At 54.7% G+C, this 276652-nt stretch overlaps 4 protein-coding genes and 3 long non-coding RNA genes across 11 annotated transcripts; 3 read left to right on the top strand and 4 right to left on the bottom strand.

The window, feature by feature from the left end:
* The first annotated feature begins 18512 nt into the window (after positions 1 to 18512).
* Positions 18513 to 22870, top strand: LOC142070107 (uncharacterized). Its single transcript, XR_012666053.1, has 2 exons — positions 18513 to 18724; positions 21642 to 22870. It is a non-coding gene; the product is annotated as an uncharacterized LOC142070107 (long non-coding RNA).
* Positions 22871 to 27636: 4766 nt separating this feature from the next.
* Positions 27637 to 30665, top strand: LOC125627152 (uncharacterized). Its single transcript, XR_012666055.1, has 3 exons — positions 27637 to 27958; positions 29333 to 29427; positions 30013 to 30665. It is a non-coding gene; the product is annotated as an uncharacterized LOC125627152 (long non-coding RNA).
* A 47444-nt stretch (positions 30666 to 78109) lies between these two features.
* MIDN (midnolin) lies at positions 78110 to 110005 on the bottom strand. 3 transcript variants are annotated; one of them, XM_048830953.2, is made up of 8 exons: positions 109650 to 110005; positions 106109 to 106334; positions 104485 to 104572; positions 104125 to 104187; positions 92286 to 92678; positions 90799 to 90931; positions 89972 to 90265; positions 78110 to 79843 (listed from the first exon to the last, which is right to left on the bottom strand). In XM_048830953.2, exons 2-8 carry the CDS (start codon positions 106324 to 106326, stop codon positions 79581 to 79583), a joined length of 1452 nt encoding a protein of 483 aa, XP_048686910.1. In that variant the 5' UTR covers positions 106327 to 106334; positions 109650 to 110005; the 3' UTR covers positions 78110 to 79580. The 3 variants fall into 3 exon arrangements, with proteins under 3 accessions (XP_048686910.1, XP_074979270.1, XP_048686911.1); XM_075123169.1 differs by lacking the exon at positions 109650 to 110005 and adding an exon at positions 106493 to 107019; XM_048830954.2 differs by lacking the exon at positions 109650 to 110005 and adding an exon at positions 106507 to 107019.
* Positions 110006 to 137798: 27793 nt separating this feature from the next.
* Positions 137799 to 144340, bottom strand: ATP5F1D (ATP synthase F1 subunit delta). Its single transcript, XM_048831060.1, has 5 exons — positions 144203 to 144340; positions 141137 to 141290; positions 140322 to 140410; positions 139065 to 139192; positions 137799 to 137941 (listed from the first exon to the last, which is right to left on the bottom strand). Exons 1-4 carry the CDS (start codon positions 144338 to 144340, stop codon positions 139070 to 139072), a joined length of 504 nt encoding a protein of 167 aa, XP_048687017.1. The 3' UTR covers positions 137799 to 137941; positions 139065 to 139069.
* A 7563-nt stretch (positions 144341 to 151903) lies between these two features.
* On the bottom strand, positions 151904 to 164425 carry LOC142070121 (uncharacterized). Its single transcript, XR_012666089.1, has 3 exons — positions 164345 to 164425; positions 158289 to 158465; positions 151904 to 153398 (listed from the first exon to the last, which is right to left on the bottom strand). It is a non-coding gene; the product is annotated as an uncharacterized LOC142070121 (long non-coding RNA).
* On the top strand, positions 154561 to 180528 carry CBARP (CACN subunit beta associated regulatory protein). 3 transcript variants are annotated; one of them, XM_048830516.2, is made up of 10 exons: positions 154561 to 154687; positions 164740 to 164812; positions 169644 to 169789; positions 171314 to 171375; positions 172171 to 172336; positions 173039 to 173213; positions 173459 to 173611; positions 174514 to 174721; positions 175472 to 175655; positions 177181 to 180528. In XM_048830516.2, the coding sequence occupies exons 2-10, from the start codon at positions 164765 to 164767 to the stop codon at positions 178307 to 178309; spliced, it is 2271 nt and encodes a 756-aa protein (XP_048686473.1). In that variant the 5' UTR covers positions 154561 to 154687; positions 164740 to 164764; the 3' UTR covers positions 178310 to 180528. The 3 variants fall into 3 exon arrangements, with proteins under 3 accessions (XP_048686473.1, XP_074979329.1, XP_048686472.1); XM_075123228.1 differs by lacking the exon at positions 154561 to 154687 and adding an exon at positions 164094 to 164276; XM_048830515.2 differs by lacking the exon at positions 154561 to 154687 and adding an exon at positions 164095 to 164242.
* Positions 180529 to 182873: 2345 nt separating this feature from the next.
* STK11 (serine/threonine kinase 11) lies at positions 182874 to 256343 on the bottom strand. Its single transcript, XM_048830518.2, has 10 exons — positions 254754 to 256343; positions 231639 to 231722; positions 225476 to 225565; positions 223421 to 223553; positions 222447 to 222583; positions 221671 to 221798; positions 209971 to 210028; positions 199406 to 199599; positions 186989 to 187223; positions 182874 to 183329 (listed from the first exon to the last, which is right to left on the bottom strand). Exons 1-9 carry the CDS (start codon positions 255041 to 255043, stop codon positions 187015 to 187017), a joined length of 1323 nt encoding a protein of 440 aa, XP_048686475.1. The 5' UTR covers positions 255044 to 256343; the 3' UTR covers positions 182874 to 183329; positions 186989 to 187014.
* Between the last annotated feature and the right edge of the window lie 20309 nt (positions 256344 to 276652).

The following is a 276652-nucleotide window of genomic DNA, read 5'->3' as shown; positions in this document are numbered from 1 at the left end:
GGAATGCCTGCTGCTGCCCCTCCCCCTCGTCCCCCTCCTGCACAGTGTGTGTTTCGGAAAAAAAACAGAGATCAAGGGAAATGGTGCAGCGGTTCCTGTTCTAACGCCCACGGCCCCCACGAGCACCTGTCCCCTTGCCTCCTGCCCTGTACAGAGACAGCCGCAGAGTCGGGGCAGGGGGCAAAGCTCGCAGCAGCGGGGGAAATAGCTCAGCCCCTGCTCAGCAGGGGGGTTTGTGCAGCTCGGGTGTTGCGGGTGCAGGCGGTCAGTCCCTCTGCTACCTGTAGCAACTGTGCGTCCGGGTGAGCGTGCACGGGGGGGATGAGGGGGGTGCCCACAGCGCTCTGTGTGAGGCGGGTATGGGTGACGGCATACACACGGGTGCTGTGTGTTTTGAGGTGTGCACCAATAGATATTTGTGATGCACGTATGTGAGTGCGTGTAGCGTATTTTAAGTGCACGTGCTGTGTGTCTGTGTGCCTCTGTGTGTGATGTGCACGTGTGCATGTGAGTGTGTTGCAGGAGAGGACTGTCCAGCCCGGATCAGCCCCTTGGGCCACCAAGTCCAGTAAGCTCACCCCCGCAGTGCTCAGTTCCCCATGCTCAAGAGGAAACCAGCGATCCCCTGGCCAGTGGCCCAGAAATGCGAGGGGCGGTGAAGACACCTTTTCTGACTCCACAGCGAGCCAGCCACTGATGCCCTGAAGCAGGAGAGCTCATCTCTCAGCACATCTCATCCAAACACCTGGCCCCTTTCCTAACTCCAGTCCCAGGGTGTGACTGGCTGGGGCCAGGAATCCCGCAGACCGAGTACAGCTGTGGATTTAACTGCCATAGGGAGGTTGCCTGGACAAACCCTGCAGAGGGGATTTCAGAAAGGTTTGGGGCAGGCAGTGTCATTTTTCTTTCATCTCATCCCCTACCAAGGCTGGAGAAGAGGATGCCGCCCGTCTGTGCCCAGCCCCGGTGGCTAGATTGCAAGGGGTACTGAGCATCAGAGCAGGAGGGTCAGGAGGAGAGGGGCCTGTTACCAGAGGTGCATATAAAAAGTTATACCTGCATGTGTGTGCATGCAGATCGAGTGCTTGCAACACTCACCGTCTAGTGGCGTGTTCCGGCAATAGCATCTGTTGCAGGATAGCCCCTGTTTGCATGGAGTCAGTTGCAGAAACAGGGCAGGGGATCTGGCCCTGGAAACTCGGGCACTTTGACCCTTTCTCCAGCCTGGATCCCCCCCATGCACTTCAGGCGAGCTCCCACCCTATGCTGCTGCGTCTTCTGGGGGCTGCATTGAGTTCCCACCCTGCCACAGTGAGGAAAACCCCACGACCCTTGTGCCCAGCCTGCTGCTCAGAGGGGAGCAGCGTGAAGGGGCAAAGAGCTGGTGTCCCATGCTGAGGATGCCAAAGTGAATGGCCAAGAGTAGCCAGGGCTGGCAGATGGGGCTCAGCTCAGGCACAGACCATAGCATGGGGGGGCTGAGCATGGACTGACCCTGCCCAGCCCCTGAAGCAGGAAACAGGCACCAAACCCTCCTTTCTGACCCCCACTGAGACCGGTGAGGAGGAGGATGGGCCACAGGCAGCTCTCCCCAGCTCAGGAGCCAGACTGGGAGTCCCCCTTCCCCATGGCCCCTTGGCTGCCATTACATCCCCTCCAAGTCTGGCTGCTGGGGAACGAATCGTACGAGGGGCCGGGGTCCTGCTGACCTGGTGTGTGGATGGGCTGGCCACAGGTCGGGCACAGCCGGAGCCCACGCATCTCAGGCCTCTAATGAGGAGATCCAGCTTCATTATCTGGCAGCCAGCGGCCTGCAGGGCTGAGCCACGTCCGGCTGAGCTGCTGTAATCACCGCCTGCCATCGCTGCTCCGGGAACACACGCGCCTTGACCCGCTTTCCGACGCCCACGCTCTCCCCCAGCCCCTTTCCTCCCACTCCGCTTTGCTGTGAGGCCCTCTGCTGCCTGGCAGCCCCCACACCCCGCCCCCCTGCCTGCAGAACGTGCACGGCCTGCCTCAAAACCTCAGCTGCAGACCAAAGCAGGGCCTGCCAGCAGATCAGAGCAGAGTGGGGAGGTATTCGGGGGCAGTAGTTTTCGCTGCGAGGCTGCAACAACAGGAGTGTGGTTTAATAGTTAGAGCGGGGGGCTTGGGAGCCAGAACTCCTAGGTTCTGTTCTGAGCTCTGGAGTTGTGGGTTAGTGGGTAAAGCCGGAGGCTGGGAGGCAGGACTCCTGAGTTCTTTTCTCAGCCCTGGGGTGGGGGAGTGTCACATAGTGAGAGCAGGGGGCTGTGAGTTAGGACTCCTACGTTCTGTTCCCAAGCTCTGCCACCAACCTGCTGCTTGACCCTGGGCAAGTCACTGAAGTGCTCCGTGTTTCTCCATCTGCAGAATGGGGATACGCTGGACCTACCTTGCAGGTGTCTTTAAAGCACTTTGCGGCAGCAAGGTGCTAAGTAATATTAATGGCTCTTAAACATTGCCGCTCTCATCCTGTCTTACCAGCGAGCTCTCCCTCGCCACACACACACACCTCAGTCTGCCACCGGTCTGTCAGCCCCCCTACGCGCTCCCCCCTGCCTGTCTAAGCTCCACACTCCCCCACTCCCGGCAAATCTGCAGCACCGGCTCTGAGGTTACTAAATCCGCGACGCTGGTGGCGGATGGGCAGCAGAGGGCAGACTTGTGTCACTCAAAAGCTTGGCTCGGTTTCTACATCGCAGAGCAGTCAGTCTGTGCGACCCCCCACCCCAGTGTGTGTGGTCCCCTGGGATGCTATTTAACAGAAGCTCCCTGTGTTTAAAAATCGCTGGCTAATTCTGTCCTACCCTGGGGGCCAGCTGCATGAGCAGCAATGCTCCCTTGTTCGAGCCTGTGATCCCGCGAGGGTGTCCTATATCGATGGAGCTCTACCAGGGGTCCGAGGCCCCCTGGGGGGCTGTGAGCAGGTTTCGGGGGGGCCGCCTAGCGGGGCCAGCATTAGACTCACTGGGGCCCAGGGCAGAATGCCGAAGCCGTCCCCATGTGGGGTTCAAGCCCAGGCCCTGAGCCTTGTCACCCGAGGCTGAAGCCGAAGCCTGAGCAATGTAGCTTTGCGGGGGCCCCTGTGGCGTGGGGCCCGGGCAATGGCCCTGCTTGCTGCCCCCTACCGCCGGCCCTGGCTTTTATATGTAGACCGCCCCTTATTGTGACACAGGGGGGCCGTGGAGAAAAAGGTTTAGAACCTCTGTCCTGTACCACAGGTGCTTTGACCCCTTGGCCTCGTGATCCTGCCAGGGGGTCTCCGATCTGACCCAACAGGTGGAGCTGCTGAGAGGTGAGTTATTTATCTGGGCAGAGCCAGAGGGCGTGGGGCACGCTCTCATCTCTGCTGGCCCCATGCCCCTGGGGCTGCAGGGTCCTGGAACAGGCTGCAAGGAATGCCACCGAACCGGCTGCCTTGGGCAACCCAGGATGGAAGCATGGGGAGCGTTTAGTGGTGACCCCCGGGGCCCCTCGCGATGCACTGTGAGCAAGCGTGACTACACCTGGTGAAGGGGGCACATGGGATCTTCCCCACACTCACCCCCTTGCTAAGATGGGAGGCTCAGGGGCACTCTACAGCCAAATGGATTTGAGGGCTAGCTGCATTCGTCTTTCCTCTCTGGAGGCCTGTGCGCCTGGATGTATGTGCTTTGTGTGCGTGAGGGTGTGAAGTGGGGCATATATGTGCAAACGCTTGTGTGCACATGCCTGTATGTGCGCGCTCACACCTGCGTTCACGTGCACGAGACTGAGTGTGTGCACATTCGCACGCGTTCACGCGTATTCACACGTACAAGACCGAATGTGCGTGCATGCATGTGGCGTGTTCACACATTCCTCAGTGTGTGCACAGGCACAGATGTGAGCAGGCTGCCACGCGCACGTGCTGGGTTACGGGGGCGAAGGGCTGCCGCTGTGGGCCAGGCGGGCGTGGGCGTGAGTACAGTGTGTAGATGTCAGTGCAGATACAGGAACCAACGCGCCGTGTAAATCGTTCCAGACTCAGCTCTGCCTCCCCCTTTCATGGGGAGCCGCGTCCCAGCTGCCTGATGCCCACCCAGCAGCTCCGACCTGCCCAGCCTGAGCCGAATCCTGGATCAGAGTCTTTCATACCCACGGGGGGGGGGGGGGGGGGGGGGGGAGGCTCCAAACCAGAAGTGGTTCAGCCAGGGGCTGGGGCTGGAGCTGCTTTGCCCCCCGGCGTCTGAGCCCAATCCCCAGCCTAGAGCACTGCCTACCCAATCAGACCCACAGACCTGTCCCGGCCGTGAGAGGGTTAACTGGAACTGGTTCTTGAGGCAGCCTGCAGCAAGCAGGAGCCGGGCTGCTGGAAGGAGGGGGGTGGGTGGGAGCCCCCCACCTCCCTGAATCACTCATCATCCTTCACAGAAACAGGTCAGCGCCTGTGAAAGGTGGCTGGGCTCCAGGAAGCATGATTAGCTGGGAACCAACCCTCAGGGGCCCAGGGGGCACCACCAGCCACAGGAGGCTCCTTATCAGGGTGGAGGGTGGGAGTTAAGTCCCAGCTCAGTGCTTAGAGGGAGCAGGAGGTTGTGATATTGAACTGAGCTGGGGCTCAGGACTCCTGGGTTCTGTTCTTACCTATAGGAGGGAGTGGAGTCCAGTGGTTAGAGCAGCAGGGCGCTGACCCACAGGACTCCTGGGTTCTGTTATCGGGGCAGGGGGAGTGCAGCCTAGTGGTTAGAAGAGCAAAGGAGAATAGAAGACAGGGCTGTTTCCAGTTCTGCCCTGAGTCACTTTTGCCCCTGCGCAAGTGGCCCCCCTCCGTGCCTCGGTTTCCCCATCTGCACAATGGGGCCGACGACACTGACCCACCTTCGTAAAGTGCTTTGAGGTCAAGAGCTTGAGAAGAGCCTGGCTAGGGGAGGGGGTTACTCGGCAGCTTTTATTTAAACCACAACCAGGGCTGAGGTCTGTGGGGCCCAGATCCCCGGCTCCTCCCCCGCCCTGGAAGGACAGGGTTTGTGCTGCGCAACCCCTGCCACATTCCAGCGGCTTTGGCCCAGCCGGGGAGGCCCCCACCCCTGTGTTTGCCCTTTGCAGCAGGCCCGGGGCCTGGCCAGTGGCGGTGGGAGGGGCACTCTCTGACCCACCCAACCACAAACAGAGTGGGCGGGTTGGGGGAGCGAGGCAGAGCCCCGGCTCCCTGCTTGGGCCTCCGGCTGCTGAGCAATGCGGGAGGGAAGGAATCCCAGGGCACTGAGGCCCACTCGCCCTGTCTGCCCCCAGGGCCTCGAGGCCAATCATGTTCTGAAGCTGTATATTAGAGTCAGGGCTCCTGGGTTCTATTCCCAGCTCCGCCAGAGGTCTCCTGTGTGACTGTGGGCAAGTTGCTCTCTGCCTCGGTTTCTCCATCTGTAGAACTGGGAGGCTCTGGGGGGTTAAACTTCCCTGGCTGGACCCTTGGCTCTTGCTGCAGAGAGTTCATGTCATCTCAGATTGGCCTCTTCTCTCAGCTCCTGGCAGCCCTTTCTCTGCCGCCCGACCCCTAGGCCCCGAACGGAGCCACCCCCAGAGCAACAGGCCTCAATGAATGCAGAGGGGAGGGAGCTTGATGCTTGAGCCGCTAATCCTGGGGGACCCCCTGAGCCTATCCTTGCACCATTCAAAATGATCCTCAGCTTCTCTGCTCAGGAGAGGGCTAAAGCTGCGGCAGGGGTTGTGGGTCCGGATTGAGCGGCACTGGCAGAGCTGAGAGGGATACCCCAGTGCTCGGGTAGCAGGAGCCTATAGGAAGGGACTGAGATGCATTTGAAGTGCTGATGGGGGGTAGGACTGGAATAGCAGGGGTGCTGCCAGCTAGTGGGGTGCTCTGGCAGAGCAGGGCGGGACATGTCTGTGCTCTGGGGCCAGCACGCTTGGCTTCTCACTTTCCTGCAGACCTGCAGCCAGATCCAGGGTTTGAAGACTGAGTCTCCCTCCCAGCCCCCACCCCGTGATCCCCTTCAATCCACCTCCTGCTGTGCCCCCCGGAACCTGCCAGCCGCCTTGGCTCCCACGCTAGCCTTGATGAGCAGCTGCGCTGGGGCGACGGTGCCCGTGGGCCCTGGGGCCCTGCTCTCTCTGAACCCCATCCGGGGTTACCCAATGCTCAGGGCCCATCCACTTGCTTGTAACCCCAGCTGACTGAGCCACCCGGCTGGCTAGGGCCCCCCCCAAGGCTGGGCACACACCGACGCCCAGCAAGCCCCTCTCCTGTGTCAGCCCCTTGGTGGTCCAAGGGGAAGAGGCTGCCCCAGAGAGAGCCCCCTGGTTTGGCCAGGGCTTTGCCAGGGGGAGGCCGAGGCAGGGCAGACGTGACCTATGAAGCTCAGAGGTATGGGGCTCCCTGTGAAGGGTCAAGGCCTTGGTTTAAGGAGCTCCCCCTCCCCAGGGACACACACATACGTGGACACACACATGCATGGACTCACACACGCATGCACGCCCACATGGCGGGGCCCCTCTGCCCTCCCCGAGGCTGCCATCCAGCCTGAGTTGCTCCGTCCCCTCTCTGCCCAGGCTGGCTCGTTTGGCCTTTGGAGCCAGCACCAGCCGATGAACCGTTCTGCTCCAGAGAGAGCCTGACGTCAGCAGGGGAACTCGAGGGCGTCAGCCGCCTCAGAAACACACCCGCATCGGCTGCCACCCGCAGCAAACCGGCTGTGCTGGCCTTGGTTTGTCCTCTGCGCATAGCAACCGAAAGGGTGATGAAGGGTATGCACTCACCGCCCCCCCATACCTGTGCACCCTCACCTCACTCTGCATGCCATGTCACACCAGTGCATGCTCACGTACACACCTGTGTGCACAAGCTCACACCCCATTGCACGCTCACACAGCTCTGCACAGTTGTACCTGTGCACACACATGCATATTCCTTGGCATGCACTGCTGTATGCACAAACTTGCACACCTGTGCATGCCCACATGCACCCATGTCCACAAATTCACACACCTGCACACTCACACATCTCTGCACAGAGTCACACCTGTGCACACACTTGGCATGCTCACACACACCTGTGCACAGTCACACACCTGCCCTCCGGTCTTGCCTCTTCCCTTTCCTCTCCCCTTTGCCCAGTGCCTCTCAGTGGGGAGCTCTGCACTCATCCATTTTCCTAATTCCTCATTCTACTCTTCTGGCCAGGCCAGCAGGCTCCAAGCCAAGACCGCTTGTCTCGCCACCTGTTGTTACAGTGACAGTTTATTCCTCTTTTCTTTCCGCTCTGGTTGCCAAGGAAGGTGTGGTCGCCATGGAAACAGCTCAGATTTATCAATGGAAGTTACTGAAGGAAAAAGCTTCAAGGAGCAAGCGGAGGCGTTTGGGTGCATAGCCAGATCTGGAGCCAGGGAATCTCCTGCTTGGGTCTGCCCGGCTTCAGGAAGTCGAGCCAGGGCCTGACCCAGCGAGGGGATGATGGAGAGGAAGATCGATCCGACTGTAGCCGGAATGTGTGCATGGGGTGGATGTGTGCAGAGGGTGTGTGTATGCACAGGGTGTATGTGTACACAGGGTGTATGTGTGCACGGAGTGTGTGTGTGTGCATGAGGTTCATGCGTGTGCACGTACATGGGTGATGGGTGTGTGGGTGGGTGTATGTACGTGAGGGGTGTATGTGCAAGGGGGGGGTGCCTGTGTCTGTCGGGTGATGAATCTATGCAGACCCAGCCTAGACACTCTTTGCAAACAGGCCCCAAGGCAAAGGTGCCCATCGCACGGGCCCAGGACCACACACAACCCGAAAGGCTCCCCCCTCCTCCCGTAACCACAGGTTGAGCTCAGAGCTGATCGGCTGAAGAGAACCGAAAGCAGCGGGCACCTATTCATCCAGCAAAGAAGAGGGGGGCAGGGCTTTGTAGGCAGCAGCGGTGCCTAGATACTACAATGAGGGGCACATTAGAGACAGAGAAATAGATGGGTGGCTTTGAATGAGCGAAGAGCGGCATTAAGGCCTGGTGTGAGATTCCCCCCAGTGGGTTCCCTAAAGGGCTGCTCCTGTGGTGTTCGCCCTGCTCCCCCCCCCCAATACAAACTGCGGAGCCAGAGGGAAAGAATGGGGCATACTGACTCTCGTCCCCCCCCCCCTCCCCCGCCAGATGGGAGCCTCTGTGGGGAGCAGCCCCAGGGGTCCGGCCTCCCCAGCAGCAGCAGGGCGGTGGTGGAGGAGCCGATTGTCTCTCTAGCCCAGGGCCTGGCTGGCTCCCAGCCCCGGTCAGCCAGGGGCTCTGCCACTGCTGACTCATCCCCTATCCGCCCGCTCCCACCCACACAGGCTGGGTGGGGGCGGGCGGGGGTGTTTACTATAGAGAGGAGGCTAGGCACAGTTAAAAGCCTCCCGCCTGCACTTTGCCAAAGGGAGACCCGCCCTGCCCAGGCTTCCTGGAAACCAGATTTCAGTGCCAGGGCAGCATGTAAACAAAGGGGCCAGAGGAGGACAATGGGCGGCCTCGCGCGGGACCTGTCCTGCCAGGGGTTAGTGGCCCAGCACCTCAGGAATGGGCCATCCAACCCCACCTGCCTGTCCTGGGCCCTGGGTGCTCCCAAGCCAGCTGCTTCTCAGGCCCCTAGATCCATCGCCACCTGGCCTGAGGCCCCAGCTGCCCAGAGACATATACTTCAGCTTTCACCTGGTGAGGGTCAGGCCCCATATCCCCCCCGCCCCAAGCTGCGTTGAGCACCACACCTCAGTCAGTCCCCACGCGCCACTTGGTTTGGAGCCGCAAAGCTGGTGCCAGGTTGACTGGGTCGGTCCCAATCTGTCCGAGAGGCCGGCCAGCCCCCGAACCGGTGCATCCCCTGTGCCCAGTGGCCTCCCCAAGCGCCAGCCGGGAGCTCAACCTAAGCGCCTCCCCACTGTGCGGGGTGGGGAGACAGATAGTCTGTACTCACTAGTGCAGCCTAGTACGTAGGGCACTGGCCTGACGTGGGAGACTTATGCTCTAGTCCCAGCTCTGCCCCTGCCCTGCTGGCTGCCTTGGGGCAAGTCTCTGTCCCATTCAGAGGTAGCACTGGCCATTCCAGTTGCCCCAGTGGGTGCCTTGGAAAATGCCAGCTCCAGGAAGCAACCTACCCTGCCCAGCTGGCACCAGCCGGGCAGCCGGAGCTGCAGGCTGTCCCTGATATGGGCCCTGTCTCTGCAGCCAGCATTGGGAGCTCCCACTAGCTCGGGATGGATCCAGGGGAAGCTGGGCTCGATACCGGGGTCGAAAGGTGTCTGTGCAGCAGCCCTGGACAGGAGCTGGCCCAGGAGAAAGGCCCTCTCTCCCCTGGCCCTGGCGCCAGACTCCCTGGGATTCTGCACCCACATCCAGTTCAGAATTCCTCCCTGCACCCACAGCTTTCTGGGCCAGGTCAAACCAAAGCCCAGATCCTCTCTGACCCTCCAGCTCTTCCTGTTGCTCTGTCTCCCAGCGACAGGGTGACCAGCCCTTTAAGGGGAGCTGGGTCTAGCCTCACGGTGATGGATTCCTAGGGGCAGAAAATGGTAACATCAGGCCTGCTGGGATGCCCCTAAGAGGGAGGCCTGCAGCCAAGCAGAGAGAAGGGGGACCCCAGGTCAGAGGTCCTGGCGGCTGCTGCTTTGTAGAGAGCTGGTAGCGGCTCACATAGGGAGACTTTGAGGAAGGAGGGGCCGGCCCGAGAGGTGGAAGATTCTTTTGTGTTTGTTTCTGGTGGGGATCCCCTGGAAGGGGTGAGTGTTTCCTTGAATGGCTTAGCTGGAGGACCAAGTTCCTGCAGCATCCATGATGGATACTTGGGAGAGCCAACCTGAGTGATGGGAAACTGAGGCAGCGGCTAGCCTGAAGACAGATAGGGCAGGAGGCTCTGCTACACTCCCCCTGCTGGCCCATTCCCAGCATGTGGGTGTGTCTCCCCCTCTGTGCGCTGAATCCCATGGGAATTGCCCCGGGGGGGTGTTAGGGCCTTAAAGGGCCCAATCCCGCTCTCGCATGGGCATGAATCGCCAGTATGGAGGGAAATCCAGGGTATACCAGTGTGTCCAAGTCTCATGATTTCACAGTGCATCTTGTGCTGTGAGATGTTTTCCTTAAAGTGCCAGCTCCTGGAGTCCTGTGACTCCCTGAGAATCTCAGCTTTCATTTTAATAAGAGTGAGCTTCTAGGCCTCCTGGTTGCAGAGGAAAGCTTGAAAAGGTGACCCAAATGCAGCCTAGAGGCGCAAAAAACAGGGAGCAAACGAAAAGAACCCGCTATATTTTTTGTAAGTCAATCTTGTTGTTGTTTGGGTGGTTGGGGCTGACAACAAGGTTAACCATGCTGTGTTGTGGATGGGGCGCTCGGGCAGTGGTGGCTGGGGCATGGTACAGCCTCTTGAAGGTTTGGAGAAGTATCTGCCAGGTTGGGGGCTGTCTCAGACCTCCAAACCGGGCAGGGCTGGGCTGTAATGCTTTCCCGAGGCCTGCATGAGCCAGGAGCAGCCTCGGGCACTCTCCTCCGCCTGCTGGAGTGTATCTCCAGGGGCCAGCCTGCACCAGGGAGTGGGTGAGTCAGCAAAGTCCTTACAGGCAGTGACCCCCGGAGCAGCGGGCTGCACAGCAGGTGTGAACAGGGAGTGGGTATTGCCCCACTCGCACCGCGGGCTTGCCCTGGGCTAGCGCCCACCTGTACCCAAAACAGACCTGAACAATGAACACCCCCGAGAGACATGCTGACACACACATACACACCCTACGATCCTCCTATGCGCCCTGGCATGCTTCCGCCCAAGAGGCATTCATATAGTGAGCCACCGACGCCCAGGCACACATGGACACACTCACAGCACGACACACTCGCTGACATAGCTACACACCTTGACACACCCTGACACTCGCCCCGACTCAGCCGGTGACACACAGACCCAGGCTGTCATACACTCACGCCTGTGCACACTGATTCACACACACGTGCATGCCCAGACGCACTCACACACTTGCCCACCTCTCCCTGGAGAGCTCATGCAAGCTCCAGCCCTGACGATGCGTGTGCAGACACATGCTATCAATTTCCCAGTCCTCTTTGGCCTCATCTGTCTCCATTATCACTGGCTGCCCGCACCCTCTCCCTCTGCTGATCAGTACTTCCTATCTGCGCCGAGCCCAGCATCCCCTGGGGGCTTGGGGCTGTGAGTCAGATCACAGCTTGGCCCTGCATTTGTGCAGCCAGAGGTGAGCCTCCCTCCAGGTCCCAGATCCCCACAGCCGGGCGCTATTCTGAGTGCAAGGGATAGAAGTGGTCCCCAAAGACTCTCCTTTGGCCATTCAGGTTCCTGTAAGCACCAAGACCCGAAAAGGTGCATGGGGCCAGCTGGGCCCAGAAAATCCCTTAGCCTCACTTCACACTAACTGCTGGTTCTGATTCTGCTCCAAGCAGCCCTTTTTGAGTTACCCCAGTAGCCTGTTTCCTCTTGTTTTTTCCTATCCCCCCCCCCCCTCCAGATGTTCTGGTTTAACTTGGATTTAAACTTGGAGAGTGGTCAGTTTAGATGAGCTATTACCAGCAGGAGAGTGAGTTTGTGTGTGTATGGGGGTGGGGGGGGATGTGAGAAAACCTGGATCTATGCAGGAAATAGCCCGACTTGATTATGTAAAGAGTTGTCACTTTGGATGGGCTAGCACCAGCAGGAGAGTGAATTTGTGTGGGGGGGGTGGAGGGTGAGAAAACCTGGATTTGTGCTGGAAATGGCCCACCTGTTGATCACTTTAGATAAGCTATTACCAGCAGGACAGTGGGGTGGGAGGAGGTATTGTTTCATATTCTCTGTGTGTATATAAAGTCTGCTGCAGTTTCCACGGTATGCATCTGATGAAGTGAGCTGTAGCTCACGAAAGCTCATGCTCAAATAAATTGGTTAGTCTCTAAGGTGCCACAAGTACTCCTTTCCCAGCCCCAGCCCGAGCCTTGGGTGCTCCTGGGGCAGCACGCGCCATTGCCCATCACCATGGAGCGTGACCGGAGCGATCTGGATGGGCAGGCTGGGGCCACAGGGAGAGATGCAGCTGTCTGGGCTGAAATGCACACGGGGTTCCCATCTGCGCACGTCTCTGTCACAAGCGTTGGAGCGCTGCGTTGTGTGGGGCTCACTGCTGGAATGGTGATCAGCGTAAGAGCTGGCAAAGGGTGCCTGCATCCTCTGCGCCCCGGCGGTCACCCCCTTTCCGTCCCGCTGCAGAAGACGGTGCCCAGGGCTGGCCTTTTGGCTGCAATCCAGCGGGAGGCTGAGGCTGACTGGGTATTGTCTTGCTCCTGCTTTGCACTGGGGGAAATGACTCCCCAGGGTGCAGGGCGGTTGGGAACAGGGCCTGCTGAGTTAGGAAGGAGACAAAAGACAACAAGCGACTGCAGTTCAAGCAAGCAGAGGTGCGCAGTGGGCGGGCGTCGGAGGAGCTGTGGCCCCCTCTAAGCCCCTTGCCTCGCTGAAAGGGGGAAGCTCAGGGATTCTCGCTTCTTTAGCACTTGGCAGCCTCATGTTTAGCTGCTTCCCCATGGCACTTCTGTCAGCCCTTTGCACAGGCAAGGCCCAGCTGCAGCTCCTCTGGCTGCTCTGCAGCTGCTGGGTAGATTAACTTAACCAGGCTCTGCCTGTGGCTCCGGGCAAGGAACTTTCAGGGTCCTTCACTAGCTGGGTGTCCCATTACTTCCCCCTGCCAGGGGAGCCAGGGGAATCATAGAATCATAGAATATCAGGGTTGGAAGGGACCCCAGAAGGTCATCTAGTCCAACCCCCTGCTCAAAGCAGGACCAATTCCCAGTTAAATCATCCCAGCCAGGGCTTTGTCAAGCCTGACCTTAAAAACCTCTAAGGAAGGAGATTCTACCACCTCCCTAGGTAATGCATTCCAGTGTTTCACCACCCTCTTAGTGAAAAAGTTTTTCCTAATATCCAATCTAAACCTCCCCTTTAAATCTAAACCTGGTGCGGGACCGGACCAGGTGCTGGGCTGCCTTAGGATGAAGGGTGTTTGCCTGGTTCCAAAGAGTGGGGAGTCGCCCGGGACGCCAAGGTAGCTAGGGAGGGGCTGCAGAGCTCGAGCAAAGGCGTGTGTCTGCTGCTGGGTCTATATGCACAGACAGCTGTGTACACCCGGGGCAAGGGGCTGCGTCCCTGCCCCTTTCACAACAGCTGCCCTTTGACTCTAGGTCCTGATGACGTAGTAGCCAAGGTGGCATGACTTATTCAGGGGGAAGGGCTGAATCCAAGCCTGGTGGTAAGCCAATGTCTCCCATGGGGGAGTTACCTCAGGCCCGGGCTTTGCCCCAGGAGCTCCATTTTAATCCCACAGCTCTAATGAGGTGTTCAGATACCCCAGTGAGGGCACAGGGTGAATACCTGAATTAGAGGGGACCAGAGCCTGTGTTTGTTCTGGTGTGAGGCAGAAGCAGCCTGTTTGGGTGGATAACAAAGACTCAGGAGGGCCGTGCACTGTCCACATGGCTCCACGGATGCCAGCTCATTCCCCCTCACTGACTGATTAAACTGCAGGTGCAGTCTAGAGCACCAGGTGAAACAGTGCCTCTGAGTATCTTTAGGGTCTAAACTCCATGCGGGGAGAGGGACCGCTCAGGCTGGGTAGGAGTAATGAGTGCTCTAGGGCCCACTTGATGCCTAGTCGCCAGCAGCCAGGAAATGAGCCCTGCAAGAAACTGTTTCCTAACTCCCACCTGTTGGTATTTTGCAAACAAACACTTGCCTGGCTCCTCTTCACCTTGCTGGGCGCCTGCCATGCCCATTGTTACAGTCTTCCACAGATCCATTCACTCTTGTCCCTAGTGATAGCCAGCTTGGGTCAATCATCAGAAATCCAGCTTCCCCTCCCACTGCATGATGGTGCTGGGGTTCCAGATCTGCCTGGCACTGTGAGACTGAGAGTCAGGGTGAACTGTGCCCGATGGAAACCTCTGAGCAGCACCATATCCCATGGGGAAGTTGGAGTGGGGCTGGGATATGAGATGCTTGTGAGGTCCCTACGGATCTTCCACCTTGGGCTGGCCAATCAGCCAATGAAAGTCTGTCCTGATGACACCACGCATCTGCCTCGCGTTTCATTGGTGGGCGCTGTCCCGTGGGGGGGCGGTGTGCACCCAGTGAGAGTTTGGCTCAGGAATGCAATGCTTTTTCCTGGCATTTCATGGGCGAGCACGTTGTTGCTTTGGGGGAAGTCACTCACTTGTGTAGCAGAATGAACCTCTCTTGACCAAAGCCCCTGACCCCCCTCCGTTTCCTTCAGTGCCGTTCCTCCAGGTGCACTGGTGCCCTGGGGGGCGGGGGGGGGGGGTGTACATCAGCCCACCAGAGCAAACCCAGCCCGGGCTGCCGCTGCTGAAGAAGCAGAGAGGGGCCCGGAGCTCCTGGGCTGAGCCTCATGGGAGAGGGGGTCCTGGGGCAATGCCGGGACAGAAGGAGTTGTCTACAAGTGGAATAGGCAGGGTGGGATTGAGCTCTGTGTGTGTGCAGGTTGCTTAGGCTTAGCTGTGGGGGGCTGTGGGTTGAATCTGGGGGGCATCAGCAGAGTTGTGGCGGGGAAGAGGGAGCCCTGGGCTCGGATAGCAGGGAGGGGCTGCAGGTCAGGAGTCAGGGACACCGCATGCAGGCAGGACCCGAGGGCGCTCTGCTGACCAGCATACCTGGGCCCTGACAGTCCTCGCTCATTCACAACACTTTATGTGCAAATGAACCCTTGAGGGGGGCAAATCGCTCCCTGGCGTAACCCCAGTGTCGTTACCCCTGGGATGAGACCAGCCCTCTGGACAGATTGGCAGAGGTGCCAGGCGTCCACAATTCCAGCAAGTGCCCATGGGAGTGGCAGGCTCTCGGCCACCCCGCCAACCAGGCCCGCGGTGTCACCAGCGTTCCTGGCTGCTGCGCTCTGAGCTGGGATGTGACAGGCACCAGGCCTGCCTGGAAAGTACCAGCCATCACAGGATTGGGCCCGTAGGTGGCTCATTCCCGTGCCGCATAGGGCCCCTGCTGCTGGAACTGGGGAATTCCTCTACAGAGAGGAAGCCGTTTCCCCTTCCTCCTCCGTGGCTTGTGAGCGCATCGGCGAGGGAAGTGTGGTCTAATGGTTAATGCCCAGGTTTGGGCACCGCGACGCCTGGGTTCTATCCCTGGCCCTGGAAGGGGAGTCCAGTCGAGTGGCTAATTCACAGGATTGGGTGTCAGGACTCCAGGGTTCTTTCTTGGGGAGGAAGTGTTGCCTAGCGGTCCGTGCACAGGCGGCTGAGTCAGGACTCCTGGGTTTCTATTCCTGGCTCTGGCATTGACTCACTGGGTGGCCTCAGATAAATCATTCCCCTTCTCAGGCCTGAGCTCTCCCAGCCACTGAACGCGGGGGCCACAGAGACGTTGTGTCCGATTACCGAGTGGGGGGCAGATGGCAGACCCCTTCCCCAGGCTCTGGTAAGGGCAAAGCACCCTGGGACATCCTGGTGCCCTGCCTGCCCTTGGCACGGGCTGGCTGGGCTCAGGGCGCTGGGGGAACTGGCTTGCCCTGTGCAGGGTCCTGGCGGCGTGGAATGCTGCTGAGCTGCCGCCTTGCCTGGGGTAAGTAACACCGACACCACCAGGCACTGATCCCCGGGGGCCTCTGACCCTGCAGACTGCGCCGTGGGCACACTGCTGAGCTGGCAGGGCGGGGAGCTTTCCATAGGAGGGAGACAGACTGAACTCTGCCTCCTGCAGCAAGGAAAATCCTTCCTGTCATCCCTTCCCTGCACGCCCCCTCTCCCCCTCCCTTTCTGTATCCCTCTTTCACCCGCCCCTCTGCCTGGCTCACTTCCCTTCTCAGCTTGTGGCACTGCCCCAGGGTCCCACTAGGGGGCGCCACTCCTTCAGGAAAAAGAAGCACATGGGAAATTTATTTTGAGGGGCGTGGGGGGGGGGGGAAACAGTCTGAACCCAGAAGGCCCCAAATCCCTGATTTAAATCCCCAGAAAAGGGACCAGACAGATGCTGGTTCCTGCCAGGGGGGCCCGGCAGCCCCCAAGGATGGAGCCACCGCTCTCGGCAAAGTCCAGGCCTTGTTTCCTTTGTCTGGAATCTCTGCTTTTGTCCAGATACCAGCCCAAGCTGCGGTGTGATTCATTCAGCCCATGTCCCCCTGTTCTGCTGCCTCGGTCAGGGAGATCAGGCCCCTTTCTCTTGTCGTAGCTGCAGGTTTCCCTGCTGGCCGGCTTTGTCGTTTTCTGCCCTACTTCAGTTCCAGGAACTGCTGGCTAATAATAATTATTATCACTAACAATTAACAATAGCCACAGATGTGCCTGACCCCATAATTAAGGTTAATAATATAAAGCACTGGGAACAACAGGCAGAGATGAGTTTGACCCGATAATTAATGGCTAATAATGTAGCTACCTACTAATATTAGCTAGAGATGAGTCTGATTCCCTCCCCTCAAGCTGAATTCCCCCAGAACTGGGACATTTTAGGATGTTTCTCAGCCTGGATGCAAAGAGCTGCAGTTTGGAATTTTGCACTAATCCTTAATAAATAACGTCCTTCTGTTTACACGGACCTGTCTCTCCAGCTGGGACCCCCAGATCCTGGATGGATTCTCACCTCCCGGGCACCAGTAGAAGGCACAAGTGACCCTGCTGACCTCGCTGGTGTTGCGAAGGATTTCTGACTCCTTCCTGTGCCACCCAGATGTCGCTTGGGGCACCAACAGGGTTTGTTTGTCTCTGTCCATCCTAGGGCCGCTCTTTGCATAGAATCATAGAATATCAGGGTCAGAAGGGACCTCAGGAGGTCATCTAGTCCAACACCCTGCTCAAAGCAGGACAAATCCCCAATTTTTGCCCCAGATCCCAAAATGGCCCCCTCAAGGATTGAAATCACAACCCTGGGTTTAGCAGGCCAATACTCAAACCACTGAGCTATCCCTTTCCCCATGGCATAGCATAGCCCCATGTTATGGCTCATAAACTCTCTCTAAATGTTGTTGGATGTGTGTGTGTGTGTGGGGGGATTCTCTCAGTCACCCCCGTTTCCGTGTTCCTTCAGCTGCCCAATGGCATGCCTGCTCCAGATTTATGCTGGTGTAAATGGCATGGGGTTCGGGCTCTCTCACATAGCTGGAGCAGGTGGGGTCAGAAGGGAATTCTCCGGGTGAAACTTTGGGGAGGCACTTAGGGAAGCAGGCTGTCCTGGCCTGAGTTGGGGTCTGCCCAGGGGAAAAGCACTTGGAGGAGTCAGTGCTGTATAATCTTTAGGGCTCAGGACTTTGGTTTTTAATACCCTGTCACTCCCCAGACCCGTCCTGCCGCGTGATGCCAGGCAGCCTGAAGTCACGAAGCAGCTGGATTTGAAAAGGTGCAAAGATTGTGGCCAGCTGATAAAGCCAAGGTCCCGGTGAGGCTGAGAAGGGCCATGTCTTCATAAGGTGGGGAAGGTGCCAGTCTGTGTCCTGGCATGCCCCACTGTGGAGCTAGGTATAGGGGTTCTCTGTGCTTGGGGTATTCCTAGGGTAGAGGGGATCATTATTACCCCTTTGTACCACCCCAGCTGGAGTAAAGGGGGTTTCAGGGCAACTATGAACCAGTCCCCTGGCAACTATGTTCTGCCAAGCTCAGTGACCCCCTCCCCCGAGGATGGTATTGCAATGAGCCAGCTAAGGGGTGAGGGAGCGTGCACACCTCTGCTGGTTGGAATGAGAATGGCAATGTTGTGTGTCATTAGCCCTATACTGCACACTGTTGATGGGGATTCTCCTTTAGCTCAGATGTCAAGGCAGGGGCTCTGGGAGCAGGAGGGTCTGATCCCTTTTCCTGCTGTTGCTGTGAAGTGATGTGTGGCCTCCATGGCAGCTGAGAAGGCCCCTGTGCCCCTCATCAATTCATTACAATCTTTGTGTCCTTTTTCACATGCTACCTGGAGCTATTGCCTTTTGTTCTTGTGAGGTTGTTAAACAGCTGCTGGGTTCCAGCCCAGAGGGGGCTGCATTGTGATGGGGATGGGAAATGGTTCACATGGCAGGAGCAGAAGCACCGTGGCTCGAGGATGGGAATTGCCCAAGAGGCCTTGCTGCAACATGCCAAGAGCTTCGGCTGTTGGGCTGGGCAACTTCCTAGGGGGGCCCTTCTAGCCCTGAGGCAATAAGGGGAGCAGCCTGGCACAGCTGAATTCCTGCTCCCCCTCCCCCAGCACAGCTGGATCGCTGCTCCCCCTCCCCAGGCACAGCTGGAGTGCCCCTCCTGAAGACACACACAGCAGGGCCGTTTCCATGACTCAGCCCAAACAGTTTGCCCAATCTCTATAGCAACCAGAGCTTTAATTTAAAAGGCGTGAACTCTCCTTCCTTCCCCTTTGCCAGCCTGAGCCCCACATTAGCTGCACCCTGGAACGTGTGGCGATCTCTGACCCCCCAGATTTCCCCTACCACAGCAGGCTGAGTCTCCTGGCAGCCTCTGGCCAATGAGAACAGGGGCGTGCTGGGAAAGGCACCACATAGAGGATAACAGCCTACTACCACCACCGGTCAATGGAGCTACTCCTTTAGCTCAGCCAGTAGAGAGCTGGACTTGTGGGGTGCGGCGTACATGGGGAGAGGGACTCAGGACTCTCACTATTCTAATGTCAATTTCTCCCCACAGCAACACTTGCTATTTAAAGGCCCTGAAAGGAAACTGCCTGGAGAGATGACAGCTGCTCAGATGAGTCAGAGCATCCCTGGCCAGCCCAGGTGTTTGAACGGTGAGTGAACCCTTCCAGGCAGGGCATCCGCCTGTCTCTGGCCTGCTGCACGGCTCTGGGGTTATCTGCTCAGTGGCAGGGGAACCTGACCTGCCGAGATCCAAGCCCTGTCCCAGTCACTGCGCAGGTGTCAGTGGGAGCCGAATTGGAGGTCATCATACAGATAGGGCACTGCCCTGGGAGACCTGGGTTCTCTCTGGCTCTGCCACTACCTATTGTGTAACCCTGCCCCTCTCTGTGCCTCAGTTTCCCCTCCCACCCTTTGTCTATTCAGACTGTGAGCTCTTTGGGCAAGGGCTGTCTCTCGTGCTGTGTCTGTGCAGCACCTGGCACCGTGGGGCCCTGAGCTCGGCTGTAGATGCTAATGTTACAAACATCCTCCATCATTTTATTAACATAAGTGTCTTCCCCACCCCCAGCCCCCAACTGCTGTGGCATCATCTCACTGGCCACATCCCCCCCCCCAAACACCATCCCTTCCTTGCCCCTTCTCTGGAATCTCTTATCAGCCTATCTCAAAACTCCTCACCCACATTAACCAATGGAGCCTCCCGGCCCCCTGTGAGGTGGGTCAGTGTCCTTGTCTGACAAATGGGGAAACTGAGTCACAAAGAGACATGACTCACCAAAGGTGACTCAGCCATTTGATGGCAGAGCTGCAGATAGAACCCAGGAGTCCTGACTCCCAGCTGTAATCACTAGACATCACTTCCTTCCTAGAGCTGGGCATAGAACCCAGGAGTCCTGGCTCCCAGGCCATTGCTCCAACCACTAGGCCACACTCTCTCTGCTCTAGAAATATATGACAGAATGCCATTTCTAATGCATGCCCCAGTACCTCTGACATTAACCCCTCACGTCCCATGCAGCCTGTTCCCTGTTGCTTAACAGAATCCAGGGCAAGACTTTGCCCCTCTCCCTGTGCTTATCTGCTTCCCTCCACTGACTCCTAATGGGGAGATGGGAGGGGTCCTTATCAGGTGTTAATGGGAAAACCTCAGCAGCAGTGTCCCTATTATCCAGGGTTTGTTCAAGGACTCTCCCAAGGTGGGGCAGGTGAGAACAGGCTGGCTTTGTGTTAAAACACACGTCTGGGCCCTCAGGCAATTGTGGAGGGGGGGGAGGTGTCTATTTCTGGCTCTCTCCTTCGGCAAGGCATTTCATCGTTTTGTGCCTTGGTTTCCCCATCCGTAAAATGCCTTTGACTGGAAGCTCTTTGGGGCAGGGACTGTCTTGACACGCCAATTCCCCACTCACTAGAGCCTGCCGCCAGGACAGAGGTACGGTGAATGACAGTCAGGCCAGCCCATTGGAGGGATGGTCTGGAATGGTTGGCGTATGAGCTGCCATGAAAGGTCAGGAGTGAATCCAGATCCACCCCACTGGGGAGGAGGAAGGACATTTGGGGAGTATGTGTTTTTCTTTAGCAGAAAGGGAGAGACAGACATGATTTCTTAGCCTGGCTGGCTTCCCTGCATCTTCTCCCATAGCTCCCCACTCTCCTCTCCCCATCCCAGGGAACCTCAGTATTAGGAAGGCACAAATGGGTTTGGGTCAGATCCCTCCCCCATCCCCGGAAGGATCAGGCAGGTTTTCCTCGTTCTTTTCCTTTTTCCCTTGCTCTATTGATCCCGCTGGGAAAGCTGCAGGAAAGGGGGGAATCCTTTGTTGGGCAGAAGCAACGTGGTCCTCTATGCTGTAGGTGCTGCCTGGATAACGTGGTGATGGGCACCCCTGCGGAAGGCCTGGGCTGCAATGTGTGAGTTGCTGAGGAATTTTCCCAGCAGCCTCTCTGGTGCCTGACTCCCAGACGGGCTGTACCACACTCCACTCCCAGTTAGCCACTTTTCCAGCGATCCCAAGCACGCCCAGCCGTACACTCAGACAGCACATGCTCCTTCGCACACACCCTGCTCAGTCACTCGGATCCGGTGACCCCTCAGAACTGCAGCCAAGCCACAAACCAAAACAAACTGAAAAAAAAAGAAAAGAAAAAAAGAACCGACCCTTCTTCCCAGCATCGCCACAAACTATTTCTGACATTTTGGCTTGGGCCAGGGGTGGGGACACCCACAGACGCTCACATGCTCAGTAACACGCACAAATGTGTCCAGGCAGCACCCGAGTTCTCCTTCCCAAGGCCAGAAGGGACAACTGAGGTCATCAAGTCTGACCACCCTGTGTATAACACAGGGCAGGGGGCTTCCCTCAGCTAATGCCTGGTCTTTTAGGAAAACCACCAATCTTGATTTTAAAATGGCCAGTGATGATGAATCCACTGTGGCCCTAGGTAAGTCGTCCCAATGGTTAATTACCCTCAGTGTTAGAATTATGCCCCTTCTTTCTAGTCCAAATGTGTCTAGCTTGAACATCCAGCCATTGGTTCTCGCTAGACTTTTGTGTGCCAGACTGAAGAGCCCTCTATTAGCAAACTGCTGTTTCCCCACCCTCCTCGTCGGATGGACAAATCCCACCCCGGACAGGAGGGGGTTAAGGAAGGCCCAGGGACCCATTGCACCTGGCCCTGCTAGCTTCACCTGCTGGAGGGGAGCCCTCAGGGCTTAGCTTAGTTGGTGGCCAAGGAGGGAGGAGATCAGACCTAGCCCCTCCTGTCTTTCTGTGAGGGAAGCTTGGGGGGCAACTGGGACAGCAAAGACTGACTGGACATGGGAAGAGGGTTCCTGAAGGGAAGGGAAGGGAGGGTCCCACCGGAGGCTGGCTGGGGGATCTCCTTTTGTCTTGGCACTTCCTCCTCCCCTGGGAAGGGGTGGAACTGGAGAGCATCTTAGCTGCACAGCCTGGACCCTGTGTGAGGTGCACCTGAGCACCAGAGACCCTGTTGCAGGGTGAGTCGGGCCATGTTGGGCTATAAGTCGGCACCATGGGGAGAACTTTGCCACCTCACCTCTTCGTTCAGCTCCACAGACTCGGCTCCTGGAGTCTCTCGTTGTGCAGCAGGTTTCCTAACCCTGTCGTCGTGCTTGTGTCTCTTCTCTGAACCGGCTCCATCGGATCCACCTCCCTCTTGCATTGTGGGCACCAGAATTGGACCTGGTAGCCCAGTCTCGGCACCAAATGCAGAGGTAATCCTTGTCCAGCCTGAGATCCACGTGGGTCCATCCCAGGGTGACATGAGCTCTGTTTGCCACAGCGTCGCATTGGGAGCTCCTGTTCAGCGGATTCCCCCGCCATGATCTCAAGTCTCTTTCGGAGCCTCTGGGTCCCAGGATAGTCCCCCATCTTGTAAATGTGGCCCACATTCTTTGTTCCTAGATGTGTAACTTGACATGCGGCTGTCGTGAAATGCCCATTGTTTGCTTGGTCCCGGCTTACCAAGAGGTCCAGATCGCTGTGTGTCATCTGCAAATGTTATCAGTGATGACTTTATGTTTTCTTTTGGGTAATTGATCAAAATGCTAAACAGCGCAGAGCCAAGAACCAATCCCTGCAGGACCCCACTGGAAACACACCAGCCCGGCAATGATTCCCTGTTCATGAGTACGCTTTGAGACCTATCAGTTGGCCAGTTTTTAATCCAGTTAACGTGTGCCAGTTCTGAAGCCTTTTCAGGTGTACCTTGTTGATTGTGTAGTTTCTTAATCAAAATGTCTTGCTGTACTAACTCAAATGTCTTACAGAAGTCTAAGCTGATTACATGGACGCCATGACCTTTATCAGCCAGACTTGTAATCTTATTTAAAAAGCAATCAAGTTAGTTTGACAAGATCTGTTTTCCATAAACCCCTGTTGATTGGTATTTATTGTATTCACCTCCTTTTAAAATCTTTATTAATTGAATTCACTATCAGTCGTTGCCTGGGATCGAAGTCAGGATGACAAGTCTATAATTACCCAGTTGTCCCATTTACCCTTTTTAAACATTCGCATAAGGTTAGCTTTCTTCCAGTCCTCTGGAATTTCCCCAGTGTTCCAAGACTTATGGTGTGGTGAGCTCCTCGGCCAGCTCTTTTAAAACTCTTAGATGCAAATGCTCTGGACCCGCTGATGTTAAACTTAAAATGTGTAACTTTAGCAGCTGGTGTTTAGCATCCTCCTGAGTCACTGTTGAAATGGAAAGTGTTTCATCTTCTTTGTGATAGAACTATATCGTTTTCCCAAATACAGAACAGAAATATTTATTGAGAACTCCTGCCTCTTCTGCCTTATTATTGACAGTTCTACCACTGCCATCTAGTAATGGACCAAGGCCACAGGCAGGATTCCTTTTGTTCCTTGTCTAGGTTAAAAAGCTAGGGATGGACAGGATTCCATTCCCTTACCCCTGCAGGAAGGAACGACTGGGGAGGGGTGTGTGTCCCAAGGCTGAGCTGAAGGGGTGGAGTTTGCAGCTGTTCCTGTTGGAAGCAAAATCTTGGAGCAGAAAATCCAATCATTCTTCCGATGGTGGCAGTTCAGAGATGACAGCTAGCTGGGTATGTCTACATGGGAGCCCATGTTGTCTGTATGGTGGCAGGACCTAGGAACCCCTGTCACGCCGTGCCAGGTGCTGCACAAATGCAGCACACAGATGGTCCCTCCCTGCCCCTGGGATCTCCCTGTCGAAGACGCTGGGTTTCAGCCCCCTGCATGGTGGGAACATCCTGGGGCTGGAAGCCTTTCCTGCGGGGCCCAGCTGGCAGGAGTCTGTAATGAACAGGTCTCTCCGCCCAGCTCCTCCCCGAGGAGTGGCCATATCCCGTGGGGCCCCCGGGAGCGGGATGGCTGCGGGCTGTACTCCCAGCCCTGTGCCCTCTGGCTGTGGGGCTGTGTCTGGGGGAAGCTTGCTGCCTGCTCCATTGCCTGTGGGGGGAAATCCAGGGGATCCCCTGCTCCAGGGGTGCTGGACACCCTGTACTCAGAGCCTGCTCATTGAGCCAGGGTCCCCCAGGCTGTGCAGCTCCCCCAGCCCTGTGCAGTGAGCTTGGCACTTCCATCAGATCTCCAGAGGGGCAGCTGGGATAGGGCCTTCCCCACCCCCTCCACCTCCTCCAGGCCTGGAGACCTTCTCTTTGCCTCCCGCACGCCCAGTGCCATACGCACACGCAGCTCGGTTCAGCCTCTCCGCAGCAGGGCCCGGGATGAGTCAAGCTTTCATCCCAGCAGTGTGCGAGTGGGTTCAGAATGACGCTCGGCGCCCGGGCTTGCGTGTCCCCTAGCATGGTGCGTGCGGGGGATCCAGGCTGCACAGAACAGAGGCGGGTGTCACGTGTGTTCACATCCATGCCTGCCGGGGCCGTGTTGCCGCACCCGTGGTGCATTTCCTCCCTGCGGGGCTGGCCAGTTGTGTGCATGGCAAACTGCCCAGGTGCGTGACGTGATGGCCCGGTACCTGCCCAGTGGGGCGAGGGTGCAGGGGCTCCGGGGATGTAGCAAGGAAATGTGTTTGCAAGTCCACGCAGCTGCCACTGAACCCTCTGAAGTAGGGCTTCCCCCGGGGGGGCAGTGTTTTCCGTTTGATCAGTGTCTAGGGAGGTGCAGGGCCTTGGGATGTGGGCTGCAGGGTCCAACCAGTGCAGACGGCCGGGCAGGAGCTAGCCAAGCGCCGAGACGGGAATCACAGCAGGCACTTTGTGGCTCCATCTGTCACAGCGGGAAGGTGCGGAGGGGCAGCAAGGCAAAGCCAGCCAGAGAGTCAGATGCCAGCAGTGCCCAGCCAGGTTGGGGTCATGGCCAGTAAAGGTGCATCTGTGCTGGATGGGCTGGAGGGACCCACCCTCTTGCCTCTGCGAGGAGCAGCGGTCACACTGCAGGGGGGGGAATGGGTGCTGGGTGGGGTGCTGCAACACCCTGGCGCTCTACTCGCTCGTGGGTGGCACGAAGACTGCTGGGGACACATCCCCCCAGCGGCCGCCACTGTAGGGGTGCTTCTGCAGTGCATTGTGGGAGAACATGTCTGTTCCTTTGGGGGACCCTGTCTGGCAATGATATGAAGCCAGCAGCTCAGTAGATTAGCACGCACTCGGGGGCTCTGACAGCGGCCTAGGTGGGGCCCTGCCGGGTCTCTGGGATTGTGGGTGTCTGCGGCTAGGTGCGTGTTTCTGTGTACAGGTGGGTGACATGCATGCCTGAGTGCTTGTGTGTCTCACACGTGTGCCTCTGTTCATGTGTGTGCATGCACGGATGTTTGCACGTGTCTCCATGCACACCGGCACTGGGATGCACATGTCTCAATGTATGTGTACCGTTCCCAGCCAGTGACTCCAGCTGCTAGGAGCAGCTGCAGAAAGAGCCAAACCAGGGAGTGCTGCAGTCGGGAGGATGGGGGACAATGGGGTCCAGCTAGGCCACCCCTCGTCCCAGCAGTCCCACAGACACAGCAGACCTGTGTAAGGCAGAGCCTGTCACTCTGAAAACTAGGACCTCTGCCCCTTCTCCTCTAGAACTGGGGGGAACAGAAGCCGCCAAACCTGAGACCCCTGGCCATGCAAAGAACTCTCGGCAGTTTTGCCTGGAGTTCCTCTGCCCTGCATGGTGGTCTCTGTGCTCCAACCCTCTCCCTCCCCGTCCCTCAGTCACTTCACCTCGGCATCACTCCACCCTGGCTTTCTTCCTCCTGCCCCCCTCCCCATCCCCTCCCAAATACTGAGGCACCAAGGTGCCATTTGCTGCCATTACATGGTTCGCTGGGCTGGAAATGCTTTGGGGTGGAGACTTTCTGCTATTTTGTGTTTGTCCAGCTCCTAGCGCGGCAGGGCCCTGTTCTGGGTTGGTCCTTAGCCCTGCTGTAATAAACGTGATGATTGTTATATTATAGGACTAATGTATGTCTGTGTCCACCTCTGCGTGTGCATGCATGTCTCTGTACACGTGTTCATGCATGTGCGTCTCCATGTACACATGCATGTGAATACATCTCTTTATGCACAAAGTTGTGTTTCCAGGCTCACGCCTTTGTGCAGAGCATTCACTCCTCTCCGGCTAGCGCGTCAGTTCCCCTGAAAGGGGGGGCAGGAGATGGAGCTTCCGATGAGATCAAATGTTTGTTTATTTTACAGATGACTCATTCCTGGATCTCCCCCCCCCACCCCCACCTGTCTGTGCAGTGACTCACCCTGCCTGTCACTGCAGGTCTCAAACCAGCCCCTGCTGCTCATGGCAGCTTGTCATTAACGCTCCCCTCTCCCCGCAGCCTGTTATCCCAGCCAGGGAACAGCTGCTCAGCGTCACCTTTGCAGGAGAATAGGGGTGTGGGGGGGGAGGTTGGGACCAAGGGGCAGCATCACTCAGAGACGGGAGGCTCCCATGCATGGAATAGTGAGGGGCCTGCAGGTCAGATAGAGCTCTGGGTGTGCAGGGAGCCTAGCCCTGGGATAGCCAGGGAGGGGGGTCACCCCGCTGAGAGGTGTCCCAGGGTCCGTAACTCCAGGGGCTTCATCGTCTCCTCCAAAGGAAGGGGAGCAGCTTGCAAGTCCTTTCGTTATCACGGCAGTGCCCAGGGGTGCCAGCGAGGGATCAGGGAGGTGGGGCACGGTCAGTCCCTTGTTCCTTTGGGCTGAAACCATCCTCCCATCCCCTGCGCCCGCCGGCACGTGCTTCACCCCACTCCTGGGGGCAGCTCCAGGGGCTGGGACAGGCCTGGAGAGCACCAAATCTAACCTGCGTCTGTGCCAGCCAGGTAGTGGGCCTCAGGCTCGGGGCTGGAGCAGCTGGCAGAGCATGGCAGGGCCATGCGGCAGCAGCCGTCCATGGGAGTGGTGCCCATGTAACCTGCTGATCCCCTGCATTTCAGTAGCTCCCCGCAGGGCCCACGCTGGATCAGGGCCCGTTAGGCCGGGTGCTGCATGGACACGCAGAGCGTCCCAGAAAGAGAAGACAGACAAACAGGACAAGACTGGCCCGTGCTCACAGGGAGTCGGTGGCAGAGCTGGGAATAGTCACCAACCCGCTGGGCCATGCTGCCCTTGGCTTCGGCAAACCGATCATGCGGGTTTTAATGTCCAGGGGATGGGAGCTGTCAGCCTGCAGGGTTGGAGACCTGGCGGGGGGAACTTGAAGCCCTCAGGGGAAGTCCACACTTCATAGTAAACCTGGGCTTACAGAGGCTGGACCCGGGTCTCAGAGCTGTGCTCATGCATCCACACTGCACTGCACAGCCCTTCTGACATGGGTCCACGGCTTGAGCTGCATCCGTGCTGCAAACCAACAGGACTTGGACCTGACTCTCTGTGGGACTCAGGCTCTGATCCACCCCTCCCGCTGCCCCAGCAGGCTTGCTGACCCGAATCAGACGGATTTGTGTCTGGATGAGAGAGGGCTTGGCCTCACACCTGAGTCAGAGCCCGGGCGTAGTATGCAGTGTAGACTTAACCTCAGCCGTTATGGTGACAAGCAAGGCGCAGGAGCCTGGCTCACTCACACAGGAAAGATAGGCGGCATGGAAAAGGCACTGAGCTGGGACTCAGGAGAGCCCCAGCCCTGCCACAGCCTGACTGTGCAACCTTGGGCCGGTCACTGACGCTTTCCTTTCCTTGGCCCCCCTGCTGTCAACCGGAGATCACAACGCTTCTTTTGTCTTGTCCGTTTAGCCTGTGAGCTCCCAGGGGCAGAGATTGCCTCCCACCGTGTCTCGGCAGCCTTGGCACAAGGGGGCCCTGCTCTCAGCTTGGGGCAACTGGGAGGCAAATCAGACCGGACCGACCGCAGGCCGGTGTTTCCTTCCCCCGGTCCCAAGGTGAAGCTGGGGACTGCGCAGCCAGCACCATCAGGGAGCCATGCCAGGAGCCAGCGGGAGGGGATGGTGCCCGGACGAGCGCTGGGTCACACAAGCAGAAAGAGCAAGGACAGCAGAGAGCAGCGGCAGGAGGAGGGCTGCCGCGACTGCCCCAGTCATTGTGAAAGTGACTCTAGCAAGCAGGGCCTGGGAACGGTGGCCACCGTGCTCTGAGTCAGCATAGCCTCCAGTTCTTCAAAACATCAGCAACACCTCTGGGAGCTGCGTGGAGCAGCTGCTGGCCGGCTGCGGTGGCAGGGCTGAGTTCGGGGAAGTCGGAGCTGCTGGGCGAGAGCTGGCTGTTTGCTGAACCGCTGCTGCCCTTTGCGTGCGTCATTCGGGCGTGTGCACCTGGCTGATTCAAGACAAGCAGGTGCGGACCTGCTCCGCGTTGGGATGGGGAGAGACCACCTCTTGCTGCAGGGAGCGATGCTGGGGCCTTCAGCAGGTGTCCTTCTCGCTCTGAGTCAGCATCCCAGCACAGGGCTCGGAGACACAGCGCTGGGGGAGGTGGCCCCTTCTAGGTAAGGTGTGACAGCGAACGCTTGTTCCAGTCTCCCATGACCCCTTGGTGCTTTCTTGGGGGGCCGTGCACTGAGCAGATTCCAACCCTGGTACCTGCCTTTGCCTAAAATCCCCCTTGCACTTGCTAACATTCCCCTTGTAGTTTCAACTGGGTGCAGTGTTTTTCTTGACTACTTTCCTAAAACCATTGCATGGCATTGCTGGGGCGGGGAGGGGGGGCGGGGGTTGTTAAACAGCTGCTGCCTCCCACCCCAGAGGTGGCTGCATTCCAGGGGCAGGTGGAGTGGTTTCTGTATAAACAGCTGCTGCATCCCAGCTCCGAGCTGGCTGCATTCCCGCAGCAGGGCGAATGATTCTTGTGTCTATCCCTTCCTGGGGAGGATGGAGGCATTTCTTCTTTGCAAAGTGCGCCGAGAGACGCAGGCTACAACATGCCTTCGGAGACACCCCCTCAGCACCTGGGATCCTCCTGCCTCAGGCGTTTAAGCAGACAAACCCCTGGAAAGCACTGTGGGAGCATAGTCATAGCCCTGGTCTACACTAGGAGTTGAGGTCGAATTTAGCAGCGTTAAATCGATTTAACCCTGCACCCATCCACACGACGAAGCCCTTTTTTTCGACTTAAAGGGCTCTTAAAATTGATTTCCTTACTCCACCCCCAAGAAGGGGATTAGCGCTGAAATCAGCCTTGCTGGGTCGAATCTGGGGTATTGTGGACGCAATTAGACGGTACTGGCCTCTGGGAGCTATCCCAGAGTGCTCCATTGTGACTGCTCTGGACAGCACTCTCAACTCTGACGCACTGGCCAGGTAGACAGGAAAAGGCCCGCAAACTTTTGAATTTCAATTTCCTGTTTGGCCAGCGTGGCAAGCTGCAGGTGAGTGCAGAGCTCATCAGCAGAGGTGACCATGCAGAGCTCAGCAGCAGAGGTGACCATGATGGAGTCCCAGAATTGCAAAAGAGCTCCAGCATGGACCGAACAGGAGGTACGGGATCTGATCGCTGTATGGGGAGAGGAATCCGTGCTATCAGAACTCGGTTCCAGTTTTCAAAATGCCAAAACCTTTGTCAAAATCTCCCAGGGCATGAAGGACAGAGGCCTTAACAGGGACCCAAAGAAGTGCCGCGTGAAACTTAAGGAGCTGAGGCAAGCCCACCAGAAAATTCAGAGCCCCAAACATGCTGCTTCTATGATGAGCTGCATGCCATTTTAGGGAGTTCAGCCACCACTACCCCAGCCGTGTTGTTTGACTCCTTCAATGGAGATGGAGGCAACAAGGAATCAGGTTTTGGGGACAAGGAAGATGATGATGATGAAGTTGTAGATAGCTCACAGCAAGCAAGCAAGCAGATAAACTGGTTTTCCCGACAGCCAGGAACTGTTTCTCACCCTGGACCTGGAGCCAGTACCCCCTGAACCCACCCAAGGCTGCCTCCGGGACCTGCCAGGTGGAGAAGGGACCTCTGGTGAGTGTACCTTTTAAAATACTATACATGGTTTAAAAGCAAGCATGTTTAATGATTAATTTGCTTGGCATTTGCGGCTCTCCTGGATGTACTCCCAAAGCCTTTGCAAAAGGTTTCTGGGGAGGGCAGCCTTATTCCGTCCACCATGGTAGGACACTTTACCACACCAGGCCAGTAGCACGTACTCGGGAATCATTGTAGAACAAAGCATTGCAGCGTATGTTTGCTGTCATTCAAACGACATCCATTCTTTATCTCTCTGTGTTATCCTCAGGAGAGTGATATCATTCATGGTCACCTGGTTGAAATAGGGTGCTTTTCTTAAGGGGACATTCAGAGGTGCCCGTTCCTGCTGGGCTGTTTGCCTGTGGCTGAACAGAAATGTTCCCTGCTGTTAGCCATGGAGAGGGGGGAAGGGGGAGGGGCTAGCCATGTGGTGGGGGAAGGCAAAATGTGACCTTGGAACGAAAGCACATGTGCTATGTATGTAATGTTAACAGCAAGGTTTACCGTGAAAGAGTGTAGCCACTGTTTTATAAAATGTGTCTTTTTAAATACCACTGTCCCTTTTTTTTTCTCCACCAGCTGCATGTGTTTCAAGGATCACAGGATCTTCTCCTTCCCAGAGGCTAGTGAAGATTAGAAGGCGAAAAAAACGCACTTGTGATGAAATGTTCTCTGAGCTCATGCTGTCCTCCCACACTGACATAGCACAGACGAATGCATGGAGGCAGACAATGTTAGAGTGCAGGAAAGCACAAAATGACTGGGAGGAGAGGTGGCAGGCTGAGGAGAGTAAGTGGCGGCAGGCTGAAGAGAGGGCTGAAGCTGAAAGGTGGCAGCAGTGTGATGAGAGGAGGCAGGATTCAATGCTGAGGCTGCTGGAGGATCAAACTAATATGCTCCAGCATATGGTTGAGCTGCAGGAAAGGCAGCAGGAGCACAGACTGCCACTACAGCCCCTGTGTAACCAACCACCCTTCTCCCCAAGTTCCATAGCCTCCTCGCCCAGATGCCCAAGAACATGGTTGGGGGGCCTCCGGCCTCCCAGCCACTCCACCCCAGAGGATTGCCCAAGCAACAGAAGGCTGGCATTCAATAAGTTCTAAAGTTTTAAACTTTTAAAGTGCTGTGTGGCCTTGTCATTCCCTCCTCCACCACTCCTCCCAGTGCTTCTCTCCTCTACCACTCCTCCTGGGCTACCTTGGCAGTTATCCCCCTATTTGTGTGATGAATTAATAAAGAATGCATGAATGTGAAGCAACAATTACTTTATTCCTCTGCAAGCGGTGACTGAAGGGAGGAGGGGAGGGTGGTTAGCTTATAGGGAAGTAGAGTGAACCCAAGGGGCGGAGGGTTTCATCAAGGAGAAACAAACAGAACTTTCACACCGTAGCCTGGCAGTCATGAAACTGGTTTTCAAAGCTTCTCTGATGCGCACCACGCCCTCCTGTGCTCTTCTAACTGCCCTGGTGTCTGGCTGTGCGTAACCAGCAGCCAGGCGATTTGCCTCAACCTCCCACCCCGCCATAAACGTCTCCCCCTTACTCTCACAGATATTATGGAGCACAGAGCAAGCAGTAATAACAGTGGGAATATTGGTTTTGCTGAGGTCTAACCGAGTTAGTAAACTGCGCCAGCGCGCTTTTAAACGTCCAAATGCACATTCTACCAGCATTCTGCACTTGCTCAGCCTGTAGTTGAACAGCTCCTGACTACTGTCCAGGCTGCCTGTGTACGGCTTCATGAGCCATGGCATTAAGGGGTAGGCTGGGTCCCCAAGGATACATATAGGCATTTCAACATCCCCAACAGTTATTTTCTGGTCTGGGAATAAAGTCCCTTCCTGCAGCTTTTGAAACAGACCAGAGTTCCTGAAGATGCGAGCGTCATGCACCTTTCCCGGCCATCCCACGTTGATGTTGGTGAAACGTCCCTTGTGATCCACCAGTGCTTGCAGCACTATTGAAAAGTACCCCTTGCGGTTTATGTACTCGCTGGCTTGGTGCTCCGGTGCCAAGATAGGGATATGGGTTCCGTCTTTGGCCCCACCACAGTTAGGGAATCCCATTGCAGCAAAGCCATCCACTATGACCTGCACATTTCCCAGGGTCACTACCCTTGATATCAGCAGATCTTTGATTGCGTTGGCTACTTGCATCCCAACAGCCCCCACAGTAGATTTGCCGACTCCAAATTGATTCCCAACTGACCGGTAGCTATCTGGCATTGCAAGCTTCCACAGGGCTATTGTGAGTCGCTTCTCAACTGTGAGGGCTGCTCTTATCTTGGTATTCAGGCGCTTCAGGGCAGGGGAAAGCAAGTCACAAAGTTCCATGAAAGTGCCCTTACGCATGTGAAAGTTTTGCAGCCACTGGGAATCGTCCCAGACCTGCAACACTATGCGGTCCCACCAGTCTGTGCTTGTTTCCCGGGCCCAGAATCGGCGTTCCACAGCATGAACCTGCCCCATTAGCACCATGATGCCTGCATTGCCAGGGCCCATGCTTTGAGAGAAGTCTGTGTCTATGTCCTCATCACTCTCGTCACTGCGCTGACGTCGCCTACTCGCCCGGTTTCACTTTGCCAGGTTCTGGTGCTGCATATACTGCTGGATAATGTGTGTGATGTTTAATGTGCTCCTAATTGCCAAAGTGATCTGAGCGGGCTCCATGCTTGCCATGGTATGGCGTCTGCACAGAAAAAAGGCGCGGAACGATTTTTCTGCCGTTGCTCTGATGGAGGGAGGGGCGACTGATGACATGGCTTACGGGGTTGGCTTACAGGGAATTAAAATCAACAAAGGGGGTGACTTTACATCAAGGAGAAACAAAAACAACTGTCACACAGAATAGCCCCCTCAAGGATTGAACTCAAACCCCTGGGTTTAGCAGGCCAATGCTCAACCCACTAAGCTATCCCTCCCTCTTGTATTTCAGGCAGGACTTCATGGAGGGAGGGGGGAAGCAAATGAATACAAAACAAATCTGGTCTATTTCTTGTTTTGATCCACTCCACCTATCTTTTACATCTTTGGCTGGCAGCAGACGGTGCAGAAGGACTGCAAGCCATCCACATCTCCTGGCTGCTCAGCAGAAGATGGTGCAATAGGACTGCTAGCCATCCACATCTCCTGCCATCCCGGCAGAAGATGGTACAATAGGACTGCCTGCAGGACTAAAGAGAATGACCTGGTCGAGTCACTCCTAGTCCCTGCACCCATATCAGCCCAGGCACTCCTGACCGACCTTACCGAGGCGGCCAGGAGCACCTGGGACATGATGAGGATGGTTTTCAGGCCTATTGTACTGTCTGCTGCCACAAGGCAATGGATTGCTGCTGCTGTGTAGCAATGCAGTCCCGTGTCTGCCAGCACCCAGGAGATGTACAGTGACGGTGAGCTGAGTGTGCTCCATGCTTGCCGTGGTATGGCGTCTGCACAGGTAACTCAGGAAAAAAGGCCCAAAACGATTGTCTGCCCTTGTTTTCACAGAGGGAGGGAGGGAACGGGGGTCTGACGATATGTACCCAGAACCACCCGCGACAATGTTTTAGCCCCATCAAGCACTGGGATTTCTACCCAGAATTCAAATGGGCAGCGGAGACTGTGGGAACTGTGGGATAGCTACCCACAGTGCAACGCTCCGGAAGTCGACGGTTGCCTCGGTACTGTGGACACACTCCGCCGACTACATGCACTTAGAGCATTTGTGTGGGGACACACAATCGACTGTATAAAACCGACTTCTATAAATTCAACCTAATTTTGTAGTGTATACATACCCATAGTCAACAGGCGGTGAAAGGATTAACCTGCCAAACGGATGCTCACCTTTTGGGGGCCCTGATGGTACTAATAGCCATTGCATGGGTAGGCCCCAAAGGGTTGTTTCATGCATTACCCTCCATCAGACAGATGGGGACACTGAGGTATGGGTGGGGGGGCCGGGTAGGGGGGATATTCATAGAATGTTTCAGAGCTGGGCCAGAGGACCCAGGTGTCCTGAGTGCTAATGAAATAAATTTTCCACCCATAACACTGCTTAGATTCTGCACCGTTTGGGGTTGGGACTGTGTGTGTGTGTGTGTGTGTGTGTGTGTGAACATGCATGCACAACCCCCAGCACAATGGGGCCTGAGCCGGGTTGGTGCTACCCTAATATAAATATTTAATCTGGTTCAGGAGTACTTGTGGCACCTTAGAGACTAACCAATTTATTTGAGCATGAGCTTTCGTGAGCTACAGCTCACTTCATCGGATGCATACCGTGGAAACTGCAGCAGACTTTATATACACACAGAGAATATGAAACAATACCTCCTCCCCCCCCCACTGTCCTGCTGGTAATAGCTTATCTAAAGTGATCATCAAGTTGGGCCATTTCCAGCACAAATCCAGGTTTTCTCACCCTCCGCCCCCCCCCCCCCCCCCCACACACACACAAACTCACTCTCCTGCTGGTAATAGCCCATCCAAAGTGACCACTCTCTTCACAATGTGTATGATAATCAAGGTGGGCCATTTCCTGCACAAATCCAGGTGAGGGGGTGAGAGAACCTGGATTTGTGCAGGAAATGGTCCACCTTGATTATCATACACATTGTGAAGAGAGTGGTCACTTTGGATGGGCTATTACCAGCAGGTTTCAGAGTAACAGCCGTGTTAGTCTGTCTTTGCAAAAAGAAAAGGAGTACTTGTGGCACCTTAGAGACTAACCAATTTATTTGAGCATGAGCATGAAGTGAGCTGTAGCTCACGAAAGCTCATGCTCAAATAAATTGGTTAGTCTCTAAGGTGCCACAAGTACTCCTTTCCTATTACCAGCAGGAGAGTGAGTTTGGGGGGGGGGGGGCGGAGGGTGAGAAAACCTGGATTTGTGCTGGAAGTGGCCCAACCTGATGATCACTTTAGATAAGCTATTACCAGCAGGACAGTGGGGTGGGAGGAGGTATTGTTTCATGGTATCTGTGTGTATATAATGTCTTCTGCAGTTTCCACGGTATGCATCCGATGAAGTGAGCTGTAGCTCACGAAAGCTCATGCTCAAATAAATTGGTTAGTCTCTAAGGTGCCACAAGTCCTCCTTTTCTTTTTGCGAAGACAGACTAACACGGCTGTTACTCTGTAATCTGGTTCAGTGCAACGTGGCAGGGGCTGTCTCCTGATTCTGGAATTGCCCTTTGTCTGGATCTGGATCAGAATGTGAGAACCCTGCAGCGGGCAGCCAGGGTGCCTGGGGCTTGGGCAGAGGGCACAGTGCCCTGCCCCTCTGACAGCGGCAGAGTTCCCATGGCTTAGCGAGTTTCCAGGAAACAAACGCACTCTGGGTCCGCCCCAAACACACAACCTACAGCGAGAGAGCATGAACCCGGAGCCCTGGCTGTGGTGAGTCATTGTGTGAGCACTGTGCCACCAGAAGTACCCAGCGTGACGAGGGGCTCGGAGACTCACGTGCTCCTGACTCAGCAGCCAGGCGAAAGGCAGCATGGCATGGGAGCGAGCTGACACTGATAACGACCCGCAGCTCCCGACCGTCCAGTCTGGTTTCTGACCCATCCCACCCTGTGCTGTGCCCCAACTCGGCTGGGCCAGCTCTGTAGGTGCGTGGCAGGCACAGGGGAGGGGGGATGGCACCCTCCCTATGCCTGCAGTTGCGAATGGGGACATACCCACGCACCCCCAGCGCTAACCCCAGGCCCCGGGGCTCCTGCCCCAATACAGGAAGGGGTCCGGGCCTATCCTGGCAGTGTTCTCGCCTGGCAGATGCCGCAGCAGGTCGTGGCCGGATGTACTCAGCTGAGCTCAGGGCCAGCAGCCTCCATGTGGCTGAGTAATGCTTATGCTCGTGAGGGGCTGATGCGCAGAGAGGGGCTGGGTGGCAGGTAGGGGGACGCAGGAATCCGGGACTGAGTCATCACTTCCTCTGCTAGCCCGAGTCATGTCCCAGCGATGTAGAGATGCAGGAGCCAGCCATCCTGTGACACCCCCAGGGACACCTGACGCGCACGCTGGTGCATGTGAGGACAACCCCATGACATGCACACATGACAACACACACATGCTTGTGAGTGCGCGCATGGACACATACACGGGTTTGCGCCCCCAGGAGCACACACGAGCATGTGCAGACACATAGACATGGTTGGACGCCTGAGTACCTAAATAGCATGCACACATGTGAGTACACACATGCAAGTTATTGAATGCTCAGAAACATGAGTGTGCACCAGAGCCTGCTTTACTCAGGAAGGTTTTGTGGAGAAGGCATTGGTCTGTATTCCTGAGGTTAGCCACTGCTGCCCACGTCACATTGTAGGTTGCATCCTGCCTCTCTCAATTCCCTCTAGTAATTATAGAGAGATACACGCTCCTACTTCCTGATGGCATAGCTTCGCTGTGCAGCTGTTAAACAGCAGCTGCGTCCCACCCCAGAGGTGGCCGCATTTCAGGGGTGGATGCAGTGGTACCAAACAGTATGTGGGATCCATTGGGATGATTAGGCAGGGTCTATCAGTGATCAGCACCCTGTGTGAGCGTGTGCCCACACACACGCATGCGCAGACGTACCCTTGCACTAAACCAGGTTAGCTCCCTTGCACTTACCACGTACAGACACATACATCCATGCATGTTTAACACCTGGCCCCATCCTGCCGAGCGCCAGTTGCTGAGCAGGATGGGGTCAGGGTGCCCAGGAGAACCTGATCCACTGAGACGCTGCTGCCCAGCTGAGCAGCAGCTGCCCAAGGGGCTCCTGGAGGCAAACTCCCATCAACCCAAAGAGGCTGGCACTGGAGTCCAGGCCTCAGCTCCACCCACTCTCTGAGCCTCGCCCTGCGCTCTAGGGGGTGAGGGAGCAGCCATCTGGGGTCTGGAGCAGTAATGGGGTGCAGTATAGGGCTCTGCCCAGCCCCACACCCGACTCATGACCACTCCCAGCTTCCGCTCCCTCCCACACTGCAAACCACACAGACACTCGGGGGCTCAAGGCCTTCCCGACGCCTCCAGACATGGGTTAATGCACACGCACTGTGACACGCCCCCCCCCCCACCTTCAGAGAGCCCCATGTGCAGCTGGCAATGCTGTGGGGCCACTGGGGTTAAAGGGAGTCGTGTGCAGGCTGGGGAAGGCAGAATTTGGCTCATGCGTGGACTACCCCATCTACACCGTGATATGCACCCACACATGTATGGATTCCTGCAGCGATCTGTGAACTGCCCTTCCTGCAGTCACACGCACACACACACATGCACAGACATACATGCACTCTACAAAGATAGCCATGTCTTCCTGCAGAGGCACATGGCCTGCAGGAATACAGGGTTTGGACTATCCATATATACACTCGCCCCTGGAGCACACATGTATGCAGACACTCCCATTTGATGCTTACAGCCTTACCTATGCAAACACACACCACACAGGTGTACACACATGTGCTCACAGCAGGCGCACTCTCATCCCAGACTTGCGCATGCTTCTTCATGCTCCTCTGAGCACACATGGGTCATAAACTCCTAGCCAACTGTGCTCTTGGTCCCCATCAAGGCTTGTGATTCCTTTACCCCGGCTTGGGACGGGACTGTTCACTGGCCCTAGCCTTTGACCCGGCCCCATGGGTGGCATTCAGGCAGGCCAGTCTGCACGGCCTTGCCCAAGAGCTCCCCACATGGCTGGCCTCTGCTCTCTAGCAGCTACTCAGGCAGCCTGGATGCCTGGCTGTTGAACCCGAGTGGGAAGGAGTTAAAACTGCCCTGCCCAGCCTGGCCTATAACTGAAACCATCCGGCTGAACTTTGGCCTCACAGGCAACCGGGTTCAGTGCCTGCAGCTCTGGGCAAGGGGGGCCGCGCTTGTCTGTTTGACACAGTCACTGCGGGGGCTGAGGTGAATGATGGCCCTGGCCCCTCCACTGCCACCGGCTCCCCGGCTGTCCTCGCTGTCCCGGACAGGGACCCTGCTGCCCGCCAGCCTCCCCTCGGCCTCGCCCTGACTCAGGGTGGGCTGAGCTCATTATCTGCTGAGTCCGCAGGTGGGATCCAAACAAGGAGCCCCTTGGTCCCACCTGGGCAGCTTCCAGCCTGGCCCCAGCCTGCCAAATCCCTGGGTAAACAAGAAAGGAACCCCACCCAGCATGGCTGGAGCACAGGACAGGGCACGGCCTCCTGGAGCTCCCTGCCCCTCCCCACCATCCACACGCACCCTCCCATGGATGGGGCCAGCACATGCAGGCACATGCATGGACACACGCACACAGCAGGATCCATAACGAGCACCAAGGTACGCAGACATGCACACACGTGTGGAACACACAGAACACATGCACCCCTATAGGCAACATACTTGTGTATGCACATAGGAGACATGGCTGTGCATCAATGGAATGTGCATTCACATGCAAAGCACGGCTCTGGATATATGAAACATGCACGCATACATTACACATGCATGCACACACACAAAAAGCATGCGTGTGCATTCAAACATGACACACATTCAAACATAGGTGCTGGAACTGGAGATGCTGCTGCACCCCCTGGCTTGAAGTGGTTTCCCTCATATACAGAGTTTACAATTTGGTTTAATGGCTCTTAGCAATCCCACTATGCACATGGTCCCAGCGCCGCTGCATGCAAACACACACATGTTCTTGCACACAGGAACACACATGCAGCCACGCACATTAAGCAAACAAGGGAGACTGGCTGCCCATGGTCCTGTCAACCCTGCCTGTCCGCCTATGTTGGGTAACATGTTTGCCACATGGGCGTAATGGCCGGCTTCGCAGTGGAGATGGGATCGTGCCCTGCTCTGGGCACTGGAAGGGCTGCAGCCCAACTCTGGTCTCTATCCCTGGAAAAGCATGGGGCTCTCATGGCTATATTCCACCCAAAGGCCCGCCCCCAGCATGCCCTGCCATGCGTGACCCTCGGGGCAGGAATGTGGTGTCTTTCCTCAGCCCTGTGTGTGGTGCTCTGTCCTGGTGATCTGCCTGCCCCCAGACCCATTTACACACTGCAGCTGGCTACGGGGAGCAGCGGCTGGCAGGGAGGATGGGGGAGGGCAGATCTGACTGTGCCTATCGGTGCACTCCAAGCCCACACTAATGGACTCTGGAGACTACTGAGGTGCACAGGGCCCTCTGAGGAGGGGAGGGTGTGCATGTGTGTGGACAGACAGCCCCTCCCAGGGACAGAGACGGGGCCCTGCTGGTCCCAAGGCACCCGATCCCCAGGCCGCCCTCGCCCTGTGACCCAGCAGCGGCCAGGAGGAGTGAGCGTGGCCAAGCGGGAAGGACAGGGCAGGGATGCACCAGGACCAGCCTTTTGTCACTGCCTCCTGGGCCCAGGGCTGCCAGCCGCACAGCGGGAGAGGGAGCGGTTACCACGGCAACCAGCCTCCTTCGCCCAGCAGTGAATGAATGAGCCAGGCCTCCCATGCATGCATGGATGGATGAATGAATTTTCTGTGTTGAGCTGGCACCAAGGGGGCGGGTGGCAGGCAAAGTCTGGGCAGCTCCAGCCGGATCGGAGGAGAAACAGATCAAGTCACCTGGCTGGGCCTTTCCAGCTGCAGCCCAAGCTGAAATGCAGCCGCCTCTGGGAGGGAGCGGAGGATAACAGGGCAGGGAGGTGGAGGCAAAATTCCGGCTCCTAGGCCAGCACCCTGGGCTGCAGAGAGCCACACGTGAGAGGGGGAGGCTGGGCCTGCCTGTGCCTGCACAGATGTGGATCTGGGATGCCAGCGAATGTATCAGTCGATCAGTCTATCCCCATACACACCCTGGTATTTATCAATGCCATTTTCAGGGTGACTTTCTCCCAGTGAGGGCAGCTATAGTGTGGGGGAGTTGCAGTTGCTGGGGGGCAAATGCCTCCCTCCCGCACTGTGCCCCGAGGGTTACAGATAAAGAAAAGGGAGGACCGAGCAGACGGCAGATGCAGCCCCCAGGGCGGCCAGAGAAGCGCCCCACTTGTGCAGGTTCCTGCCGGGGCTGTTCAGACTTGACTCCGTTCCACTGGACAGGAGATCCAGCCCGGGTTTTCCCGTTGACTCGTGCCGTCGGGCCGGGGATCCCGTACGTGCGCTGCCCTCCCTCACCCGGGCAAGGAGGAAAAGCAGGACTGGCTCTCGGAATGGAGGGTCCAGAAGCGCTGAGCCGTCCCCGGGACTGGCCCATTCCCCAAGCAAGGATAACGCTACTGTTCAGCCCCATAGAAACCAACTCTCGGCTCAGCTCCAGAGAGACCCCCAGTGCTGCCTGAGTCCTATCAGGACTGCCTTATGGCTCATCCCCTAGCCCCATAGGGATTGTCCCATAGCTGTCTCAGCCCCATAGGGCTGTCCCATGGCTCAAGCCCTGCCCCATTGGTACCACCCCATAACTCAGCCTCATAGGGACCATGCCTGGCTCAGTCTCTGCCCCATAGGGTTTGCCCCATATGGACCACCCCATAGTTCAGCCCCAGTGCCCATAGCCCCCATGGGTTCTGATCCCTGCCACGTGACAAGGGGGGCACTCAGGGCACACTCAGGCACCCGGTGCATACTCAGGGAACTGAGCCAGCTGACTCCGCAGGTGTGCTTAGCGTCTGGGCAGTGAGCACCCCGCTGCGAGAGCTGTTCAGAGTACAGCTGCCCGTAACTGATTGGCTGAGGCCCTGGACGCAGCCGGCTGTGTCAGCAGTCCCGGGGTCGCAGTGTGTTTGCCACTCATGTCAGCACACGGCTCCTTTAAATGCCTGAAAGTCACCTGTCACTGCATCAGCCCTGGGGCTGCGGGAAAAGGTGCCGGCAGGGCATGAGCTGCAGGGCTGCTGGCTCCCTGCCACGGAGGAGCCTAGCTCTCCTCCCCATCTTTTTTTAGTGGTATTTTTAGTGCTTAGGTTTCAGAGTAACAGCCGTGTTAGTCTGTATTCGCAAAAAGAAAAGGAGTACTTGTGGCACCTTAGAGACTAACCAATTTATTTGAGCATGAGCTTTCGTGAGCTACAGCTCACTTCATCGGATGCATACCGTGGAAACTGCAGCAGACTTTATATATACACAGAGAATATGAAACAATACCTCCTCCCACCCCACTGTCCTGCTGGTAATAGCTTATCTAAAGTGATCATCAGGTTGGGCCATTTCCAGCACAAATCCAGGTTTATCTGGCTCACGAAAGCTCATGCTCAAATAAATTGGTTAGTCTCTAAGGTGCCACAAGTACTCCTTTTCTTTTTAGTGCTTAGGACAGTCAAGAACTCACAGCCCCAGCCAGAGGCCGGAGCCGGTGCTGGCAGGGCCCGTGCACCACACCTCCTGCTGCCCCTCAATCCCAACTTGCAGCCCTCTTTCTATTAGGGCCCTGCCTTTGCCCCCATCCCAGCTCTGCAGGAGCCCCACAATCTCTACCCACAGTGCGCAGGCTATCCCGGCCCTGGGCTCCCCTGCCCAGACAGCTCTGCTGATGCCCCTCAATCTCTGCACCCCCGTACCCCTGCTCTTTCTCTGCTGAGTCTCTCGAAGGGCTCGCCCACCCTTAAAATGCCACAGCTATGCCACTGCAGCACTTCGGTGAAGATGATGCCCACGCTGACGGGCGACCTGCTCCTGTGGGTGCAGTTACCCCACCTCCCCGAGGGGCCGTGGTTCTGTGGATGGCTGAATTTTCCCACTGATTTCGAAGGGTTAGGTAGGTTGAATCCACACCCCTGAGTGACGTGGTTCTGCCGAGTGAATTTCCTCATCTAGATCTGGCCAAAGTGCATGGAAGAGCTTTTTGGGGTGCAGATCAGTGTCCCTGGGGAATTGCTTGGGAGGGATCAAGGCACCTCCAGGATGCAAAGCATCCCAGCTCCTAACAGGGCTTTCCCCTCCCCTGCTCCTGAGGATGGGGATCTGTGAGCTAAGAGCTGGCTCACAGGCCTTGTGGTTTCCCCTGGCTGCTTTCCACCAGCCTGAGGATAAGCAGCAAGAAGCTGCGGCTCCTGCAGCTCCGCAGGGGGACCCGAGCCAGGCCTGCCCCCTGGAGCAGGTCTGGGGTGCATAGGCCAGGAGCGGGAGAAGAGGGATGGAAAAGGAGCCACCGCAGCCCCCGCCTCTCTGGCTAACGCTCCTCCTGTCTGGTGTGTCATCCCCCCACCGGGCGGTGCACTGGCCTGCTGGGATGGCTTGTGGCTTTGGCTCAGGAGGAGGGGGGGCAGCTCGGAGCGCCAAATGGGTGGAAAATGCTGCCGAGGGCAGCACTTTGTGGGCTGCCCCCAGCCCCGTCACGCCCGATGGCAGGAGCTTTGAGTTACGTGGCCCGACCGCAGCCGCTCAGAGCCTCACGCAGGGGCCCCGGAGCCAGCCGCGGGGGCGGCTGGGGTCATAACTTCTTCTGCCCCCAGTGCTGGTGCAAGTCCTGGTGTCTCAGGTCCCTCCAGCTGGACATTGGTCCCAAGAGCCGGGCTGGATCAAAGAAACAGCCTCGAGCCGCGGAGTGATAAGAGGGGTGGTTGGGGGCCTGTCTCTGCTCGTCTATTTCATCCTGGGTTCTAATTATCCATCCCACCCCAGACCCCTCCTAAATGATTCCTCTCTTCCCTCGGCCTTCACCCCTTCTTGGCAGCCACCCAGCCCCCGGGGCTCCCAGCCCCAGCTGGGTGCCTTCCCTGTCCCCGAGCCGCCGGGTCAGGGGGTGTCAGTGTGTTAAGTGCCCGGCCCTCCTCCCCCTCCCAGCTGTGGAATCGCCAGCCCAGGGTTTTCCAAGGCCAGAGGGTTCGGATAAAGTAGCAGCATCTCTCTGACTGGACTGGGGATGAGAGAGCATCCCCCAGGCCTGTCCCAGTCGCATGCAGAGCATGGCAGGGTGGGGCTCCCTCAGAGAAGCTGGCTCTTGAAACCAGGCCAGGCCACAAGCAAGGCCTGCCTCCCCCACAGCTGGGAACAGGGACCATCCATGCAGCACCCTCCATGCTTCATTGCCAAAGCACCTTGGGGATGCATGGATGAGCTGGAGGGGTGCCGGAGGGAATGGTGAGGAGTCAGGACTCTTGGGTTCTAACCCCTGCTGTGGGAGAGTGGGGGTCCAGTGAATTGGGGGGGGGGAGGATGGGAGTCAGGACTCCTGGGTTCTATTCCCTGCTGTGGGAGAGTGGGGGTCCAGTGAGTTGTTGTGGGGGGAAGGGGCTGGAGTCTATCCCCAGCTCTGACTCACTGTGCAGCCTTGGGTGAGTCACCCCCCCAGCCATCCCTCAGTTTCCCCTTCAATGAGATGGGGATAATGACCCTGCCCCCCCTTGCGCCACATCACCGCTGCCCTCATTCCATTCCCCGCACCTCCTCCGCCCGTACCGCTTTGCTGACTCTTCCCTGCTGGAAAAGGGACCTCAGCCCAGCCTGTACTAGAGCCCACTTCTGATAAACAGCCGAGCCCATGTTCCAAGAAGCCGGGGGTGGGTGGGGGTCAGGGTGCCACTGACATTATCTTCCCCACAAGGTCTGGGTCCAGCCTCGCTCGTCATCCTCCCCAGAACGTCCCGTTCCCAGGACAGGGTGAACAAGGAAACCGCATTGCAACACACGTGCCTGTGGCTGGCTCCTCGGGTGCTCCGGAGCGAGGGAGGGGGGAGGCATTCCAGGGCTGCCTGGCAGCTGAGTCACCGCCCAGCACTGCACACACATAGCCACAGCCATAAGGACGCACAACACACGCAGAGGCAGAAACATGATGCAGCAGGCAGAGGGATGCATAGAAACACATTGATGCCTGCACGCCGCACGGGGAGAGCTTGGAACATGGAGGCAGAGACACAATGGTCATGGATACAAACTCGGAGACCCACAAGCTGCAGACGCCTGCGTGCAAACACCGACAAATGCACACACAAAGACGCTCGCTCTGTTTGCGAAGGGGTCGGCAGCGAGATGACCCTGCTTGAAACCCAGGGTAGTTCACATAAGGCACAGTCAACCTGTGGAACTCCTTGCTAGGGGATGTTGTGAAGGCCAAGACCATAACAGGGTTCAAAAAAGAACTAGATAAGTTCATAGAGGATAGGCCCATCAATGGCTATTAGCCAGGATGGGGAGGGATGGTGTCCCCAGCCTCTGTTTGCCAGAAGCTGGAAATGAGCAACAGGGGATGGATCACTTGATGATTCCCTGTTCTGTTCATTCCCTTTGGGGCACCTGGCACTGGCCACTGTAGGAAGACTGACCTTTGGTCTGACCCAGTGTGAGGCTGTTCTTATGTTGTTCTTAGTTCCCCTTACCCGGAAGGGTGGTGGCCGCCAGGGGGCAGCAAGAGCTGCCTTTTCCCCTTGGATGGGGCTGTTTGCCCCACTTGTGGGTACCAGGCTGCCAGCCTGCTAAGGGGACCCAGAGCCTTTCACCTCCCATCTGCCTTAGGGCAGGGAATGATCAGACCCCACCACCTCTCAGCAGCCGGCATGAGATGAGTCTGATGGGTCTCAGCCCAGGTCCTGGCGGGTGGGCAAGGAGACATTGGGACATGGAGCCTGAGTTCCTGTCTTGCTCCGGGGGCATGTGCGGGGGCGCTGTGACACATCCAGGCTAGAACCTGGGTCCTACAGCTTCACACGCTCCTGGCACGGGTTTTGGAGCCACCGGGGAGCTCCCCTAGCTGGTACCACTAGTAGATCCCTAATTATACCTGCTACAACTGATCTCTAGTGGGGGCTCCAACTCATGGCTTTTGACCCCTTGGGGGTCTGGCCATAGTGGGTTTCTCCCAGGCACCCACAGGCCATGCTCCTTCTCAGCGCTGGCTCCCAGGATCCTCCGAGCTGGCACCTGTGCAAAGGACTCTGGGCAAGGGCTGACACCGCAGTGGTGTTCAATGCCCAGGGGTGAGGGGAAGCCGGTCTCCCCCGCTGTGTGTTGGTCTGTGGGCACACGCTGGTGTGGAGAAGCTGGGGACGGGCTGTGGGTACAGGCACCTGGGGGTCCCAGCCCTGGAAGTGCCCAGGAGGAAGGCAGCGGGGAAGGCTGCGCTCTGGAGTAAGAAGGGTGCTCCCCTGCCCACCCAGGCGCCCTGCATGGGCTGGATTTATGCCCCTTGCCCGGGTGCAGCGTGATGCTCAGGACACCCCAGTTAAACACCAATGCTGGGCCGGGGGGGGGCAGGGGTTCAAAATTAGCTGTGGGGAGATTATTTGTCCTGGCCTCTCAGGAGGGGCTGAGCTGCGAGACAGGCTCCCCGTGGGGGTGCGACATGGCAGGGAGCCAGGAAATGGGTCTCAGAACGCCTCCCCCTTTAGATGACAGACCACGGTCACCAGGGAGGCTGTGATACACCTATCCCCTGAGCCATCCTTACCTGTGGGGGCCCTGCTATTTATAGCTCCATCGGCTTGTCTACACAGGAGAAGATAAAGAGGATGGAGGGGGAGGTGGGTGGATGTAGAGGAAGGAAGGGGGGTGGATGGGGAAAGAACACGGGGAGGGGGGAGGGGGATGGAGTAAGAAGGGGGCAGATGAGAGCGGGAGGAGGGTGGATGTAGAGGGAGGAGGGGCAGAGGAGGAGGAGGGACGGGGGGGGACGACAATGGGGCTATTTCCCCCTTCCCTCCCCCGCTAATTTCTAGGATCGGCGGCAGGGCTGTGAACCCAGCGGCGTCTCTAATAACAGGCTCCAGATGCAGCGGAAGGTTAGCCTCCCGGTGGCTGGGTGCCAGCCCCCTTAAATCGCCAAGGTTAACGAGCAGCCCCAGCAGGAGCTAAAAGTGGTGGTGGCGCGGGGCCAGCTGGCGAGGGCGGCCTGGCAGGGGCCTACGCGGACGTCACAGGCCTCTTCAACGTCCCTGTAAACACGGTGACGCACCAGTGCTCACCTCCGCTTCTCTCCCCCCTTCCGTGGATGGGACTGGGGAGGGGCGTGACAGGAGCTGTGCAGGTTTTTTTCCCTCCTCCCCCCCCGCCCCCGGTGTGGGTGATCAGTGCACTGGGGATGCATGGGGGCCTGTCTGCCAGAAGGGGCCACGTGTCCCGCTGGGCACCCAGCCACACGCCCCTGCTCTGCTCAGCAGGGCCCCCACCACCCAATGGGGTCTGGGCACCGTCGTGCCCACCCAGGCTCTCTCCCATCTGGCCCACTGATTCAGGGCTGCACGGGGTGTCCAGATGCCCGCTGCCTACATGTTTCTGCCTAAGGGCCTCCCTGCCCTGCATGGGCGCTCACACCTCCGTGGTTCTCTTAGGTATCCTTGCCTCTTCCTCCTGCCCTGCTGCGCTCTGCGGCGATGCGCTCCCCCCCACACCCAGCTGCCTTACAGTCCTGCCCCGAGCAGAGGGCTTGGAGACCCTCCCTGCAGCATTGTTCCTGCCACTGCAGAAGCATCCTGGCGACCAGGGCTGCAAAGGTCCATGAGCAAACTGTCCCACCCATCCCCCAGGAGCCGTGTGGCCGAGGCCCTGATCACACAGCGGGGTTGGGAGGGAGTCCTGGGCAGATGCCAGTCAGGACAGCTGCGTTTGGCCTCTCTCAATAGCCCTTATTGTTTCAGTGGGACCAGCTCTCCATTCCCACTCCCTGCTCTGCAGTGTTAGGCACCATTGTGGGGCACTGTTAAACACTGGCTGCGTTCCACCCTAGACAGCGCTGCATCGTGAAGGTGGGCAAAGCACTGCCGATGTTAATTAGTACTAATCATGCTTGGTAATTAGCATTCAAAGCCCTGTATGAACTAAAGACCTTACTGGCTTCCTCTGGGGTGGTCACGGGTCTTCTCGCCAACCCTGGGGGCCAGATGTCCAAAAAGCTCAGGAAGGTGGATGCTCACATGTGCCTTCTTTACTCCATCATATCAGGCCTTCCCTGCTCCAGCCTTCACCTAACAGCACCCTGCTTCTGCCTGGCTGGGTCCTGCCCTACCCATCTCTGCCATGCTACTGCCCAGCAAGATGCCACTGCCTGGCTTTGCCACGCTACTGCCCCATGACCTGCTTATGCCGGGCTCCCTCAGGTCTCTGGCTCTAGCTCCCTCTGGCTTGGAGCGAAGGTGAAACAAAAGGCCAGTGAGCTGCAGGCAGGAGGGTGGTGCCTTCATCCTCTTGGCTTGGGGGGAGCCCTGGGCCTGTTGCTACTGGGGCTGCTGCTGCGTCAGTCCCTGCGCATGGGCTGCAAGACGACAGCGCCGAGAATATACAGTCCCCTCCATGCACAGCGCATGGAGCACAGCGTGAGCCGGTGACCATGACAATCCTGTGCTCCTGGGGCCTGCTCCAGGCAGTGAGATTCAGCACGTTGGTGGGAACGGAGTGTGACCTCTCCCAGAGGCAGACGGAAGGGAGGAGATTAAGGAGCGTGATCTGGTCCATACCATCCAAGAACGCCCTAACTGTGGGGGTCCGGGGTGTCATGCAGAGTCATCAACCCAGTCTATTCATCCCTATAGTGTCCCTTACCTGAAGTTCCAGGGAATGATCCGGTCCATATATCCTGTATTGACCCTTCCCTGGGGGATCAGGGCATTGGGGAGTGTGATCCAGTCCATATACCCTTGCAGTGACCCTCACATGGGGGCAGTAGACAGACTGGCACATTCATTCAGCACAGCGTCCTGAGGCCTCACAAGCTGGTCACTATGGGGTTATGTAGACCAGACGGCTGTTTCCAAGAGTGCCCAAGTGACTTAGCAGCTCAAGTGCCATTTGCGAGCGAATGAAGCCCAAAGGAGCCTTTCGCTCATTGACGTCAGTGGAATTTAGGTTTTCAGTGCTGGCCACTTTTGAAAATGGGACCTAGGTACCTTTGAAAATTGGACCCAAAGAAGGCTCCACTGTGCTGGGGTCTGAGCAGACGCAATGGGAGCCGGGCTCCCTGCCCTACGCGGATGGGTCCGGGGCTACCAAAAAGCAGGCAGAGAACAAGCGCCAAAGGGGAGCAGAGCTGGTGCGTGAGGAGACCTTCCCCGCGATCTGGGGCAGGGAGGGAAGGGGTCAGGAAGGAGCCAGCAATGCAGTGGGGGCCATCAGCCTTCCGCAGGCAGCTGGGAGCTTGGTAGTGTCTATCTGTGCATATCTGAGCACCTCACCGTCTCCTCCCAATGCCCCCCCGAGTAGGGCAGTTTGCAGATGGGGCACAAAGCACAGGCCCAGAAATTACCTGCCCAAGGTAACACCACGGCAAGTCTGCCGTGGAAGAGGGAATGAAACCCAGGTCTGCCGAGGCCCAGGGGAGCTGGCCCAGACCTGAGAATGGCCCTGGCCAGGGAAAAGGAACAGAGCACAGCTCAGTGACTCACAAAGGGGAAGGGTCACACCTCTGGGACTGAGGTGGACACAGATGGCTCATGTTCATTTATGAGCTGTTAGTAAGGGAGGGAACTGAAGTAAGGTGGTCATGATAGGGTTAACTGGGTCACCAGAGCATTATGGGATAGGGCTCCACCCCCTCCCTCCAGGCTGTGATTAGTGTGGCTCTAGGCTGTGATGCACTTGGATAAAGTAGCAAGTTCCCAGCCTGCGGCCCTGTGAGTACACTTTATTTTTGTTGCACTGACTGGTTCCTTTACAAAAGGAACAGGCTCAGGACTCCTGGGTTCTTTTCCTGGCTGTGTCACCAACTCACTGTGTGTCCAGGAGGGGCATTCCCTGCTCTGTGCCTCAGTTTCCCCTCCCACAGGGGTCCTGAGAGGCTCAGCCGATGCTCACACTCCCAACGAAGGACCAGCTCACTCAGTTGACTGGCCAGTTTTGGCTGTGGCCCTGGTGGCAAATGGAGCAGCAAATCAAGTGCGTAATGAATGTGGGTGGGCTCTCATGCCTGGGGACCCAGGGGGCCCCCTCCCCCTCAGTGGAGCCCTCATCTTAACAGATGAGGACACTGAGCTCGATGAAAGCTGGAGCCAGCCAGGGGGCTGGGTGGGTTCCCAGTGATAGCCCTGCTCTGGGGCATGGCACCACTGTGGAGGAGGAGGGGGGCAACTGGCTACATTGAGGGGGTCATGCAATCCATTTCAGGGGCATTAAAGTCCACTCCAGGATTTCCCTGCGACTCCCTATCCCAGCTATCAGATTTCAGAGTTAGCCCTGTTAGTCTGTATTCGCAAAAAGAAAAGGAGGACTTGTGGCACCTTAGAGACTAACCAATTTATTTGAGCATGAGCTTTCGTGAGCTACAGCTCACTTCATCAGATGTATACCGTGGAAACTGCAGCAGACTTTATATACACACAGAGAATATGAAACAATACCTCCTCCCACCCCACTGTCCTGCTGGTAATAGCTTATCTAAAGTGATCATCAAGTTGGGCCATTTCCAGCACAAATCCAGGTTTTCTCACCCTTCGCCCCCGCACACACAAACTCACTCTCCTGCTGGTAATAGCCCATCCAAAGTGACCACTCTCTTCACAATGTGTATGATAATCAAGGTGGGCCATTTCCTGCACAAATCCAGGTTCTCTCACTCCCTCACCCCCCTCCAAAAACCACACACACAAACTCACTCTCCTGCTGGTAATAGCTTATCCAAAGTGACCACTCTCCCTACAATGTGCATGATAATCAAGGTGGGCCATTTCCAGCACAAATCCAGGTTTTCTCACCCCCCCCACCCCCATACACACACAAACTCACTCTCCTGCTGGTAATAGCTTATCTAAACTGATCATCAAGTTGGGCCATTTCCAGCACAAATCCAGGTTTTCTCACCCTCCGCCCCCCCAGCTAGTAATCTGCAACCCGGACTGGGAAGGGGACAGACTCCCTCTATCTGACCAGGGATTCCCCTGGGGGGCCCTGAAGCTGGGATGCGCTGGAACAGGGGGGCAGACGCCTGCCCATGGGGAAGAGCTGATGGGGAGCTGGGGGACGGAGTCTTGTGCCCACTTGGGCTGAGCTCTGTGTACAGACCCCCCCCAGGGAAGCATCTGGAGGTGAACTCCTGGCTGGTGCCTGCTTGGCATGGATGGGCACAGGGGTAGAGCGCCAATAAACACAGCTGCACTGAGTTTCTGTGCCCCCCTGCCCCGCCAGGGCACTGCCTCTAGCTCCATGATCCTTCCCAGACTCTGTGCCCCCCTACCCCACATCCCTGGGTCTCTGAGCAGGGCTGGGTCCAGGGCTGCACACTGCCGGAGGAGGGCTGGGAGCCCGAAGCCCGGAGTGCTCGCTGCCACCAGCTAAGACCAAGACATTAGCATCTCGGCAAGTGGGAGAGGTGGGGTGGCCACCAGGCTGGTCCCCATGACTGCAGGGAAGAGGTGCCTGGGGCCTGGGAAGGAGCAGCTGGGTTGCAGCAAAGTCTGCACCAACCACAAAAGAGCAGGGCCACAAAGCACACTGAGAAGAGGAGTGTGTTGAGTTGCTGGAGCTGGGCACCAGGGATCAGGACTCCTGGGTTCTATGCTCGGCTCTGAAACAGCGGTGTGATCTACTGGCTTGGCTGGGGAGTGGGGCGGGCTGGATGTCAGGTCTCCTGGGATCCATCTCAGGCTCTGCCACTGACTCACTGTGTCACCTGGGGCTAGTCATGACCTCCTCTGTGCCTCAGTTTCCCCATCTTCAAACTTGGTTTAATAAAAGTCGCTCACCACCCTGAGGGCTTGTGAGAGGTAATGAAGGAGAAAGCGCTGAGAGCCTCGCACAGCCGGTGCCATAAAGGGCCGGTCATAATTATTATTAACCCACCCAGGCGTTGAAATGCAGTCTGGAAATTGGGCATGAATATGGGGTAGATGCGAATAGGGATAGAGGGGAGTGTAGAAGGATGGATGGAAACACCCAGCTCTTATCTAGCACTTTTCACCAAAGCACTTTGCTAAGGAGGGCAGTGTCATTGGCCCCATTTTACAGGGGGGAAACTGAGGCAGAGAAGTGAGTGGTCTAGGCTTAGCCAGCAGCAGAGCTGGGAATAGAACCCAGGTCTCCTGTGCCCCAGTCCAGTGCTCCCCGCACTAGGCCATACTGTCTCCCCCGTAGCTAGCTAAGAATGCAGGGGAGGGGGCCTGGCCAGCTAGCCCGTGTGGACCAGGGCAGAGCCCCCTCCCCCAGCGCAGCCGGCCGCAGCAAGCCTTGGCGAAGCAGGTTGGAGCTGTGCTCAGCCTGGCTCCAGTAAGGCAGCGCCTCTCGCCCACACGCCGCCGGAGGGGTCACGGCAGTTCAGCAGCAGCCGCCGACGGTGCAGGCTGTGCCCCCCACCCCCGCAGCTCTGGGTTCCATTTCCCCTCCGCTTCCCAGATGAGGGCATCAGCTGCAGCCCAGACACGGGCCTGGCCTCCAGATGGGAGAGCGGATGTGCTGGCTGGGGCGGGGGGTGGGAGATGGGAGCTTCCGTGGAGACATAAGCTGAGGTGGGGTCACCGGGGCGTTTGGGGGGGAGGGGTCATCCGTGTTTTCACGCTTACGTGGGCAGAGCTGAGGGGGAGCCCAGGGCTGGGAGAGCAGGGGGCCTATGGGTCAGGACCGAGGGGGCGGGGGGCACCGGGCACCATCAGCGCTAGGACATGGAGTGGCAGGGCTGGAGTAACGCATGGCGCATGGGCCCGGGAGCTGGATCCCCAGGCGTTTCCCGATGCCCAGGTCTGGCCCTGGCTCTGCTGGGGCCTTGCGTGAAGTGAGACATACGCTCCTTCCCTGGCTGGGTCTGGGCACCCCGGCTCCCCATAGCCCCCCCTCTCCTTCCCTCGCCTGCCGTGGGTCTCCTTGGCTCTGTGGAAGGGCCATGAGAGGACAAAGGCAGCAGCAGGGGGACAGGCTGCCAGAGGCGGGAGCCCTGGGGTGTGTGTGTTGGGGGGTTTCCTAGACCTGCAGCAGCTGGTGGGTCAGGGGCGTGGATGCACAGGGCCCAGGCCAGCTCTGGGGGGCGCCTCTGCCTCGACTGGGTGAATACTCACCTCCCCAGCCCTGAGGAGCAGGGCCCCAGTAATCCCCTGGCGGCAGCTGGTTTGACAGCCCCCAACGCCCTCCCGTCCCAAACAAGTAACGGCCCCTGTTCCTTGTGGGCCTCCCGGCCCACCCCCAGCCTGACCGGTGCCCACAGCTGCTATCACTGCCCCTAACCACCTCAATTTTCCCTTCACAGAGCTTGCTTGAAATCCCAAGAGGTGGTGGGAACCGTAGATCTCCATCTGCCCAGACGCTCTGGTGATGGGCGCTTTAGCGACAGCAAGACCTCTGTTAGCACGCGCGGGAGTCCCCTGGAGACAGGCTCCTTTGCTGCTAGGTCCCTGCTCTTTCCCCAGGCTGGAGCCCAGCACCATTGGGTGCATGCGGGGTGTGGGGGGGTGGTACGTTGGCCCCCATTTGTCATGTGGGGCTTTGCTTCCTGTTTGCTTCACTCAGCTGGCACTTCGCCATCCTCCCCCCACGGGGCGACTCTCCCCTGAGCCCGCGGCCAAGTCCTTGCCCAAACCCCTCCGGCTCCATGTCCCCATCCTGTGCTTGGCCAGAGAAGGATGCTCTGTTTGGTGGCTGTGCCAAACCCCCATGGGCCTCGCTGGTTCCTGGAAAGGAGGGACCCGGGGAATCCGGGCCAAGGCTCTGGCTTTCCTGGTGCCAGAGCACAGCCCAGCCTCCCCCAGCGAAACTGGCTAATGAGTGGGTGTGTATGGGGTGGGGTGCTCAAAGACCAGCCCCACCCTGCCAAACTCTGCCTCCTGCTGGCTGGTGGCCAGAGGTTCGGCTGGTCCAGCCTCCAGGCCTCTGCTCGGCTCTCCTGTTGCCGCACTGGGCCCCCTCGTGCTGGCTGCCCCCTGGCCCGGCTGGGACGTGACGTGGTGGGGTGTTGGTTGTATTCAGCCCCCTTGCTGCAGCATCAGCCCCTGTCCCCCTGCTGGAACGGGGTGGGGGGGTTCCACAGGAGAGAGAAATGCGAGCTGTCTCCAGAGACTGGCCCGGGGCCATTCCGCAGACTTTCCACACAGCTGTGCAGAGTTAGCAGCAATTGCTTAGGAGGGGCCCAGGGGCTGGGAGAGGGCGGGGGCTGTGGGTTGGGATTGAGGGGCACGGACTGGCCTGTGGGTGGGAGGGCTGGAGTCACCGTGGGGCTACAGGACGGGATCGAGAGGCACGGGCTGGGCTGTGGGTGGGAGGGCTGGAATCCGCCGTGGGGCTGCAGGACGGGATTGGGAGGCACCGGCTGGGTTGTGGGTGAGAGGGCTGGAATCGCCGTGGGGTGTGGGTTGGGATTGAGGGGCACTGGCTGGGCTGTGGGTGGGAGGGCTGGAATTGCCGTGGGGCTGCAGGACGGGATCGAGAGGCACCGGCTGGGTTGTGGGTGGGAGGGCTGGAATCGGCTGTGGGGCTGCAGGATGGGATCAAGAGGCACTGGCTGGGCTGTGGGTGGGAGGGATGGAATCGCCGTGGGGCTGCGGGTCGGGATTGTGGGGCACCGGCAGCAGGTGATGGCACGTTGCTGGCTGTGCTAAAATATGCCGACTGCTTCATAAGAAGGAAAAGCCCCGGCAGGGAGGTGATGTGGCCGGGGCAGTGGAGCCGGAAGGAGCCGGAGCTGGCTGGGGCAGGGTGGGGCAGGACACGGTGCTGGAGCAGGGATGCCCATGAGGCCAGGGCTGCTCGGGGTTTATGGCTTCCCTCATTGAAACCACAAACATTCCCCGGCAAGTGGCGTCTAGGAGGCAGGTTTGGCCCACGCGGCTTGGCATTGATGCGCTCCGGGAGGCATGTGAAGCGGAGTCCAAAGGGCGGGGGGGCTCTGACAATCTGGGGAAGGGGAGCAGAGGACCATGTATTGGGAGACCTATAAACCCCAGCTCCTCGTGCCCCATGTAGGCTGGGGGCTCTGAGGGGAGAGTGTGTACTAGGGTCTGGACTCCTGGGTTCAGTCCCTGGTTCTGGGAGGGGGATGGGATCTAGTGAATTAGAGAAGGGGGGCTGGGACCCCGGACTGCTGGGTTCCAGAATGCAGAACAAGGCCCCTTCTCCTTTTCCCCTCCCCGCACCATTGTCAGAGCACGGCTGGGACCGTCCCAGCAAGCCTGGGCACCATTCCATGCCCCCTGCCCCGGTTGGGAAGCCGGGGGAAGGTCGGGCACACGGCTGGGTGCCAGGGGTGGTGAGGGTACAGGGACATTGCAGCGTTAGAGGGAGAGTTCTCGGAAGCCTGGGCCCTGGGGCACGTGGCTGGGCAAGGCGGGAGGGTGGCATGCCGCTGAGCCATGGGAGACGGTGGCACTCCAGGTCCACAGCAAGTGGAGCGAGTTCAGGGCCGCAGCTCGCCACGGCTCAACGGGCGCCATGGCATGGATGCCTCCCAGTGCGGGAGGCCGCAGCATACACAGGGCCTGAGGGGATAGTCACTGGCCAGGCAGGGTGATCAGCCTTGCCTGGGGCTTTTAGAGCTGGGGGGACTGGCGATGGGGAGTCCCCAGAGAGCCTCATTCCCCCCACAGGGGCCAGGGCTGGCTCATCTGCACTCGTGCCCAAGTGATCCAAGCCAGCCCTGGCTGGGGCACTGACTCCCCTCCCAGGGCGGGCAGGGTGACAGGCTGGGGGCCGCTGGGCTCCAGGCACAAAGAGCATCCTGTTCCCAGCGCTGGCGGTGAGCTCATCGCTCCCCAGGGCAGCCCAGGCTTGGTCCAGGGCCGGCCGCCCGGGCCGAGGTTTCGTGGCAGTTCCCGGGGAGCGGGGCTGGCCTGGCTGCCCCTGGCTTCGCATTCCCCCATGATATCACTGCCCAGGCATCCCTGGCTAGCTTCCCCTCCCTGCTGACTGGCAGCTGGCCGGAGGCCACTGCAGGGAGCCAGGCTGCGGGGAGGGGAGCAGGGGAGGAGGAGAGGGAGCAAATGGGAGAAGCAGCTGGACCTGGGGGCGGGGCGGGGGGGAGCACTGGTGTCTAATTCAGGCCCCGGGGGATTGTGCCGGTATCTAGTGTGCCTGGGGGCTTTGTGCTCTGCTGTCTCCCTGCACCGCCTCCCAGCTCCCCAACTCGCCTGCCACTCCCCTTCACCCTGTGTGTGTCGGTGGCCCACACCCTCCTGGATGCGGGCTCAGTACATCCAGGCAACACACCTGCTCCTTGCACACATGTGCACTGTGTGGATGCGAAACAGCACCCCCCACCACCACACACATGTGCGTCCGTGCCACATAGACACGTGTGCAGATGCCCCTCCCCTGCACCCAAACACGGGTGCACATGGGATGGCTTGGGAGGATGGCAGAGCCGAGAGGTCCTTTGACACAGGCCGGGGCAGCTGACCCAAACTGACCTCATCTGCCTTTGAACTCATGCCCGGTGCCAGGAGCAGATTGGCCTGCGCCAACCTGCGTGGGTCGGGGAGGGGCCCCGTGAATAGGTCAGGCTGGAGCCTGTCCCAGCTACAAAGGGAATCCAGAGGGAGAGAGAGCAGAGAGGGGGAGGACGGAAAGGGGGAGATATCAGGGGTGTGTGTGTTGAAAGCAGGGGGAAGGGAGGATGTGAGTTGAGTTGGGTGAGGAGGGCATCATGGGGAGGGGAAGGGGTGCAGGCCAAGTGGGGAGGGCCGGGGATGCTGCGGGGGAGGCGAGGGGAGAGGCGGGCAGCTGGGGGAAGGGAGAGGGTCTGAGCCGGCATGTTTGTTATTTTATCAAAGTCAGTTCCTGGAATGTTTTTAATTCCATGATCCCGTCCCTGCCCTGTGCCAGCCCTATCTCTCCCGGCCATCTCCCCATGCCCGACGAGGGCTGCCGGCTCCCAGCCAGAGCGCTCTGCAGCTCCCTTGGCACAAGCAGCTTGGTCCTCGCACAACCCCGTCACCTTGGCTGCTGCTCCCGGGGGGTCCTGGGAGGCCGCGGGTGCTGGGGGGACGGGGAGGCCGAGCTGGGCCCAGACGGAGGGGACACTGGGGCAGCATGGGCAGCTGCCCTGACGAAGGCCCAGGCAGGCCAGAAGAGGCCAAGGGCCGGAGCCTCCAGGCAGGGCTGGTTCGCTGAGCCGTGGCGCCCCGACACCTTGTCGGCAGCCTCGGCAGAGGCCACGGACGCAGGGTTCATGGCAAGGGAGGTATGAGGGGCACTGGATCTAGAGGTAACCAGAGGCCTCAGTCTCCGGGGGTGGACAACTCAGCCCATTTCCCCCGCTCCTCCCTCCTGGTCTGGGCGCTCTGGCCTCTGGGATGGGGAGCACGAGAGAGGGGTGACCCCACCACACAGGCCCTGCGTCCCCATCACCGCCCTGCCCAGCTGGATAGATGGGCTCTTCCCCTCCCCCCCGGCTGGGAACACCCCCCATCTCCACGGCCCACCCCCACTCCCTGCTGAGGGCTCTTCCCACTCCCCTGATGAGAAGGACACAGGGCTGCGCACCCCCCACCCCATCAGCCAGCCTCCTTCCCTTCCCCCTCTTCTGTCTTGCTTTCCCTGCTCCCCTGCCCCCACCTCTGCTGGATCCGCCTCCCACCTCCTCCCTGCTGTCTACCACTCCCCCCACCCCTCATCTATCTCTGCCACCCCCCCTCCAGTCTGGGCCTGCCCCCCACTCCAGCAGAGCCCGGCTCCTCAATGACTTGAAGGGAGAGAAGGAAGAAAGAAACCAGCTCTCCCTCCCCCCAGCTCCTTTGTGCAGCAGGAGCATCTGTGACTCCACCTCCCCTGCCCCCATTCCCCCCCCCCCGCACCTGTCGGGGTGGGGGTGGGGGGGTGGGGGAGCAGGGCTGTAGCATACAGGGTGGAGCCATGAGCCCAGCGGAGTCACCCCCTGGGCCTTGCCTGGCTTCCTGGGCATTGCAGCTTGTGAAGAGAGTGGAGGGTGGATGGGAAGGGGCAGGAACTGAGCCACCCCGTTCCCCCCCAGATCTGAAGACTTCGCAGAACCCCTGCGCTCCTCCAGCGGGCGCTCCATCTCCCAGCTGCTGTCCGATACACAGCACACACATAGGAAGCTCACGAGAGACACTGTAGTTTATTCCGCCCCCCTGCCCCCCCGTGGGGAAACTGAGGCACAAAGCGGGGCAGTGACTTGCCTCATGCCACGCAGGGGAAGAGTTGGGATTAAAATCCAGGAGTCCTGGCTTTTAGCTCCCTGCTCTCGCCACTCAGCAACACCTCCCTTCTAGAGCCAAGAATAGAACCCAGGAGTCCTGACCTTCCTCCCCCTCCTACTCTAATCACTGGGCCAAGTTCTCTTTAAAGAAGACAGGCATGTTGTGGCTAATGCAGTCTCTGATTAGCTGGGCTCTCTAGGGTATTCCCTGAGCCAATCATGCCACAAAGGGGTCGGTACCCGGAACAGTGGCCCTCTGGATCAACCCATCCACCTTGTCCCAGCCACTCACTGGGCGGCATGGAAAAAAATTCACAGCCGGAGGACGTTGTCTCCCGCTCGGCCCAATAAGCTTCTCAGCTGTCTAGGGGCCGGGGATGCCCACCTTGGCAAGCAGCAGCTGGATCAGTCAGGCACGCTGCTCCCAGCGCTGTCTCCATGGCTGGGGCTTGTAGAACTTGCCCGGGGAGTTTAAATGCTCCCCCACACACACAACAAAAACAGCTGATGAGAAGCAGCCACTGAAGCTGAGTGGCCTGGAGCAGTGAGCTGGGGGGGCCTGGCTCCTCTCCCTGACTCCGGCCCTGTCTAGGGGAGGAAGGTCAGGATCCCCCAGCAGCCTCACAGGGTGACCTGGGGCCAGTGGCTTGGCAGTGCGTTTTCACAACTGGCCACTGATGGGTGCCCAACATGAGCCACCGGGGGCCCCAGTGTCATCACTGCTCTGGAGTCAGGGCGCTCGGCCCCCCAAGTCCCAAGGGTCACGTCAGCGCTGTGCTGCTGACGCAGGGGGCAGGTAGCTTGGGGAGCCAGTGTCTGGTGATAGTGACGGGGCCTCCCGCGAGCTGCCTGCCCCTCTCCGCCCCAAGCCAATGGCCAGAGAGTGGTTCTAGATCCAGTGTATAATCACAAAGCAGCACTCCAAACTGTCCCGTCTCCCAGCCCCAGCTCTAACCTCTCGGCCATACACGCACCTGGCCATCAGCCATGGGAACAGAACCCAGGGACTGTGGCACCCAGCCCCCTAACCACTAGACTCCCCTCCCCTCCAAGAGCTGGGGATAGAATCCAGGAGGCCTGACTCCCGCCCCCACCCCAGCTCTAACCACTAGTCACCACTCTCAACAGGCAGGGCGTGAGGGGCGGAGGAGTTCAGACAGGCTCCAACCTCTGATAGCACATACCATCTCCCCCCCGCCCAGGGACACCGAGGCAGGGAGGGCCATGGGTGGCTGGGCTCATGCCTTGCAGTGGCCCCTCTTAACCTACACCCTTGTCTCTGCTCCCTCCATTGCTTTCCAGACCCCCCTTTGCCCTGCCAACCAAGGCCTTCCGCTCCCCTCCTGGTTCTGCAGGCAGCTGCGTTTTCCTTGGGCAATGCAGCGTGGGGAAGCCCATTCACACACAACCTGCTGGTGCCCAGCACCCATCAGGCTGAGCTGGATGCATACACCTTGGGGATATATTTGCCATCACTTTCATAACCTAGTAGGGCCCGCAAGACAAAGGGAGAGTGAGTAGTAGCCCACCATTAGCTCCAGGAAGCCATAAGCAGGTAAACAGAGTTTCTGCTATTAATAGTTTTATTGGATGAGTCACAAGGTTTTGAGGTGCCAATGGATTACAAAGTGTAGAGCCAGCGACTTGGAGGCAGGACTCCTGGGTTCTGTTCTCAGCTCTGAGAGGCAGTGGGGTCTAGTGGTTAGAGCAGGCAATGCAGCAGGACTCCTGGGTTCTATTCTCCACCTAAACTCATTTTGCCCTGGGGGCTGCCAGTCCATTCCCTCAGTCACCCAGTTTCCACCCCTCCTCCGGCAGCTCCTGATTCTCTGAAGTTCCACCCCGCTTTAGGAACTGAAGTTGCCCCAGACAGTCTGGCCTGCCGCTCTGGCCAGCACTCGCTGCCGGCCTGTCTCCTTGCAACCTCAGTCCCTGCCTTCCCCCCCACCCCACACCTGTCGGGTCTGTGCAGCGTCAGGAACAGAGAGCCCCCCAACTCCCACGCTCTGCACTGACCCCCACGTGGCTGCAGCATGATTTCATTAGCAGCTGGGCCCCAGGCTCCCATCCCCACCCCAAACATCCCCCTCCTAGCCTCTCCTAATCACACCCAGACGCAGGCTGACCCGCTCTCCAGGTTGCCTCTCCCCATCTGGCCTGAGACTGCCCAGAGCTAAACGCCCCCCGAGTTCTGGGTAGTTCTGAGCTGGAGATCGGACCCACCCATTAGCCAGCGAGGGGTCAGCTGGGAAATTCTGACCCATGCCCCCTAGTTCTGGAATGCCCGTCCTGGGCAGTAACATGCCCCAGCACGGGAACTCTGTGAGGGCTGGGGATGGGAATCCCTTTTCTTGGCAGAGCAATGGGATAGTTGGACCGGGCCAGGAAGGGACAGCCAGTGGGGGCTGCCAGGGGCGGTCGGGAGACAGACGCCCCTTCTGCCCCATCTCTTTCTCTCACACACACATCAGGATCCTTTCGGTGCTGGGACCTTCCTGCTCTGGAAGCAAAATACAACAGGTCCCGACTTCCCTGCCAGCCCTGCGGGTTGCACAGAGAGAAGGAGCGGGGAGTTGGGGGATTCGGATCCAGGATCCCCTGCTCTGCACAGGCAGAAATGGGGGGGGGGCAAGGCAGCAGGGATTGGGCTCCACGCTCCTTCCCTGACATGAACATCTCCTGGTGGGACTACTCTGAAGTTGGAGGAGGAGGGAGGGAGACAGGGCGGCTCTGCCCCCTCCAGTCACTTTCTGTCTCCTCTTTGCCTTTGTGCCTTTTCCTCTGTCCCCTTCCCCAGCTCCAGCCACAGAGAAGGAGGGAGCAAAGCGGGGAGAAGAGGCTGGAGAGTAGTAGGACCAAACGTCCCAATTTTCGAGGCTTTTTCTTTTATAGGCGTCTATTACCCCCCCACACACACCCTGTCCTGATTTGTCACACTTGCTCTCTGGCCACCCTAAAGAAGGATCAGGCTGAAAACTACAGCGGGGGCGAAGGAGAGAGGGAACATTGGGGCGAAAGAATGGAGCCAGGGTAGATTTACTTAGACTGTGAGCTCTCCCAGGCAGGGACCGGCTCTCCCAGTTTGTGTACAGCGCCTGGCACAGTAGGGCCCTGGCTGGAGCCATGCAATATAGGGCCCCTTGTGCCTGTTTATTAGGGGCTCTCACATCCCTAGTACAAACAGAGATCCTGGGCAGCCATGGGCCAAGGCATCCTAGGGGGGCATGGGGAGGCCAGAGACCAGCTCTGAGCACGGCTGGGGGGCGGCGGCGGGGGGCTGTCAATCCAGGACTCAATTCACCCCGACAAGGATTGTGGGTTTCCGAACTCCCAAGCAGACGCCGTGTTCTCCGCTCCTGCCAGGAACGTGCTGGCAGCTCGGCCGCCCACCCGGCGTCTGGCAGAGCCGCGCCAGCCCAGTCTCTCACCAGCGCCCGCCTCAGACGCCAGGTGCCAAGGCACAGCACCCAGGCAGCTGCCGAGCCGCGTTCGGGCACCAGCCTGCTGGGGGTGGGGGGGCGGAGGCGGTGCCCGCGTGTGGGAGGTGGATTCGTTCTGACTGGGTTTGGATTTTTCCTGAACAAATCATTAACCCTGGAAGAGAAAAACCCTGCAAGCAAAAGGCAGATGGGGGCTGGGGGAAGCACAGGGGAGGCTGGGGGCGGGGGGCTGGGAGCATCCTGGTGGGGCTGGGGTATCATGGCGGGGGAGGGGACTGGCCAAGTTACAGGCACTATTCCCCCCCACACACTCCCCCAGTCCAAGGGGGCCCTCTCTGACTGACCCCAACAGCCCCAGCCCCCAGGGGCTCCCTCACTGTCCTGCCCTGGTGCAGATGTCCCTGCTTCCCAGGCCTGGGGCTTCTGAGACATGGGTCCGCTGACGCCTCTCACCTGGCAGCCCCTTCCATACCAACATGGCCTGGTGGAGATGGGGGTGAGGGGGGGTCAGTGCTGGCTGGGGGTGGGGTGGGAGTCGTTCCAGTGGGAAAAGGCTTGTTCTAAGAGTGTTTTCTAACGCCGGTCGGATTCTGGGTTCATCTGATCCCCTCTAGGAGGTCGTCCCACCCCCCCCAGCCCCCTCCCCTGAGAATCCTTCACCCCCCACAGGCTAGAAACAGTGAGGGGAGCAGGTTTCAGACCAGGAGCCACCCGCCCAGGCTCTCCGGGCTGCAGGCTGGGCTGATGGGGAGCTCCAAGGTCAGCTGGAGGGGTCAGGGCGAAGCAGCCAGGGCTGCAAGTCTCGGCATGCCCCCCCCCGCCCCCGCCCCAACAGCCAGCATGGGGGCAGAGGTCGTGAGCTGCACTGACCCGAGGGGGCAGGGGGAGGTGGGAGGGCTGGGAGATTGCCAGACAGCCCATGTGGGCGTGGAGCCCTGTGCATGCCAGAATGGTGGGAGATGGGCGGGGAGGGAGCCCAGGGGGAACCATTGGCCTCTTGACCCTGCAGGAATCCAGGGCGGACAGAGGCGGACAGTCCAGACTTGATCAATGAGATAGGAGGGCCTCGCTCAAGCTGCCTTGCCCTGTTTTGTCCCAGGCAGCCCCCCTCCCACCCAGCCTGCTCTGGATCCATGGACCCCCCCAGCTGAGCTGCACCTGCATGGATCCATGCCCCCTCCTTAGCCCCCACCTGCACTGGATCCGTGCTCCCCCCACCTCCAAGGACCCATATCCCTTCCCCTGGCCCCCGTCTGCTCTGGATCCATGGCCCCCCCCCCCAGACCCCACGGGACCTGGATCCGTGCCCCCCAGCCCCTCGCCTCTCCATAACTTGTATGGTCAGGTACCAGGCAGCAGCTCCCATTCTAACCCAGGTCTGCAGCCTGGCAGCTCCCATCACCTGCTCCTCCAACAGCCGGCCCGGGGGCTGTGTGCTCTGCTGAGCGCAAGGGGCTGTAATGGAGCTTCTTGACCCCTAAAAGCCCCATAGATGTCATGTGACCTGGGGGGGCAAACCCTGGGAGTGCCCCCCCTCCATGCAGCCACAACAGGCCCTGGAACTCCTGGTCTCCTCTCCAGCCTGCTGTGACCCCCTCCGGCTGCCTCCCATAATCCTCCAGCTCCCCATTCTGATCCACCCCATGCCTGCTGCCAGCGCCCTCCCCTGCCACAGCCAAGCACCCCAACCCTGGCTGGAAAGCCCACCAGGTGCCAGGATCCAGCCCACCCCCTTGCCAGACCTTCCTGTCTCCTGCCCCCACCCCAGAAAGCAAAGGTCCCCGGCTGAGAGCTGACTCCAGGTCGGGAACCGGGTCTAGCCGGGTCTGGGGAGTAACAAGGAGGGTGGGGCATGGGTTTTTGCACACCTTAGGGCTGGTTCGGGTTTGGGTTGTGCATGATCGGAACCACCCCAAGCTCAGGGCATAAATGGACCTGACTTGGCCTGTTTCTGCCAGGAGGCAGCTGCTGTGTGAGTGCTGAGACACTGTCTCCCCATTTCCCCCAAGGCTGGGCGGTATTTTACATAGGCCGACAGAGACTAATCTACGGCTGTGCTGCTGTGAGACGCAGGAGGAAAATTAAACACAAGCCCCCCCCGCCAGCTTAGACCAAATGTGCAAAGCCGCCACTCCGGAGGCCAGCTGCCTGGAAAGGCTCATGCCCCCTGCCAGGGTCTGGGAGGAGCGGGTGGCCCCAGAGATTTATAGGGGTCTGCACCCAGGGGAACAAGAGATGTGGGGAGTGTGTGTGTGTGTTGTGTGCTCTGGCTGCATGTGTGCGTTCTGGGTGTGTGCAAGGTCTGGGTATGTTGTGAGCTGTGTGTGCAGGCTTCCTGGGTGTCAGCTGTGTATGTTAGAGATCTCTGTGAGTGTGAGAAATGTGTGATCTGTATGAGTGTGTGTATGATCTGGGTGCGTGTTTGTGTGATCTGGATGTGTATGATATTTCTGTGTGTGTGAGAAATGTGTTCCGCCTGTGTGCTTGTGTGTATGTGATCTGTGAGCATGAGAAATGTGTATGATCTGGGAATGTGTGTATGTTTGTGTGATCTGGGAGTGTGCGTGTGTTTGTGTGATCTAGGAGTATGTGTAATCCCTCTCTCTGTGATCCATGTGTGTGTGTGTGTGAGCGCTGTGTGTGTGAGCTGTGTGCATGGGTGTGTGTTCGCGGGGTGTGTGAGTTTCTGTGTGATCTGAGTGTAATCTGGAGGGCTTCTTTCTTCTAGTCCCATAGTCCCTAGAGGGCCCCACAGAGACTGAGCCCCCAAAGTGCTGGGTGCTGCACACATGGTCACAGTCACTCCCTGCCCCAGGGAGTTTACTATCTAAATGGACAAGACAGACAAAGGGGAAACTGAGGCACAGAGCAGGGACGTGACTTGCCCAAGGTCACTCAGCCAGGCAGTGGCAGAGCCAGGAATAGCATGCAGGTCTCTGGACGCTCAAGCCACTGGAGCACCCTGCCTGCGTTGTGCAGCAGAGGCTAAGTGTAGCCGGTGGTCCTGTTCAGACAAGTGATTTGGTCCTGCTGGAGACTTGGGTTCTGCTCATGTCTCTGTCATTGATGGGCTGTAGGAGCTGGGGCAAGTCCCTCCCTCTAGTCTAGACCTCAGCCAAGTCATGCCCTGGCTGCTCCCAGGTTATTTGCACTGGTGTACCAATACCCTTAGTTCACACAGGGCCCCATGCCTCAGTTTCCCCTTCCGCCCACTGTGGGCGAAGACACTGGACCCCTGAGTCAGAGACATATAGAGGGGCAGATGAAAATGCGGAGCATTGTCATTAGCTGTCATGGGACAGATGCGGGGGCTGGTCTCAGACCTTTCAGCCTCCCACTGCCCCCCGCCCATGCACCCCGAGGTTTCTTTGCATCCCCAGTGACTAGTCAGTGCTGTGGAGGACCCTGGCTGCCTGGCAGGCCCCCTTGGGCCTGAGTCTCTAGCTCAGCCTAATGCCCGTGTCTCTCTCTATCTAGGGTTCCATGCCACTACCGCCCCTACCCCCTCATCCAGGTCACTCCCCAACTGGGAGCAGGTGTTGATTATTTAAGGCAAATATTTGCCCTGGCCCTGCCTGCCCAGGCCCTTCTCCAGGGGTGGGGGCCTGAAGTGTTTGCATTGCTCAGTGGGCTGCTCCCTCAGCCGCCCCCGCTACCTGCAGAGGTTCAGGTAGATCAACCTCGGTGCAGAAGGGAAGGGGGGCCAGGGGGATCCAGGAAACAAGCAGGGCAGGATAAGGCTGCTGCAGGCTGAGCGCCTCTCTGTCCAGCAGGGGGCAGCCACGTGCAGCAGCCTCCCACCCCTGCCACAGGGGATTTGCTGCCCACAGGAGCAGGGGGGAATGTCTGCCCCTAGCAGGGGCAGGGAGTTCACCTACTCCCCACTGCCCCGCCGCCATACAATGGGTCTCGGGGTTGGACCACACACTCCCCACGCTCAGACAGGAGGCCTCAGACACAGAGCTGGAGGGTAACTATGGAGCTAGCTAGTACTTTGGTGACCGCTAGAGCTGAAGTGTCTGAGCACCTCACAGTCTTCAGGGCATTTATCCTCACAACCCCCTTGTGAGGCAGGGCAGGGCTGTGATTCCCCACTGGGGAAACTGAGGCACAGAGCGGCTAAGGGATTTGCCCAAGGTCAGACAGGGAGTCTGGGGCAGAGCAGGGAATCAAACCTGGGGTTTTCAAGTCCCCAACAGGCCTACCAGCATGGCTACAACCCCTCCCCCACTGCACACATCTCACCTGGAGCCATGGGGCACAGGTGCACAGCCAGCTTTGGGCCCCAATTGGAAGGGCCCTGTGAAGGAAGCAGGGCTTGGGGAGGGTGCAGCCAGCACTCCCCCTCCCCCCAGGTTGGATGCTTGTGGGTGGCCTATAGGCCCCCTGGCTGGCCCCATTAGATTCCTATCCCACAGCCCCTGCACCCCCCGAGTCCCACATTCCCACTGGGGTGTGTGCAGGGGGATGTCGGTCGGAGCACTCCCACGCTGCTCCCTGTGGGCCCCACACTCCTGATCCCAGCTCTCCCTCCTCAACCCCCACCAGCTGCAGGAGTCCCAAAAACTACCTGGAACTGGACAGAGCAGGAGGTTCCACCCCCCCCCCCCCCCAGGCCTCCCGGCCCAGGTGCCATTGTCCATCTCATTCCCGCACAGATGGCCCAGGAGCACATGTCACGGCCTGTTCCCCCGGCATCCCAGCAGCTGCTGTCTGCCCCCCCCCATGCCTTCCCTAAAGCAACCACTGGGCCCCAGGGTCAGCTCCTCCCTCCCCAAAGCACCCCCCATACACACAACACCCCCAGGTGTCCTTGGGGGGGGGTCTGATTCCCCCTTCCCCCAGACACCCCCTCCCCAAAGCACCCTCCCATACACACCCACAAAGCATTCTCTGGCCCCCAGAGAAGATCCAAATCCAGGCCCCTCCACCAACGCTTAGTCCAACGCCCACCCTCCAATCAGCCATTGTGCCCCTGCTTTCCCCACCCCCCGCCGCCCCCCAGATGGGCAGAGCTGACAGGCAATCCCTGTGCCAGCCTCCAAGGATGTGGCTCGTGCCTGGCCTCCCAGCTCCTGGGCTAATAGCAAGCAGGCTCTGGTGCCCTGCCCCTCATCAGGCCAGGCAAAGAGGTCATTAGCCCAGCAGTGGGGATGGGCATAATGACCATAATCATGTGCTGCCCTCCCAGCTGAGGAGCCCGAAGACCATGGCACAGCCCTGTCTAGCTTTGTAGCCCTGCTGTGAGGTGGATGCCATGTCATTATCTCCACTGCACGGAGGGGGAAACTGAGGCACGGGACAGGGATGTGTCTGATTCAGGATCATTAGACCATCCTTCCCCATCAAAGATAGTCAAAAACAGATGGGGGTGGGGGTGGGGAGGGGGCATTTGCCAGAACTAAACCAGGGCTGGTTTGGGTCCAGATTCCAGTTGATGTGGACCCACAAAATTCAAGGGAGGGATTCAGATGCTTCCCCTTCCCCCGCCCCCACCCCTCCCCCCATGTGCCTATCATAAGAGGAGCCAGGCCAAGGAAGAGCTTCTATTACCACTTGATTACTCAATGTTGGGGTGGGGCAGACAAAACTGACCCTGGTTGGGGAACTCCTGGGTTTGATTCCCAACTGTGGGAGGAGATGTCTGGTGGGTAGGGCAGGAAGAACTGGGAGTCAGAATGCCAGGCTTCTATCCCTGACATTTGGACTGGAGTGGAGTCTAGTGGTTAGAGGGAGGGGAACTGGGAGTCAGGATTCCTGGGGTCTAATCCTAGCTCTGTTGCTGACCCTCCTTCCCCTGCAGCTAAGGGAGTCCCCTTCTTCCCCACCCCCGTCACCTCCCCTTCCAGGCCTGGGTGTAGCCTCCCGTGTCCTGGCTGGGCGGCTTCCCTGCCGCAGACATCTCCTCCAGGGAGCGCTCCCGGTGAGCACGCAGCCCTGTGTCACTGCCATGAGCGAGCAGCTAGTAATCGCTGAGCCAGCTGAGGCACTGCACGCCCTGGGCCTGTGAGACAGCGCTGAGCCACCCCCGCGAGGCTGCATGGCCCCGGGTGTGTGCATCTGGGTCACACCTTGTCTTAGAGGGCTGCTTCTCCAAAGCCCGCAATGCCTTAGGATCCCTGACCCCCCATTCCCAGGGCCTGTTCCTGGGCTCACTCCCACCGGGGCGGAAATCGAGTCACAGCGGCATGGCGCTGGCTGTGAGAGAATCAGGCCCACTGGGCTCCTTTAAGGGCTGGGAGTGGACAGGGAGGTGTCTGCAGGGACCAGGTTGGGCTGGGGCTGCACTGGGGACGGAGGTCCCCCCCCTAAATATCCATCATTCACCAACTTTGCTCCCATCCCCCTCCCCTCCTCCAGACCGGCCTTTGCTGGGCTTTCAGTCCTACCGACCAGCTGAGCGGGATGGGCGGGGAGGGGTGTTTGTGTGAATGCTGGGGCCCTGCACCAGTAGCGGGGGTGGCGGGAGGCTGGATGGCTCCCTGCCGGTGGGTGGGAGAAGCGGGGCGGGGAGGCTCATCCCACAAGGAGCTGCCTGGCAGCCCGTGTGTGTACACCATCCTGCAGGGCTTGCCTTAAAAGGTCTCTGCCATTTGCTCCCAGAGCAGGCACCGCATGCCTCTTCCACTTGCCAAATTTGGCGTGACTCAGGCGGTGAGCTGCCGGGGAGGGGGGTGTCCGGGCAGAGGACACAGGGAGGAGGCCCCGGGGCTCGCTCTACTCGAAATGACGTCAAAGACCGGGAGCTGGCAGCGCAGAGAGGGACCGTGTTTCTGCGTGTGTCACTGCGGTAACCTGAAGCCACTTCCTCTCCGGAGGGCCCCGAACTCCGGCACTCATTCCCCTTCTGTAGAAATAGAGCCGAGCTCGAGGAGCTGCCAGGGCCCACCGGGAAGCTGCCGGCTCTGCTCGACGGGGGATCGCTGGTGCCACCCCTCCCGCTGGTCCCACCCGGGGAAGGGCTCCGGTTCCACCCCAAGGCCTAGTCTGTGCACAGCTTTAACTAGACCGGTCCCCCCAGTGTGGACGCAGTTATACTGGTATAAAGACACCCATTCCCATATGGGACGAGGAATAAGCGATGCCGGTGTAAGGCGCCATCTGCGGCCACGCTAGTGGTTGGACAGTGTAACTATGGACACAGGTATTGGGGACCACGGCCGTTTAGGCCAGGTCTGAGTGACGGGAAGCAGCCCTGTGATGTGATCCATGTAGCAGGGAAAGCCCTGCTGTCCCCAGACAGAGAGCCCCTGGGTGTCACATTGCAGGCTCAGGGTGAAGGAGCAGCGTGGGGCTGTTGTGTGTGGGGTGGGGAGTGGGGGAATGTTGTGGGGCTGTTGCCCAATAAAGCATCAAAATTGAGCAAAGGAAATCTGCAGACACTGCCCTCAGCCACATGGTAACCCTAGGTAACAGGGCACTTACGGTCATCCCCAGCACTGCTTCTGACATGCTGTATGATGCTGGGGGAGTCATTGCCCCCTCTGCCTCAGTTTCCCCTCCCACCCTTCGTCTGTTTTGCCTGGGAATTCTTTGGGGCAGGAGCTGTCGCCCACCCTGTGTCTGCACAGCGCATGGCACAGCAGGGCCCTGATTGCGGCTGGGGCCGCTAGGTGCACCCGTACTCCAGATAATCAATAGTAACCCACAGCACAGCGAACAGAGCTCAGGGCTTTTATACTCTAAGGTATTCATCCAATAGCTTGCAGCTGGTATTTCACACCCTCCCTCCTCTGCCCAGCAGGGTCCCCCCAACCCATCTCCACTTTCCCAAGCATCTCGGTGCCAAGGGAAGCCTGTGCCAATCACTCACTCCTCACCCTCCCCTGGGGAGAAGGCTCTGATCTCCAGGAACATGTCCCCTTCCATAGAGCCAGGGTTGGTGGGAGGGTGGGTCCCAGGTGGGGAGAAAGCAGTTAACGCCTGTGAGTCAGGAGGGTGTGAGATTGCACAGTGGCCTGGGGTTGGGGGTGGGGCATCTGCCACCCCCTTGCAGCAAAGCCACTGGGACCCCCCCCACACAGGACAGTGGGAGCAGAGCACCCCTCCTTTCTCTGCCAGGCCACCTGGCCCCACAGCATCGGGTGCCAAAGCACAGGTGCAGGTGGGAGGGAGGGAAGTGAAGTATTTTCAGTTGTGACAGGAAGAAGGGGCCCTGGCTGCACGGGCGGTGGAGGAAGGGAAGCTGCTGCCTCCCACGCTGTCACACAAAGGCGCCCCTCCGCCCGCCCCCATGCTGGCCAGCTGAGCGCCGGGGCTGTTCGGAGCCTCCTAAAGAGGATGTGAGCTCAGGCAAGCCACCGCAGCTCAATGGCTGCATCGCCTTGACAATCCCCCAACCCCTGTTGGCCAGAGGGGGTGAGAGTCCACCTTGATCCTGGAAGCTGGCCTGCTGAGCCCCAAACCCACACAGGGGCACCACCCAGTGCCACGCTCATGGGCCTCTGAGCTGCCAGGAGGAGGACAGAGGGCAGAAGGGAGAGAGGCAAGGGTCAGCTGGGAGCAAAGCCAGACCCACAGGGGAAGGAAAGTGTGGCGAAAGCTGCAGAGCGTGCAAACATCTGCAACGTGCAAAGAGCTGCAACGTGCAAGCAGCTGCGGGGGGTGGGGGGGGGCAGATGACTTGTGCAAGGGAAGAGACAAGAAAGCATTAGCCATCCCCGTGTGAAGGAGCAGGAATCCCAGCCTTATGGGTCCCCAGCACCCCGCTCAGCCTCAGCTTGAATAAAGGGGCAAGCAAGTGTCAGATGCCCATGACCATGGTTTGTTGGGGGTGTCTTCTCAGTCCCGTGTCCACACACTGGTATGGAGGCTGTAGGCCCAAGTCACCCTCGGAAGGAGGATGCCAGTCTCTGCTAGACACTGGCTAAGGGCAAGGAGTCCTGGCGAGACCCAAGGAGCCGACGCTGCACCCCTGTGGGCTGGGATTACTCAGCGAGCCATGAGTGTATCGGAGAGCGCTGTCTCCCACAGATGCTCTTGGGCTGCAATTAGCGCTCTCCATGCCGTGCTGTGCATGGCTGGGCCTCAATCCTCTCCCACCCCCCATGACCCACTGGTGGAGGAACCGATGCTGAGAGCCCACAGCCTGTCACCTTGCCCTCTCCCTCACCACACCAGGGAGGGCGAGTCAGCCCTTAGCACAGGTTATTCTGACAATCCCCATGCGGCCCTATTCAACAGACAAAGGAAAGGTTATTACCCCTATTTTACAGATGGGGAAACTGAGGCATGGGGTTAACTGAAGTGACTTGCCCAAGGTCACACAGGGAGGCAGAGGCAGAGCTGGGAACTGAGCCCAGCTCTCCTGAGTCCCAGCCTAGGATCCTACCCATAAAGCTAGCCTTGCCCGCCGTGTGCCAACTGTTCACATCGGTTCCCTATCACGGGCATTCCAGCAGCACCCACGTCACACCAGGCACGGTGCCCACATGCACGACACAGCGCTATCCCTGCCCTCAGGCATTGGAGCAAAGGACAAACCCGAGCAAAGAATTCAGAGCCTGCAATCCATCGAATCAGGGCCCCCTTCGGCTCACGTCTGAGCTGCGGCAGGGAGCTGAGGGCTCTACCTCCCTGTCTGTCCCCTGTGTGCTCAGGGCCTGGCACCTTCGCCAGCATCATCTGCCCTCCCTCCAGCCTAGGCGTCCCGAGGCCCTTTGCAGAGAGGCGGGGGGGAGGTGAGACAAGAAGGAGACATGCTAGACATGACGAAGGAACAGGAGCATTAATGATGGTGACTCAGGAGGTTGGACAGTCCTACCACCACTCACCCAACAGCGCTCGCGTGTACAGCCGGGAGCACCCAGCTCTGAAATGCAGCCACCTCTGGGGGAGGCTGCGGCAGCTGGTCAGGAGCTGCACAGTGTTTCCGGGCAGGAAGCAACAGCGCCCCCTGTGGTCCAGCTATGGCAGGAGGGCCAACAGGTGGTCCTTCAGCAAACTGGCCAGTCCCTCCCTGGCCCCCTGCTCTCCTTCCCCTTTGGACCCAGCAGTGCCCTCCACACCCCAGCCCCCCCTGCCCCATTATCCTGCACCTAAAGGGCCTTTTGACAGCAATGTGGTGTGAGTTCATAGGGAATGCCTTCAGGGCTCCCCTTCCCACTCAAGCCAGGTGCCCCTGTTCCCCCCAAATCCTGTTCCCCCCACCTGTCCCCTCCCAGCTTCCGCTCCCCCCTCCCCCCCCAGCCCCCAAGCTGGGCTCCTCCCTGGAGCTGGGCTTCCTTGCACAGGTCAGCAACACTAGTTGCAAAGGCAGGAACTCCTCCAGTCACAGGTGGATCCCTGCTCTGGCACAGTCTGGCTGAGTTTTTGTCCCTGGCATTGTTCTAGGCGGGGGGTGGTTCATGCCAGCATGGGGACGGGGAGGGTGGGGGTGGATAACCAGCGGGGGGGGGGGGGGGGGGGGCTGAGGCGAGGGAGGTGAGTTCTGTGTCCTGCTTCGATGCTGCCACACTGCCAAAACTCAGAGTTTGAAACCAGAGACTCCCCTCCCCAGTGTCACCCTGAAAGATGGCACCCTGGCTTGGAGATGGCGGGGGGTGTCTGGCTCAGCCTTGGGAAGCATCTCTCCTGGCCTCGGGGGTCCCGTCGCCATCGCCACATCTGCCTAGGGAGACTTTGCACTGGGGCTCCAGCAGCAGGACCCTTTGATGGCAGGTTCGGGGGGGGGGGGTGCATTGGGCTGGCAGCCTCTGGGGATGGCACCTTCCCAGATGGAACCCCCCCCCTCATTTCCCCCCCACCCCCAGCAGGAGCGAGTTGGCTGGCTGGAAGGACGCCGCGTTCTGGGCCACCTGGACGTGGGCTGTGTGAGGCGGCCAGCTGGCTGGGGGAACACTGGTGGGGGGGCGGGGGGGGAGATGGAGGCTGGCTATGGATGGGAAGCAAATTAGGTTGTGGGGGGGCACTAGGCCTTGGGCATGTGTGCACCCTAAAGGGGAGTGCAGCATGTTTGGGAACCTGCCTCTTCAAAGAGCATTTGTGCGTGTGTGGGTGCGTGTGTGCGTGTGTGTGTGTGTGGGGGGGTTGTGCATGCATGTGTGTGCATGTGTGTGTGTGTGCGTGTGCGTGCACATGCCTGGGGCTGTGCATGCGTGTGTGTGTGTGTGAGTGCATCTGTGTGTATGGGGCTGTACATGTGTGCATGTGTTTGTGGCTACTCATGTATGTGGGGGGGGCTATGCATGCATGTGTCTGGAGATGCAGGCGTGTGTGCGTGTGGGGCTGTGCGTGTGTGTGTGTGCGTGCAGCTGTGTGTGTGTGTGCGTGGGGCTGTGCGTGTGTGTGGAGATGCAGGCGTGTGTGCGCGTGGGGCTGTGCGTGTGTGTGTGTGCGTGCAGCTGTGTGTGTGTGTGGGGGGGGTTGTGCGTGTGTGGAGATGCAGGCGTGTGTTGTGCGTGCAGCTGTGCGTGTGTGTGCGTGGAGCTGTGCGTGTGTGTGGAGATGCAAGCGTGTGTGTGCGTGGGGCTGTGTGTGTGTGTGCGTGCATGGAGCTGTGCGTGTGTGTGTGCATGGAGCTGTGCGTGTGTGTGCGTGGAGCTGTGCGTGTGTGTGGAGATGCAGGCATGTGTGTGCGTGGGGCTGTGCGTGTGTGTGTGTGTGCATGGAGCTGTGCGTGTGTGTGTGCATGGAGCTGTGCGTGTGTGTGCGTGGAGCTGTGCGTGTGTGTGGAGATGCAGGCGTGTGTGTGCGTGGGGCTGTGTGTGTGTGTGTGTGCGTGCATGGGGCTGTGCATGTGTGTGTGCATGGAGCTGTGCGTGTGTGTGCGTGGAGCTGTGCGTGTGTGTGGAGATGCAGGCGTGTGTGTGCGTGGGGCTGTGTGTGTGTGCATGGGGCTGTGCGTGTGTGCGTGCATGTGTGTGTGTGTGTGTGCGTGCAGCTGTGCGTGTGTGTGCGTGGGGCTGTGCATGCACAATGGTGCCCCAGAGCTGGTTCCTCCTACAGCCCTGCTGGAGCCTTTCCGGCCACAGCTGGTGGGTGGGGGGAGGGTGGTTAATGTAGGCGCCCGGGTAGCAAGCCAAGACCTCCTCCTGAGAGGCTCTTACCCCATGGGTGCTTCACATCCCCTGGCGTGGGGGCTGGGGAAGCCATCCCAGCTGGCTTGGCTGCAAGCTATGGGAGGGTCCCACTGAAAGGGGCTCAACCCCCACGCCAGGCTGAGCTGGGGCGGGTGCTGGGCACAGCAAGTGGCATTCCTGGAAACAGGCCTGCTGGGCCCCTCACCAGAGCTGCCCTAGAAAGACCCTGGCAGCCTGGCCTCCTGCTCAGGGCAGGGGGGGCTAAAGGGGGTTCAGGCCTTTCACCATACCTTGGCCAGGGCACTGGGCTGGGACTCAGGAGACCTGGGCACGAGGCCCAGCTCTGTCAGCGATTTACAGGGCTCCCCTGGGCCAGGTGCAGCGGGCTCTCCATGTGCACGGCGCCGATGAAGGCGAGCAGCAGTGACTAGGTGGCTGTCAGCTCTCACCCTCCCCCGGCTTCCTGCCCTCTACCAGGAACACAGACCCTGGGCCAAGCGTGCAAGGCTTGTGCAAAGGATGTGTGACGCCCAACTGCTCCTCGATTGCAGTTTCCTCCTTCCGGCCTGCCGAACCCCGGCTTTCCACTAACCTCTCCGGTGCAGGGCTGTGACTCCGAGGAGCCAAGGTCAGCCCTGGGGGTGCGCGTGGGGGGAGGGAAACGACTAGAAAATAAACCCAGGAGTTATAAATCCACAGCTGTGGCTTTGTTTGTAGCCAGCGAGTGTGCTCAGGGATTGGGCCGGCACTGCTAGGTATTCCAGCAACCACTGATGCACTAAGCCTGCCAGCCCACGCTGCTTCACCCTCATGTCAGAGCTGGGGAAACTGAGGCACGGAGTGGGGAAAAGTGACCGTATCCAGATCACACAGCAAACCAACAGGACTAGAACCCAGGAGTCCAGCTGCCTTGTTCCTTGCGCTGTTAAGAGCCCAGCTGAGACCAGTGCTCAGAATCACGAGCCTTCCGCCTCTCCCGCCAAAATGCCGCTTTCGGCAAAGGCAGAAGGTCGAAGTTCCTGTCCCCTGAGCGCTGACAGCTGGGAGCTCAGAGCCACCCTCTCCCCCCGGCCCAGGGTAGGTAGGCCCAAGCCAAAGTCAGATGGACAATGGGGGGAGAGGGAGAGTGTGAGCTTCATCAGGCCCAGCTGGTGGAACCAGAAGGTCTCCACCTCACACCCAGGCCCTGCTAAAAATGTGTGTGTGACAGAGGCGGGCGGGCCAGCACCCAGCCCTGGCGGGGAAGGTCAGCGGGAGAGCAGGCCAGGAACTGGTTTCCCCAGTTCGTTAGTCATCCAGAGGAAGGATGGTTCCTTGTGGGCAGGGAACTGGGCTAGGAGTCAGGAGACCTAGGGGGCTGGTCCCAGCTCCCCTGGTGGGATTTACAAGCCCTGGGTGCCTCCAGTTGCGAAACCAGGCTAATGATCCTTCCCCCCGGCCCCCCTGGAGGCTTAGGGAAGTTGCTTCCCCTTTGGCTACTCAGCCTGTGAGCTATTCAGGGCAGGGCAGGAATGGTTCTTGCACCTGGCACTACAGGGCCTTGATCTCCGCCGGAGCCTCGAGGGGCGCCCGGGATATTCACGACAAGGACCAGAGCAGATGGGGATGGAAAATCGCCAGCCGGTCCCAGGGCAGATGCCCTCTGGTGCTCCACTGCCAAGGGTGACCCTAAGCAGGACCTTCGGGAGACGGGGTCCAGCTCGGGGAAGGCTGTCACTCAGCTCACCCCGAGGGGGAGGGGAACTGGTTCAGGTTTCTCTTCCTCATGCGTGACCCCGGCCAGCGGCTCAGGCACCGCCTGGGTGGGGAGGTTGCAAGCGCGGTGACTGTAAGAAACAGCGCGGGGGGGAGTTGTCGGTACAGTTTCTCAGCAAGCTGGCTCCACAGTTTCCAGATCTCACACAGTGAAACTTGCACCTAGCCGCTCAGCCAGCCCACGGGACGCCACTTTGAAGGGCAGCCGCGACCTGGCCCCGGCACCTGCCCTTCGGGACATGCCCCCACGCCCGCTGCAAAGGGCCTCGCTGGGGGCACGGTCCAGCGGCCCTGGGGCCCTGCAGTGGCTGGGCCGGCTAGTTCGTTCAGGCGTCGATGGGGCAAATCACTGCCCTGTTTCAGACACGCTGATCGGTCCGTCAACGCCCCCTCCGGGTCGCCAGGCGATGACGCACCAAGTTCATTTGCATGCAGCCACCCAGCATGCTTTAGCCAGCACCAGGGCTGGTGCTGGAAGTCCTGGGAGGGGACGGGGGAAAACCCTGACCCAGGAGCTCTGACGTACACAGTGGCCTCTTACACAAGGGTTACTCACCCGTGCCTCACGTCTCCAGGGTGGTAGCGAGCACCAGTCAGGGAGGCAGGGGCTGCACTGGGAAGCAAAGCCAGCAAAACGTGTGCGTGTGGAGGGCGGGGGTTGAAGGGGAAAGACACACTAGGCCAGATCCTCAGCTGGAGCTGGCTGTATCCCCCCAGCAAACGTAGGCCTAGCTGGGTTATTTACCCTTCATTCCCCACTTCCCCCCACCCCACGCACACAACTCTGCTTGTCCGGTCTTCGCAAGCTGCGAGTGAGCCAGTTACCCCCGGTCCCCTCCAAAGGCTGCGTTGGGGTAGCTCAGCCGGCAGAGTGCCCGCAGGGACGCGCCCCAGGACCGCAAACCCACTCCACTGGCAGGGCAGGACAGGACCCTCCGGTCAGCCGACCCGGCTCTAAGCAAGGGCAGGTGGCACAGTCGTTAAAGCCCCAGCAGCCGCCCTGAGTCCTGTCCCACCACCGGGAGCTGGGGATTGACAGTGCAGACGGGGCCTTGGAGCACAATCAGCCGAGTGAGGCGGAAACCACGTGCCGCCATGGGTCTCTGTCCATGACTGTAACACTTCCCGCAGCGGGATGCCTTACCACCTGGCAGAGGGTGACATCAAGCCTGCAAATCCAGGCTGCTTAGCAGGAAACAGCCACCACCTGGTATGATGTGGGGGAGGCACCCTGGGGATGCCCCCCCGTCTTCTGGGTCTTATAAGATCAAAGAGGACAAAGGCCTGCCAAGCGTCCTAGAAGTAAGAACCCCACACCAGGGGACTACCTGGGGTCCAGCTGCACCCCTCATCTATTACCGCCCGTTCTGCACCCCAGCGAGGATGGCTATCACTTTGGGCACAAACCAGGGGCCTGCAGAGTTTAACACTTGAGTCTCTCCAGCTTGAGCTGAACGGTCAGGCACGGGAGCTGGGGGCCTGTATGAGACTTGCCCCCCCATGGCTCCGGCCCAGAGGCCGCTGCGTCGTGCACCAGAACTGCATTAACGCCCCCAAGAGCTGGTGCCATTGGTCTAAAGCAGCTGAGTCACCACGGCCAGCATCACACGCAGAGCAACTGGTTCCCCACAGGAGCAGCTGGCCAAAGCCTTAGCACGCCCTGCATTCCATGTCCCCATATCGCCCCCACAGAGAAGGGTTGTGAGCCAGGGACGGTTGGTCCCAGCAACCCCTCGGCTGGGCTAGGATAGGATCCTTTCTCTGCTAACCTTGAGAAAGTCCAGGGACGTTCAGAGGCAGGCAGAGCTGTCCTTGCACCCGTGGAAGGGCAGGGCCCCTTCCCCTTATGAGTTTATTTGCTTAGCTCAGTGGAATCGCATGCAAAATAAAAAGAGACTGAAACTCGATTCACTCTCCCAGGCTAGGGAGCTCTCCAGGAAGCTGGGTGGGGACAGCAGGCATGCAGGAGTGGGGGGAAGACACAGGTGGTCCGACACAGATGACAGCTTCATTCCAACCCAACAGGGTGGGGGCCTTAGCGGCAGGGAGAGAAGTGACCTCAAACCCTCCCCCCTTCATTCCTCCAGGTGTCAAGTCAAAAGAGGGAACAGGCCTGGCCGACCCCCTCCCTTCCCAGTGGTACTGAGTTCAGTTCTCCCTCTCCCCTCCTCCTCAACTAGACAGTGACTAATGGGAGGGGGGAATTAGGGATCGCATCCCCCTTGCCCCTGTGGATGGACACACACACAGACTGACAAGCATGTCCATGTACACACCCAAACAACACGAAGGCAGCCTATTAAAGAGGACCGATCTCCTTGGCCCCCTCACCCCACCCCCAAAATATCTCCACAGTCCAAAGAGCAGCAAGGTCTTAAACAGCCTCAGCTCCAATTCACCAGTCCCGGCCCCATGTGCAGTCAGAGAAACTCTCTAGCTAGTAGTCTCTGAGCACGGAGAGGGATTTGCACTTCCCATCACCCCGCTGGGAGGTAGGGAAGGGCGTCTGAGGCACAAGACAACGTGAGGCAGGGAGGCTCCACCTGGGCCACAAATTGAACCCAGCTCGCTCACGTCCCATTCCACCCCCTAGACGGGCTCCCCTCCTTTTGCATTGGTCAGGGTGCCTTTGCAGGACCATTCCCACTTGTGCCCAGCCAGGGTGAAGCGCAGGGGCGCGCTCGTTTGCTCCCCTGCAAAGACACAGCAGAGAAGCGAGGCCCGCGCTCTTTGCACTGGTGTGCGCCCTGACACAATCCAGGCCCCCCTGCCAGCTCCCTGGGGAAGAGAAAGTAGACACTCAGCCGGCCACACGCCGCTCAGCTTCCGTGCGGGAGCTTTGCTCTGGGCCGGACCGCAAACAGCAGCTCCGCCGACCCCCGAAGGCCCAGGCCACTTCCAGTCCAGCAATGAGAGAGGCGTCTCGGCCTGACGGAAGCACACTGGGTTCATTCTGTGTTTATTATCTTTTAAATCATTATTTTTTTATTTTATTTAATACAGGTAACTTAAATGAGGTGATATAACATGAATACCCTCCCCACACACACACCCGCGCACACACCCACGCACACACCGGAGAAGGTTAATGCTTTCTCCCCCCCCCCCCATCATGGTTATTTTTTCCCGTTATAGATTTTTTATTTTTTTTTTTTTTTAAAAACCCCAGGCCAAGGAGGGGATGATGGCAGGAGTGCACACACTGTACAAAATAGTACGTTTAAATATTGAATTCAAAATTTAAAAAAAAAAACACAAAAAACTACAGCAACACGTACAAAGGAAGTTCACAGCGGGGGAAAACAGGATGTGTAATGGTGTCACGTGACCAGAGGGGGCGGGGTCCCGTCACTACTCGGAAAGCGGCCGAGCCAATCAGCTAGCACCGAGGCGCTAGAATAACGGGCCCGTGATGCTGAAGGAATGGACGTTACCGAGGACTTGGTTTCTACACCATAGAAAACCGGACGACAGCTCACGGGTGGGGTTCTTGCTACAATTGTGGGGGATAAAGAAAAAGTGGGGGCTGGTGTTTTTATTGGGGAGGGGGCTGGCCGTATCAATACATTTGGGGAGAACGGATTAAAAAAAAAAAAAAAACAACCCCAAACTCACCCAGTGAGTTTAAAAAACCAAAAGGACCCAGAATCCAGGGCCAGCTGTGCTCCTGCCTGGATTTCCAGGGCACTGTCGTTCCAGGGTTGCGATGCCACAGTCCCCATCGCCCTCAAACAGACATGCTACTCCGAGACACCCCCTTAGGGACACCCGTATGGGCATTGGTAAAGCCTGCTTCCCCCTCCCCCCCGGCTAAAGAAACAGGGTGGGAAACAGGGCCGCGGGTGGTACCCAGCTAACAGGATACACTAGTGGCAAAGTTGCTTCAAGTTTTTCCTTTCATGGGGCAGGCGGCTGCAGAGGGGAGAGCGCTGGGGGAATACAGCAGTAGAAACCCAGACCAAGACGCCTCAGCACGAGCACTTCTAACCCCGGACAAAGGCTCGGGCCCAGAGCAAGACCAAAGGCAAGGGGGTAGCCCCTCCCTGCCGCCTTTCGACTTGGAGAGGGAAATAAAGCTGCGGGAGGTGAGGGAGGGGGGTTTTTGGAAATTAAAAGTACCAACTCCTTTCAGCCCCACTTTGGCCTGAATTAACTCATTCCCCAGCAGCGCCCTTTGTTCTGCAGATAACATTCCAATTCGAGTCCCCTTGGAGGGGGGACAAAATCGGGTTGTTTTCCCAACCCCCACCCTCCTCCCCATGCTATCTTCAGCCAACCGTGGTTCAAGGGCTCCTGTCTCCCCAAGTTTGAGTTAATGCTACCAAAAAAAAGGGAAAAACCCCAGAAAAATCCACAGGGACTGCTACTTTCTTTCCCGATTTCCCCCCTGCGATCATTCATGTTATTTTAAAGTTTATTTGCATCCATACCACCCAAATTAAAAAAAAAAAAAAAGTAAGATGGAAAATTTGATCTCTCCCCCCCACCCCCCACCCCCTTCTTTCCCACCCCTCCCCCAAAACACACAAAAAAGACTTTTACAGACAAAAAACACATCACGTGGGGTTTTCTATTTGCACAGATCTCCTGACGGGGAAGGAAGAAAAAAACAAATGGACAGGAAAAAGGATTTCTACAGTCTAGGCAACACTAGGTCAGTACTGGCTCAGTCAAGTTATTAATGTCTATAAATATTAGCCCCAAGGCCTGCAAACAGCCATTACCAAGTACTGGATTTTATTTTATTTTTTTTCTTAATTTTCCTTTTTTAAGTTAAAAAAAAAAACACACAACCAACAGCTGGGTGGAAAAAAAACCTTCTGAAATTAAAAAGTTGGTCTCTACAGCAGAGGGGAAATCTATTTATTTTACCCTCCCTCTTCCATAGAAAATAAAGCAAGCCACCTTTGCTGCTGCAAGGAGTCAGAATTAAGTACACACACACACACCCACACAGACACACCCAAAAAACCCAAACAACCAAAATAATTTTTTTTTTAAAAAAAGGATAGAGCTATTGCATTGTAATTTACAATGCAAAGCAGGGGGTGGGGGTTGAGAATAAACAAACTGGGAGGATGCCCCCAGCATCTCCTCTGAGGGTCCGTAACAGAGATCTCCAAAGCCAGCACAAAGCTGTTACTGGTGGGGGACGGGGGAGAGCTGCCCCGGCACTACTTCACAACTGAGACCTGTAAAGTGCATGTGGGTTCTGCAACCTAACTGTGTGGAGTTGGGACAGGGTTGGATTGGTTTAAAAAAAATTAAATTAAAATTACAAAAAAAAAAAACAACCAACAACAGCTGAGCAATGCTACATATAAAGAGGGAAGGAAAAATAAACAGCCCCCAAATTCTGGGATCCCATGTGGCCCAAGCATGCACAGCTGCCCTCTCCACGCCCCCCCCCAAATATATATATATAGCGAGCGCCAGGCTCCGAGCCTACAGGGAGCGCTTGCTTGTACTGTGCATGCTTGGGTCTTTCACAGCGAAATGAGCAGCTTTGATAAACCACAGTTCCCCTCTCCCATCCGACGAGCAAGCACTCTGCTCTGCGAAAACGTAGGAAGTCTGGAGCCTGTTGATTCGTCAGACGGACTCCGTTCAGTTTCTCGTGCGTTGGCTTTATTGGTTCGGCGGCGGTGTAAGGCAGGCATGTTAGAGTCCACTTATTATTCAAAACGGGAACAAAACAAAATCCAGTTCGCCAGCTTGAAACTCCAGCGCTTCATCTCCCCGCATCATACGTCTGGGAGAGCTCCCTTCCCCACCCTCATCCCATCCCCTTCCCTCTGAAAAATAAACCAGGAACAAAAATCAAAAGTGGGGCAACCCCTCCACGCTTTTCCGACAGACGTCACCCAGGTCTGCCCCAGGCATCCGGCGAATACAGAGGAGATCCGAGCGATGGGACTGAAGAGACGAGAGTCCTGGCTCTCCCCGGCGGGGTCTGTCCCACCACAGGCCCTGTTCGTTCATATCAGCCTGGGGTGGGGTGGGGTGGGGGTGTGTGTGTGTGTCTATGCTACAACAAATTCTGATTTCAGGTCTGCCTTGACTTCAGGCTTCCACACTGAATCCTCGAAGTCTAGGTCCAGGCTGCCTTCGCTAGACACGCTGCTGTTGCTGTTGGTCCGGCTGGACTTGCGATTTGGCAGCCAGTGGTATGGGGCCCGGGCGTCCCGCCGTGCCTTCCGACGCAGCCTCTTCTGCTGCATCAGCAGCTGCAGGCGCTCCACCTTGCAGCGGGTGGCTCGGTTCTCGGTCTGCCGCAGACGGTCACCTGAAACCAAAGAGCAATCGGGGGCATGTGTTAGTTTTATGGGTTCACATTTGGAGTCTTGCTTATGTTACCACAGCTCCCAGGGGCTCCCACCATGATCAGCGCTGTACAGCACATTGCAAAGCCATCAGGGCGGGGGATCTCCCTTGCTAGCTCAATAGATTATTATCCCCATTTTACAGATGAGGAAGGCAGATGCAGAAGTACCCACCCCAGTTTCAGTGGGATTTATGCATGCATCAGCTCCTCAAATGCATAAAGGGGATGGATTCAATGAATAAGGGTCTGGAACAGCTTCTGTATGAGGAGAGATTAATGAGACTGGAACTTTTCAGCTTGGAAAAGAGACGACTGGGGGGGATAGGATAGAGATCTATAAAATCATGACTGGTGTGAAGAAAGTGCATAAAGAAACATTATTTACTCCTCATAACACGAGAACTAGGGGTCAGCAAATGAAATTAACAGGCAGCAGATTCTAAAAACAAACGAACAAACAAAAGGAAGTGTTTCTTCACACAACGCAGTCAACCTGTGGAACTCCTTGCCAGAGGATGTTGTGATGGCGAAGACTGTAACAGGTTTCAAAAAGGAGCTAGATAAGTTCATGGAGGACAGGTCCATCAATGGCTATTAGCCAGGGTGGACAGGGATGGTGTCCCTAGCCTCTGTGTGTCAGAAGCTGGGAATGGGCGACAGGGGATGCATCACTTGATGATTCCCTGTTCTGTTCATTCCCTCTGGGGCAGCTGGCATTGGCCACTGTCAGAAGACAGGACACTGGGCTAGACTGACCTTTGGTCTGACCCAGTGTGACCGCTCTTATGTAACTACCGCCCTTCCGCCCCTTTGAAAATACCTGCCGAGGAGAATTGCCCAAATGGCAGAGGTGGGAGTGAAAAACACCTCATGACAATCAAGCATCCCAGTTCGAGAGCACCATTCAACAAAGGATCTACAAGCACTGCGTGAACCAGTAGGCGAGAATTATCCCCTTATCCACAGATGGGGAAACTGAGGCGAGGAGCAGGAACAATTTAAATACTAGACCTGGGAGAGCACTAAAAAGACATGCTAGAGGGAACAATGTTGCCTTTTTTGATCCAATAGGCCTTTTAAAAAGTGTTACAAGGTCATCTGGCAGGTCAGCGGCAGAACTGGGACTAGAACCGAGGAGTCCTGAGTCCCAGCTCCTTGCTACAACCACTAGACGCCATTCCTCTCCCAGAGCTGGGAATAGAACCCAGGAATCCTGGCTCCCAGTCCCCCTGTTCTACTCCCTGGATCCCACCACCTCTGGCAGTCTAAGGAAAGTTCAAATTCTAGCACCTTTCCTACCAGCAGGATCCCAAAGGAGAGGGAGAAGCTGGACCAGGAACTGAGACGGCTTAGGGCAGCAGCTGTGATCAGAAACTCCGGCTGAACTGCCATGCGGTCGGAGGCCATGCACCGAGGACTCCCCTGTCTGGCCATCAGGAGTGATCCCGCCCCAGCGCCGAATGCTCGCTAGCTGCCCCACTCCTAACTGAGTTCCTCTGAGCTCCCCCACTCCATTCAGTCCCTACCCCCCCCCAAAGAATTATTTACCCCTCCTGGAGTACAGGCCAGAAAGCTTCATTCCCAGACATGTCCCAAAATCAACACAAATCTCCCCAATTCACAAGCAGTGTCATGTTTGTTTTATCGCCATGGAAACAGCAGGGGGTTGGGAGAGGAAACATACCCCCTCCCATACACACACCTTCTTCCTTCCTATACCCAAGGATAAATAGAGCATGGTGTGTGTCTAGGAGGACGGGGGGGGGGGGGGGGGGGGGGAAACAGGACGACAGACAGCTGGGAAAGGAGAACCATTTTGTACAGGCCCTTCCAGCTCCCAGCATTCCCCGTCTTCCTGGTGAGCCCACGCAAAGAGCACCCAGTTTGATCCCTAGTTCTGGCTGTACCAGCACCCCCCATCTCTGCTTCAGCCCCCCAAAATGCCGCTATCCCGGGCCTCCAAGAGGCGGACAGACAGGAGACCGCACAGCAGTGGGGAAGAGCCTGGATCCACAGCCTGGCCTCAGCAGAGCGGGGAGGGGGCTATTAAGACCCCCTCCTTCCCCCAGGCTGGATCCCGCCTCAAAACAGCTTCCGGGGTGGGGTGGGGGGCGCTACGGCCAGTGCCACCCACACCGGAGAAGGCCCCCCAGTGGAAGAGCCCGAAAAGGGTGGTATGGAGGCCACAGAGAGCATGGAGCAGCTCTGCTTCCGGGGAGGAAGGGGTTGGAAGGAGTGGGCAGGGACGCTGCTCAGGTGCTCTTCCTGCAAAGGGAGAGATTGTGCCGGGGCAGAGGTAGGTTTGCTGGGCATTTTAATGTGGGGGGCTCCCCCTTACTGAGTGGAACAGAAGCCACTGGCTGCTTCCCACCCACTCCTCTGAGCGCCAGGGAGAGGGCGCGCCAGAGAGCGAGTGCCCCGCTTGCTTTAGCAGCGAGTGGGAGGATGAACAATTGCACATTTATAGATATGGGCTTCAGTGCCGGAGAAAGAGGAAAAGAGGATCCCACTCAATAATAAACTTGGCCGTGAAAGCGGCTCTCTCTCCCCCCAGCGCTGGGGGAGGGGAGGGAGCATGTGGCACCAGGTGGGGTGGCGAGAGACAGAGATGGGATTACAGCAGATCGGTTCTGCAGCCTGGCAGAGAAGGAACTAGAACCGACGAGGCCCCGAACCACACGGGCTGCGAGCAGACAAGGACGGTCATTGTGTGTGTGCATGGGGGCAGGAAAACGGGCCGTACAGAACCGAGGCACAGAAAATATGGGTTCCCTGTTTCCCCCATTACAAGGAGGGGAATCAGTTCTCCCCGGTCTCTGTGCCTTGGTTTCCCCCCAATCTGTGAAGCAGGGGTAGCACTCTTCCAGCTCTAGGGGGAGGGATGTGGCTAGGAGGAGAAGGCTGGACATACTGGTGAGGGGCTCCAAGACTGGATTGTTGGGGCCTGGCGAGAACCTAGAGGCTCCAGAGAGTTAATATTCCTTATCTGTATTGGGGGAGGGCCAGAGGCCCCAGTCCCGTGGTGTTAGGCATTACCCAGACACAACAAGGCTCTCCCGGACCCATGGCATGTCCAATCGCAAGTCATCCATCCCAAACCCCAGATCCAAAGCACACACCTGCTCAGGTTTCTGGGGAGGGGGGTCCCCAGGTGTGATCCATCCCACTTGCCCCCCCCCCAGCTGTTTTCTGTTGCAGGGTCCTGATAGCGGCTCGGCTAAGAACCAGCGGTGCACAGGGAGATAGCTATGCAAGAGAGCCCCGTGGCAGATGGGGAAGGGGGCCCTGAAATCAGTTCCCCTCAGCTACAGCCACACCAAACCCTCTCCCCTGTAGCTACAGCTAAACTGCCCCCTGCCCACTGGCGGCAGCTCTTGCCAGAGCCCTCCCACCAGAGATCCCCTCAGCACCCCCCCCGCAGAGACCCTCTCCAAATGCTACTGATGCCTCAGGCCCCCTTGCCGTCCATGGCTGCATCAGTGGGCGGAAAGGCATGCTCGGCATGCACAAGCCTTAAATATTTAGGATCCCCTCTAGGGGGAAAGGGAGGAAAAAAATCCCTGCAGAGATACTAGCCCTGTTTGTCTGGCGTGCGAGCCAGCGGGGCGCTGTGGTAGCCGGCTAAACACAAGCAACAGTGTTGGTTTGTGTGCCTTCCCTCCGTGAGAGCTCTCTGAGCGACTTCCCCTGCAGCCAGCACTGCAAAGAGACAGTCTGGGCCAGACCCGTCCTCACACAGCAACGCTACTGTTCCCAGGAGCTCGGGACAGCCGAGTACGTGGCTAGGGGTCACCGGGGCTGGGGTGATTGCTCAGAGAGAAATGGAGAGCTGCCCCCACCCCCTCCAGCCCCTACCCACAGATATGCCAGCTGCAAACATGTCTGAGCCAGGTTCTAACACAGGGCAGATGGGATTTGCAGGGTGAGGGTGTCTATGAACCTTGTTATTAAACCCCCAGGGTGGAGGAGGTGGAGCATCTGTCTCCCCTCTCTCACACGCTAGAGTTTCACACCCATGCCAGAACCTGTGCCAGATCCTGCACTGGGGCTGAGCAGGCTCTGGAGAAGCCCAGTTAAAAGGGTCCTAGGCCATGATGCAGCTACCAGGCTTTATAGCCCATTTCAGACTGGGCTATAAAGTCCATATAGCCCTATAAAACCCTATATAGCCCTTGTTCATCCTGGAAGAAGTTGCTACATCGGGAGCAGGACAAACGGGTGACTACATGTTAAATCTGCCCCATCCCTCCCCCCCCTTTTTTTGCTGGTCAAACACTATTTCACCTTGTGGCGTAGATGGGACCACTGTCCCTCAGTTGCATGCAGACCCACGCGGATGCCAGCATTTCTATAGAGTGGACAGGTCCTTGGAAACCAGCTCAGCCTCAGAGTAGGACTGCCACCTCTGAGACACAGAAAACCCAGCCAACCCCGAGGGGCCCCCTTAATGTCCGCCACCCCGCTCCTTAGCCCTCCCTGCTGGCGAGCCCCGGCTCTGTCCCGCTTCCCGGGCAAGGTGGTGCCAAGAGGAGCCACCGGGGTTGGGCCGGTTGAGGGCCGAGCACGCAGAATGGGACCCGGCCGTGCTCCCAGCCACGTGACGTGCAAAGCAGCCGCAAGATGGCTGGGTGGCCGTGCAGCACGCAGGCGCCATGGGCCCCAAGCGAGAAAGAACCCACCCTACTGTATCTTTTCACCAGCAAGGACAGTGCAAAAGCAACTGGGGAAGGGGGGGCGGGGGAGAGAAAACGAGAGACTGGGCAGCCCCGAGTCCTCCAGCAGCAGCCATGTTTCAAGATGGCTGCCGTGGCCTAGTTCCCATCCCACCAGGCCTCGCTCAGGCTCTCTGGGAGCGCTTGCATGCGACGTTCGGGCCCCAGCGAGCTCTTGTTTGCATTGGCTGAGAGGCAAAGACCCAGTGGGCGGGGGGGGGGGGGGGACGCGGACGCGAAGAATCACATTTGCACGGCACACCACTACGCGGCCCCCGCCTGGGCTTCAGAAACGCGAGTGACTTCCAGTTTCAGTTCTTTTCTCTAAGCAAATCGTTGCAGAGAAGGAACCTCGGGGCGGCCAGGAGTCCCGGCTCCCTTCCTGCTTCGAGCAGTGCAGGTGTACAAAGGGGAGCGACTGCTGGGGGGGGGAGCGGGAGGAGAGACGCTACCTTCCACGCCTGAGCGAGTGCGTCTCAGACACACCCTATCTGCCGAGCCCCTCCCTTCCACCCAGCACCCCCTCCTGCCCCAGTTTCAAACCCCTACTGGGAAGAGGAGAGAGGGCTGTTCCCACAGCCCCCCCGCTGTCCCCCCAACACAGATCATCTCCAGCGGAGAACCAGCCATTTCCTACTCTAACCATTCATGGGGCTTTGCAATGTGTGTGCGTGGGCTTAAAGGGGGTCCCAGAGTCAATAGCTTTACAAAAGCTTCCTCCACCCTTGGGTACCGATGGAGGGTGAATTAAATGGGGTGGGGGGAGGAGTTGGGTTCCCGCCCCCCACAATCACACGCAGAGTTTAAGCAGCACCGATCGGGGGGCACGGGAAGAGGCTGGAAGCAAGGTGTGCAATGTTATTTCAAAACCAATCAGTGAAAGGCCCATGACCCCTCCCAAACCCTAGGAACGGGGTGGGGGTGGGGGGCAGCTGGAGTCGGCTTCCTGCAGGGCTCAGCACATCTCCAGCCCCTGGAGCAGGGCCTTTGTTGTTGCCTCTCCCCCCCACCGCCTTACCCCCTTCTTTTTCTTCTTCTCTCTCTCTCCCTCCCCCTCAGTTTCTTTTCTGCAGCGCCCACCTCCCTGCGCCGGAGCCAAGTGAACAAACAGAGCGGGGAAGCTGGGGTGGATGGAATGCAGCTTCCCCCCCGGCCCCAGGCTGCTCTGGGGGGTCGATCCCAGCAAGGGGGGCTTGAAAGGACTTTGAGAGGGGCTGCGGGGGGGAGGAAGCAGCATTGCTCCGAGTGGAGGAGGGGAGCTCACCCAGAGAGGCCTCCCCGGGGATGGCGGAAAAGGAGAACGTAGGAAGGGCTGAAGCCAGAGGCTGGGGTTTGCTAGGCAGCCTGCAGCAGTGAGCTTGGGAAGGCAGGATGGAGGGGAAAGGAAAGGAGAATGGAGAGAGATGGAGGGAGCTCATCTGAGGACGACACCCCCCCCCGCACCCCTCAGGTCCCCACAAGCAGAGAGAGACCCCGAATCCTGCCCCGGCCCCAGGGCAAGCAGCCACCAGCATCTGGGCAGCTCGGAAGCTGGTTGGTTGCCACGTCTCATTTCTCTCTCCCCTGCCAAGAGACGCTTCCCTATGAGGGAGGGCAGCTGCCCGTCTCACATGCCGGTGACGTCCCCGGGCGCAAGAATCCTGCTAAGCCCTGTTCGGCGGCTCCGGCGTCATGAAAGGAAGAACAAGGAGGGGGCGGGAAGGAAAGAAATTAACTTTCTGGGGATGGGAGGGGGCGGCACAGGGCCCAAAGCTCAAGGTGAATAAAGAGCTGCTCCCTGCAGATAAGTGGAGGCCTCCTACACGCATACCCCAGCCGAGCCCTGCCATGGGAACGGGTGGGCGGGGTAGAGACAGGGCCCTGCCTTACCAGCCGCATACACAGCCTCTTACCGACGCTCTGCCCTTGGCGGGACCTCAAAGCCCTTGGCTGGCAGCGCATGGGTTTGGCCGCAGGAGCCACCCCACCCCCACCCGTGTGTGATGTCAGGAAACGGTCCCACACTGGGGGGAAACCAAGGCACAGAGAGGGCGAGCCTCTTGGCCATTGTGAGCCATCAGCGAGGCTGGGAATGGAACCCAGGAGTCCTGACTCCCAGTCTCCTGCTCTAACCACTGGATCCTATTCCACTCCCGAAGCTGGGGATAGAACTCAAGAGTCCTGACTCCCAACCCTGTGCTCTGATCACTAGACCCCACTGCCTCCACGCAGGTGCCTGGACAGACTATGCCAATGGCTTGTCTGCGACAGCTGCAAGGCTCATGAACTTCTGCAGAGGTGGCAAACTGGATAGGGGCTGGGGGCACACGTCTGACTTCTAGGATCCTGCGTAATCGAGGGCAGATGCAAAGTCCTAGCCAGGCAGATGTCTGGCTAGAAGCACCCCAAAGCTTGGCACCCAGACAGAGGGCTCTGCCCCCAGCTGGGAAAGGGCCCAGGGCGAGGGGTAGGAAGTATATTTTCAAGTCTGCCAGGAAGAAAAAGCAGGATTGTTTTGTGTTGACCCCACACACAAACCCTCCCCCCGACTTCTATTTCTGCAGCATGTCCCCAGCCTACAGCTTCCTCAGGGCCAGGCCAAAAATGCCAAACCAGAGGCCAAGTGCTTTCTTCCCCACCCCTCCCCAACCAGCCTCCCTTGCTCTGAATGGGGCCCTTTGTCTCGCCCTGGATTTAGACGGCAAGTGGAGAAGGGGGTGTGCGTGTGTGGCTGCATTGTAGCCGGAACAGAGGCGAGAGCAGCAGGGGACAGACAGGAGAGATTGGAGGGAAAGAAGGAAGTGGGAGGAGATGGTGGCTTGCTGAATGAGATCAGAGGAAGGGATAAAAATCTTTCTGCACCAGGAATTGCTGGGGGGGGGGGCGCAGAGTCACCCCCATTCCAGGAGTCCTCCAAAACCCACGCATGCACACCCCAGGCCAAGTTACCCATTGGTAATGCCACCAATCCGAATGGAGTCACAATGCCGGCACAGAACACGGTTCAACGAACATATAGAACATAAAAAAAACGGCCAGATAATTCTGAGAAGAGTTCAGCCAGCGGCCACAACCGGGGCCAGCGCTTGGTTCCCCCATTTTAAACATCTGAGTAAGTGGGGCAAAAGTTTCCCAAAGGCATTAAGTGCCCCCTGTATACGGAACAGTCCTCAATGTCACCAACTGTGCCAAACAGTGTTGGAGACCTACAATGGGACACGCACGTGTTCCTTCAGAACCATGCCACCAAGCCTCAAGGTCACACCTATGAACACCAACTTATTTATATCACAGCTAACCTGATCAGACTTAGGACCCCTCCCCCCTTAATGGGTGCTGTACACACACACAGGTGTTCGCAGCCCCTGCCCTTGAAGAGCTTCCACAATCCTTAGCCAAGATTCTCACAAGTAACTAGAGATTTTTGGGGTGTCCCCCGCCTTCTGACAGGGGACACCTAGTGGCTAGGGCACAACAGTGGGACTCAGGAGACCTGGATTCTATTCCCAGCTCTGCCATGGCCCTGCTGGGTAACCTTGGGCAAGACTCTGGGCCTCAGTTTCCCCATCTCTGAAGGGTAGGGGGGAGATCATAAAACCGACATCCTTTGTAAGGCACTCTGAGATCTACGGATTAAAAGTGCTAGGTAGTATAACAGAGGGGCCTGATTTGCAAAGGGTACTTTTTGAAGATCAGACCATGTTGGAATCCCAAAATTCACCAGTGAAAATCTTGGCTCTTCATTTTAAGTCTTAGGTTTTAAAATTTTATTTTATTTTCAGTGCCAGGACTAGTTTCCCCATCCCCCTGAGTCCAATTCACCAAACAGGAAGCAAAATTGACAGTCTCTTCTTTCAGTGACATTATTTGGCAGCTTTTAGAACCCCATTTGAGTAATCAGCCAACTATAGCCCCTGCCCATTGAATGGGTTAACACAAGCCCTGTGGTTTTCTACATTAACTCACTGGGGCACACACACCCCCTACTAGGGTTGAAGGGGAAAGGTAAACACACAGATAAGAAACAGGTAATAGGTTTGCAAATTCCTCAGGGAATCACTGAGCGCCTTGCACGCCTTAACTGCATGGATGAGATGCAAATTGGGGGCAAAGAGATTTTTCTTTTCTTTTCTTTTCTTTTTTTTTTTAAAGAGGAGAGAAACTTGCACATTAAATGCATAGCCCCCAGCTTGCCCACTGGAGGGTGAGACCATTGATACTGGGTCCCTCCAATGGGGCGATTCTGCATCACTCCAAATCAGTATGTAGCCAAGAAAGCATAGGCATGACAGTACATTTTAATAGGCAAATCACAAGCAGAGGACCTAAAGATAATAGCATTGTAAGATCGTCAGGGCAGGGACCTTCCATTTCTATAGGGCCAGACCCTCACTGGTATTTTGGCCCCTAGCTTCCATTGAAATCAAGGAATTAGGACCCTAAACACCTTTGAGCATGTGGGCTATTGTGCCTAGCACACGGTGTAAACAGAGCGCCCCATCACACACCCAGCCCCCCCAAGTCAATCAACAGCCTCCATTGGTTTAATTATTCTGCTGTTAAGCCTTCTGCAGTCTTTACAGACACTGGGGGGGGGTCCTATGCGAAGAGGCTTTTGGAACAAGATGGCAAAGGGCCAGTCATTAAAATAAATAAATAAGCAAACAAACAGGCTCTTTACTCTGCAGCAGAGGGTGGAGTCTGAGCACAGGCAGCTCTACCAGGGGAGTTAACCCTTGGCTAGAAGTGCTGGGGTTTCACCCAGAACCAGGCTCAATCTCTTGGCCTTCTTTCGGCGAAGGGCAAATCGTGGTACTTGGGAACACTCGGCTTTTCACCCTCCCCCTTCGCTGCCCCCCCTTCCCCGCCAGTTGGCTGGAAGCCCCATCAGGACAGTTACAGAACAAAGAGGCAGACGGAACCGGATACACAGAGGAAGTGAATCGGAGCAAGCAAATCCCAGCTAGGGACCCAGCCTCCTTCCTTCCCACCCCATCACCCACACTTCCTCTGTCGTCAGCAGGGGCCCTGCAGCCCATCAAGAACCTAGGCCTGGGGAGAAAGAAATGCAAAAGCCCCCCCCCCACTCCTCCTTCTGAGCGCCGCACTAAGATGATCAGCAGAACCATCCTCCTGCCTCTGATGGCCTTTAACTTTCACTCAGCTGCGCCTCTGTCCACACACCACTGAAATCAATGGGGTGCCAGGACCCAGCCAGCACTCTCAGCATCACACCTGTCTTGGGCCCGTGGTGGGCCTGGTCCAGCCCAGTTGCCATGGACATGTCACAGCTTCCCCAACAACGAGGCCTGCGGCGAGCGGCAAAGCCATAGCTCAGCCAACAGGGACAAGCAAACAGCCACAGGGACACATGCGGGGGTCACGGGGCGGGACTCACCACTGGGCTTGCACATCCTGATTTGGCTCTGGCACTGGACCACAGAGTGCAGGGGCTGCGAGGCCATGGCGGTCGCGGACGTCAGTTTCTCTGAGGTAGTTTTGCTGGCGGGGTCCGGGGAGGGCGGGGGCGAGGAGGGGGCGCACTGCGTCTGGCACCGCAGCTGCGTCAGGGACTGAGGCATGCCCTGGTAGTGCCGCGTGGCGCTCAGGAGGTCATTGAGGATCTGAAGGATGGTGCCGATATCACGCCGGGGCCGCCCGCTGCTGTCCTGGCAGTTGGGGTGCAAAGTGCCTGCAGGGGAGAAGAGTCAGGGGGAGGGGGAGGAAAAGGGTCAGGGGGGATGCGTCATGCCAGGCTGCCTGTAGGGGATGCTTGGGGGGCAGTAGCTGAGCCTTATCCTTGGCACACTCTGTCCCACCCCTCAATGGCTCCCCATAAGCATCTTTGTGTTCTGGGGCAGGTCACAGTGCAGGGCCCTGGGTCGAGGGGGTCAATGCACTGAATCTCCCAGGAAGGCTGGCAGCCAAAGCTGGCACGAGCCCTCATCCCAGGCAGGATGCTGAGGTAGGAAGAGACGCATCAAACTCAGCTCTCATTAGCCACCAAAAGTTGCCCTCACTTGGCAACAGCTTCTGGTTACCACGCCAACCAACCTGGGCCTTGGTCCAGCCCTGGTTCTCCCCTCCCCACTGTTCTGCACAAGCAGCGTGAAAAAAAGACAGTCTCCAATTCCCCAGCCACACACACCGGTGCTTGCCAATGGCATCGCACCGGAACTGGTGAGAGGAGAATCGAGCCCACAGTCCCCTGGGCTCTCAACGTACCGGAGAAGGTCCCTGAGAAGACCCCAGGAGCGTGGTTAACGAAGCTCTCTATGACTGCGCCAGGCTTGCGGGATCGGCTTGTTGGGGCTGGGTTGCTGCTGGCAGAATTGTTACTCCGGGTGCTACAGTCCACCTGGCAAGTGGAAGGAAAGAGAGACGCTTATTAGCCATTAGAAGCAAACAGACACTAATGGACCTGAAGGCTCCCACTAACCTGCAGCCACAGGGGCAGACCCTAGGTTGACGGGTGGCTGGGGGAAAAAGTCCCACATCCAAACTCCAAAGTTGCAATCTTATTTCCTTGGCAAGCATAAGGCGTGAGGTTTCCCTCAACCCTTTGGGACAAGGCAGTACCCACACCCACGCAGGGCGATCCCATAATCATCATTGTCCTTCGATCTTAACTAGTGCTTGTCACCCACAGATCTCAAAGCACTTTACAAAGGAGGGCAGCGTCATTATCCCCATTTTACAGATGGGGAAACTGAGGTACAGGGCACTGAAGCAACTTGCTCACCCAGCAATGGCAGAGCCAGGAACAGAACCCAGATCTTCTGCATGCCAGTCCAATGCTATATCAACTAGGCCATGCAGTCACAGGGCACTTCCAAAAGCAATACCAGAAATCAGCCAGGTTTCAAACCTGCCATTGGCCAAGCCCCGTTCAAAACCATTCACAGTGAAGAAAAAGGATTTAGAGGGCATCTTCATTGCTAACATCTGCCTTACGTTTGGGTCTTGAGCCTCCAAGACCCATGAACCCATTTGGGCCAAGAAACCCACTCACTTGGAAGGGAGCATGGTCTAGTGGTTAGGGCACGAGAAGACCTGGGATCTACTCCCAGCTCTGCTGCAAAACCTTGAGTAAGTTGCTTTCCCTTATCTGTGCCTCAGTTTACCCACCTGTGAAATGGGGATAATGTGGCTGCCTGCCTTTGGGAAGTGCTTGGCAATGAAAGATGCCAGCCAAGGATTATGATGAGTCTGATAAGCAGTGATCCTACTTTGAGACCTGAGGGCTGCTGGATATTTCCTCCCATGGCAGGTTGGGGTTTTCCTTGGATTATAAGCATTTTGCAGTCAAAGCACAAGAGGCAGTACACAGACCAGACTGGAGAGCGTCTCTCACACAGGGAAACGCTCTCCCCCGACACCCCCTGCCAAAATCTAAAGCAGGAGACCTTTGCCTTACGCTTTGCAATAAAAAGAGAATACTATGCCTTTTTCTGGCACCATTTGCCTCAGGATCTCACAGCATTTGGAAAAATGTAACAAGGCCTCACAACACCCTCGTTTTATAGATGGGGAAACTGAAGCACAGAGTTGGGCTGTGACCGGTCAGTGGCAGGAGTGGAAATAGACAGCTTCTTGTTCTAACCACTAAAGAAAAGACACCTTCCAGACCCAGGACTAGAACCCAGGAATCTGGAGGCCCAGCTCCCTCCTTTTCTCTCCCCACCTGACTTATTTTTTAAAGCCAGACTCACCTCTGAGCAGGAGGAGACGACGCTGCTGTTAACTGTTTGCGTGCTGGCCCCGTGTGACCGGAACATCCCAGCTGTGACAGGGGCTGGGTGGGCGGCGTTACAGTACATGGGCGTGGCCTGTGCCGAGGGGGCGGGGCTGGGGGCGGGGCTCTGCTGGCAGGTGGGCACCACTGGGATACGGGCGAAGTTGGAGCTGCTCCCTCCGTGAAGCGTCCTGCACTGGGGGGTGGGGCCGGCCGCTGCCCCGGGCTCCCCCCGGCTGGCGATGACGTGCCGATGCTGGAGCTGCCCTCCGCTCTGCTGAGCCGCCAGCTGGAGCTGCACGAACATCATGTGGTCGCCGACCCGCAGGGCTAGCGTCAGGGGGGACCTTCCTGACAGGAAGTCATTGACCTGAGGAGAGGAGAGGAGAGGAGTTAGGGTCACAGTCTCAATCGCGGTGCAGCAGCTTTGGGTGAGGTGGGGGCACCAGCAGAGTCCGACCCACTGCAAAGGGGCAGCAGAACGGTCCCCGGTGCAACCGGTTCCAAGATATGGGGGCGAGGAACGGGACAGGACAGCTCGGGGTTGCTTTGACTTTGCCAAGTGGCGCTGCCTTCTCTCCATTGCCCAGCTGTGCCCCTCTGGCTCCCCGATTCAGTGAAGGAACAGGAGTCCTAGAGGGGGGCACCCATGGGCTTCCCCTGAGTAGACTGATCACAGGACTGGGGGGGGACGATGGACGGGGGGTAGGATCTGAAAGGTTGCTTTGATCATTTAGGGGTAGGGAGCTGGATTTGTGTTTCTGGGGTAGGTACTTGGCCCAGAAGCCATTAACCACCCCCTTCCCCCCCACACACACCCCCAGTCTGTATCCCATTCTTCCCCCACCATGATCTCACCCCCCATGCCCACACTGTCTTCTCCCAGCCCACATACAGAAGGGCCGCGTTCCCTGCAGCAGGGCAATGGACCCGGAAGGAGCCTGCAGCCATCCCAGAGCGACATGGGCATCAGCACCCGTAGAGCTCCCACGACTGCTGACTGAGCAGAAGCAGGAAAGGGGGAGCGTGCCAAGAGCCCAGCAGGGTGGGGGCAGCTGCCTTGGATAGGCAGGGGCCACGTCGGGGCTACAACTGAGAAGCCAGGCCTTTTAGAAGAGGGACCCCCTTGCTCCTTAGGAGTTTCTAGCTGCAAGGTCCTCCCAGATCCCCGGAACTCCGGTAGGACACCGGGCAGAGGGGTGCAGGGGGTGGGAGGGAACCCTGATGGGTTAAAGCTCAGGACCCTCAGGACTCGCCTGCCACATCTCATCCTTGCGTGACCCATGGTGCCAGGGGAGCAACTGACGGAGGCGGCTTTTACAAAAATAAAAACAGGGGAGGGTTGCCACCCCACCCTGGTGATAAACCTGCCCACACAGCCGCTCCCCGCAGTGCACAGGAGGAGATTAACCAGAGCCGGGGGGGGGGGGGGGGCGCGGCAAGCGGGACAAGGTCCAGCAGCGGGGGCTGGAATCCACCCTCTGACATACTCTTCATGGCTCTTACTGTGGACGCTTTCTGCCCACCCCCACCCCAGTGACACACGCACCCCTTTTCATTTGCACAGCTGTGCATTTGCATTTCCCTATAGCCTGAAAGAGGCTTCTCTTCCCCGGCGAGTCTAGCATCTGCCAAGCCCGCTGCACCTGAGACAGTGGCAGGGGACGGAGACAATGCCAAGAAAAGTCACCTGACTCCCTCCTTTCCAAGGAGGTCACAGCCAATGCTAAGGGGTCACCCCCATTTTCCCTGCTCCTCGCCCCATCTGGAGCGATAGCAGCCCTTCCAGGCGCTGTAATACGACTTGGCTGGCATGTCCAGACCTCCCACTACAAAGCACTAAGTAAGGATCAGAGGGGCTACATCCCTCCAGCCCAAGGGGCTAAGCACACTTCTTTCATGGCTAGGACTTGGGGCCAGTCCCTCAGCGGACTACTTGCCCTGTTCAATCACTGGATAAACCCAGTTTCTGGGCATGGGGGCCCATCTCACACACCCGTGAAACAAAGGCAAATGACACGTTAGATCTTTAAAAGGGGAAAGGAAACATCTGGGTCTCCCATGTTATGGAGGCTCTCACGTAAGACACCCAGGACTGGACTGTCTTCCAGAGACGCTGAGCACCTACAAGCACACCCAATGTCAACGTGAGCTGCCAGGGCCCAACACCCATGGTGGGGGTATCAACTCTGGGGGACCAGAAACAGACACCCAGACAATTCAGTGGCCATTTCTGAGTTAGATCTTTGGGTCCCAGGGCTGCATTGGAGCCAAATCCCTGCACAGTGACTTAGTCGAGAGGGAAACAGCCACAGAGGATTGCAAAGAAGTACCCACTGAACTATCAGAAGACTCCTGGAGAGGTAGTTGGGATTTCACAGCATCTCTTTCTCGTTCACTGCCCCAGCCGGAGGGGGATGCTGGGAAGAAGGGGAATTCCCCCAGCAGCTGGAGATCTCCAGCGGGACCTTTAACCAGGAAGGCCAAGCCCAGGGGGAAAACCCACTGTGGATTTCACACTCAGGAATTTTCCTCCATCTGGGGCTCAGCACAACATATACCACCTTGCCCCAGCTCTATCCAATCTCCTGCTAGCTTGGCCCTCGTTAACCTGAAGGCTCATGAGCAGGACCGAGGAAATCCAAGCTCTCTATGTATCAAACTGCAGCCTGCCCCACATAGCACTTGGTGTCTGGGCACCCTCAACAAGGTCCGGCAGTTCAGGAGGGGCACTCCCCTCCTCCCCCCACGTTGCCTTGTGATGTATTTCCCACCCCAATGAGCAAGGCTGCAGGAAGTGGAGGGGCCTCTGGCGTTTGAGCTGGGGATGGGGGAAGAAGTCAGCACTTGGGGGTGAAAGAGGGAAACACGCATCTGCTGAACCCTTGGACCACTCGCCGGGGGAGGGCGCGGCCAGAGACATTAATCTCCCTCATCGCTGATCAGATTCCATGGAGTCGGGTGACCAGGAAGGGGAGGAAAGAGAGACAGAGGGAGGCTGGAGGGGCGTCACTGAGTATGTCACCGCAGAGCCCCCACCTTGGGGAGCCGTTGCTGTGGCATGAGAAGGGAGGCCGGCCAAACAGACCCAGCTGGGGTGGGAGGCCCATGCAGTCCCTCCCACCCCACAGGGGTAAAGTCACTCCGCCAACAGGATCCTTGCTGAACGGGGCTCCCCCGAAGCCCTGCCAGCTCTCACGCTCTGCCCACCCAGCAGCCGTCACCTACGAGCCGTTAGTCACCCTTTCCCAGCTCCCCCTACACGCACCCCTGACCTTTCTGCAGCCAAGACCACCGGGGTGGCGTGTCACTCGCTGAGGGCGACCACAGAGTGCCTTCTCAGGGAGCCCCCACCCCCCAACCCTGTATCATGCTCTGTGCGAAAAAGGGGGAAGAGCCTCACGCCCCCCATCCCCGCCCGTGCAGATCCCGCAACAGAGGTTACCGCGGCCCAAGGCAGACAGGCAGGAAAACCGCGCAGAGCAGGCGAGGAGGGGGGCCAGGAGCCAGTCTGAAGGGCTGCGCCACCGGCCCCCAGCTCCTGCGATGCCCACAGCTCCGCTGCCGGACAAGAGAAGTGAAGAGATGGGGGAGCCTTTCCCTGAGCATGGGGGGCACTTCTGCCCCCTCCCCCGGAGCAGAGCCACCAAGTCACGCAGAGCAAGGCAGGGTGAAGCAGCCCTGCCAGGCGAGCGTGTGGCCAGGGACCGGCAGCGACTCAGGAAGGTGACTAGAGGACAGCGAGGGGGCAGGCGAGGACACACCCCCCCCCAGCGCAGTGCTCCGGGGGCGGGTGGGCCCCTCTGCAGCGTGACTCAGGCAAGAGCACACAGTGAAAAAGGCCACTGCGAGGCAGAGCACCTTCACGCCCCCCCCCAAAACACCTACAATGGGGAGCGGAGAGGAGTTTGTCACCCTCCCCCATCTCCCCCCCACCCCACAGGCTCAGAGAGTGGCAGGTGATGGAGCAGCTGGGAGGAGAGGGGAGCAAGGAACTCCCATGAAAAGCACGGGATGCCCAAATCATAGGGAGGTTGGGGGAAGAAAACCCCTCCCCATAGCCCCAGCAGCTGCTCTCCGCCCCCACAGCTAAACAAGGCCAGAGATCCCAACGTGGCTCGGTTTCCCCCCCATCCCATTACTTATTCTAGGAGGTGCCTGGCAGCGTAAATCACCCGCCATCTGCTCTGAGGAAAAAGGGCGGGGGGGGGGGGAGAATATTAAAGGCCCAGCTTGAGGGGCTGGCTAGTGCTGCCCCAGGGCCCCCCAGCCCACATCCCTCCCCCCATGCTGCCACTTCACATTCCACCTGCCTGGGGGGCCAGCTTTAATGCTCGCCAGGCCGGGGGGGGGTGCTATTCCTCCAGCCTCTCCTCCAGCTCCTCCCCCCCCCCCCCCCAGCAGTCAGGGGAAAAGCACAGAGGGAGGGGAGCAGGGCAGACGCACACACAACAATCCTGGTTGTGGGGAGAAGGCCAGGCCGTGCTGATGTTTAGTTACACACACACACGGGAAGGATACCCCAGCAGGGATCGATCACGGGTGCACCCCGCGCCCTCCTAATGCGGAGGGAGGGGTGGCTTTTCAATCAGCAGCAGCCCAACACTGGGCAAGGGACCGGGCAGGATCTGCCCCTCTGCTTCTTGGCTCAGGAGGGTCCCGGGAAGGGAGGGGAGGATTCATGAACAAACACTTCGCCCCCCGCCTTTTGTTGGTGAAGATGAGTATTTGTCTAAGCCGGCTGGCACTGGGCTGCAAGCGCCTGAGAGGCGGACAGACCCTCCTGCCCTCAGCATGTCAAATGGGGTGCAATTCATGCACCCCACAGAACGGAAGGGAGGCCTCTGTTCTCAGGCCAAGCTTCCAAGGGGGCACCGAGACAGGGAGAGCTGTGCACCCAGCCAGCCCTGCTGTCTGCAGCTACCTCCATTCCCAGCACCAATCTCCTCCCAGGCCCTAGCTTGTCCAGCAGTGGAGACTCCCCCTACACCCGCTTCTCCCCGGCCCCAGCAGTAGCTTCGGTATCACACCAAGACCCTCCCCTTCCCCCCCCATCCAAGAGAGACGCTGAGTTCTGAGAAGCCGTGGGAAAAGCGGCTTAAAAATAACAGCGAACCCCCAAGCGCATCAGATGGAGGCCGCAGAGGAAGAGGTGGGCGTGAAAGAGATGCTGCAACTTCGGCCATCAAGGTTACAGCTGGGGGAGGAGGGAACACTCCTCTGGCCTGGGGAGGGGGGGGGAATGTGTGTGCCCACCTACCCTGCACAGAGCCCTAGACGTGGGCGGGGCGGGGGGGGGGGGGGGGGGCGGGAGAGGATCCCCAATCTAATCCCAGCCTCTGTGGCTTTCATGACCCTCAGTTTCTCCAGCTGTAACAGGGTGCAGGGAAAACTCAATGTGCCCCAACGCAGGGGGGATGGGACCCCCCCCCCACAAATGCACATGCACCCGATAAACCCACAACCCCAGCGAGCGCCTCATACACACTCCCGGAGAGAGGGGCCAGCTAAGCCCTTTTCTAACAGCAGAGTCCTCTCCCGGGCCCGCCAGTCACGATTCCCCTCCCTCCAGCCACAAAAGATTCCCCCGGAATTAAAGGCCCAGCAGTCACGACTCCCAGCCCCCCCCCCATCGAGCATCCAGCCATTCAAACACACAGCGCTCGCCCCCGCCAGCCAAACAAAGGGTCTTCAGTGTGGGAGCATCGCTGCCCGGGAGAGAGGCATCTCAAGAGGGCTCTGAACTAACCAGGCTTTGGGGCACCCCAGAATCCCCTCCACCCCTCTTCTCGTCTCAATGGAGACTGCTCCCTTGTTCTCCAGGAGCGGGGAGGGGAAAGCCTCACAGGTGGGAAATTAACATTTGGAGAAAAGCCTGGACCCCCAGACGGGAGGGGGCTCAGAGAGCCGCCCCCGCACAGCTTCCTCGCTCACCCCTAAAGAAACAGGCACTGCTGGGTATCGGCCCCACAGCACACTGGCCTTCCCCTCCCCCACTACCTACAGAACCTCTGCTGATCACCCCTTACCAGCTCAGGTGCAAAGAGAAAGGGGGTGGAGAGGAGCAGCCAATTCCTACACCCACCCCTGTGGGCTTCCACCAGGCAAAATATTGACCATTTCCAGCATATATAGGGTGGGCCAGACTTTGGGGCTACATCAGAAGGACTCAGAGAAAGCGGGGTTCGTTTCCCCCTCCAAGCTTAGAGGGGTTTTGTCCATGCTCTCTCAGAGATCTGAAAGCCGTTTATGACCACGATCTTGTGAAACCTCATGAGCATCCCTAGGGCATGGGGGAGGAAGCCAAGGTGGAGAGAGAGAAGGACTCCCCTGTGAGTCAGTGGCAGATAATCCAGATGTCCCAACTACTCTCCACACACACACACCCCTCCCCAAGCTGAGAAGGGAACCCAGGAGTCCTGCCCCCCAGGCTCCCTGCTCTAGCCATTATACAATCCTGCCTCCCTCTTAAACCAGTCATCCCTTCCCCCCCCCACACCCTCAGTGACAGTCCCCAAGTCTCTCTAGACTCCTCCAGGTCCCCTTGACGTCAGCAGCCACCCAAGGCTCCCTCTCCTTCCTGGCAGAGGGCCTGACTCACACCTTCCTCCTTGCGCACCCCTTCCTGACCCTTGGCTGTTATTAGCCAAGGAAACTGGAGAGCCCGGAGCGAGCGTGAGCTCACCGCCTGTCGGCTCCCAGCAGCACTAAAAATAATCCCTTCCTCTCCGAGCGCAGGGCCAGGAGTTGGGGGGGGGCGGGGGGCTGTTAGCCAGGCCTCGGCATCACACACGTCAGCCGGTTCTTGCAAACGCCAAGGAGGGAGGAGCAGGTTTAACAGAGGTAGCACCGAGATTAGCAAGGAACAGCTCCAGATTCCAACACCCCCGCAGGAGACACCCCATCCCCATCCCCTCTCCCCTGCCCCAGCCCTGCAAGGAAGGGAGTGGAGACAGCCAGACATTTCACTAGCCATGTACCAAAACCCATAGCACCCCCCTCTCCCCTAGCCTGGCAGCCAGTGCCAACCCCTCCCACAGCCCAGCCCTACAACCTGCCCCCAGCCTTTCCATTCAATGACACCGGCCCAAGTCCTGAACCCAGACAGGGGCTATCGAGCTAACCCAGCCTCTCCCCCGCACCCCATCCCCCTTCCTCCTCCAAGTGCTCCTGTTTGCGAACAGTGGCGCACCAGTCCCTCCCAGGCTCGCTAGTTACCTAACCAACCAATCCCCGACGCAAAATGAACGCCCCCTCCGGGTCCCCCCCCCTTCCAAGTAGGGGCAGGGCGGGATGGCTCCCCTCCCCCACACTCCGGCACATTCCTTCGGCCCTCCGTCCTCGCCCCCCCACCAGAAAGCAGGATGCTCCAACATAAACACATCCCGCCCAGCCAGCCTGCTCCAACGCCCACAGCAGGGATGGAAAAGCTCCCACTGAGTTCACTGGCCATTGGAACAAGGCCACTGGCCCTCTCCCTGTCCAGCCAGCACCCTTGTTAACACCTCATGGATGGGGCAATATCCCCCCCACCCCCTCAGGTAAGAGAGGAATGTCTGCACCCAGGGTGGGAATGGTGGTGCTCGGTCCCAAGGGATCCTGCCAGTTCCCCCAGGGATTCTGCTGCCCTAGATCCTTTGGGAAGCCAGGAAGGGGCGGAGGAGAACCACCAGCAGCAGGGACCCTGCAGGCTGTTGCCAAGTCAGGGGAGGGAAATCTAATTTACTGTCTCCGAATCCAGCCCTGGAGATACAGGGAGCGCGTCCCTGCCGATTCCCAGAAATGCGGATGACTCACAGAACGTTGCATTCCCTCCTCTCTCCAAGCGCCTGCCCTGATGTAACCTTTGCCTCCCCCCCACCGCCCAGCAGGGGATGAGAACAGGGTGGGTGCGAGTGGATGGATGGATGGCTCAGCAGGGAGGCACCCTGACACCAGCGCAAGAGGAGACTGGTACTAACGCGGGCTGGGAGGGGGCAGGAAATCAGAGCCTTCCCCCCCATGTTATTGGCAAGACTGTCCTCTGCCCTGGTTACTCAAGCGAATACAGCACCCCACGCAGGGCAGAGCCCCCTTCCCACAGGGCAGGGCCCAGCGCCCCACAAAACACAGGCTTGATGCTATGGGTCAGCCCAGTTCAGAGCCAGAGGAGAGAGGCCGGTCCAAACCAAGGGGAAGCGGAGGGGGAAGGAAACAGCCCCTGCCCTCCCCCAAAATAGGCTTAAAAACCTTCTCTCCAGCTGCACACAGCTGGAGCAGGCAGCTGGAACCCTGACGCTGGCTCCCACACTCCACCAGACACTGCCGCTGAGGGATTTTCCATCCAGAGGAAGGAAAAAAAGAGGCGGGGGGAAGGGAGGGCGAAGTACCAAAACACAAAAAACTTCCACCATTGAGAAATAACATTCCTCCTGGCAGAGCCACCTAGTGACCTCAGACCCGGAGCCAGGCCCTGGATCCGCGCTGCTGGGCCTTCCAATGGAAGCAGAGATCCCTACCCTCTTTGGCAGGGTCCGGGATGGTGCCTTGCGCCCCAGAGACACCAGGACCCTCTTCCCCAAGACCGGCAGGCAGGCTCAGCTACGCTGGGGTGGAGAAGGTTGCATGCATGGCTGAGGCTGCTGGACAAGGCGCAATACCCCTCCACCCCCCCAGCAGCTCTGCTGAGCAGGAGGGCAGCCCCCCTGGGAAAGAGGCATCATCCGACCCCTTGAATGTTGCAATGAGCTTTGGCAGGAAGTTTATCGGCAGCTACCAGGACATCAGCAGTGCCATGGGAATCCAGCCCCTAGCTTGGGGTAAGCACCACGCCTCCTGCCCGGTAGTCATTTCCTTAAGGTACCGAGGGGAAGGCTTAGATGGCATTTTCTCCCCCACCCCCCAGAGGAAGTCTAATAGCAGGGAGATCTGCTGTGCTCCGAGAGCCCTACGCAGGCAGAACCAAGGCGAGAAGCATGAATGAGAGGCGTGGTTTCCTGTCCCCCGCCCCCAGGTGCTGGCTATGCCTCTGTGCTCAGAGAAGGCTTCCTGAGGCAGAGATCCTGTCAACAAACCTAGGGGGGGCATGGAGGGGGGGGTCACCACTTCCCAGCCTTGGCGTCCCACTCGTTTTACTGCAGTAGGGAACAGAGACTAGAGGCATGTGAGGCCTTTTCCGGCTTCAGCTTCTGTGAGAGAGAAAGGGATGGGGGTGTGAGGGTGGGGGGAGTGAAGCTTCGACTGGGGACCTGAACTTTGCATCCAAGGTGCATGGGACACAGACTGACCCAGGGGAGCCTACATCTCTGCAATTCAGCGCCTCTAAGGAGCTACCTTCTAACCCCCTCACCACCCCCCTGCACTTCTGGCGGTCTGCTACCAACAAGCCACAAAGGAGGAATAAACCCTTTCGCTGCGAGGCCTGGAATGCACCAGACTCCATCCTGCAGACACAAGCACGGTAATCAAAGCCAGCCCTGCTCTGGGCAGGTCGGCCAGCTCCCCCCCACTCCCCCCTTCCTTAAAGCAGCCACCACTCCCCCATTACCATGTTGGCTGGGCGATCACACAAGTTTTCAAGATGAGACAACGCACGCACACACCAACCACGCAGGAGGACCCCGCCCCAGCCTCTTTGCCGGCTCTGCCCCTGCCCACCCTCCCAGGGCATGAGACAGCAAGCCCCAGCCAGGAATCTTAGCCCGACCCAGGAGGATTCCTGCCCTCTGCCCCTCCCAGGCCTAGAAAGAGGCATTGTGCAGGGAGATTCCTATGCTGCTCTGGGCTCCTACCCAGGCTGCAACTGGAGTAACAGCCCTCCATAGAATGCTAACAGGGAGCGTCTCACGCCCCGTGTGCTCGGCCCCCACCCTGAAAGGGGGGACAATTCTGAGACTATCCCCGAGACAGGTGAGGGGTGGACGGGGAAGGTCTCAACTGACCAGACACCAAACCAAGCTGAGGAACTGGGACCCAAAGCCTTCTGCCAGAACAAACCACGGTGCCACTAGCGTTTCACCAATGCCCCATGCCAACCCAGAAAAACACTCTTGCCCACAAGCCACGTAGCAGACGGCCTACAGCCCTTTGCCAGAACCCAGGAGTTCACTGGCTAGAGTCACAGGGAAGCCACATCCGAGCGCAGGGGATGGGGTGCTCTGTTGCCACTGCAGGAAGTCGGGGAACCCTCCAACCCCAGAAGCACCCAGCTGGCTTTGCAGCTCAGCGAGCAGCACGTTAATGGGCCATACAGAGTCAAGGTTGCCCGCGGGAGGACCAAGAGCATCCAGGTTGCCAAGGCCATTCCTCGCTCCAAGGTGACTTGAGGGAGAGCTGCGCAGTGCATGGAGGGGCTCGGTGGCTCCGCCACCCTTCCAGGGGCCTGGTCCTAGAAAAGCACTAGGTGCCCAGCAGCAGAGTCCTGACAGGCAGGGCTGCAAGGAAGCCCTGCAGCCCGCCTCCTGTGTTTTTCCCACCCACTCAGATCCAGAGGAGAGCATTTAAAAAGGTACCAAGCAGGGCTGGGCATTAGCATGTGTTTGCCCAGAGCTTGGGGGATGGAAAGTGGCCCCCAGCACTATGCTGGTGGCTCAGAATTAAACTAGGGACTTAAAAAGTCTTTTAAAAATAAACTCAAGTGCTAGCCAGGGCGGAAGGAGAGAGGTTTTTTGTTTGTTTGTTTTTAAAAAGAGACCGAAAACAAAGAAGCAGGAGCTGCTCAACTTTAAAGCCAGAGGGAGGTGAAGAGGTGAATTCCACACCCAGCTGCAGTCTGCCATTTCCTTCCCTCCCCACCTCCCCCCAGACACACATCAGAGGGTCACCCAGCAATGGGAGGGTTTCCTTGAAGCGCAAGCCAGGGGTAGGGAGAAGAAGAAGGGGAGAAAAAAAAAAAAGACACCCTCCCCCTCTTTGTCTGATTAGCAACCTCTAGCCTTTGGGAGCGCAGCCAGTGATCCTAACCCAGAGACACCTCCTGCCCCCTCCCCAGCCATACGCTCAAGACCATGGTGCAGACATTCGAAAGCTGCTGCAGCCGGTTTTCCGGAAGGGCCGCTCAGGCCCTGGGAGAAGAGCCCCCCCGCCACCACCACCTTCTTATGATCTGAAGGGGCAAACCTCCAACACAAAGCTGTGTCCTGGTAGGATCCGCATATACACACGCCCCCCCCACTCCCGATTCTGCAAACAATAGCAAGAGGCCGTCTTCCCTCACGCAGGAAAGGCAACTGTTAGGGTAGGAATCCTGCTTTTGTCTTTAAATTGGGGGATGGGGAAAATCAGTCCCAAAATACACCCGCTGTGTCGAGAATGGGGACCCCCACATCGCACCTTGAGGTCAGGACCTTAGCCTAGACCCTTCACTGTCCTTTGCCTCGGTTTCCCCTCCCACTGACTGTTTAGGCCAGTGGTTCTCAACCTATTTACCATTGTGGGCCGCACCTGCAGCTCTCTGTGTGGTATGTGGGCCGCATCCACACAATATATACACACACATGACCTGTATGGCCCCTGAGGATGTCACGTGGGTCGCAACTGGGTGCTGATTGGGCTGCAGGTTAGGAACCCCTGATTTAGGCTGAACTCTTCAGGGCAGGGACTGTCTCTCCCCAAGTGTTTGTGCAGGGCCCGGCTCAGCAGGGCCCTGATTTGGATCATGGCCTTTTGGCAGTACAGTAACAAATCCCTTCACCACAGATACAGGCCTCTAGGTTTCTCTGTTGCAAAATCTCTAGCTTTCAGTACATCCAGGAAGCTGTGGGGGGAGGAGGTCAAATACAAGCCCCCTGCAGAGAAATCTTTGCCCATGTCAATGCACCAATATTTCGGCATCTCACCTGAGTTTCAGTTAAGCTTTCCAGAGCCTGCATCACCGACTGTTCTGGTCTGGATGCCTGAGACTGAAAGAAAAAATAAAAAAGGGGGTGTGTGCGCGCGTGTGGCAGGGGGGTGGATTGCAGGTCACTTTCACTATTTATACACCGAGCTACCGAGCAACCAATGAAATATTCAACTTGCTGGCGTTCCCAGTGCCAGCGACAACCCCCCCACCCCCCCCAGGACAAAGGGGTTTGTGTCGGAGGAAGTGGCATCGATTCTGCTGAGCCAGATCACATTCTAGCCCTTTAATAATAGATGAGACGAGTGCGTGTGTGTTGGGGGGGGGGGGGGGGGGAGAGAATAAAAAGGCCATTTACCATCAAGCCAGCTTCCACTGTGGGGACAAGCGTCAGTTTGCTTCCTTCCACGACCCCCAAATCCTGCAGCTTTCCAGAACTGAGACGACTGCAGAAGGGAAAAGACATAGACCGAGAGAAGGACATCAGACTTCGAGCAAAAAGGGACAGTTAACGGAAGGGGGCCTGGTTTGCTTTAGAACCCAACCCGGGTACCCTCCTTAGCTCCCTCATTGCTCCCTGGAATCTGAACGGCCTAGGCCGGGGGGGGGGGGAATACAGGTTCAGCGGTGGGGTTTTCATTTCCATTTAACACAATGCCCCCCCCCAGTTATCTTTACCCCCTGAATCTCATTCCAGCCCCTGCCCCCACAACGTCCAATTGTGTCTGTGTCTCTCCCCCTCCAGTTTATCATGTAAACATTCTTTCCGAGGGGCAGGAGGCAGGGAATGATGCTGCAGTAATCAGTCAAGCAGCCATTGGCACTAACTCGTGCAGTGTCTGTAGCTTTTGTGTCTAACAAAACCTTCCCCATAGGACAGGCAGAATTCAGATGACTGGGGGTGGGGGGCAGGGAGAAGAGGAAACGTTGACCAGTTTGGGGAGGAGGGTAGCATGGGGGGGGGAAACTAAACCCGCCCCCCCTTTCTTTTTTCAAGTACTGTAATCATAGATGCAAAGGCTCTCTCCCCCACCCCCACCACACACAGCCACCCCCCTCAATTAGACAACAGGCTCGGGTGCTTAATTCACTCAACGCAGCTGCTCCAGCCAGGGGGAGCCAATCAAGAGCAAAAGCCCCCTCATTTTAGTCTCGGAGGTTCCTTTCTCCATTTTGGCTACTGTTTGGAGGGGGCTGGAGGGGAAGGGGGGGTGCCAAAATATCCCACAGAAAGCCCCCCCGCCCCCGCACCTTAAGCATTGACCAGTCTCGGATCTGCAGCAAACCTGGCTCCTGTTAAACAAAGGACTGTCCCACCTCCCAGCCCTGACACGCCAGAATTCAGCTCCCGAAGAGCTCCCCCATCCCCGTCCCTGCCCTCGGCTGCATTTGGGGTTTTGGAAAAAGGGGTGGGGGGGGGCCGCGTCGTGCCGAGAAAAGGCCGCCTCTGGGATCCCACCTCGGTTCAACCTTTAGAACAAAGGGCACCGCGCCGCGCACTCACTCGTGACTCGGTGCAACGCGGCGACCGAGCGGGGTGCAGCCAGGAGGGGGCCCCGCACACACACACACAGCGCCAGGGGAAAGTTTTGTGGGATCAAAGCCCACAGAGAGGCTCCATTTTAGGTCCAGGCTCCGTATGGCAGAAGCTTCCCCGGGACCCCGCTCAGCCCAGCCGTGCTAGGGGAGCCGACTCGAGGGAGGGACTGGAACACATCCCATTCAGTGCAGGAGGCTGAGAAATGGGGCCACACACATACACCGGGGGGGGGGGGGGGGGAGCCAGGGCTCTGCAATGGAGGCGAAGAGTAAACCCTCCTCTGCCAGCCACTTTAAAGAAACCAAAGCACCAAGGGGCGGCGGGCAGGGGGGGATCCTGGCTTGCTCCCCCCCCCCTCCCCCGACACAGACTGGTGAGCCCCTGAGTTGGGTCCCTCGTGGGGTAGTTTAGCCAAGGCGGGGTGGGGAGCTGCCAGACCTACCTTTCTTTATGTAACAGCGCCAGCCTTTCCTTGGGCACTTTAAGCCTCTGTGACAGTCTCCGCTTCAGTCCTTCCACCGTCTCTTCCACGGGGACGGAGAGCTCATAACGGGTCCCGGTGGTGGTGTTGATGTACAGATTCATGGAGGGCTCGTTCGGGACGGCCTCGCAGGCTGGGGCACCCCGGCTGCAGCTCCTGGCGCTGGGCTGCTGGTCCATTCGGTGACCTGGGGGGGCGGGCAGGGAGGAGCGGTTGGTGTGGCAGGGGGAATCAAGGTCGGGGGGGGGGGGGGAGGCTTGGGGGACCAAAAAAGGAAGTGGAAGGGAACAAAGGAGCGACCAGAGCGCCTGGTTCTGCTGCGCGCACAGATTCTCACACTCACACACACACACACACACCAGCCGGGGTGGGATCGCCTTCCCGAGTCCTCCCTCGCTCCGGTTTAATATCCAAGGGTCACTCCGGATCCGCGTGGTCCTTCCAGGTCTTCCTCGCGCGGGGTTCTAGAGGGGACTTGGTGGGGGAGGGAAGGGGACCAGCTCTCCCTGAACAACACAGCAGTTTGCCCCTATTTAAACCTCCCTCAAAACCTAACCCCCCCCACGTCACTCTCCCATGGGGAATTTCCCTTCCCCCTCCTCGGATGCCTCCTGAGGACGCGGATCTCGCCGGGAGACGCTGCTGGCAGGGAGGGCTCGCTGTGTGTGAAGGAGAGGGTGCTGCCTCCGTGGTGTGGGGGCTGCGGGAGGAGAAGTGGGGGGTGGGGGGGCAGAAGAAGCTTTTTCCTTCCTGAATCCCCCCCGTTGGGGCTGAACCCGGCAGCCGCCGCTCCGAGCTCCGCCGGTGTCGCGGTGTGAAAGTAACACACGCGCGCGCGCACACACGGTACCAACACACACACACACAAAAAGTTATAATGTATCAACGTTCTATAGGGGGGCGGCGCTTATTTCCCCCCTCATTCACTTCTGAGTCCTTGGCGCAGCCTCCAACCAATCCGGGCGCTCCGAACGTTGAGACAGGCAACCCGGGGCCAATCGCAGCCGGCCCGGTGCTCCCCCACGTGGAAGGCTGACTCCACCCTCCCTTTCAGACCTCTCCCCCCCCACCCCAGCCACCCCACTTCCCCCCCTCCCCTCCCTTCCCCTCCCCCTCCCCCTCCCCCTACGCCTTTGCCTAGCAGATCCTGACCCACTGGAAACAGGATGGTTGGCTGGTGCCTGGCTAGATTCCTCCCCCCTCCCTCTCCAAGCCACCCCCCCCCCCCTTTTTAAAAAAGCCATTCATAATATATTAGCCTCACAACAAAGGGCTACGCAGAGAAGCCTCGACTCAGCTGCTCCCTGGGCTTGGGAAAGGGGCGGGGGGATTTACAGGCGCGCTCAGAGGCCAGGTCTGCGGGCTGGTCTCCGTCCCGGCGTGGGACGAGACGCCCCCCACCCCACACACACACACAGAGCGATTGCACCTTGCAGCTGCTTCTTCCTTGTTTCTGCGGGGGCTGCACGGGAAAGGCGAGGAATGACCCGAGCCTGCGCAGCCCAGCCATTGTTCTAAGGCGCGGGGAGGGTATTTACAAGATGGAAGGAAATCCTTCGCCCCCCCCACCCCCGGAGATAACTCGGAGGAAGGTGGTCGCGGCAGAACACGCCAAGGGTGCAGCTTATGCCAAACAATGGCTGAGCTGCGGCTGTGGGGTGAACGCGAGCCGGGGGTGTAAAAAGCCCCGCTTTGCCGCGGAGGCCTGACTGGGGAAGAGGGTTACCCTTGTCCTCAAGCCGGGCGGGAGCTCTGGGGATGTCTATACACACCTCCCCCCCCCCGGGACTGACCCAGTCCGGCTAGGAGCTGGGGGGAAACGTGGACGCACTTTGCAGCGGCTTTCGCATAAGCCGGAGTGAGCTGAGGTCACGGAGAGAACAAGTTAAGAGAGACAGATAGACAGACAGACACACACCGACGTGAGGGAACCGGGAAAGGGGGGCGGGGGGGGGGGGGCGATGGGGAAACATCCAAATGTTACAAAATCCAGATCCGGACTCAGCAAACCCCAGACTCAGATGCAATCCTCCTTGGGCAAATTCCGGTTCCAGGCAACTTCAGGGTTTTCTGGGGACAAGGGCCGGGTTAGATTTCGGGCCCCCACCCTTCCCCCTAAAGGCCGGAGCTACGGCTCGGTGTTATATGGGGGGGGGGTTATTAGCAGCAGCCGGAGACGCTGCAGAATGAGTCAGCAAAGCAAGGGCGCCCTCTGCCGGGCGAGCCGGCCTGGAGTGTGGGAAACCCACAGGGACAGTCAGTGCTCTGGGAACAGTGTGTCCTCTGTGCAGATGGGAACGGTCTTAAAAATGGGAGCCACTTAAAAACACACACACACACACTCCCAACGCCACCCGACATAAACGCAAAGATACCTGGCAAGCTGCTCCTTTGGCGGTTAAGACGGGCGTTGGCACCAAAAATCGCCTAAGCCCTATTAGATCCTGTGTGTAAACAGCCTGGCTACCGAGGGGGAGGTTAGTGAGCCAGCCAGATCCGTGTGTAGGGCCAGAAACGTTGCAAGGAGCACATTAAGCCCTTTCTGGCACCTGAGGGCAGCCGGCTGGGTTCTTCTGGACAATGGGGGTCATAAAAGATCACACAAGGGAGCCGAATTGCTGGGAAACGTGTCCCCCCTCCCCCGGGTGGGTGCTGAGCACTTGAAATATCCGGCCTGAAATAAGTAGCCTTAACTCCTGTCCTAGTCTGGGAAGGAGACAGGATTTATTTCTGATGTTAAACAAAACCAAGCCACACGAGAGCCCCCCCAAGAGCTGGAGTCACCCCCTCGTGACTAGTCTCTGATCTCTTTCTTCCACACAGGGTGTCTCCCATTCTCCCCGAGGCACTGGATTTGAAACTGTAGATTTAAAAAAAAAATCACCTACAAACTCTCTCAGGGCTTTGTCAGGAAACTTTAAAAAACAAGACCACCCAATCCTGCCAAGTCTCTCAATGACATATGCCTTGTTCGATTAAAGCAGAACTGCCAACGAAAAGTAAGTCCAATCGACTCAGGCTGGCTCCGGTTTCGTTGAAATCAGAAATAAACTTTTTTTTTTAGGGGGGGGAGCCCTAAGAGACGATTACAAATAGGATCTGGCCGTTGTAGGATTCCTGGAAGGTTTCACCAGAATGGGGCAAGGGAGTTTTCATCCTCAGTTTAATTCGCCAAGGAGTCGATAGATGCAGATCAGACTGTGGTGTGAACCAGGAGCAGCTCAAGTGGATCTATATCGGCAGAGAGGTCAGAATCGGACCCAGCGAAGCTCTCCCCTACAATCCGCCCCCATTCCTTAAAAGACACTGAGACCCCCGTTAAAAAAATGGATTTTTGTGAGTTGCCTTTAAGAGCAAAAAAGAAACCAGCCGGAATCTTGTGTGGTGCCTAGCCGCGTTCCTCGGGGAGCTTCCTCAGTCGCTGGCTTGGTAGAAATCAAACCCCCTTTCTAGAGAGAGACTTGAAATCCTGTCCCCCCAGGGAGAGCACAAACTGACTTACCAGGTCCCGCGAATCCTTCCCCTTCGCCTCCTTTACACTGCGCGCAGCCGGAACGGCTCGGGCCCCCAAAAAGAAACTATATCCCGGTAAAGCACGTGATCCAATCCGGCTCCGAATCGTCCCCCAAGGCAAATAAATCCGGGGCTAGTCCAGAGCTCGCACAACAAGGGGAAAATCCAGCTCCCTTCCCAGCCTGGGTCTCGGGCTTTTGACGCCGCTCCGGGGGAGGGCAGCCTTAGTCTTTAGCGTTGGGGAGGCGCTGGAGAAGTTTTATTCCTCTCCCCCCCGCGCGCACTCTCGCCTGGGTGGAGCCCGAGCGAGGAGCAGCAGCCAGCCTCGGAAAGCCTCCAGCCTTGCCGAGTCAGCAGTGAGCTTGGAGGTGACGCAACTCCCACACCTGCCCCGCAGCGCCGGAGCGCGCCAGCCCCTCTCCAGTAACTCTTTCACAACCCGCGCGGCCCCTGCGGTTCCCTGTTCCGCCTTCCAGTAAAGCGCCGCCGGTGCTGGCTCGCAACTCGCCTCCTTGCTACCCACACCGCAGGGGCGGCCGGCGGGCCCCGGTGCTAGGCGCTGTACCTAAACCGAGCGGAGAGGATTCGCCCTGAAACGTGTATCAGCTGAATAGAGACGAAGGAGGATCAGGGGAAACTGAGGCACAGAGCGGGGAAGTGACTTGCCCGTGGTCTCACAGGCGCAGAGTGGCAGAGGTAGGAGCTGACCACGGGTCTCCCGGCTCAGTGCCTTAAAAGAGGCCCATCCCACAGCCAGGGGTTCTCAACCTGTTTACCATTATGAGCCGAATAGGCATCCACACACTATCTCAATGGTTCTCAAACTTTTGTACTGGTGACCCCTTTCACGCAGCAAGCCTCTGAGTCTGACACCCCCCCCCCCCCAGTAAATTAAAAACACTTTTTGATACATTTAATACCATTATAAATGGTGAGGGCAAAGCGGGGTTTGGGGTGGAAGCTGACAGCTTGCGCCCCCCCCCCCCATGTAGTAACCCCTGCACTATATTATATATATACATATGGCCTGTATGGCCCTGAGGAGGTCACAGAGGCCGCAGCTGTGTGCGGATTGGGCTGCAAGCAGCCCACGGCCGTGGGATGAGAACCCTGCTACAGCTCTTTCAGTTTCCCGCTTTCTCATCATAACTTAGCTTTAAAGGGACAGTCAGCCCAGCTAGGGCAGGGGAGAAAAAGACCTTTCGTAGCTCTAAGGCTAGTAGAAGTGTTGCTACGTTTGGTCTGGCTAATAAAGCAAAGCCGGTGTTAGATCAAAGCCCACACACACATCTATGCCCTGCGGCATGAGACCCGCTGCAGCTTTGGGGAACAGACAGGGGCTGGCACTTTCAGAGGCCTCACCCACTCATCTCCTTGCTGAAGGAGGCATAGAGCTTCACAGTGTGCCCCCACCCTCTTTTTGGCAGTGATCAGCTGTGAAATAGTTCACAGCCTTGCCCTGGAAATGGTCACTGTCAGATTTCAGGGCTCATGCCCCTTGGGATGGCATGAGGTAGTCCACCCTTCTCCTAGGACTCAGGAGACATCTCCATCTGGGTTACACGCAGTTCTCGTATTGAAGAGTTTTCTCTGTAACCATAAGGGCTAGGGACTTGTTATTTTTATTTTAATAAAGGCCCAGATTCTGGAGCACTAGCTGGCAGAAGCTAGGAGAAAGTAGCATTGTCCCAAACAATCACCTAGCCCTAGTGCAGGTGACCCAGAAAGTGAAACTGACTAGAAACAAACGTGAAACTGACTAGCCTGGCTTTATGATGCCCTAAGTGAAATGCAGAAAGTAAACAAACCGCAGCACTAGGGGAAAGCAAATCAGATTGTGAAATATATTTAAGGCTGAAGAATCTAACATCCTGTCCTAATGTAAGTCGTATTGAATTACACCTAGTAGCCCAAGTCATGGCCTGGGTCCGCAGTGTGCGAGGCGCTGTACAAAAACAGAACAAAGAGATGGTCCCTGCCCCTCAGAGCCTAAGGGACAGGAGTGGATACAGACAGGGGAGCACAAGAAAACAAAAACCGTTGCTTTGGGATTTTTTTTAATCTGATTTTTAACATTATCCTGTCCCTTTAGTACAAGGCTCCCTACCTATGATGGCTAATGCGGGGACGGCGAGCGGAATCATCTTAAACGAGGCAATCTCACATTGCCGTGGAGATAGGAGGCTGAAAGCAGCATTTCTGCCTGGAGCAGGGGAGAGTTTACCTGCATGGGCCTGCAGCATCCCTTTGTGTAGCCCTTAAAAACTGGTGTCCTGGCAAACGGACCTTAGGAGACGGTTGTTTGCAGCATTGTTGTAGCTGTGTTAGTCCTGGGATATTAGAGAGACAAGGTGGGGGAGGGAATATCTTTGATTAGACCAACTTCTGAGTTGAGCTTTCCAGCTCCACTGAGCTCTTCTGCAGGTCTGGGAAAGGCACCCAGAGTCTGTGTCCCAGCTCCAGGTCACGGCTGGCCTCTGCCCCTTTTCTGTCCGCCCACCCCCCCCAAAAAAACCCTGGTGTGTCTGCCTAAAGGATGTCAAGCAGCTGGGGCAGGGGATTTGTGAGGGCAGGGGCAAGGAATCCCGGGCCAGACAGAGCAGAATGCATTTTCCCTACAGCGCCGTCCACAACCCAGATTTCCCAGAGGCTCTCAGATGCCTCCCCCACCCCCACAGGATCTCTGGATTTCCCCTGTGAAAGTGGTAAACTGGGGCAGCGCAGGGTTGGGGGGAGGGGAAGCTGTCTGTTCTATCTGTAAATGGTCGGTGCTCCTAGATTACTAGGGATGGAGAATCGGGTCCTTTGTCCACAGAAGAGCAGTTCTCAAGATCCCCCACATCCACAGACTCTCCCAGCCTCCCAATATGCCCATCTCTGCATTCTAGTGTCAGGATTTCTCAAGTGCTCCCCCGCTTCTATTGTTCTCAGTAGGAGAGGTAGGGACAGGGGGAGATTGTCTATTGTTCTCAATGGGGGAGGGGATTCTCCATTTTTGGTAGGCGCTTCTGAGTGCTCGGTGCTGATGGAAACCTGGCACCTGAACCCATCTCTCTTGGGGGCCTCATGTAGACTCCCCCAGGATGATAGGGGATGAGGTTACCCACCTTCCTCCCACTAATACCTTAGACAGCTGGAATCAATTGTAGGTTAGCAGGTGCCAAGGCAAAGCCTGGGGCGTGGGAGCCCTAAGATATAGCCTCAGACAAAGTCTAGAAGTTCAGTGTGAGGGAGAATTGGGGGGCGGCATTTGCTTTGGGAATCTTTCTCTGGTCTTGTGCCCCCTCTGGGTGTTGCGTTTTCCAGCTTTTCTCTGCAGCCACGAGGGCGAGAGACTTTGCTCTTTTCTTTTTTTAACTAGGAACTGAGCTTCTCCCATCACCCCATGACTCCGGAAGCTGGGGCTTTAGGAAAAACCCAGAGACTGCAGCCTGACGCAAGAGGTGACAGCAGGGAGAAGCCAGGATTCCCATCAACCCAGGGTTTTGTGTGTTTAGTTGATTGCGTTGCTCTGGGAATCCTCATTAACGAATAAAGACAGACTGGGGCGTATTGCCTGTACTGTGTCAGAGGCGTTCGAGGGGGAAGTTCTTCAACCTGCCTGTGGCTGAGGAGCTTTGGGAGAGAGAGACTCTCAGAGGAGCAAATGCCGACAGAGATCCCGTTGGCGGCTGCACGAAAGCCGCCTGCAATCTGATTATTTGACCCCGGCCGGGGATTACTCCCATCTGCAGCGCGCTGGCCACACGAAGCCAGCGGATTATGCAACCCCCTTCGCCAGAATCCATGGGGCTGGGCTCGCAGTGGGGAGTGGGTGCCCCCCACAGCACCCCCAAGCACGTCGAGCACTTCCCAGAGCGCCCCAGTATGTCTCTGGGGCACGGTCTCTTAAGGAGTTCTCCTGGCACAAAGGTCCCCGATTGTATGATTTTTAAAGAGTCTGTTTGGGCTGGGAGTTCCTCTGACACTCCCATATCTTTAGGGGGTGCCTGAGAACCCAGCCCCCTGAAGGGGGGCGGGGTGGAATCCCAGTGCTCACTGTTTTGGGGAGGGTCCCATAAATGATAGGGCATCCAAGCTCTTTTGTTTTGAAAGAGCTAATCCTGGCTGATCTCAGCCTTGCCAACCCTGGTGATTTGATCAGGCATCTCGATGTATTTCCCTGAAGCCCCAACTCTAGGAGTCAGGGGGTGAGGGGGGAATCACAGTTTTCATTAAAAAAACAGCAACCCACAGAACCAGTTTCTAGCCCTCTTGGCTGCAGAGAAACGCTGGGAAACATGACCTGAGGGCAACCCGCCACGTGCTGAACCCAGAAGGCAATGGCGGGGAAAAACCCCAATGTCAGTTAGTTAAAAAACCCTCCTGATTCTTAAGTCAAATCACATTATTTGGTCAGGCCCAGTTCTGGGCGTTGGCGATGCAGCTGATGTGCAAAGGGGCCAGTCTCACTGTGCTGGCAACGTCAGACTAGCCCCAGGGTGGGTACAGAGAGGGCACCAGGAGGGCAAGCGCTGTCTCACACACACCTGGTGAGGCATCCCCCGCTCTGCAGCTGGACACAGGGCCTGTTCCCAAGCTCATGAAGTTGCTAGGAGTTTTTCCCTGGGCTCTGCACCAGGCCCACAGCCAGCCAGGTTCAGTTCCCAGACGAGGCCCCTGGAGAGACAGGAATGAGGGATTGTGGGGGACGGTCTCACCTCTGGGTCCCCAGGGTGGGGGTGCCCGGTGGGGCGAAGTCAGGGACATGTGAGAGCAGCCAATCCAACACCGGCCCGAATTTCTGTCCCACAGTCATCATTGCAACCCCTCCCCCTTTGAGCCCCTTTAAGGTGCTTGCTGTTGGGTCTCATTGCCAACTCCTTAGTCACAGGGGGGAGAAATTACTCTGGTGAGTAGCCCCATTGCAATGCCCTGCGCGACTCAATAGCTCCCATGAGTAACAGGCTGGCAATCTAGGCTCCCGCACAGGCCTCTGCTGCCCCGAATCAAATCCTGCCCCAGGCCCCTTCCCTGCCCCAGTAAGCAGTGCCCCCTGGCAGGCCCTGACAGTGGGATGGGGGGTTTATAGCTGCCGTGGGACAGACCAACCATCCCCACTGCCCTGGCTCTCGCGTGCAACGTTTCCAGGGCTGTCAACACCTGTTTGCGTCCGTGGAAATGGCCAGTGTGTTTCCTTGATGTTGGTACCAGGTTTTGGTGGTTCCTAGCAGCAGGACTGGCCTCCCAAGGCCGGCAGTCCCTGTGTTCAGGACCTTCCGCGGGTCCAGAACAGCCAGGGCAGTGCCAGGCCAGGGGGCGTTAAGGGGCTCGACAGGACGGGTGACCCCACAGTGACACCCCCAGCACCTGGCTGTGCAGAGGGCACAGAGCCCCCCATGCCCGGGCAGGGCATTTCCCAGGGCTCTGCACCCCGCCCGTCTGCAGGTGAATTGAGGTCAGGGTCAGGGAGGAACTGGAAGTGAAGTCACTGAGTCAGGATGAATCAACAAGCTAGGGGCTGAAAACAACCCGCAGGCAGAGTGGACGGGGCGGGGGGTCAGAACCCTAACAAAAGTCTACCCCCAACAAGGGGGCTCTGTCCTGAAACACCCGCCACCCCCTGCTCCTTCCCACAGGCAGTTCCCAGATGCCAGGGGATGGGGATCATACCTCCATCCAGGTGACCGTGGCTGAGAGCCAGGAGCCCCCTCCTGACGACTAGCTCCCCTGGACCGGCCTGGCAGAGGGGGTGTCCCAGGCACGGAGTGACAGAGAGCCAGGGCACTGTATTTGAAGAGGAGAGATCGGGGTCAGATGCCCCCAGCAGTACCCGTGCCCCCCGAATGCTGCCCGAGCCGAACTCTCCCTCTCTCAGTCTTTCTCCCGGGGCAGGTGGGGGTGGGCTGTGAATGGGGTGTGAGGAGGTTCTCAGAATGAAGAATATCTGGCCTCAGACCCCAGCAGCTGCTCCCGCCCCGCACCCCGCCCTGGGCACTCACAGCCAGCGGGAGCTTGGGACGCAGGTAGGCACTTGGGAAAGCCGTGGGTGGCGAGCGAGCAGGAGCTGCCAATTCCCAGCCGAGCGAGCGTGGCTGGGCCTGGGGTACCGGGGTGGGAGACGATCATTCACCTTCAAACCTGGAGTCTTTGGGGGCGGAGGGAGCTGGGAAGGCAGCAGGGGGTGCCCCCCCCTTCGGGTCCACTGTCTTCAATGGACAGAACCCCATCCCCTCCCACAGGCTCTGGATCCAGCCCGCAGTCCCGGAGGGAAGGGGTGGGCATCTTATGCCTCCCTCTGGAGTGGAGCTCAGCCCCCTTTGGCTAGTGGGGAAGCAGCCATGTGTATAATTGGGGGGGTCTGCTCCCCCTCCCATGGTTGGGGCACCTGGCTCTGTTTGACCCATGGAGGGAGCACCACCCCGTCCTGCCCAGAATAGGGTCTGATGTCACCCCCGCCTCCAGGGGCGGCTGAGCCTCCCCCAGGCGCTGCAAGGAACCCCGGGGGCAGGAGCTGGGAGGTATTTTTAGCTCTTCCCTGGTTTGTGTGTCAATTCCCTGCATGGCAGGAATGATGCAGCTCGCGGGAGGGACCCTGGGCTGTGACGTCCCAGAGCCAGTATCTGTGGAGCCGGGTTGGGCTCCCCAGGCTGAGTCACCATAGCGACTCCCTGCCACCGTGGGCTGGGGCGCAGGGCTGCTTGTCACCGCTCCCTCGAGCGGCCGGGGAAGGAAGACGCCAGAGCCAGGCTGGCCGGAGAGCTCGGGGGTGAGCGGGTGTGGCTGACACCAGTTCCTGGTTCTGTGCCCCATACAATGAATCTCAGGCCCGATCTACAGCCCTTCCCCACCCCCACCCCAGGCCCGGCCCCTCCCACACAGAGAAGCTAATGCATCTCCAGCCTGAGCATCAATCCCCACTCAGCCCTAACCCAGCCTCTCCCCACACAGTCCTGCTCATGCACCTCAAGCCTGACCTACAGGCCCCTGCTATTCCTGGCCTCGGCTCTCCCACACGCAGCCCTGCGAATGCACCTCAAGGCTGACCCACAGGCCCCTGCTAATCCTGGCCTCGGCTCTCCCACACGCAGCCCTGCGAATGCACCTCAAGCCTGACCCACAGGCCCCTGCTGTTCCTGGCCTCGGCTCTCCCACATGCAGCCCTGCTCATGCACCTCACTCCTGACTCGCAGCCCCCTGCTAACCCAGCCTTGGGGCCTCACCTGAGCAGCCAGGCGGCAAAACTAGGTGCGACAACAGACAACACCCTCCCTTCCTGCCCCCCGCCAGCAAGGAAACTGGGGCTGGAGCGGCTGGGTTTGCTCCTCCTGTGCCCAAAGTCACCTTCAGAGGCAGGTCTCCGGGGTGACGCCCTGTCCCTTAGAAGCATTTCTGCTCGGACCTGGGGGGCAGGAAACTGATCTCCCCCAGACAGGGGCCGCGCTGCCATCACGGCTCCAGGGGCAGACCCGTACTTGGATGCATCAGGTCCCGCCTGGCAGCGCAGTGGGGGAGAGGCCAGGGGCTATTCTCAGAGCCATGAGGTCACTGCTCCCATCTGGGAGGCCAAGTTTTCCATCTCCGCTGGCACAGGCCAGGCACCATACGTTCCTCAGTGCGTCTGCTCCCCTTTCAGCTCATTGACTCACAGGCTGAGGTCCTCTGGGGCCAGGGCTCCCCTGTGCTGTGGCAGGAACCTGGGTTCGATTCCCCATCCCGACCAGAGACAGGAGCTCTGGGGGAGCAGCACCCCACTCAGCAGTGTCTCTTTCTAGCTGATGCCAAGGGAGCTAGGGGAAGGGACACTGGCTGGGCCCCTTGGATGCTGGGTTAAAGGCTGGGGAACTCCTGGGGAAAGGGAATCAAGTGCCCAAGGGGAGGTTGTAGGGTTGACCCTTCAGGGGAGTTTGCCTTTTTGTTCCCAGGCCTTCCCCAGTGGGGATCTCTTGCCGGAGCCCCTCAGTCCTTCTGACCCACAGCCCCGCTGCTGTCCCAGCCCTGGGCTCCCCACACCCCACAGCTCTGCTGATGCGCTTTGGTGCTGACTCAAACCCCACCTCCTGGGACAGTCTTCTGCAGGGCAGGTGGTGGTGCCCCTTTAAACAATTAACCCTTACAGCTGCCTCATGTTAACTGTCTCTATCCTTCCCCCGCTCCTGGGACACATGGCAAGACCACTGGAGATCATCCCACTGGCCCCTTTGCTGGGGAGCCCCAGACTGGGTAGCAGAACCCCACAGCAGTACTATTGTATGGGGCTGGGGGGCTGCCCCAGGCATAGCATGATAACCACACCCACCCTGGAGAGTGAGCTGGCCTGCCTGGGTGCTGCAATCCCAGAACCTGTGGGTCAGAGGAGGTCTTGGCTCTGGGGTTCGAGCAGCCACCACTGCAGTTTCCGAGGCCCTGACACCAGTGCTGACGGGGGAGTCCGGCCTTCCTTGTCAGCCCAGGAGTGTTATTTGCCAAGGCCAGCCTCCTGCACCCCAGGATCTCAACATGCTTTGAAGACGTGTTAATGTAGCTTCACCCCCACCCCACACACCCATGAGGTGGGGGTCAATAGTATTAGCTTTGCTTTACAGATAGGGAAACTGAGGCATGGAGAGTGGGGATGGGGGAGTGACTTGCTCAAGGCCATTCAGTGGGTCACACAGAGGGGAATGGGGCCCAGGAGCCCAGGCTCCCAGTCCTATTCTACCCACTACACCATCCTCCCTCCCAGAGCTGGGAATAGAACCCAGGAGTCCTGATTCCCCACTTGGCCCTGCTCTAACCTCTAGCCCCCATTCCCCTTCCAACCCTGGGAACGGAACGCAGAAGCCCTGACTCCCACCCTCCCCACTCCAGCCATGCGACTGCACCGCCCCAGAGAGGAGAGGAGCCCATGCAGCTGCCCAAGGTTAACTTGCTCTAGATCCCACCGGGAACACCCCATCATTTCCAAAGGGGGGGACGGGGACTAGGTATACCCCCCCAAAGCAAAGGAAGTCTCGGAGCCACGCTCGCCAGACTCCCGGCAGATGGGTCTGTCTGTCTCTCTCGGGCTGTTTGGCGTCAAACAGCACATCGGCTCTGTGGGCAGGCCTGGCAGATGCTCTCCACGCCCCCCCACCCGCTCCAGCGCACGAACGAGCTCTGCTTCCAGCCAAAGCCCCCAGCCCAGCCTGCCGACCCCTTCCTGAGCGAGCGGCAGGTTAGAAGCACCCAGCAGGAGGCACTGGGAGGACGTGAGGGGAACACAGATCCGCATGGCAGGGCCAGGCAGAGGCGATGGCTGGGGCTCGTCACAGGCCAAACGCCCTTGGATCCAACCCAGCACCAGTTACCCCAGGAGCGACTTTAGCCCGTGTGGGAGTGGGGCCGTTCCCCTGCAAGCTGGGAAGGGGCCTGTACTATGCATGCGAAGGGACTGCAGGGGGAGCGAGGAGATCCAAGGGGCCAGGGGCTCAGCAAAGATCTCCAGAGCGCTGACGCCCGTCTCACTTCCTGTATCACAGCCAGGCCCACCCTGGTAACAAAGGACCAAGGATTCAGAGAGTTCAACCCACTTCTCCCGTGGCCAACGGCTCTGCTCCCCGCCCCGTCCCTCTGCCGCAGCCCCAGCCCCGGGGACCAGCTCCCCATTTGCAGCCCTGGCAGACCGAGAGACCCAGACAGCGCCAGGGACAGATCAAAGCCAGCCAACCAGCCGCAGGAAGAGTGACGGCCATGGATGGAGCGGGAGAGAGATGAGGGCAGAGCCGTGACCCTCCACCCGATGGGGTTTGGGCAGCACTTGGCCCAGGGGGGCCCCAATCCGCTCCGAAGCCCTTCAATGCTAGCACCGCATAGCGCAAAGGTCACTAAAACCAGGTACAGCCTAGGGGAGTTCTGTGCACAGCCCTGCCGGTGCCCCACAGGCCCAACCCGCAGCCCACTGCTTCTCCAGACCTGCTCCACCCCATAGCCCCGCTGGTGACCTGCAGCCCCCCCTGCTATTCCAGCCCTGGGCTCTTCCCAACCCCCCAGCTTTGCAAGTGCCCCTCAATCCCGACCCACAGCCCCCTGCTCATCCAGCCCTGCTCCCCCGCCCCACCATAGCCCTGCTGATGACCTGCAGCCTCTCTACTATTCCAGGCCTGGGCTCCCCCTCCCACAGCCCTGCCGGGCCCCACAGCTCCCCTGCTAATCCAGTCCAGCCCCTGTTTCCTGGCCAGCCTGCATGGCGGTTTTCGGCGGTTTTCTGATGTGGTTGAAGGTTCAGTTGGGGCGAGACCCATCAAGCTCCCTTCCTCTTTGGCTTTGATACAAACACGCCTGGGGCCCACGGAGAGGAGGTGTCTCTGCACCCCCCCCTCAGCCCCATTTCACAGAAACCCATTCCTGTGCGGGAGGGGAGGAGCTGGGGCAATCCTCCCCACACCCCAGGGTTCCCTGTACTGGGGCCTCCCCCTGGCTGGGAACCCGGGGCTCCTGCTCGGCTGCTCTGTTGGGTTTGGCAGCTGCAGAAGGATTTTCCTCCTCTTGAGTCATTCTCTGCGGTTGGTTCCCGTAACCCCCCCAACTGCGTTCCTCCCATGGCCCCTGGGACTGGGAATGCCAATCATCCTCCCCAACTCCCCCCCAGCTCTGCCGGAGGCCGCCTGCTCCCAGCTGGGGACGGGGCCCAGGGGACGCCACAGACAGTCGCTCCCATGTGAGACGAGGGGGCCGGGCCCAGCCAACAGCCCAATGGCCATAGGCCCAGTTGCGGGCACTGCAGAAGCAACGTGGGGGGCCACCCGGATGGCAGGGATGGGGGGAGAGCGTGTAGCCGGAAGGATGCCCAGCGCTTCCAACGCCCGCCAGCGTCGCTTCACTGATGTCAGAGGGTGCTCGGGCCCCTTTGCAGGATCAGGGCCCTACCCGTGGCAGAGGCAGAGACAGGAAGGTGCTGAAGATAGGCACAAGGCCCCCGGGGGGACAAGTTCCCCCAATAGGTGATGCTTAGGGCCCTGTGAACACAGAGGGGCTGGGGCAGGTGGTTACAGCAGGGTTTGTCACGTGGGGGAGGGGAAGAGCCCCTGGCCCAGATCACCCTTTCCGCCGCCCCAACCGCCCCCCCATGCACCCCTCCCCCAAAGGGCAGCGAGGGAATCCCTGGGCAAAGGGCCGCCATGGAGCAGGGGCTAGCTCCCGCCCACGGGGGGATGTGGCTTGTTGGGGACTCGCAGTGCGGGGCTCTGACACACACACTCAGAGCCCAGGCATGCCGCCCGCCCGGGGCTTGCCCAGTGCTCTAATTGGCCTGGGCTCAGGAATGTGCAGCCCTCACCCACCCTGGCCAGGGGCAGGAACGCCAGATGGTTAGTAATGGCAACTCCACAGCAGCTGCTGCCAGCCAGGGGCCGAGGCTTTGCTGTCGGCAGGTGGCTTCGGCGCGCTGGATGCTCCCGGCACACACGTCCCCGCCAGCCACCCTGCCCCTAGGAGCCGGCTGTGACGCGGGCAGGACCATTACGCATCCTCTCGCCTGGGCCCCACGGCGCGGGGGCGGGGGCCTGGCTCTCTCGATGGAATCCACCTGCGCCCCCCTCCCCTCTCCGAGACGTTGCACTGGGCTGAGCCAGGGAGAATGTGGGGGGGTGCTCAGACGGGGACAAGTGTGGGCCAAAGCCCAGATACCGTGATGATGGGCATGGGGAAGGAGAGAGAGAGAGACATACACAGCCCACATACACACACCCACGGCACAAACCCACAGCTCTCGACTAGCAGATACACCCCCCCATGCGCATGCACCCCCCCCCCACAAGCATGCACAAACCCTCACACAAATGTGCACGCACACACACATCACACACACACACACGTTTAGTCCAGCCTTATTTCCCCTGCCCCTAAAGCTGCCTTCTAGCGGTGCAAATGTCCCGGGGGCCCTGCTTCTGGCAGCAGGGCCCCTTGCGGCGTTGGCCCCAGCCTCTAACAGCATCAGAGGAAGATCATGAGAAACCAAGGGAAAGTTTTCAGAGTAGCAGCCGTGTTAGTCTGTATCCACAGAAAGAACAGCAGGACTTGTGCCACCTTAGAGACTAACAAATTTATTTGCGCATAAGCTTTCGTGAGCTACAGCTCACTTCATCGGATGCATGCAGTGGAAAATACAGTGGGGAGATTTGTGGTTAATGAGACCGGAGCTGAAGGGTGGATCAGGGCTCAGATGGGCCAGGGGTGTCTCCTCCAGCCCTGTCCCTCCAGACTTCCCCCAACCCCATGTAGAGTGACCAGATGTCTCGATTTTATAGGGACAGTCCTGATATTTGGGGCTTTTTCTTATATAGGTGCCTATTACCCCCCACCTCCTGTTCCGATTTTTCACACTTTCTATCTGGTCACTCTACCCTCACGCACAAGCGCACACACACACTTCCCCCTCGCATTTCACACACACGCACCCACCCACACGCGTGCTACCCAGGGCCGGGGCTGACTCCTCGCACAGTGGCCATGGGGTTCCTGTTTACAGGAACAGATCCTGCTCCCTTCCTGGCCCCTGACTATGTACCTGCTGACAGTGCCTGCAGGGGCCAGGGCGGGTGAGTCACTCTGAGCTGTCCCTGGCTGGCGGGAGGTGATGAAGAGTTACCGGGATCCCTGCCCATGACCCCAGACAGAGATCTGGGCTCCGGCACGCCTGGCGCTGCTAAGTGGGGGGGGTTCGGAGGGCGGATCCGTTTCCCTTTGCCTCCCCCTTCGAAGTGGCCTATGCCTGCTCCAGCTCAGAGGCCCTGCCACTGATGTGCTGGAACGGCAGTGCAGGCAGGATCAGCCACTGGGGGGCAGGGATGGCATGCGCGGGGGACTGTGCGTTGGGTATGGTTACCAGCACGAGTGGGGGTGGGATGGGCACAGCAGGGGGCAGACACCTCCATGGATGCCCCCTGTGCATACAGGAGGCACGTCCAGTGGTCAGGGAGTGGAAGGGCCAGCTGAATACCACCATCACTTGTACCTACCCATTGGCGGTGCTTAGAGACCCCAGCAGTGATCAGGGCCCCGTTGTGCCAGGCGCTGTACATAGACAGTGAGATGGGCCCTCTTCCAAGCAGTTTCCCATCCAGATGGGTAGTCTCATCATAATGAGTCATATTATCAATCTGCTGCCCTTCCCAGCCACGGAGATTTACAAATAGCCCGACAATGCCCCTGCCCCCCAGGAGTTACCCCATTTAACAGAGGGAGAAACAACTTGTCCAAGGTCAGTGGTGAAGCAGGGTGGAGAACCCAGAAGTCCTATGCGCCAGCAGCTGCAGCACATCCCCTACCTCCCCGCCCCTGAGGTGGGTCAGTGTCATTATGCTCATTTGGCAGATGGGAAAACTGAGGTATGGGAAAGGAAGTGACTTGCCAAAGGTCACCCTGTGAGTCAGTGACAGAACCAAGAATAGATAGCAGATGCCCAGACATGGACTTTAAGCCCTAGGTCACATTCCCCAGTGGCCAGCCATGCCACTTCTGGGTATTTTAATTTAATTGTGCAGGGTAAATAGCATTGTCTTGATTTTACTAGTGGGGAAACTGAGGCACTGCTCAGGGAAGTGACTCGCCCTGGACTGGGGCTCTATAAACACTACATATGGATCAAGTAATAGATGGACAGATCACACAAGTCCATGCCAGCCCATAATTATTCACTTGTATCATGGTAGCGTCTATAGCCCCGAGCTCAGCTCCAGGCCTTACTGTGCCAGGTGCTGCACAGACGCAGTGAGAACTGCCCCAAAGAGCTCCTCGTCTAGACAAGACCCAGGAAGGATTACTCCCTCCCCCACCCACCTTCATTGTACAGATAGGGAAACTGAGGGACAGCCTTGACCAAGGTCCCACAGGGAGCCCAGGGCAGAGACCTGAGGGCACCCTGTTTTTCTCCTCCCTTGAGGCCGGGCTGCCTCCCTGTGGCTGCTGATCCAAACCCTGCAAGAATGATCAGAACTCCCTGGGTCTGAGCTCCCTGCAGAACAGGGTCCAACCTTCCCCCCAGCGCACACACACACCGATACACATACAGTTTCTGGTCCAAGGCTGGAAACAATACAAAAAATTGCCCCCTTGGTACATCAGTGTCCCGGACAAGAACCGAGGATATGAGAAAGAAGGGAGGGGCAGGGACATTAGCCAAATATCTTCAACGCTCCCACAGGCCCCGGCTGGAGTTTCCATGCTGGTGAGTTTTTTATTATTACTCATTATTAGAGCAATGCCTAGGGACAGACGGGGGCCCCACCATGGTATACGCTGCAGAGAGCTGCCGGTCTAATGTTCAGATCAATTCTTATTTCCACCACGCATGGTCACCTAGTTGTCACCAGGAACCTGGCATTTGTTCCGGAGCAGCATGTGACTGGTGCGCCAGCTCCAGGATGCAACTACAATCGGGCCATAGGATCTAACCCACCAAGGAGCTGAGAACACAAAGCCACATGTGTCATCTGTTAATGGGAGAGGGGAACACCTCCCCCTCCCCCATGTGCAACTTTTCTAATGTGCTTGTTTACCAGTGCAGCCGGGCCTCAGGTCTGCTGAGCCTGGAAGCCATCCAGCAGGCCGGGGTGGGCGGGGGCAGGGTGTGATGCGGCAGGAAACGGACTTCGTTTATTTCATTAGCAGCAATTATGAAAGAGGCACGTGCGGTGATAGATCACGAGTCATTTGCAACGGGGGCCAGGAAATGAAAACACAACGCTGAAACCTCTTGTTCCTTTCTTTCCTACTTGGCGTGTAATTAACGCCCGGAACTCAGCCCCGCAGGATATTTACCGAGGCGAGATTCAAAACAAGATGAGATGGTTGTGCAGATTAAAAAACCTGGCATCACTGGGGAGGCCAGCTAGGATACAAATTACAGCCAATCCTCATGCTTCAGGGCTCACACTGATTGCAAAGAGGGATCAGGAAGGAACAAGCCTCAGGTTGAGGATCGCGGGCACTGAGGTGCGTTAGCGTGTATGGTGGGGTCATGCCTGCCTGTCCATCCACATACTTACCTTGCAATATAAGAGTGCGTCAAACATTATCCCCATCTTCGAGATGGGGACTGGGGACACTAGCAGCTGAAACGACTTGTCCAAGGACACGCAGAGGCTGAACCTCTTCCTCTGCGTTCCAGCCCAGTGCCTTCACCACAAGGCCTGTCTTCCCGCTTCCCTGGGACCTGTCAGCAGCGTCGCTGTATCCCTCGTACCGGGCCCCGGGTACAGCCTGCAAACTTCACCCCCCAAGACTTCTGCGTCTGCAGGCCTGGATTCCACTGGCCCTAGCGTCCCATGTGGGGGAGCAGGGAATTGTTTCTGGCCCAGCTTTCAGGATTGGGTTTCAAACGCAATCCCGGCTGTTCCTGCCAGCATTACCATGGCAACAGACAGCCAGACGGACTGGTTTTGGGAGCATCAGCAAGATGGAGGGTAGGTCTATGGTGGCAGCGTACACAGTTACATTGGTGTAGGGAGGCCAGCACAAGCCCAGAACATCACCAACGCCGACAGAAGGGTTTTATCCAGTGGCGTGGGAACACCACGTCTACACTGGGGGTCAGGTCAGCATAGCTGTGTGTGTTGGGGTGGGGGGGCTTTCACACCGCTGACCACTGTAGCTATGTTGACCTAAGGTCATCTCCTCCTCCTCTGCCTTCCTCTCCACCCCTGCCAAATCCCCTTCTTCCTCGCTCCAGTGCCTTTCAACACACGGCGGATGGGCGTGGGTCAGCCAGCCGGCATAACTGTGTCCCGCTCTCCTTTTTCCAGCCCCTCCCCCTGGCCGCACTGTGGGGCCCGCCAGGAATCCCAGGGCTGAGCTGGGGCTGGGGCGGCTCCGGAGCGGGTTAGCCACGCCACGTGTAAACAGACGGCAGGAGTGTCAAGAGCGGGGCAGCTCCGTGCCCTGCCCCTCCCCAGCGATCTGTGGCCGCTGCGGGCACCCCAGCCTCACATGTGACCTGGGTCCCAGCCTTTCCCAGCTGAATAATTCATGGAGCCTGAGTTTCCATGCCCAGAGGCTCCCCCCCCCCCCCCCCAGTAGAGCAGGGGCTCTTGTTTCTTGCTGGCTTCTCTCCTGTATTCACGGGCACCCATCAAACAACTGACCCAACCCAAGGGGGCACGGATGCTTGGTACAGAGCACAAGGATGAGACACAGGTAACTCTCCCCGATCCTGCAGCGCTGCAGCTGGGGAGGGGGTGGAGACAGACACCCAGTACTGGCAAATGCAGCCCAGCAAGGCAGTGCAAGCCCTGACCTGACCCACACACACCCAGTGGCACCTAGCTGGGATGCCCCTGGCAAAGCCTCTTGTCAAGGCCCATCAGCCACCATCACGTCTCTCTGCGGTCGTGTCCCATCCCGGCACATCGCTCACGCTGCAATATGAATGTCGGAACAGCTGGGCTCACCCCATGGGACAAAGTGAGGCCTCAGGCCTGGTATATCCGGGGGCAACTAGCACTGGGCTGGCATAGCAGGGGCTCTGCAGGCATCTGACATGCCAAAGCCCCCTTTCCATTGCCCTCCACACTTTGCGGCCATTGACAGCCATGCAAATTCACATTGTGAGCGGATGGCCTGTTACCATCCCCCCCCCAACCCCCTCCCTTCGCTCTAGTATACACAAGGGCACAGGGCAGTGAAGAAGGGGCCCCAGGGCCCCTGATGCACCCAGGGAGATTCAGCCACAGGAGGGAGCGTGGTGAAACTGCGGATCCCGGCAGCCTAGCCCGCCCGCTGACTCTGCAAAGTGCCAGCGGATGCATCTGGGCCGCAGACACCGAATCAGTACCCCGCGGGCTGGACGCCGCAGCGCGGGCCTAGCCCACAGAGTCTCTCGCACAGGCAGCTGGTGCAGTCGCCCTTGGCCGAGTCAGGGAGGAGCCGCTGCCCCCCCTTGCATCCCCCACTGCACCCCTCCACTTGGTCCAGTCGCCCCCTGGGCTCCACCACCAGCCGCCGTTTCCCACCCCTGGCCAAAGCCTTTGTGCGAAACACCCACCTTCCCGCCCTCACCTCTCCAGGAGCAGGGCCCGAGCAACAGCCACCATGGATCTGGGCAGCCACATCTGCTCGCCTCCTGTCAATTGCCTTCCTGCTGCTTCCACGCAGAGCCTCCTCTATACCCATGGCAGGGAGAGAGGCTGAGCTCATTCCCTGCCCCACCGTGCCGTCCAATCCCCAACCCTGGGGCCGGTTCAGAGCCAGCACCCCCTAGAGGGGAGAGGCCCCTAGCCCATTCTCTGATCCCCTGTGCCAGCCAGTCCCCGACCCTGGGGCCAGTTCAGAGCCAGCACCATTCCCAGACCCCCAGCCGCTGGGTCAGATTCTTCTACTTCTGCTCAACGAACATTTTCTGCCCCTGGCAGCTCCGTCCAGAAACAAACGAACCCCTCCCTGTGGCAGGTGCCCGGGTGTTGTCACCCCACACCAGCCTGTGCCCCACGGGCTAACAGACTGCCCCCTTTACCCTACAGCCCCAAGAGGCCAATGGAGCCGGGGCAGAGCTCACAGAGGAAAAGCCCTGCTCCGAGGAGATGGTTGCCTGTGGGTGGGGGAGGGGATTCCTGACCCCACCAGGAATGTGACTAAATCACTGAGATTTAAAGGACTAAAGGACCTGGAAAAATCCATCCAGAAAGGCCCCAAGGGAGCAGGTGGCCCCACCCCGGAGGGGAGCAGCCTGTGTCATTTCCACCCCTGCCCTGGGCTGGGCTGGAAGGCGCAGGAGGAGCCGGTCCCAACCTGACATATGGCCGGGAGCTCCCAACCTGCACAGACAAGCAGCCCTGGGGAGGGTGGGGGCAGGTAGCCGTGGGAGTTGTGTGCCGGCCTGGGCTGTGCCTACTGTGCCAGTATCACCCCCCCAGTTCTGTGCGGGTGCTTTAACCCAGCTGCCAACCTTCCCCAGCCCAGCTGGCATCAGTGCTGCCCTGGCCTGAGGGATATTCCCACAGGAGTCAGCCAAGTGCAGGGAGGGGAGACCGCTCCCGGATGGAGACTCACTTGTGAGAGGGGGGGAGAAGAGACACCAGGGCCACCACAAACCCCATGCACCCTGCCATGCACCCACTGGACCCACACACACCCCATGAGCCCCACCGTGCACCCCCAGATGCCGCATACACCATGCACACATTGGACCCACACACACCCCATGAACCCCGTCATGCACCCACTGGACCCCCCCCACACACACACACTCCTTGCACCCTCCCCTGCACCTCCTGGACCCTACTTATATGTGCACAGCTATGTGTGTGCCTGGAGCTGTGTGACTAGATCAGCCTGCGTGGGTGGGTGCACACTCAGAAAAGCTTCCCGGCCCAACCTACCCTCCTCACACACACCAGACCTCTCCCTGACCTAGGCACACGGATGCGGACACACACCAAAACGCTCTCGTGTCCTGGCGTCCCTACAGATTAGTGCATAAACACCCATGGGAAATACACTCACCCCTTGGAGGCAGACAAGCACGCAGCTTCCCTGCTAAAACACCTGCATCCCCACCCGCTTTGGCCCGGCTGTTCCCCTCTCAGATGGACTTGGGTTTTTTCATCAGGAACCCGTGTGAGCCGTCAGAAATGCCATGGCCCCCACCCTGGCACAGGGACCGTGCCCTTGGAGTGCCCCGTGCAGGCAAGGAGACCCAGTGCCTTTGCTAGCAGCCGGCCAGGGTTCACCTGGTGGCTTGGGGACACAGCCCATCCGGCAAGACAGGATGCGCCTCTAGGCATCAGAGGGGGAAGGGGGAAGACAATGTAGGGGAGCCACAGGGCTGGGGGAGGAGAATAGGTGGGGCATCTTGCAGAGAGCACAGACCAAACTAATCCCGGCACACCCAGAAACCACTCCCTCCCCTCCTGGAACCGGATCCAGTCCAGAGCCCATCAGGTCTGGTCACTACAGCCCTGCCTGGGCCCCCAAACCAAGCTGCCTTCCCTAAACACTGGTTCCAGAACACAGGCAGGTACCCGCCCACGACAGGGCTTTTAGAGACCCTGCCTGGGATAAGGGGCCACCCCTCACCTGACACACCAGGTGCACACAGCAGGGGTGCCCACAACCCCGCCAGGTGCTGCACACAGAAATCCAGTTCCTCCCCGCACCGCCAGGTCCAGCACCAGGGACTCCCTGCCCAGCTTCATGCCCCCGTCACCCTGGCCCCACCAGCTCCCGGCCCGCATGGGAGAGGAGAGCACGGGAAGCCCTTTCCATGCCACTGCCTGGCTGGGGGAGGGTAAGGGAGGGGTGTATCTGAGCCATGGGAGCCTGGGTATCAATGGGACAGGAGCTGGAGCTGGGCCCACGGCTTTAGAGCTGGAGTGTCACCCTGCCCCAGCCAGCACAGGTGTGGCCAGTGAGGCTGCGGTGTAGAACCCAGCCCCAGCTGCCTCTCTGGGTGGCAGCAGCCTGAGTTTATCCGCTCCACCCCTGAAGCAGGCACACCCTGTCATTAGCCAGAACACCCCAGAGCAGCTGCTCCACTCTGCCCAGGGAAGCGAGGGGGCGGCAGAGCCGAGGTAGACGGGGACAGGGGCAGAGCAATGCCCTGGAGTGGGGGAGAGAGAGGTAAGATGGCAGCAGGGAGCCATTTCACCCTTGGCGACAGGAGAGGCAGCTATGCCAGCTCTAGGGGGCAGCTGGTGGGAGTTAAACCCGTCCCACTCTGCAGGTTAACCCCACCCCGCCAGGGGCTGCCCCTCTCCAAAAATACAGCAAAGGGCATGTGGGTTACAACAGTGCAATGCCCCATGTTATGTGCCAAGCCCCAAAGAAGGGACCTTCTCTCCCCACCACCATGACCTGTCTGATCTCTTCCCACAGGGCAGAATCCCCACATCACGTTCTATGAAATACCTGGCTAGGGAATGGCACCCCCCCCCCAACACCTTCCCCAGAGTGGGGTCAAGTTGTTCCCCTCCCCACAGCCCCGCCTGGCAGGCGACCCCAGATGCCATTCAAGGCTTCTGTGGGTCTTAGCGCTGCCCGCTGCTGGCCTCGACTCTGGCAGGTCCCAGCCACTCAGGGCCTGGCCCACACAATTACCTCATTCAGGTCCCCATGTGTGTGCGTGGGGGGCGGGGAAAGAAGGGCCCAGGGGTGGGGACGGAGAGCAGGTGCAAGTGTGCGCGATCTCAGCACTGCCTCAGGCCTCCAGCCCTCTATTCATACCCGGCCCACAGGAAAGCATTCCTCCGCCCAAGGGCTTTTAGGAAGCCAGGAAGAAAGAGCCATGCTGTTCCCCTCCCGGTGCTTATTTCGGGGGCATTCCTGAGGGCTGGGCGCTCCCCCCCCCCAGCACCCCAGCCTGGCGTCGGCTTTCACACAGCCAACAGCCCAGCCGCCACCCACGAAACAACTGCTGCTTCCTCCCCTCCACGTCCCAGGAGAGAGCGCAGAACCTGCCCTGAGACATTGCGCCGCCCCGCTGTGGGGGGAGAAGGCAGGGACCCGGCAGGGAGCAGGGGATGCTGCAGGGAGGGCATGAGGAGGGGAGCCGAGCATAGGGAGGATGAAGCTGTTGGGCCAGGTGCCAGGACTCCTGGGTTCTATTCCTGGTTCCGACTCCCAGCTTTAAAGGGCTTGGTCGTAGCCCCAGCGCTTGGTGTCTCAGTCTCCCCTCCCAGTAACTGCCTGAGAACCTCCCAGCGAAGCGCCTGGAGACCAGAGCAGGGGCCAGATGCTGGTGCAGCCGCCTCGGGGGATTCTTTGCTCCCGGTGGAAGCAGCGCCCTGCCGGCTCGCTTCAATATTTGATCTTCCCCAACAGGAGCGGAGCCACAGATCAGACACCCCAGCAGGCAGATGGGCACATGCAGCCTCGCCAGTGGGGCACAGCTCCCCGGCGCTCGGTCCCCCCTCCCCGCTTTGCGAAATCCACGCTGGTGAAACCTGGCGCTGGGTGCACCTGGGGCCGACCAGCCCCTCCGTGGTGTGGCAGCCGGCCAGTTGCCATGGCATCCGCCGTCAGCTCTGCGTGTATTTTCTTAACCAGGGCCTCCGTGGGAACCTGGCCCGCTGCCTCCGCATTCCGCTCGGGCTTTGGGGCAGGCAGTGAAGCCCGGCCGGCAGCCATTTCCTCCTCACGTCCCTCCCTCCGGCCCCGGGCAGGCCACAGGGCCCCCGCGGGCACAGGCCACACAGCGTCTCTCTGCCCTGTCTTGGGCTGAGCCTGCCTCCTCTCCCTCCTCTGAGGAGGAATAATCCTCTGGGTGTTTGTTGGTTCCCACTCCCTGGCTCCCATGCCAGCACGGCACAGAGCAGCCAACCGCTTCCAGCGCCTCACCCGCTCCTCACAGCATACCCCTGACGTGTCCAGCCAGGGCCCCGCCACCGTGGGCCAAGTGCCCCTGGGCTCCCACTTACAGCCCTGCTGATGCCCCTCAATCCTGACCCGTATCCTAGCCCTGGGCTCCTGTCCTCTGCTGCTACCTCTCAGTCCTGGCCAGTGGCCTCCCTCTACCAGTCCATACCTAGCTTGCTTTGCACCTCTACCAACACCGCTCTAGAAAACTCCCGCACTTCCGCTCCGGGTCCCAGGCGAGCCCCCTTCCACTGTGGCTTGCTCCAAATTCCATGCAATGAGATCACGAGCGACTGCAAAAGGCTCCTTAACCCTGATCCGCAGCCTTTCCCCGCACCCCCTCGCTACACGACTCCGGCAGTTCAGATCTTCCATCTGCTGCTACACAAGCCGCCCTCCAGAGCCTCTGCTCTTCTGGTGCACCTCAGCCCTGCCCTAGAGAACCTCCTGCCGCTCCAGAGCTGCACCCACCCCTGCTGGGCTGACCTGGTCCAGATGTTCATGCATCTGTCCAGCACCCGCAAAGTACCGGCTGGCAGGACACCGCCAAACCCCAATTCGATATTGCCAGCTCCTTGCATGGCAACCTCCTGCTTTGGCATGGATGCATCCTAAAACCCTCGCATCAGAAAGGGGGTGATGCCCCTCAATCTTGACCTGCATCATCCCCTAGTGGGAGAGCCCCAGTGCCCAGGAGAGGTGTGGTGATTACGGCAGGGGAGCCAGGACTCCCGGGTTCTATCCCCAGCTCTACCTCAGCATGTGGCCTTGGGCACATCACACCCCCAATCTCTGCCTCAGTTTCCCCAACTGGATAATCTCCCCAACCTGGAGGGTTTCCAAGGCAGTGAGATCATTAGCCAAAAGCCATTCTACAAGTGCCAGTCGCTCTGGCAATGGCGCCCGCGCCCCCACCCCTCCCCGCTTGCCACCGACAAAATCCAGCAGGAAGGGTGGGAAAAAGAAGGAAAAACCCATCTCCTCCCCTTAGCAGCTAAACTGCTGACAGGCCACCAGCCTGCGGCCTTGAAACACTACAGCTTCAGCACCACCTTCAGGCATGGAGAAAAACCAACACCAAGGGAAATCCAGTGACCAGAACCGAGAATCCATGGTAATGGAAAACCGAGAGCATGGCGTTCACAGCCTTGTATTAATACGATCGTAGGCAGACACACACGCCGTGTGTCCAGGTGACAAGCTTCCCACTCTGTCCCTGCTTTGCAGGGCATTTCAAACACCGCCTGGGATTTTCCACTGGGTTCCACTCCACCCCAGCATCGGCTCCCAGGAACAGAGGCCTTCTGTGAAGGTTTATCTCTGTCCCCTGCTGTGTGGACGGGGTGGGGTGTGTGGGTGGAAAGGGGGGAGGCAGTATTTTCCAGTGCTGGAAACAAGGCAGCAAGGCTATGTGGATGGAACAATTAACGAAGCGGAGGTTAATCATTAAAGAAGCCAATGGCCCATGGAATAGCAGGGCCCAGCATTCCCTTTGGAGGAGGAAGTGCCAGAAAACTCCTTCAGAGGCACCCAAGGGTGCCTGGGGACACACATACTGGTTAACACCCTAACCTGGCCTTGCTGTTCCAGCACACCGCACACCTGGCCTTTCCAAACACACCAGCTGGCACCATGTTTTGCTACCCCAGAGAACGCAGAGTCCCCGTTATTTGGGCCTTTTGGAGCAGGGCTGGGCTGGCCAGCAGATGGGCTAGGAATTTGCTCTGTGGAGTTACTCTGGAAAGCCTCAGCCTTGCAAGAGTGGAAGGGCTGGGACTGGGGAGGAAGTTATCAAGGCAGACCAGGCTCCTGAGAAAAGCATTCCCAGACAGCCCGTCAGCCTCCCAGCCCTCCCTGCTCCACACCTCATTAGTGGAGAGGAGCGCCAGTCAGCCAACATCAGACTCAGCTGCACAGGGGAGCAATGGATGGGGGTGGGTGGGAGATGGTGGGGGGTGTGTGTGTGGGTGTGATAGCCATTCCCCTCTGAACTGCTCCTGTCCCACACAAGGCATGCAGAGGGTGCTACCAGTGTCGGTGCATAGACACTGGAGCATAAGTACTACATAAGAACGGCCAGACTGGGTCAGACTAATGGTCCATCTAACCTAGTATCCGGTCTTCCAACGCTGGCCTGTGCTCAATGCTTCAGAGGGAATGAACACAACAGGGCAATTGCTGAGTGATCCATCCCCTTAGTCCAGTCCCAGCTTCTGGCAGTCAGAGGTTTAGGGACACCCAGAGTATGGCCTTGCACCCCTGGCCATCTTAGCCAATAGCCACTTATGGGCCTACCCTCCATGAACTTATCTAGTTCTTTTTTGAACCTTCACAACATCCCCTGGCAATGAGCTCTGCAGGCGGGCCGCGTAAAGTACTGCCTTATGTTTGTTTTAAACCTGCTGGCTATTAATTTCATTGGGTGACCCCTGGTTCTTGTGTTACCGGAAGGGGAAATACACTTCCTTATTCACTTTCGCCAAACCACTCATGATTTTACAGATCTCTACCACATCCCCCCGCCATCGTCTCTTTTCTAAGCTCAACAGTCCCCGTTTTTTAATCTCCCTGTATGGAAGCTGTTCCATATCCCTGTTTGTTTTTGTTGCCCTTCTCCGTACTTTTTCCAGTTCTAAAATATATTTTTGCAACTGGGTCAGAGCAGGTATCCCCTTCTGAAACGCACTAGAACGACAGGGCCCTGCAGCATTCAGAATTGGCACGGAGAGCATGGGGGGTACGGGGAGAATGTAGGGGAGTCAATCCAACAGCAACCAGAGAGCTCTGCTAAAACCACTGCAGCCACAGCTCAGCCTCTTCAGCCTTTCCCCTGCATTGGAAATCCGGGTAGAACCAGGGAAATATCTTCCCCCTTCACCGTCGCTCCCAACTACAGGGGTGGGGAAATCGGGTGCTTTGGAAACATTCCCTAGCAGGATCCACCCCCTGTTGTAAATTATTCCCTGCAAGAAGAGACGCCAAATCGGCTGCCACCAGGCCCTTAAGAGACACTGATGTTTCAGTTTCCAACCGTTCCCTCTCCGCTGGCTCCCCCATCCCTGTGCAGCAGCCGTCCATCTGGCTGAGATATGCAAGTCATGACCGAAAAGCCCCTAATGGAAATAAATGACATGCTCTCCCCGCTGCTCCAGCATGCAATAAATTCCTCCCCAGCCACCCCACCCCCACCACCGATCCAGCTTTTTTCCAGTCAGCCCTTCACTCCTCATTAACATTCCCCTCTCATGCCCACCCAGGGCCATGTAAAGCCCACAAGGCAAAGAAATTCCAACCTGCCCCATAACAACAATGCTTTTCATCTATCCACCCCACAGTGCTCTACAGTCTTGTACAGATGGGGAAACTGAGGCAGAGAAGGGACATGACTTTCCCAAAGTCAGACAGCTGGCCAGAGGGAGAACTAGAATGCAGGTTTCCCAAGACCCAGTTCAGTGCCCTAGCCCTTGGGCCATGTTCGCTGACAGCAAGGGGTGCCCCTTTTCTCCCTTAGACCAGCCTCTGACCCCTTCTGTAGTTGTACCTTTCCCCTTGTACTCATGCCCATCCCAGGAGAACCAGAGCTGTTCTTTGCTGGAGTTGTAGCTATCATAAGCACCTTGGCTGAGCAACCTCCTGCCTTCCTAGAAACAAAGGAGTCTCATATCTCCACCCCCAGCAGCAGCCAGGAGCTGCTGCCTTCAAAGAAAGGTGTAACCTCTAATAAATTTGTTAGTCTCTAAGGTGCCACAAGTACTCCTGCAATTCTAACAGGGACTCCCAAGCTTTTCCTTAGCATGAATCACATCATCCTGGCCAAGATGTCTCATGGGGCACCCCCGCACTTGTCTCCATGGGGAAGGAGTTATCCTTTAATGCAAGTCAGCAGCGGGAAATTAAGAGAACCATGAACAGCTGCTAGGCCCACCACGAAGGGCCCTTTGCCTCACCTCTCTCTGTCCCATGATCCAAGCATGTACACAGAAGGAGATTTTAAATTCCCTGCCATGCCCCCAATCAGCGTAGATGCCAAAGCACTAGGGCAGGTTATTTTAGTTTGGGTAAGATACAAGCGAGATCGTTGAGCAGAGCAAATCAGCCGTAGCTTCCGGGCAAGCAGCAGCCAGAGCCCGTGGCAGCAAAAGGATGGGACAGATGCTGGCTTCCTAGTGGGCAGAAAGCTCAGCTCAGAATAATCTGGGGGACAGGATAACATTGCTATATACATAACAATCCTGGCAATCAGCGCTGATGGGGAAGGAGAAACAGGTTAGCAGGAGGGGATAGTGTATCTCCAGAGCCTGGGCAAGGGGGGTAGCAGGCTATGGGGGGTGGCAATTACTCCCAGGGGACAGAGGGACTGGGGGACACTTTTGCAAGATGCAAGGTGACCAGCTTATGGGAAGACAGCTTCCAGCACTGCCCCCGGGGCAGTAGTGAGCAAGGTGGGATGTACACACCACGTAGCAGGAAGTATTTCTGGATAACCAAGAGAGCACACAGATCTAGTGCTGCTGTAAGGGCTGAGAGTCTTCCAGCCCCCATGCAGCATATGCCGATGTTTATCAGGGCAGCCCGATCACGGTGCGCTAAAATCCTAATGACCACACACCCGGGGCAAGGAGCTTGGACCAGCCCGGAAGTTCTCAGCTCTCCTTCTCTGTTGTCAGTCGTCGCAGAGGGATCTGGGGCCTGGCTGGTCAGGTTTCTGGGAAGGCACCGCTTGCCTGGTAAGATGAACAGAGCAAGTCGCAGCTGCCCAGAAGTGCAATCTGCGGAGACTACAATTCCCAGCACCCACCACTTTACGCAAGAGAAGGGCAAGCGCAGAAGTGGACACTGGCCATCCTCTGCCATAAAGAGAGGTGCACACCCCCGAGTCTCCGTCTCTGACGGTCCCTGTGCCCACGATCACCCTGCATCTTTGCCATTGCTAGCCGGAGCTGGCAAAAGATGCTCTGAATAGCTAGATGGGTTGCTGATGGAGACACTTTTCTGGTCCTAAAAATAGCAGCTGGCCATTTCCCCAGCTTCCCGGCCTCGCCAACGCTCTTCCATTAGATGGAAAGGAAAAAAAACCCCACCTTCCGCTGGAAAGAGAGATGCAGGCAGGCACACGCGAGCCACAAATAGAAGCAGGGGAGAGCGCGCAGAAGAGGAATCAAAGCGGTTCCATCCCCAGTTACTCCCGAGACATTTTAATTAGCACTCGTTCTGACTTTGAGGCTTTGCTTATGCACAGTGCAATGCCTGACCTTTACAAGGAGCAGCGATGGGAAAGGAAAACGCACTGTAGCAGCAGAGAAGTCAGCAGAGCTCCAAATACAACGGGCGTTTAGAGGCTTTTAATAAATGACAGTGAGGAATTTAACACCATCGGCGCTATTTCTGATCAGGGGAAGAAAAAGAGGAGGGGAGGGGGAGGAGACGAGGCGGCAGCCAAGGGTACATCCTTGGTGGCAGCGCTGAAAATAACCATGTTACACTCAGGCGCCATTACCGCACAGAGTGACGGTGGGGGGCACACCGCAAAGAGGGGAGTGAGCCACTAATTCTGCCGCCCACTGACCTTTCCTGGAGTTTCAGCCAATTGAGATCACCAGCAACAGGACTTGGATGGTCTCCAGTGGATGCCAAAAGATTGAGAAGAGGTGATAAGAGCACAGGAAGAGGGAGGGCCGACTGATGGGCGTCCTTAGCCAAGTCACTCCCTGCTCTGTGCCTCACGTGGGCTTCAGGATACTCCCCAACCGCCCGGAGGCCCCACTGAGAGAGGGCTTTGCAGTCCTTCTCCCGAAGGAGCTAGGAGGTCAGTATCAGATTAAGACTCTGGAGGCAGATGGTGCCATTTGTGAGACCCACTTCCTAGCACAGGCTCTGGGACAGGAAGGAGGAGAACCAGATTTTCCGCCCTGTTCCAGCCCACTCCTCCCCCTAGGTGATGCTCATCTTCTCTGCCATTTGAGGTGGCAGGTGGGGATTCGCTAGCCCTGAGGGAGACACACTAAGCAGATCACTCCTACTCCCAGCGGGAAGGCTGAGCACAGCACCAATCCAGCCTCAGACACTGGCCAGAGCTAAGGAGCCTTCACCAATATCAGGGTCAAAAATCCCAGGGATGGGCCACAGCCAACGGCCATCCCAGTACATGGAAATATATTGGGTACTCCCATGGCATTCAGGAAGGATCTGTCCCCCTCTCCTAATCTGGGAATGAAGCCAACTCAGAGCTTCCATGTTGGAGGATTGGGAAGCTCTCAGGACGTCTGGGGAAGATGGAGCAGCATGCTCCAGGGAGGGGGTCAGACACTTTCTGGCCAGCGGCACGCTCCTCCCAGAAATGCAGACAGTAGCACGAGCGCTGACAGGAATCCCTACAGGCATATGTAGAAGACCATTTCACAGGGAGAGCTGAGGTGGGTGATCAGGGCGGGTGGGAAGTAGCGTTTTGGTTTTAACTCCCTGCAAGCCATTACTACGCAGAAGGAGATAAGATCCGAGTCTAAGGCTGCCCCACTGGGCCGTCGGCACCTAGGTTTGCACAGCACTAATCCTTCCATTCAGGCGGATTGTTCTGCAAGCTGGTGCCAGGGGATGAAGAATGTGACTTAGACGAAACCTTCAGCATGGTTCTCCATGGAGATGCACCCCGCTAAGGGGACCCCTCACAGACCAACCCTACATGCCTCTGGGGCGACCGCTCCCAGCTTCACCCATCCAGACCACAGCTGGGGCAGGAACACCCTCACAATTAGCACGTCACCTGCAGAGGAGCACTGTGCAATTTGGCTGGTGCAAACCATGGGTTCCGTTCCACAGGCTGAACCTGCCTCAGAAGAAGGTCACACACGGCAAGTTGGGGCTTTTGTTTTCTTTAATTGATCAAAGCGATATATCGGCATCAATCTGTCTCACGCCATCTGTACAAACGGGCGGGGGAGGGAGGGGAAGTCGGGCCCAGCCCCAGTCCATGGCTTCTGCACATCGACAACAGAATCCCTGCAACACACACAAGTGGAAAGGTTTGAAAGGGATCCAGGCTAAGGGAACAATGAGGAACACAGTGCCTTTCCTCTGGGGGCTTGGAAGTTGTTCATGGCCAACAGCCATTTTGTGGCCTATGTGAAACAAGGCATTGAGAACCACGAGCACCCTTGACAGCCCCAGGGGAGTGGACAAGGAGCAAACCGGCCATACAGACCAAGCTCTCCTCTCATCCATGAAGATGACCAGGGGCTAACAGCTGGGCAACCTGTCCTCTTATACCTGCTCAGGTGGTCTCTGGGGCTTCCCGTGCAGCACCTTTCAAACCCAGCAGGCACTCAGCCAAGCGCCAAGGCTCAGCATGCCATATGCTGGCAGGATCGTGCACTGAGCTCAGGGGGCACTGGGCAGAACCACAGAGACAGGAGAAATTCGCTCTCACTGAGGAGATCAGCGTCAAAATGGGGGTGGAGGCATGTGTAGCTATTTAGCTTAGGATGGCACAGCCTGCCATACCCCCCACCTGTAAGTCAGACTCCCACTACCAGCCCATCCCCAAATTTGCCCTGCCGTGTCCGAGGCTATATCTAGAAGCCTTCAGACCCCACAGCGAAGTCTGTAAATAGCAGTGAAATCAGAGTGCCACTATGAATGCAAAGACTCCAGCTTGGGTCAGGAACCGATTGTGTCCAGGCATTAGCTACCTTCCAGTCATTCGCTAACCAGGCACCCCTCCTGCCCTGCAGCCATGATCAGAGACTGACCTGGCCCATGCTGCCATCTAATGGCAGAGGTCTGCTATGGCAGGGGCATACCCCCAACTGCTTTCGTGTCTGCATCTGGTTGTTCACCAAGGGCCAGGGCTGCAAGAGGGTTCCCTCCTCCATCAGGGCAGTCAGGGAAGCTTGGCTGTTGATACACCAATCTCCCACTGGGCTGAGTAGCCCTGCGCCGTGCCGCCTCAGCCCTTCTAGATGGGGCTTCAAAGAGGACTGAGTTAACAACAAAGATCGGAGCTCCCCACCAGGCCACGTTACAGATGAAGTGAGCTGTAGCTCACGAAAGTTTATCCTCAAATAAATTTGTTAGTCTCTAAGGTGCCACAAGTCCTCCTGTTCTTGTTACAGAAGACGCTTACCCTAATTACTCCAGGGCTTTTACAAGGGCCTCACTGGCTTCTACGTTAATCTGGGCTTCTACTTTAGCCGTTTCGTCAGGTGCTGCAGCCAGCTGGGATAAGGCCTTATCCAGATTCGACTTAGCAGTCTGTAAACACACAAGCAAGGGGAAGAGTGGTCACCGGGAGATTAGGAGCAGGAAGTACGTCAGATCACAGCTGCCTCTGGCACTGCTGGGGATTCTGGGGCTGGAACAGCTACTCCCTGAAGTGCATCACTGAGCTGAGCGGGTGGCTGTTATTATGGGGACTGGACGTAATGAGCTGGGCCCCACACCAGTACTGGGTGCCCAGGGTGGGTGCTCAGGGACATCCTTATACCACACACTGCTCATTCAAGTCAAGCCCCTTTTCAAGCACACAGGACCTACGAGGACAAATTTGTCTCAGCAGAGGCCATGGAGACAGACCAAGTGACCTTCTCAGTCAGGGGCACTGTCTGGGGTGTCCCTGGGCTGTGGTTAGACAGGACCTGCTGCCCCAAGTCAGCCAGCCAGGCCCCTTTCCCCAGAGCAGCTGTCACTTTAAGAGAGTCAGCAGCGCTGCAGTAACAAACCGCTCTTAAAGGGCAAGGGCGTATTCAGCAACGCCACACCAGGCAACTGCTGAGCCAGCAGCATTAAAACCCTCCTGGGAGGGCACCGAGGCGGCTTGTCCTTGGCTTCAGGAGCAAACCCCAGCAGCCCAATGTTGCAGCCTTTGCAGCGCAGGCTAGCCCTGCGCACCGGCACTCATCCACACACAGTGTGTGTAGAGAGGCCTGTTCCGTGGGTCTGAGGCCAGCCTGGGCATCGTGCAGCCTACTACAGGGCCCCAGGTTTAAAAGATGGGCCCCCCAAGACTTTGAAGCAGGTGGGGCATTGCGAAAGATCGCTGAACACTCCAGGACAAAGGGAGGCAGCTTGCAGGGAGGGGTTAACTCAGCTTCTGTCCCTTGTATCCTTTAAAGGAAGGTTTAATTCTATGATCCTGGGCAGTGGGTGGAGAGCTCAGGGTGAGGAAACAGACCTTGATCTGGGAAAGCCTTCCTCAGCCACAAGAAGCTCCTGAGACAGGCAGAAGCTCCTGAGACAGGCAGCCCACGCAGGAGGAATGGGGAGCGAATCTCCCATAGGAGACCTCAGCATGTAGTTGGATTCTTTGCCCTGCTAGCAAGCGGGGCCCAGCCCAGCCTGTTCCCCGCCACCCAGGGTGGGCAGGCGACTGCAGGGTACTCACAGTGAGATCCAGCATGTCCAAAGCGGCCACCTCTTCTGCCAGCAGCTGCACAGAGGAGTCTGCATTGACTGTGATGGAACCACTGCTCACTGCAAACACAACAGCAGGGGGACGGAGTCAGTGGCTGTACTGGGTGGCCCCCAGGTACAGGGCAGGGCTGTGAGCTAAGCCTGGTTTGTGGGGCCAGGTCACAGGACCACGGTGGCAGGAAGGAGTCTGAATGGCTGGCACCCCCGTCTGTATCTAGTGGAGCTTACACATTCTTAGCCCGCCCCCACACCAGGTCTGTTGTCAACTATCACTGCCCCAGGCATCAGGCGCTCTAGTCACCAGGACAGACTACCCAGACCTGCCAGGGGACTGGCGCACGTTCCAATGGTGGATCTTCACTTGCCACTCACCCAGGTCATTTCTTCGCTTGTTCTAGGACTCTTACAGCATCCTCCAGCTGAACACCTCAATGCACTTCGCAGAGGGCTCACAAACCTGCCAGAGTCCCTCCCCTGCCCCAGGAAGGAGGGATTATTTTACTGACAGGAGGGCTGAGGCAGAGAGATGAAGTGGCTTACCCAGACTCACACAGTACTAGAGCCATAAATAGGATGCAGGAGTCCAGATTCCCAAGAATCCATCTGTTGGACAACAGCCCCCTCCCAGACCCACAGACAGGACCTAGGGGGAGTCCAGGCTCCCATGATCAATGGTGAAGCAAAGATTCTCTCCCACAGTAACCCCAAAGGGGAGTCCTTCCCAGACAACAATTCCTCCCTGAGGCCTCCTTTCACACTTTCAGGACCCCACCCAGTTTCACACACCAAAGTACTTGGTCACTGTGCCATCCTCGGCAAAGACCGTCACAACTCCAGGTTTCAGGACCTGCAGGGTGGGAACGTGAGCCGCCAAGATGCCAAAGTTGCCGCTCAGTGTGGGAACGTCCACCTGCTTCACGGTGGCTCCGTTGTACAACACCTGAGAGAGGGGAAGGGTGGTTGGGAGCAGTTCTCTACCCCGACAGCAGGAGGCAGTACCAGGCAGACATCAAGCGTCCCTCATCCCATCCTGCAGCTCACTGGCTGAGCAAGGGCCAGAAGGGACCCAGGGAGTCTGCTCTCACAGCATGGGCACGACCTGCTGAGTTAACAGTATCCCTGCCCTGCCCTCCCAGGCTGAAGGGTCGAGCGGGTTCAGCGTAAGCGTACAGCCAGAACGCTTCAGAAGGGTGGGACTCGGGAGGTGGGGAGGGAGTGGGCCTGGCAAACACTGACTGGGAAAGCGCTCCAAGCGCAGGGGGGCGGCGTGAGGAGTCATGGAGTCGGGAGTGGGCGAGAGAGACAAAGGGAGCGGTTTGGAGAAGCTTGGGAAGAGCGTAGGGAGGCCTTAAAGTGAACCTTGACCGAGGAGGCTGATAGGAGAGAGATAGCGAGGCAGACTCCTCGCAAGTCCTGCCTTGCAATGTTAATGCTCTGTTCCAGCCCTGGGCATCCCCCGCCCCCCCAAGGCACTCTGCCAGTGTAACCTCAGACTGGAATTGCAGCACCCCCTGCTGGCCCAACCCTTGGGCACCCACCCCACTCCCCCCATGCACCTCAATCCTAACCTGCAGCACCCCTTGCTATCCCAGCTCCGGAACATCCCCCCCACAGCTCTGCCAGTGCACCTCAATCCCAACCCACAGCACCTCAGTTAGCCCAGTCCTGAGGCCCCATGCTAACCCTGGGCACCTCCGTGGCAGGAGACGCAAGCCATGCCAACCCACACACAAGAGCCACCAGTACCATTAGGAATCAGACAGACCAAACATCTCACTTGTGAGCCAACCCTGACTACACAGGTACGGGGAACACAACAGCCACAGCAGCTCCTAAAAGGCAGGACTGGAGCGTCAGGAATGCTGAATGTAAGGGGTGTGGCAAACTGGATAAGTGTGGGCGCAGAGCTGGCATAGCAGGGGGTGCTGCAGGATCGAGAATGTACTTCGGCTGTAAGATCCTCAGGGCGGAGCTCGCCTTTTCGCTGTGTGTGCAGGGCCCAGCATATCGGGGCCCTGATCTACGACTGGGGACTCCAGTGCTACTGCGGCACAAACGCACAACAGAGCTGGGGAGCTTCAGAACTGGGTGCTGAAGGGTCAGGTTAAGGTGCACTGGCTGAGCTGCATGGGGGCCCCAGGACCAGGCTAGCAGGCTGGGGGTTCAGGACCAGGACCGAAGAACACTAGCAAAGCAGCCTGGAAGATTAGGTTATAATCTGATAATCCAGTGTATTGTGCCTGAACTACTGTCTCCATCTCTTAAAATAATAAGATTTCTATATCCCTTTCACCCCCAATGGTTGCTCCATTAGGGCCTGACCCCGGCCTTCCCCCCTGCTTGCACTGGGCAGCCAGGGCAGATCGTTTGCCCAGCATCTGCTCAAGCACTTCTCTCCATTTGGCAGAGAGCTCGTGCTGGGTTTAAACAGGCCGTGGACAACATTTCTCTACCAGGTGGACACTCTTTGCAGGGTCTGTTATCGCTATGGAACAATCCACAGAGGTTAGATGCACAAATGGCATTTCATGGCTCCCATCAGAGCCTCGGGATCCGCACCCACTTCCTTCCCCAAGCGCTGCCACAGCCCCTTCCTCTCGCAGGGCCCTGCATATGCTCTGAAGGTCACTACACCCAGGCTCCTGATTGTGTGTGTATCTGGGTGTGTGTCTGTGTGTGACAGAATTCCACACCTGGGGACTCTTCCTTGCCATCCCCACATGGCACAGCCGCCGCTTGCTCTAGCATGGGGCTGCATGTTCCGGCACAGGTCTAACTGGGCCGTACCAGCACCCTGCAGAGAACAGCCCTGTGCCAGCCACAAGGCAGGCTCCCAGGTGAAGCTCACAGAGGAGACAGGAAAACAAACAGCCCAGCCTCGAAGGAGAAGAGGCCTGGCTGGTTGGGGACCAACACGACCAGTTCTAACACTGCAGACCGCTGGGAGCCGGGGGCAAGGCCTGGCCTCTCCGCTACTTAGGGAGCCCCCAGGCCAGGAAGTGCAGAGAGATGTGATGGGGGGGTTCAATTCCCCCCTTCACTCCCCGGGATCGCCCTACACACACACACTCAGTGCCCCACCCCTCGTACCCCCCAGGCCCCGGCCTAGGACCCCCCCCCACCCCCTCGTACCCCCAGGCCCCGGCCTAGGACCCCCCCACACACAACCCCTCGTACCCCCAGGTCCCAGCCTAGGACCCCCACACACACACCCCCTCGTACCCCCAGGCCCCGGCCTAGGACCCCCCCCACACACACCCCCTCGTACCCCCAGGCCCCGGCCTAGGACCCCCCCCACACACACACCCTCGTACCCCCAGGCCCCGGCCTAGGACCCCCCCACACACACCCCCTCGTACCCCCAGGCCCCGGCCTAGGACCCCCCCCACACACACCCCCTCGTACCCCCAAGCCCCGGCCTAGGACCCCCCCCACACCCCCTCGTACCCCAGGCCCCGGCCTAGGACCCCCCACACACACACACCCTCGTACCCCCAGGCCCCGGCCTAGGACCCCCCCACACACACACACCCCCTCGTACCCCCCAGGTCCCGGCCTAGGACCCCCCCACACACACACCCCCTCGTACCCCCAGGTCCCGGCCTAGGACCCCCCCCCCACACACACACCCCCTCGTATCCCCAGGTCCCGGCCTAGGACCCCCCCACACACACCCCTCGTACCCCCAGGTCCCGGCCTAGGACCCCCCCCAGGACCGGCCTAGGACCCCCACAGACACCCCCCGTACCCCCTAGGTCCCGGCCTAGAACCCCCCCCACACACCCCAGGCCCGGCCTAGGACCCCCCCACGCCCCCCCTCGTACCCCCCGGCCCGGCCGAGGGCCCCGGCACCTGCGTGGGCGAGGCGAAGGTGAAGGACATCTGGGCCGGGCCGGCGGCCGCCTCGGCGTAGGAGCGGGCCGGGGCGCGGCGGCCGGGCAGGCGCAGCGCGCGGGGCCCGAGGGCCAGGAGGCGGCGAGCGGGCAGCATGGCGGAGCCGGGGCGGGCGCGGGGCGGGCAGGCCACCAAGGGCAACGGGGCCAGCGCGGGGCACCCTGGGAGAGGGACGGACTGCCACGCCCACAATGCACCGCGCGAGGGGCCGCGAGCGCTGGTGGGAGTCGCCGCCCTGATCGCGCTGGAGACCACAAATCCCATAAGGCACCAGGGCAAGGTGTGGGGGGGGGGGGCCTCGCTTCTGCCGCGAGGGCTCATGGGAATGGTAGTCCTGATAGCGCCCCAAACTACAAATCCCATGATGCACTAGGGCCAGGGGGCTTTGCCGCCGCGAGGCCTCGTGGGAATTGAAGTACTCATCAAAATAATACTGAGGCTATGAATCCCACAATGCACTGGGGCAGGCCTCCGCTGCCTCTAGGACTCCTGGGAGTTGTAGTTTTTTCCTCCTGTGCCCCGCTATTTACTTCCCACCTATTTGTTTATTGTAGGGTCGGGTTTTCCTCCTACCTCCCCACAAAACCACTCCATAGTATTTATGACCAGGGCTCTTTGTCCCAGCATCCATTTCCACCTGGCGGGTAGTGGCATGCACAGGGCCCGTTGATGCAGAGCAGAGACCATTTTATTAATAAACGTAGGGTAGTGGAGTTACGTATAAAGAAATGATGTGATTTACAGCTGTGTAACGGGACTCAGCCAGCTTGCCCTGGCCCTGCCAACGCTCTTGGGAGGGAGAGTCCCTGTGCCACTGTTTTGCATTAATTTTTAGGCAGTGTTAATAGTAATAATGTAATTAATTAATAAATATAGTTAGCTCATGTCCAGTGCTTTTCATCTTTAGCTCTCAAAGCCCTTTACAGAGGAAGTTGGTATGACTATCCCCATGTTATGGATGGGGAAACCAAGGCACCGTGAGAGAATCACCTGACCAAAGAAAAGTATTTCCCTCTGGCGAGGAAAGCTTTTTCATTTTCTTTCCCCTGCAGCCTGTGTGTGTGTCTGGGGTATTGAAATCTCACGGTTTCTGTCTCTTACATCTCAACAGCCTTGAAACGCAGTCCCCAAAACCCGAAATGTGCAACAGGAAAAAAAAATCAGTTTAGTTTAAACTCCACCAATTCCTTCGCTGTTGGTCCGATAGCCTCTGGAGCCACCATGCCACTAACAGTGCTTGAGACTCAGCAGCTACCATCTACCTGTTCAGAAATGGACACACGGAGGGACTGTGTACTGTGCATATTACCAGCTCTTAGCATGGAGGCCTGAGAAATAGCAGTCTTTATGCCCAATTCTGAATCATGATAGAATGAATGGAGGGGAATGGGAAGAGGGCCTCACAAGGATAGTGTCTGTGTGAGAGTGTGTGTGTGAGTGTTACCTGGCAGTGTATACATAACAACCCTATGGCACCAGAAGAGGGCACTCCATGCATGGAGATAGGATCCATTCAATCTTCTTTTCCAGTGCCGGGCATTTCATACACCACAAGGAGGAAACATCAACAGGAAAAGCTCCATCTTTAAAAGGAAACCCAGTTTGTCCATGCATGACTGATTGGTGGAAGTGTTTGCAGGTGTCTCTAGGTATGAAGGAATCATAGAATATCAGAGTTGGAAGAGACCTCAGGAGGTCATCTAGTCCAACCCCCTGCTCAAACCAGGACCAACCCCAACTAAATCATCCCAGCCAGGGCTTTGTCAAGCCGGGCCTTAAAAACCTCTAAGGATGGAGATTCTACCACCTTCCCAGGGAACCCATTCCAGTGTTTCACCACCCTCCTAGTGAAATAGTTTTTCCTAATATCCAACCTAGACCTCCCCCACTGGCAACTTGAGACCATGGCTCCTTGTTCTGTCATCTAGTACCACTGGGAACAGCCTAGATCTATCCTCTTTGGAACCCCCTTTCAGGTTGTTGAAGGCTGCTATCAAATCCCCCCTCATTCTTCTCTTCTGCAGTCTAAACAATCCCAGTTCCCTCAGCCTCTCCTCATAAGTCATTTGCCCCAGCCCCCTAATCATTTTTGTTGCCCTCCGCTGGACTCTCCCCAGTTTGTCCACATCCTTTCTGTAGTGTGGGGCCCAAAACTGGATGCATTACTCCAGATGTAGCCTCACCAGTGCCAAATAGAGGGGAATAATCACTTCCCTCGATCTGCTGGCAATGCTCCTACTAATACAGCCCAATATGCTGTTAGTCTTCTTGGCAACACGGGCACACTGCTGACTCATATCCAGCTTCTCGTCCACTGTAACCCCTAGGTCCTTTTCTGCAGAACTGCTGCTTAGCCAGTCGGTCCCCAGCCTTCAGCAGTGCATTGGATTCTTCTGTCCTAAGTGCAGGACTCTGCACTTGCTGTTGTCGAACCTCATCAGATTTCTTTTGGCCCAATCCTCCAATTTGTCTAGGTCACTCTGGACCCTATCCCTACCCTCCAGTGTATCTACCTCTCCCCCAGCTTCATGTCATCCACAAACTTGCTGAGGGTGCAATCCATCCCATAATCCAGATCATTAATGAAGACGTTAAACAAAATTGGCTCCAGGACAGACCATGGGGCACTCCACTTGATACCGGCTGTCAACTAGACATGGAGCCGTTGATCACTACCCATTGAGCCCGACAATCTAGCCAGCTTTCTGTCCACCTTATAGTCCATTCATCCAATCCGTACTTTTTTAACTTGCTGGCAAGAATACTGTGGGAGACCATATCAAAAGCTTTGCCAAAATCAAGGTATATCACGTCCACCACTTTCCCTATATCCACAGAGCCAGTTATCTCCTCACAGAAGGCAATCAGGTTGGTCAGTCATGACTTGCCCTTGGTGAATCTATGTTGACTGTTCCTGATCACTTTCCTCTCCTCCAAGCGCTTCAAAATGGTTTCCTTGAGGACCTGCTCCATGATTTTTCCAGGGACTGAGGTGAGGCTGACCAGTCTGTAGTTCCCCAGATTCTCCTTCTTCCGTTTTCTAAAGATGGGCCCTATATTTGCCTTTTTCCAATCGCCACGAGTTTTCAAAGATAATGGCCAATGGCTCTACAGTCACATCAGCCAACTCCCTCAGCACCCTCGGATGCATTAGATCCGGCCCCATGGACTTGTGCATTTCCAGCTTTTCTAAATAATCCTTAACCTGTTCTTTTACCACTGAGGGCACTCACCTCCTCCCTGCACTGTGCTGCCCCCAGGGCAGCAGTCTGGGAGCTGATCTTGTCTGTGAAGACTGAGGCAAAAAAGAATTGAATACTTCAGCTTTTTCCACATACTCTGTCACTAGGTTGCCTCCCCCATTCAGTAAGGTTCCCACACTTTCCCTGCCCTTCTTCATGTTGCTAACATACCTGTAGAAACCCTTCTGGTTACCCTTCACATCCCTTGCTAGCTGCAGGGACAGGCAGATGGATCAGATTAGATGGGATGAGTCCCCAGGACAGTCCCATCCATTGCGTCAGATTTGTATGAGTACAAATTAGATTTGAGAATGTAATATGAATTTCAGATACATGGCATAGCCTCAGAGTTGGCCCCCCCCATGCGCCCTCCCGCACCCCCATCCTTGACCCCAGAAAACCCCATCCACTCCTTCATCAATTATCACTCGCTCCCAAGTCAAGACCCAGCTCCCTCCAGCTCCTTAGCCGCCTCCCTCTGCACCTGTCAGTGCATGGGTTTCTATCGGTATTTGTCAGATACAAAGAAAATAGATCCAGGGCTTCCAGTCAGAGAGAGAGAGGAGAGAGAGAGCACTACAGATCCATCAAGGGAGTTTAGCTGACACCATGGTAATAAACCAAAGCCCCAGTGGCTTGCGGTGGCCTGATTCACAGTTTTCTTCCCCTGCTGTTGCATTCTGTGGACCTGAGTCTCTGTTACTCTGATCCTGCACTTGGGGTGCTCTGTTGCATTCTGAGGCCATGCCCAGCCCCCAGTGGAAGTTAGAGCAGCCTGAGGGTTTTATTTACAGAAAATAGCTGTAATGCAGTGCGCTCTGGCCACACACCCTACACACACCCCATGCCAGGGGCTGGGAGAGGGACAGTGAAAAACCTTTGTGGCCATTCTACACTGGCTGTAGAGGCCCCTGCCTAAGAGGGCTAGTTCTGGACACTCTATGCTGTAAAGGTGCCTTAGAGTAATGGTAACTCAGGCCCTGGATGTTTAAAGGTAATCACCAAACTCCAGATTCAGAGAAACCTGCATGGACCCCAGCCTACTACACCCTGACTCTTCCACGAGGACAGAGCCAGTCCCTAACACCCCTAGGAATCGGGGCAGTCCAAACCCAGATCCCAATCTTTGGTGAGACTCCATTGGAGTCATTGGGGTGGCACCAGGTTGGACACAGGAGGATCAAGAGGGACAAACAGAACCAACAGGATTAAAGGTTGCAGGGGGTTAAGTGTTGAGAGCATACTGGGGGTGGGGGGAACTGGGGCATCAGACAGGACTCAGCCAAACATGCAGTGAGACCTCAGGGTGTCTGAACAGGGCTGGCCTGTCAGAGCCCGATCCTGCAAAGTGCTGAGCGCCTTCGACTCCCAGTAACTGAGGGGAGTTCTCGGCACTGAGCCCCTTGCAGGACTGACCCATGTGCCAGGCAGAGGATTCCTAACCCAGTTACAATCCAGAGGAACAAACCACCTGATTAATGCTCTCCTACTTTTAACTGAGTGTATGGGGGGTGGGGCTGCTAGAAACCAGCTCCCATCCCTGGCCCTAGAACCCCTGGGGTTGTCTCTAGAACCAGCTGGGTGCTACACTGGGGACACCCAGCTGGTGTCTGCCTCTGCCCTGTCCAGCCACCACTGCCTCCAGCAGGCAAGAGCCCAGATCTGTCTCCTAGACCCATTGCAGGGTATTCCTAGAGGTGCCCCTCACCAGGGTATCTGGCCTCTAGGTCTGTGGTAGCCGGGGCCTCTTTGCAGGGACGAGAAGATGGAACTGAGAGAAGGGAAAGGCAAGAAGATGCCCTGGGGTCTGCTGGGAGAGGGTCTCTGCCCCCTTTCTGCCAGCTCTGCCCCACCCCTCGAGTCCTGGCTGCTTCTCCCCAGGGCACCAGGCTAGAGGGAAGGGGCGGCTCTAAAAGCAGAGGCTAAATCCATTGAAGTCAATGAGAGTTTTGCCAGAGATGGCACTCGGGGGCGGGTGGGATGCCGGGGGCCAAGCGGGCTCACCAGAGGGCCTGGGGAAGGGGGTGGCTCAGCCCAAGGAGGGGTTTATACTCCCCCCCAGCTGTGCTTTGTCTCCCGCCTGGGCCCCCTGCTGAAGCCAGCCTCTGGTAGCCTCTTCACATTCTCCTCAGCACCAGCTCCTCCACCAAAGGCATCTGGAGGTGTCGGCATCACTGTGTGGGCACTGCACCTCAGCGGGAGCCAGGGGGGAGCAGAAGCGAGGCTGCCAGGGCTGCCCACCCCCTCCCATTAATCCTCTCCTTCCAGCGAGCCCCTCCCCCTGCCATTAACCCCCTGCCTCCCCCCATTAACCCCCTCTTCTCCCCTCGCCCCTTGGCTCCCCCACTAAACCTCCTTCCCTCTCTCCCCCTGCTCTCCTTCCTCTCCTCCCCCAAAGCCCCACCCCTCTTTCCCTCTTCAGCCCCACTTGGGGGCACAAACACACAGCCTGCTCCACCAGGCTCCTGGTTTGTTATCAAGGGGCTGGTGGGGGGGGGTTGATTATCTGTCTCCCCATAACGCTCACATGCCCTCTGCACAGGGGGCTGGGAGCCCTGTCCCGGGGAAGGGGGCACGGCTCAGCTGAACGGCTCCAATGGCTGAGTTATAGGCTTCCTCCAGCTTGCTTCTAACCTGCTGCTTTCATTCAGGAGCATGTTGCCACCTAGAGGTCAAGCTCACAGAGACGATAAAGGACCTACTACTACTGCCAGGGCAGGGAGCGCTCCTTTCGCTCAAGGAGCTGACGCCTGAGTTCAGAACTGCAGGTCAAGGGCTCCCGTCCCAGCTCCCGTGGGGACAGGGGGGCCCAGTGGGAGCTGGCTTTGTTGTCTGTAGCAGGCCAGCCCAGGGATGACCTGAGCCACTTTAACCAGAGCTGTGCCTCACTTTCCCACTCAGCCCAGCCCTTGTTATCTCTCAGGCCAGGCCCCACACCCTGGCCTGCCGGCTGGGACAAACCGAGGAGCTGGTGGTGCTGCTGTTGCTCTGAGCAGGGCTGATTTATTTGCTGTGGGGTTGCAGGCTGCAGAGCCGGGGGAGGGGGGCGGCACCTGGGCTGTGGCCGGACCATTTTTTGGCTGGGGTAATCCTGCGTGGCACTGTGACCCCATGCGCCAGGTGACAATGTCACTCACTCCCATTTGGAAGGGGCGGGTATAGGGGCTCATGGGGTGGGTGGGTCAGACTGCTGGGGGGCACCTGTGAAAGGAAGAGGATGGTCAGGTGTGGGGGGGACCCAAATCTATGGCTCCCCGCTTTAAAGGGTGCTCCACAGCCCCTGTGCTGGGGGTAGGCGTTCCCCGCTGGGTGCCAGGGCTTGTGGGTAGGTGGGGAAGGGGCTCCCAGGGACTCCCACTCCAGCTGGCTGGCAGCGCATAGTGCTTCCCTGAAGCATGGCTCCTGCAAGCCCCTGGCCCCGTGGGTCTCTTCCTCCCCAGGGCAGGGGCCTCGCTAGCAGCTTCCTGCCCACTGTCTCACACTCCCTCCGGGGCAGGGATGGCAGCCTTGCCGCATGCAGGGGAACAGAGCTGCAGCCAGTGGCTCTGGGCTGCACCAGGCTCCCTGGGGAAGGGAGGTGATGCAATCCAAGTGATTGGATTTAGCCACAGGGCTTCCAGTTGGCAAAGGGAAGGAAGCCTGGGTGGATTCTGGAGCCCTGCCCACTCTCCAGGCTGTTCAGTTATTCATAGGAGGAAATGTGACCTTGGGGCACGGCACCCTGGGAGTCATTCTCTTCCACCTGGGCTCCGCTCAGTTCAGCCTGCAATCACCATGTTCTGACTGCCCAGGATTGCCAGCGGGGCTAGAATTGCAGGCTGTTGGACCTGAAAGCCCAGGCCTCCAGACCTTGAGCTAAGGTAAGTGATTTGGAGTCAGCTGAGCCCCTGTCTACGCTGGGTGTTTTGTGCACTGAAGCAGCTGCACCCAGTGCCAACTCCCAGCATAGACAGGCTTGCACAGATGTGAGATGGGGCTGCACAGGTGTGAGATAGGGCTTGAACCAACACAGTGGGCCTATGTGAGGGGCGTAGTAGGATAGCCACAGCGACGTAGTCACACCAGAGCCAGTTCCCCTAGTCTAGACAAGCCCTGGGGTTTTCCAGCAGCCAACACACCTCCCCTGGGGATGGAATCAAATGTCCCTATGCTGGAGCTTAACCCCTGGGACAGGGCAAAGGGAAAAGCAGCCAGTTCATGTTACACAATTCCAGGCTGGGATATGTTGCCGGAGCGGTGCCTAGGTTTGTGCCAATGTCATTCGCTCTCCTTGATGCCCCCGGCAACCCCAGGATCTGCGTCCCATGGGAGGGTTGGCTCAGCACCTCCTGGAGCCAGACATCTACAGCCCATGCCATTATATTCCTAGCACCCACACAGACGGATTAAATAAAACCCTACTATCCTCTTGCTGGAAGGTTGTGATGTAACACAACTTTATTTCTTAGAATCCAGAATGATAGCACACAAGAACCTAAAAACAGAGAGAGAGAAAGAAGGCTGCTCCCAAAAACAACAAGGCACAACCCACCCCCACCTTACGCTAGGCTGGATGTCTACAGACTGACTGCCGCTAGCTGAGACCCAGATCTCACACTTCCCTACAGAGCCCCTCGCTGGCCAGCAGGACCAGGAAACCCCCTGACACTTAAAGTGATAGCTTAAAATTTTAACAGTTTCTATACTTCCCATTCCCAGATCTCTCTGTTCCCTTTGTGATCTCAGGCCTGTCTACACCTAAAACTTAGGTCAATGTAGTGATGTTGCTCAGGAGTGTGAAAATTCACACCTGTAAGAACCATCGTTAAGCCAACCTAAGCCCTGGTATGGACCCCTCCTGGGGTGACTGAAGAATTCCTCCATCAACCTAAGGACTGCCTCTGGGGGGAGTGGATTTACTACAGCTCTTGAAAAGCCACACCCATCTCAGTAGTGAGTGTTTCTACTACAATGCTCCAGTGCTCCTCAATTCCTGCAGCCCCAAAAACCCAATAAATTGGTTAGTCTCTAAGGTGCCACAAGTCCTCCTTTTCTTTTTACTTCATGTCTGTATCCATGGTTATTAATGATCCCTGTAAGGGTTTGCCCTGCTGTCCTCTCCCTGCACAAGCTGTGTACTTGTTGGCTGCTGCACACCTCCCTAGAGACAGCCGCATTTCCCTGGTGCTGGAGATCCTTGTAGATTAGAAAGCACTTTGGGATTCTTCTGGGTGACAGGTGCTTACAGAATACTGTCGCCCTCCTGAGAGGGTCCCCCACAGGCTCTGGTGCTTGCTCAGGGGATCCCTGCAGGTTATAGACATCTAACCAGTGGGATATGGTCTGGGCAAAGAAGTTTGCAATCAAGGGGAAACAGTTTCCAAACTGCCTTGCCCCCGTTGCGTTTTCACGCCTAGAAAACCACCCCTACCCTACCCCACTAGCTAGTGCAGCAGCCACCCCAGCACTGCTGTTGCCTTTTATTTATCGGGTACCTGCAATCTTCCGCACCATAGCTCAAGCCTCCACCATTTGAGTTAAAGGCCAAACTCCAGAAGCCAGCAGCAGTAGGAGGCTGTTATCCTCTGTGTAGCCCACCACATCCACTCGGGGCGGCACCTCTAGAGGTGGCTGGGACGTGTAGAGAGGCTGACGAGCCCGCTACTGCCTTGGCCCACAGAGATGGTGTTTTTAGGACAGGCTCATGCACTCAGATCCAGAAGGCCCATGTTCCATCCTTGCTACTAATGTAACAAGTGGTGGCCCATACGGGCATAAAGCCACGAACTTTGGGCACCCAGCCACTAGGGACGTGACACATGCTGCCAGCGAGTCACACCATCCATCCCGTCATCACGCGTCCCCTCACAAGGGTGATTCTATTTTTGCAAGCGGCCACCAAAAGTCCTCCTTCCCCCAGGGCTCTCTTGCGGCTGAGGAGATAAAAGCATTGACGGCTGCTGACTTCCAGGAAGAGCCCTGGTAGCTGGCAACCCCAGCCCAGCATCAGCAACTTGTCACTCCTTATTTTGTAACAGAGGAACCAGAGAGTCAGCAAAGATTCCAGTGAAACTCTGGTGGCCTTCGGCCCCAGCCTAGCCAGCGCTGAAAGAAAACTCAAAGCACATCTCCCCTAAAGGGTTAAGTCGCGCTGGGAACACGGAGCCTGATTCTCAGTTACCCTGCCCCACACTCAGCACAGGGGTGAGGGAGTGACTTGAAGCCACCTGTGCACTCTCTATATTCAGGGGCCGTGCAAAGCCCCACCTGGCTTGTGGTGTAAATCAGAGCTGATTCAGGGCTGCTCTAGCTTATGCTTGGCTTCCCATGGCTCCCTGGGATGCAGAAAACTATCCCAGTGCAAAGCGCTCTGGCCACATGCCCTACACCAGGGGCTGGGCGCAGGCCCAGAGCACAGCCTTTGCACCAGCTTGGGGTGCCCCCATGGGCAGAATGGGCCTCAGAGGACCTTTCCACCCGCAAGGCCTCTTGATGCTGACAGAATGGCATGCAGCCCAGAACAGGCCCCACCGGGGCTGAGGGTTCCTACGTCTACACTGCAAAAAAACCCCAGATGCAGCCAGTCTCCGAGCCGGGTCTCCTGACCCCGGCTGGCACGACGGGACTAAGAATCGCGGTGTAGATAGTCCTGCTTGCACTCCGGGCTCTAAAACCCAGCAAGGGGCGGCGGGGGGGGGGGGGGGGGCTCCAGGGGGGAAAGTCTGCGCTGCGATTGTAGGGCCCAACCCCACAAGCCAGAGTCAGTCGACCCGGGCTCTGAGACTCGCTGTCATGGGGTGGTTTTTTTGTAGTGTAGCGGTACCCTGGCTCTGAGCCTCCCTTGGAGTGGAGTCGTGCTGGGGTGAGGGAGGGGGGACCATGGTTTACACAGCTGGGCAGCCTGGATTGTTAGGGAAGATGCAGAACATCCATTATTCTAGGCAGGTTCTTTTGCAGAACGGTTGGACTATATATTGGGGGGGGGGAAGTCTTTTACACCCCCCCCATGATGTGCAATGCTTTCAGCATCCCCCCCCCTTCACCCTCCCGCGGCTCTTGTATGAGCGTTCCATCACGTGACTCCCCCCCCCGCCCCCCTCAGAGGTGGGTGGAACCCGTTTCATTCATAAATCCTCTGGCTTTTCAATCAAAATTAAGGTGCTGGAGATCGTTGGGAGCTCATTGGTTTCCCCCGTACATGGAGCCCCCGCGTTGCAATTAGGTGAGTGCCCCCCTGCCCCGCGCCCCAGCCCCGATTCCGACCCGCGGCGGAGGCTGGCGGGGTCGGCTCTTTGCAGGCAGAGAAGCCTCGGGGCTGTCATTTCTCTCTCTCTCTTTCAACCATCGGGCGCTTGCCGTGGGCGAAAGAAGAGTTAACAAGAAACGGAAAGGCAGCAGGATCCCCTCTTGCGCGGATCGGGTGCCTGGCTGAGGACCTGCATGCGAGATCTCGGAGCCTTTCTGCACCTTCTCGGGCGCGCGTGTTCGGGGGGAGCGACCAGACAGAAATGTGGTTCTTTACAGAGGGGGGGTGTCCGGGGGTGCTGCATGCCATCCCTTCTGCCGATCGCGTTGTTTTTAAAAGCTTGATCGGACTTGAGGGTGACCCGAAAAGGGGGGGGAGCGGCTAGCTCGCCCCCGTCAGAGCGATGCGGAGAGGGCTCCACAAATGAATCCGATTTCCGGGCACACCAGGGAATGCGGGCAGGTGAAACTGACGAACAACGCTCGGGCCGGGTGCGCTTGCCAACCGCCCGGCAAAGCAGAAAGGCGCCTTTGGACCGATCGCCAGGGAGCGGGGGTGGCCAGGGAGCAACCCAGCGTGTGACCGGGGCGAGAAATAGCAGCCAGGGGCGAATGAAGCCGCTGGAGGCGGGCTGCGTGTGTCTGTTCCGCATGCGGCTTCCAGCCCTGGGACCCAGGGCGAGTGAGGTCTGGGTGTTTTCACCGAGATGCAGGAGTGCTGAGTGAAACCACGACCGCCCGCCACCATCATCTTCATCCTTCTAACAGGCAGCGGGCGAGACATCCCTTATGCTCATACATTTAAAAGAGGGAGAGAAAAACAAAAACAAAAACAAAAACCACCGCCACAAAAAACCCCTCCAAGCCCCAGTCAAAAGATAGAGCCTGGCTGGGAGAATGAATGGACTACGATTCTGATCAGCTGATTGTATTACTACTGGCCCTCTGTGTGGGTGATGCAGTCACATCCGTGTGTGTGGGTGAGAGAGAGAGATGGGAGTTGATCACTTTTGTGTAGCGGGGGGAGGAGGAAGGGGGGGGAGAGAAAAAACCTCCAGGGGTCGTGCGGGGGCTGGGGCGAGCCGGGAGGGGTGGGGGTGGGAAGCTGCCTTGCTTTCAAATATTACCTCTTTGAAAGAGGTGTGGGGAGACAAGAAGGCAGCCCAGCTGCCCCATCCTTTCACAATTGATTTTTGACTTCGGGTGATAGGATGTTGAACTATCTGCTGAAAGCATGAGTACAAAGGAAGCAGCGGAGCAGGGAGGGGGGCTGAACATAGGTGCTGGAATGAGGGGGGCTTCTGCACCCCCTGGCTTCATGTGGTTTCCATCCTATAAGGGTTTACGGTTTGGTTCAATGGCTCTCAGCCCCCCTCAGCATGAGCTTCTTCTTATCCCCCCTCCCTGCTCTGAGCGAGATGCTATTTCTGAATTCTGCCCCTGGGGAGGCGAGATGGCTTTCTTTTGGGCCATGATGCTAACAGCAGTTTATTATTTTTAATGGTCTGTGACAGGAGTCTGTCCACCCCTTTCCTTATTAGCATTATGGGTTATTTTTGTCTGGTTGAAACAAAAAACAGCAAATACCTCTTAGCCTATATCCACCCTGTCAGCTGACCTCGATTTTTCTCTCCCAGCTGGAGAGAAATACGAAATGTCAAGTAAAAACCAAGCAGGAATCATAATGTTAAAAAAAACAAAAACAAAAAAACAACAAAAAAAAACCCACCAGATTTGTATTTGTTGGATTCATTTGCTAACACAGAGAGAAACCTGCCCACAGAGGAATACATACACAGGTGCAGACACAGAGGGACATATGCACACAGATCTGCATGCGTATCACCCACAATATGCAGAGAATCACTACACACACACACAATCTCACAGTACGCGCTGAAGGCCACAGACACAGTTATGCATTCGTGTTACACACATTAACACAATACACTCAGAGGGACACACACAGATCTGCCTGCATATTACACTTAGCATGCATGCATATTGCAGACACACCATACACATAAACATATGCTTACACCCAGACACGCATGCATGTTATGTCCCTTTTCTGACTGTCACTCACACCACACACCCGTGTGCACAAGCGCACACACCATGCTCCTTTACACACCCCTCCTGCCAACATCCATGCTCACCTTCTCAGGAAGGAATTTTGCTCCTTTTAAGCCTTGCACACAGCTCTCCTACCAGATCAAGCAACCCCGGTTGCAACATGGCTGATGGCACATGATGGCCCAGAGCTGGCAGGATCAGCCCCCTGGCATGAAGGCGGGTGCGTGGGTATGAGTGTGTGCACATTTGCATGTCTGTGACTTTGCTTTCCCCTTTGATCTATCCACAGTTGAGGTTAGTTCACACCCCCGCTAGTGTGTGATGCCTCTGGACAGGAAGTGAGGAATCTTCCACCCTCACCAGAACAGTCTCAGAGGCAGACAGGACAGGTGAATCAGCCTCTGGAGTGAAGGAAGGCTCTCCTCCCCCACCTCATGAGGGGGGTCAGTTCCCTGAGGCTGGCACAGGCCTCCCTTCTGGCCCCATTGTGGAGTGGGGGCAGGGTATGAATTGCCTCCCTGCGGCCAGACACGGGGAGCTTTGGGGTCTGAGTTACAGTGGAGGTACGGGGCGCATGAGCGCTGAGCTACCCAGGCTCCGGGAGTAGGTAGGTGGATAGACCCACCCATGACAGGCAGGCCCCCAACTCACTGGCCTTGCGTCTCTCCTCTGATGCCACATTGCTGGGGACTGGCCCAGTTCTGGAGACCCGTCTCATGCAGGTGGTGCCGATGCTCCTATTTCTGGCTTCCCCTGAAGGTGACGGGGAGTCAGGGTTGTTCAGCCAAGCCCCTTGGAAGCCAGACCCCAGGTGCCATGCAGTCCCCGGAGAGCCCGACTGAGGTGGCAGCTGGCTCGCTGCACACACGGCGCTCTGGGCGTGTAACAGGATTTGTAGGCCGGCCGAGGAAGCCGTCCAAGGTGCTGGCGGGGGCGGATTGTAGGGAATCAAACAGCGCCAGCTGCCTGACTGGCAGGATGCTCCCACGGCAGATACAGCCCAACTTGACATGTTTACTTCTGTTTATCAAAACCTGGGCTGGCCTTGGAGAGAGATGGTGGGTGTGTACGGAGGCCCCAGCATGGGATTATTATCATCTGCACGGTGGTAGCCTCTAACTGTGGCTAGGAGCTGTATGGACAATGTTTTGAGACATAGTCCCTGCCCTGAAGGGCTGACATACTCAATAGACTAGACAGAATTACCCCCATTTCATAGGTGGGGAAACCGAGGCAAGGAGTGAGTAAGTGAATTTCCCACAAGTGCAGAGGGTAGGAACTGAACCCACATCTCCAGAGTCTTAGTCCAGCACCAGGGCCACAACTTCCTCTCCACGCTCAATCTGCCTCATCTCTCACCAGCTGGCCTCAGCCCAATAGGAACAACCAAAAGGCTGGAGTCATGGGCTCTGCCACTGGCCAGTTGGGTAACCTTGGGCAAGTCACTTCCCCGCTCTGTGCCTCAGTTTCCCCACCTGTAAAATGGGGGTAGCGATACTGACCTCCTTCATAAAGCGCTTGGAGAGCCACTGCTTGATAAGAGCTACTGGATCCTTGGCTGGAATTGGAGACAGCCACAAGCAGGCTGGGCGTTCATGGACAACACAGCTCCACAGCAGTTTGGGTCAGGAACTGGAAGACCCTCTGTCCGAAGGATACTGGGTCTACCTGGAGGGGGACTGAGAGGAGTAGAGTTCAGGCAGGACGCTGTGGTTAACACCCAAGAAGCATTGGAAGGGGGTGGGGAGGGATATTTAATTACCACGAGTGGCCAGAGCCCTGGGGCGAGGTCCCCTTTGAAAGAGGGGTGCCGGCCACTGATGCTGTCTTCATGGAAGCTCAGAGCTGATGGCAGTTTGCAGGGAGAGCCTGTTGCCAAATATACCCAAACCTTGCCAGCCACTGGAAACCAAGAACCCTTCCAGTCAGTAAGCACCAGGGCTCCTTGCTTAGCATTGCCGGACTCCTTCATTCCTCCTGCCTCCTCCTCCTCCTCGCATTCCTGCAGCTCCCTCTAGCCCTCGGCATGGATATGCTTGGAGCTGGGATATGCTGGAGGGACTTGGGGTTTGCTCAGCCAGCCCCAGGGTGTCCAGACAGGCAACGTATCCCCTGACCCACCTTGCAGCCAGTCTTGGCGGCCTTCCCTGCTTCAGGTGCCTATGCAGACGCAGCAGTCTGGGGGGCGGCGCGGGGGGGGGGGGGGAAAGATGCTTTGATGCCCCAATACCCTGGTGATGAGCTTGTTAAAACCATACAGTGAGAACGAGATGGCCAGAGCCTGTTTTATGTATCATCCAAATGACATTGGGGTCCATAGACTCCTACTGAGTCCCCTGCAACCCCCTCCCCCACAGCACAGCACCCCCTAATGCCAGTGGGGTCAACTCAGAGGAAAGAGCCCTCCCTCAGGGCGTGGCCTACAGCCTTCCCTGCAGGACAGTGCCCCCGAGCCCTGCGCTGGGGCATTAGGGTCAGCCCTGCCCGCAAGGGGAGAACTCCCCGGGTGGGTCATCCACCCCACTCTCTGCAGCGCTGCACCCCCGAACGCAGCACTGGCTGAGAGAGGAGCGACTGCTCCTGGCGTGTCTCTGACGATCCCCTGCCCAAGCGCTAACCAGGCCCACCCCTGCTTCGCTTGCAAGGGTTCCCCAGAGCCCAGCTTATAGGGGGACAGCAGCCATTAGCTCACTAAAGGCATGGTGGGCCCAGCCCAGCCTCCTCCCTTCTTGCCCCACCAGCTCTTCCTTTCTCCCCCCGGGTCCTGCAGCAGGCAGCGTCGACTGGGGCTTGGGTTTCCACCAAGTGTGAAGCGGCCTCTTGCCCGCCTGCCGCGGCATCGCCACGCCTCCCCGCCCGGGCCCCTTTCATCTGGGGCCAAACATTTCCCGGGCGGCGCCAGCCCAGGAGCCTGTCTCCTTGCGGCGCTCGGGCCAAGACAATGGCGGCCTTGTTCCCCCTTTATGTCACCATGGAGACGAAATTCCTCCATGATGCGGGGAAACAGGCCCAACATTCTTCTCATCAGCCTTCACCTCCCTGGTCACAACAGCCCCCAGGCCCTTCCCCAGCTGCCCCCTTGCAAGGAGGAGTGGGGGGCAGGCCAGCCCAGACCCAGCTGCCATTAGGATTGGGGTGGGAGTTTGGCACCAGCTCAAGATGCCCTGGGCAGGGGTGACCTCAGGCCAGTTGAGGCAGGGAGGCCTTGTCCTAGCCATGCTCCATAGGGCTGGCTTTGCTGTCCCCTCCTCACCCTTCCCTCTCCCTCCATTCTGTTCTCTTCCTTTCTTTCCAGCCCCTGATCTCCAGCTCCTCCTCTTTTCCGTTTCGCTGGGGATCCCAGGGTTCTGGGGACTCCGGGGGTGGGTGGGAATCTTATTCTCCATCGCAATCTGAAAGCCCAAGTCTCCCCGACCCCACTCAGTACTATGGTGCCTGGAGCCCCGGGTTGGATGGGAGGGCAGCCAGCCCCTCGCCCAAGAATCTAGAGCCCTGTGCTGGGGGTACCAAGGGAGTATGGACAAAGGGGTGCAGTGAGCAAAAGCTCCCACTGGCACTAGCCCTCCACCCTGCCCTTGGAAGCTCCTGGCACTGACCAGGATGATGATACGGGGCAGTTTGAAACAGCCTTCAGAGCTGGGAGAGGGAGGCAGCTGGGATCTCCCTCCTGGGAGCAGGGGAGGAACTTGCTGAGCTAGGCTCAGGGTGCATCTCCAGGCAGGGATGGAGCAGAAGGAGCAGAGTCCCTGATCTGGGGCCTCCTGCACTGGGGCTGGTCTCAAGAGGCTCAGCAGCCACCCCCTAGGATGGCCCATCGCCGGCGTCAGTGCCTGGCTGATGGCACCGCTTGGCTAAGAGAGTGGTGATGTTTCACTCGCTACGCTGCCGCCATCTTCATGGGCACCCCTCCTGCATGCTCCCCCTTCCAGGGCGAGTGCTCTCATCTATGCATGGGGGGGTGGAGGAAGGGAGGTAGGAGGGGTGCCCATCTCAACCCCTTCTCTCACCCCACCCCCTGACAGTAGAGCAGCTAGTGGAAGAAAGGTTGGTCCAGTGGCTAGAGCACCAGTCTAGGCTGTGGGAAGCCCAGTTCAATTCCTGGCTCTGCCACAGGTGCCATGCGTGACCCAGGACAAGTCTCTTAGCCTCTTTGTGCCTTGGTTTCCCCATCTGTACAATGGGGATAATAACACTGGCCTACCTTGTGAGGGGTTGGGAAGAGATGGGGAAATGCACGGGTGTGATAGTAACAAAGACCAGATAAGTAGCAAAGATAGAAACTGACATTGGGTCGGGAAGGCCTTTTCTCCCTGTTGCCCATAGCGGCACACAGACAGGTGCCTAACTTCTTCTGAAACTTCCCTGATTGTCCGTGAGACAGGACCTCAGTGTAGCTGGCTCAGCTGTTCCTAAACATCTGTGCAATGACAGAGTCGTCCTAGGGGAGTGAACCCGGGACCTTCAGAGGTAAAGGCCTCTGTGGCTGAGAATCCCAATCTGGCGCTACGTGAAATCAGAGGCCTGCTTCTTTAACTGTTACTATTTGTATGACAGGAACACATGGAGACCCACCCAAGATGGGGACCCTGTTGCCCCAGGTGCTTCACAGACACTCAGAGAGAGTCCGTCCCAGTAGACAGGACACACAAAAGATGTGAGGGAAAACAGTGCCACCTGCTCAATTAATATTTTATTCCTGATCTGATTTCAAATGGATTTTCAAATAGCCCCGACCGTCACCAGAGGAGAGCAGAGATGGGGGGAGAACGCCCCGCGGTTTGAAAACTCCTGTCCCTGGCAACAGGCCACGTGGCAGATGAAACAGACCCACGGCCCCGGGGAGAGGGAGTTCCAAGCCCACTTTCAAGCCTGCGCTGATAGTTAGAAGACAGCTCTCTCTAGAGAGGAAGGCTCAGGTACACACTTCTGTATTTTAACATCCAAAATCCAATCCAATCCTTGCCTTACAGCAGGCATCTAAATACCCCCCTCAAGTCCCACACCCGCCAAGTATCCCAGAGATAACATTAACATTGCAGCATGCTCAGGAGTTTAACAGGGCCAGGCTCTGCTCGTGCACTGAAATGCAGCCTGCTCTGGATTACAACGTTAACAGCACACAACACTATACATCTGCTTTCAAGGAGCTAGGGAGGCAGAATGTAATTGCAACCACTGAGCCAGGTTCTCTCGCCCCGGTGCTTGTGGAAAGCACCACTAAGTCTTTAATAACCCTGAGCAATCAGGACATCTTCGTTTCCAATCTGGTCCTAAAGAGGGCACCAATATCCCACTGACTCAAAGAAGGGCACTGCTTATTGGTACTGAGTCACCCCCACCACTCCCTTCCTCTGCTTCACTCTAGGACACAAGCAACATCCACTGAAGCTAATTACAAGCTACAGTGGGAGAACAGGCTCCTGTGTTTCTCCTCTACAGGTCTCCTCTTCCAGATCTGAACAGGCCTGATTCTACTTAGCTTATGAGAATGGACAAGATCACAGTAAAGTGGCAGCAGTGAAAGCTACAGTATCCCTCCCCCTTCTGAAATGTTGTCTAGTTCTCTTCAGAAGCCACCCCTCAGCAATTAGCTGCAAAGCTCTTCCCTAACATTGGATGCGGGCTCGGGAGACGCCCATGGGTGGTGGCTAAAACACTGCCCATGAACGTCTCCGCGGTGACAGCTAGGGCAGTGAAAGCCAGGAGCCAGCTTCCCTTTAACCAGTTGCAGAGCAAGCCAGAGGAGCTGGGCTAGCTGCACTGGAGGGTGACTTTCCAGAGAGGCAGCCTAAACCGCTGACCCACAGCCCCAGCTGTGACCCAGAAGGTGGAGTCCAGCTGCCACTTAGTGCTACTTGCAGTGGGGGCTTTGGAGACCTCACAGCCCCATTATTTCGTTAGTATTCCCGGAGACCCTACGGCGGTAGGTGCTGTATGCACACAGCGTCTAGACAAAGGGCTCGTTTAGCCTCATTTTACAGGAGGGCAGCTAAGGCCCAGAGAGATTCAGTAACTCTCCCACGGTCACGCAGAACCGGTGGGAATCAAACCCAGCCCCACCTAAGGAAGCCAGTACCTGAAGCACACGGACAGTTTTCCTCTCCTAGCCGGGCCCCCTGAACGCCTTTCCCTTGCACTGCCACTTGAGCCGGGATGGCAGTAAGCCAGGGCCCCTGAGAATGAAAACTCCATGGACCATCACCCATACCCTGAGCCATCCGGTTCTTTCCCTTCTGAGCCCCTGACGAGAGATGGCTGGAGAGGTTCTCCAATCACCTACTGTTTCAGCTTTGCTCATGGCAGCGTTGGGGGGACCCCCTCCTGAAGAGAGGGTTCCGGGGGCAGCTGTTGGGGCTTCATGCACCATGCCAGGCTGTTTCAAATGCGGGCACCTCGTCTACTGGAGGGCTTCTCCTGAGGCTGTTGCAACTGGAAGGGAGGCTGATTGGGGTGCAAAAAGCCAAGTGCAGACAAGATGGGAGAGGGAGTTTGTGTTTGCCTGTGTTGCTGTGTGTGCATAAGGAGGTGACCTCACCATGTGACTCATCTTAACCTTTGATCATCCAGGCCCGGGATGTGGAGGCTGCCGTTTGTGTGGGGACAGTGTGGGGCTGGAACGTGAAAGAGCACTGGAAAACTTGGTATGCCCCATGCAAAAGAGAGGCAGCCAGGTGGTCTAGTGGTTGGCGCAGGGGGCTGTATCAGGACTCCTGGGCCCTGCCCCAGCTCTGGGAGGGGGGTGTGGCCCCACCGACCTGCTCTCCATGGCACGTCTAGATCCCATCCCAAAAGGGGAACGGTGGCCCCAGGATCAGTGAGTGAGACTGACTCAAGGAACTGCTGTTCCGTGCTGGGGACTCACTAGGGAGAGGCTGCGTCTCCTCTCCCTCCACAGGGCAGATGGCTCCTGGGGAGGAGCCATGACAGAGTGGGAGACCGTGAATGGGCCAGGGCGTCATCCCTGCAGGGGGCAGCTTTCCCCGGATCCATTCATCCCCCTATGTCCCCCACCCATTCATCGCCATCCACACACCCCTCCCTCCCCTTCACACCCCTAGCTATCCATCCCCATATAGACACCATCCATTCATCCCTCCCTCCCGGTCCACACACCCCCTCCAACCCAGCACTGTGCCCCCCCTCCAGCCCGGCCCCCCCCCCCGCCTTGCCTTAGGGCCCGGTTGTACCCCTCCCCACAAGCGATCCAGCCGCGCTGAGCTGGGAGCACCCCCCCGCCCGAGTCACTTTCACGCGTGGGCTCGAGTCAGGCTCTCGGCTTGCAGCGGCTGGGTGGGCGGGTGAGCTCATGGAGCCGCGTGGGGAGGGGACGCTTCATTCCCCGGGGCTGGAGGCGAGGGGGAGCCGGTGTCTGCGCAGCAGCAACCTGCAGAGCAGAGGGGCTGGCGGCTTCCCTGCCGGGCAGAGGATGAGCAAAGCCCCCGGCGCGCTGGAGCAGGCAAGAGGAACTGATGGGGGGGCAGGGAACCAGAGTGAGAAAGGGGCGGGGGGGGGGCCCGAGCCCATCACACCCCTGTGTTAGGAGCCCCCTGACTCCTACCAGCCTCCGGACGATCCGCCTTGGGTCCGCTTCTTCCTCCCTTTTCTAATTCGATTTACCTGGGCAGGCATTAGCCGCGAGGAAGTGCGGGGATTGGGAAGGGAGGAGACGGTGTGTGTGCGATGGGGCGGGGGCTGGACGCAGGCAGCATCCGAGCCCACCCGCGGTTGGTGCTGCCGCCCCAGCCCGTGTGAACGGGGTGGTGAACCGGGATCAGATCCGAAGCGAGGCGGGGGGAGGACGGACCGGACCGGACCGGACCTGCCCTGCCCAGCCTAGCCTAGCCCAGCCCAGCCCAGCCCCAGCGCTTCCCCTTCACTTCTCGCCTCCACGTGCGGGTTTTTCATTCTTTTGTTCTCGGGGTGTCATTTTTGCCTTTCTCTTCCGGGTTCCAGGAGGACTTTCCAGCTGGGACAGACCATGAGCAATGACTTGACTGCATGGGACAACACGACTGAGAGCACAACGGTAAGTGCCCCAAGGGGGGGGAGCTGGATCCCCCCCCATCACTCCTGGCCCCTTGCCCTCGGGCACCCTGCCCCATGTGAGTCTTTGCACCTGCCTCCTTCCCAGGCAGGAGATCCAGGTTTGAGGCTGTTTGAGATCCATGTCTTTCCCTTCCCTGCACCTCCTGGGAAGATTTTCTGCTCAGGAAGCTGGAGGGGATCTTCCCCTTGTTCTCAGGAATAGGGGGGAGACGGATCTTCCCATGGACATCCCAGCAGATTATCCCACAGCACCTGTCCCCAGTGAGACGCACCTGCTGCTCGGAAATCACTCTCTTGCTGTTCTGGGTGGTGTGAAGTGGGGCCAGCTGCTCAGGGTGTGGGTCTGAGTGCAGTGGGAGAGAAAAGGCCAGGGGAAGCTGCAGCCTGGGAGCTTTGGTACCCATCGATATAATTCTTTGGGGGGTGGGGTGGGGGAAAGGGACAGGTCATTTAACAAAGCTTCCCCATCCGTGATAGACACACCCCTTCCTCTGGGGGTCAGCAAGTCAAACACTCTGGCAGGATTTTGAAAACAGGGCCAGGTCACTTGGTGATCAATACGAACATCAGCAGCTAGGCCACCGAATGGGGATCAAAGTTCATGTTCCAGGGCCTTGGCTAGGTATTTGTTCACAGGGATCAGGAAGCCCTTTAACCCCCCCACAAGCAACACTGTCACAATTGGCCTAATGCATTATGAGAAGTGAGGGCCTTTCTGTGATGCTCTGGGTATTGTCCTACCAGATGGGAGTGGCCAAGAGGTAGAATTCTGTCCATCTGTCTAGCCAGGTGCAGTTCCTATGTCCCTCTATCCATAGAGCACAATAGCAAAACTCCCCCTGATTTACCAAGGCCCTGATTCAGCCTCATAAGAATGGCCACACTGGGTCAGACCAAAGGTCCATCTAGCCCAGTGTCCTGTCTTCCCACAGTGGCCAATGCCAGGTGCCCCAGAGGGAATGAACAGAGCAGGGAATCAGCAAGTGATCCATCCCATCGCTCATTCCCAGCTTCTACAAACAGAGGCTAGGGACGCCGTCCCTCATACCACCAAGCTGGGACAATCTGTACCTGCTTCTGGTACCTGCTGTTAATCCCACTTGCACCATGGCCTGATGCTTAGGTAAAGAGGAAAATAAGCTTAGAGCCCCCTCACCCCCACCCACAGTACCTCACCCAGGTACATCCCACAATCAATGGAGGTTGCTGGTGAAAGGACTGCAGGGCTGGGCCTTCTACCTTCCATCCTAGGCTACTTCGGTCATCGCTCTGATAAAGGGTCATCCCTCTGATGCCGCCACAATGGTTTACAGACCCCCAAGGCTGGGATCCGGGGAGGGATTGATTCTGTGCATGGTTTTGTCAGCTCTGCTGAGTCACAAAGTCACAGTGCAAATGGAAACACCTCACATCGGGCATTCTACACCTGCTCTGTGGCTAATAATCGGTCTGTGCTCACTGGGACCAGATCCTGTTCTTCAACCAGAGTAAATCCAGATTGACTCCGATGATTTTAGTGGGGTCACTCCGGATTCACCCTGACCTGTCTGTCTTACATGATTGTTAGTCAAGGGAGCTGCCAGGGGTCTCCAGATGAGGGGACTATTCCAGTTTATGCAGGAGTCCGGCCCCAGCTCAGCTCTTGGGGTGGGGGGCGGAAAGGGGAGCCCCAATGATTTGTATCCAGCTGGAGCCCCTGGGGTTTTTCCACCCCTCCCTCTCCAGGGCTAGCCCACCCCTCAGGGTATCGGGCACTCCCCTGCCATGACATCAGAGCAAGCTGGAGAAAGCCACTTGGGCTGCCTGTGTCATGTCACACAACAGCTCCCACCCAGCACAGAACGCCACCTGCAAGCGGGTATTTCCAGGGCAGGAAGACTTCGTTCAGCCAGATTAGGAGGAGGGTGGCACGTGGTACTGAGGTCACTGACTGTCCTGGGAGAGAGGGAGGAGAGGCCAGACTCTGCCCGTGACAGAGACTCAGGGGGAGGAGTGCAAGACAAGCCAGAGGAGAGAGAGATGATGGGGGTGAAGATACCCAGGGCCAGGCGAGTGGGAGAGGGAGCCAGAGGCTGTAAGACACCAGGGCAGCCATGGCAGCAGCCGCCCACTCAGCAGTGGACATCTGCTCAGTGACTACAGCAGGGAGTCTAAGAGCTAGCAAGCAAAGTGCATGAGTCATCCACCTTCCAGCTGGGCCCTGGGGAGATGACTCTGCGGGAGCCACGGACGAGGGCTGGGCCCAGATGGGTGCCCAGAGCTTAGCTAGATAGATGCGTGTGTATCACGACGGATGGATGGGTGGGTGGGTTGGTATGTGTGGGGAGGGATGGACCGAGGGAGGGAGGGGTTGGTATGTGGGGGGAGGAATGGACAGAGGGAGGGAGGGGTGAGTATGTGGGGGCAGGGACAGACCGAGAGAGGGAGGGAGGGGTGAGTATGTGGCCGATGGATGGATAGATGGGTGTGGGGTGGATGGGAGGGGTGGATAGACGGGGGTGTTGGGGAGGGAGTGGTGCCTGGATACACAGATGCAGGGGGAGGAAGGTGTGGATGGATACACAGATGGGTGTATTGGGGAAGTGAGGGGTGGATGGATAGATGGGTGTGTGTGGGGATAGAGGGATGGATACACAGAATGGGGGAGGGGTGAATGGATACACAGATGAGGGAGGGGTGGATGGATACACAGATGGGTGTGTTGGGGAAGGGAGGGGTGGAAGGATAGATGGGTGTGTGTGGGGATAGAGGGATGGATACAGAGATGGGGGTGTTGGGGAAGGGAGGGGTGGAAGGATAGATGGGTGTGTGGGGATAGAGGGATGGATACAGAGATGGGGGTGTTGGGGAAGGGAGGGGTGGAAGGATAGATGGGTGTGTGGGGATAGAGGGATGGATACAGAGATGAGGGTGTGGGGAAGGGAGGGGTGAAAGGATAGATGGGTGTGTGGGGACAGAGGGATGGATACACAGATGGGGGTGTGGGGAAGGGAGGGGTGGAAGGATAGATGGGTGTGTGGGGACAGAGGGATGGATACACAGATGGGGGTGTGGGGAAGGGAGGGGTGGATGGATAGATGGGATGAATATCCCATCATGCCTTTGTTCGTCTCCACCAGGGCAGGGGCTGGAGCCTCAGACTGGCTGGCAGGAGGCCAGGGTCCCCTCCCCCATACCGTGTGTGATTCCGGGTACCCCCAAGATTCTCCCTTGCACCGGGACGGCTGATTTAAAGCTAAGCCTGGCCCAGCTTGCTCAGAGTCCCGCCCGGGCAGCAGTGAAACCCTCAAATGTCAGGGTAGGAAAAAGAAGAGGAATAGCCCGGGTCACCCTCAGCTGGTTGATCCTGCTGCTGCGTGGAGAGCACTGGGATTCGGTCACTGTCCCACCCACCCCGGGCTCCCCTCCCCGCTGCCACCCAGTGCCCTTGGCCCAGAGGGGTGGCTCCCGGGGGCAGAGGGCACGCGGCTGGGGCTCTGGCTGGAGCCGGTTGTCGTTCCGTTTTCCAGCTGAATTAAAAAATAAGTCACATGATTTTGATTTCCTCCTGACATCCCGATGCGTTGCCATGGCAAAGGCTCCCCTGTCACCAGACCAATTCAACGTTACATGCCTCTCCCCCGCCCCCTTGGCCTCCCCTCCCCTGACAGCCCCAGCACTCCCCCTTTTCCCACCCCCCACACCTCAGCTGTCACTTCCGTCCAGTGAGAGATGCCCCAGCTGATCCACCCAGCAGGGATGGGCTAAACCGGGGGGCAGCCCCCCGTGCCCTCTCCTGCCTCCTAAGTTTGGACTAAGGGTTCATGGCTGTGCTCTGGGATGCAGGACTCCTGGGTTCTGTTCCCCCACTCTGCTGGGAGAGTGTGATCTAGTGGTTACAGCAAGGGGCTGGGAGTCAGGACAGCTCAGTTCTAGCCTCTCCCTGCACAGGCTGGCAGGGGCTACTGAAGGGCCTACCCAGAGTCCGTGCCCATTGCATGCTGCCTGCCCTCAGTGCATGCATGTCCTTGGCTGCTTCCAGAGGATATGGGAGGGAATTTCATCCCAGGTGAGGTCCAGTCAGACTCCGCTCCCAGGAGGGCACATGGGGGCCAAGGAGTAAAGGGAGGTCAGTAGGGATCATCGGGGTGAAGTCAGGTCAAGTGAGGGCTGCCAGGTTCGTGGCTGGGGTGAGACTCTGGCCAGGGAGGAGTCACTGTTCCCTAGGAGTGTCCTGGCTGCAGTCTGGTGGCGGGGGGAGACGTTGGCACCTGGGAGCGGGGATCAGTGGATGAGACCCCTGGGAAATAGCAGCCATCGCTCTATGGAGCAAACATGCCAGGTTCCGCGGGGGAAGGTGGTGGAGCAAACTGGGGCTTTCCTGATGCAGGAGCATCAGCTTTCTCAGTATGGGGGATAAACCAGCCTCCAAGTCCCTGGGGGAGGAAGAGATGCCTCCCGTAAGCAGCTCAATGCACAATGGTTCATGCACGGCCAGCGAGGACTGGACACTGCCAGAAGATGGGCCTCTGCTCTGCCTTCCCGGCTGCCCCCAGAAGTCCCCTCCACGCACGCTGCCATCGGCTCGTGCCACAGGCATGTTTCACGAGGGCCCACTGCTGGCCAGCTGGGAGGGGGGCGAGGAGCTGTCTGTGCCAGCTGTCAGAGCGTGGGCCCTGCTACCCTCGCGTGCCCGAAGCCTGTGAATGCCTTTACCATGCAGCCATTGGGGAGGCGCCTGCCTGAGCCCAAGGGAAAGCCCCTGTGCAGGGCTGCCCCGCACCGCCGGTGGGAGTGCGCCGGCCCCGTAGCTCAGTCTGCTCTGCCCACAGACAGTGCCCGGCGAGGTGAACACGCAAGATGGGTATGTGCTGCTCCTCGTGCTGCTCTCCATCTTCATCGGAGGGACCTTGGTCCTGCTGTCCGGGATCCTGATTATCTGCCGCCGGTGCTGCGAGACGGACCGCAGGCACTCCAGGTAGGGGGGGCTCTGCCAAGCGCTGCACCACCCACAACCCCCGGAGCCCATCTGCCTCGGTCCCTACAGTGCCCCTGCTGGGAGAGGCCGGGGCTGGCATAGCTGGGAGCTCGGTAGCAGGGGTCCCATATGGTCCAGACATCTGAGTTCAGCAACAGCATTACCATAAAACAGTGCGAACGAAGGGGCTTATGATCAGGATCCACCATGGCTGCGGAGATGCTAGTGGAGTAGAAGAATTTAATTCCCTTGATTAGCAGCTCCATTTCGCCCAGTGACAAACAGCCCTGGCCTCTGAGTCGGAGAGACGGGGAAAGCGCCTCTCCCAGCTGCCAATGGCTTGAAGCCAAGGCCCATGCTGAGCTGTCCATTGAGCCCAGAGCCTGTCGCTGCACCCAAGTTGGCACCCTTGTGCCCCTGCACTGACCTCAACTCTCATCCCCTACACCCAGCCTAGCATCCTGGACCCATACACCTGCACTGCATCCAGTCCCCAATCCAGGTGCCTCCTGTGTTTCCGCTCTGCCCCTCAGCCGGCTCTGCACCTGACCCTGCACCCCCGTGCATGCGCCCTGTACCCAGCCCAGCACCCCAGTTCCCTGCATCCACCCAGTCCCTGCCTGCAGCTCTGCGCCATGCCCTGTACCAGCCCAGTTCCCATGGTCCACAGCCATCCCAGAGACAACTGGGTTTTCCTAATACAGATTAAATCCCTTAGCAAAGGCCTGAAATCTCCCACTGGCTCCTGGGATGAGAGACCCCCAGGGCTACCAAAGTGAGATGCCCCAGAATAGCTTCCCCCTCCCCTCCCAGGGACAGCTGGACTCCAGAATCCAGTCCTAAGACCCCGTGCATGGAGATGTGTACATAATGCCTGTGTAGACTGGAGCATGTGTGTGGGTGTGTGCCATATGGGCCGGTGTGGGGGTGTGTGCCCTACAGACCGGAATGTGTGTGCAATGTACGGACCAGCACATTCTACGGCCTGCTGTGGGGTGGAATGAGCATGCCAGGTGTGTGCCGGAATGGACCAGTTTGGGGGTGTTGTGCAGACCGGCAATGGGGTAGGTATGCACTGGGCGGGCTGGTGGTGTTTTTGCACATGGTATGGACCAGCAGAGGTGTTGGGGTGTGAGCTGAATGGACTGGCACAGGTGTGGGGGCGTGCGATATATGGCACAGGTGTGAGAGCACGGATGTGCCCTGGAGACTGGCGTGGGAGCTGTACTGAGGGCACCAGTCTGTGACTGTGCATGAACCAGCACCCACTCCCCTGCCAACGGGGCATGTGGCCCGGTGTCTGGCTCCCTGCCTGTGTGTGCATGGTGGGTGGGGGGGCGTGATTGGAGGGACCTGCGTGGCTAAGCAGCCCCTTGCACCACTGGCCTGCGGGGTGAGGGACACTGAGAATAACCCATCTCTCCTTTCCATCCATCCTTTGCTCCCTCCCCTCTCTGGGCCCTGCTCCCTCTGTCCATCTCTCTGTCCCTCCCCATGCGTCTGTCTCTCCCTCTCCCTTTGCAGAGCCAGTGATGACCCTGAGAAAACCAACACCACGTACCTGGATGACTCTCAGCCTCCGCAAGGTGAGCGCCCCCCAGCCCCCGAGCCCGGCCAGCCCCAGCCCTGCCCATGGAGATGGTCGCTAGGGCTGGCTATGCGTTGTCATGGAGACCGTTTCCCTACATCTCAACCCCCATCACGTGTAAATATACCTGCTGTTCACTGCGGGGGAGACGGGGTGTAGGGGGCTTTGGCTGCCCCTATCCATGGCACTGAAGGACTGGGGTGGGGGAGCCCCAGGAGCTGCCACCCGAAAGTTGCTGGGGTGCTTCATGCCTCCCCCTGCAGCCCCGCCACCGGGGCCGAGCCATGGGGGCTGTTCACTCCACTCAGCTGCCTGGCGCTGTTACTAAATACCCGCCACGGTGGAGCGGTGCCCCCTGCTGGGAAGGGCCGGACCGGGCACACATATTGGCTGGGCTCTGCCCAGCCCCCTGCCGACACCCCCCTGCTGGCTTCCATAGCCAGGGGCAGGAGACCCTGAGCCTGTCCCCTCCAGCGGCTGGCTGGGGCCTGAGGGCGCTGGCCTACGGGCTCCCTGAAAGCCCCTGGGTGGAGCAAGTTTGCCAAATCTCAGCCCAGGGGCTGGTGTCACACACCAGCCTCCCAGCAGTTGGCACTGGCTTGTGCTGCTTCAGCCCTGTAGGTCGGGGGCTGCCAGGCTCTCGTCCCCTTTTTCTCTACATCCCACTGCCCCACAGCCGCGGGGCTGCCAGGCTGCTGAACCAGCCGGCCCTGTGCCCACCAGAGGGGGTTCCCCCGCCACCCCCCTGCCTGGTGAGATGGGGGGCTGAACTTCTGCTCCCCCGTCTCCACAGAGATCACCATCAAGGTGGACGACCCCGACTGCCTGTCGGCCTCCAGCTACCGGGATGTGGAGACGGAGCGTTTCCTCTCGTCCAGCTCCTCCACCGGGCGCCGGGTCTCCTTTAACGAGGCCGCGCTCTTCGAGCAGAGCAAGAAGACCCAGGAGAAGGGGAGGAGGTATGGGAAGGGGGGAGGGGCAGAGGGGTGCAGCGGGGAGAGGGAGGGGGTAAAGGCTGGGGGGAGGGCAGGAGTGAATGATGTGGGTCCGGTTTGGGGTAAGGGGGTGTGGGGGTATGGGTGTGGGGGGAAGGAGTGTGGGAATATGGGTCAGGGTTGGGGGTGAGGGAAAGGTGGGGGGGATGGGGTGGGGAGGGGAGGAATGGAAGGGGTGGGATATGGGTCAGGTTTGGGGTAAGGGAGTGGGGGACTATGGGTCAGGGTTGGGGTGGGGGGACGGGGAACGGGAGGAGTGGAAAGGGTGGGTTATGGGTCAGGTTTGGGGTAAGGGGGTGGGGGACTATGTGTCAGGGTTGGGGTGAGGGAAGGGTATGTGGGGGAGGTACGGGGCAGGGCAGGGGAGGAAGTGCAGGACCCCCAGATGGGCACTGACCCAGTGCCCCCTGCAACGTGGGCGTGAGTCTATCGCCTAGCTGGATGGCTCAGCCCATGCCCCGGCTCCGTGGGGCAGGCTGAGGAGCTGGGCCGACGAGGGATGAGGCTGGGCAGGCGCCTCAGGTTGGGCCCTGGGCTGGCGTCAGGAGGATGGATCATGGGGAGGGTCCCAGCATGTGGAGCAGTAGGCCCGGGGGGCTGCGGGTAGCGTTGGGAGCAGGGGGCTGGCTCTGGCGACTCCCCATCACCTGGTGCCCCCCGTGGCAGGTACACGCTGACCGAGGGGGATTTCCACCATCTCAAGAACGCCCGGCTGACCCACCTCCACGTCCCGCCGCCCGCCCTGAGGATCATCACCATCCACGAGTGCGAGTCGACCGAGAACAGCCTGGCCATGTCGCCCCGCCTGCCCCCGGCCAAGCCCAGCCTCGCCATCTTCCAGGTGAGCTGGGGCTGGGGCCAGCACTCGCCCCCGGGGGCAGAGACTGCCCCTCCCAGAGGGCAGAAGGGGGGCTCTAGGGGCAGTGAGAGCCCTCCCGGTGGGGGAAGGAGACGGGGAGCTCTGGGGGCAGAGACAGCCTCTCCTGTCATGGGGTAGGAGGCACCTTGGAGGCAAAGACAGGCCAGTCCCACCCCAGCTTCTGCCCTCTCACCCCTCAGTGGTTTCTCTGTGTCTCCATCCCACAGCCCCCGGGGGACACCCTGCCCCAGACAGCCCTGACCGCCCACACCATGTGCCCCAGTTCCGCCCTGCCTGGCGACACCTACAACTCCACCGTGGACACCAGTTTCGCCGAAGCCAGCCCATCCATCTCCTCCTCCTCTGGGGAGAGCCCTTCGGTGAGTCCCCCGCCCCACATGGACTGGGAGAGAGATCACAGCACCCGTGGGTGCTGGGGGAGCAGGGGGGAGTGAATGGCAGGGGGAGTGGGGGCAGGAGGTTGGAAGTGGTGGGGGTGGGGACTCTCTCAGCCCCTTTGCACCCCACACAGACTCAGCGTGCCCTGGAGGGGTGACTTAGCAGGCCAAGCACCGGGTGCCACTCCCCTCGGCTGCGGATCCCAGGCAGGTCGAGCTCAACTCTTCCCTGTCCCAGCTGGAGAACAGGGAAGGGGGCGAGTGTGGAACCAGGCCAGGAAAAGCCAATGCCCCTCAGGCCCCATGAGGGGGAGCCCTTGGCCAGCTCCCTCCTCCTCCTGCCTGTTGTGCTGGGCCCTGCCTGGCCCCCTCCCTCCCCAGAGGTGGCTGCATTTCTATAGTTATGTACAGAGTTAAGCACTTTGATGGTCTTTGGGAGTCAGGGGCTTTAGTTGGGGTAGCCCCCTCCCGTGCAGCCTGAATGTTGTGGGACTGTCCCAGTCTTTATTGCAGTGTATGCCCCCCCCGTCACACTGGGGGACCCTCGCTCCGTAGCATGGTGACCTAAGACCCTTTTGCTGGCGCTGAGGGGAGCTGGGAATAGACCAATATGGGCTCTGCCTCCCACTCCCCTCTGTAGGCCCATGCGGGGTGGCAGGGTCCTGTGCCCAGCACGCTCTGGGAGCAGGACGGGGCAGGCGCCAGCTCTGAGGGCATTGTTCATGGCTGGCCGGCTGGCCGGCAGGCAGCCCTGGCATTGTGCGTGTCCGCTGTGCCGTGCCTGGCTCCTTGCCGCCCCGTCGCCTCCAATCGCTCTCTGCGGCACCCACCCCCAGGAGTCACTCCTCCCCCTCCCTCTGGCCCTCCCCTTCCCCCGCTCCCAGTTTGAAGGGGCCGCCAGGAGTGGGAAAGGCACCGGCGCGGGCAGCACCGGACCCGGGGAGCCCCCGCCACCCCCTGCCCAGGGCACCGTGCTGCAGTTCTTCACCCGCCTGCGGCGTCACGCCAGCCTCGAGGGCACCAGCCCCTACTTCAAGATCAAGAAGTGGAAGATTGAGAGCAACCAGCGCGCATCCAGCCTGGAAACCAGAGGTAGGTGCCCCACCCCCACCCCCGCAAATCCTCGTGGGAGGGAGGGTCAGTCCTGGACCCAGGAGGTGGGGCCGCCCATCTCCCATCCAGTTGAATCCAAACTCAGGGGCCCCACTGAGCCTTTAGCTTCTCCCAGGCAGCTGCTAGACACAGGGGCCGGTGGACCCAGCAGCAGGGGGGCTCGCTTCTGTGCCCCATGTGCCTGTCTGCCCAGCTCCCATCCCCTGGGGCCCCGTGGGAACGTCTCCAGGTCACTGCCAGGTGGTTCTGTCTAAGGCCACCTCCGCCGTCGGGAGTGGACCCCACAGCCTCGCCGGGGCCCTGGGGAGAGCAAGGTGGGTCTCGCCCCCTGTGACCTGTCAGACACGGGCCAGATCTTCAGCAGGTGTAAATCCGCCGAGGCTCCACGGAGGCCAGTTCTGATCTGCCCCAGCTGGGTCCCTGCCGCATTAGTGAAGGCAAGTGAACAAGCCGGAGAAGATCAGCCTGTCCAGAGGGGTCAGAGCGGTTAGCCTGGGCGGGGTCTGTTACCCAGCATGCCCAGGGCGGGAACCCCATATTTGCCATGGGAGGTGCTCGGGGTAGGGGCAGTAGGATTAGAGCAGTGAGGTGATTCCTGGAAATGGCCAGCGAACGCAGCAAAAACGACCCAGAGCCCATTTTGCCTTGTAATGACATCCCCACCGCCTCAGCCCCCCCTCTCCTGGCGCTCCCCCCTAACATCCCCCCTTGCCTTTGCCTGCCTTTCAGGCTCACCCAAGCGGCGTCAGTTCCAGAGGCAGCGGGCGGCGAGCGAGAGCATGGAGCAGGAGGACAGAGACGCCCATCAGACTGGCATCATCCAGTACATTGCCCGGACAGACGACATAGCCTTCCGCCCCATGGCTGGGCCCTTCCTGCCATCCCCCTCCAGCCCCCCACCCTCTCTCGGCAGGTATTTTTCAGTAGATAGAGGGGATAGGGATGGCTGGGTCGGGGCACAAGGCCAGGGGGTGAGATGGGTTGTCTCATTCCCAGATGTCAATGAAGGGGACATTCCCACCCCCAGGAAACCAGGTCATAGGTGGAGAGAGATTTCAGCCACATTCACACTCTCCTTTGGAAGGGCCTTGTCACAGGGCTCCCCCCCCCCACTTCAGGCACCCTCTGGCATGACAGGAGCATCTGCCTCAGTTTCCCCTCATTTCAGCCATAACAAGCACTCAGTCTCTCAATGTCCCATGCAAAGTTGCACCCTGGGCATATTTTATTCACAGGCATGTCCAATTGTCTGGAGGGTGCTCACGGTAAAACCGCCCTCCCAGGTCGCACAGTAAAGCAGCGGAAGATACCACGATTTTCCACACCCCTGCTCCAGGGCCATCACTTCCAGGTTCCCTCACCTGGGTGTCCCTCAGCGCTCGGTGTCCTGTTCCTCTCTGCCCTTGTTCCAGCACCTCCCGCCCCCTCCTCCAGCCCATCTCCCTCAGAGTGGCCAATCTCATGACTCCTTGCCAGCCCCCTGGCTCTGGTTCTGCAGCTCTCGGGGCTGGGCAGCAGGCCAGCCCCTCTGCTGGACGTCTACCCCTTTGCTGGGCTCCTCCCATCTGCCCAGGCCCGCCTCCTCCTTTGCTTGGCCCACCTGCAGCGGCTGGGAGGGGGCTTATCAGTCACAGGTGCACTGGCCTCTTATTGCTTCAAGGGCCAGTGTCGCCCCACGACAGGCCCTCTGTAGGTCTGGCGGTGAGGCCCCCAATCCACCCAGGGAGCCCTGGAATTCTCCCTCAACAGCTCTGGGGCAGCAGCTGCTTGGGAGGTGCAGGGCAGGGGAATGGGCTTGGCAAGGAAAGGGACCCTGGCCAGCACAGGGGGGGCAGCAGGAGGTTGGAGCCGGACACTCACCCCAAGCCCTGTCTTGCTGGGGCAGAGGGGCTCATCCAGCCCCTCCCCCTGGGTGACTGCCCCCTGGTGCTCTTAGTGCCATCAGGGCCAAGCAGGGCAGAGACAGTCACTCCCTTTGCCAGGCTAAATGTTGGCACATGGAGCTGCGTAGCGGAGAGCCAGTCCCGCCCCAGCGCGGCCAGAACAGTCGTGGGATTGGGGCCATCTCCTGCTGCACCTAAGCCTCAGGGTCAGCTGGAGAGATACCCAGGGCAACCTTTACCCTCTGCCTAGGCCTGGACGGGGCAGCAGGGTCAGAAAGGGAAGGGAGCTGGGGATGCTGAGGGGGGAAGGCGGGGTGGGGGGAGATGGGGATCAGGACAGAGGGAAAGGGGGCTGGCAGTGGGGACCAAGAGGGGTGGGAATTTCTGGTTGCAAGGACTTGCAGTTGGATGGTAAGAAATGAAAATGTCTCCGTAAGGCGCCAGGCTGGTGCAGAGTTGGTGCCAGCCCAATGCTGGTCCAGCGTCTGCGTGCTGCTTCCCAGGGCAGCCCCTCTGCCCTGCCGGTGCTATAACATTCGTGGGTTCTGCCCCCAGGTTAGAGCCAGCAGAGGCGGGCGGGGGCAGCGTCCCCAGGGCACCCAGCACGGAGCAGCAGACCATCTACCACGACATCTGGAGCCTGCGGGCCTCCCTGGAGCGGTGCGCCTCGTCCGAGCAGAGCAACGACCGGGACTCCGTGCGCAGCGACGGGGGCGACAGCATCTGCTCGGCCGGGGGTGGCATCCCCGCCTTCCCCTCTTCCCTGGAGGAAGCCGAGGGCCTGGACGAGTGGCCGTGGGCCCGGCCCAGGCAGGAGAGCGCGGAAGCAGAGCCGGGCACACGCAAGCTGCTGCAGATGGACAGTGGCTACGCCTCCATTGAGGCGCCGAGCCGGGCGGGTGAGGACGGGCATCCCAAGGGCCAGACGGCCTCGGAGAAGCGCATCTGTTTCACCAGTGCCGGACGCAAGGGCACCATCTTTGAGAGCTTTGAGGGGCACGAGCCCGAGGAAGAGGAGGAGGAAGAGGGGGCGGTGGGGGGGCCGCTGCCCCATAGCCCCCTGGCCCGGTCCCCCTATGGGCAGATCTTCCTAGCCCGGGATGCGCTGCCCCGGCGGGACTACAGCATCGACGAGAAGACGGACGCCCTCTTCAACGCCTTCGTCCGTCACGACCCGCAGTTCGACGACTCGCCCCTGCGTGCCAAGCACCGCTCCCGCGCCCACCTGCGCAAGCAGTGGCAGCGTTCCAAGCAGCACAGCGACCCCGGTGGGCGCTACCCCCCTGCCCTGGAGCGCCACCGGACCCCGCTGCGCCGGGGAGGCAGCCTCAGCTACCCTCCGGACAGCCGCTACCACGGCACCCGGCCCCGCGTCGTCAGCACCGAGGCGGCGGGCGAGGCCGGGGACGGCTCTGCCGTGCCCGACGCCGACGCCAAGATCCAGGTGATCGAGGAGGAGCCGCCCGAACTGGCTGGCGACCTCAAGCTGGCTTCCGATCCCTACGACGAAGATTGCCCTGGCGATGGCCAGGGCCCAAACTGTGGGCCCCAGCCCCTAGGGGCTGAGCTGATGGACAAGATCATGGGGGGGCTCGAGGACAGGCTGTATGGGCACTTGAGAAAATCGAGAGAGAGTCCGGAGTGTCTGGTGGCCGTGGCCTCTCCCGACCACAGCCCCGTCTAGGGGGCGGGAGAGCAGACCGAGCTCACTCATCCACTGAGTCAGGCTTCAGGGCTTCAACCCCTTCCACAGCTGGCACTGCCAGCACGTTCAGGGCATTCGAACGGCAGCAGGGGGGTGTGGATCTGCCCGGACAGACGCGCCCGGTTCGAGGGGATCGGGCTCCGCCTGGACGTTCCTGTCGCCTTGGAACGGTCCAGGGCAGAGGGCAGGCTCAGCCCGCCCTGTTTGAGTCTGGAGTGGGGGGTCTACTTGGATGTACCCATTGCATTCAAGGGCTTTGAAGGGCACAGATCTGTACAGAGGTACCCGCCCGTGGGCGGGATCCAGGGGGGCACAGATCCACCCAGATGTACCCGCCACAGGGTCCAGGGGGGCACAGATCCTCCCAGACCCACCTGCAATGTGGGTGGGTTCCAGGGGGCACAGATCCACCCAGGCACACCTGTCACAAGGGCGGGGTCCTGGGGGGGATCCCCAGTGAAGCAGCCCCTGCCCCCATGCAGGCCTGGCAGCCGGAAGGGGTTGTTACAGAGGCGAGGAGTGTTTGCCAAAGCAGGCGACTCTTCCACAGCCAGGAGGTTGATTTTAAGGGACTTGTACTAATAACCCCCCAAACTCTTACCTCACACCGTAGAGCTGTGTAGCACATATGACACCCCCCTCCCCCCCAGTCCTGGGGCATGGCCCCCTCCCCTGCACACCCCACGCCCCCCACCCTCCTCTCTCTCTCTCTGATTTTTTACAAGCAATAACGTCTCTGTCCGGAATCGTCCTTGCAAAGAAGGGATCGGGGCTGGGATCCGCGGTGCTGGGAGTGGAGATGGGCCACTGAAGGAGGGGGAGGGCAGCTCCAAAGTTTCTCCCGGAGGGAGGCATTGCTGGGGGCAGCAACGCATTAGGGGGGTGGGGGAGGTTTGAGGCCTGGGAAAGCTGCTGCCCCCTTGTGCCAGTTACTTCCCTCTTCCCACCCTGGGGACATCTCGACCCAGGGCAGGCTCATGGGCTCTTGGCTTGAAGCTCTGGTGCTGGGACCTACGGGACAGGGGGTACATGGAGCAGCTAGAGAGGGGGCGCAGGAGATGATGGTCCAAAGGGGAGGAAGGAGCAGTGGGGCAGTTGGATGGGAGGCCAGGTCCCAAGCAGAATCAAGGGGCCAGCAGGAGATGGTGGCAGGTGTCACTCACTTCCCTCCTGGGACTGAGACTGAACCAGGCCAAGGGCCTGGCGGGGAGGGGCAAAAGGGGGGACCGCACCAAAACCAGTGAGGAGTGAGGCTGAAGGAGCCTTGCTCCGCAGCTCTGCCTCCAGTACCCCCATACAGAGGGTAACCAGGGCCCCGGCTGGAATGCGTATCTGCCCCGGGCTGCGTCCCCTGGGTCGGGAAGCGGGGAGAAGCTGAGGCTTCCAACTGGACAGGCCCTTCAGCAACTGCTGCTAGAAAAATCTCATTCTCCAGGTGCCAAATTGAGGGTGGGATGGACACTCACACAGTGCCATGGGGCGGGGCGGCTCCTGGGATGGCCTGGAACTGGAGCCTATCCCCAGGTATCAGTTTCCCGGGGGGGGGGAAATGCTTGCTCCCCATCCCCCAAAAAACTAACTGGCTCCTCCTTTCTCCTTCCCTATATTACTGGGCCCAAGTGGGAGAAGGGCCTAGATCTAGCATGCCTTGTGGGGCTGGTGGCAAGATGGGGCAAAGGGGGAGTCAGATCTCCTAACTCCCCTTCTCCCCCCAACAACTTTATACCTGGAAAGCCAACACCCCCCCTCCTGCTTCTCCTTGAACTGCTCTCCCCCCAAACCTGGCTCCCCCCAGTTCTCCCCCAGGGAGCAAAGTGATGGGCTTTATTTATTATTTATTGATTTTTATAGAACTGGATGGATTTGCTGCTCCATGGGGGGGCAGGTTCCGCTTTTTATGGGATTTTGTTCATGTATCAAAGGATGAGAAGCAAAAAGCTTTATTATCCGAAAGACTCGGTCAGCGCAGGGGAAGGGGGAGGAGCAGGGTGGGGTGTGGGGGAGGAGATGCCAGCCACATTCGTATCCTGCCCTCCCCCCCCATCTTGGTGCTCTTGTCACCCCCGTTCCTGGCTGCGCTTCGACATTTGCATGTGATCAAAGAGGCTGGGTCGTTCCTCTGCAGAGTCTGTCCAAAGCACTAACATGAAACCACAACTCTGCCTTTTTCAACCTATAAAGACCAAGTGTCGAGAGTTTGCCCTGCTTTGTTATTGCCTAAGCTCCTTCTGTCAGCTCCCCCGACGCAGCCAGGGCCAGCCCCCCCATTGGGACCATGCTCCAGGGGCCTCCTGGGCAGCAGGACGGGCACCAGGCAGGCTCCCACACCAGGGAGCTGGTGGCAGAGGCAGTCGAGCTAGGACTAAAGTGCCAGGCTTTGACAGCAAGGAGGGTGAGTCTTGCCTGGGGCCCCTGGAACTTTTCAGCATGGAGGGTCCATTTGCTCTTGCTATCATTTACCCCAGTACCAAGTGGGGGCTGTTCTGATTTGGGCATGCCCCAGTGCCCTGGAGAGAATGATGGCACAGCGACTTTGGCCCTTTAAACCCGACAGGAGGGCTCCTTCCAAAAGACCTATTTTAGCCCAACCCCAAATTCCTGGGCCAGAAGCAGGGCTCCTGGAGAAGGTGCTCTGGCCTATGCTCCGGGGGTCAGCCTGGCTGAGCACCCTAGGCCCTTCCAGCCTGCAGAAACTAGGACATGCATGTCCCCTCTCCCCAGTGACCCCTTCCAGAGCAGAAGACACCAGCATTGGAAGCAATCCTTGCAGGCAGGCAGGTAGGTAGCAGCTTCCGCTCCTGCAAAGGGGGCCCAGGGCCCCTGGCCAAGGCCTCGGCACTGGCTGAACCTGCCTTTCTAAGGACAACCCAGCCTGGCAGAGCCCGTTGCAACTGTTGGAACGGAGCCCAGCGAGGCTCAGGGGCTGACAGCTCCTTCCAGGGCTGGGGGTGAATGCTGGGCACTCCACTGTGGGTCCAGGATGAGTTGGGCCTAGCTCCCCAGGCCTGGGGAAGGGGCTGCCCTCTCCAAGAAGCTGGCGACTGGTGAGCACCACAGCAGGAGAGAGATGAGCAGTGGCAGGGTGTGCCCAGCACCAACCCCCTGGCACAGGCAGGGCAGCTGTTGACAGAAGCCGGAGGGTGGGGATGGGACTCAGCTGAGGCAGCGGAAGCCTAAAGTCATCCATTGTGTGAACGAATGGAGAGTTGTCCTGCAAGAGGACGGACTTGGACACAGGCCACCAGCACCTGTAAAGAACAGGGGGTATGGGGACTATTTACAGTTCGCTAGACCAGGGGTTCTCAAATTTCATTGCACCACAACTCCCTTCTTACAACAAAAATTACTGCACAACCCCAGGATGGGAGACTAAAGCCTGAGCCCACCCAAGCCTCCCTAAGAGGGCCAAAGGCCAGCCCTGGCGACCCCATCAAAACAGGGTTGAGAACCGCTGCACTAGACCCGGCAGCAGGCCCATCATGCAAGGCGCAGGGTAGATGAGCAGGATTCCTGCGAAGAGCAGGTAGAGGGAGGGCCAGGCCTGGCTGCTGCAGCAAAAGCTGATTTCAGGGACCTGCTGCCCCATCCCTTATATGGGGAGAGCCCTAGGCCCTCAAGGATTCAGCAGCACCGCTGCCCCCTACAGCTGGCTCAGGGCAGCGTTGGCAGCAAGAGCAGCCCCAGGGCATTCCCCTAGGCTCGCAGCATCCAGTGGGGTGCATTCTACTTGAGGAGCTCAGGTTGAGCTGGGGCCCTACCTGCCACAGCCACCCCAGCACAGACCCACTGTTAGTCTTGTGCTATGACTTTTCCCCCAAGGAGGAAGCCTGAGAGGAGAGATTTGTCTCTATCCCGGCTCAGGCCTGGACAGTCACTGGCCTGACAGGAAGCAGAGAGCTCCTGACCAGGGCAGTGCCGGCTACACAAAGATAGGGAGACACCATGTACATTTGGACAACAAGGAGTTCGGTGGCACCTTAAAGACTCTGAAGAAGTGAGGTTTTTACCCACGAAAGCTTATGCTCAAATAAATTTCTTAGTCTTTAAGGTGCCACCGGACTCCTTGTTGTTTTTGTGGATACAGACTAACACGGCTACCACTGAGAAACTCCTTCCCTACCCAGGGAAACGCCAGGAGCCTTGACACCCAAGCTCTCCCCGTGCTAGCCCCTCAGGCCCCCATCCTTCCCAGCACTGGGAACAGAATTGAGGAGTCCCCACTCCTCCACCCTGAGATGAGGCTAGCACAGGGTCAGGACCACTGACCGGGAGATCCAGCTGCCAGTGGCTGCCCGCAGCAGGACGACCAGGAGATCCACCTCGCAAGATTGGTTTATTTTCTTTAAAAAAAAAAAAAATTTTAAAAAAGAAAAGACGCAGCAGAGCGCAGGCCAATCCCCCTCCCAAGCCCTCGGGCAGCGTGCAGTTCTTGGATGGTCTCACTACCTGGTTCTTTTCCTCGTCGGATTTATTTTAAACACATCACGATGTGTAGGAATCTCTAAATATACCGCAAATATAAACAAAAAAAGAGGAAAATATATATATATATATATATATATGTATCTATAGAACAGTAGTCTAAACCATAAAGTGCACAGCCATGGCTTTACACAATTCTACTCAGTGAGGGGCGGCAGGGGGATACCCCCATGCCCCGTAGGGGGAGACCTCCACCCAGGCCCTCCCCCACCCACCTCACCCTCCAGATCCCAAATTAAAAAAAACAGAGGTGGTGTCTTGATTGGCAAAGAGTCGATGCAGAGGAGGGGCTGGCTTGGGCGCAGCTGGAGAGAGATGGGGGGGGAGGTCGAAGGCCCCTGCCAGCTTCGGGGGTCCGGCGCCGCTGAGAGGGGGGATTGGGAGGGGGAAGGAGAGGGTGGTTCTGTTTTCCTCCAGGGTTTCTCTTTTTGGATTGCAAGCTTAGTCCGCTACCGGGAGACACGGCGCTGGGGCGAGGATGGCGGGACGTAGGCTGGCCCAGGCTCCAAGACAGGCTCTGGGGAAGAGGGGAGAGGAGACAAGATGCTGTTAGAGGCGGATGGGGCCTGGGCAGCAGGCTGGTGGCACAGGCCTGATTTTCCCCCAGAGCAGCTCTGGCCTGGTTCCAAGCCTGGGGCGAATGGCACCGCTGGTGACTGGAGACTCCGGCTGACTACAGTGGGGAGCATGGTGGGGGTCACACACACACACAGGGGTAAAGTGCCAGGCTAAGTCAGCGGCCACCCTGAGGCCTGGGCAGTGGGTGGGATCTCAGCCTAACGCTCTGCCATAACCCTGGGCAGGGCAGGCGAGAGAGGGAGGAAGGGGCTTGGGTGGGAATTCCCAACAGCCCTGCAGCCCCCACTTTGTCCAGCGTGTCTTGGCATGGGCGAAGCCCAGCTGTTAACACACAGGCACCACTGAGCCTCCAAGGGAACAGGGACACTGCAAAGAAAAACAGGTGGGGCTGAGTCTCAGGCTCAGGCCAGGTAGATGTCTGGGCTGAAAGCCAGTGAGGGGCCAGGATCCGAGAGTCCCACTTTCTACACTGCAGTTGTAACCCCGCAGCCCCTGCCTGAGCCAGCTGACCTGGGCTCTGATTCGGTGTGCAGTGCAGAGGTACCCCTAGAGACTCCTTCCAGAGGCCAGCTCTCACTAAGACTCCCCTGCAGCACCAAGGATAAGCCCCACGCAGAGCCCCAGGGGCAAGGGGTGATCAGGAGACCACAGCTAGGGCAGCCCCCTCCAGGCCAGGACAGGAGCCCCTGCCCCCAGCCCTATAAAATAACCTGCACTTCCATCGCACCTTTCAGCCATCAGTTTCTCCCAGTGCTTCAAGGAGGTCAGTCTCACTAACCCCTCTGTGGACAATGAGGCACAGGAAGGGAAAGTGACATGCCCAGGGTCACCCAGCAGGCCAGTGCCCAAGTCGGGACTAGAACCCAGGCACCCTGACTCTGTGGTATGACCGTAGGCAAGGCCCATTGTGGCTCTATAAAACAGGGCTAGCAGGGCGTTCTGCCTCACAGCTAGGGGGTTAAATTGGGGAGGGGGCGGGAACTTATGACCCAGAATTAGGTTTTGTTAAAAGACTATGAACACCCCCAGTCCTGAGAAACGTCCCTGTTCAAACCATCAGCTGAAGACTCCCTTCCACCCAGCCATGACCCGCCCCCCCAGCGCCAGCCACGACCCTCCCCGAGCAGCGCCAGCCTGTAGGAGAACCAGAGCAAGGCAGGGAAGGAGTCTGACTGTGTGGTTAAGGAGCCCTTGGTTCGATTCTGCCCCCAACTCTCCATGTGACCATGGGCACGTCTCTGGCCTCAGCTGTATAATGGGCATAACCAACCTTCCTTCCTCCCATTAGCTGCCTTGTCTATGGAGATTGTAGGCAGGGCAGGGCCAGTGTCTGGCACCCTGGGAGCCCCCATCTCGGAAGGGGCACTTAGGCCCTCTTGTCCACAATCACACTGCTCTAGTCTCCTTCTCCAGCATGGGCAGCAAGAAAATGAGTTCAAAAAGCTCCATTAAAGGCAAGGAACAGATGAGGTTGGTTTGTTTTGGTTTTTTAATGTTTCAAGGTGTAAACCAAAGGGGAAGGACAGCAGCAGCCACACAGGAGTGTCCCTTTGATTAGCCCTGGGGAATTATGCTTTGAGATTTGACTGCAAGGCACCAACCAGACTGAAGGGTCAATCCTCAGCAAGGGGCTGGAGGGAGGGAACAGCTCCAGCACTAGGGAGCTGGGCAGGAGGGAGAGGAAAACCAGCTGAGGTTTCTCCCCCCAGTGCTAATTTCCCCCCCCCCCCCCAGGTGACTCACTCCCAGCCATGAATTAAACATTAAAGTCACCACATGGGCCTCATACGTCAGCCTGCCAGCTGAAGGGGGAGGAATGGGCTTTTATTCCTGGCTTGCCCCCGAAAGCTGGTTGGGAGCCAGACACCAGCACCCTGGCCCCGTGGAGCGCGTGTGACGAGCGAGCGGGGACCAGGGATGAGTCAGCGCTGCCTGTGCTTGTGAATTGGAGCGGCAGCAGAGCCGCTGGAGGGGGTGGAGGGCAGGCTCGGCTCTGCGAGCACCACAGCCAGGAAGCAAGGGCCACGTACGTCAGCCGGCTGACATGGGCAGGGGATTGGCATGGCTGCTGGCCCACCGCCTGGGATTTGGAGCTACAAACCCTGGTGCTAAAGCCGCTTTCCCAAAGACAACATGCCCCGGCTGTTTTCAGGGGAGAACCAGCTCACCTGTCTTAAGCAACTCTTGCCCCACTTCTGCCCCTGACCCCTTCAAACTGCCTCAAATCCTATTCAGGAGTGTGAGAGCATGTGTTAATGGGAGCTGGCCCTGGGGTGGGGGTTTAGCATGGTGGGACCTTAACCTGAGCCCAGGGGGGAGGCATGGGGTGAATTTTGGGCTTATGCCAGCGGCTCTGGCCTGGCGTCTCAGCCGTACAGCAAGGCTTCTTTTGACGCATCAACTCTGCCGAAGCGTCCCTGTGGAACAGAGGCAAGGCCGGGGGGGGTGAGGGCTGGGGGTCAGCGCAACGCCCACTCCCTCCCCACAGCCATAGTGCAGCAGCTGCAGCCCCTCTCGGCTCATCCAGACGCTGCTGTGGCATGTGCATTTGGCAAGGTTTCCAAAGGGCAGCTCGGCACTCAAGGCCCATGGAAAGCCGAGGGGAGTTGGGGTCCTGGGGAGCCACATGTCTGTGGTATTCTTCCCCGGTCCCCTTCTGCAGCCAGTGGTGGGGCTGCAGAAAGCAGGGGATCCATCACCCACCTTGCCTGAGCAGAGGAGCAGCTGGGGGCTGGAGCCCTGAGCCAGGACTCAGCTGGGCCCCCTTGCTACCAGCCACAGGGGGACTGACTTAACCCCTTCCTGGAAGGCAACAGGCAGACTCAGCCCATTCTCCCTGCATCCTGAGGACACTGCCCATATGCCAGGGCTACACAGGGCGTGGGGACAGTGGAAGTTCTCTGGGGGCAGATATGATGGGCCTTTCACTGCCCCCCAGGGTTTCCTGTGCCCCTCAGGCTGGGTGCAGCCCAATCGCCGCTCTGCGGTTGACTTCCATTCACCCTGGGCCTGCTAACCAGAGGCAGCTGAACTGGCCACTTCCTCAGGGAGCGGGGTGGTGATGGTAGCAGCAGGGGGGTGTGCACGCACGTGGATGGGTTCGGGTCACAGGAGCCTGCGAGGGCATTTTGCTTGAGTCTGACCCACTGCCCCAGCCCAGGAGGTAGCAGGTCAGGGAGGCTGGAGCAAATGGAGGCAGGTGCTCAGACCTGGTTCCATCACTGTGGGACCTGGGTGCCGACAGGGAGAGCAGAATGGCACCATCCCTGCCCTCCAAGGGCAACAGAGGCTGCCCTTCCCGTTGGCTTTCAACAGTTGCGACCAGCCTTGCGAAGGGCAGAGACCCCAGCGCCCTGGGCTGGGATGCCCCTGCGTGGGGTGCTGCTTTCCTCAGAGCTTGGCCACGGCAGATGGAGACACCTGCAGGGAGGGGGCCCCCCACATCATCAGGGGAGGAAGCAAAGCAGCCAGCTCCCTCCTCCCAACCAGGAGCTGCACTGCTCTTAACCCCCAGCAGGCTTGGCAAGGGGACAAGGGGGAGGCTGCGGGGGTTTGCTGGTCATGCCCCATTGCCTATGGGCGGCGCAGGATGCGTACCTGCGAAGAGCATGCGCACATCGGGCTCACTGCTGCTTGCAGGTGGAGAGCTTGCGGATCTTGCTGCTGGCAGAGCAGGCCTTGCGTGAGGGGTTGGACGAGGCGCTCGCCCGCCGCTCCGCTTTCGATTTGGTGCTCAGCTGTCCCGGCTCCGTCCCATTCATGCACACCGGCTTGGGCAGCCCTTTGCTGCGGTTCTGGCCATTTGGCGCTGCCTCCTCGTCAGGCACCTGTCCTGGAAGGGAAGCAGGAACCAGGGTTAGGCAGGTGGGAGAGGCGGAGAGGCAGCATGCTCTGGTGGATTATAGTTGAACACCTGTTCTGCTGTACTTCTGGATGGATGTTGCTTGCTAAGTGCTCTAGGATCCATATGCTCACTGGGATTACTCGACATTTGCTGTTCCTCATGGGGACCCAGGGTAGGGTTAGTGGCCTGAGTCATTAGAGCAAGGGATTCCCAAGACACAGCTGTTTGCAAAACTCACACTGTGTTCTCACTTTTTTTGCACGCACCTGGAGCTCAACCGGTGCCTCTAACCCTCACAAGAGCGGCCACACTGGGTCAGCCCAAAGGTCCATCTAGCCCAGCATCCCATCTTCTAACAGTGTACAATGCCAGGTGCTCCAGAGGGAATGAACAGGTAATCATCAAATGATCCACGTGGGATTTCTTTGAGCCCGGTCCTGGTCCACACTGCCCCCTTGGGGCAGGAACACTCCAAACTTTCCCCTGAATAATCGTTGTAACTCCAGGTTGGCACAAGCTGAACCAAGGTGCTAAGGGAGAAACTCGTGTGTATAGCAAGGCTCAGGCTGTTACCAGCTGGAGGGGTTCCCGGGAGTCTGGTATCACTGAACCTGGATGGCTCAGGGTGATCTGCTGTGGCTGCTGAACCTGGGTTACGCCCATTCCCTGCCCTCACCAGTGTTCACGTTCCTCACATCCTGCAGAGGCTCCCTTCGGAAGCTCCGCCCTGAGAGCAGCATTTCAGAGTTAGGAACGTCCCTTCCCTGTGTGATCCCTGGTGGATCTGAGAGGAGCCGAACCCCACATCCCAGAAGAGTACGAGGCACAAGCAGGCAGCCGTACCTTGCTGCAGGAGACAGGTGGGTTGATGCACTGACAGCTCTTGCAGCGGGTTCCTTCATCTAAAGTGAGCGCCGCTAACAGGACATCTGGGACTCTGGGAGGGAAGCTGCTGGCTCCCCATCCGGAAAGGGGGCTGAACGACCCAGATCAGGAGAGGGTCGCAGGGGGAAAACGAGTTTACACCAAGCAGCAGGAGAGACAGCACTAACTCGAAGCAGGAGCTACTTCAGTAAGGATGCAATTCACCCCCATGCAGAGGCCCCTGTGCCACTTATGACCCAAGGGGGTGGGGGGTAGGCCTGGTGCTGGCCATTCTGCATGGCAGTGAACTGCACCCCAGCTGCCCTAGAGAACCCCATGCATGGATCACGTCCCCCAGTGCCGAGCGACCCAGCGGCAGCTCAGAGGAGTGACTCAGCTCTGCAGAGAAACCATTTCCAGTGGAATCAATTTCACAGCCTGGTCACATTCTGGCTCAGGTAACGTGTGTTTGGCAGGGACCTGGAGGAGTGACATTAAACGAGAATGGCAAACACCCACCCAGCTCAGCGGGGTCCCAGGCACTGAGGAGTGCACAATGCATGTTGGCTTAGCCTGCCCTGCTGCTCAAGCTACCCCCATCAGATGTAGGGCTCGCGAGGAGAGGAGTTGTCACATTGCTTGTCTCTCCCCCTCCCTGCCTCGCCACTAGACCCATCCAAGGTAATTTCCATCTCGCAGAAACGTCACGCTCCAGGGCCCTTCAGTTATGACTCAGAGGCTTGAGTGGAAGCAAAGGCTGTGAGGCAATTATGTATAATTTTCTTTAAAAGGATGCGCAGATCCTTTCCCCACCAAGGCCGTGTCACGTCATCACTGTGCGTGTGCCAACCATCACCCCATCTCTGCTGAGCCCCCCGGTAGGGAGGAGAGTGATACATGGTGGTGGTGGTGGATGTCGTTTCCTTAGGTGGGGATGGGGGTGGGTGGGGAGAGTTTCAAGGGCCACCGGGTTCATCTGGAATGGCTTCGACTGTCTCCAACAGGGGGCGATGCACCACAAACCCCAGTCACTGCACGCACACCTCTTCCAGAAGGGGTGGCCCTATCCTCACTTGGCTATAGCTCCCTCCGAGGCTTCATGTCCCCTCATTGGGACAGCTCGTGGATTTTACTACGCTGAGCACATGGCTCCCACCAGCAAAGCGTCAAAGCCCCAGAGAGAAGGGCTGCCTGAGGGCAGCACAGTGTATCCTGCCACACCTGGTCATGTTTCCAGCCTCTGCCAACCCCAGATTTCCCACAGGGCAGTATATTACCTCATAGGTCTCCGCAGCAGATCGTCTCTACCCCCATCAGGTCCGCAAACCGCCCCCCACCCTCGGCCTCACTCTGATCTCCCCTGCCTGCCCCCCATTACTGTACGGGCTTTAACATGCATCCCAGTGCTAGGCATTTCAAATCCTTGTGGCAGTTGGAAAAAAGTCATTTAGAAAAGCTGGAAATGCACAAGTCCATGGGGCTGGATCTAATGCATCCGAGGGTGCTGAGGGAGTTGGCTGATGTGATTGTAGAGCCATTGGCCATTATCTTTGAAAACTCGTGGTGATTGGAAAAAGGCAAATATAGGGCCCATCTTTAGAAAACGGAAGGAGAATCCGGGGAACTAGAGACTGGTCAGCCCCACCACAGTCCCGGGAAAAATCATGGAGCAGGTCCTCAAGGAATCCATTTTGAAGCACTTGGAAGAGAGAAAAGTGATCAGGAACAGTCAACATGGATTCACCAAGGGCAAGCCATGACTGCCCAACCTGATTGCCTTCTGTGGAGATAACTGGCTCTGTGGATATGGGGAAAGTGGTGGACGTGATATAGCGTGACTTTAGCAAAGCTTTTGATATGGTCTCCCACAGTATTCTTGCCAGCAAGTTAAAGAAGTATGGGCTGGATGAATGGACTATAAGGTGGATAGAAAGTTGGCTAGATTGTCGGGCTCAAGGGGTAGTGATCAATGGCTCCATGTCTAGTTGGCACTGGTATCAAGCGGAGTGCCCCACGGGTCGGTCCTGGGGCTGTTTTTTTTCCAACATCTTCATTTAAGATCTGGATGATGGGATGGATTGCACCCTCAGCAAGTTTGCGGATAATACTAAGCTGGTGGTGGGGGAGGTAGATAGGCGGGAGGGTAGGGATAGGGTCCAGAGTGACCTAGACTGGAGGATTGGAGGTTCGGGCTAAAAGAAATCTGAAGTTCAACAAGGACAAGTGCAGAATCCTGCACTTAGAATGGAAGAATCCCATCCACTGCTACAGGCTGGGAACCGACTGACTAAGCGAAAGTTCTGCAGAAAAGGGCCTGGGGATTACAGTGGATGAGAAGCTGGATATGAGTCAGCAGTGTGCCCTTGTTGCCAAGAAAGCTAACGGCATATCGGGCTGCATTAGTAGGAGCACTGACAGCAGATTGAGGGAAGTGATTTCCCCCCTCTATTTGGCGAGGCCACATATACTGGTGAAGCCACATCTGGAGTATTGCATCCAGTTTTGGGCCCTCCACTCCAGGAAGGATGTGGACAAATTGGTCAGAGTCCAGCAGAGGGCAACAAAAATGATCAGGGGGCTGGGGCACATGACTTATGAGGAGAGGTTGAGGGAACTGGGTTTGTTTAGTCTGCAGAAGAGAAGAGTGAGGGGGGATTTGATAGCAGCCTTCAACAACCTGAAAGGGGGTTCCAAAGAGGATAGATCTAGGCTGTTCCCAGTGGTACTAGATGACAGAACAAGGAGCCGTGGTCTCAGGTTGCAGTGCAGGAGGTCTAGGTTGGATATTAGGAAAAACTATTTCACTAGGAGGATGGTGAAGCACTGGAATGGGTTCCCTGGGGAGGCGGTGGAATCTCCATCCTTAGAGGTTTTTAAGGCCCAGCTTGACAAAGCAATGCTGGGATGATTTAGTTGGGGTTGGTTCTGCTTTGAGCAGGGGGTTGGACTAGATGACCTCCTGAGGTCTCTTCCAACCCTAATCTTCTATGATCTCAGAGAATTCATTGGTAGCAATAAGCCATGAAGGAGGGGAGGGGATGCTGTGCTCTAACACACACAACACAATGCGTTCCCTGCCACGTAAGGGAACGCATCCAGCCTGCCTTCCCCCAACCCCGGCATTTGCCTTTCACTGGCACAGCATTGGGGCAGGGGGTGCCCACATGGCAAGGGATGGCAGAACCCACGCAGAGGCTCTGACACAGGAGAGGGAATGTGATAGCATACAAAAGCATGCCATGATCCAAGAGCTGGAAGCAGAAGCTAGCTAAATTCAGGCTAGAAATTAAGTGCATGTTAACAGTGGGGGTATTATCCCCAGAATATCTGATCTGGGAAACATGGCAGATTCGCCATCCCTTGAAACCTTAGAAAGAAACATCCAATCTTGATTTAAGAGACACACTTTGAGCTCAACCCTGGGATATGGGGCTGAGGCAGGAATGACTGAGTGAAGGGTCCCTGGGCTCTGTTCGCCGGAGACCAGACGAGAATAGCATCATGGCCTTACAAATCTACGGCTGTCAGAAGCAGGTTTAGCTCCTTGCTCTCAGAGCCAAAATAGCAGTTGCCAGAGAGTGTGATGTGGAAACCATGGCCCATGGCTCTAGAAGGGATGTAAAGCAGGGAGGGCCCCGGTCCTGCAGTCACACTAGCATGCCCTCCAGGGGTGTGGACTAGTCCCTTTGTTTTCTCTGCAGAGGGAGCACAGAGTGGGTAACACCATTCAGAGCAAAATAGTTTTCGCTCTTCCTCCTGCTGCAGTTCATTCGCTTGATTTTTTTTTAGCAAGACAAATACTCTAGAGCAGGGCCAGTCAGGAGGTCACAACCACTCTCCCTTTTCCTCATATAGTTGAATGGGGTGGAGGCTCCTGGCTAGATCTCAGCTACATGATGATTGGGGGGGGGGGGGGGGGCGGATGTCCTGCTATGAAAGATTGAGACCCATTTAAGACTGAAGATTGGTGCCGGGGGGGGGGGGGGGGGGATTTCCTAACCTCGGGATGATTTCAGGACAAACATTTGCCCATTGCCTGTCTGAAGGGGTCCTTCCCGCACCAGTTTCACATCCAAGGCCATTGTCCCAATGCCCCGTCTTACCTGCTGGAGAACATGGCAGGCAGTTAGTTTTGTTTTGCATTCAGATTCTGGGCTGGCTGTGGGATCCGTCTTTCAGGCCCAGGTTGACATTTTTAGGGGTAATTCACTAGTTTTGGGTGCCCAACTTGACAGTCATGGGGGCCCAGCGCGGGGACTCCAGCTATCAGCTCAGCACCCTGCGACAATCAAGCCCCAAGAGGTTCAGGGTGACCACCCAACCCGAGAGGAGAATTTTGGATCACATTGGTTTAAGTGCCTTGCATAAGAGCACACAGGGCAGACCGTGAAACCCAGCTGTCCTAGGCCACGGTCCAAAGCAGCATGTGATTCTGGAAGCCCCAGCCTGACGCATAACAAAGTGCTGGGCACCATCCTCTGGCAGAGGAGGCCCCTGTATAAAGCTGTCCTGGTGGGACCCCCCAAAAATCAATAGGCTTAGCCCACTGCGCCAGACAGCACACCACAGCCACACCTCCCCACGGAGAGGATTCAGGGGTTTATCTCACTTCTCGCCAAACCCCAATTACGTGGCTGCAGCACCTCAAATAACCCCGCTCAAATCGGAGCTGAGCATTTAAAGCTCCCCTCTTCCCTGCTCATCTGAACACGAGCCAAATCAATTAACGCTTCCAACTGGGGGAAAAAAAATCCGACTCATTCATCTGTCTTTTGTGCAACGGCTCCCTGCCCCCCCAAAAGGAGAATTCCAGAAAGCTTCTCTGGATTTTGGGGGGGGAAGGAGGGGGCAGGAGACACGAACATCTCACAAAGCTAATTTTATCTCCTTTCTCAATCGCTGAGCGTCAGCAGCTCTCAATGAAACTAAAAATTTAACACTTGATGGAGTTCGGCATCTTTCCGCCCACACGGAAGCCTGTGACCCACTGTGTTGCGGCCGTTAGAACAAGCATTATTCTGCCTTCCCATTATCAGCAAAGCGGCGGTACAAAAAAAGAGGGACAACAGCCACTGAGAGCGTGCGTGTTTGTCCTTGCCACCACTCAGGCTTGCCAATCATGCGGTCCAGCTCACAGACACAGAGCAGGTTCAAATGAAAACGCCTCTTTCGCAAAGTGCTTTTGAACTGACTGCACGCACAAACACAAAGGATAGAAATACACTTTTGCAAACACTTGACACTTATTTTTAGACTCTCGTCTAGGCTTCGTTTTCCAATCCCTTCCTGGATGTCAGGGAGTGAAAACAAAAACAAACAAATACAGCAGCCATTTGTGTCTGCATGAACCTGCGGATTGCGGTTCAGGCTGAAGAGGGTTAACAATGGGGGATGGACGAGACAGGGTGCATCCCTTTTAACCTGAAGTTTTGAGACAAAGCCAGCAAGCAGGATCCCTAACCTCACTTAATGTCACCCTTGGAGTTGAAAAAAGGTGAACACCTCTGGAAGCGATGGTTTGTGACGTGCCAGACACCAGAATGTGCTCTCTCCAACAATTTCCTCCGAGGAGACATTTAACAGATATTGAGCGAGGGACACCATGTTTAAGGCTCTTTGCAGACCAGCATAAATCTTTAAAGAACCCTTTAAAAATAAAGCACATTCTTAAATCCCCTTCTTCCTCTGATCAATGTAAGGTTTAATGAGGCTCCTTCCCTCCTCCCCCAACAGAACTCCCACCCCCGCCTATGAGTCACTTGTTCGCTCGCTCTCTGCTGCCCGATGGAACCACAGCTCAATTGATCAGAGCCATTTGCAAGTGTTCTATTTTAATGGAATTTCACTCCATTAGAAAGCGAAGGCTGGCAAAGCAGAGCAAGTTCACGAGGCTGGGAAGGGAAGATAATTTGTTCTCTTTGCAAGCTGTCCCTTGATTTCGGAAACACACACACATACAGAGCAGAGCCCAGCTTGCACTGACGCCCGTGTCCTCTCCCTCCTGCTCCCCAAACGTCCATTCCCAGGGAAGGTTTCACTCACCGGAACTGCAATCTGCATGTTACAAGTTGACAGATGCCACGGCTGGAAGGGACCAATGTGATCATCTAGTTTGACCTCCTGTGTCTGACAAAGGCCACAGAACTTCCCCATATAAGTCCTAGGGCAGATCATTTAGAAAAAACACCCAATCTTGATTTAAAAATTCTCAGTGATGGAGACCCTGGTGAATTGTTCCAATGGTTAATTATTCACTGTTAAAAACGTACACCAAATATCCAACCCTTGAAAGCGGCTTTCCTGTATATGCAGTTTCACCGTATCCCAGTTCACTGGTACCATTATAATTGCCTTAATAGCTATCCCTATTTGAAGGGTCTTAGGGAGCCCCGTGGAATGACCATCCCTCGGCGGGGCTGATCAGAAGCCACGGAATAAAGTGGGCAGCAGGTCTCTTTAGTCATGTACCGAAACTTGGATCAAACCAGCTTCTGGCAGGCTCATGGAGGCAGTCTGTATGTACTTTGCTTTATAACCTTTATAGGTCACACACACAGGATGAGCCAAGCCATAGCTCATTTGTTTGACTTAAGAAGGGGCTGTACCATATTAATCAGGAAGGAACTGTGCCCTTTATTTCAGCAAGGGCATCTCTACAATAGATGAGCAGTCAGGGCTAAACAGTGATGGGGTGTTTCGGGCAGTCACTCTCACAGCACTGGCCTGCGCCAGCTATCTCACCACCACTGTACAACTGTTCTTTAGGAAACTGGGGTTCTAGGAACATCAACAGCCAAGTCTTAATACAACAAAAGATGTGTTACCACACTCACGTAATTGTAATGAGTGCTGCTCTGTGCAGCTGCTATTAACCAGAGTGCTCTATCCCTTTGAAGATGTACAGAGCATGCAAGAGAACTCCAAACATCTTTCAGTAATCTGCATGTCAGCTCGCTGAGTGACAGCTCTTATTTGGGTTTAAATGCTGGTTGCATCAGAAGCACATAATGGTAGAGATGGCTGCTCCAGCTACAATCTTCCCTTGTTACAAAGCACCTGCCTGCCGAGGGCATAACATCCGCTGAGATGAGTGGATGAATGCTGCCGTTAGGATAGTGCTGCTGGAGGCTCAGCCCTGCCCAGGGCAGGGTGCTGCCCAGGCAAGGTAAAGAGCGCGGAGACCACAGACCTGGCAGTCCCGAGTCCCTGCCGCACCGCCACTAAGCGTACAGCCAGGCTTCCACCGGAGATGGAAAGCACACCTCCGGCTTGATGTCTGCGCCCTAGATTCGATTGACCTAGCATGCTAAAAACAGAAGTACAGCCGCAGTGGCACAAGTGGAGGCTGGGGTACTTGCACAAGTACCTAGGGGCCTGGGAGGGCTTGTCCTCTGGGCGGCTAACCCATCACGCTGCTCATGCCACAGGCTACACTTCTATTGTTAGCTTGAGCAAAGCTAGCACGCGCCTGTCTGCTTGAGCTGGAAATTACACCTCCAGCGCCAGTGCGGCTGTACCCGAAGGAACTCCTATCTAACAGCAGGCGGGAAGCCTAGGAGGACAGGCAGAGCTCAGGGGCACATTAGCAGGGTGGCTGCACTTAAGACCGTGTCTCCTCGGACACGTTCTAGGCACGGGGGCTTGAGGCTTATCACTTCTCAGTGCAGAGCCTATGCCTAGTGCTTGGCTTTACTTGCCCTGAACAGAGACAATCTTACGCGCCCTGCTGTGCGCCACAGAAGGAACCACAGGACCGTGACCTCTATTGCCTCTGGACTTGAAAGGAACTCTGCAACACCAGGCTGGAGTGCTACAGCTCGGAGGTTCTGCAGGCTTGTGTGTGACCGGAACCAGCGTAAGGGCCATCCCTGTGAACATGTTCACGTGTGATCGCTCTCTACAGCCGCACGCGTACACAGAGCTGCACCGTTTCTAGCACTGAACTGTAAAGGAATGTAACAGCACAGAACAAACAAGAAATTCTTAAGTATCTCAGCTGGGGTGACAACAGGGAGGGGAACCCAGAAACACTTCAGGGTTAGGCAGTAAGGATTAGTTGGCCAGGGGGTCCAGGCGGCATGGGGGCCGTACAGAAAGCAATCAAAGCAGCACAAGATGGAGCTGCCAGTCAGCAAGGGGCTTGATCTCCCTTGGTGGCAATAGATACCTGGATTAAGCAAACCTTTAAGTACTCAACTCCCGATAACCTTTGTTTAAAAAAAAAAGCTTCTGTATTAAAAATAAGACTCAAAATAGACAACTGTAGTGTTTCACTGTAGCAACCTATCGACAGAACTAAGAGGGAGCAAGTCTGGCTGGTTAGAGTATGCATCAGTCACAGGAAGTGCCATTGGGACTTCAATGCTGGTTCTCTCTCAGGTCACCTGTACTCTGGGACCATAGGGCTAATCTTTGTTTAACAAAAGGAGCAGACTCCCTCATGGAACAGATATATGGCTTTTTTTAAAGTAATGGTGCCCTGTTACAGGTGGGAAAGATCCTGCTGGGGTGCAGAGAAGTCCGGAGGAGATTCTAAGCCAACACTACAGTTCAAGCAGAAAACGCAACTATCTTTTCTCTCTGGTAGCCGTAACAAACTAGGGTAAACTTCGAACGCCTCTTCAACGTTCCCGTCCACTGGCAGCTCAGCTTCCTCTCCAACTGGCTCGGCAAGATCCCCTTTGTGCTCTGCTCTGTTCTCTCTAAGCCCTGCCTCAGCTTCCTCCTCTGAACCTGGGGAATGCACAGGAAAGCAACAGAACGTGGTTAGAAAAAGAGATGCTTATTCTCTACACTAGACCCTGGGCAATGACGACACAAGGAGCTTGGCACTGTGGGCCCTTCGCTGGGCTGTCAGAGGTGCTAAGTACAACAGATCCATCAGGGAGAAGCAGCGCTAATTTAGGGAATAAATTCACATGATTCAACTTCTCTGTTGAGGAGGAAGAGAGCTGGGTGGGAAGAGGGGAAAAGTGGGGGCTCTGACTCCCACCATTCACTGTTCTAGTCCTCCAAGGGCTGCCACGGGAGCATGTAGCCCCGTCAGACACAGACAGGAGTTACGGGGGAAAGAAATACTGGACAAGAATTTCAAACGTGGCTGCCTCGAGTCAGGCTCCTGTTAGAGCTGCTGGGTGTGTCTCAAAAAAATCAGGTCCCTCAAGCAGGTGTTTAAATATGGCTATAGGCTGGCTATAGCCAGCTTTAGACTCCTAGGTTTGAAAGCACTGACTGCAGCCTCATAAGGCCCCTCAGAGGAACTGAGAAGGCACCAACCGAGTCCCTGGCCCAGGTCCTGGACAGTACAGAAAATATTCTGGCAAATTCTCTTCTCTCCTCCCCACCGCGCCTGCTGTTAGAAAGGCTCTAGAGATGGGGCAGTTTCAGGAGCCTAACGAGTTTTTACATGGAACAGAAGGAGCCTCCCTGAGGAAGCCCTGGCTTAGTGAATGGTCACCTTCCTAGACCATAAACATTGGTCAATGGTACTGGTGGAGAGTGAGGACAGAGGGAGAGAATGTAGCCTTCAGACTAAACAGAACTTCCCAAGGTGTTGAGAGCTCTGCAGTTTGCCCAGCTGGTATTGATACACAAATCCTTATTAGAAATCCTAGTTATTAGGAATGGCCGATTGTCACGGGGAACCACCACTTGGAAAATTTCACTCTGATGGAACTCCCTTAGTCTTGGAAAGCCAGGCTCCACCCTGCCGAAGTACATGTCCACTTGGCTGGATATTTGCATGGACACTACCCTGGGGTGGATTTTACAAGGAGCTAAGATTCTGCTGGCTTAGCTCACTTTGATCACTTGCCAAAGCAGCAGCAAACAAAGGAAAACCCCACCTACCTGTGTAGGTAGCTGCCTGAGAGGTCAGCCCAAGGCTGGGTTATTACTCCACGCCTTTAAATGCATAGGCCACTCAAAGCTAAAAGCTGCCCAGGTTACCTTCATGGTGCTCAGGGATGAGTTCCCAGATCACATGCAGTCAGGAAGCACCCACAGTCTAATTAGGGAGCAAAGGCACAGATTGTCCTAAGGCCTAGCTTCTGCATTGAGGACACCGATCTCACCTTTACTCATACCCTACTCAGAGGCGACGTGGGAGGGGGAGCATGTGAGGTTATGGGTGCCCCCCCCCCCACGCCGGTTCGCTGGTTGGCTTGTACTGAGCATGCTCAGTAACACTGCTGAAGCCGGCTGCCCTCACTCTGTCCCCCCACTATTGGCAGGCACAGGTCACCTCGGACCCAACTGAAGTCCATGTGAATTTGGCTCAGTCTGGCAATCCTAGACCGCAGGAGCTGGAAGTCTTCCCAAGAGCAGAGATGACCTATCCTCAGACACTTAGGATCACCTTGTCGTAGAGGAAGTCATCTCCTGTACAGGCATTAACCGTAGCATCTCCTTGCAAAGTGACCATCAGACCACCCATACCCGGATGAAGCAGAATGAAGACAAGGGAGCAACTGACATGTTTATGGTACGTAGTTTGTAATCTATTAAGCAGGTAAAGTAGGAGCGAGAAGACTGAGCAACTAATTTGATGGCTGCTGGTGTTAAGAATGAAAGTGATCAAGCCAAGTCTTTGTACTGTGCCCTCCCGGCGCCTTGGCCCGCCAGCTCTCCACATACCCTTCATTTCTTTTTCTCCAGCCAAGTTCCAGGATTTACATGCATCCAGACATTGAAATTTCCAAAGCCAACTAGGGTATTCAGCTACACAATTCCCACTGATCAACGGGAGTTGCATGGTTAAATTCTATCTGGCTCTGAAGATCTCAAGCTGTTTACTGATTTTTAGAATTTGGGATTTTTTCCTGTAAGGCAATTCTGTAACTATAGACAGTTTCAGAGACTGGGACAGGGGAATATAAGCCTCAACAAAACTGAAAGTTAAGCATAACTCTCTGAACTTCCCCTTCCTCCACAAATATGCTATCTGCTATGAATACGGAGTCATCATACCGGGCTTCAGAATAACTTTGAGATGGTCTTGTAAAATTGGCTGTGGAATGAAGCGTGTGGAACAGTAAAATCCATCAGGTAGAGGCTATTACTGGATGCAATGAAGGAAATTGGCACATGGGTAGCACACAGGAAAGGTTATCCTATTTAAGAAATAAAGGACCGATGCATCGGAGCACCATAGCTGGCTCAAAGATCGTGCATCATTTAATAATCAATAGGCTTCTCAGCTATTGAAAGCATTTGGCCATTCAAACCATGTTTTCTCCAGAAGGTTTTAAAATTGGCCTGAAACGTTACCTTCCCCTCCCCAGTCCCGTCACCTTCTTCTTGCTTACCTGGTACTGTGAAGTCCTGAGTGTAGATGATATCATCTTCAATGTCATACAAGTCATCATCCTCTTCCTCATTGTAGCCATGGAGATCTTCCAGATAAGGCACCACCGTCATACTCCTCCACCTGTCCTTTGTCTCTGGGCTGGGAGGTATGGGGACCAGAACCTCTGCCTGAGTGTGTTTCTTACGAAACCAGCTGCAAAGAGTCCAAGGGACAGGTTTTCAGCATGGCCTCCCTTTCAACAGGAAGCCCTCAGAGTCTGAGATGCCCCCTACCAATCCTAGCAGAGCGATGCTGTTTTTTTTTTTAAATTAATGGAAAACATCTTGCACTGGTTTTTGCCCTTGTAGGCTTCACCACAGGGCATAGTCTGGAGAGACCAGTGGCAAAAAAGGTGAATCCTGGGGCCTCTTGTCTCTGCAGCAGAAAAGAAAGTACCAGGTGAGCGCGCCACTCCTGAGGGCTGCCACTGAGCTAAGGAGAACCTCTGATGGATCTACAAAACCATCTCTAGCATTATGGCAGCAATGGCTATACACTGCTAGATATACATGACCATGACAAATACCCACAATAGGATGGCTCAGGGGACAAGAATAGCTCACCGATTCCAACCTGGCCTGAACGAACATGGAGAATGAATTACCGCCACTGCATATATACAGGGGGTTCCTCAAGAGCAGGGTTGGCAGTGAGCAGTGTGAGGGAAGCCAACACTTACTGGTGCTCTCTGAGCTGTACCTGATCTGCAGACAGGAGATTTTTGTCTGTAGTGATGAGAATCAAGCACTTTCTCCCAGCTTTAGAGAGTCATAAAATAGCATAACAGGAAGAAAAGGGAACTTGCAGCCTATGAGTTTAAGAGCTATGGATCTTGACCCCAATCTCCCCCTTCATGGCAATATACAGTGGGATCATGGCACAGTCACTTAATATTTTACCCTTCCACCTCACCCGTCTCGTTGGAATTCTACCACCATTTAATCCATCACCCATAGCGCTGTTCTAACTTGCCATCTGCCCAGAGAGGAATCTCAGCGCCAAATGCCATTATTAATCAGATCAAGAGTCTAACAGTCTTGCATTACATCAATATCTCAGGAGCCAGATGGGTGGCTTTTTCCACTTTTCACTGCCCTATAATAGATGTGCTCCTGTACAGCTCTCAGGGCTGTGCAGTGGAGTTAAAAAAACATTTCCTAGAAGTACCATTGGAGTCCCTGTACACCTAATCTACAGTCCAGAGGAATCCAGCGCACTTGGGTTCTCAGCTACATTCCAAATACCATTTGCCTGTAACAATTCATGGAGTCTTCAGCATGCAGCTTTCTCTGACATGCCTTACCCAGCCTTCACACATTCAGCTGTCTGTAACAAGTGCCCGAGCCCCCAGTCACGCACCCTGATGACTCCACCAGCCTGAAGGATCAATGCCTATGGATTAAGCATTCAGGTGGTCAGGTTTTGGTCATCCAATTGCTTCTTCCCACATCCTATGTGAATCACGCTGCTGGGCAGCTTCAAATCTGGCATGCAGAGCAGCACGTCCTCCAATTTCAACAGGCAGTTCTGTGGGCTCTGCCCAGGAGGATTATCCCACACACAGGAAGTGACAGGGGCGTTCAAAGCATTCTCACTTAAGGAGTGTCTGGTGTAGAGCAGCTGGGTCCCCGGATGGGCTGCTATCCCAGCATTAAATATTAACCCCCTGCTTTTGTGCCATCGGTTGAAAAGTAATGAATCCACGAAAGCCAATCCTTCCCAGCACTAGCTTGGTAAAGACAACGGTGCTGTTTATCGGGGCTGCCTGGGAATACCAGGGAGGTGCCCCGCACTTGCTGGGAAAGGACACCGTAATTTGTCATTGTAAGCGGATCTGGTCTAACGAGGCTCTAGGATTTCTCCTCCAGCCTATTAGATTCATTTTAGGGCTCCTGAAAGCTGCTGCTTGAAGTCAGAGACTATGTTCTCTACCCACGGAACAGGTGTAGAAAGCACAGCACTAGCCTCCCTCCCCCCTATGCTACACCCCATTTTCCACCAATGTGCCTCAGACCTGACCTGGAGGGTCCATGAGTTCTGCCTCCATCACCCATTTGGTGCTCTGGCCTTTTTGCTGAGACTGCTGCTCCAAGTAATACCAGGTGCAACATGAATGCTTAGATACTGGGTCACATATGTAAACATTAGAAACAGGTTTTGGCTACTACCAACCTGAGACAGATTTGAACGGTTTACCAAAGGGGATGGGAGAGATCCAGAATGGACTCTTGGGAACGTACGCCATCCTGGTTTGTTTTAAATCGCCACCGCCGCCCCACCCCCCGGCCCTGACCTGGAATTAAGTTGGGACACAGGTCTCCTCCACAACACAAATGCAATCATGATTGTGTTAGAGACTTAAGCTGGTTAGACAGTAAGCCTAAAAATATGATGTTAGTAAACCCTGTCCAGTGAAAACAAACAGTTAATTACATTTTCACACACGTGTCTCATTCTACTGGGACGGACCAATCAATATTCAAAGGAGGAGCAAACCTTGTTCAAAACCCAGCTTTGCAAGCATGGCTGAAAATAAAGCTATGAAGCAGCCTGAAGGGGAAATAGATTCAAGTTTTAATATGATCTGTCTAGAAAGATTCTCCCCCACTCATGAAAAAGGTGTTTGATCTTTTTGCACCTAAGAATGTGCTGTCATTTTAAACTGAGAAGATGACATTTGATATGTATGTGCCACAACTTCTTAGCCAATGGTAGAATCATTTCCTACCCCCTTTTCTTTGGGTGGGTGGACAAGGCGGACAAGCAGTTATATTGGAGACAGTAGAAATTGCCTCTTTGAAGGGTCTGGTGCACTGGTTCAGCATTTTAAGTAATTCACAGTGGCAGCTTTTCCTGCCAAGAGTTTGAAGATGGTTCTCAGAGGAGAAATGGCAGATGTGGGGTTTCACGGATGGGCAATGAAGGGAGCAGCGCTCCATTGCGGGAAGTACCAGCTCCATGACCTCCAAGCAGCGCTTCGTTTGCCAGCTCCATGTAGTTCTGAAACAACAGCATCCTCAGGGGGATTGGAGACCAGCACTGGCAGCTTGGAAAAGCAATCTATGCTGCAGCTGCCTTTTGGGAAAGATGAGACAGGAGTACCCAATGCTGCCAAAGAGGCTGAAGGAGAATTCTTGGTGATCGTGGACGGGAGAAGCCCAGGATTTGTCAATATGGAATTCTAGATTCTGACTAAACTAGAGAGGAATGTGGAAGAGATGCTCATGTATGGGAAGTAAAGGCTCCAAGATCTCACAAGGGCCTGGGAAACCCACTCTTCTTGTGAGCTTTCAGACCTCTTGCACGGTAGGAAGATTGTTTCCAGATTTCCAGAGTTATATGGGAAGCTGGAATGCAAACACTCCCTCGATATATTGCCCATTATCTGCCTGGAGCTCTTAGGTTTAAGATCAGCCTGTCACTCCCCCAGAAAAGAATCTCACCACCAATAATAGAAGATACTTAAATCCACTTGCTCTTTCCTGTTCCCTAAAGTGTCACAGGCAGACTTATTTTTGTTGATCACCGACTTGCTCGGTGCTACGCAACGAATAGGATTCCTGTCCTAAAAGCTTGCTATTCGAGTGGAAGAGGCCACACAATACAGACACAAACTGCCCTGGATGATTGGAAGATTAAGGTGTTCCCATTTTGTATTGACATAGGTCTACAGGTATTTCTACCTTAGGTGAAACAAGAGTGGCAGGCTTGGTGGAAAAGGAGGGATTTGAACACCACTTTGGTTTGTCAATTACAACCATTTGGCCCACTAAACATAACACCGGTAAAATGAAGAGCGAGACTTTCGCGGCACCGGGCCACCAAAGCAGAAGCGGGCAGGTCCACCCCAATTGCATTTTAATCAGTAGTTACGCCTAGCTCCGGGTATGGGGGTTCTTCGACGTACCTGGCGCACACAACCCTGTACTGACTTGGCGGTTGGATTTCCTTTCCGTGGGAGACGGCTCTCAGCAAGGAAGTGACTGTGCAGACACAGCTTCGCTCTGGGCCGATATGCGGGGGGTCATCTAGCAGAGCCACCACTGATTTTTGTCGTGGGCATGGGGCTGGAGGGAACCAAGGGATAAACGCTAGGTACTTTGAGGGGATGGAGAATAGGGGGCAGAAGTGAGAAAGTGGAAAGATGCTCATGGTTGCCAAGAACCAAGGAATTCTGAAAGAAGGGCTAGAAATGTCTAGCAGCTAGTGATGTTTGTTTTCCTGTATTTCAGCTCTGCCTCTTTCCTTCCTCCTGTCCTACTTTCCAGGAGAGTAAAAATAGGTTTTATTAACAACCGAAACCTGAATTGCTGTACTGTAGTCATGTTGATAGCATCCTCTGGGAAAGGAATTCAACCATTTACATAAGTATCCATGCTAATCAGAATGTAAAGTGTGAGGAGAGATTCAATGAAGTACAAAAGGAAACCAAAGACCCGTTGGAAAGAGCCCCTCAAGTAATTTGACACGAAGTAGCAGACAGTATTTCCTGTCAAGTCTCAGACGGGGCAGAGAAAATTCTCTGACATGACTCAAGGTTCCGCCTGTCACACTGTATTTTTTGCATATCTATTGGTAGCAGGCAAAGGGTTTGCTACTGCAGGTCAGGCTACTGCTCCATCGAGTCTGAGCCTGGCTCGAGAAGTTACGGGCCACGGCTTCCTCGGGAGGCAACCACTCATTCTGTGCTAATCTAGGTGGGATAAAATCCCTGCCTGACCCTGCATTGATCAGCTGAGGCCCTGAAGCAAGAGACTGGTTTTGAAAGCTTTTGAGACGAGACAACAGGATTTCACTGCTTAATCCCAACCATTTTACTGCTGCTTTGTAGGGGAACTGCACCAGGACACAAAATCATCAATTCACTCAGTGCTAAGAGGCTGATGCTTCAGTGAGTCACACCCGCCCCTTCTTGCTTCCCATTATGGGAGTGGACAGGAGAAAAGCTTTTGAAGGTCTCAGAAGCACCACTCACAGAAAGCACAGTCTCTGGGAGAGGCAGATTCACCTGTTGCTTCTCTTCCCCACCTCCAATAATTTGCAACCAAGTGTAGCAGGAGGGGGAAGAAACCCTTTCTGGCTATTTTGTGGGCTGAGGGAGGACACATGAAGCACAAATGCACTGGGAGAGAAGCATTAGTGACAAAGAAGCCGGTTATGCGGAATGACGTCCAGCAAGGTTGCTGTAATCTACAGGGAGCTAAAGAGGGCAAGGCTTGAGGACAGAAAACCAAGGCTGGAATGAAAAATAAGGCTCTGAAGGCAGACTAGTGTTTAATGAGCATGCCTGGCTTGCAATCTGAGTTCTAAACCCAAGCCTTAATTCTTGGCAGACTCATGATTCCCTGCTCCTTTCAAGTCACATTTCATCTTCCCTCGCACCCAGACTTGTTAGACATGGCTGGAGATCTAAAAGTGCTTGCTGGCTAATTCACTTCTTCTGGGTCAAAAATATTTTAAAATTACTTCTTTATGATAGGGAAGACTGACAACCAGATGCCTAGCTGCAGGCTATTCAACCCTTATCAAAAGGGCAGGTTACTTGCATTTCTCCACCCTCTAGTCATATGGGCCATGAACAGAAACTTGGTTAGGAGAAGGTCAGTACCATTGCACAGAGCTACCAGCAAGCAGCATTCTGATTTCATCCCAAAGACATTATGCAGGAGATTGAGGGAGAAGGAAGTCATACAATAGCTCTCTGCTGGGAATGGCAAGCGAATCAGATGTGTATTCTGGTGGGGGTGCACTAGCTACTCCTACTTAACAGCCAGAAGGTGTAGGGGGCAAACCCTGGTTTCTCCAGCCTCAGTTCAGTGAAAACTGGAAATAAGTACAAAAGAAGAGGGGAGCTGTTTCTCTAGCCGATACTGGATCCGGAGGTCATACTTCAGACTCCAACACAAGAAAAGCGCGGAGGAAGAACGGTGCTCAGAGCACAGATGGAGGCGTTAATGCCTTTAACACACTCGCATTAAGAGAGTCATTTGCAGAGTGTGGGTAGAAGAATTAAAAATTCCAACCTCTGTGCCAAACACCGAGAAATAAGCAAGACCCAGAGGGCTGAGCAGAAGAGAAGAGAAGGAGCAGGTGCTTTCCCATCAGTACCTTGCATCCAGGGGAGAATTTGGGGTTTGCATCCTCCCACACTGCCACAGGCAGGAGAGATGAGAAAGGCCTATTAGACCTCAAGCCCATGGCCCAGCGAGCGCTGGATAGCCCCTTAGGATACCTGGAATATAGGCACGTTACCTACTGCATTACCAAATATGCTCAGAGCCTTTGAAGGGGATTACTGTGGCAATATGAACACAGATTCTGTAGGCTTTCAGTCCATGCATCCGAGCAGCAAGGAAAGCCTTTCCACAGACACCCTTTGCATCTGCTGCTGAGGGCTTTTTGGTGAGTCAGAGAAGAGGTGGCCCACTAGCCTCTGGGAGATCACCAGCAGAGCCCCTGCACTAGGCCAGGCCAGCTTCCACTTCCGCCAATAAAGAGCCAAGTGCTCCCTCTCGCTTGCTGTGAACCATTGCAATCATATCTATGGCTGAACAAATCAAGCGTAACATTGTGGGGAAGAAGGCAAGATGGTTGCCTTGGAAACGAGGGGCAGAGGTAGGATTCTGCAGCCACTTCATCACTTTCGATTTTCTTTTTAAGTGCTACTGCAGGGTCATTGAATTAAAGTTACCAAATACAGTTTACGAGCATTAAGCCCTTCAGTAACAGCGCAGGGCACAGAGGAGAGGGTTAGCGATCCACAGGGAACCAGGGGCTCTGCCTCCCTAGCTCTCGGCAGCATGTCTGCACTGGGCCATGTGTCCACACCAGCACTTGTCTGAGTGGCTTACAACAAAGCCTGATAAAAAAAATTTCATAAAGATGCGCTACTAGGCTGGTTTTCCCCAACCAGCACCGCCCTGGAGGCAGCAGGCTCCAAGGCTCTGTCATTATTACTCATGGGTCAACTATACTCAGCTTAGACTGAATAATTTACCCTGGCTGGCGGGCTAGGAGAATTTTAATTCATTCCAGTTCAGCTGATGGTTCATGAGACTGCAACAGAGAGCTGCCAGAGTGCAGAAAGGGCTGGTACAGCTGAAACAAACCCAAACACTGTGTAAATACAAATTTAATGCAAGAGAATTAATTTAGTTTGGGGGAACAAGGGGAAGGTGAGGAAGGCGTCTGGCAGAAACCAGAGAGTCTACGGCAGGCTCTGTTCCCATTCACAGACGTCATAGGCCTCTACTCACCCACTCCAGGTCATGTGGTGTGAGGAAGTTGCATGTTAAGGGGGGAAGCAATAGTCTTGGGAAGAAAGTGTGGAGAATGGCAGCAGCTGGGAAGGTGGACAAAAAGTCTGCACCAAATGTTACCAGGCCCTTTCTGCCATCAGCTCTGCAGTGTGAACAGAACACTAGGCACTTCCACAGCGCGTCATTCGATCTATCATTGGTTCTCACATCTCTGCCTGCACCCAGGGGGCAGGTAACTGCCATTTTATAGCTGGGGAAAACAGTCCCAGAGAGGAGAATTGGCTTGTCCAAAGTAACATATCTGCTAACGAGCTGGGAACAGATCCTAGGTCTCCCAGCTCCCAAGACTGTTCCAACCAGATTGCTATTTCCCTTAATAGCATGCAGTTTCCTGCACCACAGAGCACAGAACAGAATGAGGACAAGGATGACTCAGGGAACACTTCTCTCTCACATACTGATGGGAGCCTTGTTCTTGCTCACACCCACCTGACTCCAAGCTGGAGAAAACACTGGCCTGGATGCCAGAGGCTAGTCCTGCAATCTTCTCGGAGTGCCCAAGGACCTTTACCTTCCACATGGGCAATCACCAGTGACATCAATTCAGCATCTTAACCAAAGGATCAAAATTCTAGAAACAGCATACCAGGGATAAGGAAAGATGCCAGCTACTTCAGGCTTGAGTTGGGAATCTATTCCCAGCTCAGCTGTGGGGCTTTCAGGAAGTCACTTCAATTGCTCTATGCCTCAGTTTCCCACGTGTAACATGGGGATAAATATAGACTTTGTGGGCAAGGGGGCGGAAAGAGGTGGTGTAAATATGAAGCTGTTACTGATTGTGATGGAAGGTGTTGGAGAGGGCAAAGTGTTATTCTAAAGGTCTCAGAAGAGACAGGACCAGCCCTGCCCCTGGAATTAAAGCTGATCATTTTAGGAATGCGCTTGAAGAAAAGATGTCTGCCAACCAATATATGGACAGACACCCAAAACTCTCCACTGGCTATGGTCAATTGCATTTAAGCTGATTGTGGCTTATTTAGAAGTTGGGACTAAGTCCTTCCATTTAATTCATTAAAACAAAGCCAAGAGACATGAATTCTTCTCCAAGCACATTCTTTGCTGCCATGCCAGCATTCGCATGAGGGTGATCGACAGACCTGCCCTGGGCCCAAGGATGTCAGTTTGCAGTGCCTATTGTAATTATTGGGATGTCACAGCAGGAGCAGGGAGGCATTTACTAATGGGGGGGGGGGGGAAGGGAGAGCCTGTTAAGAGGTACTGGCTAAGCCAACAGAAAACTAAGAAGAGATTAATCCTTGGAAATACCAGCTACTGTATTTGCAGGAAGAGAGAGACTCATTACCCTTCCTCTCGGTACTGGAAGGGTTAAAAGCCTCAAGAGCAGCACTTGTGCCCAGTTAGTGGGAAGACTGCCGTTTGAGCATGTGAGGTTTGCCACTGCCCTTAGTGCCTAGAGCTTGCTCTACTTTCTTGTCTCTCCTGCTTGCTCTGACTACCTGCAGGGTCTCTAGAGAAACTCTCTCTTCGCTTGCAGCCTAGCGAGGCTGACTCAAAAGCTCTTTGCCACAAGGGAATCAAATGCACAGAGCGTCGGATAAGTAGCTCAAATACCTGGCAGCTGACGACACATGGAAGCCAGTGGCCCAGCCCCACCTTTGAGTAGCAGGGACAATGGCAAGCGGTGCATTAATGGTTTTCAGCATCTATTAGCCCATTTCACAGACAGCCCAAGACGTGCTACAATGCAGCACTCATTGACCAGGCACTGGCTTGACTGCAGGGGCCTAGCACCAGCAGCGATGGACTAGCAAGAGGGCACGATGGGAGGGGTCCTGAGAAGGGAACAGCAAAAGCATTTGACACTGAAGGAGTCAATGGTGGAGAGGGGAAGAGCAGCTAGTAGCAATATTAGGGTGCAGCAAAAATAAACTTGCATGGACTTGCAGGAGCCCCCGATCCAAGGATCATGGTGCCATGAAGCCAGACGCTTCCTGCTCATGCACAGTTCAAAAGGTCGCCCCTAAAACAGTCCCCTCTACAGGACTAACCCCGGTCTCCTCTACTGCAAGTGTACATTCCTCTCTCAGGCCCAGTCAGACAGCCAGCATGCACGTGTCTCAGAAAGGGGACTGCCAGCTTGCCTGTTAATTTAATGGACCAGGCAGCTGTCTCTTAAAGGCAGCTGCTCTTCAGAGCTTTGCTCTTTCTAGGCGTTAGGGTGAGGTAGCTCTACAGAAAACAAGTTCAGAGCCCTCTCTGGCTCTGACCCAAGGTCTCCGCAAGCCCCCTATCCCACACTCCCTCATGACAGTCACTAGGGGATCAGACGACAGCACCTCAGCTGCAGCTTTTCCATAGGAAAGACAAGGGGACACAGATGCTTCTGACCGCAGCCAATGGGAGCAGAGCACGCCTAGTGCCTTGCAGGATCAGATCCTGGTCTTTACAGCGTTCCCAAGAGCGTTCTGGGGCAAGCTCATATGCAAGAGCTCTGCTGAGCAGGGGCACTCTTGCCAGCTGCTCTGTCCCCCCACAGGAGCACTTCCTAGTCAAACAGGAGACAAGCTCACACTGCCTCCTTGCTGAAGCATCCTTAGAACACTGTTTGTTCTTGTACTTTCATCCAGCCAGGAAATCTCTGCTCAGAGACAGCATGTTCAAACCGATCCTTAAACCTCAGCGATAACAGGCTGTTTTTTTTAAAAAAAGTAATAGCAGGGATGTGGGGTGGAAATGTGGGGGGGAAAGAAGAGAATGATTGGTTAAAAAAGACAGACAAAATATTCCCTGTCCTGGAACCCTTCCTCAAGCACTGGATTCCGTATGGAGCAACTCTGCCACTACATTGAAATCCAGTTGTTCCATCTCTTGGACATTAAGAAACAGAAAACATTAATCCAAATCCCTACTTCAATATCCTCAGCTTCAAGGACCCACCCCCTCCCCTGCCCACACTGCTACTATCTGGCCTGTGAATCTCATTATTCATGCGAGAAACACATTTTAAACACCTTCATTATTTACCAGTTAACTGAAATGCTCCAGCTCGATGCTTAAAGAAAAAAAGAATGCCAACTAGATTTACATGCAAGTTGCCAGAGCTCCAGCAGAGCTGGGGGAAGGATACCTAGTGACTTCCATGTGTCTGCTGTCAAAAGAAAAAACAAGTGCACAGCGATAGCACGGGTACATTAGCATAAGAAGCAGAAAGAGAATGACTAATAGGAAGAAGCTGAACACTCACTTGTGCTGCCTTATCTGCTGTATTGAAAATCTCTTCGCTGGGTCATATTCAAGCATCCCTGAAAAGGAAGAAAAAAAATTGAGGTGAGATTCACAGGTGCTCTCAGCCAATTTAGAGAAAGGAAGCACAAAGCCCCACCCCTCCCAATTCCCCCATAACAGCACCCATGGTTTCCAGTCCCCCTGGCCATGGGAGTTCAGTGAGACCTTCCTCTTTAAAATGAGAGGCAGCAGCATGGGATGGAGCGAGGGTCAGGAAAGGCAGTGTTTAACCCCAACTCCACTGCTGACTAGCTGTGCGGATGTGAGTAAGGCTGTGCTCTACCTTCAAAGTGGGGATAATCCTCCCCTCCTTTGCAGTGTGAGGACTGAGGTCAAGTTCTCTCCCCCATTCCCAGCCAGTGAATGGTTAGGGTCTCTAATGCCACAGATCATCAACGTTGGTCAAACCTTACCATAGAGGAGCCAAAGGCTTTGGCGTGGTGTATACTCAACTACACAGCAAGCCAGAGGTTGCATTCTAGGGACAGGTATCTCCCTGAAGCCCCTCGAATTAAGGACTCTTGAACAATGCTCTTCCCTGCTCGCCGGACCTTGTAGTCTGCGATCAGTTATATGAGATCTGGGCATGGGGAAAGGAGCTGGCCAATACATTCTCTCTCACCCAGACCATCCAACAGAGAGGGGGATAGATTCCCCCTCAGACACAGGCTGCCCCACATCCCCAGAGACTCATTTATTGCAACCTCCTCCCTTCAAACTCTTTTTAAAGAGTCACAGTTCAAGGAGAAATAAAAAGTTTCACACCACTCCCCAGAAACTGGCCAATGAGGCATTAACCAGTCCAGTGCCCCGCACCTCCATCAGCTGCATGCAAGATATAGGCGTTCCCCATGGAAACCACCACCAAGTTACTAACCTGTTGAACACCAACAACATGCGTGGTGCTGCACACAGATTACAACACAGGGACATGACAGTCTAGGGACAGAAGCCAAGGGAACTATAAATAGGGTTCCAGGCACCATATGGTGGGGATGCAGCTGCTGCCGCACTGTGCTTTTCTGGAGTGAGGAATTCCAAGTAGTTTTGTTTTCAAATGAATGGTAACAGTTCAAAGAGCAGAGGGTTAACACAGAGGAACCTTGCAGCAGTAGGGCAGGGAGGAGGGATTAAAAGTGCTCTTATGTGCCACCTCCTCCCCTTCCCCTCCCCCACAGAAAATATAACCATGAATCACAGCTACTTTAGATTGCTCCCCTGGCAGGAGCTCACCACAGCCGGGCATGCAACCTTGGAATGGATACCTCAGATCCGTTTCTACTGGGTAGGTGTTAGACGGTGTTTCTCAAATGCAGCCACCGTGGTCACGTGTGGCCACCACGGGCTTTTCTTGCAGCCACAGCCTCCTGGGCTGTGACTGGGGGAGGAGAGGAGGGAAGGGAGAGAGAGAAGCAGTGGCCCCTCCCGCTCCCTGGTGCTCCTGGATGCACAGCCTTGGTGTTGGCTGCTGGGGCTTCCAGCTGGGCCCTGCCCTGCTCTGGAGACACCTGGGGCACAATGCTGGAGGAGCAGGCAGCTTCCCAGAGGTGGTGGGGCTCAGGCTTTGGGTGTTAACCCAGAGGTGGCATGGAAGGCAGGCTCTGGCTGCGGGGATTTGGGCTCCATCCCCAGGCTCTGGCTGCATTGGTTTGGGTTCTGTCCCCAAACTGTGGGGCTTCAGGCTCTGGCTCCCAACAGCCTCCCCATTCAACCTCCCCCACCCCCTGCCCAAATCACCCGCAGCCCCTGTCTAGGGCTTAATTGGTCCCCAGACTTGCTGGGGCTGAGTAAGTCTGCTGTGAAAAGTGATACTTATATGTTTGTTAATATCACTTTTCACAGCAGAATTACTAGCTAGCAATAAATAAATTACAATGATTTGGATGTGTATTTGTGCATTTTTTCCCCCCCTTAAAGGTAATTTAAGTATTTTAGAAACAAGTGTGAGAGCAGCCACCAGCAAGAGTTGGTGGCCACACTCTGAGGCCACCAAATAATTTGTCCTGAGAATCCCTGGCCTAAGATCGGATATTTTCCGCCACAAACAACAGGATGAATCCACCCCCATAAAAGCTGAACGCCCCGCCCCGATCTCAAGAGCGTTTTGAGAAGGGCTCACCTTGTTCCATTTGGCGATCCTTCAAAGCTCCATTAGCCTATTATTTCTGCCCCTCTCCAGAACAGTTCCTGAAAATTTAACCAACTCCTTCCGTCGGTGGTACGTGCAAAGTACGTTTTAGTGGCAAAGATGAAAAATCCATTCAGAACCAGTCCAATGGGCTTTTTAGCCTCACTGAGTTAGTTTCATACCTTGTGTAATGGCACTAAACCATGGAGGAGTTTGGCTCACGCACTTGGGGCACTAGTATGGTGACTGTCACCCATGCTCTCCTCTCCAGGCCTAGAGAGCTGACTAGGCTCAGACACAATTAACTTGGCTGTCAAATTAGAGCCAAAGTCTTACTAATGCCTACCCCTTCCTTCTCCATTGGGATATTAGCCATGTTTAAGTTATTAGAGAGACAGGGTGGGGGAGGTAATATTTATTATCGGACCTACTGCTATGGGTGACAGATGAGCTTTGGAGCTCCACAGAGCTCTTCTTCAGGTCTGGGAAACTGACTGAAGGCTTGTACACGCTAGTGTGTACTTCGGTATAACTTAAGTTGCTCAGGGGTGTGAAAAAGCCACGCCCGAGCAACACAAGTTACACCGACTTAAGTGCCGGTGTGGACAGCGATATGTCAGTGGGGAGGTGGAGTAATTATGCCGATGGGAGAGCTCTCTCCTGTTGGCAGAGCGCGTCTGCACTAGGAGACGCGCAGACTAGGGCATGTCTTCACTAGCAGCGTTAAAGCACTGGGCTCGGCAGTGCTTTAATGTGGCTGTGTAAAGACCAAACAAAAAAACAACCACCCACCTCTGCGAGGGGAATGGCTCCCAGTGCTGGGGCACTGTCTACCGTGGCACTTCATAGGGCTGAAACCTGCAGCGTGTGTGCGTGTCACTTCTCTGAGTGAGAAAGTTGCAGGGCTGTAAAGTGCCAGTGTAGACAAGCCTTCAGAGTGTCACATCTACATACAAGGTGGAACAGATTGTTTAGCACAAGTAGTTAACAGATATTTCAAGGGACCATTCAAGGTGAAGTGGCCCACTAATCCCAGGCCAGTCAGGGATGGAAAGCTGCTGGGGGTGTTGTTGGTGGGTTATAGATTGTTGTCTTAAGCCATGAATCCACACCCTGGGGCCGACAAGGGTGTGACAGGGGCATGCATCTAAGTTGTGCCGCTTTCCACGATCGTTTCAAAGCTGTTGTGGGGCAGTGCCAGAGATTCACAGGCTTCCTGTGCCCTCAGAAGCCGTGTCTCAGGACGCTGCTAGGTCACCGGTTTCATCTTATCATGGCTGTTCCAAGCAGCAACGAGGCCCTAGTGAACGGCTCCCCCATGACGCGAAGGCAACTCCAACTTCTTAGCTACCGTCAAACCTGGTATCAGCTCAATATTGGACAGGGACTTGATCAGGGGCCTCTTCTGCCAAACTTGTGCTTCTTCAGGTGGGTGTTTCCCCTTTCTCCTCTAATCAGACATGCATGGCACAGCCCAGCAGCTTTCATAGCATATCGGGGTTGGAAGGGACCTCAGGAGGTTGTCTAGTCCAACCCCCTGTTCAAAGCAGGACCAAGCCCCAACTTTCTCCCTCCCTATTCATCGTATAGAAGCAGTAATTGGAAGAGCAGTTAGAAAAGTCCCACACCTAATTAAATACCAGATCAGTACGATTATTAGATGGTCACTTCACAGCTGAACGGCCCAGGCTGTTTTATTTAAAAAAATTAAAAAGATACGATTGAGGTGAAGGCAGATTGTACATGAGGACCAGAGACACTGAATTCTGATACTGGATGGCTTATTTTTTAATGCAGTCAGAAAGGGATACGGTCAGGTAAGACTCTCTCTAGAGTGGAGACTTTAAAAACAAGAAAAAAAAGAAAAAGAAAATCACATTTCCGGAGGGCATTTCTGGAAACCTGTCTCATCAATTTCAGCAGAATTTTCTGCAAGCCAAAACATGAAAACCTGCACAGGACAGCACATCCAAGATCCCAGAGACAATGGGGTTGTCTCAAAGCTGCGGTGCTTTTTCATAGTATCTATGGCAGTGGCTCAAACTTTTTTTTTTACAGGTGACCCCTTTCACACAGCAAGCCTCCGAGTGCGACCCCCCCTTATAAATTTAAAACACTTTTAAATATATTTAACACCATTATAAATGCTGGAGGCAAAGCGGGGTTTTGGGTAGAGGTTGACAGCTAGCGACCCCCCCCAGATAATAACCTCGCAACCCCCTGAGAGGTCCCAACCCCCAGTTTGAGAACCCCTAATCTACAGGTCTGAGACAGCTTTGCTGGGGTGTTGTGGCTTTTGGAAGTAAGCATCTTCAATCTAAGCCTGCTCAGATCATCCGAATAATGCATAAGCATCAACTCAAAGACTGCTTAGAAAATGCCAGTGCTTGCCAAGAGATTTACAGCATTTACTAGATGGAACAGGTATGGGAGAGGATGTGGGTAGGCAAAAAAGGAATTAAGTGTCTAAAACAGGTTATAAAAAAGGGGAATAATAGCACTTCTTACAAGCAGCTGTGGTGCAATACATTGTTCTCAGACAGGGTTCAGCAATTAAAGGAGCAATGAAGGTAACTTGAGCCAAAAAGTCTTTAGTTAAAGGGAAAGTACTGTATTTTGGGCAATGCTGGAAGAAGAAAATCTAATCAGTGAAAATTAAAACTCATGGATTAATCTGTACTCATATATAGCAATTGTGTGGCTAAAGCCCAGCACTGGAGAGAGACTCCATAAAGGCAAAACATCATGTACTATTCACCAGTCAAATCATCTAAAAGTGTCTGCCCACAATAACCACACAGATATTCTCTACCACTTACGGTAAAGATTTCCATGTGGTTTATTTGGGAGGAGAGATGAAACACTGGAGCAGTGAGATTCTTCGGATGGATGCCTAGCTCTTAGATCTCTGCTCCCACAGCATTTCAGAAGGGTTAAGCGGGCCCATCCCATCTCTGATCCTCTGCCCAGCACAAAATACAGAACTACAGGTAGCATGAATCCCTTTTCCAGTAATGCCAAGGACTACCAGAGCACAGAAGACCTTAAATCCATCCTGCCTCCTTGCCACTGACAACCACCAATGCACCTTTATATAGTCCTGGACAAGCACAAAGATAGAGCACAATGTAGCTGAGTAACTTCTGGCAGCCAGGAGCCTCTTCAGGTACATGTTAAGTAGGCAAAGGAGGTAACAGCTGTAATTCAGGACTTCTAGGTTCTAGCCACTGACTCAACGCCACATCCTGGCCGAGTCATCTCCCTCATCAATTCCTCCATCTGTAAAATGGGAACAAGAGTATCTGCCTCAGACGTATTGCAAGGGTTAATACTGAGTGTATTGCAAGGGTTAAAGCTGAGTGTTCTGGTTGAAAGGGTGCCCTCTGCAGTAAACGCAAAACTCATTCATGCTTAAGGGCCCTTTTTGGGAGGGAACATGAAGAGAGGAGCTCTGCTCCCTCGACCTCCTGGGAACACCTCTAGACTCGCCCCTCCTCAAGCTTTGGCTCCCCTCCTGCACGCTGGGAGACTAGCGGAGTCTTTCAAACGACAGACACAGGGATCTAACACACAGTGACACTGGTCTACTTCCTAGACACCAGTATGTCAACTATGGACTCTTACAGCCCTCATTTCTGTAGTATTCAAGCACCTCAACCTCTAACGCATTTTCCCTCTCACCAACCCTGTTAAGTAGGGAAGTAGATCATGTCTTTTTTACAGGGAGGGAACTGAGGCACAAAGAAACTTGCCCAAGATCACACAGGCAGTCAATGGCTGACCGAGGAATTGAACCCAGGTTTCCCAAGTGCCAGACCAGTTCCCTTACCACTGGGCCGACCTTCCTTTGGCTCCTGGCAGGAGAAGCCTATTTCAAAATAGGATTTGGCACACAGAAGATTTTTAAAATCTCATTTTTCTTGCCCAGAAATGAATCTTATTGGGACACAAGTCATGCAATGGTGATGTCAGAGCTTCAGGTCACCTGGGGAGGCTTCTACCTTGACGAGCTACCCCCACAGACAATGTGGGCCTACCCATGCTAGCCCTCTAATGCAATCAGTGAAAGGACGAGATTCATTTCTCTCTTGAAAAGCAGCATCCCAACTAACCTGTACTAAAATACTATAGTACTGCTCTTGCTAGGAGTTTGAAATAGACCCGTGAAGGGGCTAGAAGCCCCAGAAACTCTTGGCCTTCAGCGATCTTGCTTCTTCTCTGGAAAGATAAAGGCTGGTAAAGACAAGCTCAAGGGGTGAGGAGAAAAACCACACAACAGCTTGAGCAGCTGCAAAAAAGTAGTCAACAGAAAAACAAAGCTTTAAAAAGCATCTTCTTGTATCTGCTTCCCAACCAAGCTGGCACCCCGCTCAATGCAGCACTTCCAGCCAGAGAGGAAACAAATACTTTGCAACATACTGTAGCCTTCTTTACGATGAAAGCAGGAGGAGTGCTCATCACTCTGCTACGTGCTAGAAGAGTCCTCCTGAGGCAATGGAAGGGGGAGTGAGCCAAGCTACGGGGATCTGTGCTGTTCATTCCAAAAGCTATCAGACATGCACTGGCAAGCCTGCAAACAGTACGCTTGAGTTCAATTTCACCAGCTGCAGAAGATGCAGGAGCATAGCAAGGAATGCGGATGTACTGCATAGAAAAATAGGGGCACGTGGCAAAAGTCCTCTGCCTTGTCACCAGTGCTACCCACGAGGGGATGTGGCAATGCTGAACACTTGGATCCCTGCAAGCTGGGTTACACTTCATGCCTTGCGACAGCAATTTGTGATGCCCATGGAATCCCCATAGGAAAAGTGGGGAGGGACACCACAGAGTTAAATCACCTCATGTCTATTTGGTACATTGATCTCTACAGAAAGGGAAGGGGCTCAAACTAACTCAAAAGCAACGTTGAGAGGCTCCAGCAAGCTCTGAAGCGAGCCTATTGTTGCAGGGAGTAAGCATGTGGAGTGGGAGGGGTGGAAGAAAACTGAAGAGGTCCCCAGGACTTCATCAAGGGGGCAGGGGAAGAATGCTCGGTGCAGACAGGCAGGAGCATTTCCTGCACAGAGAGCTTATCTGCTTTAGCCGTCACCCAATAGGCGGCACACAGCTGCCAGCCACTGGAAACAGAAGGCAGCAGGGGAGAGATGCCAGAGAGGACAAGGGGAGCAAAGAAAATAGGCTGCTAACCAAAAACAAATCTTCTGAGGCCAGGGGGCGACGGCGCCCCTGTTGCCTGAAAGTAGCAGAAAGAGAGAGAGGCAGGAGATTTCCAAGAGCAAGGACAGGGCAGATCATCAAAAGGGAAAAAAGGCAACTAAGCTAGGGCACAGGTTTAGCCGTTTTCCAAGCCACATGTTTCAGAGCACAAGCAATTTGCACCAGGACTCAGGAAGAAAATGCCACACCCGCCACACCGGAGTTCAATACCAAGGGCACTAGAGAGGCTTATCGCCTGTCTCAGAAGCATCCAGCCGTTATTTTAGATCCAGCTGGCATCAGACTGGACGCCAGTCGAGATGGGCCAGTGGGTTTGCTCCAGTTGAGCAATTTCCATGCTCCCATGAGAGGGGCTGCTTTTCTGAGTTAGCATTTGCCGACTAAAATGCCACGTATAGATCTGGACATCACTCACCAGCACATGTGAGCATGACACGAGACATGCGTCAGTCACTAGCTCCAAGCCTTAGACAATCGCCACATTAGTCTCAGCAGCGTAGCCAAGATGCCAGCTGCACTGAGAGCAATCTCGAGCTTAGGCCTTACTAACGGTTTCTGAAGCTATTACAGCTGATTAATGCTTTGCAAAATACAGGGAAATAAACTTATTTCATAATCAGTATGGAGCCAGAGAAGTTAAAATCATCTCCAGATTACTTGAATGGTCGGGGTCAGCAACATCCTAGAAAGGAAGATAAATAGGGGCTGTTCGAAACAATGGGCAAAATCATCTCCTCAAAATGCATTAAAAGCTTCAATCTATACAGATAGCACCACCTACTGAACAACTATGGAAATGCAGCTGAGAACAGTATGCTTAGGCCCCTAAAAATGTCAGGCTGATTTGGGAGTTTGGAACTAGAACCTTCAGGCCCTGAGAGTGGCAAAAAGGTGAACAATCCATCACGTAAGAGATTCAAGTTTGTTTTGTAGTCATCTCTTGCAGCAGACGACCTATCCACACCACAGACATAACCAAGTCTGGGAACCTGGTTACAACACAGTGGGGCCCCATGACATGGTTACAATTTGTAGCATAGATGACCACAATTGTGAAGTGCTCCGGAAGGTTGTTAAGAGTCCATCTAACTACAAATTGCAACAGTGTTGGAACCAGGTCAGAGGGGAACAGTGTTGTAAGCCAGTCTTCCGGCTCTGCTGTATTTGTAGCGTGGGCAGGCTTGCAGTGCTCAACCACTAACCCACTCATGCTTTCCTTCTAGGCTACTTCTGGGGCTTGCGCCAGAGGAGTGCAGGTGTCCAAGTGTGATCAGAGTCATGTCTGGGGTTCAATCACTGTTATTCTGCACCTTTCTTATCACTGACTACTATCAGTGCCTTTTATATGGTAAGACAGAAGAGAACACAATAAGCCCATCCTATGGAGTGAGTGGTGTCCTGAGTGGTAGCACCCAGAGCCAGACCAGTGCTAGCCCCATGCCACGCTGCTCCTAAGCGGACACCACCGATTCAGCTGCTATATTAACATGTAACTGCTCTCCATGTTGGCATTCTATTTTATGCAGGAGCAAAAATATCAACGATCATCTCAACCCTCAAAAGAAGAGGTTACACTCACCTTGTGCAGTAACTGTGGTTCTTCAAGATATGTCCCCCTATGGGTGCCCCATTTCAGGTGCACATCTGCCCTTGATCAGAGATTTTCTGTTAGCAGTGTCCGTTGGGCCTGCGCGTGGGCTCTAGACAACCTTGTGGCACACGCCAAGGGGCTACTGAATGGCATGGACTCACTGCCCTCCGCTCCTTCTCTATCCAAACGTCCAACAAAACACAGTCCAAAACAGAGGGGATGGAGGGTGAGCAGTGGAGCACCCACAGAGGGACACATCTCAAAAGAGCCAGTTACTGACCTCTTCTACTAGTCCCTGTGGGTGCTCCACTTCAGGTGACTCCCAAGCAATGTCTCCCACAGGGAGGAGGCGGCTTTGGAATGGAGTCTAAGACTGAAGACAGTACAGCAGCACCAAGTGCTGCATCAGATCTGACGGCATGGACTGAGGCAGAGTGTTTAGAAAAAGTATATGCTGAGGCCCACAGAGTAGCTCTGCACATCTAAGACACTGGAATGTTCTTGACTAGAGCTGTGGCAGCTGCCTGTGATCTGGTAGAGGGCTATTATCCTTCTGGGGGAGCGGAGCACCAGCTACACCATAGCAAGCAATGGTGCACCCAGAGCTCCAACTCGGAAGTCTCCGAGTAGAGATCATGGATCCCGGGGATCTCTCTGTGATGGAGACAAACAGTCTAGTCGATTTCCAAAATTGTTTGGTCCTATCTACAGAAAAGGCCAATGACCATGGTACATCTAATGTGCGAACGGAGGTCTCACATGGAGATTGATGTGGTTGGGAGATAAACACTGGTAGATGAATGGGCTGTTTAAGATGAAAATCCGACAGCACTTTAGCTAAGAATTTTGGCTGAGGCTGTAAGGAGACCTCGTCCTTGAAAAATACAGTGAATGGGGGTGCCATCCAGGCAAGCTGACGTGATAGGTATTTGAAAGGCCGCCGTCACAGATAAATGAAGCAAGGAGCAAGTTGCTACAGGTTCAGATGGAGGTCCCAGGTGTGGAGGTTCCCTTAACAAGTCTAGAGGACAGAGTGAGCAAATATTGAAAACCCTTCTAGTGGGGGATGATATGCTAGTATCACAGCCAGATTAACCTTAACAGACTAATTAATACAGTGTGTTCTTCAAATCCAACAAGTAATTCAAGACGGCGGAGAGTGAAGAACTCTAGATAGCCTTGATGTGAGGCACTAGTTTGCACAGAGCGCATGTGCGGGCCAAAACAGACACTGTTAACCGAAAATCTCCGACCAAGGGCTCAAGAGGCACATGCGCACCTGACGTGGGGCACCCACGGGGGCACTACTCAAAGAACATTCTTGCATCAAATGGTTGGAGCAGTGGGACTAGGACTCCCGAGTTCTGCTCCTAGCTCTGCCACTGACTTGCTGCGAGAGTGTGGGCATATTGCTTTGCCTCAGCTCCCCCACCATTATTCCTGTTTCCTGAAGGGGAAACAGACCCAGAGAGGCAAAGGGACTTGCTCACATTCACACAGCTAGTCAGTGGCAGAAGTGAGAAGATTAAAAAGCTTTGCACAAAGCAGAGATACTCCCCACAACAGAAGGTCAAAGTATTAATCTCAGAATTATTTTACGTAGAAGCAGTGCTTTAAGAGCAGGAATACCCCACAAGTCAGTGGATTTGAAGCCCGCACACATGACTACTCTTTAAAGACAAAAAGTAAGTTGATTCCCTCCGTTACTTTATTTGTTCTACAGCAGTGCCAAGAACCCCCAAATGAGATCAGAGCCCATTGTGCAAGATGCTGGACACACAATAAGAGACCATCTGTGCCCCACAAAGCTTACAGTCTAAACAGATGACAAAGGGTGGGAGGGGAAACAGAAGCTCACAGAAGGCAAATGACTTGCTCAAGCTCAACCAGCAGGTCAGTGTCAGAGTTGGGAATGGAACCCTGGTCTCCTATGTCCCAGTCAAATCTCCTATACACTGAACAGCGCTACCTCTGCCTGGTCTCTATCATGGGAAGCTCAGCTGATGACTATACTGCTCACAAAGTTCTTCCAAAAAGCTGAGCTGCAGAGGGAAGAGCAGACTCGCTCTTCAGGCCTGTATGCTGAGCTTTTTAAGTGCACCAAGCAGACCCTAGAGGAGTCTCCCTCCGTCAAGAGCACAGCAGGATGCAGCTCCTTAGAATTAGTGCACTTAATACCAGTTGAAGCATTTCATATGGCAAGCCACGAAAGACAGTATTATTAACGCCCTGTCTCAGGCTCCAAGGGAGGAAGTTCAGAGCAGACGCTGAAAAGAAAGTGAAAGCAGAAGCTGTGCCCCCAATGGGCACCATTATGCTTATGTCTTGCTTTATAAGGCTTGGGCAAGGATCTTAACTGAATGTGCTTGCTTCAGAAAAACTAGCATTACAGCGCTGATGCTGCTTTAAATCCACCCTTTGGGGGGTTTGCCCTCCAGGCTTTAAAATCTCTCGAAAGCACATGAAATTGGAGCCATAGTATATGACTTGTTTCTATAAAGGAGATACTTGCAGCTCATTTCATAGGATTAGTCTACAGCACCACAGAACATTCAAAGCCTAATCTTAAACTCTGAAAGGGGCAAAGGCTGATAAACAGACTTCTCTACATTCATAGAATGCTTTGAGTGAGGCAGTTCTCCATCGGTACTAAGCCTGCTGGGTATTTGTTACAGCCACAGTTTTACCCCTTTTCATTCAGGTCATTTGAAAGAGACGCTCACCTCTAAGTAGGTCCGAGAGCGGAGGACCACAATCCTCTGGAATCGTGTAGTCCCCTTTCCCGATGTTTTCAAATAACTTATAGATATTATCCCCCTCAAAGGGATAGAGACCCGTTGTAATGTTGTATCTGTAAATGCAGAAAGAACAGTGTGAGGACAAATATATGAAACAGGTTCTAGTTCTGCAACAAGCAGATAAATCAGGAAAACTGGACGACAGATGCGGACTCAAATGCTTTCCAACTCCTCTCTTGACACCACTTTCTGACAGAAACTTCACACACATACACGTGAACCAGAAACTTACCAAGCTATTTCTCCTACAAGCTGGAAAGGAAAAGACTTTAAGCAAATACTTGTGAGGTGCTCAGATACTGCAAGGCTACGAGCCCCAAACACACCTGGACAGACAGGGATTGAGAAATGCCTGGTATGCAGCTACAGGCAGAGAGACTGGCTCAATTTCTCCAGCACTCTGGGCATTTGCTCCTGGATGTACCCACCATTCAAAAGGGAGTGGGAGCCCTAAATGCTCACATAGCACCCCCAGCTGCAGGTCCCAGAACAACACTGTGCCCGAAGCAAGTCACCCATGGAAGCAGAACACAGTCACTCAGACGCTGAAGAATCCCACAGGTGGCAGAAGGGAGTGCAGGGCTACATTAACACTAGTCCATCATCAGGGCTCCTACTAGCCAGAACAAATCTGAACTAGGATTTTTTTTTTTTTGGAACGGGAGTAAAGATTTATCCAGGGTTCCTGCGCAGGTACTTACAACGTGACCCCTGCTGACCAGATGTCCACTTTAAAGCCTGAAAAGGTATCGAGGCCATTGGCAATTTCTGGCGGCTGGAATGCTGGCGACCCTTGGCTCGTTCTGCACGTATCGTCCTCTGCAAACGGATGCAATGCCTGCGGCAAGAGACAGACATTTGAGTGACTCTCACACAATCACAAACTCTTCAGAGATCAAGGATAATATCCACGATAAAAGCTTTACCCTTGTGAGACTCCAGGCGAGTCTTTGTCCATCTTGTGGGTCCAACTACAATAGACCACCGATAGTATTATACATTACAAGCAGAGCTGGTGGGGTCTCCTATAGTTAAGATGTGCTCTTTGACTAGAAAGTGTTGGCATATTTTCAGTTGCTTATAACTTTGCCCCACTGACTGTTTGGACCGAAGTTTTTTATGCTGTTTTTTTTTCCCAGTCTGATTTTTTAAGTTTCAGGTAAAAGAGTTTAACCATTTCAAAGAATGAGATCAGGGAAAAATACATTTTTTTGCCCATGTTAAAAAGGTTCTTACAACTCTTTTGTTGAGAAACTCTAGTACCTAGATGCTTGGACTTTGGCCTTGAAATTGAATGTTAGAGTCACGGATGTGCCTTTTGCTGTCCCTGTGAAAAGTCATCTAAACTCAGCCCAGTTATCAGACTCTAAAAATCTCAGTTTTCACCTGGTCTAATGTGGAAAACTTAGTATAAAATCACGTAATTAAAGTCGATTGTAACTACAGGTGAATGAATAATGCATAGCACAAGGGGTTGAACTAAAGTGGCACAGGCAACCTCAGTTCTGGAATTTCTTAACTTTTGAGTGCTTGACTTTTGCAACCTTGAAGTTCTTTTGATGTAGCTTTTTTGGACACACACGCTTGTGTCCCTCCAAGTCTCCAGTGTATATGTTTACAGCTGGTACACTACAGACAGAGACGGGAATGGGGTTCACAAGCCATTCTCACATACCTCTGCCACTCCTAAATCGGATATTTTTAGTGTCCCATTGGTTGTTAGCAGGAGGTTCCCCGGTTTTATATCCTTGTGGACAATCCCTTGGCTGTGCAAGTATTCTAAGCCATCTATGAGCTGGCAAAAGTACCTAGAAAAAGTCAGAGGGGGAAAAAAAAAGATAAGTGATTCAAGTGACTGAAGCTCCATAAGAGCTATTGCCAATATGCATAGTGAGGAACACAGGTTGGGCCAACATTAGCCTTTGCTGCTGGGAAACTAGAGATTAGGTCCATTGTATGTTTAGCACAGAAGCGACTACCTGCTGCAGTTAGGCATCAGGACACTCCCACCTCCCCCACTTGGGACACCGAACTGTTCTAGATCAAAGCTCTCTTCCTATTCTGTATATTGTTGCAAGTCCACATGACGGGCAGCATAGTACAGTTTGCAAGAATTCTTTTTTTACTTCGCGGCAGCTCAGCAGGTGTTTAAAACATGCACAGTTCCACGTGGTGCAAGCCGTGCTGGACTCCTACCTTCCTTACAATAACTCTTAGCAACTAGCGCTCTGTAGACATTACAGGTTGCACCTCATGCGGTCTCAAAGTGAGACACAGTTGCGTTCCTTGCCCTTTTATGTAGCGGGTTATCCAAAGCAGGGCGCACAAGCAGTTGTCCTTTGATCGGACATTCACAGATATAAAGTGACAGAGCCTATTCACCTTTGCTGCAGGGGTACACTGTGGAAAATGCACATCCAACCTCTGCAGGAACTCTGACCGGTAAGTGCTGCACCGAGGCAGTCTACTTCTGCATCTAACCACAAACCTGAAGTGGCTTCTCTCAACACATTGCCAATTTGTTTAAAGTCAAGGTACGGGGCAGAATTACTCGCTGGAAGCTACAAGATTTGGTAGAAGCAGAACGAGAAAGAAAGGGAAGTATAGGATTGACTGTTAGGAGAACCCTTAGGAGAGCTTAGGGCAACTAAATTCATTTCAACCCCTACTTCGCCCCATAGCTAAAGGTGCAGCAGCACCTGGCAAGCTGCAGAGGAGCACTAAATACCCTTTAAGTATTAAGGTTTCTTCAGCTGTGAGCTTCAAGGGAGCATGGAGTCTTAGTGTGCCGTTACCAAAATACACAAAACAAGACTGGGTACTAGACAGATTAAGCATCAGCAAAGATCTGTAATTTCTTCTCTGGTATTTAACTCTACATCTCCCTTCTCAGTTCACAAGAGGTCAGTCTCATCAGTAAAATGCCTCAATTTCCCTCATCTTTGGCTGAACAGCTCCAAAGGGCTTTCCTTTTTGTCCCCTTCCATTTACCATACTTGCCTGAGAGGAAAGGATTTCACTTAGATTCTAAATGCCCCACTCAGGTTGTGCAGGGCAGGATATTTGGAGTCACACTGCTGATGCTCTCCATTTTCTGTCATATTCACTTACCATGCCCTCCCAGTAAAACAAAATCACCATGGAACACCAGTAAGATACATTTTACCTGCTGCAAAATCTGGATCTAACTTAACAGCAAGTTTCACGTTTACTTCTGTGCCAATTGATTAGCGATGGGACTTTTATTTCCCTTCTCCAAACTGGAATCTCATTTTCAGAGGAAAACCTGATCACACCAGAAAGTGTTCTGAAGGAATCGACCTCTGTCAAGCCACAGAGTTGCAGCAGGGAGTTCCACAAGGTGCAGCTCAACAGCACCCAGCAGGGCCTCAACTGTCTCTTTGTAGCTGCTAAGGCACATGCTAGGCAGAGTTTCAGAAAGAGGATTAAGGAGGCATCTCAGGCTGCTGAGGCACCAAAAAAAAACACAATAGAAAAAAAGCTTTTGCATCCCAGAACCTTCCCCCCCACTCCACCCCACCCATCAGCTTTTAATTTTCTCCATGGATGGTACCTGATGTACTCTTTGCTCATAACAAATTTTGCTTTAAAGTGCAGCCAGCAGCCTAAGTGACAGAGCAGAAGAACCTCCACTTGAATTCAAGAGCCAGAGCAAAGGTGGGAGAGATTGATGGACACAATGTGGGTTAAGAACTGAAGCTGCACTTACCCGTGAGCCTGAAAGACTGGAAACCTTTTTTCTGGGACACTGTCAAGCATCTCCTGCATCCCGCACACACAATATTCCATCACCATATACGTGAAGGCAGAGTTAAGGAAGCACAGAGGTTAAATGCTCACCCAGGCAAGCACTGTGTTATCACCACAGTTCCAATTCTGTGCTGCTGGAGAGCAGCAGTACAGGCAGTAACCTTGCATGGTATGTGCACGGGTCATTATGCCACAAAGCCCATGTTTTGTTGGGCCCTCCCATTCTGCCTTCGTTAGGACAGCGTTTAAAAGGATGCATGGGTCCAATTTTGAAGCTGGGGAAAGGATTCCCTCATTTTGCCGCTTGCCTGTTTAAAGGGAAGGCTCACGGTGGCGGTGGCTCCATGCAGCAGTAACTTTCCTTAGTTAGGTCTTGCGGCATTCCCAAAGGAATGACCTCCCTTGCATTTCCCTCCAGTTCTGATCCTATGGAAGAGGAGGTGTCATCATCTAACCCTAATATTGGTGGCTATGTCTGATTTTTGCCTCTCTCTTTTGAGACCAGCACTTTTGATGGGGCCCATGGTTCCTAGAGCACCTTTGGCCATTCTGAAAGAGATAGCTGGACTCATATTAAAAGACACAGGATTTGGGTGGGGGGGGGGTGGCATTGTTTTAGGAAGAAACCAAGCATTCTTGCTTTCACTTTATGGCTTTTGTCCAAACCCAATAGAGACAGGGAACTCAGAAACAGGGCTGAGAAATTTTTTCCAGAGTCAAGGTCTGGGTTTCCGTGGGGTGATCTTCCGTGGGGTGATCTGCTCCTTTGATCTCCAGGTCCGGGCACTCACAGGCCAGGGCTGGGGGAAGAGAAGGCTAATACTTGCCAGAGCTCCTCTTCAGCAATTTTTGTCCAGAATGGCAAATCCCAGGGAATCAATGAGAACTGTGATAAGGAAGGGGCAGGCAGGTTGGTGATGGCCTTAGAGAGGAACTGCCCTTACACCATTGTTTTGTGTGCTCCCCACTGTACAGGGAGAAGGGCACTATCCAGCTAGCTCAGCTTTCCCTAGCTCAGGAAAGGGGGGCCATGGCTGTCTATTCTTGTGCTGGGCAGATCTCACTCTCGAACACAAGCTGCAGGATGAGCATGTTCTCTACCAGCCTACTAGCCATGCTAGGGTCAAGCAGGACACGTGCTGCTGCAGTGCTCATGAGGAAAAAAGCCAAGAATCAAGTGGCTCAGCCCCAAAAGCCAGCCAACCAGTGTCACAGATCCAGGCTAATTAAAGCCCAACATACACCAGAAATGTCACATTGAAGGTGTTGGTTTAGAAAAGTTTTTGATCCAAAGACCAGGATGCTCTGCAATGAAGAGGTCTGTCCACCCTGTCTGCAGCTGCGGAGGCAGAACAAAACTGGCAGGTCTTCACCTGAAGATGTGTATCCCTAAAGCAGCGAATGACAGATCTAAAATCCACCAGCAGGCTGAAGTCTCATTGCAAACATTGTGGACTTCACTATGCTGAAGAAGTTAGAGATCCCAGGACACCTTTCAGGAGGCTAGGAGTGGTTATTCCCAATGCCCTGGACAATACTCCCTCTTGAAGTAGCAGTGTATTAAAGTCAGCCATGCAACGAAGCGTGGTATTCTTCAGTTCCTGTCCCAAATTTACAGGGTATTGCCGTGTGCTGTTTAAAAGCGGCAGCTTATTACCACAGAGGCAGTAGCATTTCCAGGGTGGGGAAAAGCTGCTTTGGGAGCCTCTGGATACTAAAACGTCAGGTGTTATAAAGTGGCTTTTGCCACCCAGACACTTTGGCATTTGTTCCCCTCTCCAGAACAAGCTTTGCATTTGTGAGGTACCTAGCGGGTAAACAACTGAAGCAACTTGGCTGCCAAAAGCAACAGTCGCCATTTTTTTCTCCTCCCACGGGACTCTCGGGCAAACAGAAAACCCTGCAGGCACTCGCATTAAACCCACGGGTAGCCTGAGACATCGGGTAGCTATGGAAGGGCACAGCATCTTTGGGATGCAGACAAGGGAGCAACGTAACTCTGGGAACAGGGTCTCTAGGAGTGCGGAGCATTAGTCTCACCATTTTAATCACTCCTGGCAGATACCTTTTCAGCCTAGGACAAAAAAACAAGTTGCTGATCTCCACAGATGCTGTGACAACTGTTCCAGGGCTACCGACAGCCACAGTTTTAAACGGGATCCTCATGAAGAAGTTGCACTTCTGTAGCACTTTCCATCCTAGGCTCTCAAAGCACTTTGAAAGCCTATGAAATCAGCAATACTGCATATCTCATTCAGGGCTTTTTTCCAGAGCGGGAAACTGAGGTAAAGAAGATATGTGACTGACCCTAGGTCTCACAGCAAATCAGGGGCAGAAGTGGGAATAGAAACCAGATCTCTCAAATCTCACTCACTTGTTCTAACCACCGAGGGAGCAACCGGGCTGGTTGCATCAAAGAAGGGAATAAGTGGGAAGACAGCAACTTTCCCACCTTCAAACAAGTAATGCTAAAGCTAGCTCCTACTTCATGGGAGTCTCCCAGAGTGAACGCCAGCTATTGTTCCTTTCTAGAAAGAACAATCCGCTTCCAGTTTTAACTAGCTGCCAGACTGTGCCTTCTTCCCTGCCCTTATCTGGAGCTGATCCTTCTCTAGCTGACTAACTAGATTAGAACCTAGACATCATCCAGGCTGGAAGGTTTTACTGAGTATATTGATTACAGGCAACCATGAAAAGGCTGAAGCTCTCATTTCTTCCAGTCAATAGGGCTCTCCTCCCACACACAATTGCATTTATTGATAACAGAAGCCATCAGGAGAGGGTGCCAGCCGGGAGTTTGCTTATTAAATTGGGTTTATTTTCTGCTTGGATGAGGCTCTCCATTCATCTCCAGTGCGGCCCTCCCGTCAACAGCAGATCTGCTCAATGGCCTGTTAACTGCCAAAGCCCTTTTTTTTTTTTTTTTTAAATCGATTTATCATAGCTTTCCTGGTACCACAATCAATGAAGCCTGTGACCAGCCAAGCAACTTGTTAAACACTGCATTGCCAAACGTAAGCATTTCACTACCACCACCTTAGTGACCCCAAAGGTGGGTGACACTGGCAAAGCCATGGTGGAGCAGAGGTTCAAAATAGGTCTCTCTGCTGCTCTTCTGGAAACTCACTTTTCAATGGCGAAACCTTTTGCTTCCAGAGCCAAAGATGGTCTTTTATAATGGCGGGAGGGAAGTGGGGGAGGAGAGAGGAGACGCACCAAGAGTTATTCAAATTCTAAACTAAAAAAAAAAAAAAAAAAAAAGGGCGATTCTGATGGACAATGTTTGTAGGCAACACATCTAACTTAAATCATTCCCCTCCCTGCTATCCAGTTCCCCAAAGCCTCAAAATCCACGATGAGGCTTTGTTCACATGAGCTGAGCCATTGCCACGTTCAGACAGTTCGTGCTAGAACAATTTCCTTGACCTGCAAGAGTCCCCCCTCTGACTGCAGTCAGAGAGCCATGCTAGCAACAGCCATGGATACAATGCGACTATGACCCTGGTCTACACTTAAAAATTAGATCAGCCTAGCTAGGTCGCTCAGGGCTGCGAAAAATTCTGCCCTTTGACCACGTAAGTTAGGTCAACCTAACCCCCGATGTATTCGCAGCTAGGTCAATGAAAGAATTCTTCCACTGACCTACCTACTGTCTCTTGGAGATGTGGATTAACTACATTGTCAGAGAAAACCCTCCCACCAGTGTAGGAAGCATCTACACTGCATTGTGCAGCTACGCTACTATACCATTTGTAAAGCAGACCTAGCGGACCTGTCACAATGCTAGTTCCCTTGTGGACAGGGCCTTAGCAGGTCTTGCTATAAAACATGGACCTTTGGAGGCTGTCTACACTGGGGAAATTTTCTAACTGGTTTTAAAATTAGTTCAGCTACTTATCTGGTTAGTTCACAGTAAAATCCTAAGTAGACATAAGGCACATGTACTGTTTACTGCAAGGCATCTAGGAGAGGTTAGCACTATACCCCCATCCATGGCTGACCTTACTTAGTTTATGTGCCAGTAAAACAAAAGTGCCTTCTCTCCACTATGTTTTCACAGTGGGATAGCTAACCCATGTTCGTTATCACGTGATAAACACATGTCTCCACTGAAAAAGGCATAACCTTAGATAACTTCTCCAGTGTAAAGACCCCTCCTGCAACATGAAACTTTGCCCAATGGCTGCCCTCGCTTTGTCTCTCAATGTAGCTGTTTACACATGGAAAGTAAGCAGGCTTGGGAATAAACTCAGAAGCCTCACGGGAATTTAGAAATGGGAGAAAAGCAAATCCAGTGGACTGAACAAAAATAAGGCAGCCGGAGCTTGGAAATTAAACAGTCAATTCCAGTGTTACCCAAGAGCACAGTGCTGGTGGAGAGAGGTGTTCAAAGATTATTAGGGTACAGAGAAGAAGGAAAGCAAAGGTGGGGGGGAGAAATCACCCTCTCTGGCTTTGCTTATTGACACAAGCATTTCTGAATGACAGCTATGAGCTGTCATCACCATTTACAAACACATGATGTCTCCCTTGGGCTCTTTTTCCCTTCTCATTCGGAATTTCAGCTTATTAAATTAAATGGCAGCTTTCTGTGGACAGTAATTGAATTATCCAGAAGTAACTGACTAAAAAGATCAAAATAAGGGCAAAAGTTGTGATGCAGTTTTTAATACTGATGACTTGGTTGCAAAGGCTTCGATCTAATTAAGTGCCGGATTAAATTAGCTGGTCACTGATGTACTGTAAAGGGAGCACTCCGTATTTAGACGCCATTATTGAAAATAAATGCAACTATTTAACATGGAAAACAACAATGGTTCGACTCAATAAGGTCAAATTGGTTTAAGCCAAAAGGCACTTTGCTGGAGTGTAACAGCCTCATTAGGAACTGTCTGGCTGCTCACTTTGGTTTAGTCTCCTTTTCAAAGTAAAAGAGCAGAGTATTTAATTAATTTCTTAACGTTTGTGCAGAGCTTTGAGGATGCAGCAGGCCATGGAAGTGCCAAATATCATTTTGATGTCTTGGTGTTTCTCTTCAGAAATCACAACCCAAGGCTCGGTTTCAAAACCATAATGGTTTGGTCTGGAAAAGTCACGCTGCATATTCCGTGGGAGTGATGCGTTTCCCATCTCTCAGGTCTATCATCAGGTTTAGGCTGTCTAAAGCCATGTCTACACTGCACACCTTACAGCGGCACAGCTGTGACGCTAAGGTACGCGGTGTAGCTGCTCTTTGTTGGCAAGAAAGAGCTGTCCTACCAACATAATAAAACCATCTCCAAACAGGAGTGGTAGCTTGGTTGGCGGAAGAGCATCTCCCGCAGATAAAGTGCTGTCCACACCGGTACTTTTTGACGGTAAAACTTTTGTTAGTCGGGGGGTGTTTTTTTCACACCCGACTGACAAAAGTGCAGGGTAGACATAGCCTAAAGCAGCGTCAAGGGACATTCAAGGGATCTGGAAAAAACACAAGGTGGCTTTAGTCAGTCTGGAAGCTAGTTCTGACCCGTTAAGAACAACAAGCAGCAGACTGCCTCTAGAGAAGGACTCCAGAATTCAGTAGTACACACTCCTGCACAAGGAAGGCAGAAGTGCTGGCAGGCATCCGTACTCCAGAGAACAACTGGATGGTTTAAAAAAAGGAAAGAACACCACACCTGAGGCCATGAGGGAACAGCATTACAAAAAGGAAATTACTCCATTTTGCTGCACACACAGTGTGGGATCTGTTTACAAAGAGGAAGGCACTGTTAGCTAGTAGTAAGGGCAGGAGGTTGGGAACCAAGACACCTAGGTTCTATTTCCAGCTCTGATTTACTGTGTGACCGACAACAAGTTCCAGTCTTTGTGCCCCATCTATAGACAGTTCTTCTACTTGACAGGAAATGTGGAGAACTTGAGGAAATGTGCTTGGATGGAAAGTGCTACCGAGATGCAGAATGTTTGTTAACACTAGTGAATAATTTCAAGCCCAGGAAATACTAAAATGGGTGTTAACCAACTAAAGCAGAATCCTTTAGAGACACAGAACATCAAATCTATGAGAATTTAGAACTGTCACAATCTAAGTAACAAGCATTAAAACCTTCATATCAACACCTGAGTGAAAATCAAAAGGATATATTTTCTGCTTCTCTTCGTTATATAATACATCTACCAGCTGGATGACATTTTTGTGTCGTAATCGTCGCAGGAGCTGAATTTCCCTGGAGGAAGAAAGAAAAAAAATAAGAGTAGAATTGCTTCAATTGTAAAGTAGTTTTAGACCATGCTAATCCCAGCTGCTTCACCCAAGATTAGCGATAAATTCTGTTTGACTGACAGAGCTTTGAGCTTGTTTTTGGGGTTTGTTAACCCAGGGTTAGAACCTAAAAATACTTGTGTTAGTTGACTACAATCAAAGGCAGGCATCCTTTTCAAATTACTGCTGCCTGGCCACTCAATACTCCTGGTATAGGCATTCTGGTTCACCAGTGCACAAAAGCAGAACTATACCAGGGAACAACTGCAGCTGCCCTGGTGCACCAAAATCCAGAAACTCCACAGGGAACCAAGCTCCAAAGCCTAGTGTAGTGGCTGGACCTGGCTTGGCATGATCAATAACAGAATCCTGTTTAGCAGTAAATACTATAGAAAAACAGTCAGTTGCAGATATATGCTGCTTTCTTCTACATTTAGATAGCAGCACAGTCACTCGTTAGAAGCTGGGAACCCAGGTTCCAGCCCCACCTTTGGTTGTTTTTCAAAATACAGATACTCACCACTACCACCAGAAATGTTGCACCACATTGCCCATCTCATGCAAGAAGAGCCACATTATATACTCCTGACCACCCCTAGTGCCATACTTCCTCCACAAACCTTGGAGAGGAACTAAACCGAAGCCTGGGGGAACACCACAAGTAATACTTTGAAGAGCTGGCCCTGCCCAGTACCTACATATTCCAAAACTTTCAGTTACAAGTCAAACGACAGATTCAATTCTGACAGACATCTAGCTTTCTTTGAAGATGTAAAAGAAAACTGTAGTAATGCAACTTCACCCTGCTACTCGGTTTACAGGATTGATAAGACAGGTGCTTCTAGGGAGAGAATTCTGATCCGAGGAGGGGCACCCTCAAGATAAATCCTAGGTTTAAAATAAGCTTGTGTTGAGAACACCTGAGTTCATTAAAACAGACTATTGGTTTTTTTAAATCTCATTTACTTTCACCATCTATTGTTATGTACCAACTTTCAATTTCCACACACAGAGTCCAGATTTTGGTCTAGGTAACTCCTGCACTCTGTAAAGCTGTAGCAAAGTGAAAAAAAGTTAACTCGCTTAGGCAGGCTCATGCGCAAGGATAGAGATCAGTGTGACTGTGGGCAAGACACTCCACCTGTTGGGCTTCAGTTACCCCCCCTCTGAAAGACAAAGATAATACTTTAGAGTGCTTTAACATTTACAGACAGCATTTTACACACAGAGCACTCTAAGTATTTGCATTGTTTCTAGGCAGTTTCTGTTGCATCACATGCACTAGTCCAAAGCTGTTGCGTTTCCTCCCAACACAGCAAGAGGATGTTTAATTGAGAGTAAGGAAATGGTGGAATTGTTCACAAGATTCAGCCGTGCTGGCACACAGTGTTGGGATGAACTACAGCATCTGTCAACCTAAAGCTCATTTTTCATTGCAACTTTCTTTCCAGGGTCGATCTGGTTGCCAGGTTATCCATCAAGTTTGGCTAGGCTTATTTCACTCAATGTTTTACAGAGGAAGACTGGGGGCAGGTCTCCTCCCCATTTGTCAAGCAAGGAACAGCAGAGCAACTGCAAGCTCAACAACAGGAAGAGCAATCTAATGCTATGTCACCCCACATAGGAAGTGGATCAGAGGGTTCCATTGGCATGTCATCCTAGATAGAACACTGCTTGCTAGCAAAGGAAGACACTGCACAGGGACATCCAGGCCCTGCAGACTGCTTGCCTTTACAGGATATGTCTTTCTCCAACCAGTGACTACAGATGGACTCTGCATCCTTTCCAATCAATAGTTCAGGGTAGAAGTCACAAAACTACCCTGAATTCTATAATATGCAGGAAGCAGCTTCATGGAGTTTTTCCCAGATCAAGCACTCTAGCAAGAGACACTAGAAGGCTAGAATTCACAGCTGGCCTCTGTGTCTGTGCCCCAGAGATGGACCATGAGTTTTACATAACATCTACCAAGCTGTTTGGATGCCCAGTTCTAATAAACCTTTTCTCTCTGCACGTCATGATTCTGAATGTATGAACACCATCTGTGGTTACATGAGCTAGAATAAAATTGCTAGGGCTATCAGTGCATTCATTAGCAGCAAGAGAAGCAAGAAATAGGACTGTACTGTGTCACAACACAGGGTAACACTCGATATTTAGGTGCATTACTCCTTTTGATACATTCTACCTCAGGCACTGCAAAAAAAGGGATAATAGACCAGATACACCATCATTCTGTTTCAGGGGGACAATTCTTATGTTCCTCATTTAAGGGAGCTTCAACTTGAAATCAAGTGTTTTCCAAAAGGAGTTAAAAAACCAATTCCAAGTACTACACCTTACCTTAATTCCTATGGTCAACTGCTGTTTTATAGCCACTTCTAAGACTACTCCTTCCTTGTTCATCATGCTCACAAGGCTTCCACAAAACACAGGAAACTAATCAACTGACTCTGCATGATTTCAGGCAGATGCCAAAAATCAACTAAAGAAATTCAGAGTCATAAAATTTAATGCCAGAAAGGACCAATTAGATCATCTGGTCTGACCTCCTATCTAACACAAGATCAAACTGGAGTAAGATATTTTCCCCTCTAATATATATGAGAGAGAGAGAGAGACGGAACAGCTACGATCACTAACAGTGAATCAAACAAAATTTAAAAATGCAAGGATGACTATTGAGTGTTCCATAAGGTGTCCTGACAAAACAAGAATACTTCATTAGACAGTTAAACAGTAAAGAGTGCAATATGAGGTTAATAAGTTTGCAATTAAACATTCTATACTTCAGACAAAGGTGTCAGCACCTGCACAACACCCTTCTCAGTCACTGCCGATGGGTACCCACATGCACTGAATACATGGGGATGGGGAAGGGACAAGGACTTGTTACTTCAACTCAAGCTTTTCTTGGTTACTATTCCATATGAGAATTAATTAAGGAATGTTAATTATGCAAAGAGAAAGCTTACACATGCTACCGCTCTTCCTGGAGTGGTTATTCAAGGAGATGCACCCTTGATTACCTGTGTGTGTATAAAGGAAATCTATAGTTTTCCTGCATTACCGTAATCCATTCCTCATCTCCCGCATTGCTTTAACACAGGAGAGTTAGCTATCAATGGTGCCTTGAGACTGAGCAACATCATCACTGTCCAAGTGCATTACATATCACACCGCACATTGGATCCATAGCCATAAAAGGGAAGACAGACATCTCAGAGACTGCGAGGGGAGTGGTGAATCACAACATCATTGCAGCAGCCCAGCAAGAGTTGTTTAGTGTTCAGCTTGTTCCCGAGGTCTCCACTGGACTAGAACCACATCCTTCACCTTTTACTATCTATGTACTAAAACTGCAGATGCAAGAATTAGGTACAGGGGGATCATGCTGAATAAAAATCCAAATTCCTCTTATGCAACAGAAAACTATCTAGGCAGCTCCATAGTAACCTCTGCTGAAGTGACCATTTGTTCCAAATTAATGCCAAACATGCACATGGATTTAAAGTGTTTGCAAAAAATATTGCATTTTAATGGGACACTGGTATCTCAAGCCCTAATTTTAGTTTCCGAAGACAAAGTTTTTTTAAAAAAAAACATAAAATGGTTAAGTTTTTTTAAAGTACATTTGTTTCCATTCAGACATCCCCCCATAGCATTTGCAGTCCACACAAGGAAACTATTGTGTTAACACAGGAGGGCCTGAAAAGTGAAGCCAACTAGAAACAGAGTGAATCTGAGTGGCTTATTTTCAATAGCCACAGCAAGCGAAGCATAACAGAAGATATTTACATAAAAAAAAATCTTACATATGTGGGAAATTTTTTTTAGAAGTCTTAAAAAACACAGGGCAAGAAGACTGCATTCAAATACAGTTTTCACAAGCTACAGGGTTAGACAGGAAGTAGACCTTTTAGCCTCAGGTAGAATCTGACACTCCCTTTTAATCAAAATATTCTCCCCACGTTAGAACATAATCCATGTGGCTGGGCTTTTGTACGCCAATCACACATTTAAAAAAAAAAAAAAAACCAACATAATGAGGAAGGCAAATACAGCTTAAAGTGCTTGGGTTCCTTTTATGTTGCAGAGTTATAGTAATGTATGTGCCAAGTTCTTATTACAAGCAATATGCTAAGAGAGCAAATGCACAACAGCCAGAGGCTTTAGGTGCTGCAGAACTATCTGCAGAGGACGGCTAGACATTTCTTAGAAGTGGGAGATAAGCCACCCCCTCTCCACAGCGGTAGCACCAGCAAAATAACCTTGGGTGCCTCCCCTGCCCTCTTATCCAGTGGATACTAGTTAGAGATAGAATCATGGGACTGCCTAAATGACTCCCTCCACCCATTTCCAGCCCTGTTCTGTCTTTTGCTCCCTAAAACCAGGGGGGGGGGGGGGGGAGGAGAGCTTTGTGCAGGCAGCATACCTTTGCGAAAGGTTTAACCTCCAATCACTCAGTAGCAAAACCTGCTGGCAGATTAGCTGTGGCTTTAACAGAGCTTTGAAAAGGTACAAGGGCCCCAAGCCCAGAAAAAAAGGGGTTACAAGCGAAACACACACATGGAAAGTAGGGGAACAATGTGAGCAGTGAAGCCAATCTAAAGGGCCACAAGGTGAGCCTGGACTCTGTCTGAAAGAACGTCTGTCCTGCTAACAAGCAGGACTAAAGCTATTATTCCATTCCACATTCCCCAGGTTCATGGAGCATCTTCTTCTCCAGCAGGCAGAGCCAGCCACCCATGTCTCCACTGTGCATGGGCTATTCCCGTTCACACAGCGGACTTGTACACTGAACCTGTTTTCAGCACAACGGGATTCAACATGGGCCATTCAGGAAACACCATGTAAACTAGACACAATACTTCAAGAAGAGGAGCAGCCCACTTCTTTCTGGTGTTTTCACTGGACTACAAAGGGGACACCCAAAGTTGGACTGAGGGCTCCACAAGCACGTTGCTAGGAAGCAGAGAGCCAGATCCAAGCTGCAGTGTGACACAGTTTGCAGCCACCATCACCCTGGGAAGAGGTGCTGCCTGAGAGAAGGAGAGAATGGAATGCCATTCTGGCCAAGCGCAGCATGGTATACTGGGGTATGGCTTTGCAGACCACACCTCCATAGCCATATCACAGGTTTCCATGGCCTCTTATTTTAAATGGGCAAGTTTTAGTTTGGCCACTTATGGTTGAGGTGAACTACCAGCTGAAAAGAAGTACCATAAGTTCCACACAATTTAACTGTATAGCTAATGTCAATGAGCCTCTTCTGGAGTGAGCCAATGAGTTAAATGTAACAATTAAAGCTCCAAATAATCTACAGCATGGGCAGTTGATTTGTGTTTTTCCACCCAAAGTGGACGACAGAGTTATGCAAAATGATGTTTGTCTTCTATAGAAGAAAACAAGCTTTTCCATTTTTGGATATTCCACTGCCATGTGCTTGTGAACATTTCTGATGAACCTGCCACAAAGGCCCACAATATGCCACAAATCCTAAAAAGAAAAGCAAATCTGCAATAAATTGGAACTGACACAAAGATGACATTATCCTCCCATGCATTAGACAAGTTGCTTGAATAGTCCCAACTAAATCACAGAGACAATATGGCCCTCAAGCTGTGGACAGAAGTTGACAATACAGGGAAATTTTTTTAAGTAGGCTGCATTAACCTTTCCAAGTCTATACATGGTAATGGTATAAGAAGATAGCCCTTAGTCCTACTAAATGTTTGGAAATCAGCAAGTTAAGACTTCTCACTTATTGTAGGGGATACTGGGTAGACTCAATAGACATCTAAAAAGTCTTCACTATGCAGTGATTTAGAAATTTTAAATCAACCTCCCCCTTCCTTCCTTCATTTAAGAGTAGAGCTCTTTCACCCCACTCTAATACTAGTATTCCCACTCAGTGTCCATTAACATGGCCTACAGCTAAAATCACCCTGTGCTTTGACTCTGCCAAATGTCCCAAATGAAGCAAGACTGGATCAATATTTGGAAGAGGATAAACAAGAGCAGAGAACAAACAGGGGTTTGCAGGAGGTGCATAATAGCTGTCAACTCACTCAGCACTGAAGTATCCTGGCATGGTGGTCTGGGAATGTACACACAGGTAGGAAGGGACTCCATGCTACTTAGAGATACACCAACCAAAAATCTGCAGGCCACCATGTCCAAAGTTAGGCACCCAAATCAAAATCTGGGAGCCTAAATAAGCAGCCTTATTTTCAGTGGTAACCAGCACTCAACACCCAGGGATGGATTAGGGTTTTGTGGGGTCCCTGGGCCAGAACAAGTGGGGGCCCCTCCCCACCTTCAGTTGCCTCCGAGCTCCCCTTCCCCCCCGGCACTCCTGCTGCGTAAATGGGGTCAGGGCACAGTGGCTTGCTGGAACGCCAGGCAGGCAGAGCAGGGCAAGCCCCCATGCCCCAGCCTCGCTCCCCAGCTGGAGCACTGGGCAGACAAAGCAGGTCGGCATGTGGGGTCACCCATTTTCCCGGGGCCTCCCAATTGGCCGGGAGCTCTGGGCACAGACCCCGCTGGCTCAGTGGCTAATCCGCCACTGTCACCACCACCTCCTTTTGGATAAGACACAATACAGATCCCAACCACTCATCACTGTAATCTGCAGCCATACAGAGCTCTGTCTCTGTGGAGTCATTTGCAGACTCTGGGCCTAATATCCCACCAATGCACTTTTAAAATAAAGTAATGTAATAATACCACCACCCGCTAGCTCTTACGTAACTCTTTTCCTCGGTACAGAATAAAGAAATTAGTCCCGGTATACATGCTAACATTTCTTGAAATACCCTGCTTAAAATTCCCCAAGAGGCTTTTGGATACAGTATTATTTACATCCCATTCTAAATTGCTGTGCTCTGTCAAACTGCTAATGGGTTCCACCCCAGCAGTGACTGCACTTCATTAGGAGAGGATGCAATTCTACATTTCTGCATCAGTCTGTATAGTGCTTTGGGATCTTTTCAGAAATGCGAAAGAGTTAAGATTATGAACAGAAGTTTTCCTTTTCATGAGCAACCTAGCTGTAACACCGCTCTTTCATTGACAGCACAACCCAGAATTCAACAAGTGGCTAAAGGACAGTTGCTATGACATTGGCCACAACATTGGAAGCTGGCAGCCCATGCCCCTACACAAGTTTAATACAAAACGTTTTGTCAGGGTGCATTTAAGCCAGGTTCAGATTAGTATAAGTCTTCCTGATTTATGTAGCTTCCCTCCCTTCTAGAGTTCACAGTAGGTTTCTGATCTTGCTCCCCAGTTCCTGGGCTCAGCATCTGAAAAGACAGACAGTTCCAGGAACAGGCAGCAAAGTGCCTTCCAGATCTCCATACCAAATTCTCCACAGCTCATCTCCTGAGTGACTTAGCAAGTTAATTGCCCAAAACAATGCCACTGTCTTCATGTGACAGCGTAGTGCAAACCTTTATTTTCTACAGCATCCATAAAAATGGCAAGTTAATCACCTAGTTTTATTTCTTTATACAATGGCCAAAAGACCTCCTAACTTGTATAAAGCTACAGCCACATAAGATGATAAAGAATCAGGTTATCAGTCACTAAGTAGTCAATGTATTAAAGTCAATTTAAGACTAGTAGATACTAATATTCCATAAAAAATATCTAGTAAACCAACGTACGGTTACCTGCAACTGACAGGCTTTAGGACTAGTCTACACTGGCAACATTAAGCCACCTCCATGGGGGTGGCCCCCAGTGCTGAAACTTGCTGCGCTTGGGGGGGTGAGGGGGGTGTTTTTTCACACCTCTGAGCAAGAACATTGCAGCGCTGTGAAGTGCCAGTGCAGACAAGCCCGTAGAAAGAAACCCTAAAGCACTCCCTCTCTCTCCCTACTACTATCGAGAGAGAAACATCTCAATGCTAATGCCCCAGAATATAATCGCTAGGGTTTGTCAAGCTTAGCTTCTCATTCTGTATTTCCACACTGCCAAGCAAATGGAAGGGGACTTACAGGTACCTGGGGTTTCCAATTGCCTTGGCCCCAGAAACCAGTGGAGTCCAATGGCCTAGTTCACTTACGGCACCAGTCATAAGCTTGGTTAGTTTTCTGCTGGCTTGAGGACAAAACCTTAGTAACACATTTCTTGTATTTGGGGAGAAGGGAATGTCGACAGATCCCATGGAGACACCTGCCTGCCTGCCTGCTGCATCCAGCAGAGAAAGCAGGGTGAAGGAACTGGGCTCTGTTGCATCTAGGTTTACAAGCTAGGAATAGACTAGTTCAATACTGTACTGGTCCAGTTAGTGCATGGAAAACACAGAAATGGCTTAGCGCTGTGAAGCATGTGCTTGTCGGAAAGCTGACATATGGCAGGAGGCTGGGCAACCGCTGCTCCAAAGGTTTGAACCCTAAGTGGCTTGTGATGGACTGATGGCTTATGGTACAATTCCAGTGCTGTACTTGATGCATTTACTTCTAAAAATCATAGACATTGGAAACAAACCATGTTCAATAAAGTTTGGGAAAAAAAAAAAGAATCCTGAAAATCCCTCAAGGGTTCACAAGAACTGAGTTGCATCTCCGTGCATGGAGATCCTCACTTGGAAGGTGCTGAGAAAGGGAAGACAGTTTTTTACCTTGAAAGGGTTATAACACACAGTGCCTAGCAGACCTCAAACTCTCTCTTTCAGGAAATATGTAAACATTGCAAGATGCCTGACTGATGCCAGCACACAGAGAGGCAATGCATAACATCAGAGCCAGCTGCATTTTTTACATTCCACCCACCTAAGGGCTGCTCACTAAGATCAAAAGCCAATATGAAAAAAGGTTTCAGAGTAGCAGCCGTGTTGGTCTGTATTCGCAGAAAGAAAAGGAGGACTTGTGGCACCTTAGAGACAAACCAATTTATTTGAGCATAAGCTTTCGTGAGCTACAGCTCACTTCATCGGATGCATAAAAAATTTTTCTTCTTCTATCAGATAACACAAGTAATAGTGTTGAAGACTTGGACTCTGCTTCAGATGGCTGCGCTGATCCAGGAGACAGCAGCAGAGAGGCATGAGGAGAGATATTGCCAAGGCAGTTTCAACAGCTTGGGGGGCAGCCTTTCTTTGCTCAGCTTTAAACCCCAACCGCACAATACCCTAAAGGAGTCTAGCAGTGGCTCACCCCACCCCCCAAAGCACAACTGCACAGTGGAGGATCATATCTCGGGGCTGGTGCTGCTGCCGTGCAGACAAACCATGTAACAATGGAGGAGACCTGTCCTTGATGTCCTTTAGCACGATAAAGTAATCGCAGTGCAAACCTTGGGAGTCACATTCCGTTCGGGTTGATTACTAGTGATGTGTTAGCAAGAACACAGGAAGGACAAGCGAGGGCACTGGCAGCCAGTAGTTACTTCGTCCCCTATACAGACCCCCTCAGTTACGAGTCATTAACCTCTGGCTAATGTGCAACACAGGTTAAAGGTGATCTACAAAGAGTGGTTTCTGTCTTTAAAAAAAAAAGCACCAGGGAACCCTGCAAACAGAATATTTTGAAATAAAAGTCATTTTTATTCCAGAATAGTGTTCACATGGGGAAATTATACTGGAATAATTACAGTGCAATAGTTATTCAGCTACAGTGACACCAGTCATTTTCCCCATGTAGAAAAGCCCTAAGATTTTATCGTCTCTCACCTTCCAAACTTCCGTGCATGGTTACAACAAATGGGCCCTGTTTATGGGACACGGTACAACCAGGCTATTGCTTGCTACAAAGCCAGCTACAGAGAAAAGGCATCTCCAGACCAACATGGTGTATTGTAGCTTTGTTGAAACTAGAAGAATGAGTCATTTGTAAAAATCAAAATGTTGCAATGGTTTCCTAATCATTTTCCAGGGTCAGAATTTGCCTGTATAAGCCTTAGGTAGGCTCCAATGAAGAACACAAAGGTGTATCTGTACTAATCGCTGAGAAGAAGTGGGAACAAGCTAGCCTGAGTGTTACACGTCAACCTTTAGAGTTGGATGTGAGAAAGAGCCCTGGTTTTGTTATCTGGGCAGTGTCTAAGCCAGGCTTGGGTTGATCAGAGCTATAGGCCACATCCCGATTCCAGTTCCTAGGAGTTTTAGCTTTGCTAAAACAGTATATCCAGTAACTTCCTTTTTTAAACTGTGTGCAATGCCAAGAGCAAACCAAGGCCAAGAATCATAGAAACAGGTTAAGGAGGTAGGACTGTTCTCTTGACTCATTCTGTTAAGCAGGAGTTAGAACCCTGTCTAAAACTGCTTATGAAGTACTTTTGACTGAAGCCACATGTACCACATGTCTGCTCCACCAGTTTTTGAGACATGGGCATGAACCTCTGACCAGAGGAACTATGGTGGAGACAGAGAGGGTCCTCCATGAAATGCCAGAAATTGCTCTGCTGGGGAGAACGTTTAGGATGAGTGTATATGTATACGTCTCTCTCCCCGTCCCCCTCCCTCCGAGGCATCAAGGTAGAGATGAACTGAGCTAGAGCCCAAGATTTCTTTCAACTGTAGCATAATGTTTGACTGGTCTTTCCTACCACCTCTACTGCCACCTCTTCCCAGGCCTACCCAAAAGGAGAAGCCAGATTAAGCAGCAGTTTAAGGGCCTCTGGAACAAGTCGGGAAATGGAAGGACTGAATTTACAAAACCATAGCCAGCCAACGTGAACAGAGTCTCAACAGTTGGTCATCTTGTTCCAGGTGACCGTTCCAGCACTTCTTAAAGGGAAATAGTTTATCTTCCTGAAAAAGCTGTATGCATCAAGTGATAATAGCATTTGGTGACATACAATATCAAGCACCGCACTGAAGGTCAGCAGATGCGGGTTCTATTTCCATTCCTATTGCAGGCTATGTCTTTGCCTTCACTAGGAGAAAAGGTCTGTTCTTAGGTTGATGTAAAGAACACAAGGTAAGACTCGTAAAAAGTACAAACTGCCTTGGCTTCACTAGGTTTTTACCTCACGTTAGTTATCATGCATTAGCTAGTATGAGGAAAAATAAACCCCCACACCTTCACCCCAATCCCTAGTAATGATGCACCCTTACTTGCAACAGTGATTTCACATTTTTGCTTTTATCTTAGCGTTTTATACTGCTGTCCACAACTCTCACTCCTCATTTGTAATTAGCCAGCTAGTAATAGCAATGACCCATCAACAGTGCAAATGAACCACTTAGATTCTGTTAAGGTATACCAATAACTGCCCTTAACAGATCTTTCCAAAGAACCCTAAGAATCAGAAGTGCAATCAGCTCTGCTTAAGCAGAGCTTCTTCTCAAAATCATGTAATTGACAGACATTTTCCTGCAATTCAAGGGCAGTTACGGGAATCCCATCTGGGCCCTCTGTCCTTTACCATCACCACCACTTTTTTTTAAAAAAACAAACAAACCCCGCAACTAACCCATGACCGTAAGATAACAAGTTGAAGCTCAGAAGAGTCTGTTTAGTTTACATGTAGATAGATTTGCAAAGTGATGTAGCAGCTCTAATTATAGTCATGACCAAAAGGCTGAAGTAGATTAAATTAGCATGGAAACTGCAGTCAGCATTAGTGTAGGTCTAACAAGTTTCTTCATAATGAAGGGAGACAGGTTGAGAGCTTAGGATAAACAAGTGGAGAATAGGGAGTTTAAAAGACTGCTGGCTGGGAAGGTGAGAGAAAATTAATAATACTGAAGAGGCTCTTAAATGCCCGACGCATGCGATTCATTCTCTCATACTTTCAAGTACTGCTACAAGCATTAAATTAGTCTGCCTCTATCAGGTTAATAAATATGGTACAGTCCTACAGTGCCTTTCAGCCTGAAGCACTCCATGAACTGCACAGTAAGGGCACATCCACACTGCATCTGGGAGAATCTCTTCTTGCTTGGGTCCACAGACTTGCGTTGGACGGGCTCAAGCTAGTGCTCTAAAAATAGCTGTGGAGACATCGTGGTTCGGGCGGGGAAGTGAGGAGGAAAGAGAAAGAAGGGGCGGACTTGAGAACCTACGCTCCAGTCCAAGCAGCAACATCTATGCAGCTGTTTTCTTTAAAGGTACTGAAATGCACCCACCTCTGGTATTGAGACCAATCAGCCAGGCCACTTCCCAGAGGAATGGTTATTCTTAAATTTAGCGAGTGGTGTGATACAAAGCAGTAAGAACAGACAACTGCCAGACTCTGATCACCTACAAATGCACTTCTGTTTCCAAACTTCTCATGGGAGAAACGTCAGTAAGGCATTTGATCCATCCTAGCAATCCTCAAGTTAATGGCAATGGGAAAGAACCTTAGGGAACTGCAAGATCTCTGCACCTGGAACTCCCACCAACATCAGGATGGGCCTAGCTCATCCTGTTCTTCCCCTCAGCCAGGGCAGCAGAGTTCCCTACTCTATGATCTCCTTGTGCTTTTACACTCGTTTAAAAATTTCCAAGCTTCCCTTTCCATTGCTCTGGCTCCACGTCTCCCTCACTTGCTACCATTAAAAAAAAAAAAATTAACATGCAACTTAAATGCAACACAAAGTGCTGGCCTGCTAAACCCAGGGTTGTGAGTTCAATCCTTGAGGGGGCCATTTAGGGATCTGGGGCAAAAATTGGGGATTGGTCCTGCTTTGAGCAGGGGGTTGGACTAGACATCCTGAGGTTCCTTCCAACCCTGATATTCTATGAAGTTTTAAGTTGAGGCCAGAGACCACCACCAATGCTATCTGAAGTATGTGTGCGGGGGTGGGATTCCCCTCCTCTATGGATACTAACTAGACCAATCTGACCCAGACTTATGAAGAAGGGAGAGGGTGAATTTTTGCTTTTGGATTGAACCAGTGGCATACCTGTTTTTTGGGTATTTTTTTTTAACGTATGAGGATATAACCAGACCATCTTAAGAAGAAATTTACACACCCCTTTTCCTCCACTCCCGGCACCAATCAATGGGGCTGGGCACTGTTCAAATCATAATACAGAGGTCCCTTCTGTACACATCCTATTTATCACTATTGCCTGGGCACAATGGTTTATGTCACCAAATTTCCTCTTTAGTGTCAGATTTCCTGAAACCAGTAGATTTGAGACAGGTCCCTCACGTTGTGAATTTGCTTTGTTGTTGAAGTTACACATGCAATATCCTTATACCTAGCAAGTTCATGTGGGCGTCACCTCTGCTTACTGTCACCATGACAAGGCAGACTGCAAGAGTATGGGTTCATGCCAAAATATAAGCAGGGAAGGGAAAAGACAGTCTCTTCTAAAGGGAAGGGTTATGCTATCTCCAGTCAAACTTATTAGACTTGCCCAAATGGATAAGAACACTGACCCATCTGTCCAGTATCTTGCTTCCAGCTGTACCAAGTACTTGATACTTCAGACAAAAGGGAAAAAACCTGTAATGCAGCTAGCTAATTGTCTAATGTACATGATGGGAGGGGGAAGGAGCAAGAAGATGGTGGGAGGGGCAAATTCCTTCCTGACTCCATGCTAGTGAACAGCATATACCTTTAAGCATGAGATGTTAAGGTCCCCGCTACAGTTAATCATAAGCAGCTAATGTGTTTTTAAACCCTAATATCCCTGATCACACCAAGAGCAAAAAATCACGCTTAACACTTTAAAAACATGACATTTTCCCCAGCATAGACAAGGTCTTAGGCAGACACTGCTCTAGGTGGAATGTTTACCAATGCAACCAGGGCCATTCAACCTTCTTAAGAAGTAGTTTGCAGAAAGTCTTAAACTATACCCTAGACAGTAGCAGGATTTGAGTTCAACCTAACCTCCTCAGTAATGAAATTCCACAGGTGAGGACCTTCCACTGAGAATGCCCTGCCCTTAATGAGTTCTGTTAGGCATCCCTGAACACAGGGACAGGTGCTGTTTGCAGATAACTAGGTCCTACCCAATATAGGGTTTTAAAGGTAAGGGGCAGGACCTTGAAATGGACCTGTTGGATGGGGAAGACCACAGAGAGTGACACATATCAGTGTGATGTACTCCATCACTTAGCAGGTGGGCCACTCAGTCAGTTTCTAGGTGACCTTCAGGGGCACCCCAACACAGAGCACATTGCAATACAACATCATTCATAATAAGCTATAATGAGCCCACATGTAGACCGACTGAAAGTTGTCAGCGAGCAGCAATCAATCTTCTTTCGCTTGCCCCTTGAGAGGTGGGAGGCCCTTCTGCTCACTTTAACACTAGCTTATCAAGCTGGAGCTACAGGCAAGAATTGCTTTCAGATATAACAGAAAGCAGTAGAAAGGCAAATTATGCCTTTCCGCTATCTGGTCCACAAGGTATTTCTGTTAGTTTATAAATAGGTTTAACCCTGTTAAGATTTCGTTGTAAGGGGTTGCCAGTATTGATGAAGAATGATGAATCATTCATTTACTTTTTTCACGAGTGTACAGCTACATTGGTATTTATCCACATGGCTTTTGTGACCCAATGAGGCCCCAGGAGATTTTGCTTTGAAGTACAAGTTAACTTTTCCTTTTTCCTCTTGACAAAACAAACTAAAGTTTATTGGCTACTAACCCAAAAGTTAACTAAAATCAGTTTTTAAACCATACTAAAAACAATCTTGCTATCTGCAAGGACACAAGAAGATTATATTTTAACATTTCACTCAATTGCAACAATAATGGACTGGTCAGTGTTACTTTTGTTTTTAATCATATTCACTTTTCAATTCTCATGCGCTAGCCTAGTGCTATAGCTTTTAGCCAGCAAACATGGGAGTGGAACATTTACAAATGTGCAAAACTTCATTTTCCCCCTCCCAAATATATGTACCATCAATATTGAGTTTTCCAAGAACAGGAAAAGATTCTGATGTAAGCTGATAATTGTTATAATTCAAGGTTCTTTTGACCTCCTCTTTGAAGTCTGATTTCAGTATTATCCTTGGAATGAACATACACCTGCTAAAACACCATAAACAAATATAGGAAACATCCTTGCAGCCACAGTTTAGAGACTAGGCACCTGAGCCAAAGTCCAGTGAGTCAATGGAAAGGCTTCCACTGAAGTCAGTGGACTTTGGATCAGCCCCCATAAGCATTACTGACAGTTGCCATGTCCTAAAGGAATAAAGAGTGAATCACTCCATAAAGTTGCAAAACCATCCTCAGAATCAGGAAAAGCAAGCCCGCACTAAACCAGAAGCGTCTAGCTGCAAACATATAGGAATCGTTTCTTTAAATTAAAGAATTCACAGTAAGATACAAGACTCTTTGGTATGTATGTGGAATGAGGTTGGAGAGGATGAGAAAGGAAATTGCAAAATTAGGGGTGAAAGTTTATTTACTCCAGATGAAAACAGGTAAAGAATCAAAACTAAATTTTTGATCTATTCTCCATGTTCTTTTACAGATCTTCCTTTAATTTTTTTCTGGCTACTATTAAGTTTTTCTTGTCAGCTGAGTAAGGAACTGCTTTAAAGAAATGGACTTTTAGCAAACATGAACAATCTTATGCAGAAGATGAGTGGAGGATCAAACATGTTAGAGATGCAAGAGACTTCTGATCAATAAATCCATATTCCCGCAAATGCAGGTAAAATCCTGATAAGGTAGGTATTCAGATGCTTGACTAAGATCAAGTGAAGGAATACTGAAGGGTCACAGCAGAGCTGCACATTGCAGAGCTTGGTAGACCAAGAGTCTATCAAAAATTTTATCGTGTTTGAACACTATTGTGAACAATTCAGTTAGATGACCCTGACTTAGTGGTCAGCTTAAACTAGAGCAAATCATGTTCAGCATCACATTCTTCCTTGATCAGAAAGAAATGTGTTTGAATACGATACAACTTTTGTAATCTAGACAGGTCCAAAGAACATATTTCTACTAGATTTAGAATGGCTTTGCATGTGAATGTAGTAATAGAAAATCATGTCAGCCTCAGAAACTCAAATTCTCCATTTATCCAAGGAAGAAATACAGCTTAACAGGTACAGTGCAAACTTTCTCACACTGCCAGCTGCATGCCTCAACCTGATCTCAAGGTGAGCCTGTGAATGAGAGGAGAGTTCAGACTCATTAATCCTTGGTGTCTTCCAAAAATTGCTAACAAGAGGAGTGGAGGGGACAATTAATGACAACTGTGGAGATTGTTGGTGAGACATGGATGTTTGCTTTCTAGCCAGTCATTTGGCAAGTGTTTACATCATAAATACAAAAAAGAACTTTTCCCCCCGTTACAGGAGCTTCCAGACAAGATTCAATGTGACTAACCAGGCTGCACACCAATCAGCAAAGCAGGATCAGTCACTTCAGAAGCGCTTTTTTTTTTTTTTAAATCATACACAAATCAGTTACACCATACAAAGGATTTCCCCTCCAACCAAAGTAAAGTGCATGATCTGCTGCAAACTGCTTTTACCTATCGCCAGTGAAAACCTCACCACTGAGAAAAGCTAAGCCTGGCAGATAATTGGCATTAGCCCCCCTTTTTGGTTGCTGCAGACGCTGCTAATGCAGGAAGCCTTAAGACTTCTTTTCCAAACCCACCAATCCATCACTGGGAGCTCTCCCCCACTGCAGCTCACCACCCTTTGCTTAACTGTTTTTCTGCCCATTTTTTATGCTTCTAACATTTGGGTAGGACTGAACCAAAGGCACGATAGTACAGTATACAAGGAGCCCAAGCTTGGGGACAACTGCAGGAATATTACGGTCTGTGACAGCGGGGGCTCTGAGCCCTGCAGAAACAGATGCCCTCCTCCTTCAGGAAGTGCACATAAGCACCTGATCGATGCACATAAGCAGTTTGAAGCTGCAGAGACCTCAGAAGCAGCCGTCAGCCTTCTACGCCCCAGGCCACACTGCAGTACAACTGCTGATTCATTTTAGGAGGAGGAAAGAATAGAAGAGGCAGCTCAGGAACAATACTACTGACCTAAAAACTTTGCTGTGGTTGAATAGGTTTGACTCATTAGCCCCATTTTGGAGATAGAAACCCTTATCACACAGGTTCTCATGAGAGAGAGGGGATAGGCCAGGCTCTATTAACATGAACACAGATTTAGCACAGGGGGATACTGTTTTGTATTGCATGGTCAACAATGACCTATCGTCTTCCCAAGCTTTAGTCCCTTGCATGCTCCCTCTCCTGCAGCAGCCCAGGCCATGTTCTTAGTATAGCGCTATTGCCACCATTCCCCACCCTCAACTGCGATACCAAGGAATACCCACGGCTGTTTCTGTGCCTCTTTACTGAGCTGTATTTGGAGGCCTGACGGGTTAACACTGAAATACAGGTACAAAGTGTTCCAACAGCCACTGCTAAACACAGTGATCGGATCCTGACAGCTCTCATCTTCCCAGACGTTTAAGCACCAGAAATGGACTAGCATATAAGCCTGCACAGGCAGATCATCTACTCAGAGCTCGACAGATTTCTTCCAGCTCTAACTTCTGTGTGCGCCTCTGGGAGGAATCCTAGAAAAGGGTTAAGACAGCGGGATTCTTTTTCCTTACTAGCTGCAGGCGCTGACGCACCCCACACCCTCTGTCAGCGTTAAGTGTCTGATGTTACAAACACATGCTCATGGAGCAACCACCCCCGGGAGTTCTTCTTTTGACACACGAGGTAGAGGGTCCCACTATTTCACAGCTAAATCCAGGCATCTGGCTTCAAATAGGCTGACATGCAGGTTCAGGCACCGAAGCCTTTTCTGACTTACCTAAAGAACAAAACTTGCGATTTGATGGTGCATTACAAGCCAGCTTTAGACAGCCACTAAGTGCAAAATGCATGACCTATTGCAGGACGCTAACAGGTGCCCAGCCCCGTTATAGGCTGCTGCCCACAAGACAGGGTTGACAGGCTCTTGATTTGTCAATCAAAGCAGCAAGTGGTCACATTGCTCGCTGACGTACCCATTTCAAACCCTGAGGGGTTTGTAACGAACAAGGTATTCAAACCAGAATGTGATTGCTGAGCATGGTAAGTACTGTACAGGACGCCTGGGACATGCACAGAAAGTCCCAAGCACTTAATTAAGTGAGAGACTATTAAGGTTTAGTTTTATTAAACTTGTGCTGCTGGAGACAAATAAGTGTCTGGTTTTCTTTCACCTATTTTAGCATCCCTCCTAAGCTCACCCTTTGTATTAGCTGGGGTAGCAGCTAACCACAACACGGTCTGGAAGAACAGGCCACGCCAAACCTTTCCCCACACAAAATGGGATGCCCACCATTACACACAGCGGAGTTTAGACCCTCAAGATCCCCATCAGGATCTATAGGAACCTTAAAAGATCATTTGCCATGAGCAGAATGATGAACCAGAGCAGGGGGAGGACAAATCGCTCAAAAGACTCAAATGAACATTTGAGGTCACAGCTTCTGGGCCCATGAAGCTCCTGTGGTAGGAGACAAAATTACAAGACTTATTCTTGCCACGTAAATGAATCAGGGACATGTATTAACAGCCTTGGACATTAGCCAGAAACCATTATTTTAAAAAAAAAAAAAATAAGTGTAGACAGGATTAAACTGTGTGTTAACAGTCAGACTCACATGTTGTAACCAGGTCCGACAGCATGATTGTTTTATGATGGGATTTTAGAAAGGGCTCTAACTTCACCCAACTGCAGCCATGATAGGGCACCAGGTTACAATATAATTGTGCCAAACTGTAATAACATGGTTTGATTAGGAGTATTATGGCTTGGGCCCATTTGCACAATCATATTAGAGGACAGTGCTATGGCCAGCAAGAAATCAGGGCTAGAGCATGGCCATTAGCATCGTTGGCTTATTCACCACTGCGAGGACAGTGCCTATATTGCAACTTGGTGCCCAGACAGCATATGTAGGACAGATGTGCCCTTAAAACTCAAGCAAGTAAGGGTCTCTTAGCACTGACAAGTCAACCTTACCGCAGGAACGTTCTGTACAGTCTCCCCAGGTCCCCAGACACCGTGCCAAGACACTTGCAACATCATACATTTAGAGTCCTTGGTCTAGCTGGAGCAAAGACCCATAATCGTGCCATCATGCAGTTATTCTGTGCTGGGGACAAACACCCAGTAGAGATTCAACTGGGAGCACTACACTCATTGACACTTCATACATTCTTGTGTTTACTGGAGGTGAACAGATGCAAGGTTTCTACAGTTCTAAATCTCCCACTTACTGCTTGTGTCACTCAGCTATTACTTTGCTATCCAAACTCAGTTATGCTTGAATTTGAAAGTCCAGTTGCAAAGTGCCATATTATCTGCTAAATGCAATGCATCCATGTCAACCCTTACTTTGCTTGGAGGAGCCCTTTGTCTGCATGCATCAATGGGGGCATGGAAAGGGAAGGAATAGTGTGCAGTGGTCTGGTCCTGATGCCAGAGGAAGGGAGAGATTTTGCTCTCAAATGGCTTTAGCTAACAACCGGGATGCTTTAAGGTTAGATAACTAAAGTCACAGCCAGATCAAACTTTTGCCCAGCAGCAGACTGCCCCATGGTTAAGGAGACAAATCAGGAACTTCACCAGTACATCTGCAATAAAATCTACGAGCCTTTTACAACCTTTTGACCCCTCTTCCCCAAAAATAGAAAGCAGTGATGCAGGGGTGAGGTTGGAAATACAATCCCTGTGCTCTATGAACAGCGCATGTCTCTCATTATGACGAACACAAGAGAAATCTCAAGGCAAGTTAATTTTAGACCCCCCCAGGATTAACAAGTCACAGTCTCCTTGATCTTAAGGGGTCACACACTACATCCACCTTTGACAACAGATGTTTAAGGACTATTTCTGATATCCTTTGACATTTTGGGAATCTGATCCACTATGCAGAGAGAGGCAGTGCTCTTCACCCAGTTCTTCACTGGGATTGGTTGATTACAAAAAAAGTTGTAAAGAATTTAAAGTATTAACTTTGTAATGAATGCTGTGCTGGTGAATGGTGTTAGATCAACATTTATCCCCACAGCAGGTAAAGGGAAAGAGTGCAAGCCAAGCCTCTCTTCCCCCCAGTTGTGTGCCTCAACCTCATCTGGAAGATGTTATATCTCTAGGGAGGAGAAGGGAGTTCAGTCCCTGTAGCCCATTCTATCTTGGGCCTCTCTGGTGAGGCCAAAAGAGACCAGCTAATGCTAGTCACAGACGTGACTTCTGTGATGTGGACACCTGCCCAATGGGAATTAGGCCAAGACCAAACTTAGGTCAAATCAGCCACTGAGCAGCGATCAGGCAGCAGCAAGTTTCAGGACATACCAAACTGAACCACATACAAACTGCTAATCAGGAGGTTAGAGGTTCTGTATCCTAAGCTAACCGCTCAGAGCAATTCAGTCCTTTTTAAGCATTGTTGGCACATATCCAATGGGACAATTACTACTCAGCTCAGAGCAATAAGGGGGAAGTCTGCCTATTAACTATGGGCCCAATCACAAAGGGTCTGCAGAGCAAACAACTGCAAGTGTGCCAACAACACTGGGCCAACCGTGTTCTCATTGAACCACTCCTGCACGGTTTATGAGTAGGCACCAATATATTTAAAGTTACAGCTCAAACTATAGACAGACTCATTCATTCTCATAATCTTGGAGTAAGGAAGTGGAATCTTGTCAGGATGTGTCAGAGAGGTTAGCTTTAGTTTAGAAAGTGGACTAATAACCATTCTGTAGCATGTGAATAGCTCATTGGGGTAAACAGTTTAAATCACATTTAAAGTAAGGCTGCTCAAATCTGAAGTTTTAATGGAGTTTGGCTGGATAGCATGACTGGAACCAAGCCACATTAGAACAGTGTTCAGATGCAGTGCTATTGGGGTTAGGTCACTACTGGGATTTGGTCCCCACCCATGCTGCCCAGCCAGATCATCCCATATCTCTACATGCTGCCGCAACAAGCCTTGAGCACAAAGTTTAAACTGGTGGAGACTGATCTAAAAGACAAGATGGAACAAGTGGATGGAACAAACGAGTGGGGGAGGGAAGAAAAGGTGATAAAAAGCACAGTTAGCACAGTTCTAGAGCTAAAATAGACCCTTGCTAGAAGACTGAAGTGAAAGTCTGACTCCGATACAGTGCTTTGGAACTATGGCTAGTAATAGCCTGCGGCAACTGAATAGACAGCCCATGCTGGTCACATAAATTAAAATATCTTCTGGCCAGACTGCTCTGATAACTAAACAAGCTAGATAAAACTGAACAAAAACATCCACAGAGAAGCTGAAAACAGTAAACAGGACACAGGAGATTTCTACATCGAAGTTTGGGGGGAGCGATAGCTCAGTGGTTTGAGCATTGGCCTGCTAAACCCAGGGTTGTGAGTTCAATTCTTGAGGGGGCCATTTAGGGATTGGTCCTGCTTTGGGCAGGGTGTTGGACTAGATGATCTCCTGAGGTCCCTTCCAACCCTGATATTGTGTGATTCTTTTCAGAACAAGGCCTCTTCCACAGTTGCCCTCCCTCATTAAGCTGATAGGTTAATTCAGGGAATTCTTATGAACTGAGAGGGAGGAGCTTTTAAAATAAGTTTAATTAAGGAGAAGGCAGCCTTTCTGTTCTTCTGGAGACATTCTGGATGTAACTGGAGAACTTGGGGGGAGGGGGAGGAGGAGAGAAGGGGACAAAGTGATACACATGCCTCTACAGGGGAAAAAAAACAAGAAATGCACTGCAGGAAACATTTTATTACACATTAACCAGCAGTTTACTTTTATAATGAACTGGAGCCAGCACAGCAAAGTCCCCCTGTTTGATTTCATTATGCGGTAGCTGAACCTATTCACTCTGTACTCTCAAGGTTAGAAGGTAAACCTGAAGAGCTAATCGACAGAAGGCCTAATACAGGATGAAGTATCATCCAGCTAATCTTAAAAAACAAACACACCCCACACACCAAAACATGAAGAGTCCACTAGGTCAGGGCTCTACACACAGCATGCAGCAGCTGCATGCTGAACACCAGAAAAATCACAAGAGACGTCTAAAACATCTTGCAAGTGTTCCTCCTACTTCAAGATAAGCTATTGCAATTAATTCTTTTTGGCGGCAGCAGAGTCTTGGTCACTCCAGATAAACAATCATATCTTGCATGGCTATACTGAGCAGTTTGTTGTGGAAAACGCAGTGGTCTCTGAAGGGTCATTGCACGTTAAGTGTAACTTCAAGAAATGGAAAGAAAAATGAACAATGCTTGCTAATGAAACAGACCAGGTTTATCCCTACAACATACTTTAACTACTTTGCAGGACGGTGTGTGCACAAACACCTACCAACACATAACTTCGCTCTCACTTAAAGTGCTTTAACCAAAAATCTTGAGGGATGTTTTAAACAAAACAAAAGCAAAAAACAAAAACAAAGGGTGGGCAAGTTTCATCCCCATTTTACAGATAGAGAAACTGACTGAGACAGAGAGATAAGTGACTTCCCAAGGTCATACTTATCAATAGCAGATCCAGGACTAGATCCCAGGTCTCCTGATGCACACTGGGTGCAAATGCACTGGATCATGCTGCCACCTATGTAATAGGTACCTAGGCATATAACAATAGGTCCTTAGGGCACAGGCCGCTAAGTGCAATGCACACTGATAATACTACATAATGTACAGGACTAGGCAGAGTTTGTTTTAATTATACAACCTTGGTTAGATCAAGTGAGCACCATGCAATTAGCCATGTGCCTCTTTTGTATAAGACTTTAGAAACACGGGTTGTTCTTTCTGCTCTGACATGTGAGGGAACCCCTAACATGCCAATTTTTACACAAGTAGAAACATTTGCTCCGCCATGCCTCTCAGATGAAGCTTTCTTTCCCTGTTCCCCACAGTCGTGTGGTATTTGAGAGCCACTCTTCACCCCACAATTGGTTGCACTTCAAGGGGAAGCAACTCTTGCATGTGTATAGTTCGTAAACCTCTTTCAAAACATAAGACTATACACAGTGTTGTACAAAATACAGAATGCCAGCTGGAAAATACTGACCAAAGTTAACCTTTTGATTATTAGCTACAGGAATCTCATACTCACTTTTTAACATTTGCCTCCCCATTGGGGATCCTGCGGAGTTTCTTCTTTTTTAGGATTTTGACAGCTCTCCTACAGAGGGTTTCAGAGTCCAACATCTCCTTGACTTTGCCATAAGACCCTTCTCCAAGTAAGTCCCCCATTAGGTATTTGCCAATGAGCTTGGCCCTTTTGCGCCGTGGCTGGTAGATTACTTCCGTGGAGTCAATGCGATGGATGAACGTGTCCATCCCCACAGACATCAGTTCACTCTCTGCAAACATACTCAGCTCCTGCGGCTCCTCCACATCCATCCTAGATTATGTTCCTTAACCTGTTTTCCTTAAGTGCTCAGGATTTTAATCCGGTTCTTTAATTTCCAACGCTCCCTTTAACTCCTTCTTGAAATAAAAGTTATCCAGAAGATTGTACGAACATTAATTTTAAAAAAAACACTATTAGCTGCTTCCAGCCAAGGGTCCTACAAATTCCAGTGCCTGGTTCCAATAACTCAATGTCTCATTAATAAAAACAAAAAAGTCTCACCAGGTACTTTCTCAGTTTGGATTTGTTTTACTTTTGACCTGATCCCACCACTTGGGTTCTTTCAGGTCAACCTGTTCTCGCTTGTCCTTCAGCTGGGTCACAAACTGGTTCTTAAGTGCTAGGTCATCCTCTAGGACTTTAGAACCACAGATAACAAAAAGATGGTCAAGTCTCTTTCATGACTTTCCATTACTAGCAGGTCATGGTTCCCAATTCCAAACTGCGAACTGCAGGGTCATTTACTCTCCCCTGATACCCTCACCTCCCAGGTAGGAACTCGGATGGTTTTCTCAGCCGTTTGGTAGCTGGAACGAAGTTTCTTGGAAGGCGTTTTCAACACCTATTCTAATTTCTTCTCTTTCCCCCCCTATGAAAGCTTGAGGCCTTCTGCGCTTATCAAAACCTCCCAGGGGCATCCTTCAACCACTTGGATTGTGCCTGACACATGATGTGTCACCACCACTGGTCTAGGTGTCAGGTAGACAACACAAATCCTATTAAAACTTCACCCAGCCTGTCCACCCCTCCTTAAAGTGTGATAGGAGGAATGGGCTCTTTCCCCCTTACAAGACCTCAAAACACACCCTTAGTGAGAGATCACTCAGGAGATGCTAATGCTGCTGAGATCTTTCTTCCCATTTACAACCCCCACAAGACTCCCCACAGGTGTCAATCAGGAAGGACTGATCCAGCTAATTTCTCCCCCCCCCGACTGTCACCACACAGCAGCCCCCCCACAAAAAGGGGCAAAAAATGAACTTCCCCAGTACACCCAACCCAAAAGGAGTTAACCTCCCCCAGCCCCCCCAAGAGGAAGCTGGCCTTTAACCTCCAAAACGCACCCAGCCTCCCCCCTCAACAGGGGATCAGTCGGGGGGAGTGCACCGTCCCCCCCTTGCAGGACTTCCCCCCCCGACAGGAGATCAGTTGGGGGGGGGGGGAGCTGGCCCGACACAGAGATGGGAAGGAAGCTGTGGCTACTTGTTTCCCCCCCCCCTCAACGGCCTTCCCTGAACAGAGGGCCCCGGTCCCCCTACCCAAGCCGGAGCTCTGCCGGGGGGCCCGATCCCCCTACACGGCCCAAGGGGACCCCCCCCAGGGGGCACCCCGCCCCCGCCTCTCCCCCCGGCCCTGTCCCTGGTGAGAGGCCCCGGTCTCCCCGCTCTCCCCACCCCCTCCTCACTTCCGAGCGCTCCGGGCCGCCTCACCCCCGCCTCCTCCAGCCGCCGCAGCTAACACGCCGCCGCCATTTTGTTTACCTCCCTCCCCACCCTCTAGCTCCCGTCCCGCTACCTCCCTTCCCCACTCCAGGGCCTCACGCCTCCCGAGCGACCGACGTGCCCTCCCATTGGCTACGGCCTCAGCCCCGCCTCCGCGTTCTCCTCCTCTGATTGGCCGGTAGGGGTGGGGGTGGGGTCGACCAGGTTTCCTTGCTTCCGATTGGATCGTTTCATTTAGTGTTCTCTCCCCACCCCGCCTCCGGCTGCAGTGGAGGGTTTTAATAGGCTGGGAGAGGCCTTCAGTCATACCCGAAGGGTGGGGCTCGCGTGGTGGACCTGTGGGGTGGGGCAGGTGAAATGACAGAGGGCAGAGAGCAAGGGTCAGAGGGCAAAGGGCAAAGGGGAGAAGGATTTGGGTATCACCGGGAGAGACAGGTGGGCCTAACTAGGTGGGCTGCCCTCCCTAGGGGGCTGCGTGACCAGGGAGCTGCCCTGTAGGCTGCTGGGCTGGGCTTTACTAGCTCCCTGGCCCATGGCTGCTGGCTCTCCCCATCCTGCCTCACACAGGCTTGCCCCACATCCAGCCAGCTCGCGTGGTGAGCAGGGCCCAGGTGATGCTGGCGGGCAGAGGGGAGCACGTGGAAGCATTTGCGGCCTCTGAAGATGCACCACCTCAGTTGGGAACTCAGCACCTGGGCTAGGTGCGCTGCTGGATTCCCCGCTGACCTCTCGCATAGCAGCATCCACACATAACGCTTTCTGCCATCTTCAGTTGGCCAGGAGGCTCTGTCCCAGCCTGGTGGACGATGACCAGGCCTTTGGTGTCCCACCTACTTCCGTCTGGACTATAGCAATGCCACGCTTGGCATGAAGCCATCCACCCTTAGGAACTGCTGGTTAGTGCAAAACACTGCAGCACATCTGATCAACATGGGGTACTGCAAGCACATCAGACTTGTTCTCTGCTTTCTATGCTGACTTCTTATAGAATATAGGGTGAGCTTCAAGACGGTCCATGGTCTGGACACAGGGCAGCTAAAAGGGCCTAAAGCTCTGGAATGGAAACCGTGGTAACATCTCCGCTCCTGTGGCACAATGGAACTTTCCACAATGAGGGTAAAGCACGTCTGTGCAGGAGACAGAGCTTTCTCCGGGCCCAATCCAAGACCAGATTGTGGAACAAACTCCACCAGGAATTAATAATCATCTCAAACATCACCACCTTCTGTTCCAAGGGCAAAGTGCACTTTTCCAACCTGCCTTCTTTAATATAAACCCAGAGCAGTGTGTATGTTAAAAAAAATATCAAAACCCTGGATTGCACACACAGTTGTCTCCATGAGAAAACAGCAAGAACAACTCGCACGTCAGATATTAGTCATACCACTTAATGAATGACTGAAAAGTGCTCAGGTACTGTGGTGATGAAGGTGGTATGAGAACCTTCATAGAATAGATAGCCTGTCTAAGGGCATTCCTGTGGACTGCGTAAGGCACTTGGATATGTGCATCCATGTAGGTGATTTGGCAGGAGCCTGGAAGGCACACCTTAATCCCCATTAAATAAAGACTGTGTCAGAAGCCAACCTCATCTTTGACACAGAGGGGACAACAGGTCCCAGCATGAAGTGTAGCATCTGCACAGAACAAGATACAGAGTTACCAACTCTTGGCATTTGGGTGCTTTTCTCAAAGCCCCTGCTCCTGGAGTCCTGTGATTACATGAGAATCTCAGTTTTCATTTTTTAAAAGTAAGTTTGTAGCCAGAAAAAATCTAACAACATGACCTCTGAAGGCTACAACACCAGAAGAAAAATAACAAGAACCCCACAATTGTTAATTTAAAAAAAATCTCTATTTTTCAGGCCTAGCTGATGATTTTTGAACACTTGAGATTGCAATTCTGAAGATATAGCCCTTCTTGCTGGGATGAGCATTGCCTCCATGCTATAGATGAACATTGTTCTCTTATCCTGATTGCTCTCCTGTGACTCCATCCTCTGTGGTCTCCCTGAGTCCTAGCTCCCCAGGCTATGCAGGATGCTACATCTTTCCTTCTTGGACGCACCAAAAACAATAATTCCATCATCCCCAAACTCAAGCCAACTCCACTGGGATCACTGCAGCACCTAGTGCCTTACTTGTTTTTAAAACCCTCCACGGAGTTGCTCCAGCCAACCTTACGGAGGTTGTCTCTCTATATTTCCTCCCTTTTTCCTGCTGGCTGACTAAAATTGAACTCATCTGTTCCTCCAAACAATCTGGCCACTGTTGGTGAGATCTGCAGAGGAGAAGGCTCTCACACCATCTGAGACACCCCATATGCTGTTGTGGTAATTATGCATATGAACATAGGTGCAGAATGGAACACACTTGTAAGGCACTTTCTTTTTAAAAACATCCTAAAATGTCTTTGGGACCAATGTGATGACATCAAGGTACAGTGTGTAAATAGGATGGTCGGCCAGCCAGCAAGTCTTTCAGTAGCACAGTCAGCGCTGGTACTCTCAGGCCAGGGCAGAAAGCCTTGTGTCATTCGGCTCAGGGAGAGCTTTGTTTAAGTAAGAACTAAAGGCCTGATTTGGCTCTCTCACTGCTGTAGGTTCGGAGTAACTCCATTGAAGTCAGTAGAATTACATTGGCATGACAGGGAAATCAAGCCCTTAGGATTCAGCCAATAAAATGCATTGTGCTGCTGGGATTTTTGTCATTTATCATGTGCTTGATTTACATATGCACATGTAATTAAAATACTAGCCTGGTGCTGTAGACCGGAACCCCTCCATGGACAACCTAGGGACCACTGCTCTTCTGACTGCTCTGCCCTGGCTGTAGGTGGGTCTATGCCCTGCCAAGAGGGAGAGCCAGACATTCTGGCTTCATGAGTTATGAAAAGGTGGGGAGGGCAAGAGCGCTGGTACTGAGTCATCTGGGGTGGAAAGGTGCCTTGTGTTGCTCAGACAACATCGCTTGCTGGCTGCTCAGGAGCAGGATGAGCTCCTCCAGTGCTCCTGGGTGAGGGACAGGCATGCTGAGGTGAGAGTTTTATACAGGCAGCAGGAGGGTGGAGGAAGATCATCTTCAGGCAGGGCAGATTTGACCCAGACCCCAGCTTTCATAATGTGACCAGCACCCCAGCCTCCATTGAGTTTATCAGTACATCCTCTCGCTACCAGGCACTCAAGTAAGAACATCTGACCAGGCAAGTACAGAGTCAGGGTGAGAGAAGGAAAAAGTTGAATGAGCCTCCGCATACTCTTTTTCACACTGACGAACCCCTCTAATCCTTTTCCTTTGCCATCCCCTCTTTAACACCCTCCCTGGTGAAGAGGAATCTGACCTCCCTCCTCCCCACTCGAACAGCCAAAACCATCCTAACTCTGCCCACCCCAAGGCACCCCTGCCCCTCTCTTTACTTTGCCGGTGGCCATTGTCAGTATTACACACAAAAATACCCTCTTCTGGCAGATGTTGGATGTCTCTGCTCAGGAGCAGTTGGCATCAGCCACAGGAGTCCCAGCTAGAGGGACCGTTAGTGTGTCCCGATGTGGCAGTTTCCTTGGTCAGCACCAGTTGGTACTTCTCAGCGTTGGTGTATTGCCTGGCCCACTTCCCTTCCCTTCCTTCTTGAGGCATTGTACTAGTTGGTCCTCAGCCCAGGCTTCCCTCCAGGGTGTGGGGTCCAGCTCTTCCAACACCCTATAAGGGAAAAGCAGGTGAGAAGGCTGCTCCACCAACCCCACCCCTGTTAGGAATGGTTAGCGGCTTGGCACTGCCTGTTTTAAGCATGATGCAAACTCCTTCGAGTCCAACTGTATCTTCCCCAGGAACCTGTTCTGCTGAGCTGTACGTTTGGTACTAAATTTAACCTGTGTAAAACCTCAGCAATGCATGCAGGGGATCTGGTTACAGCGGCTCACTCAAGCAGGATACACTTTCCCTCCTCTCCTTTCTAATTCCTGGCCTGTCCTCTTCTTTCTGCTTTTCACCAGCTTGATCCCTCTTTTCCGTCTCTCCCTGCTTCACTTCACACCTTCACCCGTTCCCTGTACTCTGCTGTCTCTACTCTCTGCCAAATACTCCTGATGTGGCTGCTTCAGTTCTAGCTCACTCAGCCTCGTATTTTGCTCAGGGCACTGTCTTTTCACAGCGTCTAACTGGCTCCACTCCCCCTTCAGGATAATCTTGGACGGTAAATAATTAAAATATAAAAATAATAATAATGACAATAGCGCAACACCTTCGACACAATGCCCTGCACAGATTGCATGCATGCAAGGAATGCTTCTTCAGCATCTGAAATGCAGCCACCTTTGCGGTAGAAGGCAGCAGCTTGTGGACAGCATACTATGCTACACAACAGGAAGTGAAGTGAAGAAGAATTCTGTATCTGATTTTAAATGCAAATGGGGAAGGATATAGATCAGCAGAAGTTAGTTACCCAAGTTGGAAACTACCCTGGGAGACGAGAGCTCATGAATCATAATCCTACAGTTCCTAAAAGCTTCTGGTGATCTTGATTACCTTCACATGCTTGGGACTTTGGTTTTACATTTCATTCAAAACCAAGCGCCTCCTAGCCCTGTACAGTAGCATTGATTCAGCACAGACAGCAGGAAGAGCGTCCCAGGTTGCATCCCCCCATACCACTTCCTACAGCACTTTCTTTAATCCGTGGAGGTCTCCTGTCTTCATACTGTCCTGGCCAGACCCTTCTCAGCATGGGAGAGCTGTAATGATCCCAACACATGGTGTTACCTCTGCTGGCTCTGGGGGGTAGGCTGCTTTTGTTAGGAAAGTTTGAGGGTCATGGGGCAGCACAAAGGGCCAGCCAACTTGCATGATTTTTACCATGAATCACACTGTTTTGGGGTTTTTCTTAAAGCCGCCAGCTGCTGGAATTGGGTGATCTTAAGAGCCCTCAGTATCATTGTTGGGCTGGGATGATGGGCCAGGAGCAAGATGATTGCTTAGAGTGCCACTACTTTATCAAGACCTTTGACTGTAAGCTCTTCAGGGAAAGGACCACCTTTTTGCTCTGTGCCTGAACCACTCCTATCACACTGGGGTCCTGGGCCATGGCTGGGAATGGCAATAATGTAAGACAAAAGCCCTGTGAATGGAAAACAAAGCACTTACTTCTTTATCTTTATCCTGATGTCCACAACAATGAACATCTGGATTAACCCTGGCTCAGAGACTGATGCCAAGTGATGGAAGTTATTTAGCAATCAGAAGAGACTGGTGTTGGGGGATAGGATGGCTCAAGGATGCTGATACTAGGCTACAGAGCACTTCGCCTCTTAAGTCACTACTTCAACTCCAGCCCCTATCAGCAGTGATCAAAAGCTACTATCATCTGAAGGCTGCCTTGGGAAATTCCAAGGGATTGCCTATCTCTTTGATATTGATTAGCTGCTTTTAATACAGGGGCATCAGCTCAGATGTCGTTGGGATCTCCTTAGTGATTTCCATTTGGGTCCGTATGGATCGATGTTTTTGGAGTCCGGTCTGAACAATGACTACAAAACTACATTTCACACATCTAACAGCTGCGAAATGCAGACAGAATCTGAAATGATATTAATTTACCATCTCGAGACATGGATTTGAAGTTATATCATTTAGAAGATACATGGATTTTGCTTTAAGATTATTTCCAGCTACCGTTATTCTGATATTTTTTAGTCCCTCTGAGTGCTGCTTCACTAAGAAAGTCTCTTATTCAGCAGGATCTTCAAATGTGTGGCTTTTCTTCTTTCCATTGTAATTGACAACCTGCCATCATTGTAGGTGAAAGGGATTCTGTTGAGACAAACGCAGTTATTAGCCGTGTTACTAATAACACCTGAGCTTATTTATACAGACATTTTAAAGAATCATATTTACTTTTCATTCTGGATGCCGCTTGTTTATTATTTGTGTAATGTTCCCAGCCTCCTCACCCATTTGTCAGCCTCTCTTGCAATCTCCAACTTATCGTATCGTTAATCATGTTTATGATGTGCCGAGGGGGTCAACCAAGATCAGGACCCCAATGCATTAGGTGCTGGACAAACACAGAATAATAGATAGTCCCTGCCACAAAGCATTTACAATCTAAATCTTCTTGTTCAGTGTTTGTACAGGCCCAGCACAAGAGATCCTAGCCCATGGCCAAGGCTCCTAGGCACTATGATAATATAAATAATAAATAATAATCAATATACAAAACAGACACAGCGTGGGGGAATGGATAGAGCATACAAGCAGAGTGATCAGTGGGATGGCAGCAAATGCCAGGTTAGTTCCATAATTTTTTAAAATATTTCTTCCATACCGCTTCCCATGCATGGTCTGACCTTTCTGACATCTCCCACAGGGCTCCACCTCAATCACATTTAAGCCCTATTAAAGACACACTTCAGCCAGTCATGTTGACATATATAAATTGCCTATTGTTGTTCCCTTTCCCCCTAACCTCTGTCTGTTTGTCCTTAGATTGTGAGATCCTTAATGCAGGAGTGGAGCCATCCCTTCTGGAGTGTTTAGAAAGTGCCTGGCACACCCTGGACGCAACTGTAAGTAATACTATTAATACCTAGCTCTTAACTAGCACTTTTCATCCATTGATCTCTAAGCACTATACAAAGGAGGTCACTATCATTCTTCCCCGTTGTGCAGATAGTGAAACTGAGGCATAGGGAGATAAAATAACTTGCCCAGTTTCTCTCACTGCACTCAGCTTGGCAACTAAAGAGTACAGTTCAGTTCAATTTTCTGTTCCTAGTCAGTTTCACATTTCCCCCACCCCTTCTGTACTAGCCTCTTGGTGGATTCCTAGTCAGTTACAGACACATATCTATCCTGATTCTCCTGTAGTAGCCAGGTGGTAGTGTATTTGAGTTCACAACACTAGGCGGAAGGTTTCAGTAACAAAAAGAGGGATTTAAATTTAAGCAAAAGATTCTGAAAACATTTCTGTCCCTACTGGGTTTTTGTAAAACACTACCCCCTTCCAATCTCCCTAAGCTAAATGAAGAGTGGCCCGTTCATTTGGATGCTGGCTGAGGCCTGGTTTAAGCAAAGCACTTGGGCGTGTGCTTAAAGATAAGCATTGAAGTCAGTAGGACTTATGCATCTGCTTAAGTGCTTCGGTGAACTGGAGCCTAAGTGGACAATATCCCATGAATTTGGGTGCTGGTAAAGTCAAGCTCAGGAAGAGAGAGTGTTTGTATGGGAGTTGGATGGTATCCCAAGCCAGAAGCTGGGAATGAGCAACAGGGGGATGGATCACTTGGTTCATTCCCTCTGGGACACCTGGCATTGGCCACTGTTGGATGACAGGGCTAGATGGACCTTTGATCTGACCCAGTATGGTTGTTCTTATGTTCCATATTGCTGACAGCTAACAGCATTAGAATAGGGGTAACATTTTCATAAACACTTTAGAGATATAGGGCCAGATTTTTAAAGGTATTTATGCACTTAAAGATACAGTTGGGCACTTAGTGGGGTTTACAAAAGCATCTGCATGCCTGACTCCCAGAGAAATCAATCTTTACGAATCTGGCCCCTTCTGCTTATATTTTAATGAGTGGATTTGCACCTAGGAAGAACATTCGTTCAAAGAGGGGTATAGAATAAATATCATTAGGGGCAAATTCTTCCATAGTGTAACTCCTTAGTGGAGTTACACCAGGGATGAATGTAGCTTATGTGTTTTTCTAAGGATGTGTTGCTTATTCCACATTCTTTCCAGATGCTATCATTTGCTTCTGGTCAGTGGTTTACAAAACGCAAGAAAAAAATGTTGAAATCTTCCCTAGTTTGACATGCACAATAGTTTCATTTGACTGAGTAAAAGACTATTTTAGGCTTTTAAGAGCCAATTCTAAAATCCCATGTAGATTTCACACTGGGTTTGCTTTGGATCATATAAGCAAGATTGGCTTGTATTTACTTTTTTAAGGGATCTATGCGCTCAGATTAGATAGCTAGAAGGATATGCATAGGGATGGGTGGATGGATATGGGTAGCTAGATAGATACATAGGGTGATACAGCCTTGCCAGCTTTCATTATTTTATCATGAGCCTCAGATTATTTGATATTGATCTTAAAGTCCCAGCTCTGGGAGTCATGTGGCTACATGAGAATCTCAGCTTTCATTACAAAAAAAAAGTAGGTTTCTAGCCTTTGTGCTGGCGGAGAAAAGCTTGTAAAGGTTATAAAACCAGAAGTAAATAAAATGTACCCCAAATGTAATTTAAAAAAACCTCACGATTTTTAAGCCAATCTAATAATTTCGTTGCCTGAAGCATTTCAGAGCATGCCCTGAGTGTTGTGAGCCTTAGGGGTTAGTTGGGCAGACATTACAGTGTTCAAAAGGCTCCTCCCGGGGGGAGTGACACTACTACCCATGTTATGTCGGGGAGGAAGCGAGCGCTGAGCAGGATGAGTTCAAACAGCTGCATGAATGATCTCAAAAATAGTGATAAGGTCCCTATGCAGTTACGTGCTAATTACTTACTAATCTGGAGATCTGATGAAGGAGAGGAATCTGTTGCAGTACATTAAGAAAATTATCTTACTAAGATTCCAAAAAGAATCGGATGCTTATATTATCAAGAACAGCATCTGCCTTGACATGGGTGAGGATTCAAAGTTGCAAGTGTTCCTAAATCCTCATGCTTCATGGTGTAATGCGGTTGCTAGCAGGGTTCAGGAAGAAATTCCTCCCCCTTATCTCACAACTGTGGAGTGGATCAAGGTCATGGCTGGGAGTCAGGAGACTTGGGTTCTCTTTGTTGACTCACTGTGTGTCCTTCAGCATGTCACTTCCCCTCTTTGCACCTCAGTTTCCCTACATGTGAAATAGGGCTAATAATACCTTTGTACCTATAACTGTTTGCATTATGATAGCACTAGAGGATCCATCTGAGATCAGGGCCCCATTGTGCTAGGGTCTGTATAGACTCACAGTGAGAGACAGTCCCTTCCCGAGAGAGTTTGCAATCTCAAAAGACAAAAGGGAGGATTATAATCTTACATCTGGGGAATTGAGGCCCAGACCCACAAAAGGTATTTAGGCTCCCAACTTCCACTGAGCCTAAATACCTCTGTGGATCTGAGTCAGAGAGATTATGTGACTTGCCCAAGGTCACACAAAGAGTCTGTGGAAGAGCCAGAACCTGAATCCAGCTCTTCTGAGTACTAGGCCAGTCTCTCAGCCTGAGGCTAGGTTCTTCTGTCTGCTGAAGCATCCAACGCTGGCTACTGCCAGAGGCTGGCTAGCAGACCAGGGTATTACCACCTATAGTTACTGTTATCCCTAAAGCACTATAGTGGTGGGAAAACACTTTACAACCCAGTACAGGTACTTTGTGGACCCAGTCCTGTGAGGTGCTGAATGTCCGCAACTCCCCCTGAAGTTGATAAGAAACTGAGGAGTTCAGAATCTTATGGGACCAAGGATGTGGCAGAGACTGGATGTAAGCAAGTCATGTGGCGGTGTGTTGCTGAGGTTCGGCAGCTGATTTGTAGCTTCAGATGACATAGGGCTAGATCCTCGGCTGGTGTATGTCGATGTTGTGCCAATGCCTTCAGTGGAGCTGTGCTGATTTACACCTGCTAAGGATCTAGCCCAGAGTTTTTTTGTAGAGTGTGTTATAGACAATGAAATGCCTTACCGTGGCAGTCCTTACATTCCTGGCAGGTATCACTGTGGGGAGACTGGGAGTTTGTTTCCCCTCTATCTCCCGCTCCTTGATCAGGGATTTCATTGAGGAGGTGCGTTTCAGTAACCCTATTAATTTAAAGAACGAGGAGGACTTGTGGCACGTTAGAGACTAACAAATTTATTTGGGCATAAGCTTTCGTGAGCTAAAACCCACTTCATCAAATAAATTGGTTCATCTCTAAGGTGCCACAAGTCCTCCTCGTTCTTTTTGCTGATAGAGACTAACACGGCGGCTACTCTGAAACCTATTAATTTAAATCGCTTGCTCTGCAGCTGCTTTGCCCACCCGATCCCCAGCATATTTACTCAGTGGGCTCTGCAATCCTGCGCAGCAATTTCATCTCCTCCAGCACATGTTATGTCAAGAATTTCCCACTGTCCCCTTGCGACTGAGGAAGGACAGGTGAACAGCAACCATTCCCCTTCTCTGCTGTTAGCCTGGAGCCCTGCTCCCTGCATTTTCCACTTTATGCATCCGATGAAGTGAGCTGTAGCTCATGAAAGCTCATGCTCAAATAAATTGGTTAGTCTCTAAGGTGCCACAAGTACTCCTTTTTTTCCAGTAGGTGGCAGTGCAGGCACACGAACAGGGCACCATGCTGGTGGGCCCACATGGCCAACATTTTCAGAAGTGGCTACTGATTTGAGGGCCTGGCTTTTTGGGTGCCCAGCCTGAGATTCCCTAGGCTAGTTTTCAGAAGGTGCCAGCAGCAAGCGCTCCCAGTGACTGCAAGCGGAGTTGTGGAGGCTCCCTGCTTTTGAACGCCAGGCCCTAAGTATGTATGTCTCATACTGACCAGCCAAAAATCTTGTGGTATGGTCAGGTCATCTCTGGGTCTAGGTTAAAAGTCAGCATGAGAGGCAGAAGTCACCCAACTGCCATTTAAGGGGCAGTCACCTGGAGCTGACCATAGATTCTAAGGCCAGAATAGACCATTGTGATCATCTAAGTCTGACCTAACACAGGCCATAGAACTGCCCCAAAAATATTCCTAGAGCAGGAATAAGGCCATATGGCCTTACAAACTACACGGACGAATTTCAGTCCAGATTATGGTAATAGACAAGCCTGCCACACACTTTTGTGCCACGGTCTCTCATCAGACCAGGTTTTTTTCTTTATCAGCTGAGGGGACGGCTGATTGCAGAAGTTAGTGAAATATGTCTCTGGGCCTGCAGTTAGACATTGTACATCCCAGCCTCAGTACGCGTGCACAGCAGCCAAAATATGGGCAAATGTCGTCAATGAGTGTCACCTCCAGGACAAGATCGTGCTGCGGTAAAGAATCAGCTGCAAAAGGAGGCCTGCAGTGATGGGAGATGGACCCAGGCTGTCTGCTTGGCTGGCAACTTCCAGGCAGAGTCCCAGCTTCACAGAGGTATTACTGTTAATTCAGGAAGGAAAGGGGCCAGAGCTAAACCCCTGTGTCTTGAGGTTTTTAATGGAACCGCTAGCTCAGGGTTTGTCTACACTGAAAAGCTACAGTGGCACAGCTGCAGTGTAGATGCGATCTACGCCAGTGGGAAAATCCCTCCTGTCAGCATAGGTAATCCACCTCCCTAAGAGGTAGTAGCTAGTTGACGGAAAAATTCTTCTATGAAACTAGCGCTGTCTACACAGGAACTTAGCTTGGTTTAACTACATGTTCGGGAGGGTGAATTTTTCACACCCTACAGTGATGTATCTGGGTTGAACTAACTTTGTAGTGTAGGCCAGGCCCAAGTCTTACCCAAAGCAGTACCCTTGGGAAAGGAGGCAGTGTGTCAAGGGGTTAGAAGAAGAGCACCAGGACTCCTGGGTTCTACTCCCAGGCCTGTTGCTGATTTGCCACATGATTAAAGCCAAGATGGTTCCCCTCTCTGTTCCTCAGTTTCCTGATCTGTGAATGCTGGAGTAAGGATGCCTGAGGCAGGGAGGCTGTGAGGATTAATGACTGTCTGGATAGATCTGGAGATCCTTAGCTGACAGAGAATGCAGAGGGCCATCGTTATGAACAGAGTCACCCGCTGAACTGCCCACAGCTCCCACTTTCACAGAGCTCCCCGGCTGCTGCCTACAGGACGTCCTTGTGACGATAAAAAGCCATGTGTGATTTTCTCCTGATTTGGCACCAGTTCTAAAGAGTTGGAAAGCGATCACCCCAATTCAGGTGTGTGCCGTGATTCCCCTCCCCAAAAAAAGGGGTGGGTTCCCAGAAGCAGGAATTGAAAACAATCCACAGCAAAGAAACCTAAGCAGGGAGGCAGGATTGGGGTAGCTCTCCAGTGGCTCTGGCTGCAGTTCCATAGTGCTTCTATCTGGGTTGCATCAGCTGCATTCTACTCCCTGTCTTTTCCCCTCTGCAAGCTGGCAGGAAAACAAGTCTTCCTCCCACCCGCAGGGAAACCATGCCAGGCCATCCCGTCTGTCCCTCCCCACAGCAGATAGTGGGGTGTCACGCTCTCCGTGGAGCCTGTGATACAGTTGTCCCGATTGCTGGTATTCTTGCTACGGGATTTTCCCAAGTGGTGTATGCTACACACTTACAGGAAAATGTCCAGCACAGACTGCTGGAAATCCCAGAAGTGAACGGAGCTGCCTTAAAGCCATGGAGAGTGGAGGCCTCCAGTTATCCAAAGAGCAATGTCAGGACAGCATTGGAGTCTCCCATACACCATCCCTCACCCTGGTGCCATTGGGCGGGATCCACTACTTCAGTGGGCTTTTGATCAGCCCTTTAGTCCCTGTTGGCCACCAACAAGGGGGCCAGTGACTGAGCTGGACGCCTGGGAACTGGAATGAGACCCAGCAAACTCATGTCACACAAGGCACCAAACAGCCATCCAATGGGAACAATGTTCAGTCACCGATGACTTGGGCGGGGAAAGAAACCAGTGAACTGTCCCCATGCCATGCGCTGTCCATTCCCCCTCCATTTGTTTTATTGGCAATGCATATCGCAGAACAGCAGCAAAGCCATTTCCAGTAGGGGATGGTTAGCCCAGGGTAGGACCCCGCAGTCTCTCGTGGTCTAAGAAGTGATGGTCTCTTTTCCACCGTCTGTGGAATGGACAGTGACCGATCGCCTTGAAAGTACCTCTGCTGGGGGTGGCCGCAGATGGAGTTCTCGCACTAGCTTTTGAAACCCTTTGATGAAAGCTTTACACAGCTTTTATTATACATGGCTGGAGAGGAACTTGCTGGACTGGTTTGGCGTCACCTTCCCGCGTCTCACACTGCGCAGGGGGAGATCTCCCTCCCCCAGCCCAGGTAGCGAAGAGCAGCTGAAGTCTCTCTCACACAGTGCAGTGCAATCTGAGAAAGCAGCCAGGTCTCTGTGGATCCCTCTGAGCAGGATTCTCCTCACCCACCTTCCTGAAACAAGAACCCAGCCTAACTGCAGGTCTGCATTGGGGCCACCCCTTGCTATCTCTCTGCAGATGCCTCATTCTCACAGCCAGGAGGAGGGTAGGGGCGGGGCAAAGCCAGCTGGGCCTACTGCTCCTCACCCAGATGGAAAATCAGGGGATTTCCAGGCTATGGAAAAAACAGGAACTGGCTTTGTGTGACAGAGGTCGGGCTTCACCCTGACACAGCAGGTCTAAGGGCCTGACCTTGCAAGCGAACGATTCACCGGAGTAAGGACTGCAGGATCAGGACGACACAGGACAAGTATCCTTACCTCCCTGATAGTGGCCATGACCCCTGAAGGTGCTGCTGAAGCCAGTCACATGTTAAGCCTACCCCCATGCAAGAGGCCTTTGTCTATTTCACAGGTTTCCCTCCCCTCTGCAAAAAGAAAAGGAGGACTTGTGGCACCTTAGAGACTAACCAATTTATTTGAGCATGAGCTTTCGTGAGCTACAGCTCACTTCATCAGATGTTTACCGTGGAAACTGCAGCAGACTTTATATACACACAGAGAATATGAAACAATACCTCCTCCCACCCCACTGTCCTGCTGGTAATAGCTTATCTAAAGTGATCAACAGGTGGGCCATTTCCAGCACAAATCCAGGTTTTCTCACCCTCCACCCCCCCACACAAATTCACTCTCCTGCTGGTGCTAGCCCATCCAAAGTGACAACTCTTTACATAATCAAGTCGGGCTATTTCCTGCATAGATCCAGGTTTTCTCACATCCCCCCCACCCCCATACACACACAAACTCACTCTCCTGCTGGTAATAGCTCATCTAAACTGACCACTCTCCAAGTTTAAATCCCAGAGGAGTTAGAGCTGGAAGATACTCTTTGATCCCATCTGAGCCCATTTCTTCTTGGCCAGCGCATGATGGTCCCTTACAGCACATTCCCCAGTGCTTGGCCCCAGTCTAGTTTCAGGTGTTGCAAGCAATGGAGCTCCTTCCATCACGCCCATGTGGAAGATTTCATCACCATCCAAGGGCTCTTCCGGTAAGGAAGTGTTTCCCAATAATCATTGTAAATCAGCTATGCCTCCATTTCACTCCAGTGCTCCTCCTGTTGGTTCATTTCTCTGAGCCTCTCTCTATAGATCTGACAAAGAGCTGCGAAGTCATGCAGAGAGGATAATTGCCTTCCTCAGGAGTTTTCCTCAGATTTCCTAGGATCACAGTTTCCTGTCAGGCCATTTCACAGTCCGGAGATTTTGAGTTTTCATGAAATAGCCCATCTCGAGAACTGATCTTTGCCTGAGGCACAGGGTACCTTCTCTTGAGCCAAAGAGAAAGGGAGTTTTCCCTGGCTGCTCCCCACTCCCATTACCCCAGTGGGAGCAGACCTAGACACAGAATAAAACAGAAAATACAGCAGATCTCTTGAAAGCAAAACCAAAATGCCACTGAGCAGTGAATTCTAGCATGTAGAAGTTGTCAGACAGGATCAGACCCCAGGTCCATCTAGTCCAATAGCCTGTCTCTGACAGATGCTACAGAGAAAAGAAAGGGTAAAAATCCCACAGTAGACAGATGAACAATAATTTACCCTCCTTTTTGGTCTCATATTGATCTCTGAAAAGGTGAGGCTGAAACACCTTCTGGACTCCAGGTCCTTTCTGTCCTAACCCACTCACTGATTTATATGTCCAACCCTCGGGGAATGATGTACTGCTGCCAATGGTGATCATTAACATCCCTGAAAGGAGCACCTCCTAATCTGCCCATTCAGATTAACAGGGACAGTTGGGGGAGAGGTTTTAATTTCATCCCTGCCTGAAGACTCCCTCCACCCTTCATCGCAGGAGGAAAAATAGATGGTTGCAGAGACATAGATGAGCAAGGAAGCACAAAGGGGCTAGGGCTGTAGAGAAAGGAAGTCAGTGCCCAAGAACTTGGCTAGGTGTTCAGTGCTGGGGAAGCGAACCAGCTGGGGGGCCTGAATTCCTGAAAGACTTTTTAGTGGAGCTATGCCAATGCAACCATAGGTTAAAGGGTGGGTACAGTGAGAAAGGGGTGGGAGTCAGGGGAGAAGGCGGGGGGAGGCTGTAACGTGCGCCCTCCCCACAAGGGAGAGGATGAACATCTAGCGATCCGCCTTTCAATGCAGATGAAATGACTATTCAATGGAATGTGGAGTTCCTCACAGCTGCTGGGATCTGGAACATATCTCTGATCCTCCCAGCAACAGAGGAGAGGCTGGTGAGGTGGCCTGAGCTTGAGTTTTCTTCTTGTGATGGATGGCTGCAAATGTGTAGATGCATGAAACAAGTACATCAGATCTCCTGTGCAGGTGAAGGGGGGGACTGTGGGAGGAGGGGTCCCGGATTCTTCCACTCCTCATGGCGGAGACTGCATGGATTTTACCTTTCAGTCTAACTCTTTAACCACTGCAGTTTCTTATTCATTATTATTCGCACGGCAGTAACACCTAGAGGCCACAACCAGGGATCAGGCCTCGGGGATCAGCATGAGGTGCAGCACATACACACATAATAAAGGATGGCCTCTGCCCAAAGGGCCTCGCAATCAGGTATAAGATGAGACATCAGACCAATACAGCAAACAGCTGGGGAAAACCCAAGGTAACAGTGAGGTGATTATGTTGAACGTCATAAGTCATAGTCACAGCAGACCGGCTGCCTAGGGATTGTCAATTATGGGAGGAGACCGTTTAATTGCAGAGCAGACTCTAATATTTGTGCTTCCAGTATATGTATTTATTCATCTCTATATTACATTAAACAAAAGAGCTCTGGGACTCTTTAAACTCTTAAAAAAACATCTTGAAACAAACAGACTCCAGCAATCATTCCCAAGGGACACAGATGGCATTCTTAAAGCAGCAGCAGGCAGTGTATTCACTGCCTGTCCTAGCTACCAGTGGGGAGAGTTCTGCAGTCTAGCAAGGATGCACATACTGTAACACATTTCCAAGGTGCTCCTATATCCCAGCACTAGCACTGGGTGTGGCATAAGGACCAGAAAAGAATCACACATTAAAGGGATATGGTTTAACAGTCAACACCCCCATGTTTAGTCCTGGAAAGAAAAGATTTTACAAAGCCAGCAGCTGCCTTGAAATTGTTTTGTTGAAATCACACACAAATGAACTAAGTTATTGGCTATAAACGTTCAACATCAGCGTTAGAATCCCTAACACAAGCAGCTCTGTGCCTGGGTCTGAAAGTGAAAGTGCCCTGAAGATACCAACCTACTGAGCCTTTCATAAATACACATAGAAACAGAAAGGGAAAGTCACCATCTGGATTACTTCTTGCTCTTTGCTCACGACAGCTGTTGGTGAAAAATAAGTGAATCATACTAGACATTATTAGAAAGAGATAGGTAAATGAATCTTCTCTTGACACTGATAGTTGAAAGGGAGGAGTGTAAAGTCCAATTCCTAAACTGATCCCAGCGGGAGAAGGCGGAGAGGTAGGTTGGGAGTGCAAGGACCATTTTGCAACTTCATGCTCAGCTTCTGAGTGTTTCACTTACTGTTTTTCAACATCCAATTAAAATGTGAACTGGTCAGTTTCAAAGCCTTTTCCCAGTGGGGATCTAGACTCATGTGTCTTGTCACAAGCAGTGTAGCCAGAATAACTTCCCCAGTGTGGAGAGCTGCAATGGGACAGTGTCAGGGCAGCGAATTCTGCAACAACTGGCTACATTACGTAGGACTCTAGCCAGCTATTATCTGCCGTACACTTTAACTAGCACTGAAAAGCTGACCATTCTTGGGGGTGGTCATATCAAGACAGGGGTGGGGGCATACTGGCAAGGGATGGTGTGTGGGGGAAGATTGCACAGTTGCTGACCTGGCTGTGCTGCTGCAGGTGAATTGATCCCTCTGGCTCTGTCTCTCAATCTGGGCAGGCAGGAATGGTGAATGCTCTGCAGGTGGCATGCTCTGCTTCCGGAATAGGAGAGAGAGCTTTGTGTCACTCAGCAGTGGCTGGTGAGGGAGCATAGCTTATAGGCTCCCACACACTTCCCTGGACTGGTGGGAGAATGGGCTTGGAGTTAAAACAAGGGCTGTATGGAGGAGGTAGAGGCTGATGTAGTGCGGGAGAGGCAAGGAAGTTGAAAGGTTCCGTTATGTTTTGTTGTTCTTAACTCTGGATAAAATCCAGCTCGACAAAATCTGGGCGCATAACCCCCGAAGATATGGAATGGAAACAGATGTCAAGGAAATTGCACATATAGACAACTGAGCATGTTTAATTAAATGCACACTCAGGACTCCCAGGCAGGATGATGAGTGGGAGGCAGGCTGGCTTCCTCAAAGGCTGTTATGATAAAAAATTCTTTTGTTCTCTTTACCTCCTTTGAAGTTAATTTCTTTTGATGGCGATAGAGTGGCTCTTAGATGGTATTTGGTGGTGGCTGAGCAGAACTCTACAATGGGGATGTTATTCCTGCTGGGGTTCCCACTTAAACTGATCCTGTTCAGTACCCCTCCTGTTTTAGCATCTCCCATGTGTGGGTTTGAGAATTTCAGTAGGGCTTCCGGTATAGTTTTTAGAGTCCTTGAACCTGTTCGGAGGAATTCCTGGTGTCCCAGCTGCTTAACATATGAGCTGATAGGGCCATGGTCCAGAAAATCCTAAAGCTGTATATAGAATCCCTTCAATCATTGTTATGACTTTGGGGAGGGGACCTGTAAGTCTGTGACCCCAGGCTCTAGCAAGCTGGGCCCCATTTTAGCTGCTGATGTTGGGGTTTCACAATTGTGGGGTTCAGTGATCGGCTATCCCTGTTAGTAGGTGTGATGGCTATTACTGAGGCCCTCCAGAGCTAAAAGCATGACCTGCTACCACTTGAACTGAAGAGCCAAGCTCCTTAGGTGGCTCCGAAACAGACTCAAATCCTGTATTGGACACAGAGGGGGACCTGCAAGACACACTCACGGGTGAGTTCCACAGGGAAACACTGCCAAAGGATGAGCCCGTCTACTTAGGCCCTCTCTATAGTGGGTGAAACATGGGCATGGCGAGACTAGCCCCTGGCCTGGCCCTTCTGCCTGAGGCCTCCCCCTTCCAGTAGCCCCTCCCCCCCAGCCCTGGGCCACCCAAGAGCCTCCAGCCACCCCAAGTCCCAGCAATAGGATAGCTGTCCTTGCCCCAGCTCCACCCAGCAGGCTTCACGGAAGAGGAGGCAGCCTGCTTGGGCTGGGGCAACTAGCAGCAAGAGGGGGCCTTGGGGCAGAACATGGGCGGAGCTACGTGGGGCTGTTTGGGGAGGCACCACCCATGCTCGGTGTCCTCATAGCCTCACACCCCATCTCCTGTATTGGGTTTTTTACTGGCTGTGGCCGGTGAACACTGGGCAAGAACAGGCTACGAGCAGAGGGGAAAGGAGGGCTTTCCACATCAGACAAAAGTAGCATGAATGTGGCAACCAGCACGTGTTGGCACTGCCAGGCATGAAAGCCTTTTCATTCCCCACAACAGCAAGTAAACCAACACCTGACCCCACAACAAACAGAGGCTCCTTATTTTACACTGTCTGGGAACCCTCCTGTTTTATTCATGCTCGCAGCCGTTCTTCTCACTAGCCTGTCACACTGGACGTTGATATGGTAAAGGCAAAGTGGATGGCAGTGCTTCTGGGCTGTTGGTAGTTTCTATCTGAGGAGATGGAGCAAAAGTGGGATATCTGCATTGTTGTGCTCGGATTAGAACAGTTAATGCCAACATAAAAATAGCCCCCTGTGGAATGCACTTTTTGCATGAGCCCATCAGGGTTTATTTTTGTCTAGGTGTCCAGGGAATTAAAAGTGGCAAAGATCCAACACAAGGGACAGGAAGAAAACCAAAAAGAGACCATTGGAAAGGTAGCTGGGTTCGTTTCCAGAACAGAGAGTTTCTTTCACTTCTGTTCAATGATTCAGCATTTCTGTTGTCAATTCACAGAATGAGAACACTGGGTCTGGGTGGGACCGAAGCAACCGTAGCTCTGCCGCTGTGACGTTCCTGGAAATCCGGTCCAGTTCCAACAGTGCTTATCTAGCCCTTTCCAGCCTTACCCTGCTCCTCTGCGAAGTAGGTTATTGCCAGCTCCTTTTTGCGAGTTGGAAAACCGACGGACGTTGGGTGCATCCGCACAGCGAGTGGCAGTCCGCAGCACTGAGTCTCACAGCCCAGTCAACAGACTCGGGCTCACGTGACGGCACAGAAATTGCAGTGCAGCCGTTTGGCTTGCTGGAGCTTGGGCCCTGAAGTCCTCCTGGCTCCCTAGCTTCAGAGCCCAAACTCGAATGTCTCCACCGGTCTGTGGCGCCGCAGTGCAAGTCCCTGAACCAAGGCTCTGCAGCTGGCTGTGTAGATGCACCCAAGACAAGCAAAGTGCCTGAGGTGTCAGAGCTAGGAATAGAACCCTTACCCAGCAGTCCTGTCTCAACTCCTTTGTTCTTACCCACACCACAGTGTCAGGGAGAAAAGAGCAAGAGATGTTCTCCCACTATTCCTACAGCCCCGGTAGCAATCTGCAATGTCAGCCCCAAATACCACAGCTGACACTCGTGGCACCGCAGCAGGAAGGACAGTGCAGGGGGTGCCAGTAGGGGCAGGGGGTTGGGGATGGCAGCAGGAGGTGGGGTGGGGGCAAGGGGTGGCAGTAAGCAGCAGAGGGCAAGGGTGGTGGTAGGTAGCGGGGGCAGTGGGTGGCAGCAGGAGGTGGTGGTAGGTACTGGGGGCAGTAGGGGCAGGGGGTGGCAGCAGGGTGCAGCAGGCAGTGGTGGTAGATAGCAAGGGGTGGGGGTAGGGGTGGTGGTAGGTTATAGAGGCAGGGAGCGGAGGTGGGGACAGGCGGTAGGGGTGGGGGTAGGTAGCAGGGTGGCAGTAAGGGCAGGGAGGCAGTAGGTGGCAGGATACAGGAGTTGGTGGTGGTGATAGGTAGCGGGGGAGCAGCGGCAGGAGGCGGGGTGGGGTCAGAAGGTGGTGGTAGGTAGCAGGGGTGGGGAAGAGGGTGGAAGCAGGAGGCGGGGTGGGGGGCAGTAGGTAGTGGGGGTGGGGTCAGGAGGTGGTGGTAGGTAGTG

This window comes from Caretta caretta, chromosome 25 (genome assembly GCF_965140235.1).
Source record: "Caretta caretta isolate rCarCar2 chromosome 25, rCarCar1.hap1, whole genome shotgun sequence".
NCBI classification, from domain to species: Eukaryota; Metazoa; Chordata; order Testudines; family Cheloniidae; genus Caretta; species Caretta caretta.
This window is presented reverse-complemented; position numbering and strand designations above follow the sequence as displayed.

Coding starts and splice junctions, on each gene's coding strand:
- MIDN (XM_048830953.2), bottom strand. CDS start 106,326: ATGGACCAGCAGCCCAGCGCCAGGAGCTGCAGCCGGGGTGCCCCAGCC. Junction 104,573..106,108: donor GCGCTGTTACATAAAGAAAG/GTAGGTCTGGCA, acceptor TCCCTTCTGCAG/TCGTCTCAGTTCTGGAAAGC. Junction 92,679..104,124: donor AAAGCTTAACTGAAACTCAG/GTGAGATGCCGA, acceptor TCCTCTCCTCAG/GTCAATGACTTCCTGTCAGG.
- CBARP (XM_048830516.2), top strand. CDS start 164,765: ATGAGCAATGACTTGACTGCATGGGACAACACGACTGAGAGCACAACG. Junction 169,790..171,313: donor ACGGACCGCAGGCACTCCAG/GTAGGGGGGGCT, acceptor CTCCCTTTGCAG/AGCCAGTGATGACCCTGAGA. Junction 175,656..177,180: donor CCCCCACCCTCTCTCGGCAG/GTATTTTTCAGT, acceptor TTCTGCCCCCAG/GTTAGAGCCAGCAGAGGCGG.
- STK11 (XM_048830518.2), bottom strand. CDS start 255,043: ATGGATGTGGAGGAGCCGCAGGAGCTGAGTATGTTTGCAGAGAGTGAA. Junction 221,799..222,446: donor TGGTCAGCAGGGGTCACGTT/GTAAGTACCTGC, acceptor CTGCATTTACAG/ATACAACATTACAACGGGTC. Junction 187,224..199,405: donor TCAGGACTTCACAGTACCAG/GTAAGCAAGAAG, acceptor CTTCCCTTCCAG/GACAGGTGCCTGACGAGGAG.
- ATP5F1D (XM_048831060.1), bottom strand. CDS start 144,340: ATGCTGCCCGCTCGCCGCCTCCTGGCCCTCGGGCCCCGCGCGCTGCGC. Junction 141,291..144,202: donor CCTTCGCCTCGCCCACGCAG/GTGCCGGGGCCC, acceptor CCCCTCTCTCAG/GTGTTGTACAACGGAGCCAC. Junction 140,411..141,136: donor CACAGTGACCAAGTACTTTG/GTGTGTGAAACT, acceptor TTGTGTTTGCAG/TGAGCAGTGGTTCCATCACA.